Source organism: Carcharhinus amblyrhynchos, chromosome 6 (assembly GCF_965287045.1).
Source record: "Carcharhinus amblyrhynchos chromosome 6, sCarAmb.v2.hapA, whole genome shotgun sequence".
NCBI classification, from domain to species: Eukaryota; Metazoa; Chordata; class Chondrichthyes; order Carcharhiniformes; family Carcharhinidae; genus Carcharhinus; species Carcharhinus amblyrhynchos.
In genome coordinates this window covers 34485724-34774081 of record NC_137329.1, presented here as the reverse complement: position 1 = coordinate 34774081, position 288358 = coordinate 34485724, and the positions used below count along the sequence as shown (strand labels likewise).

General features: G+C 41.8%; 1 protein-coding gene and 1 pseudogene across 5 annotated transcripts; both read left to right on the top strand.

The window, feature by feature from the left end:
• Window positions 1-51949: 51949 nt before the first annotated feature.
• On the top strand, window positions 51950-262901 carry trim66 (tripartite motif containing 66). Of its 5 annotated transcripts, none has more exons than XM_080190175.1 (19): window positions 51950-52437; window positions 174411-174514; window positions 198256-198400; window positions 206557-206689; window positions 208314-208430; window positions 219710-219824; window positions 222519-222665; window positions 222843-222957; window positions 238379-239331; window positions 242380-242550; window positions 248365-248538; window positions 249373-249481; window positions 250352-250427; window positions 251745-251910; window positions 254513-254820; window positions 256503-256635; window positions 258057-258131; window positions 259639-259791; window positions 261065-262901. In XM_080190175.1, the coding sequence occupies exons 1-19, from the start codon at window positions 52191-52193 to the stop codon at window positions 261314-261316; spliced, it is 3693 nt and encodes a 1230-aa protein (XP_080046301.1). In that variant the 5' UTR covers window positions 51950-52190; the 3' UTR covers window positions 261317-262901. The 5 variants fall into 5 exon arrangements, with proteins under 5 accessions (XP_080046301.1, XP_080046302.1, XP_080046305.1 ...); XM_080190179.1 differs by having other exon boundaries at window positions 52358-52437; window positions 174436-174514; XM_080190178.1 differs by lacking the exon at window positions 51950-52437 and adding an exon at window positions 167169-167228.
• Window positions 82695-83165, top strand: LOC145343648 (large ribosomal subunit protein eL24 pseudogene; annotated as a pseudogene).
• Window positions 262902-288358: the final 25457 nt, after the last annotated feature.

The window sequence follows — 288358 nt, the reverse complement described above, 5'->3', positions numbered from 1 at the left end:
TTCCAAATATATCATAACTTGATATGACTCCTGCATTGATTAAGACCGCAAGAAACTACAAAGGGTTGTGAACATAGCCCAGTGCACATGCAAACCAGCCTGCCATCCATTGACTCCATCAACACTTCCTGCTGCTTCGGGAAAATAGCCAACGTAATCAAGGACTCCACACACCCTGGACATACTCTTTCACCTTCTTCCGTCAGAAAAAAGATGCCACCAAAGTCTCAACTGACTTAAGAACAGCTTCTTCCCGGCTCCCACCAGACGTTTGAATAGTCTTATCATAATAAGATCTTTTTCTTCACCCTATCCATAACTATATTCTGCACCCCATCCTTCTCCCCTGTGTACTCTGTGAAGTGTGTTTTGTCTGTCTAGCATGCAAGAAACAATATTTTTCACTGTATCCCAATACATATGACAATAATAAACAAATTAGATCAAATGCTCCATAGTATATTGCACAATGAGACTGAAGCCTGTACACAAATTATTGAAATGGAAATATTTTTCTTGCAAAAATATACTTCATTCATAAAATTTCTGAAAGACCCACAAAACCATTTCAAATTGTCATAACAGTAAAGTGCAATAATATTCACATTTTCTCCAAAAGTCAAGATGTATTTTGAGCTTCTTCAATTCAGTAATGAGAACATTTGTACATTGCAATATTATCATTACCATTCTTTACAAAAATATACATGTTGCACTCTGAGATGTTTCAATACAGTTGCATATGGTTACCAGCCCCTTGGTGAACATTGGAAAATAATTTTTCCAACAGCAGTGCCAATCAGCATAGGCAAAGTATTTCCAAAGCATCAGGGATATGATCCACTTACAGAAAACACATTTAGTTTGTTAGGGTTTATTATATAAAATTCACCAGGTGGAGATTGCATATATGATTCAGAATGTCAACCAATTCAACTCCAAACATTGAAACCTGCAAGATATGGCAGATTGTGCTGAAATCTCCTTATCTCATGAGCATAGATTGAATCATAAAATCAGGCAAATATGACCCGTTAGGACAAAGAGCCCGACAAACCTCCTTTAAGTTCTTAATGGTTGGGATCTTTATCAATCCTGGGGACTCCAATGAGGAACACGCATTCTTTGTCAAAGCTAGTGTGGAGAGATGGGAGTCATATGAAACAAACGTCTGCCTGCGAGAACCAGTTATACGAGGCAGAATTTTATTGCCGCGTCACACTGGGGGGTGACCAAAAAATGGCAGAGCATTGTTTCTGATGAGAAAACTGGTGTCTCCGGATCTTATCGCACTCTGTCAAAAAAAAATCAAGGGGGCATGTTGCATGCTCTTATGCACAGGTAGGGGTCAGGGCATCAACACGTTGGCAATACACAGCTACACTGAGATCGGGGGACTATCTTTAAAGGGCACCCAGATCGTTACAGGAATAAATCTCCTTCCACCCCTCCCCTCTCCCTCCCCCCCCCCCCCCCAATCCCCAGCCCACCCCAGAGCTCTTAGGGGTTTTCTTCCCACCCCGATCAGAGTTGGCATTTCTCTCCCCACTTCTCCCTGATCATCGGCCCCTTTCCCCCAATCATTGGCCCCTTCTCCCCCTTCCCAGATCATGATCCACCCGCAGTCAGAGCTCGCACCCCCCCCATTCCCCCCCTCCCCCGACACCACCACAACAATGGCCATCACCAGCATTCCCTGTTCCTCCATCTATTCCCAGTCCACAATTAAGCCAGAATGAATCCCTCCCCCATGAGACTCCCACTGGGGCCCACCCCTTGGCACAGGCTGGCACTGCTCGATTGGCAGGCCACTGCCTGGTCATGTCCCTCCCCCCCCCACCCCCGGGGCAATACTCACTCTTAAGTCTCTTGGGGGCCCCCCACGTCTAGGCGAACCTGTTGTAATTAATGCTGGTGGGATGCTACTCCGCTGGTGAGGATCTGGAAGATCAAAACTCTGAAACTTGCTGGTGCAAATCGTGCTTTCCGAGTCTCTCCAGATTTTCAGCGTGCATTGCCTTGCAAAGTTTAGTCTACCATCTTTCCATCTACAAAGTAGCAACACAGGAAAGGGGTTTTGTTCAGGTTAGAATCCGTGGCCAATCTACACTGTCCAGACTGGAATCTCTGTACCATTGTCAAAAGACTGATTCTTCTCTGCATTTCCATCTCATCGTGGTAGTCAACTGTACTGGAAAGTGGATTATCCCGTTCAGCCTGCTGACCACTGTGAAGGATTACACCATTGAACTTTGATTCTAGACCCTAGATAAATGTGAAACAATAATTATTTTCTCTGTGGTCTTTGTCCTGTAACTCCTTCTTTCTTCATTCCCCCTTTTTTAATGGAGTGAAAAGGAAGCAACATTCCTATCCTCCCATATTTGATTTTGTGTAAAGTTCATCCTATCAAATTTCATGACTTCATCCTATCAAATTTGCTGTGATATTATTAATAGAAATGTGATCACACCAAAATTAAGGAGTTGAGAAATATGGCATCACTTATGAAGAAGAAAATCAAAATTAAAACACCTTTCTGTTTACAGACAGAGAGACTGTTTAAATTAACGCTTCCTCCTGTCTCAAATGCTTTGATAAAGGGTGGAATTCTGCAGCTGTTCACGCCAGTGGGATTCTCTGGTCCCTCTGCAGTGAACGGAGATTTGCCTGGGTGCCAAATTCCCCCTATGTGCTGCCAGCAGCAGCAAGGCGTGAACTGCCGGAGCATTCCAGCCAAAGTTACACTTTTTGAAGGAGGTGTAACTACATTTTTAATGGTGTACTAACTTCATAATTACAGATGAAAAATTTCACTGACCCTGAAAAACTGATGTTTTTTGAAAAATTTGATTTCTTCATTATGATAAAATTTGCACATTTTAAATGGGTTTTATGAATTTTGCTTATAATTTAGTTTGCTCTGTAAAAAAAAATTAAAAGTGACAGACGATCAGTGCAATTTACTTCCTGCAGTGAAGATACTTCAAAATGATTAGCTACAGATTTCACTGTTGCTGGGCCCTTAGAGAACCACAAAATGTTAGTGTACAGGTACAGTCAATGATTAGGAAGGCAAATAGAATGTTGGCATTTATTTTAAGAGGAATGGAATATAAAAGTAGGGAAGTTTTATTGCAGCTCTACAGAGCCTTGTTGAGATCACATCTGGAATGCAGTGTACAGTTGTTGGTCTTATGTGAAAAAACCATAGCTCCTTAGAAACTGTACTGAGAAGGTTCACTTGACTCACTCCTGGGATGAGGGACTTATGAAGAGAGATTGAATGAACATGTTGGGTCCACTGATAAGATGCACTGTAGGAACTCACCGAAGTTCCTTTGGCAGCACCTTCCAAACCTATAAGTATTGTCATCTTGAAGGACAAATACAGCAGATACCTGGGAACACCACCAGATGGAGTTTCCCTTCCAAGCCACTCACCATTTTGAACTGAAATATATTGCTGTTCCTTCATTGTCACTGGGTCAAAATCCTGGGATTGTCTTCTCAAACAACACCGTGGGTATACCTGCACCTCAAGGATTGCAGCGGTTCAAGAATGCAGGTTACCACCATCTTCCGAAGGACAACTCAGGATGGGCAATGAATTCTAGTCTAGCCAGCGATGCCCATATCCCATAAAAGAATAAACAAAAGGAAAATTTGCACTCCAGATATTACAGGATTTTTGTGAGTGTTGTCTCTTTGTGCTAACCGTGAAATCTGGAGGATTATAAATACGTTACTGATTGTTTTTGTTTACATCCAATTCAATCCAATCAAAGTCCAATTCAAGATTTCAGCAAGTGAGACAATGCAAATCTCATTTACACCTTAGCCAAAAGGCCTAGATTTTTTTAAAAATCCAGTTCAGCCTAGATTTGTTTTTATTTTAAAAATATATTTTATTCATAAAAAAACTCTCAAATAAGCCATTGCAAAATGACATAAGCAATATTTACAAACAGTGCAAACAAAAACCAGTCATTTTTACAGTACTTTACGATGCTTAGTTACAAGACATTACGTTCATTACATTTCAGTCATTAAACTAAATACATTCATCAGATTTCACTGTGTGCTGTTGTTTTTTCAGATTCGCACACAGTTACGCAGGCCGAGGGTGTTCTACAGTTACTGGGCCCTCGGTCTACCTCAGTTGATAGGCTTTACAATGGCATTTCCCCGCTGTGCCTTTGCAGCGACTGCCCCAAGCTTGAGCGCATCCCTCAGCACATAGTCCTGGACCTTGGAATGTGCCAGTATGCAACACTTGGTTGAAGAAAAATCTTTCAGCTGGAAGATCAGCAAGTTTTGGGTGGACCAAAGTGCGTCCTTCATCGAGTTAATGACCCTCCTGCAGCAGTTGGTATTTGTCTTGGTGTGCATCCCTGGAAACAGCCCGCAGAGCACAGAGTCCTGTGTCACTGAGCTGCTCGGGATGAACTTCGACAAATACCACCGCATCTCACTCTTGACCTTCTTTGCAAAGGCAAATTCCACAAGGAGCTGTGCGACCGTCTCATCATCACTGCAACCGCGTCGAGGACAGCATGCAGTGGTGTTGAGACCTCAAGCATGCATAAAGGATCTGACAGGAAGTGCCTTTCTCACCACTAGCCAAGCCAGGTCTAGGTACTTGTTTGTGAGTTCTGGTGATGAGGCATTCTGCCAGATGACACTGACAGTCTGCTCAGGGAACCATCCAACATGATCCACCATTTCCTTTTCTTTCAGGGCCTCAAGGACATTATGTGCAGACCACTGCATGATTGCTATGTGGTCAAAGGTGTGTTTCCAGAAAAATTTCTCCACAAAGGACAGGTGCTGCTGTACGGTCCAACTATTTAGAGCGTTCTGCGGCAGTGTGGCCAGACCCATCCTCCGCAATACTTGGGACAGGTAGAACCTCAAAAGACAGTAGCAGTTGCTGTTAATGTACCAAAGATCTACACACAGCTTGATGCAGCCACACACAAAGGTGGCTATCAGGATGAGGGAGGAATTGGGAACACTTTTCCCTCCGTTCCCTAGAGATTTGTGCATTGCTTCCCTCCGGACACGATCCATCTTTGATCTCCAGATAATTTGAAGATGGCCTGGGTCACACTTAACAGGATTTGAGGATAGGCCAGACCCGCACATACAATACAACACACATATACAACAACACAGACAGTACCTTGCACCGAATGACCAGGTTTTTTCCAATGATTGAGAGGGAGCGTTGCTCCCTCAAGCCCAATTTTTGCCTTGCTTTGGCGGTGCGCTCTTCCCAGTTTTTGGCGCATGTCCCTGCCCCTCCAAACCATATCCCCAGCACCTTAAGGTAGTCTGCCGTGACAGTGAAGGGGACAAAGGATCTGTCAGCTCAGTTCCCAAAGAACATAGCCTCGCTCTTGCCTCTGTTGACTTTGGTTCCTGACACCAGCTAGAATTGCTCACAGGAGCCTGCGAACAAACGATGGGTCCGAGCAGATGACAGCCATGTCATCCATGTACAAGGAGGCTTTGACCTGTATGCCTCCACTGCCTGGGATTGTAGCCCCTTTGATGCCTGGGTCCCTTCTGAGGGCCTCGGCAAAGGATTCAATGCAACACACAAAAAGCATAGAGGAGAGAGGGCAGCCCTGCCTGGCTCCAGACCTAATCTGAAACCTGTCTGATTCCTATCCATTGATTGAAACCATGCTACTGATGTCTGTGTAGGGCAGTTGGATCCAATTGCGGATTCCATCCCCAAAACTCATTTTGGAGAGCGCATCCATCATGTAGCTGTGCAATATTCTGCCAAACACCTTCTCCTGGTCGAGGCTGATGAGACAGGTATCCATCTGCCTCTTCTGCATGTAGATGATCATATCCCTGAGTAGCATGAGGCTATCAGAGATCTTCCTGCAGGATAAATCACAGATTTGATTATGATGGATCACTGACCCCAGAGCAGACTTGACCTGGTTGGCAGTGATCTTGGCTAGAATTTTATAGGACATATTTAATAGTGAAATGGGTCGCCAATTTCTAATTTCTTCTCTTTCCCCCTTCTGCTTGTAGATGAGGGTAATGATGCCTTTCCTCATGGATTCTGACATGCTGCCTTCCAGAAGCATACTCTTGTACACTTCCAGCAGGTCTGGGCCCGTCAAGTCCCACAACGCTGAGTAAAACTCAGCCAGCAAGTCATCGCTTCTGGGAGTTTTACCTTTCTGAAATGACTTGACGACCTTTGTCAGCTCATGCAGAGATAATGGTCTGTCCAGGCTCTCCCGCTCGCCATCGTCTAAGACCTGCATGATAAACGACAGGAAAGACTGTGAGGCTGTGCTGTCTGTTGGCTTCAGGTCATACAGTCCGGCATAGAAGGATTTGCAAGTCCTCAGAATGTCAGACTGCGATGACCTTACAGAGCCATCTTCTTCCTTCAGGTTGCTGATCATAAAGGTTTCTCTATGCACCTTGGAAGAAGAAACACGAGCATGTTTCATCCTGTTCCACATCCTGGATCGGAAAATGACCTTGGAGACCTCCGAGGCAAAGAGCGAGGCTTGCTGGCTCTTCATCTCTTGGAGATCCCCCTTGACATCAACCCCCATCGACTGCAGCTGGAGCAGATTCTGCATGCTTTTCAGTAATCGGGACATTTCCCCCCATCTCTCCCTGGCCTTCTGAACACCTTTGCAGATAAAGAACCTCTTGATGTTATCCTTGATGGTTTCCCATCAGAGCAATGGAGACTCAAAGAAGGGTTTCACAGTTCTCCAACCGTGGTAAACCCTGTTGTGTTCCTCAAAGTTCTCTGGGTTAGTTTCCAGGACCCCCTGCCCACTTTCTGATTTCCTCTAGCTGACAGTCAGCCAGCAGGAGGCAGTGGTCAGAAAAGAACACCGGCTTGACGTTGGTGGACCTGACAGTGAGTGCACGGGATACAAACATGAAGTCAATTCTGGAGCAGACAGACCTGTCTGACCGCGACCACGTGTATCTATGCTGCACTTCTTCTGCTGGGTTGCTGAAGATGTCATGCAGCTTGGCATCTTTGACTGTTTCCAGCAGGAGTCTGAACATAGCGTCCAGTTTGTTTTTGGCCCTGCTGAATTGGCCAGCCATGTCTATAATGCAGTTGAAGTCCTCACCCAGAATGATTGGCCTGGAGGTGGTTAGCAGCAATGGCAGCTGTTCAAAAACTACCAGCGGCTTGCTCTTGACAGCAGGAGCATACACATTAATCAGCCTGAGAGGGCAATTCTTGTAGGTGATGTCTGCTATGAGGAGGGGTCCTCCCACCACCTCCTTAACCGGAGATGGTGAAGTTGCTTCCTCGCAGCAGAATGCCTAAGCTGGAGGAACGGCAGTCGTTCCCACCTGACCAGATGGACGGTCTGTGGAACCACACATCCGACCAACGCCTGCAGCAGTTGAGGTGAGGTATCCCACACCTCACCTCAGTAGTCTGTGCTTGCTGTGGTTCCCATGCCACTTTTATATTGAGCCCCTTGATGTTCCGTTGGCTGCCAGCGTTTTTTTCCTTATCTAAGGAGACGTTGCCACTGGAGGCTTTACTTGTGAGGGATTTTCTTTCAGTCTGAATTTTTTTTAAATCCAATTCAATCAAATCAAGTCCAATTCAGCGTCTCAACATTCTATTTTTTTTATATTTCAAAGATATACTTTATTCATTAAAAAAACTCTCAAATGAACAATTGCAAAACAACAGATCCAAAATGACAAACAGTGCAAAAAAAGGTCATTTTTACAGTACAATACTATGTTTATTTACACGTTACATTCATTACATTTCATTACTTAAAGCTATATACATACATCAGATTTTACTCTGTGCTGTTATTTTTCAGTTTCGCACACAGTTGCGTATTTTCTTTTTGTTTTTATTACAATTCAATCCAATCAAGTCCAATTCAGAGTCCCAACAAGTTTGGACATTCCTGATCCAAGCTGACAAGACAGGGCTCTCGCCTCCTGTCTTGGGCTTGATCAACATAAGAACAGAAGAACATAAGAAATAGAAGCAGGAGTAGGCCATCTAGCCGCTTGAGCCTGCCCCGCCATTCAATAAGATCATGGCTGATCTGTCGTGGCTCAGTTCCACATTCCTGCCTTCTCCCCATAACCCTTAATCCCCTTGCCTATCAAAAACCTATCAACCCGCATCTTAAAAATATTGAGCGAGGCAGCCTCCACCACTTCAACAGGCAGAGAATTCCAGAGATTCACCACCCTTTGAGTGAAGAAGTTCCTCCTCAACTCCGTTCTAAACCGCACCCCCCTTTATCCTGAGGCTGTGCCCTCTAGTCCTACTGTCCTTTCTGAGTGGGAAGAGCCTCTCCACCTCTATCCTATCCATCCCATTCATCATCTTATACGTCTCAATGAGATCTCCCCTCATTCTTCTAAACTCTAACGAGTACAAGCCTAGTTTATTCAGCCTCTCCTCATAGTTCAACCCCCTCAACTCCGGAATCAGCCTAGTAAACCTCCTCTGCACTCCCTCCAAGGCCAAAATATCCTTGCGTAAGTGCGGCGACCAAAACTACACACAGTACTCCAGCTGTGGCCTCACCAGTGCCCTATACAGCTGCAGCAAGACCTCCCTACTTTTATATTCAATCCCCCTCGCTATGAAGGCCAGCATCCCATTCACCTTCATGACCACCTGCTGCACCTGCAGGCTGGGTTTTTGCGACTCATGCACAAGGACCCCAAGGTCCCTCTGCACCGTCGCCTGCTGCAGTTTTTCGCCACGTAAGTAATACTTCCTACCATTATTCCTACCAAAGTGGACAACCTCACATTTGCCAACATTAAATTCCATTTGCCAGTTCCTGGCCCATTCGCCCAGCCTATCTAGATCCTTCTGCAGACTCTCCACACCCTTCGCACAATTTGCCGTTCCACCAATCTTGGTGTCATCAGCAAATTTCAACACCATACACTCGGTTCCCTCCTCCAGATCATCTATATAAATGGTGAATAGCTGAGGCCCCAGCACCGACCCCTGGGGCACTCCACTAGTCACCAACCGCCAATCCGAATAGCACCCATTGACCCCCACTCTCTGCCTCCTATTTGACAGCCAATCCTCTATCCACGCTGATTGGAGTAGGCATAGCTCCTCCTCCAAGGCTTGATCTCATTTGCATCTTAGCCAAAAGGCTGAGATGCCGCTTTTAAAAATTGCTTCAAATGAAGCTGAAATGTAACCTAATGACTTCAACCAAGTACAGCATGTCCATACTACACTTGATCTTAGCCAAAAGGCCGAGATTAAACTGATGAGAACAGATACTACACTTGATTTTAGCCAAAAGACACTTGTATTTTTTTTAAACCTTATTCCAATCCAATCCAATCAAATCAAATCCAATTCAGAGTCCCAACAAGTTGGGACATTCCCAATCCAAGCTGATAAGACGGGGCTCTCACCTCCTGTCTTGGGCATGATCTACATGATCCAAGCTGATTGGAGCAGGTATAGCTCCTCCTCCAAGGCTTGATCTTATTTGCATCTTAGCTAAAAGGCCAAAATGCCGCTTCAAAAAATTGCTTCAAATGAAGCTAAAATGTAACCTAATGACTTCAACCAAGTGCAGCATGTCAATACTACACTTGATCTTAGCCAAAAGACAGTTGTTCTTTTTTATTTCACAAATATACTTTATTCATAAAAATCTCAATTAAACTATTGCAAATCTACATATCTAAAAATTGCAAACAGTGCAGAATAAAAACCTTTTTACAGTTGTATACAAATTACAGTCTTTACATTTCATAACTTAAAACTATATACATGTATCCAATTTTTCTGTGTGCCGTTATTTCTCAGATTGGCACACAGTTACGCAGGCTGAGGGTATTCTACAGTTCCTGGGCTCTCGGTCTGCCTCCGTTAAAAGACCTTATAGAGTGGCCTTTCCCCATTGTGCCTTTGCGGCAGCTGCCCCAAGCTTCAGCACATCCCTCAGCACGTAGTCCTGGACCTTGGAATGTGCCAGTCTGCAACACTCGGTCGAGGACAGTTCTTTCAACTGGAAGATCAGCAAGTTTCGGGTGGACCAGAGTGCGTCCTTCACCGAGTTGATGACTCTCCAGTGGCAGTTGACATTTGTCTCAGTGTGCGCCCCCGGAAACAGCCCGTAGAGCACAGAGTCCTGCGTCACTGAGCTGCTTGGGGCGAACCTCGACAAATACCACTGCATCTCACTCCAGACCTTCTTTGCAAAGGCACATTCCACAAGGAGGTGTGCGGCTGTCTCATCAGCCCTGCAGCCGCTTCGAGGGCAGCGTGCGGTGATGTTGAGACCCCAAGTGTGCATAAAGGATCTGACAGGGAGTGCCCTTCTCACCACCCAGCCAAGCCAGATCTTGGTGCTTGTTTGTCAGTTCTGGTGATGAGGCGTTCTGCCAGATGACACTGACAGTCTGCTCAGGGAACCATCCGACAGGATCCGCCATCTCCTTTTCTCTCAGGACCCCAAGGACATTACGTGCTGACCACTGCTTAATCACCATGTGGTCAAAGAAGTGTTTGCAGAAAAATTTCTCCACAAAGGACAAGTGCTGCGGTACAGTCCAACTACTTGGAGCGTTCTGCGGCAGTGTGGCCAGACCCATCCTCCGCAACACTTGGGACAGGTAGAACCTCAAAAAGTAGTGGCACTTTCTGTTAGTGTACCGAAGCTCTATGCACAGCTTGATGCAGCCGCACACAAAGGTGGCCATCAGGATGAGGGTGGCATTGGGAACGTTTTTCCCTCCATTCTCTGGAGATTTGTGCATCGCCTCCCTCTGGATGCGATCCATCTTTGATGTCCAAAAGACAGTTTTTTTTTAAACTTTATTCCAATCCAATCCATTCAGCCATGATCTTTTTGAATGGCGGGGCAGGCTCGAAGGGCTAGATGGCCTACTCCTGCACCTATTTCTTATGTTCTTATGTTCAATCAAATTAAAGCCAAATCAGAGTCCCAACAAGTTGTCAAGCTGTCAAGACAGGGCTCTCACCTCCTGTCTTGGGCTTGATCTACATGATCCAAGCTGATTGGAGTAGGCATAGCTCCTCCCCCAAGGCTTGATCTCATTTGCATCTTAGTCAAAAGGCTGAGATGCCGCTTTAAAAAATTGCTTCAAATGAAGCTGAAATGTAACCTAATGACTTCAACCAAACGCAGCATTTTGATACTACACTTGATCTTAGCCAAAAGACCAAGAAGCCCTCAGCCACCTTGATCTCCAAAAGACAGTTGTATTTTTTTTTACTTTATTCCAATCCAATCAAGTCAAATTAAAGCCAATTCAGAGTCCCAACAAGTTGGGACATTCCTGATCCAAGCTGACAAGACAGGGCTCTCACCTCCTGTCTTGGGCTTGATCTACATGTTCCAAGCTGATTGGAGTAGGTGTAGCTCCTCCTCCAAGGCTTGATCTTATTTGCATCTTAGCCAAAAGGCCGAGATGCCGCTTTAAAAAATTGCTTCAAATGAAGCTGAAATATAACCTAATGACTTCAACCAAGTGCAGCATGTCAATACTACACTTGATCTTAGCCAAAAGGACAAGAAGCTGCCTGAGTTTGACCCCAATTGTATTTATTTTGAAACTTTTTTCCAATCCAATCAAGTCAAATTAAAGTCAATTCAGAGTCCCAACAAGTTGGGACACTTGTATTTTTTTTCCAAAAATATACTTTATTCATAAAAATCTCAAATAGACCATTGCAAATCTACATGGCTTTAAACTGCAAACAGTGCAGAATTAAAATGTTTTTACTGTTTTATACAAATTACAGTTATTACATTTCAATACTTAAAGCTATATACATGCCTCAATAAATTGCTCAATAATTACATCCATGCCTCAGTAAATTACTGTGTGCCGTTATTGCTCAGATTGGCATACAGTTACGCCGGTCGAGGGTATTCTGCAGTTCCCGGGCCCTCAGTCTGCCTACGTTAAAAAGCCTTATAGTGTGGCCTTTCCCCATTGTGCCTTTGCGGCAGCTGCCCCAAGCTTCAGCGCGTCCCTCAGCACGTAGTCCTGGACCTTGGAATGTACCAGTTTGCAACACTTGGTCGAGGACAGTTCTTTCAGCTGGAAGATCAGCAAGTTTTGGACGGACAAAAGTGCGTCCTTCACCGAGTTGATGACTTTCCAGCAGGCGTTGATATTTGTCTTGGTGTACGTCCCCGGAAACAGCCCGTAGAGCACAGAGTCCTGCGTCACCGAGCTGCTCAGGACGAACCTCGACAACTACCACTGCATCTCACTCCAGACCTTCTTTGCAAAGGCACATTCCACAAGGAGATGTGCGACCATATCATCAGCCCCGCAGCCACTTCGAGAGCAGTGTGTGATGATGTTGAGACCTCGAGCACGCATAAAGGATCTGATGGGCAGTGCCCTTCTCACCACCAGCCAAGCCAGATCTTGGTGCTTGTTTGTCAGTTCTGGTGATGAGCATTCTGCCAGATGACACTGACAGTCTGCTCAGGGAACCATCTGACAGGATCCGCTGTCTCCTTTTCTCTCAGGGCCCCAAGGACGTTACGCGCTGACCACTGCTTAATCGCCACGTGGTCAAAGGTGTGTTTGCGGAAAAATTTCTCCACGAAGGCCAGGTGCTGCGGTACGGTCCAACTACTCGAAGCATTCCACAGCAGTGTGGCCAGACCCATCCTTCGCAACACTTGGGACAGGTAGAACCTCAAAAAGTACTGGCACTTGCTATTAGTGTACCACGGCTCTACGCACAGCTTGATGCAGCCGCACACAAAGGTAGCCATCAGGATGAGGGCGGTGTTGGGAACATTTTTCCCTCCGTTCTCTGGAGATTTGTGCATCGCCTCCCTCCGGACGCGATCCATCTTTGAAGATGGCCTGCGTAACTGATGCAGTGCAGGATTTGGGGATAGGCCACACCTGCGCCACGTACAACAACACAGACAACGCCTCACACCGGATCACCAGGTTTTTTTCCTGTCATGGAGAGGGAGCGTTGCTCCCACCAGCCCAGTTTCTGCCTGGCTTTCGCAATGCGCTCATCCCAGTTTTTGGCGCATGCCCCTGCTGCTCCAAACCATATCCCCAGCACCTTCAGGTAATCTGCCCTGACAGTGAAGGGGACAAAGGATTTGTCAGCCCAGTTCCCAAAGAACATGGCCTCGCTCTTACCCTGGTTGACTTTGGCTCCCGAGGCCAGCTCGAACTGCTCGCAGACCTACAGGAGCCTGCGAACAGACAAGGGGTCCGAGCAGAAGACAGCCACGTCATCCATGTACAGGGAGGCTTTGACCTGTGTGCCTCCGCTGCCTGGGATTGTCACCCCTTTGATGCCTGGGTCGCTTCTGAGGGCCTCGGCAAAGGGTTCAATGCAACACACAAAAAGAACGGAGGAGAGAGGGCAGCCCTGTCTGATTCCAGACCTGATTTGGAAGCTATCTGTTTCCCACCCATTGACTGAAACTGCGCTACTGATGTCTGTGTAGAGCAGCCAGATCCAATTGCAGATTCCCTCCCCAAAGCCCATTTTGGAGAGCACATCCATCATGTAGCTGTGCGATATTCTGTCAAACGCTTTCTCCTGGTCTAGGCTGATGAGGCATGTATCCACCTGCCTCCCTGGTCTTCTGAACCCTTTTGCAAATGAAGAACCTTTTGATGTTGTCTTTGATGGTTTCCCACTAGAGTGATGGAGACTCAAAGAAGGGTTTGATGGTCCTCCAACCGTGGTAAACCCTCCTGAGTTCCTCGAGGTTCTCTGGGGTCAACAGTTCTACATTCAGCTTCCAGGACCCCCTGCCCACTTTCTGGTTTGCCTCCAGCTGACAGTCAGCCAACAGGAGACAGTGGTCAGAAAAGATCACCGGCTTGACGTCAGTGGGCTTGACCGTGAGCGTGCGGGATGCAAACATAAAGTCAATCCTGGAGCGGACTGATCCGTCTGACTGCGACCACGTGTACCTGCGCTGCCCTCCGTCTGCTTCGTTGCTGAAGACGTCGAGCAGCTTTGCATCTTTCACCGTCTCCAGCGAGCTGTGATAGGCTTTTGCAGCTATTTTGGGATTTGTTACCCAGAAGACTGTTGACAACATGTTGACTCTTTTTGGCCAGACTTGCTACATCAGCAGCATTCCACGGTTGGCATCGCACTCTGCTGAGTTTCGGCTGAACTGAATTTTTCATTAAAAATGTGCAAATCTTATCATAATGAAGAAATCAAATTTTCCAAACATCAGTTTTTCAGGCTGATTTTTATAATATGCAATTAACATTAAGTGATTGTACAAAATAGTCTCTCGGGTCATGCAAATCACTCAGAATGCTTTTTTATCCATTAGCTTTCTCAATAACAAAATTTTTAATATCTAAAATAAGGGCTCAAACAAAAAGAAATCATACTTTATAATAATATAATTACATTTATCATTTAGTTAATTTTTAGGTTTTTTATTGTCTTCATTAAAGCTTTTAACTAAAAACCTGAGTCTCTCATAAAAGCCTATACTTGATCTCAGTATTTCTGCCCAGAATTGTGAACTGAATTTGTAATTTACAATCTCGGCATCTCGGTTGGAATTTTCTGGCCATTCAAGCTGGTGATTTCTTCTGGTCCTGCCAATGGCATACCCTTACTGCAGGTTTCCTGGCGGCAAGGGGATCATTCAATGGGAAATCCTGTTGTTGACAGCAGAACCAGAAGATCCTGCTGATGGCAAGCCACCTCTGCCGCTGAGGGTTGCGCAGGAAATCCAGCCCCGAGTGTCTAATTTACCATTGTTTTCAGTGTGTCTGATTTACCAGAATGTATCAGTACTGTTGGTTCAGAAATACTGAAGGAGTGTTTTTCAGTTTGAAACACTATGTTGCAGCAGTTTGTTTTCCCATTAAGTTTGAAAAATAAGAGGACAAATTTCAAAAACTATATTAAGGTAAAACTTTTATTGTGTGTTTTTAAAATAGGGAGGTATTTGAATGTGCAAATGTTTGAGTGAGGGAGGAAAAATATATTTTACAGATTATATAGTTATTGTAGCTTTAGTTTTGTGGATCATAAATTTTAGATAGTGTGTTAACCTCTTGGAGAGAGTTGGTGGGGTTAGAAGATGGGGTTAGAGCATGTAACGGAAGCTATTAATGAAGAAAGTCCTGGATTTCAAAACGGTGTTCGAAATAGCTACTGCAATAGATTTGGCCACCGATGAAGCACTGCAGTTGGGTGTTGGTGCCTGACTACATAAGATAGGCAAAGCTCAGCAGAGTGCGGTGCCAACCACAGAATGCTGTTGATATAGCAAATCTGGCCACAAAGAGCCAACATGTTGGACTTGTGAAGCCCAATGCTGCAGATGTAGCTAGGTGGATCACGTTGCCTGAAATTGCTGTGCACAAGCCAAAGAAAAGAAGGGGATTCGAAAATAGACTAACCAGAGGATAAGGCATAAAGTGTATGCTGCCAGCCAGGAAAGAGAAACGGAGTCAGCCAAATATGCAAAGGAAGCAGAAGAGTCAAAATCAACTGAATTTTGGTTAAACATCCTATCAGTAAGGTCGAAAAGTCCTACCCCTCACCCCAGCCAGCCCTGATCTCCCCATCCACCCCACCCGGAAAGCCAGCCCTGAGCAACGTCCTCTCTCCCTCTGCCTATGAACCCAATGCAGAATAGCAGTGGGCACCACCCCCCCTCCCACCCGCCATCCCCCACCGATCGCCCCCCTCAACTGAAGGAAGGAAAATTTCAGTGAGGAATCTGTGCTAAGTGGAGTGGTATCAAACATTTTTCAGTAAAATCATCAATGAACAATTGTGGAGACATTGGTGGTGATCTTTCAGGAATCACTGGAGGTAGGGAAGGTCCCAAAGGACTGGAAAGTAGCTAATGTAACACTGCTGTTCAAGAAGGGAGGGAGGAGCAGATAGGAAATTACAGGCCCCTTAGCCTGACTTCGGTCATTGACAAGATTTTAGAGTCCATTATTAAAGATGAGACCGTGGAGTACTTGGAAGTATATGATAAAATAGGGCTGAGTCACCACACCTTCGTCAAGGGGTGGTCATGTCTGACAAATCTGTCAGAGTTCTTTGAGGAGGTAACAAGGAAGTTAAATAAAGGAGAACCATTGGACGTGATATATTTAGATTTCCAGGAGGTCTTTGACAAGGTGCCGCATAGGAGACTATTAAATAAGTTAAGAGCCCATGTTGTTAAGGGTAAGATCCTGGCATGGATAGAAGATTTGCTTACTGGCAGAAGGCAGAGAGGGGGATAAAGGGGTCTTTTTCAGGATGGCAGCCAGTGATTAGTGGTCTGCCTCAGGGATTGGTGCTGGGACCACAACTTTTCATAATATACATTAACGATTTGGAAGAAGAGACTGAAGGCATGGTTGCTAAGTTTGTAGATGATACAAAGATATGTAGAGGAACAGGTAGTATTGAGGAAGCAGGGGGCCTGCAGAAGGACTTGGACAGGTTAGGAGAGAGGGCAAAAAAGTGGCAGATGGAATACAATGTGAAAAAGTGTCAGGTTATGCACTTTGGAAGGAGAAATGGAGGCATAGGCTATTTTCTAAACGGGAAAATGCTTAGGAAATCAGAATCACAAACGGACTTGGGACTCATAGAAATCATAGATCATAGAAACCCTACAGTACAGAGAGAGGCCATTCGGCCCATTGAGTCTGCATCAACCACAATCCCACACAGGCTCCACCCCCATATCCCTACATATTTACTCACTAATCCCTCTAACCTATGCATCTCAGGATGCTAAGGGCAATTTTAGCATGGCCAATCAACGTAACCCACATCTTTGGACTGAGGGAGGAAACCGGAGCACCCACAGGAAACCCATGCAGACATGAGGAGAATATGCAAACTCCACACAGACAGTGACCCAAGCTGGGAATTGAACCCAGGTCCTTGGAGCTGTGAAGCAGCATGCTAATCACTGTTCTACTGTGCCGCCCACGCTGTCATTGTTCAAGACTTTCTTAAGGTTAATGTGCAGGTTCAGTCGGCAGTTAGGAAGGCAAATGCAATGTGAGCATTCATGCCGAGAAGACTCAAATACAAGAGCAGAGATGTACTTCTGAGGCAGTATAAGGCTCTGGTCAGACACTTTTTGGAGTATTGTGAGCAGTTTTGTGTCCCGTATCTAAGGAAGGATGTGCTGACCTTGGAAAGGGTCCAGAGGAGGTTCACAAGGATGATCCCTGGAATGAAGAACTTGTCATGTGAAGAACAGTTGAGGACTCTGGGTCTGTATTTGTTGGAGTCTAGAAGGATGAGGGGGGATCTTATTGAAACTTACAAGATACTGTGAGGCCTGGATAGAGTGGATGTGGAGAGGATGTTTCTCTTAGTAGGAAAAACTAGAACCAGAGGGCACAACCTCAGGCAAAAGGGATGGTCCTTTAAAACAGAGATGAGGAGGAATTTCTTCAGCCAGAAAGTGGTGAACCTGTGGAACTCTTTGCTGCAGAAGACTGTGGAGGCCAGTTCATTGAGTGTCTTTCAGAAATAGATAGGTCTTGATTAATAAGGGGATCAGGGGTTTTGGAGAAAAGGCAGGAGAATGGGGATAATGCCATACAAGTGTACACTCAGGAAGAACATAGATAATTGAAAGAAGGAAACTACAATCATTGGCATTGTCAAGCAGCAAATGGTCAACGGTGCCAGATTGTCCACTTTTCACTGTATTATGTATGCATCAATGATCAACATGTTACGTTGCATGGTGCAGCGGGCTAGGATTCATCCACTTCGCTGTTAACTCATCGGCTCATATTTCAATGTACTACATTTAAATGGTACCCACGCACATATTCACTCTCACCAGCCAGGGTGGCCCCAGAAGCAACAAGTGCTGTACTCAGAAGTCCTGTGACGGCTGGTGGTACACCTCCAGGTAGTTGATGACAGGTGGGAGATACTTTATCACTGTGATGGGAGCTGAATGTCCACCAGCCTCAACACCAAGGCTTGGGAGGAAATCACCAGAGCGGCCAGGCAATGACCATCTCCAACAGGAGAGAATACCCCTTGATTTTCAATTGCATTCCCATTGCTGAATCCCCACTAACAATATCCTGCATGTTACCACTGACCAGAAACTAAACTGGACTAGCCATACAAATACTGTGACTACAAGAGCAGGTTAGAGGCTAGGAATCCTGACTCGCAATAGCCTGTCCACCATCTCAAGGCACAGGTCAGGATTGTGATAGAAAATGCTCCCCTTGCCTGCATGATTGCAGCTCCAACAACAGTCAAGGAGCTCAACATCATCCAGGACAAAGCTTGATTGACACCCCATCTACCATCGTCCACATCTGTTCTCTCCAACACTGATGCAGGGTGGCAGCAGTATGTACCATCAACAAGATGCACTCCAGCAACTCATCAAGGCACTTTCAGTAGTTGTCTCCCGCTCAAAAAAGACAGTAGGACTAGGGGGCACAGCCTCAAGATAAAGGGGAGGTGGTTTAGAACGGAGTTGAGGAGGAACTTCTTCACTCAAAGGGTGGTGAATCTCTGGAATTCTCTGCCCGTTGAAGTGGTGGAGGCTGCCTCGCTAAATATTTTTAAGAAGCGGGTTGATGGGTTCTTGATAAGAGAGGGGATTAAGGGTTATGGGGAGAGGGCGGGAAAGTGGAACTGAGCCACGACAGATCAGCCATGATCTTATTGAATGGCGGGGCAGGCTCGAAGGGCTAGATGGCCTACTCCTGCTCCTATTTCTTATGTTCTTATGTTCTTAAACCTGCAACCTATGTTATCTAGAAGGACAAGGGTAGTAGATGGATGGGAACCACCTGCAAGTTTCCCTCCAAGACATGCACCATCATAACTTGGAAATATATTACTGTTCCCTCACTGAGACTGAGTCAAAATCCTGGAACTCCCTCCTTAACAGCACTGTGGGTGTACCCACACCACATGACTGTAGTAGTTCAAGAAAGTGACGCTCCACCACCTCCTCAAGGGCAATTAGGGTTGGGCAATAAATGCTGGCCTAGCCAGCAACATCCATTTCCTGTAAAAGAACAAAAGAAATTCAACAAGTTCAATCTATATATCAGGATGATTTTGTAGCATAAGACTACCAAGATGGTGGAAGATGAATCAAATGGACCTTGGAGTTTTTTTGGTCTTTTTCTGTCCAAGCTGCTTTTAGTACTCATCTATCTTTAAAGTGGCTTTCCTGAATTGCAGCAGTGCTTGAGATAATGTCCTGTGGGATAATGACAGAGTGACATTGAAGGAACAGAGGTCTAAAGAAAGACAGAAGCATCCAATATACTTTAAAAAATAAGAAATTGAATGGTAGAAGAGTAAAGAGATAGAACATAGAACACTACAGCACAAACAGGCCCTTTGGCCCACTAGTTGCGCCGATCACTCCTATACCTACTAAGCCATAGACCTATCTATAACCCCCAATCCCATTAGATCCCATATACTCATCCAGAAGTCTTTTAAAAAACGCCAGCGAGTTCGCCTCCACCACCATCGACGGCAGCTGATTCCATTCACTCACCACCCTCTGAGTGAAAAACTTACCCCTAACATCTCCTCTGTACTTGCTTCCCTGCACCTTAAATCTATGTCCTCTCGTAGCGACCATTTCAGCCTGGGGAAATAGCCTCTGAGAATCCACCCTATCTATTCCTCTCAACATCTTATAAACCTCTATCAGGTCGCCTCTCAACCTTCGTCTCTCCAGGGAGAAGAGTCCCAACTCCCTCAACCTATCTTCATAAGGCATGCCTCCCAATCCAGGCAACATCCTTGTAAATCTCCTCTGCACCCTTTCAATAGCTTCCACATCCTTCCTGTAGTGAGGTGACCAGAACTGCGCACAGTACTCCAAGTGGGGTCTGACAAGGGTCTCATAAAGTTGCAGCATTACCTCCCGACTCCTAAACTCAATCCCTCGATTAATGAAAGCCAGTACACCATACGCCTTCTTGGCCACATCCTCCACCTGCGAGGCCAATTTAAGAGTCCTATGGACCCGGACCCCAAGATCCCTCTGCTCTTCAACACAGCTAAGACTCCTACCCTTGACACTGTACTCCTTCATCCCATTGGTCCTGCCAAAATGGATCACTACACATTTATCTGCGTTGAAGTCCATCTGCCACTTCTCCACCCAGTCTTGCATCCTATCTATGTCCCGCTGCAACTTCTGACATCCCTCCAGACCATCCACAACACCACCAACCATCGTATCATCTGCGAACTTACTAACCCATCCCTCCACTTCCTCATCCAGGTCATTTATGAAAATGACAAACAGCAAGGGTCCTAGAACAGATCCCTGGGGCATTCCACTGGTGACCGACCTCCATGCAGAAAAAAATCTAGGAATATAGGTCAACAATATAGATCTAGGAATATAGGTCAACAAGTCATTAAAAGCATCAACTCAGGTCATCAAAAGCCATTAAAAATGCTAACCAACTACTTTGGATTTGTTCCAAAGAGTGTCTTTTTGGACTCGAAACACTAACTCTGTTTCTCTCTTCACACATGCTGTTGAGCTTTTCAAGGGCTTTTTGTTTTTATTTCAGATCTCCAGCAACTGCAGTATTTTGCTTTCTTCTGATTTACTTCTAGGGATATAGAATTAAAAAGTAGTGAAGTGGTGTTGAACATGTGTAGAGTCTTGGTCAGACTGCATTTGGCACACCGTGCATAGTTCTGGTCTCCATACTGTAAAAATGGCATAAAAGCACTGAAGAAGTTGCAAAGTTTTGCAAGGATGGTACCAGAATAGAGAGATTATAGCAAATGGCAGCAATTGAACTGCTAGGAGTTTATTTTTCCTTTGGAAGAGGCTAGACATGGAGGTGATTGATATAATATTAACAGAATAGATATGTTAGTCTATGGAGCACGTGACCATGTGACACTGATGTCAAGCAGTCACTTGCTAGGTATGGTAGGGAGCAGCTGAGCAGATCTGAGGAGTGATGTCCTTTCCTGATAATTCGCTATGTACATATTCTAAATAACATAAATAAACTTCTTTTTAGCAAATATCCTGATACGTCTGTGGCTCCTCCTTGCTACATCCTGGCCTAGCACCTTCTCCAATATGGTAGTAGCATTGGTGGCACCAATTTAGTAGCAACAATTTCATTGTTGGTGTCAAACGATGAACGTGCATGGTCCAAGATGATTGCGGTCCCACTTTGCCAATATGCCTTGTTGAGCATCCTGACGACACACCATAGATGAGTAGCAATGATGGCACTGCATGAACAGCCACTGCCCTATTCTGCTTGTTTCCAAAGCCTTGGAGACTTGCATGGAGATGGCTGGTGCCAGACGTGCTATGGGAAAATAACCAAAACAAGTCCAGGTTGATCCTTTCCCTTCTTTTGTGGGGCCACACTTGTAATTTCTCCTGAAGTCAAAGTTCACCAAAATAGAATCAAAAGGTGACAAATAGCTGCGGAGCCATTTTGAGAGATGACAGCACAAACAACAGGGGATGCTGAGTGTTTCAGATATGGCAGGTTGGGACATTTCAAGCATTTCTGCTCCATTAGAGTCTCTTAACAAATGGGACAAAATATGATGCTACCATTTAGGATACTTTGACACTCACTAGGCAAAGTTTACCTGCATTCCCAGGACTTCTGAGAGGTGAGAGGGTTCCCAAGATCTTCAAATTTGACACAGTCACAGGGATGTTTGTATAGGCTGATCACCTTGCATGGCTCCACATAATTCCCCTTCAGTCTTCCACTATGAAACTCTAGGGGTGGGGGTCAGATATAACTACATGTCAAGGAACAGGTTACCACCACACTATGCCATAAGCTCAAATGCTGGTTATCTGCAACTAGGTTCGGAGTGGTGTGGAGGATCCCTGGGCTTTCCCTGCCCGAGACAACATTTTGAAAATAAATTGTAAAATTCTGCCCAATGGCAGTGGTACAATGCCAGGCACAGAGTGAAAGCCTTGCTACCTTTCACATTGGGCCAGCAAGTTTGGATTTGAAATTAAAAAGACCAAGGCCTCATTCTCACTAGCATGGAAGACCTGCACTCGTATTTTATCCATACTCCATCTGGTGCTATCTGAACAAGCAGATGAGCCTTCATTGCACTCACTCCACCAGACCACACCCTTTCAATAACCATATGACCTGGCCTGAGGAACTTGAATCACTCCAGATGCTCCAAGGGATGTTGATCCACCCTTGGGACCCATTCCCAGAGGAACAGCAACAGATAGTTTAAAAACATGGTCATGTAAATGAGGGTCTTCGTGGTAAACGGAAGGGGCTTAGTTTGCTAGACCATGATTGGGTCAGCAAAATTCCATTGAAGTGGGGTAAGATCAAGCACATGAAGTGGCCAAGGATGTTGTTAAGAAGTATCCTGAAGTCCTCAAGGATGAACTGGGTACATTACGTGGTACTACAGTGAAGTTATTCATAGATTCTCAGACTACTCCTCACTTTCTCAAACCCAGTACAGTGTCCTATTCCATCAAGAGTAAAGTGGAGGAAGAGTTGGAATGGCTGCAAAGACTTGGAATCATTTAGCCAGTTCAGTTTTTTTGTTGGTCAGCACCAATTGTTCCCCTCCTTAAAAATGATGGTATAGTGCGCGTATGTAAGGATTATAAGCTCAACATTAATTGGGTTTCCAAATTGCATGCTTATCCATTATCTAAGCTAGAATATCTGTTTTCAACTCTTGCTGCTGGCAAGACATTCTGAAAACTGGATATGAGCCATATCTATCAACAACAATTACAGGCGGACTCTAAACTGTATGTTAACATGCATGTGGGTATGTTCAACAACAGTCATTTGGTTTTTGGGGTCTCTAGCGATTTTCAAAGAACGATGGACAACCTGTTGCAAGGCATTCCTCATGTAGCAGTCTACATGGATGACATTTTGATTATGGGAAAGATTGAAAAAGAGCAGCTCAGCAATCTGGATCAAGTTTCAAAAATGTTTGCAGAGGTGGGATGGCAGCTGAAGCAGTGTAAGGGCATTTTCCAGGAACAAAGTGTGGAGTACCTAGGTCATAAAATCACGGCACAAGGCTTATCTCCTATGGAAGGGGAAGTTCAAGCTGGGAATCTCTGGAACCAAGGAATGTGCCAGTGCTCAGGTCATTTTTGGACAAGGTGAACTATTATGCAAAGATTTTGCTAGACCTTTCAACTTCGTTGACACCACTATATATACTACTTCACAAGAAACCAAATGTAAGTGGGAGTCAGAACAAAAGAAAACTTTCAAGGATGTGAAAGCATTGCTGCAATCAATTAATCTGCTGGTTCATCTTAATCAAGATGGAATTCATTCTGTTTTCTGGTGCGTTGCCTACAGTATTGGGGCTGTATTCTAGCATTTAATGGAGGATGAGTCAGAAAAACCCATTGGTTTTGCACCTCCTACACTGACAAATGCTGAAGAAAGGTATTTATAGTTGGACAAGGAAGATTTTTGCTGGGAGAAGATTGCATCACTACCTCTATGGTTGTTCATTCACCTTATGTACAAACCACAAGCTGTTAATGAGTCTGTTCAGTGCATCAAAATGTATTTCTCCCATGGCCTCAGTAAAAATACAGCATTGGGCCCTTACACTAGCACCTTACCAGTATAGTATTGTGTACAGGGCAGGGAAGAACAATGCAAATGCAGATGGACTGAGTCATCCCCCTTTTCTGAATGTAGCAACCAGTGTATTGTTTTCTCCTAAGACGATTTTCTTACTTGAAAGACTTGCAAATCCTCCAGTGAATGCTATGCAATTAGGCAATGGACATGCATTCTGTTCTGTCTCACGTCAAGAGATTTCTGGTGCAAAGATGGTTTACTATTGTAGGAAATGATGGGTTGAACCCTCATATGAAACTCAACATGAGTTAATATGAAGGATGGTTCTATACTGTGGGGGTCGAGAGTGGCTGTTCCACGCCTGGGTCCTTCGTAAGTCATGGATGAAATTCATGACACTCATTCAGGTACCTCTCGCATGAAAAGTCTAGCTAGATCTTAAGTTTAGTAGCCTAATATGGACCAGCGCTTAGAGAATAGGGTGAAATCCTGTTCTGCATGTCAGAAAATGGCACAATCAGCACCACTTCGTTCTTGGGAGTGGCTTGATCCAGACTTCATGTGGACTTTGCAGGACCTTTCATGAATTACCTGTTTTGGTCATCTTAGATGCACATTCTAAGTGGTTAGAAACATACATCATGAGTAACATTACAGCTCCTATTACAAGAGAAGCTACATCAAATTTTTGCAACCCATGGTTTACAAATGAATTGTTTCACGAATTTATGCAAAAGAATGGTATACACCATATCCGTTTCATTCAGCTTCAAATGGTTTAGCTGAGTGAGTGGTTCAAGCTCTGAAAGAGGGATTGAAGTGAATGATAGGTGATAGTTTGAGAACCAGGCTCTCAACACTATTGTTCCAAAATTGTATCATGCCACAATCAACAACACAGCTCTCTCCAGCTGAATTATTGTAGCTGAAGTCTTACCTGGATCTGCTTCATCCAGATCTCAGAGCAAGAGTGGCAGGAGACAAGAAAAGCAGAAGGAGGGACACAAATACCGTGCGAAGGAGAGACGTTTCAAGAAGGATGATTGTGTTTACATCAGGAATTTTGGTAGTACCCAGAAATACTACCAGAAATGGGAATAATTCTAAATGAAATTGGTTCAGGATCTTGGGTAGTGCAGCTGTACATTGGAAAAGCTGTTTGCTGACACTAAGATCATATTCATTTATGTTATGATTCTGAGTCAGCAAAGATTTCAGAGTCAGTAACGGTTGCAGAACATGAAGGTATTGCTTTTGTGGATGTTCATCAGGAAGTAGTTCCTGTTGCACAAGACTCTCCTGTGGGAGTGGATGAAGAATGTTCAAGCATAGATTCTCAGTCTTCCTCTATGCCTACAGATCCAGATCAATTGAACAATTGCTCTGGCTGGTAAAAGTAGGGAAAATCCCAAGATATTCTATAAGGTTATCAATGGGAAAAGAATAACAAGGGAAAGAGTAGGGCCCATTATGGAGAGAATCTATCTCCATTTGGAGAGGCAAGGTTTGATCAGGGATCAGCATGGTTTGATCAGCATGGTTTTGTTAGTGGGAGCCATGCCTAACAAATCTGATTGTATTTTTGAGCATGTAATCAAGTGTGTGGATGAGGGTGTACAGTTGATGTAGTTTACATGAATTTCAGCAAAGTCTTTGACAAAGTCCCACATGGGGAAGTTATTAAGAAGGTCAATGCACATGTGATACAGGATGATCTGACAAAGTGGATTCATAATTGGCTTAGTGATAGGAGACAGAGGGTGGTGACAGATGGCTGCTTTAGTGGCTGGAGGCCATTGACCGCTAGCGTACTACAGGGATTCATGCTGGGCCCCCTATTGTTCGTCATTTATATAAATGACATAGGTGACCATGTGGGAGGTAGGATTAGTAAGTTTGCCAATGACACAAAGATTGGCCGGGTGGCTAACGGTGTGGTTGAGTGTCTTGGGTTACAGGAACATATAAACAAAATGGTCAAATGGACGGATAAGCGGCAGATGAAATTTAACCCTGAAAAGTGTGAGATGATGCACTTTGGAAGGAGTATTTTGACAAAGTATAGTATGAAAGGTCTGACACTGAGAATTCCGAAAAACAAAGGGACCTTGGTGAGTTTATCCATAGATCTCTGAAGGTAGAAAGGCAGGTTAATAGGTGGTGAAAAAGGCATATGGCACACTTGCCTTTATCAATCAGGGTATAGATTACAAAAGCACAGGTCATGATGGAGTTGTATAGAATTTTGGTGAGGCCACTGTTGGAGTATTGTGTGCAGTTCTGCTCGCCACATGTAAATGTTGAACCTCAGTTATTTCTGGCATGCCCTATGTCCCTAATGCAGGTACCTGATTTGGAGCCTAATTACTCCCAGTGGGAATAATCACAGAGGGCAATACAGCTGCCGCCTTGGTAGCTGAATCAGCACTGGCATTCCCTAATTGCACAGGAATGTCCACCTTCGTATACGCAACACATTTAATAACAGCAATTGACGAAGAAAATGAACAGCATCGAGGAGATTTTTAACCCAAAGAGTGTTTTGAATGGGAGTTCCTGCAGAGGTGAGAAAGGAGTGGTGGATAAAGGGAGGGTCCAGGGGTCAACTCCTCCTCTTCCCCTGTATCACCTGGGTAGGGAAACTGTGGCATGCCAGGGCAACTGGGAGGATCCTCCTGTTGTTTACTCTGATGGGCTAGCCCAACCTGCCTATCATCCAATGCATTCTTATCCTTACCCTGTCGTTTCATCTCATGATGCTTCCTATCCCAAAGTTCACATTCCAATTTTAAAGTTTCCCCATCCTTTGATTTCCCATCCACACATTCATCAATCCCCCTTTTACGGGTGTTATCCCTCCAACCCATTAATAGTGATTGTTCGTGGTGCCTTGTCGACTCTTTTTTCCATTTTGAAATTAAAGTTTTCCACTTGGAACTTGCATTTTTCGTCCAAATAACCTTTTCTGCTGCAGTGCAATTTTCCAAGTTCCATCTGCCGCCTAGTGGCCAAATATCTTTACCCAATTTACTATTCAGTGCAGCAGATAATCAACGTAAATTACATTCCTGATCAGGAAACTCAGAACACATAAAAAGCAAAGGAGAATTGCCCCCTGTTTTGTCTAAAATCTGTCCCACAATGTCAATATACTGTGCCCCTGGCAAGAATGTTAATAAAAAGAATTCTTGGTACCAAAATCAAATCACAGGGTCCCTGACCCAAACTAACACCAAAATCAAATCATAGGGTCCCTGACCCAAACTAAGCCTGTGTAACCATGATCCGGATCTAAGACGAGATCACGGGGTCCCTGACCTTAGGCTAGCCACAATCGGGTCCCTGACCCGAAACACTCTGCTCAGAGTCCAAATTAGATTTGAATACTGTCACCTTTAGCGCCCTCTGTCAGGGATGAGGGGTCGTAGCAGAGATCCGAGAGAGAGAGATCAAGGTGAATCTTACCGTGTGCTGGTGTCCGTCTCTTCCCTCCGGGTCGCGGCTCGATTACTTCTTCATTCCCCTTCAGAATTCACCGAGGGTTTCTGCTTCGCAGCGCCAAATATTGAAGTGGAAATTTTCCTGCTTCTTGACTGTGATAGTAAGACTCAACAAATATAATTCCGACAAAATAACTAGTCTTTATTTACGAAAGACTGCATGCGGTATTGGTAGTAACTTGAGTTTGGAGAGCAGTAGTTACGACTTGCTAATTTCTTCTCAAGTCCATGCTTACATAAAGAATCAGTTCAGTATTTATACATGATCATTAACAGATTGCGTGACCAGAGCTTATTCAGGAATTCAATCAGTAGTAGCATCAAAAGCAATGTCATAAATCACGATACAGCGTGCTGACCTCCTAGAACTCTTTGTCTTATCATTCATACCTTTATCTTGTCCTTTGATAGAACAGAAGAAGGTCGGTGACTCCCTCATCCCTGACCTTATCTTAATCAGTAAGAAGTCTGACAACACCAGGGTTAAGTCCAACCGATGTATTTGATAGTAAACTCACAAGCTTTTGAGGTTTGCCTCTTCATCATCGAACTCAGAGGGTGGTGACAGTCTGGAATGCACTGCCTGGGAGTGTGGTGGAGGCAGGATGCCTCACATCCTTTAAAAAGTACCCAGATGAGTACTTGGCACATGCCATAACATTCAAGGCTATGGGCCAAGTGCTGGCAAGTGGGATTAGGTGTACAGGTCAGGGCATTTCATGCATTGGTGCAAACTTAATGGGCCGAAGGGCCTCTTCTGCACTGTAGTATTCTGTGATTATCTGTGAAGATTCACCAGTGGTTGATGGATTACCAGTGGTATAGCGTAGGTCACAACACAATTGAAGAGCTCCTGAAAGACGTCATTTAGTTGAGACACTACTTCAGTCCTGATGAATGTTTGAAATTTAAGGGGGGAAGAGGTGTTACCAAGTGTTGTGTAGCATTTGTTTATATTATGCATTAGTGATGCCTTTGAATGGATTTGCACACACATGTGACATCATCAGCAGTGTGGACATTGGCAAGCTTTTGGGGAGCCTGCAAGAGAGTGTTCTGCAAGCAAGACCTGTGTTCCAGTTATTCCTGTTTTCTTGGCTCTTGCTATTGATTAGTTATTGCTGTTCATAAACTTTGTTATCTTATATAAAGAAGATTGTTCTTTTGACATTATTGTGGGTTCAAGCTATCACAAGAATAAATACAGTAATCAATGGGGCACATGATGATGTATGCTAAGTACTTGAATGGCGATGTGCCTTCCTGATAACTAATTATATGCATACAAGTTATAGTGTGAATAAACTAGTTTTTAAAAACCTTGATATGCCTACGACTCCTCCTGCTATAATCCTGCCTCGCATCTTCTAAACTAATTGATAGAGGCATTTAAAATTATAAATGCATTGCATAAGATAGAATTATAGAGAATTCAAAACTAGGAATTGTAATCTAAGATTGCTACTAAATGTTACGAAGAAAGATGTGGTAGAAGATTGAGATAAGGGTTTTAGTATTATTGGAAGGAGGATAGGCAATCTTCCTGCCTGAAGTAAGGTTGCATGGAGCCAACTCACTTCACGCCAACTCACTTCTCACCCTATGCCAACCTGCTCTACAGCCATGTGAGCAACAGGAAATAATCCTTTTATAGTGATAGTAGTGTTAGATTCCTGCCACTGGATGCCATATAGAAATGTGACAACTAAATCTAATAATTTTTATTCATTCATCAGACATGGGCATCGCTGGCTTGCCAGCATTTGCTGTCCATGCCTTGTTGCCTTTGAATGGCTTGCTAAGAGATTTCAAGGGCAATTGAGATTCAACCACATTGCTATGGCTCTGGAGTCACGTGTAAGCCAGACCAGGTCAGGATGACAGATTTTCTTCCCTAACCACTAATGTGATTAATGAACCAGATGGGTTTTTCCGACCATCAATAATGGTTTCATGGTCATCAGTAGGTTCTCCATTCCAGATATTTTTTGTTGAATTTAGATTCTACCGTCTGCTATGGCGGGCTTCAAACTTGGGTCCCAGAACATTAGCTGAGTTTCTGGACTAATAATCTAGCAATAATACCATTAGCATAGCTCAGTCAGGAGAACATAAGATTTTTAACTTGAAGGTCCAGGGTTCAAGTCCTTGCCTGAGCGCTGCTGTTGGCTGAAGGTGCTTGAATGACAGGGAATCAGATCAGATTCCCTGTAGAGTAGATCAGATAAATAGTTTACTGTTTTGTAGCAAATTTCATAAAATGTTCTGCTGATCTGGTTTTCAGGCCTGCTGCACTGCAGCTAAAACTATCTTCCCAATGTACTTTTCACAATAGAGCAGGAAGAGGTAGCAAAAAATGTGGCCATTGCTGTGTTGAAAGGCAGTGTGCCCTTGTTTCTATCTGAAGTGGTTTTCAGCATCAGCCACTTCTAAGAATTCCCCCACCCATTCTAAAAGTTACTGGTACAAAAGTAATGTAAACAACCCTTCTTTAAAGGAAACATTTAAATAGCTGTGCTGTCACTGTCATGGGCATATAAAAAAAATCTTTGATTTCTGGTTAAAAAGTAATTCTGCTTTCACTGCTGAACATAAGTGCTTCAATCCAATATGGGGTATTGTTTATTTGCCACCTCTAACTTCCAGACAAATGGTTTCTGGTCAGAGTTATAGGTGCAAGATGTTACCTTTAGTTATGTCATCTTTTCAGAAGGCAAATTGAATGGCTTATTTTACAGGTGTTTTATATTACAGCTCTTCATTTTTATATGACCATTCTCTCTCATTTATGCTCTGAGGCCTGGGTGGAGTCAAAGACCAGGGGGCCTATAACTAGGGGTAATGCAGAAGGGTCATGCAGGAGTGGATCGCAAAGGGGGTCATGAAAGAGAGGGATGTGTCGAAGGTCACGACAAGACAATAAGGCGGAAGGGCATGTTGAAGGTCAGTCAGGATGGAAATTTGAGACCTTTACAAGTGCAACTTAACATCAATATCATTAAACATTACTTAACAGGCAACTAATACTTTGAATTAAAAAAAAGTACTTTTGCATTATTCAACAAATACATTAGGATACGTCTTACTCCTCCTTTCGCTGTGCAGCACACTTCTGGCAGAAGGATAGCATTACAAAAACGAGTCCAAAGTTACTCCCATGTTTCCAGCAGGCTTACATCTCCTGGCCACATCTGGTCAGATTTTCTGGTGTCATTTAGGAATGATTCTGTTCAACTTGAGTAATCAGGAAACAACTTCCACCAGCAAGGTTCACCCTGGTCACTCCTAGAGGTGGATTTTATGGGAGAAAGAGATTATCTGCACCCCCCCAGCTGAATAGTCTGGTCTGTCTGGCCACTGCTGGGACTACAATCAGTCCCCAGAGAAAATGAATAACGGATCCTGGACTTTAGCTAAATCCAGGGATTTTGGACAGGCTTGCCTGGCAGACCCCTGCAAAGGAGGGGATTAAGGGGTATTAGAGCTTAGGGTGGGTGGGATAAAGGGGAGTGTAGTCTTGGGAAATGTCTCAGATGTGCACAGTGAATTCCCCCAAAAATACACCTCTCCACACTTGACAGCAGGCTGCGGAGTGAAAACTGTCTACCTTTTCCTGATGCGCAAGTTACAGTGGAGGATTTGGAATGAGGCCCTTAAGTGGCCTCAATAGGTCCAGACACATTATCCACTCACCATAATATTAGAGACAGATTGGGAAAGGGAGGGAAGACTGTAAAATTCACTCTCTTGTTTGTTAAATCTCCAAAAATGTTGTCAATTCGATCTTCTGCTTTTCAAACAGAGAACCAACTCTAAACAGCATCTACCTTGATTGCTAACACAAAAAGATTTAGCTTTGGATTTATTGCCATAACATACATAAATATATCAGGGTATTGGAGCAGATTTCAGAATATAGCATTACAGCTGCAGAGAAGGTGCATAGAAGATCAGTTCATATCTGAAAGATCCGTTCAAGAGTCTGAAAGCAACAGGAGAGAAGCTGTTTTTGAGTCTGTTGTTTTCAAATGTTTTCAAACATTTGTATCTTCTACCCAATGGAAGAGGGTGGAGGAGAGTAAGAGGGTACAGTCGAGGTGGGAGGGATTTGATTACGTTGGCTACTTTCCCGAGGGAGCACAAAGTATAGAAAGGGTAAATGGATGGAAGGCTGGTTTACATGTTGGACTGGGCTGCATTCGCAACCCAATGTAATTTCTTTTGGCCTTGGGCAGAGTAGTTGCTATGCCAAGCTGTGATGCATCCAGATAGAATATTTTCTATGATGCATCAATAGAAGTTGGCCAGAGTCATTGTAAACATGCCGAATTTCTTGAAACAGTTTTTACCTGCTTTACAGAGCTGTAGCTGCATTCTTTCTTTCTCCCTCTCCCTCTTTCTCTCGCTGTATCTGTGTCTGCCTACAAAAGCAGCTGTTCCTTTTCTGTGTCAAGGTGCAAAAACTATGACTTGATTTTCAAGAGATTTCAGTTTGAGTTTCTTTCCCTATGACAACCAGATGACATGAGCCTAGGCAGAGGTTCATTATGACCACCATCCCTTTTATTCAGAACAGCTGGTTTTATATTAAGTTAAAAGAGAAATTTTAAAACATAACTGTCATGTAAAGTACAGCATTCAAAGCAGCTCTCCCCAAATTTAAAAAAACAGTAATGCAGAGATGATTTTTTTTTCCTATAAATAAAATACAACATGTCAACATTTCTTATGTTCCTTCATGACATATATGCTTCCCTGGCTAGGCCAACCGTGAAGGAACAGTGATGTATTTCCAAGTCAGGATGGTGAGAGTCTTGGACGGGAACTTCCAAGTGGTGCTGTTACCATATATCTGTTGCCCTTGTCCTTCTACATGGCAGTGTTGTGAGATTGGAAGGTGCTGTCTAAAGAACCCTGGTGAGTTGCTGCACTGAGTCTGGTAGATGGTACATACTGCTGCTACTGTGCATTGGTGGTGGAGGGAGTGAATGTTTATGGAAGGGATGCCAATCATGTGTCAAGTTTATGAGTGTTGTTGGAGCTGCACTCATCCAGGCAACGGGGGAGCATCCCATCATACATTTGACTTGTGCCTTGTAGATTGTGGATAGGCTTTGGGGAGTCAGGAGGTTTGTTACTCGCCACAGGATTCCTAGCTTCTGACCTGCTCTTGTAGCCAAGTATACGGCTGGTTCGGTTGACTTTCTGGTCAATGGTAAGCCCGCAGGATGTTGAGTGACGGATTCGGTGATGGTGATGCCTTTGAATGCCAAGAATCAGTGGTTAGATTCTCTCTTGTTGGAGTTGGTCATTGCCTAGCACTTGTGTGGTGAGAAGGTTACTTACTTTGCACAGAAACAGGTGTAGGCTATTTGACCTGCCACGCCTGCTCATTCCAACAGGTCATGACTGATCATCTTCCTCTCATCTATTTTTCACTCCTATCCTCATATCCCTTGACGTCATTAGGATCCAGAAATCTGTTGATTTATGTCTTGAACATGCTCAGAGATTGAGCTTGCACAGTGGGATAGAGAATTCCAAAGATTCACTATCCCCTAAGTGAAGAAGTTCATCCTCACTTCAGTCTTAAATGGTTTGCCCCTTATTTTGTGTTCTTTTGTGCTAGACTCACCAGGGGAAATATCCTTCCTGCATCTAACCTGTCATGCCCTGTAAAAATTTCATAAGCTTCAATTAGATCAATGAGATTACCTCTCATTCTTTGAAACTCTGGAGAATACAGGCTTAGTTTCCTCAATATCTCATCATAAGATAATCCTGTCATCCAATAATTTGTTTTGTGAACCTCCCTTGCACTCTCTTCATGGCAAATACATCCTTCTTATAGATAAGGAGACCAAAATTATACAAAATACTTCAAATGCGGTCTCATCAAAGTTGTATACAATTGCAGCAAGATGTCTTTATTCCTGTCCTCAAAACCTCCTTGTAGGTCAACATATCACTTACTTTAATTGTTTGCTGCACCAGCATGCTAGCATTTAATGACTCATGAACAGTCCCTTTGGACATCAACTGTTCCTAACCTCTCACTATTTAGGAGATGTTCTGCCTTTCCGTTTTATCTACGAAAATGGATAGCTTCACATTTATTCACATTATAATCCATCGGCCGTATCCATCCCGCAGGATGCCGATAGTGACGGATTCAGTGATGGTGATGTGTTGGAGGGAACCGTGGTGTACTAAGGGAGTTGAATCTCTAGTGAAGACGAAGAAGGAGACCTATGTAAAGATGAGACATGAAGGCTCAGTAGGGCACTGGAGAGTTACAAATTAGCCAGGAAGGAGCTAAAGAGAGAGTTAAGAAGAGCTAGAAGAGGACATGAGAAGACTTTGGCAGGTAGGATCAAGGAGAACCCTAAAGATTTCGATAGGTATGTCAGGAATAAAAGATTGATTAGGGCCAGTCAGGGACAGTAGTGGGAAGCTGTGCATGGAGCCTGAAGAGATAGGAGAGGCACTAAATGAATATTTTTCGTCAGTATTCACGCAGGAAAAAGTCAATGTAGTCAAAGAGAATACCGAGAGACAGGCTTTTAGACTAGACGGGATTGAGGTACATAAGGAGGAGGTGTTAGCAATTCTTGAGAGTATGAAAATAGATAAGTCCCCTGGGCCGGATGGGATTTATCCTAGGATTCTCTGGGAGGCTAGGGAGGAGATTGCAGAGCCTTTGGCTTTGATCTTTATGTCATCATTGGCTACAGGTATAGTGCTGGAAGGCTGGAGGATAGCAAATGTTGTCCCCTTATTCAAGAAGGGGAGTTGAGACCGTCCTGGGAATTATAGACCGGTGAGCCTTACTAGTGTTATGGGCAAAGTTTTGGAAAGGATTATAAGAGATAGGATTTATAATCATCTAGAGAGAAATAATTTGATTAGGGATGGTCAACATGGTTTTGTGAAGGGTAGGTTGTGCCTCACAAACCGTATTGAGTTCTTTGAGAAGGTGACCAAAGAGGTGGATAAGGGCAAAGCAGTTGACGTGGTGTATATAGATTTTAGCAAAGCATTTGATAAGGTTCCCCATGGTAAGCTACTGCAGAAAATACGGATGCATGGGATTGAGGGTGATTTAGCTGTTTGGATCAGGAATTGGTTAGTTGATAGAAGACAGAGGGTGGTGGTTGATGGGAAATATTCAACCTGGAGTTCAGTTACTAGTGGTGTACCACAGGGATCTGTTTTGGGGCCACTGCTGTTTGTCATTTTTATAAATGACCTAGATGAGGGTGTAGAAGGATGGGTTAGTAAATTTGTGGATGACACTAAAGTCGGTGGAGTTGTAGACAGTGAAGATGGATGTTACAGTTTGCAGAGGGACATAGATAAGCTGCAGAGCTGGGCTGAGAGGTGGCAAATGGAGTTTAATGCAGGAAAGTGTAAGGTGATTCACTTTGGAAAGCGTAACAGGATTACAGAATATAGGGCTAATGGAAGGACTCTTGGTAGTGTGGATGAGCAGAGAGATCTCGGTGTACATGTGCAAAGATCCCTGAAAGTTGACACCCAGGTTGATAAGGTTCTTAAGAAGGCGTACAGTGTGTTAGCTTTCATTGGCAGAGGGATTGAATTTCAGAGCCATGAGATCATGTTGCAACTGTCAAAACTCTGGTGCGGCTGCACTTGGAGTATTGCGTACAGTTCTGGTCGCCACATGATAAGAAAGATGTGGAAGCATTGGAAAGGGTGCAGAGGAGGTTTACCAGGATGTTGCCTGGTATGGTGGGAAGGTTTTATGAGGAAAGGCTGAGGGACTTGGGGTTGTTTTTGTTAGAGAGAAGGTTAAGAGGTGACCTAATTGAGGCATACAAGATTACCAGGAGATTAGACAGGGTGGACAGTGAGAGCCTTTTTCCTCGGATGGTGATGGCTAACACAAGGGGACATAGCTTTAACTTGAGGGGTGATAATTATAGGATGGATGTCAGAGGTAGGTTCTTTACCCAGAGGGTAGTAAGGGCGTGGAATGCCCTACCTGCAGCAGTTGTGGACTCGCCAACTTTAAGGGCATTCAAATGGTCATTGGATAGGCATGTGGATAATATTGGAATAGTTTAGGTTAGAGGGTCATTAGATTGGTTTCATTGGTTGGCACAACATCGAGGGCCGAAGGGCCTGTACTGCACTGTAATGTTCTATGTTCTATTCTTGCCCATTCACTTGGCCTTTCCAAGTCCCCTTGAAGCCTCCTTGCATCCTCCTCAATACTTACAGTCATTAATTTTACACCATTAGCAAATGTAAAAATGTTACATTTTGTTCCCCACATCTAAATCATTTATATAGAGTATGGGTAGCTGTGGTCCTGGCTTGTGGTATGCCACTAGTAACAGCCTGCCATCCTTGTTTACTAACCTCCTCTGTGGGATCCTATCAAGAGCCTTCTGAAATTTCAAATACACCCATATCCGCTCATGCCATGCTACATGTAACATCCTTAAAAAGCTCCAACAAGTTTGTCAAATAGGATTTTCTTTTCATAAATCCATGTTGGCTCTGCCTAATATTATCATTATTTTCTAACTGTCCAGTTTTCCATCCTTTATAATAGATTCTAATATTTTCCCTGCTATCTGTCAAACTAACAGATCTGTAGTTTTCAGTTTTCTATCTCCCACCTTTATTGAATAGTGGGGTAACACTTTCCAGTCTGCAGAAACCTTACCAGCATTTATAGGATTTTTTAAGATAATTACCATTACTATCTCTATGGCCACTCTGGGATGTAGTTTATTTGACCCAGGGGATTTATCAGCCTTCAATCCAATTAATTTTTTTGAGTATTACCTCTTTATTACGACTAATTTCTTTCACAATCCCTTAATTTCCAGATTCTTTGCGAGATTTTGTGAAGACAGACACAAAGTAATTGTTTAATTTCTCCATTTCCCTACTTTCCATTATGAATTCTCTTGTCTCTGCCTATAATGGATGCACATTTGTCCTTGCTAATCTTTTCTTTTTTATATAACTAAAGAAGCTTTTACAATCGGCCTTAATGTTTTGTGCTAGCTTGCATTAATATTCTCTTTTCCTTTTCTTTTTCAGTTTCCTCCTTTGCTGAATCCTGAATTGCTCCAAATCATTGGACTTTGTTGGCAATCTTATAAACTATTGCAATTTTTAACATCTTTTGTCAGCAACAGTTTATTTAACTTTTCTGTTGGGCTTTTGTGTTTTAGAGGCACATATATTGGTTTTGACCATGTAATACTTCCTTAAAGGATGGCACAGTGGTGCAATGGTTAGCACTGCTGCCTTACAGTGCCAGGGACCTGGGTTCGATTCCTGGCTTGGGTCACTGTCTGTTCTGACTCTGCACGTTCTACTCTTGACTGCAAGGGTTTCCTCCAAGTGCTCCAGTTTCCCCCCACAGTCCAAAAGATGTGCTAATTAGGTGCACTGGCCATACTAAATTTTCCCTCAGTGTACCCGAACAGGTGCCGAAGTGTGGCAACTAGGGGATTTTCAGAGTAACTTCATTGCAGTGTTAATGTAAGACTATTTGTGACACTAATAAATAAACTTTAAATACCAGCCATCCAATTTATTAATGTGTTTTCCCAATCCACCTTAGCTAATTTGTCTCTTATACCTTTATAATTTCCTTTGTTCAAATTTAAGTCCCTATCACTTTCAAGCATACTGTAAAATTCTTCATATCATGATCACTATTTCCAAAAATGTTACTTTACAGCAAGATTATTAATTACATAAGAACATAAGAACATAAGAAATAGGAGCAGGAGTAGGCCATCTAGCCCTTCGAGCCTGCCCCGCCATTCAATAAGATCATGGCTGATCTGTCGTGGCTCAGTTCCACATTCCCGCCCTCTCCCCATAACCCTTAATCCCCTCTCTTATCAAAAACCCATCAACCCGCGTCTTAAAAATATTTAGCGAGGTAGCCTCCACCACTTCAACGGGCAGAGAATTCCAGAGATTCACCACCCTTTGAGTGAAGAAGTTCTTCCTCAACTCCGTTCTAAACCGCCCCCCATTTATCTTGAGGCTGTGCCCCCTAGTCCTACTGTCCTTTCTGAGCGGGAAGAGTCTCTCCACCTCTATCCTATCCATCCCATTCATCATCTTATATGTCTCAATGAGACCTCCCCTCATTCTTCTAAACTCTAATGAGTACAAGCCTAGTTTATTCAGCCTCTCCTCATAGCTCAACCCCCTCAACTCCGGCATCAGCCTAGTAAACCTCCTCTGCACTCCCTCCAAGGCCAAAATATCTTTGCGCAGGTGCGGCGCCCAAAACTGCACACAGTACTCCAGCTGCGGCCTCACCAATGCCCTATATAGCCGCAGCAAGACCTCCCTACTTTTATATTCAATCCCCCTCGCTATAATTAGCCCTTTCTCATTGTACAATATTGAATCTGAAATAGCCTAGCCCCTCCTTGGTTCTTCAATGCATCAGCCGTAATTCTCTGGCTTTCACACTGTGCCACTGCTGCCAATGAGAAAAGAAAATTTGGTGTTTAGCCTCAACCCTGAGCTCCCTCCAATTGCCCCTCCATCCTATGGAATAACCCAGAGACAAGCAAGCACCCAGAGGGAGAAGGAAGTGCTGAAGTGCTGTACCATCCACCAGGGAGATCCCAGCATTCTCTGTCCTTTCTGAATCCCCCTGTCTTGATTCTCGTGCATCTCGTGGCCAGTGAGCAGAACAGAGTGAGACAGTGACATCCATGACACCTGAAAGTCACTCCTCCAGGTCCAGCTCCTCCCGTCTGGCCATCACAGGTCAGAGGACACCGAGTGCAACAGGCTGCCTCCACTTTTGGGGAGATACCTTGGAGGAGTGGTTGGACACAAAAGATTAAGATAGAGGACAACTAAGTAGGCATGGGTGAAGGCAGATAGATATAGTTAGAGAGAAAAGGGTGATGAGGTTATGAATTCTTGTCGAGAGTACCCCTCGACCACATCAGTGGGGATTCCATTTATGTAAATAATCACAAATAAAGAAACCTGCAGCTCAGAACTAAGAAGCCTCTCTCTCACTGCTTTCTCACAAGGAGAAGGGTTATCCCCCCATCACACCTCTGCACTTCCCACAAGCCCTCCATCCTCACCCAGAAGTGAGAAACTGCAAGACCACCAGTCTCAGACATCCTGATATGACAGCATCACCAATCTATGAGCCCAAATCGTGCCCCTCCCAACCCTTTAACTGTGGCCCAAAAGAAATTGCCCCTGTTGCACACTGAAGCATGCGTCAGGAGGTCAGAGGTCTGTCTTCAGAAAGGCAGGAGTCAGACTTCAGCAGAATCTGAGGAGCACCACAGCTTTCAACACAGTGAGTCAACATCACCCCCCCCCCCCCACCGCCTTGAGAAGAGACCCACTGAGACTGCTGTTGTGGAGATTTATACATCAATTATGCTTTTTGGGGTCTCTTTGCTGAAGGCTTCCTGTTGAATTGGTGTAGCTTGGAGAAAACAAGAGAAAGCCACGAAACTCCAGCTGGAGGCAAGGACACAGTTGATTTTGTTATTATTGCAATGAGAGATGTAGATTACGATGTGGAGATGCCGCCGTTGGACTGAGGTAAACACAGTAAGAAGTCTGACAACACCAGGTTTAAGTCCAACCAATTTATTTGATACTAAACTCACAAGCTTTTGGGGTTTGCCCTTCGTCAGGTGAATGGAGAGTTCTGGCCTCTGTACTGTCTGGAGACAATACACATCTCTTTAACCTATGCATAATGTTCTTTCCACTCACATTGTCAGCATCTTTAAGACTTGAATAGCAGGTTAGTTGTAAAGACTCGCATTCTAATCAGTAATCTGTAAACTGTGTGTGCTGTTATATGCTCCATCTGAGGCCAGAACTCTCCATTCACCTGACGAAGGGCAAACCCCAAAAGCAGATGTAGATTACACCAGAGTCACAGCTGGTGACTACAAGCATGTATCCAGTCTTTATAGTAAGACAGTTTCATTCATTGCTATGGCTAACAACGCAGCAGAAACTTCTCACCTCATTTTAATGATTGTACAGTCAAGTTCATGTTACAATGCAACTGGATGTAAACTCTGATAAGTGTTGATAGCCTGTTAATGATTGGAACTAATCTCCGATGAATATTGATACTATTGTCTACTCACAGATATTCATCTCTCTTTAACTGCTCTCCTGTAACAAGGTTATGGGCGTTCACAATGCCCAACTGTTTTTGACTATTTTAAACACACAAAATACATATACAACCCATCTCAACGTTTATTAACTAGCTCAGCCTATTACATTTGTTCTCACTAATGTGGGTTGGCACACAAGCAGCAGGGATCTGAGCACTGACACCAAGGAGTTTTCCCTACATACCTTTTCGTCCAGCTAATGTCAGGGGGTGGGGGGGTGGGGAACCACCACATAACCAGGGAACCATGTTCCCTGACTGAAAATTCCTCACAACACTGTCAATCCAGGCCCCTTACCCTAATGTGATGCAAAATTGATCCTTGGAGTGGGAAGGGAGAGCACTGGTCATGGGAAGGAGTGACAGGGTTTGGAGGAAGGGGGAGACCAGTATTCTGGCAAGGGGGGGAACAAGGGTAATGAGAAAGGATGAACAAAGGATTGGTCAAGGCAGGGTTTGAGGGTAAGGGCATGGGGTGGATAGAGCTGCTGATCAAAGAGCCTCCTAGTTGGTCAATTTGGATGTCATGAGGGCCTCTCTTGTCCTAAACTAGGACAAGAGGCTTTAAACTAATTGGGGGGGGAGGGTGCAGGGGTGGGAGAAATTACAATATCTAAACTAAAAGAGAGGGTACGGGCACGGGAAAATGTTGAGGATGTCCCAATAATAAAGGGAGTAGGGGGCATGAGAAAGGTTAGTAGCGTTCCTTCAAATAAGGTCCAGATAAAGGCTGGTATAAAGACACTTTACCCGAATGCATGAAGCATTCGAACAAAGTGAATGAGCTGATGGCGCAGATCAGCACAAATGGAGATGATCTGGTGGCCATTACGGAAATGTGGTTGCAGGGTCACAGCGATGGGAGCTGAATGTCCAGGGGTATCAAGTGTTTCGGAAGGATAGACAGGAGGAAAAAGGGGGTGGGGTAGCTCTGTTAATTAAGGATAATATCAGGGCGGTAGTAAGGGAAGATATAGGCTCCAAAGAGCAAAACATGGAATCGTTGTGGGTGGAGATAAGGAATACTAAGGGGAGGAAGACGCTGGTGGGTGTGGTTTATAGGCCCCCAAATAATAACTTAGAGGTGAGGCAGGCTATAAACAAGCAAATAAATGATGCGTGCAGAAATGGAACAGCGATAATTATGGGGGATTTTAATCTGCATATTGATTGGTTGGCCCAAGTCGGACGCGGTGGGCTTGAGGAAGAGTTCTTGGAATGCTGTCGAGATAGTTTCCTTGAACAGTGTGTGACGGCACCTACGAGGGAGCAAGCTATCTTAGATCTGGTATTGTGTAACGAGGCAGGTAGAATTAGGGATCTTATTGTGAGGTATCCTCTTGCGACGAGCGATCATCGTATGGTTAAGTTTTTGATGCAGGTGGAGGATGAGAAAGTAGGGTCCCGAACCTGTGTCCTCTGTTTGAACAGAGGGGAGTACGATAGGATGAGAGAGGAATTGGCAAATGTAGATTGGGGGCGCAGATTAGTTGGTAGGATGGCTGAGGAACAGTGGAGGGTTTTTAAGGAGACCTTTTTTGGTACTCAGCAGAAATATATTCCGATGGTAAAGAAGGAATGTAGGAGAAGGGATAACCAGCCATGGTTATTGAAGGAAATAAAGGAGAGTATTAAATTAAAAGTTTTCAGAGTTCAGAGTGGCTAAAAGTAGTGGGCGATTAGAAGATTGGGAAAGGTTTAAAAATCAACAAAGAATGACTAAGAAGTTGATAAAGAAAGGAAGGATAGACTATGAAGCTAAACTAGCACTAAATATAAAAAAGGACACTAAGAGTTTTTACAGATATATAAAGAAGAGGAGGCTGGCTAGAGTGAATGTTGGACCCTTGGAGGATGAGAGGGGGGATTTAGCAGTGGGAGATGAGGAAATGGCTGAGGCCTTAAATAAGTTTTTTGTCTCGGTCTTCACCGAGGAGGACACAAATAGTTTGCCGGATATTAAAGATAGAAGGATGGTAGGAGTTGAGGGCCTGAATGCGATTACTGTCACGAGAGAGGTCGTGCTTGATAGACTAATGGGGCTGAAGGTGGACAAGTCCCCAGGACCGGATGGAATGCATCCCAGGGTTCTGAAGGAAATGGCAGAGGTGATAGTGGATGCCTTAGTAATTATTTACCAAAATTCGCTGGATTCCGGGGAAGTGCCGGAAGATTGGAAAATGGCTAATGTTATGCCGCTGTTTAAAAAAGGTAGCAGACAAAAGGCAGGGAATTATAGGCCGGTTAGTTTAACGTCTGTAGTTGGAAAAATGCTTGAATCCGTCATCAAAGAAGAAATAACAAGGCACCTAGAAAGAAATGGTTTGATAGAGCAGACGCAGCACGGATTCGTTAAGGGGAAGTCGTGTTTGACGAATTTATTGGATTTCTATGAGGATGTGACTAGTGCGGTAGACAGAGGGGGACCGGTGGATGTGGTGTTTCTAGATTTTCAAAAGGCGTTTGATAAGGTGCCTCATAAAAGGTTGCTACAGAAGGTTAGGGGGCACGGAGTTGGGGGTAAGGTGTCAGCGTGGATAGAGGATTGGTTGTCTAATAGGAAGCAGAGAGTTGACATCAATGGATGCTATTCTGATTGGCGGTTGGTAACTAGTGGAGTGCCGCAGGGATTGGTGCTGGGGCCTCAAATATTTACCATTTATATAGATGATCTGGAGGAGGGGGCTAAGTGTAGGGTGACAAAATTTGCTGATGACATGAAGGTGAGTGGTAAAGCAAATTGCGTGGAGGGTGTGGAAAGTCTGCAGAGGGATCTGGATAGGCTGAGCGAGTGGGCGAGGACCTGGCAGATGGAATATAATGTTAGCAAGTGTGAGGTTATCCATTTTGGCAGAAATTACTATTTAAAGGGCAAAAAGCTGCAGCATGCTATGGTGCAGAGGGACCTGGGGTTCCTTGTGCATGAGTTGCAAAAACCCAGTCTGCAGGTGCAGCAGGTGATCAAGAAGGCAAATGGAATGCTAGCCTTTATAGCAAGGGGGATAGAATATAAAAGCAGGGAGGTCTTGCTGCAACTGTACAGGGTACTGGTGAGGCCACAGCTGGAGTACTGTGTGCAGTTTTGGTCGTCGCACTTGCGCAAGGATATTTTGGCCTTGGAGGGAGTGCAGAGGAGGTTCACTAGGCTGATACTGGAGATGAGGGGGTTGGACTATGAAGAGAGACTAAATAGACTGGGTCTGTACTCGTTGGAGTTTAGAAGGATGAGGGGGGATCTTATAGAGACGTATAAGATAATGAAAGGGATGGATAGGGTAGTGGTAGAGAGATTCTTCCCACTTAGAAAGGATGGCAGAACTAGAGGGCACAGCCTCAAGATAGGGGCGGGGGGCAGTTTAGATCGGAGCTGAGGAGGAACTTCTTCACTCAAAGGGTGGTGAATCTCTGGAATTCTGTGCCCGTTGAAGTGGTGGAGGCTACCTTGCTAAATATATTTAAGTCATGGGTAGATAGATTTTTGACAGACAAGGGAATTAAGGGTTATGGGGAGAAAGCGGGAAAGTGGAACTGATCCACTTCAGATCAGCCATGATCTTATTGAATGGCGGAGCAGGCTCGAAGGGCTAGATGGCCTACTCCTGCTCCTATTTCTTATGTTCTTATGTCCTCCTGACCTGTCAGACCCTGGCTGCTGCCTGTCCACTTTTCTGCGGGTCCTCCTCTTCGCCCCCATTCTGGTCCTCATCCTCTTCCAAAAAGCTGTATCTTCCTCCTACATCATGTTGGCTTGCTGCTGTTCCTGATTGTGGAGGACATGGCATGTGACCATGATCTTCGTGACCCTCTGGAGGCTGTACTGGAGTGCCAGTACAGTGATCCATGTAGTGGAACTGCATCTTGAGAAGCCCTATGCACCGCTTGATGATGTTCCTGCTGGCATAGTGGGCCTCATTGTCCCGGGTTGCTGCCTTGGTGTTAGGCCTCTGCACTGGTGTCATCAGCCGTGACCTTAGCAGGTACCCCTCGTTCCCCCACTAGCCAACCCCTCCCTGGACCCTCAATTTCTTCCAACATCCATAGTCTTCCTGCGTATGAAGACTTACCAACATCACCGTTCCTGCTGTCTGGTACAGCCTTGAACAACTGGTGCCTGCCTTTGCTTCGTATGCTTACCAATTTCACGACTTTTCTACTTCCTGTGCCAGTTTCACTGCCGTCCAAACTGAGCTCCCTCTCAGATTCCCATTTCCCTACCAACCTAGTTAAATTATGTATGAACGTTGTCTAATTTCTTTCTGAGAAGACACTGGTGTGCTGTGAGAACTGTCCAAGTGTGCCATGAAATTTTATACAAAAGCAATAAAAATTAATATAGAACAAACATATTGGCTGGAATTCTCCAGCTGTTCACGGTCAGCAGTCGCTGCCAGAGAGGACAGATAATTTGATGCTCAACCAAATCTCTGTTCACTGGAGTGGGATAGGAGAATCCCACGTTAACTCTTTCCTTCAAGCACACTGGTCTAATATCCTTTTACGATTAAAAGCCTAAGGGCCTGATTTTACCATTTGGAGTCTAAGGGCCGGATCAGGGTGTAATACAGATTTGAACTTAGAATTCTCTTGGCAGTGCACGCATATGCTTTTTGCCGGCTCCGGTCCGATTCTTTTTGTGGACGGGGCTTAACGCTGCCAGAATGATCGGGGCTCTGAACTGTGCACGCGCAGTTCAAAAAAAATTTGAAAAAGTGTGCCCAGGTCGGGAAAGAAAAAAAATGGAGAGAGTGGCTCTTTGGTACAGATCATCCTTTGGGGCAGGGAGGGGGGAGCAGCTCTCTGACACAGATCATCCTCTGGGGGATGTGGGGAGGAGACAGCAGCTCTCTGACACATCATCCTAAGGGGGTGGGGGAGGAGAGAGCGATCTCTGACACATCATCCTAAGGGGGTGGGGGAGGAGAGAGCGGTCTCTGACACAGATCACCGGGGGTGGGGGGGGGCGGGGGGGAGCGGTTAAGAGAATCTTCTGAGGCGGGGAGAAGGCTGATCATTGTCTGGTGGTGAGGGGGAGGCCTGATTGCTCACTGATGTGGAGGGTGGGGCGGATGGATCTCTGGTGGAGGGGGCAGGGGTGTCCGCTGCCACTCTGCTATTGTGACAGTGTGTCAATTCTCACCAACTAAATGAATGCATGCTTCAATGAGCCTAAGCTCTGACACTTATGAATAAATTCAGTGATTCAATTTTTAAATGACATCTAGTGTGTATTTCTCATGTCTTATATATATTAGAGCATTAGGAAACCAGGAGGAGGGATTCATTCGTCCAGTGAGGAAGAGGAGTCACCCACAGAGTGGCAGCAGACACCCCCCAGGCTTTGGAGGTTCCCCTGCAAAATAAAAATCAGCTTCGGATTTTTATTCTGCAGGTCACTTACAGCACGAATCTGGAACGGACCAGAGAAGGTAAAGTAGGATTTGGTGGGAAAGTTGGGCGTGCGTTTCATTAAATGCATTTAAATTGTCAGGCCGCCTGATTCAGGCGCGGACCGAATTGGGTGTTGGTAAAGCTGTGAACTGCTCAGATTCGGGTGAAGATCGTGTTAAAGGCATGGCACCCGAATTTACCGCGATTTTGCACCTGTTTTCAGGCATGAATGTTTGGTAAAATCGGACCCTAAGTTTCTGATTCTTTGGACACATCATTAGTCAAAATAGTAATTTTCACAGCAGGGTTACAGCAAGTCATGAATTCTTTTATTCAACCTATGTTTTCTTGTACAGCTTCAGCTTCCACAATTTCAATGGATTTTTCCAAAATCACTGGAAATGGCTACCTTATCCACAGTCTAGTCATTTCCTAATAAATGAAAACTACACCATCAATAGATAAATACCCAACCTGAGTGGAACAATTTTCAAAGACCACTGGAAGATTTGACCTGACATGGCAGAGAAATAAATTTGATGGAAAGTTATGAGTAACCTGGGAGGATTGGTTTTTCTAATGCTAGTTATCTGCCAGAAGTGCAGAGCACAGTGAAAGAAGTTCTAAAATGTATCTTGTTAGTTGCTTAGTTAGTTAATGCAAAAGTACCTTTTTGTAGTTTGACGTATTAATTGGCTGTTAAATTATGTTTGAATTATGTGATATTAGTTTGCTTGTTAGAATATTCAAGGTAAGGGGGGGCAAGGTTCAATACAGATATGCGGAAGATGCATTTTACACAGAGGATGATGGAGGCCTGGAATGTACTACCAAGTAAGGTGGTTGAGGCAGACATGCTAGGATCATTTAAGACTTATCTAGATAGCCACATGAACAGACTGGGAATACAGGGATATAAACAGATGGTCGGTGCAGGCTTGGAGGGCTGAGGGGCCAGTTCCTGTGCTGTATTGTTCTTTGTTCGAATAAAAGTCTTAAAATATGAAATCTTGTCATTTGTAATTCCATTGCTCATCTGGGATCTTCATCCCTCTTTGAAAGTTATCATTAGTCTCTATCGGGATCATATCAAATTTTGGGGCCTTGTGTGATTGAAACCCAGAGGTTGTCAAATGGGTACTCTGGAATTTTCCAGAATTTAAGATTTCACATTGACTTTGTTGTATTTAGTGCAAAATTAACATGGCTACTTTTAATGCTCAGGCATTTCCAGCAAGAGAAGACCTGTCTCCTAGTGCCTTAGAACAGTTAATTGAAGACAGTAGCAGAAAAATTAGACTTTGACAATCATAATGAAGTGATGGAGAAGGGAACCATATTTTGCTTGTTAATTCATATTTATCTCATATTAATGTTAATTCTGAATGTTAGAGTATAAAATAGACATTACAGACTATTTTACCTTTCTGACTTTGTGTAGTAAAGTTTTATCTTATTTGTTTGAAACTGTGGAATGTTATGGCTTTATTCTCCTAATTGGTAATTGGGATTTGACCCTTTGTCTGCTTTAAACAAAACATTACTTGTTCCTAACTGGATCATAACAAAACTGTAACATCAACAACAGGCATTCACTGTCACTGTAGTGTTAAATACAAAGTTTAAAACTATCTAACAATTGATACAAAATTTAACACATAGGAAAATAAAATATATGGGACAGGATTTTATGGCCTTGCTCATCTTGAAACCGTAAAATCCTGCCCGAGGTCAGTGGACCTTGTCATGGTCCACCCCTCATTTACTCGATTCCCGTGGTGGGTGGGACAGTAAAATTCCAGCCATGATTTGAAGTTAATTTGTTATAGCTGTCTGGATCTCTGCTTTTAATGTCGGAAGTTGTAATTTTCAGGGCATGGCTCCAGATCAGTAACTCAATAACCGAGCACTTTTTAGATGAAAAAATATTAGTTGCCTATTTTGCTGATTGTTTTCATCTTCAGTTTCTACTCATTGCAAACTGCTCATCAGTTTTATCACATTAATTTGATGCATAATAGCTACAACAAGGGCAATTATTCAGTATTTCAGCAGCAACATTCATAAACTGATGATTGATTGATTTGATTATGTGAGATCATACAAAGTTGTAATTTAACAGAGAATTGGAAAGGACGTTTCTAGTAGAAGGTTACCCTCTCTGTGTAACAAGGGCAAAATTATTATTTTCCATATTTCCATTAATAATTAAAAAGACACTAAGTCCTATCTTTAAAACTTGGAGTGGATTTTTTTATTCTAAGAGATAACCATAATTGTATCACATTTTTCCAAATTTGTATACAGCAATTACACAAATGAACTATTTCATGGTGACTCAGTAAAATAGTACATCAGTGTTTTTCTATAGAGTAGCATGAATCAGTAAAGTATATTGGCTTTGAGGTTCCTGTAACTGCACAATATAAGATGAATGGCATAAATCATTCAGAAGCATTACTGATCTTTTAACACTACACTTTTGCACCAAAGAATCCTTGAAAATCAATTTGTCTATGACACAGTAGGTACAATGATGATTCAGGAACCTTGTTTGCCATACAATCAATGGCTTACTCTGCAGACCTACAGCATGACCTACAAAAAAGGAGGTAAGTGAATTGTCTGTTTTGAAACTATTTTATATCAATTTTAAGAGTTTACTTTTGTTAAAAATGTTTTAAAATCCTGCTAAAAGTAATTAACAATGTGGAATCTTCATTCCACCTTTATGTTGCAAAATCAGGAAAGGTAAATAAAAAGCACCTAAATTTCAGGGATAAGGATGATAAGGCCCTCCTCAAATAGATAGAGCTGAAACGAGACTGGCCATATTTAATGAAATTCCTCAAAGTTACCCGTGAACATTGTATTTGTATGTGTGTGTGCATTTTTTTTACCGTGGAATGAGAAATAGGGTGCAATTCTCCCATCTTTGGACTAATTCCCTTGGTGGGGCGGCAATGCGGAGTGTTTCCCGTTGAGGAAGCTGGCTGGAAAACACACCAAATCTTCCAACCTGACGTCATTAATTAAGCACCCGGGGATTGTGCACTATTTTCTGTGGCATGTAGTCCACCATCCTATCTGGGTGCCATGTTGAAAAGATATCTAACATCACTGACCCACTATTGAAGAAATTGGAGAACCTCCTGAAAATGAAGATGGATCTCCAGGAACATTCTAAGATTCAAAGATGGACCTACTCCAGGACTGAATCTGGAAGATCCACTGGCTGGTGCTCCCCCACCCATTGCTGTGGTGTTCCAAAGTCCAGGGTTGATGGTGGCCTCCATACTGAACTCCGGAGACCGTCCCAGGCATTGTTCAGAGAAGTCCCAATGTCTGTATACTACTGTTTCCAAACATGTTTCGCATGGGTGTGTTTTCCCACTTTCAGAGCATTATCGTGATCTGCGGGAGAAACCTTTCTATTCTGCACTAATCCATGGGCGGTCAGGCTTTCATCTGCACCCAATTTGTGGGATGCAGTTTCACGATGGCCTCCAAAGGGTTAATAATTGAATGCAAATCTGTGGCAAATGCATACAGTGCAAGGCTGACTAATTTGACACAATTGACTCATCAAGGAAGGGTCAGGAAGCTGATGAGGCAACTGGCATATTTTGTGGCAGGCAAGGCACACCTGATGCATGTGAAGACTGAAATTTGCAGTCAGCCTGATCCTTAGAATTTAACCTCATTCCCTCAGCTCTCATGGACTGCAGATTAGACAAAAACAGAAAATGATGGAAAATCTCAGCAAGTCTGACAACATTTGTGGGGAGAGAATAGAGCCAATGTTTTGAGCCTGGATGCCCCTTAGAAGAAAGATTGCTACAGTAAATATCTGCAGCCCACAAGCTACATTGCTGGAGATGCTGGCTGGATTTTTCACCACCCCTTCCCCGCCCCACTCCATATGGTAGGTTTTCTGATGGTGGACGTGGCTCGCCATTGACTACAGCTGGAATCTTCCAGTCATGCTAAAGTGAACCATCATTTGTGTTGTTTGCTGGGGAACCCATTGCAGAAAGATTTTCTTCGGAGGGACCAGAAGATCCTGCCAGCAGGAGGGGCTGGGAAATCTAGCCCACAAAGGAAGAAAGGCTGGCCATAGGAGGAATTGTTAGCTCTGTAATTGGGCATTGGCTTAGGCTCTAATGATCTATAGATAGCAGGTTCTCCCCTCTTCATTGCAAGACCATTCAGCTCTACAGTCGGTGTTATACTACCTGGATTATTATTCATAACAGTATAGGAGGAATCAGCAGGAAGTTGATCCTAATCAGTTAGTGGTCAGCTCAGGTAAAGTTAAAGTTTATTTATTAGTCACAAGTAGGCTTACAGTAACACTGCAATGAAGTTACTGTGAGAATCCTCTAGTTGCCACATTCTGGCACCTGTTCGGGTACACTGAGGGAGAATTTAGCATGGCCAATGCACCTAACCAGCACGTCTTTTGGACTGTGGGAGGAAACTTGAGCACCCAGAGGAAACCCACGCAAACACCAGGAGAACGTGCAGACTCCACACAGACAGTGACCCAAGCCGGGAATCGAACCCAGGATTCAGTCGGCTAGACTGAAGAGGATGCCTGAAAGAGATCAGCTTATTAAAAAAAATTCACTGAGGAGGGAATTCCCAGTGGGGAGGCTTGCTAATAAGGTGCTAATATATTTAAATAAGGTTCCTGACATTCTGTGGCGGGATTCCATAATGTGACCGGTGAGGGACTGGAAAAATGGAAAACGTCGATGAGAATTGCATTTCCTGATTCTTGCCTTATTTTGTGCCTGCATCACTATCCTGCCTGATGGCTAAGGAAGGCTGAAAATTGGCACCCACATATTTTGAAGTTGAAGTGGTGCATTTTCTGAAATGAAGGTCCTGAGATTGAAGAGTTGTTTCTGCAGCTGCAAAGGCTTCCCCTGTTGATTTGCCAGAGGTTGCTTTAAATGGTGAGCATAGTGGGTGGAATCAATTTACATGGAGGAAAGAAATTTCCTTACTTCTATTCTGCAGGTGCGGCACTTTTAGCTGCCTATTTTCTTTACAGCAGACCAGTAGCTGTTTTTAGATGCCTATATCTATGTGCCACTGAGATTAAGTCTGTTTCTAGTTGGTTCTCTGTGGATCTCTTTTTTTCTTATCATTTTCGATGCTGAGAGGATGTTTCCCCTCATAGGTGAGTCCACAACCAGAAGGGATAGTCTCAGAATTGAAAACTGAGATGAAGAAGAATTTCTTCTCTCAGAGTTGTGAGTCTTTGGAACTTCTTGTCACAGACTGTTGTGGCTACAGTCCTCATAATTTTATACACCTCAATCAGGACCCCCTCAGCCTTCTCTGCTCCAAGGAAAACCACCCCAACCTAAACAGTCTTTCTTGATAGCTGAAATGCTCCAGCCCAGGCAACATCCTAGTGAATGTCCTCTGCACCTTCTCTGGTGCACTCACTTCCTTCCTATAGTGTGGTGACTAGAACTGACCATTCATTGTATTTTCCCTCGCTTAGTTAATTCTCCTAAAATGCATTACCTCCCGCTTTTCAGGATTAAATTTCATTTGCTACTGTTTTGCCCATCTAACCAGTCTATCTATATAATTCTATAATCTAAGGCTTTGCTCCTCACTGTTTACCACACCACCTATTTTTCTAATCTGTGAACTTACTCCTACATTCCTTTCTGGATCATTAATGTACACAAGGGACTCAGCGCTGATCCCAGCAGGCTTGTTTTTATGACAGGCTTCCTGTCATAAAAACAAGTGATGGTTAACATTTAACCATCACCCTCTGCCACTAAGCCAATTCTGGATCCGGTTTGCCAAATTATCTTGGATTCCCAAGAGTTCTTAACTTCTTCATCAGCCTCCCATGTGGGACCTTGAGAAAAGCCTTAATGATGTCCATGTAGCACCCTCACCTGCACTACCCTCATCTACGCACTCAGTCCAGTCCTTGAAAAATTCAATCAAATTTGTATGACATGATCTCCCTTGCTTCTCCAAGTGGAGATTAATTCTGTCCCTCTTTTTTTCCCAGTAGTTTCCCTACCACTGAGGTTAGACTCACTGGCCTATAATTTCCTGGTTTTTCCCTACTTTCCTTCTTGAATAATGGTACCACATTAGCTGTGCTCTGGCACCTCTCCTGTGGCCAGGGAAGATTTGAAAATTAATGTCAGAGCAGCTGCAATCTCTTGCCTCCCACATCAGCCTGGGGATTTATCCACTTTTAGCCAAGTAAATACCTCCTCCCTTTCAATGTTAAGATGTTCAAGTAAATCACAGTGCCTCTTCCCAATCTTTATATCTACATCATTCTTCTCCAGGGTGAACACAGATGCAAAGTACTTATTCAAAACCTCATCTATATCTTCTGGCTCCACACACAAATTACCACATTGGTCCCTGATGGGCTCTACTCTTTCCCAAGTCATTTTCTTACCTTTAATATATTGCCAGTTTCGAGCTCTTATATTTTTATAAAACACCTTTGGATCTTCCTTTATTTTACCTGCCAGTGTTTTTTCATACTCTTCACTCTTCTTGAGTATTATTGGAGTTGTGCTCATCAGGTGAGTGGAGAGGATTTGATCACATTCCAAACTTGTGCTTACTAGATGGTTGACAAGCTTTGTGGGGTCAGGATATGCGTTACTTGCCACATAATTCCCAGCTTCTGATTTGTTCTTACAGCCACAGTATTTGTATGGTTGGTCCTGTTCGGTTTATGTTCAATGTTTAAAATCCCAGCATGTTGATAGTGGCAAATTCATCAATGTTGATGCCATTGAATGTCAGGAGGTGATGGTTAGATCCTCTGTTGTTGGAGTTGGTCATTGCTTCTGCACCATAGGGATTCAATGATTGCCTGGCATTGTTGAGGCGACCACACCTTGATCCCTTCACCTCCAAAAAAATCCTGTTGATCACAAAAAAAACACTTGACATACAAAACTGTAGAAAATTAATTTTCCATTTCCCAAACACAAAACAAACAAATAAATATTTGTCCAACAAACTTTTATTTACAACAGTCCAGGGATCTAATTTTTAAAAAAGAATTGCGCATCTTTATTTTTGGCACTATTTATTGATCACTTCACTTCGACTGTCACAGCTTTTATCTGAGGATCTTAAAAGCCTGATAACACTTCTGTGCTTTAATTGCTATTTACCGAGCTGCAGTTCATTTGCCTATTACCAACCGAGTACGTCATTCACATTCAACCAGTCCCAGGAGCTGACATGACGTTAGAAGTCGATTTTATTAAGACCTTGAAAACGCAGTGACAGAATGAGGTTCAGTGTGAAGCTTAACAACTCGCATACTTCGCCTTTTTCACGGTTTGACTCGCTTTCCTTTTCTCTCGGGGAATGATGTAATTTAAAAGAGCAACACTTCACATCACTGCCATCTAGGGATCCTCCAACTGTGCGTAGGGGGTGGTGAAAAGGGTCAAACGTTTGCTTGGCAAGGAGAGGGGAATATGGACCAAAGTGGTGCAGACAGTGTGATCAGCAATGAAGCCGAGAACGAATGGATGAGTAACTCTACAAAGGACGAGTGCAATCTGCTGAAGGTCTGCCTGGTTTGCAAGTCGGAGTTTACAAATCGCGAGCCCAGATTGCTGCCATGTCTCCACACGTTCTGTAAAGACTGTGTGCCGACACGAATCCGCAGCCTCTGCCCCAGCCCCATCACTGCAGCCTGCCAGGAGAGGAGTAATGAAGAAGGTAACGAGTTAAAGAAAATTGCTGTTAACTCTAGCGAGTCCTGCGAGACATCCTCACACCTGCCCGCCCCTGTTCAGGGATGTGGAAAGCTTCAGTTTGACATGATTATCTTTGTTTCTATTTTTCGCGCAAATGAGTAGGATTGTGCACACCTGCACTCAGAAACGGTTTTGACTTTACTTACAGTTTGGATTTAAAAAAAAGCATTGTGTCAGTTAACGGTTGACGTTACTTATAAGCGAAATACAGTGTTTTTTTGGCAATTATAATTTCTTATTTATATTACTAACTTTTATCTAGTCTACAATTAAACGGTAACATCCTCACCGTGAGTTCGTACCTGCTGAGCGAGATCGCTTGGTCTACATCCTTAATTTTTTTTGAGTTAAATGGTTTCCGTACTCAGAGAAACCAGGAAAAAAAGAGTAGGATCTCATTGCAACCCTCTCTGGGTGCCTACACGTTTGAAATATTGCTCTGAAATTTCTGTCTCCTGCGTGGAAATTTGATTAAAGATCGAAATTGATTTGATGTTTTCTTTCAATGCTTGCCCCTCTGAAATTCTTTACTCTTTATATACCTTGAAGAAAGCTTATTGCTTGCAACCGGCTTTGTTAAAACTTCCAATCTGTTTTCTACTGGATCTCTGTTCCATCAAGATAAATTTCTGTATTTTGGTCAGGAATGAGTTTGTAACAAAATCGTTTTGACTGTGGTAATCATGTATCTAGTTGTATACTCTTCATCCCAATGCTAAATGTTTTTACTTGGAATTGAGTAGGTGTAGCAGCAAAGGTTGACATAGAGGGTACACGTCACCCAGCAAAGTGACTCATGAGATTTCCTATGTTCATAAACATAATTGTGCAATGATCTATCTGGCATGAATTTTATTTCATTATAATGAAGATGGGGCTGTGGGGGATAATAACACAAACTTCTGTTGCAATAGAGTAAATATCTTCCAATGAACAACATGGTGGATGTTCAACAGAATTTTTAAAGTAAGCTGTTCAAGAACTGGTGGGCCAGATATCCCAAGGGACATGTAAAAATAAGTAGTTGATTTATAGAAAAACCAAACAGTATTTGCAATTAAGTATTTCTGTTTTTGTCATAACACCATAAGTAGGAGTACACCATTCAATCATCAAGTCTGTGCTGCCATTCACTAAGATTATGGCTAAACTGTTTACGGTCCTATCTCCGCTCCTGAGCCTTCCAATCCTTTACTGCCTTAAAGTATAATCCCAGTCGCAAATATATTCAGTGTAGAAGAGCAATCCAAAGATGAATGATCCTCAAAATAAATTCCTCACCTCCCATCTTGAATGGGTCACTATCTTCTGCTTCCGAGTTCACAAGAAGGTGATTCCATATGTTCTGATCGAAGGACTAGTGTTTCATTTATACAGAAATTTCTGAGCTGTTGACTTTTATTCATACAGCACTTTTAACAGAGAGGTTCCCAAGTCACTTCGCAGGTGGATTATAAACAAAACCTGATGTCAAACTACATAATGGTATATTAAGGAAGATGACCAAAACTTTGGTTAAATAAGTAAGGAGGAATGAAATGCTTATGGAGGGAATTACAGATGTTCAGGCCTAGGCAGCATCTAGACTGCCACTAATAGTGAAATAAATTAAGTTGGAGAAGTTCAGGCAGTTAGAATTAGATGAGGGCACATAACACCAAGTTGCAACAAGAAAATATTACCTGGATAGCAAGAGGCCAGGACATAGAGAGTTTGAAAACAAGAATGAAATTCTTAAAACTAAGGCGTTGCTTAACAGGAAACTTGCGTAGGTCAGCAAATATACCTAAGAGGTGATGGATGTGGTGAGTCCAGCACAGAAGGAGGCCAATCAGTCCATTGTAGTCTAGCCAGCTCCATTGCCTTGCATGTTAATTTCCCTTAAGTGTCCATCCAATTTCCTTTTTGAAGTCATTGATCATCTCAAATGAAAATGAGTTAGGTGGAAATTTAATGCAGTTAGGACATTGACATTAGAGTTTTGGATGACTTCCAGTTTAGGGAGGGCACAATTTGGGAGACTAGCATGAATGAGACGATGAGTATCAGATTCACTGAGGCAGGGCCAGAAAATGGCCACAATGAAGAGCTGGAAATTGACTGTCTAAATTATGTTGCAGATACGTGGTTAGAAACTGATCCCTTAGTCAAATATGACATCAATGTTGCAAACAGTCTGGTTTGACTTCATCCATGTGCTCAGGACAGGAGTTGAGTTGGTGGCAAACTAAGGCATGGTGTGGATAAAAACCACTGTTGAATGATGGGCAATTTTTGAAACTAGTATTATTTCAAGTGACTGAGATATTCTACATAGTATATACAGAAATTTTAATAACAAAAGTACAGATCTACTGGACAGTTGTAGGCCAACATAAAGCACCTTTTTTTTGGATGTACCTTAACAGGGACATGAATTATGTCCAAGATATCTGGAGCCTCTTATTTTAATTACATATTGATTTTTTTTTTACACACAATCATTCAAGTGGAACTTTTAACACCAAACTGCAACTTTTAAATGGATTTAATCATTGTGCGGATTAAAGTTGTACAAAATGTTAGCTGCTGGATATTCCCTGTCAGAAGTCCATTTCTGTTGTGCCATTTTGATAGAGACCATTGAGTTGAATAGGATTGATTTATTTTTATCAATTGTTTGTGATTTCAATCATCCTCAGAATGGGAAAAGCTGTTTCACTAGATTTAGTAAATCTGGAGCATTTAAGTCTGCCCTTGCACTGAACCAGTGTTGGATTTTTTTTTTCTTCTTGCTTGTTTCTTAATGGTTTTGAATTCAGTCTTGTTGCAACTGGTCTGGTTAGTATTTGTATTGATCATCATACTCTGGCATAAAAGAAAACCTCAGAAGATTCGCTTGTCCCAGTCATTGGTGTTATCTGTTGGTAACTGCCAATTCATGCTCAGCTTGAATTGCATTTAAAACAAAGAACTGTATAGCACAGGAACAGACCCTTCAGCCCACCAGGTCTGTGCCAATACAGATGCCTCTCTAATCTAATATCATCTTTCCTCTATGTGGTCCATATCCCTCTATTCCCTGCCTATTTATGTATCTATCCAGATGCCTCTTGAATGTTGTTATAGAATCTCCTTCCACCGTCTTCTCCCTGGGCAGCATGTTCTAGGCATTCAGCACCCTCTGTGTGGGGGAACAACTTGCCCCTTGCATCTCTTCTAAACTTTCTCCCTCATTTTCAACCTATGTCCCCGAGTAATCGACCCTGGGGGATAAAGACTATCCGCTCAATCCAAGCCTGTCATAATCTTCTAAACCTCCAACAAGGTTCCCCCCTCGTCCTCCTCCGCTCCAATGAAAACAATCCAAGTTTGTTCAGTGTTTCTTCTGAGGCAATATCCTCCAAACCAGGCAACATCCTGGTAAATCTCTCCTGCACCCTTTCCAATGCATCATCATCCTTCCGATAGTGTAGCAACCAGAGTTGTACGCAGGCTGCCATGCGGAACCTTTTATTGAAGGCATCCACTGACCTGCCCTGGTCAGTTTTGTTTTTGTCATTCCCTCAAAACTCAATCAAGTTTGAGACATACCCTCCCTGTTACAAAACCATGCTGCCTATTGCTAATAAGCCTATTCTCTTCCAGGTGTGAGTATCCCATCCATAGGAATCTTCTCCAATAATTTCCCTACCAGTGATGTAAGGCACAGGTCTGTCATTTCCCAGATTGTCTCTTCTGCCCCTCTTAAACAGAGGAACAATATTAGCTGCTACTCAATCCTCTGGTACCTCACCCATGCCTAAAAGGGATGCAAAGATTTTGGCCAAGGCCTCAGCAATTTCTTCCCTCGCCTTTCTCAGTATTCTGGGATAGACCCTATCTGGTCCTGGGGACTTGTCCACCTTAATATTTTTCGAAACCTCCCTTTTTGTCATGTCCTAGAATGTCAATATCCTCCTTTCCACACTCACCATCCACCACATCCTTCTGCTTTGTGAATACTGATCCACAAAATATATTGGTGATGTGTTGTTGTCGAAATCATGAGACTGATAGTATAAATGCAGAAATTGAAAAATTGTCACTGCCTTTGCCTTCACAAAAATGGCATCTTTCTGTCTGCCATTGACATGCATTGAGTGCTAAGAAGTTGTTACATTTGTGTAATTGATAATAACTAAATATACTTTAGAAGTTTTGTCCAGTGCCCTTTTTAATGATGTGATAAATGTACATCCAAACAAGTTTATGAAGTCTCACCTGGTGATAGTTGGAGATTCTAAATTTTTTTTTAACATTCCCTTTATTCCTCTTTCTTGAATCCCGTTTTCTTTTACTCATTTTGTTTTTTTTAAACTTGATTTTGGCATTGAATTCAGTCGCTCTAATTTATAATGGTCTACCATCCCATGAAATTAGCTGACCTTTGGTACATTCCCCAAATTGGGTAATCTCCAAATGAGTGTCAGAATATTTTGGCCCTGGAGGGAGTGCAGAGGAGGTTTACTAGGCTGTTACCGGAGTTGAGGGGATTGAGCTATGAGGAGAGGCTGAATAAACTAGGCTTGTACTCGTTAGAGTTTAGAAGAATGAGGGGAGATCTCATTGAGACGTATAAGATGATGAATGGGATGGATAGGATAGAGGTGGAGAGACTCTTCCCGCTCAAAAAAGACAGTAGGACTAGGGGGCACGGCCTCAAGATAAAGGGGAGGCGGTTTAGAACGGAGTTGAGGAGGAACTTCTTCACTCAAAGGGTGGTGAATCTCTGGAATTCTCTGCCCGTTGAAGTGGTGGAGGCTGCCTCGCTAAATATTTTTAAGAAGCGGGTTGATGGGTTCTTGATAAGAGAGGGGATTAAGGGTTATGGGGAGAGGGCGGGAAAGTGGAACTGAGCCACAACAGATCAGCCATGATCTTATTGAATGGCGGGGCAGGCTCGAAGGGCTAGATGGCCTACTCCTGCTCCTATTTCCTATTTCTTATGTTCTTATGACCAAACTGAATCTTGTTCTTGGCCAAAGTTCGCACCATCTGCTTTTCTACCAGGAACCCTAATTGAAAATCATGTCCATGGTTGAAGCTAAGTTAGTATTGAGTTTTGAGCGTTCCTAGGCTATATTGTTGCCACCAGGTGTGAAGGGGTGAACTGGCTCCGCTTTATTCAATCTGCTCAGTTGTTTACAAATGCCTTTTCAAATAGGAATATATTTAATAATTAATAATAAGAATCCGTTCAAATAAGGTTTTCTTGAGTTAAAGAGTGAACAAGATTTATTAACCCTTAAAACCTGCAAAATAAAAATGAGATTAAACATTTGGCCCTCAGGCTGATGTACAGGTACGCATCCATATCAGAAATAAAGGGAGTTGGAGTCCAATTTCCAGAAGTAAAATAATTTATGGTTAAACACCCTTTTTGCCTTGAGGCGGAGATATTAAATGCTATAACCAATTTAAGTTCGCTGGTTTCTTGGGTGTGGTTGGAGATGTTGCACTTATTATGAGATCTCTGTTTCTGGCAAAGTTAGCCCTCGATTTGGAAGACATAGCTATTCTAGAAGAGAAAGCAGCCTTCTGCCTGACTCCTCTGAAGACTTTTTCTTGATACTGCCTGTGTCACTTTTAAACTCTTAAGTGGCTGGACAACAATGGATGAAGACATCCAAGAGGTTCTGGGTGTGTCAGGCGGCGCAGCCATTGTTTTAGTGTACGTAGTACTTTTGTTTAAAATGTTTCTTCCTTGCACAGTGACAGGTTTGATATAGTCATTGGCTGAGATTTTCTGCTCTGGGTTTTTTGGGGGGGAAATGTGGGTGGTGGTGGTGGTGGTGGTGGTTGGAGCTTTAAAAATGACACTCCAATCTTCAAAGTTGCTCACATGCCGGGCTAAATCAGAATCTGTCCCACATTCATGACATTGTGGGACCTACAGTTTGCCATTTAATTTTTTATGATCATGCCAGAGAAAGCCATACTCCCCATCCACCATCAGCCTTTGTCAATAATCGGGAAAATTTGACCCGCCTGTCTTCACAGTCCCCTGAGGGTGATTTTGTTTTTCTCGTTGTTCAAATGTGGCCTTGTATCTTGAAGTAGTTTGCTTTGTCTCAGTTCAAATTGCAGAAGTTTCAGTCAGTTTAAAAATTTAATATTTTTAAAAACAAAGGGGCACAGTCTTGTGACAATGAGCACCAAATATGTACTGGCTTGTGGAGCTTCTAGTTTTAAAAAAATTGGCATCATTCCATTTTGGTATGTAGTTTAATATCTGTTCTGGTGAAGGGATTGTTCACTTAAATTTGGGGATCCTTTGTGCATTGTATTCTCCTTCTTCCCTCCTTATTCATACCAGTTATCATTTGCGTCAATGTTCTTGGATCATCTTGCTCTACAGACAAGAAAGCAGTGCCTAATCCATTTACTGTTTGTGTTGAGCTGGCTGCCAGGAATGCAACATAGACCAATAATTACTTCTTCTTCTTCTCCTTCTTCTTTCCTTCCTTGTGGAGAGGTGTTGGGGCTGCATTTTTGCACTGTGTAGAAACTCAATGTGTACAAGAGCAACCTTTAGCTTTTTTTTGCAGAAATAGGGTGAGATGGGACTTAATTTTTTTTTAATGACTGAAATGGTTAAATTTCTTTCTTGACAGTGTGACAATAGTGACATTTGTGCTGTGTGAATATTTTTTGGAACAGTAAATTAATCTTACAGTTAAACTTTTAGATCAGTAGTGGAAAGTATTATACTGAAGTGCCTTGAGCTGAAAGTAATTGTCCTGCATTATGATCTTGCAAAGCAGGAAGTGACAACTGTCTATTTGACCATGTTATACACATGGAAGAACAGGCAGTTCACAGCAGTAATGCACGGGGTGGCGGGGGGGAGTGGAGAGGAAGGGAGGGAGGGAGGAGGCTAAATGGGAAACCTTTTTCAAATAAGTGAAATACTGCAGATGCTGGAAGAACTCAAAACATGCCAGGAGCACCATTTTCAAAGGTTGCATCATCAGAACAGCAACTGAGCTGAGAAACTAGAAGAATGGTTTCCTAGTTTCCCATTTCTGGTCGATAAGGGTTATGGGGAGCAGGTGGGTAAGTGGAACTGATCCACTTCAGATCAGCCATGACCTTATTGAATGGCGGAGCAGGCTTGAGGGGCTGGATGGCTTGCTCCTGCTCCTTTTTCTTACGTTCTTATGCACCTTGCAGGGGGCAGGGTGTGGGGACCTGTAGTCGAGGTAGCTGTGGGAGTTGGTGGGCTTGTAATGAATATTGTTGGCCGGTCTATCACCAGAAATAGTGACGGAGGTCAAGGAAGGGAAGATGAGAGGGGTGGAAATTAGAAGTAAAATTGATTTTGATTTTTTCCAAATCCAGATGAGAATATTGCACCAATACAGGCATTGATACAATGGGAAAATTGAGTTACAGGAGTGGGACTGAAACAAGGAGTGTTCCACATAACCAATAAGAAGACGGGCATAATTGGGCCTGTGTGGGTATCCATGACTGCACTTTTTATTCACAATTAGTGAGACAAGTTTAAAAGGATAAATTAAAATTTGAGTGACAGAACTGGTTTAGCCAGGCAGAGGAGAAGAGTGGTGGACAGGGATTATCCGGGCCTCCGTTAAGAGGAGAGCCTTCAAACTATTCTGGGGGGGGTGGCTGGAGGTGTAGAGGTATTGGGCTTCCGTAATGAGGAGGGGGAGGCACTTAAGCCAAAGAAATGGAAATTGTTGGTGTGACTTGTGACATCAGAGGAATCACGAATATACTTTTGAGAATGTTTCTTTAAAATTATTGAGATCCGTAGTGAAAGGTATTGTGACATTTTGAACTGTCAGCATGAAAATCTTGCAAAGCAAAAAGTGACATCACACATGCCAGTGTGATGGCCATGTAATACATGTGGTAGAAAGCAGGTAGCTCACAGCAGCAACTCGGTGGGAGGTAGAAAAGCTAAATGGGGAAGCTTTTAAGAATATTTCTTTAAAACTATTTAAAGTGTGTTTATTTCTGGTAATATTGGTTCAGACTTGTTGCATCATACAAAATAATTTGAGAGATATTGTGGAAATTCCCTGATGGTTTCAATACGGTAAATACATCCAGATAATTACTACTTTGTAATTTTGTTTGTTGAAATAATTCTTCTTAATCCCATCAGAAGTGAATTATTTTTATTAACATTTTGAAATTTTTCTTATCTAGCAGGTATGAAAAGGATGCAAGTTGATTGGTCACATAAGCAAATTTTTAAAAAAATTGCATGGTTCTGAAATGGGTTTTCTAAATTATGTTGAATTTCATTATTCCAAGTTTTTGTGAAGCATTCTACACACATTATACTAAAGCAACCCTTTCTGAGCATTCCCATAATGTGAACATAACTGGCAAGGTTGACGTTCATTGCACATTGTTAGTTGCACTTGAAGGTGGTGGGCCTTCTTGACCTACTGCAGTCAGTGAGGTGGACCCACCACAATGCTAAACAGGTCTACTTTAGCTCAGCAGCATCAGTCTATGTCCAAAACAGGACTGTTGGTGACTTGAAAGTGATGTTCCCATGTTCCTACCCATATCCTTCTTGATGGTTGAAGTTGTGGACATTGGAGGTGGCAAAAATGTTGTGGCAAGTTTCTGCTGCACATCCCCCAGATAATATGTGGTATAGTGAAGGCACTAACTATATATGCCAGTAGATGAAGTGTCCATCAAGTAGACTGTTTTTGGATAGTGTTGAGCTTGAGTTTTATTACAGCTTCACTTGTCCAGGCAAATGAAAATTATTCTATCACAGTATAGGTGGCACAATGGGTAGCACTGCTGTCTTAGTGCTGGGACCTAAGTTTGATTCCTGGTTGGGTCACTGTCCATGTGGAGTCTGCATATTCTCCCCATGTCTGTGTGGGTTTCCTTTTTGGAGGCTCTAGTTTCCTTCCAATGTCCAGAAGAGCTGCTCGTTAGGTGCATTGGCCATGCTAAAGTTTCCCCCTGTGTACCCAAATAGGTGCTGGAATGTGGTGTTTAGGGGATTTCACAGTAACTTCATTGCAGTGTTAATATAAACCTAGTTGTGACATTGATAAATAAACTCCTTGCATGCCTTCTCAGTGGTAGAGAGATTCTGAGGAATCTGGTGAGCCATTGACTACAGAATGCCGAATCAAATCTCTGACCTCCTGAGTTAGCCAGGTCATTTATCAGCTGGCATACTCGGTTCTGGTCAGTAGTGACCCAAGGAAGTTGTTGAGATTTGTTAATGAGAATGCCATTGAATACAATTGGGAAATGGATAAGTGCTCTAAGATTGCCATTGCCCAACACATTTTGTGGTGCAAATGTTCCTTGACGTTTTGTTATTTGAAGAATTACAAATTAAGCAGGCACACTGGTGCAATTGGCAACAAATGGCCCCCCTCTTGACTTTGGAGGGACACTTGTTGAAGTAGCAGATGATAGTTGAACCTAGGATACTGCCATAAGGAACTCCTGCAGTGATGTCTTGGACTGAGATGATTAGCAGTTAGGAATTAATCCAGTCAGACATCCTGATTCTTGTTAACTTGAATTCAGGGCTCTTCTGTACCACATTTGGTCACATGTTGTCTTGATGTCTACTGTAGCCATTCTCTCCTCTGCATCTGGAATTTGGGTGGTATGTCTGTATTTGGACTAAGATGGTCAGCAGCTGGGTGATCATGGAGAAACACATTCAGTATTTTTGCGCAGATGCCTCTTGATGGTGCTATTCATGGCTCCTTCTGTCACTTTGAGAGTAGACTAATGGGGCAGTTTAGAATAGATTAGTTATACCTGGGCAAGCATCCTCATTTTTTTTGCACATTTTGGCCGTCTATAAAGTAAAAATACGCAAACTTCTTGCTGAATAATTGTCTTCAGTATAAGAACTCAGCCTACATGACCAATGAAGATTGGTAGGGAAATATAATTGTAGCCATTCTTGCGCCTGAAAGAAAAAGTTAATGTTTTGGGCAGGATTCTTCATTCAAGGCCTTCATGAAGATCCCACTTAGAATGTTATTTGCAGCTCCTATTTCACTTTGTTTTTATTCATTCCTAGTGCATGGGCATTACAAGCTAGATCAGCATTTATTGCCCATCCCTAATTGCACTTGAATGAGTGGCTTGCTAGGCCATTTTCAGAGAATTTTTTTTTTGTATCAACTGCATTGCTGTAGGCCTAGAATTAAATGTAGGCCAGACCAGGTAATAACTGCAGCAATCTCTCCCTAAAGGGCATCAGTGAATCAGATGGGTTTTTATGACCATTGAAAATGATTTTATGGTCATTAATTCCATATTTTTATTGATTTCAAATCCCACCATCTGCCATGGTGGGATTTGACCCAGATCCTCACCCTGGGCCTCTGGATAAGTAATTGAGAGATGATACTACACTACTGCCTCCCCATTGTGTGATGTTCCTTCTCTCTCTTTTCTCTTGCTTAACAAAAGATCATTTAGATATTTGAAACAAAAAAGAATTGATTTTCAAAAAGGTTTTATCCTTTCAATACTCATAATTAGGAACTGCTCGGTTGAAAAGTAATGAATGGGAAATAAATCTAAATAAAACTGGGCTAAGGAGATAGATGATCTCTACCTTATGAACTTATATATTCAGTACGAATCTTGCTTTTTGCTCATGAATAGATTCCATTGGTTTTTGAAGCCATTTAGTAAATGCCATACCTGCATTTAACTTTCGCAGCTTTATGCACATTTATGCAATTAAAAACTATATACAAAATGTGATGAAGCATTTAACAAAAAGTTGAGATTGGTATGTTTTGACCTTTAAGTTGGAGATAGATTTATTGTCATTCTTTTGCAACATTTATGGATTATTTATATTTGTGAAATAACTTCCACACGCAATGTAATATCAATAAACACTATTGATCTATTTGTTGGCTACTTGATTTGTAGCAACCAGGCAGAATATAAAATGAACTGTCAGTATTGGAAATTGACTTCTGAGAGAGAGTGGACGTTGCTTAACAGTGTTTATTGCCCATCTCTACTTGCCCTTGAATGAGTAGCTTGCTAGGCCATGTCCTCTTTTTCTTTCACTCTGCCTCTTTGGCTCACGTCCAATGCATCTCACATTAGCGTAAGCGTAAGGTGTTTCGAGTGCCCCATTAGGAAGCTTTTATCAAAACAAACTTTACTCAAGAATACAGATGGAATATAACAAAGAATTGGCTAACCTTATCAATTAAAATACTTGAGAATTATACTTTGTCATGTTTAGCAACTAGCTATCGCCATTGTTCCAATTTAAAAGCACTACCCCACAGACATAAATGCCTTTTGTTGAATGCGATAGCACAGGAGCCAAAGATGCTTGTGATGCTAGATTTCCAGCCATTTGACTTCTGGACAGAAATCCAATCTCTGTATTCAAAGGATATATCCTCAACAACAAAATTTCAGAGGTGTAAACCTGGTCTCTGGCAGCTCCCTAGTTATGATGTGGAGATGCTGGTGTTGGACTGGGGTAAACACAGTAAGAAGCCTCACAACACCAGGTTAAAATCCAACAGGTTTATCTTTGGACTTTAACCTGGTGTGTGAACTCCCTAGTCACCATACTTCAGAGAGGAGAAAAGAAAGATGTTTTCTCTTGATTCAAAGCAACACCTAAGCTTGAATATTCCGTGTAAGTCTAGCTTTACCCTATCACATGACCATATTTGTCAATCAAGCCCCACTTTGCAAGATCCCAGGGAAACAACAACAGCATTCATCCAGATTGTTTTACATTTTAGCAATTATACTGCTGCAGTAACAATAGAGGATACCAGTTGTCGACAAAACAACACCAATAAAGTGGAAAGGACTGCCAGAAACATCCTGTCCAAAAACATGACTAAAACACTATTCTTAAAGGCACAGTATCATTACACAGAATTCTTCATCAAGATGGAGAGTAGCATAGTTGATTCTGAGACCAGTGCCCTGAATCTAAATAAAGGGAACTATGACAGTATGAGACATGAGTTTGCTGTGATAGATTGGAGAACATTACTTAATGGGTTGATGGTGAATAGGTAATGGCAAACGTTCAAAGAGCGCAACAATTGTTCATTTCTGTCTAGCACACAAACTGGGAAAGGCGGCCATACCATGGCTTATAAGGGAAATTAGATCAATCCCATCATTAGATCCAAGGAAGAGGCATATGCATTGCCATAAAAACAACAGACCTGAGGATTGGGAATAGTTTAGAATTCAGCAAAGGGACCTATACTCTGTATCTCCCTTCTTAATGAGAGAGAGAGCAGGCAGGGAACATAAAACTGACTTTTTGGTGTAAACAAATGTAGGTCCTTTACAGTTAGGGACAGGGAACTTATAATGGGGAACAAACAAATGGCTGACCAACTAACTGTATGCTTCACAAAGGAGACACAACCCAAAAATATTGGGGAGCCCCGCAGGGTATAGTGAGAGGAAGGCACTGAAGGAAACTAGTATTATTAGAGAAATGATGTTGTGGAGATTGAAGCGATTGATCTAAATTCTGGAGTACTTATGGAGGTGGCCCTAAAAATAGTGGATGCATTGGTGATCATCTTCCAAGATTCCATGGACACTGGAACAGTTCCTACAGATGAGAGGATGGCTAATGTAACACTTCCTATTTAAAAAGGAGATAGAGAAAAAATAAAATTGTAGACCAATCAGTAATGGAGAAAATGCTGTAGTCCACTCTTGAAGCAGAGCACTTGGAAAATAGTGGCAGGAGCGGACAGTCAGCATGGATTTACAAAAGGGATATCATGCTTGACAAATCTACTGGAATTCTTCAAGGATGTAATTAAGAGTTGATGAGGGAGAGCAGTGGATGTAGTTTATTTGGATTTTCAGAAGCTTTCATCAAGGATCCACAAGAGAATAGTGTGTGAAATTATACAGCACGCATGTATTGAGATGCATAGGAAACAAAGAATGGGCATAAACATTTTCCAAATGGCAAGCAGTGACTGGTGGGGTAAGACAGGCATCAGTACTAGGACCTCAGCTATTCATCTAAATGAAGGAACTAAATGTAGTATCTCCAAGTTTGCAGATGAGTGGGAAGTGAACTGTGAGGAGGATACAAGGATGCTTCAATAAGACTTGAATAGTGAGTGGGCAAATGCAGTACAATGTGGATAACTGAGGTTATCCACTTTGGAACAAAAACAAGAAGGCAGATTATTAGTTAAATGGCTGTAGATTGCACGTTCCCCTCTTTCAATGAAATCTGGAGTCATTGAAAGTAAGTTTGCAGGCACAGCCAGCAGTAAAACTGGCAAATGGTATGTTGGTTTTCATAAGTGAGATTCCAGTGCAGGAGCAGTTATGCAGAGCCTTTTGTGAGACTGTACGTGGAATGTTGACTTCCTTTCCTAAGGAAGGATGTTGTTGCTACGGAGGGAGTGCAGTGAATGTTTATCAGTTTGATTCCTGGGATGGTGGGACTAACATTGAGTTGGTTATGATTTTATTTACTGAAGTTTAGAAGAGTGAGGGGATATCTACTCAAAACCTATAAAATTATGACAGGACTAAACCAGGTAGATGCAAGAAAGATATTCCTGGTAGTGGGGGTGTCCAGAATCTGGGATCAGAATTGGAGGACACAGGGTAGACCGTTTTGCACTGAGATGAGGAAAGGTTTTTTTCACCCAGAGTGATGAGCCAGTGGAATTCACTACTAGGAAAAGCAGTTGAGGCCAAAACGTTATTTTCAAGGAGTTAATGTGGCTGTTAGGGCCAAAGGGATCAAAGGATCTGGGGAGAAAGCAGGAGCAGGTTAGAGAGTTGCAAGACCATGATAATGAATGTGGAGCAATCTCAAAGGGCAGAATGACCTACTCCTGTTTCTATTTTCTATGTTTCTAAACATGAAATGAGTTAGTCAAACTGCTTGCTTTAAATTTGAAACAATGCTTGTCAGTTACCATCAACTGATTCACTCTCCATGGAAATGTTCTGCAATGACTTGCCAACTGACCCATATTCTCTTCTTGTATAGTATAAGGTTGTTGATTTCCTTTCCATTGTATTCTTCTAGATGTCCTGATGAGTGCAAGATGAAAACCTTTGACAAGTTTTTTTTAGAAATACTCAATATTTACTCAGTTCTTATTTCTCTCACCTGGTTTAATTACTTTACGTCCTGTAGTTTTCCCTTCATCTGTAGTGCCTAAAACACAATCTATAACTACTATCCTCCTTTCTATCTGTTTTATAATTATTTATCTTTTCTGCCTGAGCCTTTTTATTTGAAGAGATTTTAGTTATGTTTATCACTTTAGTTCCTTGGCTTATCAATGACACAAAGCAAATGCACAAGGGCAATATCAAAGATATGATATACCTATGGAATAAAGTTGAATTACTATTCTTGGCCCACTTGTGGCTTTGCTACTCCTTGGCAATCAGACCAATCAACTTGTGGGAGTATTATTAATTTGGTCTAGGACATTAACATTGTAACACCAACCTTATGTGAAATTTATACTGTTCTATTGAATATTTGTTTTTTAATAATTTTGAAGAATCTGCTTGTCAGTAATTCAAATCATAGGCATTGTAAGCAAGTGCAGATTTATGAAACCATGCACTTTAACCATGTTTTATAGCATGTGTTGTCTTTTGGTATTAAGAAGTCTTTTCCCCAGCTGTCAGTCAGAGCTATGTTCCATATTTCAATAGCATCCTAAACTGATATTCAAAATCATGGTGTGATGACAAAAACCAACCTATTGACAAATTATTAGAATTGAATGTTCCTGTACAAGTTCTACTTGACACACCCGGATTCACAGTTGAGGTGAAGGGTATGTATTTTATAAGATTTAGTCATTCCATGTAATATACAGTGTCTTAGCAAGGCTTCTAATTAATGATATTAAATAATTGAAATTATTTTTAATGTAGAATGTCAAGATTATTGGATTCATTGTAACTAAATGAGTGGCCATTAGCTATGTTTATAGTGAATTAATACATAGATGAAATGACCTCAAACTTTGAATTACTAACAAGATGTCCTTTAGTAGTTAGTGAAAATATTTCCACATTATTGCGTTTAAGAGCTGTTAATAGTTTCAACTGTCATTCATTTTTTTTGTCCTTCCCACTAAATGAGGAAGGTGAAAAATATCCTGCTGAGAAATCTAAATGAAGACATAAAGGTCCAGTGCAAAAGCGTGTGACAAAATGTTGAAACAGGCAGACATGAGATGAATCAAGTTATAGTGGTTAGATGATGAAAGGCCTTATTTTAAGCCCCTTTACATTGTAAAAAGGGCTGTGAAGAGGAAAAATGAACTTGGATATAAGATGCTGACTTGTAAATTTATGCTAGAAGGGTTCTAATTTCTCAGTACGTTCAAAGGGGAAAAACAAATTTTTATATGTTTTATTTTTGGAAACTGCTGATGGCAAAATTTGCATGCTAAGAGGAAGTAAGATACCAGGTGCTGACTTTCTGAAGGAGCCCAATCTCGAATACTGGGTTAACAAGTGTATTACATGCTGGACGACTCATTGTCAGTCATATATTTTTCACCATGTATACAAGGCAAAATTCAGGGTGGGAGTATTGAGCTAAATCTTGAAAGAGATGGAATTTGTTGGGAGAGAGTAATCAGGAGATTAGGTCAGTTAGGGGAAAAGAAAACATACGTGGAAGTAGTCTGCAAAGGAGAAGACACAACCAGATTCAACAAGGGGAAAAACGCTAAACTGGCTGGTAGGGAAAGGTTGCAACAGCAAATTGCCAGGCCACTCAAAGTTCAGTTTTTCCCTTTATCCAATTTGTCCAAGATAACCATGTGGTGTAATTGACCTGCCATAATATAGTGATCTTAAAATATTAGGTACATTGGCAGTAATTATTTGTCTATATTTTTTATATATAGATTTACAAAAATAGTTCGATTTTATAGTAATATATGAGAACATCAACATTTAAGAACTTTTGTCATTAATATTGGTGAAGTGATGGCCTAGTGGTATTATCTTTAGACTATTAATCCAGCAACTCAGCTAATGTTTAGGGGACCCGGGTTCAAATCCTGCCACGGCAGATGGTGGAATTTGAATTCAGTAAAAAAAAATCAGGAATTAAGAATCTACTGATGACCATGAAACTATTGATTGTCAGAAACACCAATCTGATTCACTAATGTCCTTTTAGGGGAAAAGAAATCCCGTCCTTATCTGGCCTGATCTATTTGTGATTCCAGAGCCACGACAATGTGGTTGACTCTTAACTGCCCCCAGCAATTAGGGATGGGCAATAAATGCTGATGATGTGGGTATGCCGGCGTTGGACTGGGGTAAACACAGTAAAAAGTCTGACAACACCAGGTTTAAGTCCAACCGATTTATTTGATCGTAAACTCACTAGCTTTCGGGTTAGTCTTAAAGTCTTTAAGACTTGAACAGCAGGTTAGGTGTAAAGATTCGCATTCTAATCAGTAATCTGTAAACTGTCTGTGCTTTATATGCTCTGTCTGAGGCCAGAACTCTCCATTCACCTGACGAAGGGGCTAACCCGAAAGCTAGTGAGTGTACTATCAAATAAATCGGTTGGCCTTAAACCTGGTGTTGTCAGACTTTTTACAATAAATGCTGGCCAGCCAGCAATGCCTATGTCCCATAAATGATTGAAAAAAATGTTCGTTATTAGATTTAGTTTCTGTATCTGTTTCAGGGAGTTAAAGTAAGTCGAAGGGTGAAAGTACAGATCTTGATTTTGCTACCCAGAACAATATCTGTGATTTAACTATAAAGGTCCAATCCGAAAAGTGATCCAAGTCTTGGGAAGCAGGGCATCTCATCGTGAACCCTACTGGACTATTTTGCTGCACCCTTCAATTCAAATTTTTCTTGTGCCATAACTTGCTGGAAGTGCAAGTTTATAGTAATGTGGTGAGGGCAATGGGGCATTTTTTTAAGAATTGAGTAAGAAACACAGGGATAACCAGAAAGGAGGGGGTGGGGGGGGGGGGGTAGGGTTGAACCTGAGGATAAAGTAAGGAAGATGTTGACATTTTAAAAATCTCAACAACTTATTACTTTCAGAAATGAAATTGAAAGTAGGGTCATTGGCGTTGCATTCATATGCTTGAGCTGTTAAATTCCGGCCCCAACATTCTGCAACAAGTTTTAATGATCAATTCATGAATAAATCCAATAAGGTGGCCAAAGCAAATTGCAGAACAGCTTGAATTAACCACCAAGGTTTTGACTGTATGCATGTTGGATGTTTATCCAACTTGGATGTTTATAAACTTGGATGTTTATCTCAATCGCTGAGTTCTCTGATTTGCATATTTATACTGACAGCATTGTTAACGTGCCACTATTTATCCAGCAAAGTTTGGCTGACTAACTTATCTGTTGCATTCACAGATGCTATCACACTTGCTGGATGTTCCATTATTTTCTGGTTTTGTTTCCAGTGGGTTTTTTATTTGTTCCCGCTGTTAAGCTTAGCAGGCTGGCCAAATTAAATTTGTTCATTCAAGTTATGTTGTTATGCAGCATTTAGTAGGTATTTCATTATTAGTTTAAAAGTTTTCAGTAGTGACAATAATAGATGGTCACGTACAGGTGGTGGGAGTTCCTTTACTGTGGTATAGGAGAAGTATGTAACAACATTCTTAGTGGTTCTGCCCAGCAGTGTCTGTGCGCAGCTGAGTGAGGAGGTTGTGGCATTGTTTTGGAGACACTTGCACCCTCATTATATGTGTAGGTGGACTATTCTCCCTGAGATTTGATTGGAAGGCAATCATAAAAATTATAGTTGGATGAATTTAATATGTTAGCATTAGGTTGACAATTGCAGTTAGGTTTTCTGCCTAGTAAATCCTGTCTTGACTCTCCTGTGGATAATTTATGTTCTAAAATGTTAGTGTTGGGTAGGTTAATTATCATGGGTAGAGGAAGAGAAACTGACATACAAATGAGATCTTACTAGCATTACTCAGATTGTCTTGCCCTCTTAAGGCAACCAAGCACTCCAGCCACTGTCTGCCCTACCTGTGACACAGGTGGTAGGTCGCGCATTGGACTTTGAGAATTTTTGGTGTGGAGGCAAGTCATCCTTGACTCTGAGGGAATGGTTAAAAAAAAGATTGGTAGCAATAGTTGTGATTTTTAGGTGGGCTGCTATTACATTATTAGATTTGGAATGGGGAAGGACTGCTGCTGTTTGCTGAAAGACAGCTAATTACTATCTAGGCTTTTCATTTGGAGGGCAAACGGTTACCGACGATATCTGACTTTTTAAAAAAAGTCAACGTGGGTGACCCTAGCAAGACAATATTTATTGGCCATTTCTAATTGTCCAAAAAAGGTTGTGGTTTTCTGCTTGAGTCCTTGTGATGCTCCCATAAGTGTCTCAAGTAGAGAATTCTAGAACGCTAACTTAATTGGGATTCTTTTATGAAAATGTCATTTCAAGTCATATTTTGCTGTTCTTGCCTTTCTTGTTGGTAGGGATTGTGATTTTTTTTTGGAAAAGCATTTCTTTCTTGAGTGACTCTGAACACAAAGAAAGCTCTTCAGAGAGAGGAAGAGAATCTCATTGGCAAAGGGAAAAAAAATCAATAAATGCAACATCTAGTCCCTTGAAGGGAACTGCAACATGGCATAGATGTAATTGAGACAAATCGTAAGTGGTCCTGAATCATATTCTGTATACTCAAAGCTTTCGAATGCATCTGTTTTTATGATAGAGCCATTAATAACGTACCAAGATTCTACTGCAAAAGAAATCCAATTTTTAGAGGAAAAAGGACTTGTGCCCATTCCTGCAAGACATTTTGGACAGGATTTTCCAATGGTGCCCACCCCAAAACTGGAAATTTCCACCTGAGTAAAACGGACCTTTTAAATGGTTGGTCAAGTCTTCTGGCCCACCTACGACAATTCCTGTGGCAGATGTGATCAGAAATTTCATCCTGTTAGATGTTTGATGTTGTGGCCATTTCGGAGACATGGATAGAGCAGGGACAGGAATGTTGTTGCAGGTTCCGGGGTTTAGATGTTTCAGTCAGAGCAGAGAAGGTGGTAGAAGAGGGGAAGGCATGGCATTGTTAGTCAAGGACAGTATTACGGTGGCAGAAAGGATGTTTGATGAAGCCTCTTCTATTGAGGTAGTATGGGCTGTGATTAGAAACAGGAAAGGAGAGGTCACCCTGCTGCAAGGTTTTTTATAGGCCTCCAAAAAGTTCCAGAGATGTAGAGGAAAGGATTGCAAAAATGACCCTGGATAGGAGTGAAAATAACAGGGTCGTTGTTATGGGGGACTTTAGCTTTACAAATATTGATTGGAAAAGCTATAGTTCAAGTACGTTAGAAGGGTCAGTTTTTGTCCGATATGTGCAGGAAGGTTTCCTAACACCGTATGTAGATAGGGCAACAAGTGGTGAGGCCACATTGAATTTGGTACTGGGTAATGAACCAGACTAGGTGTTAGACTTGGAGGTAGGTGAGCACTTTGGTGATAGTGACCACAATTCAGTTACGTTTATCTTAGTGATGGAAAGGGATAGGTATATACTGAGGGGCAGAAGTTATAGCTGGGGGAAAGGAAATTACTAGGCAAGATTTAGGATACATAGGTTGGAGTAGGAAACTGCAGGGGATAGGCACAATTGAAATGTGGAGCTTGTTCAAGGAGCAGCTCCTGCGAGTCCTTGATAAATATGTACCTGTCAGGCAGGGAGGAAGTGGTCGAGCGAGGGGACTAAAGAAGTTGAATCTCTTGTGAAGAGGAAGAAGGAGACTTGTGAAAAGAAGAGACGTGAAGGCTCAGTTAGGACACTGGAGAGTTACAAGTTAGCCAGGAAGGAGCTAAAGAGAGAGTTAAGAAGAGCCAGAAAAGGACATGAGAAGACTTTGGCGGATAGGATCAAGGAGAACCCTAAAGCTTTCTGTAGGTATGTCAGGAATAAAAGAATGATTAGGGACAGTAGTGTGAAGTTGTGTGTGGAGCTACTGCAGAAAATACGGATGCATGGGACTGAGGGTGATTTGACGGTTTGGATCAGGAATTGGCTAGCTGATAGAAGATGGAGGGTGGTGGTTGATGGGAAATGTTCAACCTGGAGTTCAGTTACTAGTGGTGTACCACAGGGATGTGTTTTGGGGCCACTGCTGTTTGTCATTTTTATAAATGACCTAGATGAGGGTGTAGAAGGATGGGTTAGTAAATTTGCGGATGACACTAAAGTCGGAGGAGTTGTGGACAGTGAAGATGGATGTTACAGTTTGCAGAGGGACATAGATAAGCTGCAGAGCTGGGCTGAGAGGTGGCAAATGGATTTTAATGCAGAAAAGTGTGAGGTGATTCACTTTGGAAGGAGTAACAGGATTACAGAGTATTGGGCTAATGGAAGGACTCTTGGTAGTGTGGATGAGCAGAGAGATCTCGGTGTACATATGCATAGATCCCTGAAAGTTGGCACCCAGGTTGATAGGGTTGTTAAGAAGGCGTACGGTGTGTTAGCTTTTATTGGTGGAGGGATTGAATTTCAGAGCCATGAGATCATGTTGCAGCTGTACAAAACTCTGGTGTGGCCACACTTGTAGTATTGCGTACAGTTCTGGTTGCCACATTATAAGAAGGATGTGGAAGCATTGGAAAGGGTGCAGAGGAAGTTTACCAGGATGTTGCCTGGTATGGTGGGAAGGTTTTATGAGGAAAGGCTGAGGGACTTGAGTTTGTTTTTGTTTTAGAGAGAAGGTTAAGAGGTGACCTAATTGAGACATACAAAATGATCAGAGGATTAGATAGGGTGGACAGTGAGAGCCTTTTTCATCGGATGGTGATGGCTAACACAAGGGAACTTAGCTTTAAAATGAGGGATGATAAATATAGGACGGATGTCAGACGCAAGTCCTTTACTCAGAGGGTAGTAAGGGCTTGGAATGCCCTGCCTGCAGCAGTAGTGGACTCGCCAACTTTAAGGGCGTTCAAATGTTCATTGGCTAGGCATATGGATAATAGTGGAATAGTTTAGGTTAGAGGGCCATTAGATTGGTTCCATTGGTCGGTGCAACATTGAGGGCCAAAGGGCCTGTACTGCGCTATTCTATGTTCTATTATTTGATGTATGCAAGCCTTTTTATGAATCCCTGATTTCCTATAATTTTAATTACTTGTATATTCCATTATGTCAGTTGCATTAAGTGATACAAATTTAACATCTAGCCAACCCTACCAAAAGAATAATCTTGCCCTTTATTTGCTGTTTGTAGTGCCTTTTATGGAATTTTTGTTCACTAGGCTGATAACCAGAGATGAGGGGGTTGGACTATGAAGAGAGACTAAATAGACTGGGTCTGTACTTGTTGGAGTTTAGTAGGATGAGGGGGATCATATAGAGATGTATAAGATAATGAAAGGGATGGATAGGGTAGAGGTAGAGAGATTTTTCCTGCTTAGAAGGGATAGCAGGACTAGAGGGCACAGCCTCAAGGTAAGTGGGGGGGCACTTTAGATCGGAGTTGAGGAGGAACTTCTTCACTCAAAGGGTGGTGAATCTCTGGAATTCTCTGCCTGTTGAAGTGGTGGAGGCTACCTCGCTAAACATATTTAAGTCACGGTTAGATAGGTTTTTGACAGACAAGGGAATTAAGGGTTATGGGGAGAAAGCGGGAAAGTGGAACTGATCCACTTCAGATCAGCCATGATCTTATTGAATGGCAGAGCAGGCTCGAAGGGCTAGATGGCCTACTCCTGCTCCTATTTCTTATGTTCTTATGTTTATTAATGCTCAAGAACTTCAAGTATTGCCTTGCAGCCAACAAAATGTAAAATGCACCTTTTCTTCACATATTTGAATCTTAAAATGCTCACTTTTTTTATGTACATTGATTCCATGTGCAGTGTCAAACTCTGTACTATGCATTTAGCATTAGAATATGTGAAGAAAGAACATTGTGCCTTTCACACTGTCTTGCAACCAATGAATTACTTGAAGTTCTTGTTCAACAACTTGCATTTATGTAACAGCTTTGGGCTAATTACGAAGAGAAATCTGGCACTATGATGCAAAAGACGATATTAGGACTGATGACCAAAACAGTGGTTGAATATATTTAAGTCAAGTGTAGATAGATTTCTGATAGACAAGGGAATTAAGGGTTATGGGGGGAAAGCAGGAAAGTGGAACCGATCCACTGCAGATCAGCCATGATCTTATTGAGTGGCGGGGCAGGCTTGAAGGGCTAGATGTCCTACTCCTGCTCCTATTTCTTATGTTCTTAAGTAGATTTTGGAGAGTTTTTTAAGGGGAAAAGATGGGTTGAAACATGGGTAGAGAGTTGAATTCCAGTTTAGGGCCTTGGCAGCTGGAAGTATCATTGCTGATGGTGACACGATTAACATCTGAATGCAAGAAGTCAGAATTGGAACAGTCCAGATACCCCTTAAGGCTGGAGTGGGTTACAGTGATGAGGGCGGATGAGAAAATGGAGGAAATTGAAAACCTAATGAGGTGTGCTTGGATGGGAGTCGATGTAAGTCAGCGAGCACAGGGGTGCATGGGACTCTGAAAAGGGCAACAGTGTTTTGGAATAAGCTTTGGTTTATTGGGTATATAAATTTAATAAATTAGCTGCAAGTAAGAAAAGCAACAAAGCAATATGGTGCACTGGTATATAGTCATAGAACTGTCTATTGTTAAATGAAACATACTTTAGTACCTCTTATGTAAGATCTTGGTTTTGTGTCATTTTAGAATGCTGGCTGATCTTGAAGTTTGGAAGTGGGTTCAGGGGAGAGCTTCAAGTACTCCAGTTTATAAAACCCTAGCTACCCAAATTGGAAACCAAAGTATGTAGTTTAGGGAATCATAAACCTGGGTAACTTCAGTTGTGAACTGTAGAATAATAAGAGATTCCATTAGTTACTCGGTGACAAATTGTTTTAGTTTGCTAGGTTGGTGAGGAGCAAGGATCATAAGTTAGATGAGGGAAGAAGTTAGTTGGATGTTGGGCAATTTTTTCTAGGGAATAACTGTGCAATCTCTGCTGATTCAGTGTAAACCATTTGGAGGAGAAGTTGGAGTGGATGGAGTTGCATCATAGAAAGTAGATACTAGCTAACATGAATCATGGCCATTGTGGGCTCCTTGACTAGTTTTGCTTGCCTCGAGAGATTGGTGAATGAAATACCAGATTGTCTGTCTTTTGGTCTTTTTTTTAAAAAAATCTGGATGTTTGCCCTTCCCAGGAAAGGGGGGTGGGGGAGCCAAGGAATGGCCTAACCCAGTGCATATCAACTGTGGGACAGGCTAGGTGGATTGTCTGGTCTGATGTTCTCGTGTAGGATATTTTTGTAGTCACTTTTATCTTTTTCACATCAGTTTACTGCTCTTAAAGTTAAAGCTCCTTTCAAGTAAAAAAGACTAATTATACCTCACATTTAAATTGGCCTGTAATATTTCATACTTCCTGGGCTGACTTTCATTTTTAACTTATTACATTGACATTATCCATTATTTTAGAATTAGAACCTACAACCTGAATATGTTTTGTACCCAGTTGTGATTAATTTAACTCTGTTGTTGTTACCTTTTTTTATGTAGCAACTTGACTAGCCTTCAGTTAGACTCAGTGATGTTAGTTACTTTAAGCATCTTCATTTTGCCAGAGTTGCTTCACCATTGTACAGTTCTAGTATAATCCAGAGATGTACCTATCGCATCCTTGTGTGAATGGACCAGATGGTCATAACTATTTATACGTTTTTCTTAAATCTTCAAAACCTGGACCATTATGAATAGATCAGGCAAATCTTGTTTCAAATGGTTAAGCTGTTTTATTTTACAGCAAATCAGTTTCACTCATTTTCATCGATATAACTTGATGCAACTGGGTACACCCAGCAATGACCCTCACTTAAATTCAATTAGATAGAATTGTTGGAACAAGGAGTGTTGTATGAGGAATCACTAATATTGAACTGAAACTATCTTTCATTGTGTCTCCAATTGCTAATACAGATATCAGGTCTGAAAGCTAATCAACCCCTGTCCCACCATGAAAGCTAAATTTTAGTTCACCATTGTGGTGCAGTTGGTATACATATAATATCTCTCAAGTTCGGCTGTGACAGAAATAGTTCTGTGATATGTAACTGGTACATAGCATGTGCTGAAATTTTGATTATTTAACAGAAACCAGAATTCCCTGGCCCTTGATCCACCGTCAACAAGAACGGAGAATTTGGTGCTCAGCCAAATCTCCATTTCCTGCAACGAGACCAAAGAATCCTGAAATATTTTCCCTTGAGTTTTCAACCACCAAAACTGTAGCAGGTTTGTCCTTGGCATTTCAGGGTGTACACAACATCCATGGCAGTAACAGTCTTGCATTTGGTGTGTTCGGTGTAGGTGATAGAGACCTGAATGATATTCTCTAAGATGACTTTCAGGACTCCATGGGTTTCTTCATAGATGAGGCCTGAAATGCACTTAACGCCCCCACGCTAACCAAGCCGACGGATAGCAGGCTTAGTTATTCCCTGGATGTTATCACGGAGAACTTTCTGGTGCCATTTAGCACTGCCCTTCCCAAGACCTTTCCCACCTTTTACCTCTGCCAGACATCCCACCCTCACAGCGAGTTACTGTAAGTAAGATCAGAGAATTCTGTCCAGAATTTGCTGGAGCAGGATATCTTGCGGTGTGCGCTGAGAGTTGAATCTTTTTGTTTTCTTCAGTCTTTGCTGTGCAATAATAATTGGAGTCACAATGCTGGAAGTGCCTTCTGATAATATTGTCAAATGAGGTAGCTGGAAATTTAGCGAATGACAGGACCAACCAACTACATTTATGGATAGAAGGAAAAATAGTGAATGACAGGAAAGTAAATAGGATGAATTGAAGTCATACAAGAAATATTGAGGGGATGGGAGGGGAGGAAAAGGAAGATGCAAATTCATACTTAAAACACCTCCAGGAACGATTTACTACTTGTAGGAGCAAACTCTTATTTGTTCCCTTTATGGATCTTCAAGTGTGAGTAGCACGCTAGGCAAGACTATTAATTACACTTCTAATAGGAACCTTACAATGTTGAAAACACAGCACTAACTTTCTATGGTAATTGATATTTCTATATTTGTGATGCCAATCCAGCAATTTTGTGACACCTGAGGATAATGGCAGAACAACACATTGTTCAGCAATTTTGATTTCACAACTCAGCCACAAATTGCTTTTTGTTAATGTATACTATTATGGGCAAGTGCCAGGAATTCTTTTTCTCCCCAAAAACTCTAACTCAAAAACTCTTTTTTTCATTTACAGGACTGCATTTATAGTGAATTATCCCATGAAATGTGTTTTAGAGAGTTTAACTAGGTACACATTTGAAACCCTTTCTTTCTTTCTCTTACCTCAGTTTCTTTCTTTTTTTTTCTTCCCCCTCCTCTTTCAGAAAGTGTTATCTCATTCTAATAATTCTCTGGTTTCTCTTGGGCAAAGGAGGGTGTCTGTAAACAGATACTGTTGGCATATATTATTTTGTGACATTGTTCTATGGTACCAATTCCTGACAAACTAATGTTGCATCTGCTTATTCCGGGACAGTACACTGTGTATTTTGCATCAGATCCCTAAGAAAGAGGTGGAAGAAGAGTTTCAAGCTTTTCATCTGCCAAATAGCAATATTTTCCTTTGATGGTTTACCATCACATATGTGTAACTAAAGCTTATAATTGAATTTAACTATTTGGCTTCATGAGCGCTGCCAGCATTTTAATTAGGGCTGCTGATAATGGACAACTTGATGTTAAGTACATAAATGCTATTTAAAATAGATCTAAAGGATATTGCACTACCAGAATACATTCTCATTTGACATTCTTTTTTCACATTCCTTTTTAACTCTCCAGTTTCAAGAGGCCAGAGGAACTTTAAAATTCATCAATACAATCCAAATAATGTCTATTGTTAGAGCAAGCAAAGTACCAGATTACACTCTGGTCTTTTTTTCCCTTCACTCTTTAACTTGAAAGGGAAAACGCTTCATAATGCTCCATGGGGCAATTGTTATGAACCTCATAGCCCCATGTTCTCCTAACCAAAATTAAAACTGGGCTTTTTAACCAGATGCAGTCTACCCATATAAAAATAGTAACCCCAACATAAGACATGTTCTGAGAATTATGTATGACAGCTTATTTTTACATGGGTGATTGCACAAGAAATAGGAGCAGGAGTACGTCATTCAGCTGGTCATGCCTACTCTGCTGTCATGATGTGGAAATGCTGGTGTTGGACTGGGGTGGGCACAGTAAGAAGTCACATGCCACCAGGTTTATTTGGAATCATGCGCTTTTGGAGCCCTGCTCCTTCATCAGGTGGTTGCTGTACTCTGCTGTCAACAAGGACTATTGTAAATGTTGCTCCTCTACTAGTTCAGGTGGAATACATGACCAGAAAATCTGAATTTTCATTTATTTCTATTTTAATTTTGAAGAACATACAGATATATTGATATCCTTGTAACATTGGGCTGAGTTTTACCAGCCCTTTGGGGAGTAGCGAGGAGATGGGAAGGCAAAGTGGTGCAAGCATGTGACATGCCTGATTCCTAACTGCTGCCATGCCATTTTTGCCAGCTGTGGAAAAGGTAGCAAATGGACCGCCAGAGTCCGATTGGGATACACCCAACACCTCTCCCATCATCCATGACGCTTTCTCATGCAATTGCAGAAGGTGTAACACCTGCCCCTTTTATCTCTTCCATGCTTGCCATCTAAGACCCAAAACACTCATTCCAGATTAAGTAGCATTTCATTTGCACCTCTTCCAATTTGGTCTGTTGCATTCCCTGTTCCAAATGTGGTCTCCTCTATATCAGAGAGACCTAACGTTGGCTGGGTGATCGCTTTGCGCACAGACCGAAGGTACTCAGCAATCAGGACCCTGACCTTCCTGTTGCTTGCCATTTTAACACATGATCCTGCTCCCATGCCCACATATGTGTCCTCGCCCTGCTGCAATTTTCTAGGTGAAGCTCAATGCAAATTGGAGGAACATCATCTCATCTTCCTGCTAGGTATGCTACAGCCTTCTAGTCTCAACATCAAATTCAACAACTTCAGATGATTAGCTCTACCCCACCTCGGCCCCTTTTTTTTGTTGTTTGTTTTCAGTTCATTTCATTTCATTTTTATTTTTAACTGTTCTCTCTACCTTTTTTTTTACTCCTTCACTGCCTGTCTGTCTTTTCCTCCCCCCTCTTCCTCCCCCATTTTATCCCCCTTTTTCTCCCCATTTGTTTCCCCCCACCCCCTCCCTCCCTCCCACATCTTCATATGTCACAACTTACCCTCTGATTTCAGTTTCTCTGCCATTTGGCTGTTCACACCTTTTATTCTCTGTATGGACTGTTCTTGTCCCTTGTTTCTGTGGTTATGACTCGCCCAAGAGTATAAATATCTCCCAATTTCTATGCCTTTTAGCTTTGACAAACCATCACCTAGACTCAATCTCAGCTCTTTACTGTGCTTACAGATGCTTCCAGACCTGCTGAGGTTTTCCAGCATTTTCTCTTTTGGTTTCAAATTCCAGCATCAGTAGTAATTTCTTTTTATCCAATTGGGATACTTGAGTAACCAATTAAGGGCATTTTCCCACCTTTTTATTTGCATTTTCCTGCATGGGAAGGACTCGCTTTGGGGGGACTGCCAAGCAGCTTCTCGGAAAGCTCCTGGGGGCAGCGGTGAGAGCCTTGCTTGCCTCCTGTGAGGTGGGAATGGGCATCTCAAGGCAGCAGCATCTCCTGTCCTCTTCCCCCATTTCCTTTTACATGATTTGTCCCTCTATCCCAGATGCAGCCCAGCAATGGCCTTTGCTAGTGGTGGTTCTGCTGAGCTGCCAGGCCTCTAGTTAATTGGTTGCCACTAACAAAATGGTCCCTTGGGTCCTGCTACCCACTGAAGCAGGTTTGCATCCCCACAATCTGGTGGCGGGACCACGGTCGCCATAGTATTCCAACTATTATTTCTCCAAGGTCCTGGCTGATGCCCATTTGGTTCCTGTTCAAATTAAAAAAAAAATACATGTACGTGTTTGAATCTCTCTTATTTGCCAGAATGAACTCTGACGTGTACAGCTGGTGTCTCTTTTCTTAAAAAGCTTCTGCATCTTGCACTGTCAAGTAAATTAGCACATTCTGGAGCATGGCCAGTGGAACTGCAATTGTACACAAACTGCAAACAAATTGATCCATGGAACATACACACAAACAATTGGTTGATAAGCATAAGATTCCACCCTAATATGTTGCTGATGTTCCTTTTCCATTTGATTGCCTACCTATACTAATGTATCTGCTAATAAGGCTTGTGTTTATGTTGAATTATGGATGCTTTGGTGATTCTGCAGTTAATTTAGACTTGTACGATCTTGCCTGTTGTATAAATGCATGTGTGTACTTTGTCGTCGTCGATACAGATGTATCGTCCCCACTATGTCCTTCTGTCCATCAGTTCCAAGAGATTTTCATGTATCGAGGGTGGGTCTTTGGCTTTTAAGCAAATAACAGGAATCTCTTGTTTCTTGTAATTCTTGCCAACTCGACTCGTAGGCTTTCCTATTCCTAAGATATAGTAAATGCCCCCATATCCACACTGCACATCTATTATCTGTCTGACGAGTATTTTGCTTTAATGATTTGAATAGACATTGCTGGTTTGTCCCACAAAGACTTGCTTTTATTTTATAATACTTTTTTTTTACATTTTTCCAATTCCCCTGCTTGTATTGAAACCATGTCCTAATAACTGTGCCATGACTGGACAGTGCAGTCATTTTTAGCAGCTACATTTATTCCATTTTTAGATCCTAACCCAAAGGAGTTGGTTCCCATGATCCTCAAGTACAAGAGCAATAAACAGCTTTTTCCATCAATTATTTCCAACTGAAAGGTAACCTGAAAACAGAACTGGGTGCAATTATAAGCAGTGGTGTGCACAGAGTTTGAGAATTTGAAGGATCATGATACAGAAGGTGAGATTTCAGAATACCTGTCGCCACATTCATGAGCAGGTGAGTGCCTAGTGTAGTGGGGAAAATGGGAAGTCTCATCTGGAATTTTTTTCTGAATTTGGAAAACCTTTCCAAATAGTACTAATGGAATACAAATATTAGTTTTGAGTTGCGTAAATGTCTGATTCCTCACTGCATTGTTTTCATTTTATACCTTGGTGGGTATATTTGACTAAATATAGAGTTTTAATCTTACTTAATTGAAACTGGCAGATTTGAGTGGTAGTCTTCAAGGACATAGTGTTCTTTCGACTACGCCCTGGATACATGCCTTAACTGGAAAAACGAGAAGGGAGGTAGCAAAATTAAATTGATAGGCATGCAATAGCGTTGTTACTGTTGCTTGCAACTATTTGAAAATCTTTCATTCTTACTGCACACATTTAATCTTTTATTAAAATATTGTGGAGTTTAGTATTTTTAAATGCACACTTTTGGTTTGGTATGTTAGAAAGTCAACTCTGTACTAGGGTGACAGCTTTGTTGCAGGCTAAACACATGAACTGAACTGTGCACTGTCTAGATTCCTGCTACATTTAACCATTTGAGGTTGAATTAGCTCTATCCAGACCAGTAAATGGCTTTGTTTTAAAAAAAAGCTGATCTAAGATTTTGTTTATCCTACCTTGTCTTCCCATGTCACCAAGGAACAAGATGACTAGATTGACCCATGTGATAGAAAGCATGAGGGGATGTTGCGTAGAATTATAGCACAGAGGGCCATTTAATCAACTGGTTTAACCTGGTGTTTATACTTCACACCACCATCCTTTCACTCTAAATTTTCCCCTCACCCCATTATTCCTTTATCACGTATGCCTCAAATCTCCCTTTTAAATACAACAATGCTATACGACAGCGGGTGAATTTTTTTAAAAAAAAGTAGAGTTCCTTCTATTCAATTTGCCATTTTAGTGGCTATTATAAGTTAATAGAAATATAGAAATAAGTGTAGTATGCTGCTTCACATCCACAAAACTGAATACCCTTACAATTTAAAGATCTCTCCTCATCTTTGTTCAAGAGCCACAGCCTGCTCAATTTTTAAAAAATCTGCATTGTATCAATTCTAATAACATCCATCTAAATCTTTTCAATGTCTGCCTGCGCCATCTTTGCTGTTGAGATGAAGGTCAAACAGTGCAGTTTCAGTGGGTATAAAATCTACTTGGGTCATGAAAAGCACTATGCCAGAATTGATGGGAAGGTTTTCCAGTTTCTGAATTCAAAATGCGAGTCGGTCTTCCTCTCTAAGAGAAACGCTCGACGGATCAACTGGACTGTCTTGTACATGCTCAAGCACAAAAAAGGCAGTCTGAAGAGATTCAGAAGAAGTGCTTCCATTGTGCAGTGCAGTTCTAACAGGCTTTACTGGTGCCTCTCTTGCTGAGGTTATGGCTAAGAGGAATCAGAAGCCTGAGGGCGCAAGGCTAAACGTGAACAAGCAATCAGGGCTGCCAAGGAGGCTAAGAATGCCAAAGCTGCAACAAATAAAGCCAGTGCAGCTAAAGCTAAAGCTACTCAGAAAACAGCATCCAGACCGAAGTTTGCCTAGCCAATGAAGTTTTGGGCTCCAAGTGTTGGTGGAAAATGCTAAACATTGTTAACTGTAAAATAAAGATCAACAGTGTTTGCTCTCCGTTTAGTAAAATGGACATCTGAACTGCACACCGTACTTGTGTAGTATTGCCAAACCGAAAGTGACTGAGGCATAATTTATGACATTTATTTCCGTGTGATTTCTTACTTGGAAATTTGTTCACTCTTCATTTTTGGTTGCATCTCCATGTGTGGAGAAATATTTTGAGAGCTGTTTTGGCTTGTAGTTTGATTTTCTAAACTGGGGTGATGTTGGACAGTTGTAAAATGGAGGGTTCTAAAATGTTCTGTTTCAGGGGAAGATTCATTCAAAAATAGTGGAAGCCACAATTAGTCCAAAAATGATTTGAAATATTGCAGGGTTTTGAGGAGGAAGTTTTTTTTTATTCCTTCATGGATGTGGGTATTGTTTTTTAACTGTGAATCCAGTGAGTTTTCTCCCAAGCCTCATTCTGCACTATTGGTTGAGTGTCCAGATGTCCATTATAGAGTGCTGAATCAATTACATCCCAGGGAATACATTGCACAATTGACAGAAGATCAGAGAACCAGAGCTGTCAATCAAGCAATGCTTATTTACAGAAGACAAAGATGTTTCAAGTGCTTGCTGTTTCTGCTATTGATAGCTTAAATATTTGGATGATTGCACTTATTGAACTGACTTTTTAAAATATTTTGTAACACCCTGTTGTCACTACAGAGTTTGGCTCTATACAGAGTGCAAGTATCATCTTATGGAGGATATGAGGGCCATGGGAGAGGGCGAGGGGATAATTGGAGGGTCATAGCTTGCCATGGAAGGTGGACCGAAGACTTGAGTTGAAATGGATAGAGCGTGGGGAGCAGGCAGAGTGAAGGGTGAGATGGAGTAAGAGCTTGAGGGCCAGACTGTCTCAGTTGTAGTAAAACCAAAGTCCCAAAGCATTTGGCAGCCTAAGCAACCTGCTTTTTAAAAATCCATTCACAGGACATGGGCAGCCTTGTTGGCTGGCCAACATTTATTATCCATTCCTAGTCACCGAGTGGCTTGCTAGGATACTTCAGAGGGCAGCTCAGAGTCAACCACACTGCTGTGGCTCTGGAATCACACATGGGCCAGACCCGGTAAGGACGGCAGATTTCCTTCCCTAAAGGACATTTAGTGAACCAGATGGATTTTTCCAACAATTCACAATGGTTTCATGGTCATCAGTAGATTCTGAATTCCAGATATTTGAGTGAATTCACGTTCCACGTAGGATTTGAACCTGGGTCCCTAGAACATTAGCTGAGCTTCTGGATTAATAATCCAGCAATACTACCACCAGGCCACTGCATGCAGCAGCCCCTGTGGCTGACTTCCAACTTCTCTGGGAGAGGCTAGGCTTCACAGTACTTCTCCTGAGGCAAGTGTGCTAAACCAAGCTACCCACCTCGATGGAAAATATAGCCCCTGATGTCAGCCAAAATCTGAGTATTTCCTCTGGAAATTTTTCAGTTTCTTGCTCCCTAAATCACAGGGTTCAGCAATCAAGTGTATTTACGTGGATAAACAATTACTATAATCAAACACTGATCAATCTAGTCATTGAACGCAACCCATGTGGTTTCCTTCAGGCTTGGCTGATGCCAGGAGGCTAAGCAGACTTGAGCTGTCATTGGCTCTGAACTCCCCCGGCATTAAAATAGTGGCAGAAAAGACTTGTTTGAATTGTTCCAGGGACATGAGACTTCAATTGCAAGGATCGATTGGAGAAGTTGGGGCTCTTCTCCTTAGACTGGAAGGCTGAAAGGAGATTGTTAGAGCTGCTCAAGATCAAGCAGGTAGAAGGAAACCTCCTTGGGTGAATAGTCAAGAAGCTGAGGACAACAATTTTAAGGTGAATCGCAAAAAAAAACTAAAGGTGACATGAGAAATTTTTTAATGCAGTGAGTATGTAGGATCTAGAATGAACTGCCTGAGTGTTGTGGAGGCAGATAGAATTATAGCTTTCAGAAGAGCATGGTTATCTGAAATGAATGTTTACAGGGCCAAGGAGAAAAGGCAGGATGTTTGGATCAACTGAGTTGCACTTGCAGGAAGCTGGCACAATGGCCTCCTACACTATAACCATTTTATTATTCTTTTCATCAGGACCTTCATTGTCGACCCATAACTTTGGATGGGATTTTTCCTGCTGACCTCTGAAATCCTCTGTCAGCATCAAATGAGGGTCAGGTGCCTACACTAGCTGAATTTGAGCTGCAGCAGTGGCTCCATTTGTGGGAATTTGGAGGCCAGCTGGAAAATCATGTGCCCCCTCCCCGCATTCCTCTACTTGGAAAATGGCTGGATGGTGTGGCTGAACCAGGGAACTGAATGCAGGCAAATATGGCTATTTTTAGCTCTCGGGCCTAAAAATCTGGTCACTTAACTCTTCTTTCTCTCTTGACGAATGTTGTCAGAGCTGCTTGGTATTTCCAGCATTTCCTGTTTTCATTTGATTTCCAACAGCTATGATTTTTTTTAACATCAAAACTTTAATATAAAATGCAGTATATATGAATGTTATTTAGTTAAAAATTTTTAAAAACTCTGAAAGTACAAGTTTCCTATGATGGAATTGCTTATGTTTGCAATATCATACAAATGATTGGGTAAGAACAGATGAGGGAGAGCATTGGATGTCTCCTAGATAATTCATCAATAAAAAAATCTTTTTGTCACCAGCCTTTATTTGTCACCACATGATCTACTTGTGTCTCAAGTAAATTTTGAAGGTATTTGCCTGCACAACCCAAGCCACAATGGTATTCCAGTATTAGAAATTATTTGCATTATTATCTCCTGACATATATCCTAGAAGCACTTGCATTTACAGTGAATTTTGAGAATAAACTATCAGTCTTGAAACTAATTGTTGGTATGGAAATTCTTGCATTGTGGTATAATATCTCTTCTATTGTAAAGCAGTTCAGTGCCCCATACTTCACTGTCAAACCACAGGTATACAATATGTAAGCCACATGTTCACTCACTTAGGTTACTCTATTGTCCTATGTGTGATTTATAATGCAGTTTATACCATTCCATGAGCAACGTCACTTGCGATTCACTTTAAAAGTGTCAAACTTCTGTATACCTTAATGAATAAAACAAGATATTGATTTTGTGTTAGGAAAGAAAATTGCAGCTCTTGTTGAATATTTGGGGATACTAACGAAGAATGGTGGACCTTCAACCAGCTGATTGAAAGATTTCCCATTGTTGACGCAATTCAGCAAAGACAGCTTCAGTTGTATGACGTACAGCTTGTCTGTGGTTTGTGTAGGGTAGGGAACTCTAACAGTGCAAGAGTTGTGATGTGACTGGTATCAAAATATAAGTGGTACATTTTTAATTTCTGTTATGGATGTTTTTGTCTGCCTAAATCAAAATTAATTTAAAGTTTGTTTATTAGTGTCACAAATAGGCTTACATTAACATCACAATGAAATTACTGTGAAAATCCAATAGTCATCACACTCCGGTGCTTGTTCAGGTACATTGAGGGAGAACTTAATATGGCCAATGCACCTCACCAGCACATCTTTCGGATTGTGGGAGGAAACTGGACACCTGGAGGAAACCCATGCAGACTCTGGGAGAACATGCAAACTCCACACAGTGACCCAAGTTGGGAATCAAACTCAGGTCTCTGGTGCTGACAGACTGCAGTGCTGGCCACCATGCCACCCATTAGTTGGATGTTTAAAGTGCTATTTCTGAAATTTAATAAAATTGACCTTTTTAAAGCTGATTCCATGGGTAAAGCCTGCCAAAATACAGAAAATTGTAGTACATTGAAATATTTGCTTTGTTCTACAGATCTTTTCTTCATGCACTTCATTATATGTTTGTTGTAATGAATTGAACAGGGATTGATCCTCTCTAATGATATTCCTTTTAAAGGAAATGGGTTTGGTGTGGATATGCTTTTGGGAAGGGGATTTTTGGTTAGTGAATTAAAATGTATGAGAAGTGCTACTGAACATTTGGGGTGAACAGTTTTATAGGATTTATGTAGTGGGAAATGTGGGAACTGAACAGTTGGGGTGAGAAGTGTGATTTGGAATTGATAGCTGAGGTAGGGTGAGATGTACAGTAGTCTGGGCTCTGTTTGAATTTCTCAGTGATGTAAATGTCAGTTTAAAAATTGATCACCAAAACAAAAATTTAGATAGAAGATGCTGGGAGGGTGCATGTGCAGTGTTAATAGAATGGATGTAGTTGTGTAATTGCTTTTTGAATGCGTTCTGTCCTTTTTGGTTGAGAGAACATTAGAAAGTCAGATGAGAAAAGAAGTAACTGTTGAAATGAACGGTGGAGTACGTGAAGTGAATTGTAGGAGATGCATGCAGCTGGTATGATATCTACTGATCTGCAGAGTGGACGATGGTGCATTTACTGTTGATTTTGAATGAGTGAAGCCTACTGTAATTTCCAGCAGGGATTTGGACTATGTTTGTGTCAGTCACTTCTTCTTAAGATGTTTTGCTGAAATATCGGTTTTCGCTCGGGATTTGGATGTTTTTCCCTGTGGACTTTAGAATTTCTTTGCAGGTGATGGTGTGTGGGTTGTTGTGGCCATATCTGTTTGAAGATTTTCAGATCCTATAGTAATTCCTGTTCAATAATAAGTAACAACTGCAATATTTATTTGCATTATAACTGTAATACAGAGGCTTTCAGGCTCATGGCTACCAGTAGGTTTCTGAGAAGGTTCTGGAACTAAATCCTGATTCCCTGCTCCCTGATTTGGTTCTCTGTGTAATGTGGCACTTGCTTGCCAATGGATCCATAAAAGAGACAATCACCACCATAGATTCTAACTGGAATTTGTACCGGGTGCTCCGAGACTGAAATCTAGTGAACAACTGGATACAGATATGAATATAGGCTTTTAAAAGGAGACAGTGGGTCTCCCATGGATCTCAGCAGCCATTCACACCACGCTCCTGCTGCAGTGAGATCGGAGAATTTGGTGCCCAAGCAAATGTTGGTTCACAGCAGTGGGATGGGAAAATCCCGCTGATGTGCATGGCTGTAACATTCCAGCCAGTATGTCTTAAACCTACATTCTGGTGAGAGACCTCCTTGTCCCATCTATAACTAATGAAGAAAGCTGACAACATTAGAAAAAGTGTATTTTCTTTGAAGATTAGTTGTAGGTCTAAAGATTGTACAGAATTTAAAAACACATGGTAAGAATTTTTACAAGTATTTAAACTGTAATTCTTTAATTACTGGCAGCATTGGTGAGCAAAAATGGGGAGTTAATAATGGAAAATGGTAGAACCATTGAACAGATTAGACAAGTAGCTCCTCTCTATTCAAGAAGGGAGGAAAACAGAAGAAATCAAACCAAAGGCCACTTGGCCTAACGTCTGTCATGGAGAGAATGCTAGACCCTATTATTAGAGTTAATAGCAGGGCACTAAAAGATCTTAATGCAAGCAGGCAAAATCAGCATTGTTTTGTGAAGGGGAAGTTGTGTTTGACTAATTTATCAGAGCACTTTGAGGAAGTAACAGAGCAACGTGGATAAAGGGGAATCTCCTAGATGTGGTGTATTTGGTTTCAAAACACATTCAGTAAGGTACCTTAACAAAAATTACGACACAACATAAGAGCTCGTGGTGTAGGGGGCAACATATTAATGTGTAGAGGATGGGTTACCTAACAGGGAGTGGAAAGTAAGGATAAATGTGCCATTTTTAGATTGGCATGCTATAACTTGTGGAGTACACAGGTATCAGTTCTGGAGCCTCCACTATTTACAACCTATATCAAATGACCTGCATGAAGGAATGGCATTTGCTGATGACACAAAGATAGTTAGGAGAGTAGGTTGTGAAGAGGATGTGAAATTGTAAGGGCACAGAAGGGTCTCAAGTGACTGGGCAAAAAAATTGGCAAGTTGAAGTGTAGTGTGAACGTGTCCACTTTTGCAGGAAGAAGAGAAAAGTAGCATACTTTCTAAAAGGGGAGAGAGAGATTGCAGAATTTTACAGCGGGATCTAGGTGTCCTAGTATATGAATCCTTGCCAATCCCTGACACTAAAGCCTAAATCAACCTAACCCACACATCTTTGGACTGTGGGAGGAAACCAGAGCACCCAGAGGAAACCTATGCAGACACTGAGAATGTGCAAACACTGCACAGGCAGTGACCTTGCCCTTTTCTGCCCAGGCTCTACCCATGAGATCATAACTAGGAACAGGAGTAGGCAATTCAGCCTCTTGAGCTTACTCTGCCATTTAGCATGACCATGGCTGATCTTATCACAGCCTCAACTCCACTTTCCTGTCCGTTCTCCATAACTCTTCAACCCATTGAGTAAATGAGATAGACAGATTTTTACTTAAGTGTCCTGACATCCACCACGCTCTAGGATAGTGAATTCCATAGAATCATGACCCTTTTGAGAAAAATTATTTCTCCTCATTTCTGCTTTGAATCTGCTACCCCTTACCCTAAAACAATATCATCTCATTCTAGATTATCCCACAAGAAAAAACATCCTCTTTACGTTTACTCCGTCAATCTCCATCTTTTATACTTCAATGAGATCTCACCTCCTTTTTCTAAACTCCCAGGGAGTATAAGTCTAAACTGCTCAACTTATCTTCCATTACTCTGGAATCAGTCTAATGGACCTTGTCCGAACTGCCTCCAATACAATTATATCTCCCCTTAAGGGGACAAAACTGTGCACAGTACTTCAGGTGTGGTCTCATTAATGCCTTGTACAGTTGCAATAATGCTTTGACTTTGATAACTCTACCCTTCCTTTCTTTAGCTCTGATCATCACGTCATCTCAAAATTATGGAATGGTTGCAGCACAGAAGGAGGCCACTTAATGTTCCACTTCCTGCTAAAAGAGCAATTTAACTCTTAGTACTTCCCTATCCTTTTCCTACAACCAGACATTTTTTTTCCTCTTCAGATGCTAATCTAATTCCCTTTCCAAAGTCACTAATGAATTTCCCACCACCTCCCTCTTGAGGCAGCAGTGCATTCCAGTTCGTGTACACTTGCTGCATGAAAAATGCCTTTCTCGTTTTGGCTGAAGAGTCAGCAGCAATCACCTTGGTGTCCTTGGCCCATGATCCTTCAGCCAATGGGAACAGTTTTTTTATCTACTGTCTAGAATCCACAAAATTTTAGATACCTCAATCAAATCTTCTCTTGATCTTTTCACCCAAGGAAAACTGTCCCACATTCTCTGATCTACCTTCATCACCTGAAGTCAATTGTAATGGCTTTAATAAGTTGGACCTGTTTAAGGTATGAGCTCCATGATTGAGGAAGTTAAAGCTGTCCAATCCTGGAGCCTTACTGAGGTATATAACATGGGGTGGCTGAGTTACTGGCACTCAGGTGTATACTATGTACTAGATGGTACCTTCTGATTATTACTAACAATTGTAAATGAATCTGGATTTTGTGAAGGGACACTGGTCTCTTGGGAGTTGCTTCAGTGGCAGTGAGATAAATCGCAATTCTGAAGTAACTTGCTCACAACAGTTGGCCTAAGTTGGGGTAAGCTATTTTTGTGCATCATACCTTTATTTGAAAGACTAGACTCATCCAACCCTGCCACTGAGGACTGGACCCAATATATGGAACACATGCATTACTTTTTTTCCCCTGACTGCCTTTTTGGGCTTCAGCATTTTGTGTCTGAGTTTAACTTTCCCTGAGGTTCCAGATACTTAAAGCTTTGAAGAATGACTGAACTTTATGACCCTGAAGCCACCTCTGATTCTGAGACACTAAGTTTTGCTCTGCAACCCAAGAGCCAAAGGAATCAGTTACAGTTAGTTTTCCTAACTAGGCTAAGATGACTGGCAGAAGCATGTGACTGTAATTTAACCTTAACAAGATGCTTTTGGTCATGTGGTATTCAGGCTTAATATTGTAGCTATTTAACAATGCCTATTAATTGAAGCTAAACGTGACTTCAAATTGGTGCCACAGCTGGCCTTAGCTTTGGAAAATGCTGCAAGTGGAACATAGGAATTGCAAAGTATTGCAATGGAATTGGACACGCTGGCCAGTTTGACTGAGTTTGGGGATCACCACCCAATCACAGGCTTGGGTAGCCTCACTCAGGAACCATCCAGTTACATGTAACATCAGGTCTGCCCACAGGATAACCACAAAGCAAAGTGAAACAGTGACCAAACAATCAAGTCTCTTCAGAATCCCACCCAGTGGTACATTGTATTTACTGTCACTATGCAGAGTCAAGATGCCAAAGGAGCTGTAGAATATATATACTGGCCTATGGGTCATTTCCAGGAAAGGCCCATCTTCATCTGATTTAGAACAATTAAATTGCATAATATCCAAATTAGTACCAGATATCCATTGGATCCAATGCAGGATGATATGGGTGCAGCTGTATCAGTGGGTGGAGAATCAGTGTTCTATAAAAATTCGCTGTGGATTCTGACCTTTAACTTTAATCAAGACTTTGGCAAGATTGAGAACCTATACAGGGGAACCTTTGAATTCTGGGTACAACCTCTGTCACTGCCTCTTATGACTAGATTTAGTTACCATTTTTGTAGTGGAGGGTTTGAGTCAAAGCCTAATGGGGTGAAATTGGTTGCAAGAAATCCACCTAGATTGGCTTAGCATCTTTCAACTAGAGAATGGTTGCCTCAGTGAAGTCCTGCTTAAATATCCTGAAGTTTTCCTGGAAGGCCTAGGGACTAGAAATTAAGGCAACCTTGCATATTGACCAGGAAGTGACTGAGCAATTTTGCAATGCCTGTCCAGTACCATTTGCCTTGCTGGAAAAAGTCACAACTGAAATTCAGACTAGAGCCTGAAGGAATCATCAAACCAGTCCAAATTGTGGAATGAGCAGCACCGGTTTTACCAATTTTTGAAGGTAGATGAATCAGCCTGCCTTTGGGGATTTTAAACAAATGGTAAACCAATTTTTCACAGCTGGATAAATACCCAATGCCTTGAGCCCTTGTATGCAAAGTTGGCAGAGTTAACACTTGTGTTTGAAATGTGAGGGTCACATGTACGTACGTATTTGTATAGCTAGACAAGAATTCCCAAAAATATTCAACAATTCATACTCAAAAGACCTTAGTCATCTTGTACAATTTTCCAGTGAACAATGGAGAATATCTTACAAGGTCTACCTCAGAAGGCTATTTATTTGGATGACATCCTCGTAAACAGAAAAATGAATATGGAACACCTAGAGAACCTTCAGAAGTTGTAGTTGATTTTCCAAGGCAGGTGTGTGTCTAAGAAAGGAAAAATGTGTATTCCAGATCCCCCAAGTGACCTTTCTAGGCTACAGAGTAGACAGACTTCTACGTCCTTTAGAAGACAAGGTGCAGGTCCCGGCTTCCGTGCCTATCCAGGAGCTAAGGTAATTTATGGGGTCAGTAACTGGTTACTGAAAATTTATACCCCAACCTTGCCTCTATCCTGGCTGTATTACATCAACTACTGAAATAGGATCAGCCTTGAGAGTGGGCTTTCTCTCAATCCGTGGCTTTCCTTGTTGAACACTCTAGCACGTTACAGTCCCAGGAAAATCTGCTGCTGACCTGCGATGTGGAGTTGGTCGTGATGTTCAGAGTTAAGAAATTCCACCAGTACCTAATAATATATTTAAAGTTTCGTCATGACCTCCTTGCTTTTGCTCATCAGATGAGGAGGATTGCAACAGACACTTCCAGATGCTGAAAAATGCCCTCCATAAGAACAGGATATGGCACTTGATGACTTGAATGACAATTCCGATGCACCACAGCGAAAATTCGCACCAGCCTCCAGAAGACAAACACGGGACACGGTGGACAGAGTACGCTTCATCGTCCAGTATTTCCCCGCAGCGGAGAAGCTATGACGACATCACTAGAGCCTTCAACATGTCATTGATGACAAACATTTCGCCAAGGCCATCCCCACACTCCCACTTCTTGCCTTCAAACAACCGCACAACCTCAAACAAACCATTGTCCGCAGCAAACTACCCAGCCTTCAGGAGAACAGTAACCCCAACACGACACAACTCTGCCAAAGCAACCTCTGCAAGCTGTGCCGGATCATCGACACCACAAATGCCATCATCTTGTGAGGAACACCATCCACTAGGTACATACTCTTGCAACTCGGCCAATGTTGTCTGCCTGATATGCTTCAGGAAAGGATGTCCCAAGGCATGGTACATTGGGGAGACCATGTAGATGCTACAACAGCGGATTAATGAATACTACTCGACAGTCACCAGGCAAGAGTGTTCTCTTCCTGTTGGAACATTTCAGTGGTCACAGGCATTCGGCCTCTGATCTTTGGGTAAACATTTTCCAAGGCGGCCTTCACAACACTCAGTGCAGAGTCATTGAGCAGAGGCTGATAGCCAATTCCGCACACATGAGGACAACCTCAAGTGGCCTCCTAAGTTCATGTCACACTATCTGTAATCCCCATGACTTGCCTGGGCTTGCAAAATCTCACTATCTGCCCTGTCTAGAGATAATACATATATCTCTTTTTTTTTAACCTGTGCTTAACACTCTCTCTACTCACGTCTGCACCTTTTTTAAGACTTGGTTCCCTGTAAAGATTTGCATTCCAACCACTATTTTGTAAATAGAATTTGTCTTTATATGCACTGTTTGAATAGAACTCCCGTTCACCTGACGAAAGAGCAGCCAGCCTTCTGAAAGCTGGTGGCTTTTGCTACCAAATAAACCTGTTGGACTTTAACCTGGTGTTGTGAAACTTCTTGCTATGTTCACCCCAGTCCAACGCCGGCATCTCCACACAGTGTTAGTCAGCCAACCTTGTATCATGTTACCACTGTTATGTTTATTCCATATACTTCAACTTTGCTAGCAAATATATTATGCAGCACTTATCTTCCAAAAAATCATTTCATGTATACCTGATCAATCACATTACCCTCATTGTGTTTTTTTTTTGAACCAGTTACAATCAAGTTAGTTAAAAGTGATTTGCTTTTAACAGATCCATACTGTCATCTGTGTGCCTTTATCCTTCCTCAGTTCAGCTGCTTCCCCAGTGGTTGCAGCTGGGGTGCTGGAAACCTGCTAACCTTTACTTAAGATTTCGGATGGCATTGAAGAGTAACCCTGAACAGCTCTAGACCTAGATGGCCTGCTTCATACTATTGTAATCATCTGAGCTGGGTTGGCTATCTGATGGGCACTAGCAGAGTGGTAAGTGTTGCATTCTGAGAGGGGATAGCTAGCTGATACCATCCAATAAGGATTCAAATGTCCTTTATTAAATGGATGGGCACATCACAATTCTTTTGTAGGTGTACATACACATTAGAGTGCAGGTTCTTTAGGTGCAAATCACTGCCTTGGTGCTCAACCTAACCTACAGGGATAGCTTCTCCACTATGGACCCTGTGCAAAATATGGCAGCAATGATTCTATCAGCATAGCAACAAATGGGAGGGAGATCATGCTGCTCACGTCATCCAAAATCTCGTGGGATTTTCATATATGGATGTGGGTGATGACATGTGGAACAAATTGTGGTTGACTGAATTGTGTAGCTTGTAGCCTGTCTGATGTTGGCCATGGAGGCAGAACTTGGAACTCCAGCTTTACTTTCTAATTACTTTTATAACATGTCTGGAAATCAGAAGTGTCATAAATATTAAGGCAGGGAATTTGCCAGACTGATATATTTAACTAACAGTTATAAGAGACAAATGAACAAGTGCTAAGAAGCAGATTCTAAATCACTTCACTCTTGCTAGCATTTGTGCAGATCTACTCCTTTCAAAAGGAAAAGCTATTGCTTTGAGTTCTGCCTATTTGATCCTTTAATTTTACAAACAATGTTGATTTTAATGTATTTGAGAACTTTAAGAAATGCTAGAATTTTTTAAATATACAAGTCCAAAAATGGAATTTATCACTGAAGAATAACTAATGATACTAAAAATCATTTTAGGCATTCAGTTACATTGGAAACATTGGAGCCAGAGTATATTGGCCCCTAAAGCATGCTCCGCTATTTGACTAGATAAGTGGCCGATCTTCTACCTCAAAATGCCAGTTTCCCACACCAGTCCCAGATCCCTAAATATCTTTTTAATATTTAGAAATCTATTGATCCCTATCTTGAATATACCCCACAGCCTTCTGGGTAGACCATTCCAAAAATTCACTATCCTCCTGAGTGAAGAAATTCCTCCTTATCTCAGTCTTACTGGCATATCTCTTATTCTGAAAATGTGTCTCTTAGTTCTAGAACTTTGAACCAGGTAGATGCAAAACCTCCCTTTTTCACCCATCTTGCTGAGGGCTGTAAGAATTTTGTTTCAATTAAATCATATCCCATTCTTAACTCTAGAGAATGCAGGCCCGTTCCCAATATACCATCATCCCAGGAATCAGTCTGGTGACCCTTCGTTTATTCCATCTATAGCAATTATATCCATCCTTTTGTTAAGGAGACCAAAATTGTACACCATACTCTGGATATGTATTGCCAAGGATCCATAATATTGGAAATCTTATTTAATCTTGTTCTCAAATCTTTTTGCAATAAAGGCTTTGCTAATTGCTTTCTGCACTTTCATGTTAACTTTCATTGACTTATGAACAAGGATATTCGGGGTCCTTTTGGGCACAAACACTTCACTTTCTCACTGGTAGGAAAGAGTAATTCTCGAGCAAAGTTGTTAACTTCACATTCTTCTATATTATGTTCCACCTGCCATGTTCTTGTCCACTCTCCTTAACCTGTTTAAATCCCCTTGAACTTCTTTGCATTCTTCTCATAGCTCTTGTTCCCACCTTGTTTTATACCATCAGCAACCTTGAAAACATTATGTTGGTCCTCAAGTCTAACTCATTGATAAAGTTTCACCCAAGCACACTCATAGACCCTTGCAGTACTCTATTAGTCACAACTACACAACGGAGAATATCCAATTTATTCCTACATTGTCAATTATTCAATTCTCAATCCAAGCGGACATGGTACTCCAATCCATGTGTTCTAATTTTGCTTCTTAATCTCCTATGTAGGACCTTACTGAAAAGCCTTCTAAAAATCTGTTGTTTTTTCTCTTATCTAACCTGCGTGTTACATTCTCAAAAATAGCTCATCAAACGAGATTTCCCTTTCACAAATCTATGTTAACTCTCCCCAATTAGTTCATTATTTTCTAACTATTCAGTCATTGCATCCTTTTATAGCAGATTCTAGCATTTTGTGTACTGTTGATGTCAAGCTATCAAAAGGTGGTAGTTCCCTGTTTTGTCTATCCCTTTAGTATTTGAACATAAGAACATAAATAGGAGCAGGAGTAGGCCATCTAGCCCTTCGAGCCTGCCCCGCCATTCAATAAGATCATGGCTGATCTGTCGTGGCTCAGTTCCACATTCCCGCCCTCTCCCCATAACCCTTAATCCCCTCTCTTATCAAAAACCCATCAACCCGCGTCTTAAAAATATTTAGCGAGGCAGCCTCCACCACCTCAACGGGCAGAGAATTCCAGAGATTCACCACCCTTTGAGTGAAGAAGTTCCTCCTCAACTCTGTTCTAAACCGCCCCCCTTTATCTTGAGGCTGTGCCCCATAGTCCTACTGTCCTTTCTGAGCGGGAAGAGTCTCCCCACCTCTATCCTATCCATCCCATTCATCATCTTATATGTCTCAGTGAGATCTCCCCTCATTCTTCTAAACTCTAACGAGTACAAGCCTAGTTTATTCAGCCTCTCCTCATAGCTCAACCCCCTCAACTCCGGTATCAGCCTAGTAAACCTCCTCTGCACTCCCTCCAAGGCCAAAATATCCTTGCGTAAGTACGGCGACCAAAACTGCACACAGTACTCCAGCTGCGGCCTCATCAATGCCCTATACAGCTGCAGCAAGACCTCCCTACTTTTATATTCAATCGGGTTACATTTGCTACATTCCAATCTGCAGGATCAGTTCCAGAATCTTTAGAATTTTGGATGATTTATTGCCTGCAAAAATCTTGAATTTGGACCATTGCCAAGGCTGTGAATCCTCCGCTTTTACCTTCTAAGTCCCCAGACATGCCTTATAGAATCATAGAATCCTACAGTGCAGAAGGAGGTCATCAGTTATCTTGACGATTTTACTGATTACATTTTAATTCTTGTGTATAATCTTTCCTGTGCGCATATTTTTACTTCAACAAATGTTCTACACAGCTGATTGAAATTCCAAAGTTAAGATTACTAAGAAATACTCGTCAATCGATGTAATAGATTTGCCATTGTTAGTCAAACTTTACTACTAATTAAACCTTACAAAAATTACCTGAGTTTGAAAGATAAATAAGAAATACTCACTGGCTGACCAATCAAATCCCTATTTTTGAATAATGACAAATTTTGATTTTTTTTTTTGTTTTCTTCAGTGGTTGGTCAGCTCTGGTGCTACTAGACTGATGTGGGTATGCCGGCGTTGGACTGGCGTAAACACAATAAAGTCTGACAACACCAGGTTTTAGTCCAACCGATTTTATTTGCTACTAGACTGGGCAGGCTAACTCCTCCTCCTGGTCGTCATCCTCCTCCCACTCTTTTTAGGTGTTGTTGTCTATCTCTGTGCTTCTCCTGCTCTAGTTAGTAAAGTAGCTTTACTAAAGCAATTAGTAAAGTCCATTTTTGGGATATAGGAGGCAATTTTGAGGCTGTATTCAGTGGGAATTGCAGCAGAATGTGATTTGTGCTGGTGAGTTTGAGTTCCAATCTTACTGGCTCCTCACCAGTGGAGTGGTATGAAATGCATCATGAGCCATGGTGCAGGCATCTCCTGCCATGGAGTGCTCATCTTGCCCCAAGGCCTCCACTGTGGATATCACCCTCAGTTTTGGCCTTGGTGCGCTGCAGTGATGGCACCATCTCCTCAGATAGGAGGCGATGGGACTTCTCCAATTGACCTTGCAGTCCAAGGAGGGCTGCTATCATCTCTGCCTTTGCAGCTGCAGGAGCTGTGGGTTGACCACTCCTAGGAGCTCATTATTGCCTGGAGCTCAGCAGAGTCCTGGTCTCCAGTGTTTCACCTAGTGCTGCATTCCACCCCCCACCTGCAGTAGATCGTCAGCTGTGAGGTGCTCACTGGTAAGTGACCCAGAGGCCTGCCTACTAATCATTGAGCAGTCTGATCAGAGCCCCCTCCTTGAAGTGTGATGCTGGCTTCTTGTCTGCCATCCCCATTGTTGAATAAATGCTTGGAGGGAGCAGTTTTCATGATGCTCCCCGGTGTCTGCAGCTGTTGAGTCATTACGCTACTGGCAAATCAGAGGGAACGTTCCGCCGGTGTGGCGTGAAACTCGGGGTAATAGAGGTTGATACTAATGAGATGTAAGATTTGATCTGAAAGTGTGTTGTTGGTACGAAACACTGTTTTTCACACTGCACCCAACACTGCCATTTTTCGTATGATTCCACCCATTATGTGCATTGACATGTCAAGTTTGGCATTCAGGTGAAATAATAATCCAAGCTTCTACCTCCAGCCTGATTTTCAGTGTGAGACTCCAGTGTGCACGAATTCTGACTAAGTGGCCACTTTGTTTTCCCCTTAAAGCACCAATTTTCTTTAGTAACCTTGATTTCCTTTCAGCATAGCTACAGGATTTGTCATGTGTACAATGGATAAATAAAAGGTTCATACCTTTCTTTTCCCTATTTTGCAAATGCTAGTTTAACAATAATTGGGAATAGTCAGAGCAGACTGTATTGTATGTATTGCTGTCCTTCTGTCACTCAAACTCTGCATATGCACACTTAACACATGCACTAATGAACTGGATATTCAAGGGCCAGTGACCTTTTTTGTGGATTTTAATGAAAACTTCAGATGATGGCTTTTGTGTTGTCAGTGTATTACTGTACAAACTCTTGGCTAGTTTGTTTTTTGGTTTACTGTCTGTGTGGAGTTTGCACATTCTCCTCGTGTCTGCGTGGGTTTCCTACCACAGTCCAAAGATGTGCGAGTTAAGTTGATTGACCGTGCTAAAAATTGCCGTTAGTGTCCTGAGATGTGTAGGTTAGAGGGATTAGCAGGTAAATATGTTGTGATATGGGGTTAGGGCCTGGGTGGGATTGTGGTTGGTGCAGACCTGATGGGCCTAATGGCCTCTTTCTGTACTGTAGGGTTTATATGATTTTATAATATATAATCCTGGTCCTATAATTGTAACCAATCAACCATTTTGGACCTGCGTTCTGTTATATCATGGCTGATCTGTACCTTGACTCCATTTGCATACATTTACTCCTTGCTGAACAAAAACATATCCATCTCAGCCTATGAAGGTTCCAATTGTCCCAGCATCCACAGCCATCAGAAGATAATTCCAGCTTTCAACTAGCTCTTTGGTGTGGAAGAAGTGCTATTTGATTTCAGACCCGAGTGGACTAACTCTTAATTTTAAAAATACGACCCTTGTTCTCGGTTTCCCCACTAAACAGTTTCCCTATATTTAGCCTATTTAATCCTTAAACATTTTTTAAACATTTTCCATCAGATCACCCGTGCCCCCCCCCCCCCCCCCCCCCAACACCTCCTTATCTCCTACACTCAAAGAAATGCAAGGCAATGTTGTGCGTTGCCTAAAACTGAATGCAGTACTCTACTCTAGGTGGAATCTAAACAAAGTTCTATAAAACTATCACATAATTTATTTCCTTGTGTTCCAGCCCTTTTGTAATAACCATTGTTGCAGTTATGGGTAATTAGGAAGCCAGAATGCAATTTGAAACCTAGAAACATGTTGGCAACTTGCTGCTTAATCTCCTCCCAAGGCAAATTTGAAGGTGGGTGGCCATGTGATCAGGCAGGAAGGTCCTGGGTTGAGATCCTGAAGCCTTCCTGTCTCACACTCTCGTCTGGGGTGAGAAGACGTGGGTAGTCTTCCCATATGGAGGCCAATTGAGGCCCTTAAGTGACCATGAAAGGCAGGAAATTTGAATTGGGCAGAAAATAACTTTTTAATTTACCTAAATATGGATTAGTAGTAGACACATTTTGACAATAGATCAGATTTAACTCCTAGATTTGATTTGGCCTAGTGCCTAAATCCATGATGAAATTAACAAGTATTTTGGGTGAGATTTCCACATGTTTCATGGCAGTGGAGGTGGCCGACCATTGGCTGGCAGTGGACCTTCTGGTCAACTCCCCCCCCCCCCCCCCCCCCGCCCCCCAATTGCTGGGAAACCCATGGCGGGGTGCACCTTCAGCAGGACCAGTAAACCCTGCTCGCGTAAATGGCTGGAAAGTTGTGTCCTCTGTGTTACAGTTGAGAAAATTGCTGTGAAGTTATAATAACCTGAAGAAATTTGGACAGTTCTATTACAGAGCATTTTGGTGGGGAAAGTGTTGGACGTTTATTCAGATGAAGTCAGCAGACTGTTATTGTTGAGACCACTGTGTTTAATACATATGAGAATGCTCCAGAAATTTATGGGCAAAAATTTAGAACTCTTGAAGTGGCAAAATCATTTGCTTGGGGTGGGGGGGCAGTGGTTTGTTCAGTTGTTTAGGGCAATGAGGCTAGATCAAGATTTTTGAAAACCTTGCTGTTGTTAATGGTAGAATTTAAAAATAGTGTTCCTTTAGGAATTTATAAAAGGCAAGAAGTGGCTAGAAGTTTGCAACTATCCCACAAATGCATAGGTGGCAGTAAACTTTTTGCAAACTGGAGAGAGAAGTGTTAATAAACAGAACACTGATTAAAATGAAGGAAATGGCAGAAATGGAAAGACAGATGCTTCTGAGTAGTGAAAGAGATGTTGTGGGCAATAAATGGTTCAAGGAGACCAATTTTTTTACTTTGCCATAAGAAGGGCATGTGAAGGCAGACAATTGAGATTGAAAGCTAAGCCAAGTACCCTTTATGGAAGTGTCTAGTGTTTCTCCAGAGAATACTGGTGAGTGAAGCTCTTGAACTGGTATCATCTGATGTCATTATAGTTGGTGTAAATCAGAATATAAAAGATTATGGGCAGCAATTTCCAGCCATTATTGCTGCCAGGATCTTCTGGTTGCACCAGTGGTGATCCCACTGTGGGTTCCCAGGAGGCTGAGGGTGCGAACAAGAGAAAACCCTGTTGACAGTGGCAGGTCTAGAACATCCCACAGCTGACCAATGGCAGACTGCCTCTGTCACCACAAAACACACGATGGGGCTTGTTGAAAATCCTGCCGCATGGGAGTATTGTATTTGAGGATGAAGTAACTCAGTTTTTAGTCTGATAAAGGAATTATTCTTGCAGATACAGGGTTGGTTTGCACCCTGACATTGGCAAAAGACATGAATTTCTCTGCAGAGCATTCACTAAATAAGTGTATTGATATAAATTATTTACCTGTTCTATTGTGTAGAGTGAATTTAAACTGTGCCTAAAACAGTGGGTCTATTATTATGAGAGTGGTATTGATGCTGCCTGGTTAGTGTTTTTGTACCAAGAATGGCATAGGAAAGCTGCCATCTTCAGGGATGATAGTAGGCAAGTCCAATAAAACTTGTGCGGCTGTTTGTAATTCTGCTGTTTGAAAGTACTGTTTCAACTCCAGATGTGTTCAAACTTCTGAAATTGAAAAGTTAATAAGTCAAAACCACAATAGAGTTGAAATTTGAACATGCTTGCAGACACTAACTCACAATTGCCAAAACATAAATCAGCAGCAGGGTTACAAGTTAATGGATAAACAAAAGGAAAGAGTGCTTCAAATCAGTAGGGTTGGCTCTAACTGATGCTGTTACTCTGAAACTGAGGATGATTAGAGCCTGAGAGTGGAAAATAAAATTTTAAAAGCAGAGACTGTGGCACTTGCTTGGAAGGAATTGGATTAAGTGTACGCTAAGGAAGAAAGTTTGCAAAAGCTGTTTTTTTTTTAAAAGAAGTCAGGATTTTTTTATAGGGCATCAGTGTAACCTCAATGAGATTCTTAAAGCAGCAACGGAGAACTGTTTAAAATGTGAAGACTGCTCAAATGGTTGGCTTTTTTCAAAAAGTGGAGATATTAGAGAACCTATAGCTCTGAAGGGAATGTAGGTCAGAAATTAAGAACTGGGTGATCCGCGACTGGAGTTTTAAAAAATCGACACTCAATTCAAGATCAGAAGGCTATTTCCCAGATGTGGCCACCTTTTAATCTGGTTGTGTAATTATTTGCTAGATTTAGCTCAGTTACTTAATATTAGGTATTTGAGAATTCAGGGAAACGTTAAGTAGTTTTGGGGACCAAGGGATAGTTTCATGTAAAATTGTATATAGCCTCGGTGTCATGGAGTATTATAGTCCTTATGTGGTTTTTGTCTTGCTTTCAAATTAATAAATATACTTTATTAATAGTTCATACTGACTAGGTTGTGGCGGGTTGAGTTGTTGCAGATTCAATGGGCTGAATAGCTTTTAATGTGCTTCCCAGTTCTAGCTCTCTCTCAAGGAGAAAGATCCTTTCAGCATCCACCCTGTCAATTCCCTTCAGGTCCTATAAATGTTTCAAGATTACCTCTCATTCTTTTAAACTCCAATGGATAATGGCCCAGCCTATTCAACCTTCCTCAGAAGATAACCACCCAGGTATCATTTGTGTGAGCCTACTCTAAAGTGCTTCTAATGCATTTGTACCATTGCTAAAATAAGGAGACTAAAACTGTATTCCATACTCTAGGTACAGTCCCTCAAGCACCCTGTAAACTGTGGCAAAATGTCCCATTCCCCTTGAATCGTCATGGCAGTATTCCACTTGACACTCAGATTTTCGACCAGTGGTGACAGGAGGCAACACCCTCTGCATGAAGGACAGGACCTCATGTAACAGAAGAAAATTGGAGAGAAAAGGAAGACAATGGAGGCCAAATGCTCAATACAGGTGCCAGATGGTCATAGAGATTTGTATCTATATCACAGAAGCCTCACCTCAAAGCTATGATTGCATGCTCTGCCAGTGGCTGTCAAAATTACCATTGCCTTGAACTTCTTTACTTATGACTCATCTGAGGGATGAGCTGCAGATCTTAATGGCATCTCTTAACTGGCAGCACACATTGCATCTCATAGGTCACTGCCTTCTCTTTTCCAGAGCTGGACAGTATACTAATCTTACAAAAGGAGTGAGTCTCTCTGCCAGAATCAGATTCCCCAAGTACAGGGCACTATTGATTACATCCATAGAGCCATGATGGCTCCAATGATCATCCAATCAGATTAATCACTAGGAAAAGCTTCTTTCTATTCAATGTTTAACTGGTCTGGACTGTAAGAGCTTCCTGCATGTAGGCATTGTCTTTCCTGGCAGCTGCATCACTGAGCAATCCATGTTATATAATGCAATACACAATTACTGCATGCTCTGTGTGCTGTCACATATGGTTCTCCAAGGGAATTTGTATTGTGGCAGAGCATGTTTAATTGCGAAGGGAAGCACAGGGTACTTGGAAATAGGTTTACATTACCCTTTGTGTATACTAAATATCTAGTATCTTATTTGCTCAACAGGGTGATGGAATGCCAAATGGTTCATTGTCTGACTAGGAACTGAACCGAAAAGCACCCATTTACTGTCCTCTGTTAAGTTGCAGGTATGTGTAGGTGGGGCCACACGGTCTATTCACAGTATACCAGGCAGTCCCTATGCTGGCTGATTTAAATGGATCCATGCACACAATGATATTGCTCTCTCAATGTTTATATTCATCTACATGATATTCTGATTTGCCTTGCATAGGTGGTGAGGGATTCCAAAATCATGCGAGACAAAAGTGTACAAAATCTCAGCTATTTCCTCAATCTAAATGAAAGATGGACTGACTCTTGAAAGATCCTACCTTTTCTAACTATCCCTTTTCCTTTTTGTGAATGCTTTTCTTCTCCCCACTTCATGTTGACACGAGACATTTTTCATCCCCCTTCCTTTCATAACTAAATATATAATTATTCTTTCAATTTTTAATCTTTTGACACTCTCTCAAAGGAGTCAATGTTACCAAAAAGGCAGTATTAATAGGCTCCCATGTTAGAAATCACCAAGACTTGACGAAAGCCAAGGTATTTGAAATTGCTGCTTTTGGTGCATCGCTTTTTCTGGGAAAAGAACAAATGAAAACTATTGACTTTTAAACAAAATTATGGAATGTTGGTTTGCTGACTGGAGATTTCAATGAACACTTCTTAAATTCTTGGCCATTTGAACGCACTTCCTGGAAAACAAATCATGGCCACAACTTTCCAGGCCCCTCCATTAACCAACTGATGGTTAAACTCATCTAATCAATGCAATATAACAATTTATTTCCTTATGCATTTTTTATATTTTGCAGTGTAATGCAGGTTTGTAACCACTAAAATCCAGTCCTTGCTGGGGTCATCTTGATCTGAAGTTCAGAACTCTGAAATCTTGACTGACATCTGGAAATATGAAAAATAAAAGTATATTTGATGATAAGAGCTCTATCAAATGTCATGCTCTACTAAAATGTATAAAATGGTAAGAAAGAGATATGTCTGGAGCCATATGCAAGCAAATGAATTGTCAAAGCATTTTACTTAATCATTCGAGTCCAAGTTATGTTTGTCTTCATGTGTGACATGTAAGACATCCTGTTCTGTCTTAGTTTTCATACTGAGCAACCTTTTAGTGAGGTCAATGCAGATGTGTAACATTTCTAAGCTGGTTCTGGGATTGCAAATACAGCAGGGCAACCCAAAATCAATATTAGAAACCATACATTCTTTAATCTGGTCGAACCTATGTGTATTTTTAAAATCGAATCTACATGTGTACCTAAAACCCACCTACATCTGCGAGATTTAGATATGGATTGGAAAAGGTGTAATGGCACCTGTGTTTGAACAGAGATATTGGACATCGGCAAAGAACATTTAGGGGTTCTGCCTTTTACATAGAAGGCTGTTTTATTCTTTTCATATGTGATCTTATTATGTTAGCCACCACAAAGGTTATAAAGAGACCCTGATATTTGTTATCCAGTGCAGTTATTGTTAAGAATGGCAACAAATTTGCCATAAATTGTTCCCAAGCGCAAACTATGCAGTCAATTTGGACCACTTGTCAGTTGCATCATTTTAAATTTAATCTGCTTTTATTTAAAAATATATATTCTGTCCATTTTAAAGACGTTAAGTCTTCTGGAACAGTGAAAAATGAGAGTTCAAATCTGTGTTTATACTTGAACATGGTCTTGTGGTAGATGCGAGCCAAAAACCAGGGTTATAGATTTGGATTTTTTTCCCTCCATTCCAAGCTGTAAAGGGTGCGTGAATAGTGATATAAAGATTTGGCCCTTATCTGAATTTGACTTTGGTTTTGATTTGATAGGTTGTCATCCTTGATGTGTGCACTGTGGAATTGCTCCTACAGTTGTCAAGTTCAGTAGTTTTGAGATCAGTCACTTATGACTTGCTTGCAAATCACAAATTACCACGTAACTGTTTTGTCATTGTTTTATTTTCAAACAGCAGAGTTTCAAACTAAGGTGCTGGAAATGTGCGGTAATTTAAGCTATGCTGCTGCTGTAGGGAAGTTTAATTTGATGATTATTCCAACTCTCAAAATACATAAATTGTTAATGTTTCAAAAATGAAAGTAATTTTGAGTCTGCTCCTTTCATTAGCTATAATATTGCAAAACCAGCCTCCCATCAATTGACTTTATCTACACTTCCCGCTGTCTTGGCAAAGCAGTCAGCATAAATAAGGACCCCACACGCCGGACATATGCTCTTTCACCACCTTCCTTCGGGAAAAGATACAAAAGTCTGAGGTCACGTACTAACCGACTCAAGAACAGTTTCTTCGATGCTGCTGTCAGACTTTTGAATGGGCTTACCAGTGCATTAAGTAGATCTTTCTCTCCACCCTAACTATCACTGTAACACTACATTCTGCACTCTTTCATTTCCTCTCTATGAACGGTATGTTTTGTCTGTATAGCGCGCAAGAAACAATATTTTTCACTATGTTAATACATATGACAATAAATCCAATCTGAACCTCCACACTTGTATAATTAGCTTTGCCATGTCACCATGGTAGATGTAACTGACCTTGTTTGCTGTTTATTTTCTTTCATGAACAACATTACATTACTGACACCCGGAAAGTATATATTTCGTTTCCATGTTGTCATAGGAGATTGGAGACTGGAGATGATTTGAAGTTCGGGACCAAGTGTAGTGTGTCAAAATTCAGAGATGACATTAAGATGAGTGGCAGAGCAAAGTGTGCAAACGACGCTGAAAGTCTGCAAAAGGATACAGATAGTCTAAGTGAGTAGGTGAGGTTTGCAGCTCGAGTACAATGTTGGTCAATGTGAGGTCATTCATTTTGGTAGGATAACAGCAAAATGGACTATTATTTAAATGGTTAAAAAATTGCAGCATGCTGCTGTGCAGAGGCACCTGGGTGTCCTTGTGCAAGAATCACAGTTGATTTGCAAGTGCAGCAGGTAACTAAGAAGGAAAATGGAATTTGATCTTTCCTTGCTAGAAAGATGGAGTTTAAAAACAGCGAGGTTATGTTGCTGCTTTATAAGGTGCTGGTGAGGCCACACCTGAAGTACTGTGTACAGTTTTGGTCTCCTTGAGAAAGGATGTACTGGCACCTGGTTGGGGGTGGGGGGGGTAGGGGAAATGCAGAGGAGATTCACTAAGTTGATTCCGGAGTTGAGAGGCTTATGAGGAGAGACTGAGTAGACTGGGGCTCTACTCATTGGAATTCAGAAGAAGGGAGATCTTGTAGAAATATGATTATGAAGGGAATAGATAAGATGGAAGCAGGGAAGTTGTTTCCACTGGCTGATGAAACTAGAACTAGGGGGCATAGCCTCAAAATAAGGGGAAGCAAATTTAAGACTGAGTTGAGGAGGAACTTTTTCACACAAGGGTTGCGAATCTGTGGAATCCCCTGCTTGGTGAAGCAGTTGAGGCTATCTCATTGAATGTTTTTAAGCAAGGATAGATATATTTTGACCAGTAAAGGAATTGAGGGTTACGGTGAGTAGGCGGGTAAGTGGAGCTGGGTCCACGAGAAGATCAGCCATGATCTTAGAGTGGTGGTGCAGGTTCGAGGGGCCAGATGGCCTATTCCTGCTCCTAGTCCTTATGAATATCAATTAGAATCTTGAGGATATGTGATAGTGACTAGGCCCAATCATAAACTTTACAGTTAATGTTCTGAATAGTTTGAGCCATGCTGCACCCCATGGAAAATGTATTTATCTCTTTTTTTTTTGAGACATGGAATGTCTCCATCGCAAAATAATTAATGTAAGATTGCAATTTATTTTGAGATCTTCATTATTACAAACTTGTATGGTTCAGTTAATGACTTATTAGCCATCTCCTCTAATTGATTGTGTTAGTTGTCAGGAAATAGAGTTTTTATGTTTTTGTAGGTACTAGAAATAAGGTACATCTTTAAGTAACCTTGATTTGCAGTTTTTGTATTTGTGTGTTATAGGGTTAATTTTGTTTCAGATGCTTACATTGCAATGAGGGTTGAACAACGTTAAAGCAAGTAGGGTTTAAAGGAAAACTAGGCTGTTGCTTAGCAGCCAGGGGTCAAACTGAGAAAGCAAGAGCTTTTGAGGTAGTTATAAGCTAGTGCTAGAAGGAGCTGAACAAGAGACCGCGAACTGCAGAGAGCAGATTTCCGAAAAGGGTCCCAGAAACCAAGGCATAGGACAGAATATGTCTCAAAGACCATTAAGACAAGGGAACAAAAAACGGGGATTTAAACCAGGTCCTTGGGTTCAGCAAAATTTAAAATATAGAGAGAGGCTCAGAGTTGCACAAAGCAGATTTTGAATCCAGACATCTGAGTTAATGAAAAGATTGGTATCTCTTTATTGCAGGCCTGTGAAGTAAGGTCTTTTGTTGGCATAGCTGGGTGCCTGGGCAAGTATGGAAGGCAAAGCTTGAATGCACATAGCAATCTAGGACAGAGGACTTCAATAGGTTGAAAACACTGGAGATAGTTCTGTGGTGTAGGTGCCCGAGAGAGTGTTGTGTTGGAGAGGATTCCAAGGTGTGTTCTTCAAAAGCGGAGTTGGGAAGACCATATTCCAGTGAGACCAGTTGGTTCACAGTGTGACAAAAATTTTGGGGGAAATTGATAGAAAAACCTACAGAAGTTGTATTAGGTAGCATCTATCACTTGGTTTCAGAGTGTGGGGTGTATGACCATATTTTGCCTATTGATTTACATAGGCTTTGTACTTTGAAAAGTATATTGTGTGTTTTCAATTTGTTATCCTTAAATCTGTATATAATTGCAAAGGTATAGTTGGGATAGTAGAGTAGAATATAGTTTTTTTTTAAATAAATGTTTTATTATTTTGTCACAGGTGTATTGGCAGTCCTGTGACTCTGTCCATTCATGTATACAAACAAAAAATAGTTAGGATTTGTCAAGCCAGGTTCCATTTGGTGATCTGACTTGTCAAGTCGTAACATCAGTTGGGGTTGTAACTAAGTTCATGAAAAGTGAATGTTCGAGTAAGACTTTGCATTAGCAGAAATTACTGAGATTCAGTGGCGCTCCATTAACTACTAAAATTTATCCAGCATAATTAGATTTCTACTGGTAGAAATGCATTTTGAGAGCCACAGAGGCCATAAATTCATTTGTCCCCTCAGCTTGGAAAGGTCAACTCTGACAATGGGTTAGTCATTAATGCTTGTGAAAGTTTTTGTTTTACAATGACAGAATTTGAATAAGCCACAAGTAAATGTAAAACTAAGTGGTGAATCTGAAGATCCCTTCACTACTGGTCTCTGTTAATAGCTAAAAAATATATATGCAACTTCCCCTTATGATAATCAGTTAAATCAATTAATATTTGCTCCTACCACTAGGATACAGGTCGATTGCTTCCCCCCTCAGTTAACTTACTCAAATCGTGAAAGAAAATGAGTGCGTTTTGCATTTAATGAGCTTGGGGTATCCCATGAAGTACTCTTGATAATGACGAGAGGGTGAAAGATCATCAGCCTGAAATAGTTTACTTTCACTCTTCAATTCCAGCATTTTCTGTTTTTGGATAAAATAGCCTGTTTGCTAATTTATAGTCAAGGGAAGCTTGACTGATGACTTGACACCAACTGTGAAAAACCATCTCCTGTTGGTGCACTGCTGGTTTTCCTATCCAATACCACCATCTTTATGGCACCACTGAGGCACTGTTAGAGAATGTTGTGAAATTATAAAATAATGGAAAATTTTGTATAATAATTCTTTGCATCCTGGAACTGGACTGAGACTGAACAAACTCATTCACCTAACTCTTGATGGAACGAAAGTCTCCTCTCTCTTATTTTTGACTTAGATGGGGGAAAGAAGAGGTGGGCTAAATTTATGCACCATCCTGTTTCACAAACAGCTTAATTCCATAATTCCTTGTCCAAGGAAATGGAGCAGATTGCAAACAATGAGCTGTTTTTTTTTTGGAGGGGGTAGGAGTATTTTTTTCAGATTGTTCCCTCCTTAGGTGCATCGGAAGGAGCAAGTTGGCAAGTAACTGGTAAACTAATTAGGAATGAAGAAGCATGTAATAAGCATTGTAAATTGTGTCATTGGAGTTATCTGGATGGCTGGCTTGTGATGCATACTGACACCAACAGTGCAGGTTCAATTCCCATATCAGCTCAGGTTATTAATGAAGGCCTTGCCTCTCGACCTTGTTCCTTGTCTGAGGTGTGGTAAACCTTAGGTTAAATCCCCAAAAGTCAGCTCTCCCCATCAGAGGGGAGAGCAGCCAATGGTTATCTGGGGCCATGCCAATATTACTTTTTTAAACGTAGTGTATGTAGGAATTATTCTAAGTTTTAAAAAAAAAACTAATTAAATAATGTAAGTAATAATGGTCGGACAGATGGTGTGTTGGAACAGGAGCATCAGGAACAGAAGGGATGGAGGAATTCGGGAAAATTGCAATCCTCCAGCGAAGTGATACTGAGCAAATTGTTGGAGCTGCGGTCTGACAAGTCTGAGTTCTAATGGATTTCAGCCATCATGGCATTAAAAGAAGTGGCTAGTGAGGTTGATGCATTGGTTTTAATTTTCTAAACTTCCCTAGATTCGGTGAAGATTTCATTGGATCGAAAATAGCAAATATAATTCCTTTATTCAAAAACTGCCAGCCAGTTAGATTAACATTTGTTATCAGGGAAAATGTTAGTAGCTATTATTAAAGATATGATAGCAGGGCACTTAGATAAATTGGAATACTTTGAGGAAGTAACATGCTATGGATAAAGGGAAACCAGTGGATTTCCAGAAGGCCTTTGATAATCTGCCATGTTAAAGTTTATGGTGGGGGGGAAAAAAGCTCATGGTACGGGGGTAACATATTGGCATGAATTAAAAAAAAGCTAACAGAAAACAGATTAGGAATAAGTGGGTCTTTTTTTTTGGTATAATGAATGGTACGTCACAGGGATCAATGCAGGTGCCCAAACTTATGAATGACTTGGATGAAGGGAGCAAAGATATAATTGCTAAATTTGCTGATGGCACAAACATAGGTAAGAAAGTTCAAGTTGGTTACAAAAAGATATAGATAAATGAATTGAATGGGCAAAGATTTAATAAATGGAGTATAATGTTGGAAAATGTGCAGTTGTTTTCTGGCAAGAAGAACACACAAACACAAATAGTAAAATATTGCAGAGCTGTGAGATGCAGGTTGATCTGTGTGTTCTAGTGCATGAATTGCTAAAGGTTAATATGCAGGTATCAGAAAAACAGGTCATTTTAAGAGATTTGTATTAAATGTGGATTTATGTGGGGATTTTCACAGTAACTTCATTGTGGTGTTGATATAAGCCTACATGTGACATTAAATACTTTAACTTAATTTAGTGGTTCTGTGTAAGATGAGTAAAACTAGTTAATTTCATGTTAGACAAATATGTTTGCATATGTGGGGGATTTTGGATCAGTTCAAATTGTGCTAGATCCTGTTATGCTTAGAGAGGTTACATTGTAAAAAAAAATGAAGGCTTGACGAAGGGAAAAGTTGTTACTTAGCAGCCAGGGGCATCTATAGGATAGAAAGGCTTTTTTAAAATTGTTGGTTATAAGAAGCCAGAGGGGGAATAAGCAGCTTCCTCAGCTTTTCTAGAAGAAAAGCTATACTGTGGTGTAATGGTTAAGAACACCAGTGCAGAAATTTAAAGGACAGCTAATTAAGGAAACTAGAGAAATGGAAAGAATTTTCCAAGAAGTCTGAAGTTAAAGGAACAGTGGAAATGGACTAGAACAGGATACTGTTCAGTAATGTCACATAGCTGAAAAGGACTTAAATCATAAGAGGTCAGAAAGATATGAGGTCATTCTAAGTTTTGTGATATTTTGTTATAGTTTGAGATATTATTTTAAAGAATTGTGGATCTTGGAGTTTGTGTAAAAGCATTTAAGACAAAGGAAGGTGGAAAACCTGAAGTTTGATTCTTGTTGAAAAGAGCTGATGAAAAGCATTGTTTGAAAGAAGATTTTAAAATGTGTCTTTTTGGAAACAGTCATGGAAATCATTTGGGGGATTTTGAGAAGAAATCCATGGAAGATTGGTTGCGTGGCATTAGTCATTTGGTTTCCAGAATGGGATGTTGTAATTGAAAACTATACATTTGTGAAGTTAAGGGCAGACGTAAAGGAGTATTGCAATATAATCAAACTTGTGTTTAATTTTTCTTGTTGCTAAAACCTAATTAATACCATGTTTTTTAAAAAAATAAAATGTCTTTTGAGCCAGGGCTCCATTCTGGGACCTTCCTGTCCAGGAGTAACACCAAGTGGGAGTGTAACACACGTACAGCAAATAATTAGGAAAGCTAATAGAATATTATCTATCATGAGGGGAATTGAGCACAGAAGTAGGGATGTTATGCTTCAGTTATACAGGACAATGTGAATAATGCATCTGGAGTACTGTGTACAGCACTGGCCTCCTTAAGAAAGGTCGCAAATGTGTTGAAATCCATTCAGAGGTTTGCTAAAATATTATTGGAATGGATCAGTTGTCCTCTGAGGAAAGGCTGGACAAGCTTGTATTCACCAGCGTTTTGAAGAATATAGGTTGACTTGATTGAAACCTTTTAAGAGCCTGAGGGGTCTTTTACAGGGTGGATGTGGATGCGATGTTTCCTTCTGTGGAGAATTTAGAACCCAGTCACTGCCTTAAAATATGGGGTCACTGTTTAAGACATACGAGGAGAATTTGTTTTTCTGGGAGTTGAGTCCTTGGAATTCTCTTCCTCAAAGCTGGTGAAAGCAAAATCTTTTCAAAGCAGAGATAGATACATTCTTGATGAACAAGGAAGGTGGGGTAGTGGTGAGGTTATTGGGATAGGCAGGAATGGAGCGTTGAGGTTACAATCAGATTAGCCATGATCTTATTAAATGGTGGAGCAGGCTCAAATGGACAAGTGGCCTGCTTCTAATTTGTATGTTCACATTTGCAAGTAGTCTCATTTGTACAGAGTGCTAAATTTATTTGACAATATTGGGATTTTTAACTGAGTAGAATCTTTTGATGTATAAACATTTTCTACATTGTATACAATATTTCTTCCTCATTACAGAAACACAGCTATGCTACAGTGAACAACGAATGCAAACGTTACATTTATTGCTTCAGTGACCCTGTTTATTTTGCGTTCCAATGCTGTTAAAAGTGTCGCAGGACATATTAAGGTTGGACCCTGTTGTATGTTACCTGCAAGTCAACTTCTATATTTGAAGAGGCAATCTCATGGGCTTTTAACTCATTCAACTTCCTAGAATTGCATTTATGCTTTGTATATCATCCCAAGGGAATTTCAAATTGGTGTCATCAATAAAATGCATGTGAAACAATTCAGACATGGTTTAAGACTCCTTTTTGAAGTACTGATCTGGCATTACATAGCATATGAAGATGGCACAGTGGTTACCAAGGCTATCTCATAGCGCCAGGACTCTGGTTGGATCCTGGCTTAGGATGACTGTGGAGTTTGTACTTCTCCCAGTGTCTCTGTGGGTTTCCTCCAGGTACTCCAGTTTCCTCCCACAGGCTAAAGATGCATGGATGAGACAGATTCTCTGCTCTGTGGGTGTCATGGAAAATGGGTATATTGTGTAAATAAACAATGAATAATGGTAATAGCATGATGCATGTATTCTAGAATCTGGTGCATCAGTTCGATGCAAGTTCTTTTTATGCTTCTGTACTTGGCACGTTTGAAAAGCTATCTATGCACTTGAGTACTGGGGTGAAACAGCAAGAAACAGATGCTAATTTAGGATTTCTTTTTATCTGGTTAGTGTTAATCCTGGATGTTAGATGAAATTGGGGAGGAGAAAAGAGTTTAGTTGTGGAAGTAGTAAGCAGGAAACCAGGATGAGATGTGAATGTCACTGGCTAAACCATCATTTGCTGCCCGTCCCCAGTTGTGCTTCAGAATGTGGTGGTGAGCTGCTGCCTTTGAACCGCTGTAATCCCTGAAGTGTTCGCCACACACCCAATTTTGGCACAGGCTCCAGATGTCAGTAAGGAGGACTTTGCAGAGTCAACAGTTCTGGGTTTGCAGTTGTATTTTCCAGTGCTTCGGTTGATGCTGGGTGATCCATCAGGTTTTATTTCTTTTGTGTTTTCTTCTTTGAATGGCTTGCTAGGCCATTTAAAAGTCAACCAAATTGTTGTGGGTCTGGAGTCACATGTAGACCAGACTAGATAAGGATGGCAGATTTCCGTCTCTAAATGACATTTGGGGGCAAGATAGCTTTTTGTGGTGATTGACAATGGTTTTGTCGTCATCATTACATGTTTATCATTATTCTTCTAATTCCAGATGTAACATTCCACAATCTGCCATGGTGCAATTCAAACTTGGGTCCCCAGAGTATTGCCTCAGGTCTCCCCTTCTCTATTACTAATCCAGCAACAATTCGCCACTGCCTGTCATTTATCCCATCACTGGTGGGATTAGAGAATTCTGTCTTCGAGCAGTTTCTATAAGCAGATTTATGAACCAAAAGCTGGTCTTTATTCTCCGTCTGTGATGGAAGATGGTGGTGTAGTGATGTCATCACTGGACTAGTAATTCAAAGGCCCAGGTTAATGCCTGATGGCATGGATTCAAATCCTATTTAAATGCAATTAATTCTGGAATAACATAAGAACATAAGAACATAAGAAATAGGAGCAGGAGTAGGCCATCCAGCCCTTCGAGCCTGCCCCGCCATTCAATAAGATCACGGCTGATCTGTCGTGTCTCAGTTCCACATTCCCGCCCTCTCCCCATAACCCTTAATCCCCTCACTTATCAAAAACCCATCAACCCGCGTCTTAAAAATATTTAGTGAGGCAGCCGCCACCACCTCAACGGGCAGAGAATTCCAGAGATTCACCACCCTTTGAGTGAAGAAGTTCCTCCTCAACTCCGTTCTAAACCGCCCCCCCCTTTATCTTGAGGCTGTGCCCCCTAGTCCTACTGTCCTTTCTGAGCGGGAAGAGCCTCTCCACCTCTATCCTATCCATCCCATTCATCATCTTATATGTCTCAATGAGATCTCCCCTCGTTCTTCTAAACTCTAATGAGTACAAGCCTAGTTTATTCAGCAGTCTCAGTAATGGCGAACATGGGAACTAATGTCCTTCATGGGGAGGAAATCTGTCACTTACCATGTGACCCTAGACCCACAACAATGTGTTTGACTCTTAATTCTCCTCTGAAATGGCTGAACAAACCACACAATTCAAGGGCAGTTAGGGACAGGCAACACATGTTGGCCTTGCCAGTTATGCCCTTACCCCATGAAAGAATAAAGAGAAAATATTTTTCAGAATGTTGCTACTTATTTCATGTCTTCACAGCCAGTGAAATACTTCTGAAGTGTAGTCACCGTTATAATGCAGGGAAACACATGCTAACTGTTTTAATGCATCAATAGATGAAGTGATAATAGCTTCAGCTGCTGGTTTCCTGTTGGTGTCTGTTTCCTTGTTTTGATGCCTGATAGTAATTGGAAGTTGAGTTTTTGCCTGTTGCGTTGCATTTGCTGTGGTCAACAGGACTACGAGAGTAAATGTGTGGGGTTGCGGGGATAGAGCTTGGGTGAATTGTTGAGGGTGAAGGCTTGATGGGCCAAATGGCCTCTAACTGAAGATTCTATGATTCTAACCCAAACCGAATATCAGTGAGTAGAATATTGCTAAGCAAGTGCCACTTGCCTCCCATTCATCACTTTACTGATGATTCAGTAAGTAGATTCACAACACCAGGTTAAAGTACAACAGGTTTATTTGGTAGCACGAGCTTTTGCTGTGCTGCTTCTTCATCAGGTGAGTAATGATAAATGAGTAGTGCTCAGAAATAACTATCTCTCACCTGATGGAAGAACAGCGCTCTGAAAGCTCACACTACCAAATAAACCTGTTGGACTTTAACTTGGTGTTATGAGACTACTTGCTGTGCCTACCCAGTCCAATGCTGGCAACATCACATCTTTACTGACGATTGAGAGTACACTGATGGGGCAGTAATTGGCTGGGTTGGATTTTTTAAAAGTTTATTTATTAGTCACAAGTAAGGCTTACATTAACACTGCAATGAAGTTGTTGTATAATTCCCCTAGGCACCACAGTCTGGTGCTTGTTCAGGTCAGTGCCCCTAGCCAGCACATCTTTCAGAATGTGGGAGAAAACCAGAGCACCTGGAGGAAACCCACACAGACACAGGGAGAATGTGCCATGACAGTAACCCAAGCCAGGAATCGAACCTGGGTCTCTGCTGCTGTGAAGTATCAGTGCTAACCACTGCTACCACGCTGCCTGGATTTGACCTGCTCCTCTGTACAAAACATACCTGGGTAACTTTTCACATTGCTGGATAGATGCCAGTGTTATAGCTGTACAGTAACAGCTTGGCTAGCAGTGTGGTAGCTCTGGCATACAATTTTTCAGTACTATGCAGGATTATTACCAGGTTCCATACACTTTGCAGTATTCAGTGCCTTCAGCCATTTCTTGGAATGAATTGACTTTGTTGAACACTGGCATTTGAGATACTGGGGATCTCCAGAGAAGACTGAGATGGATCATCCACTCAGCACTTCTGTCTGAAGATTGTTGCTAATGCCTTATCTTTTGTGCTGATTGTGCTCGTTCCCCCATCATTGAGGATATTCGTGGAACCTCTTGCTCCAGTGAGTTGTTTATTTGATCGAGGTTTCAATCTTCTACTGAAAATCTAGGTCACCCACTGTCACTTGAGGACAATCCAGAGAATATGTGATTACTTGCTATTTAACAACAAAATAACAGGAACTGAGGATTGGGAGCACCTGTGGCTGCAACTGCTTTTCCCGTTCCTGTAATTGCTGCAGCAGAGGTAACCGAACTCTTTTTTTTCTGTTCTTGAGGAGCAGGAGCTGAGACTTCTTCCAAATTCCAGGAGTTCCCTCTGCATACAAAGTATAACTATTACCCTTGCCACAAGAGTAACAAAGTGATGTCGGTCAAGGAAAGCTTGTATTCCCCTGTGCATCTGTCAACATTGCCTGCTGAGAGTTGTGCGTTAGTCACGCTTGGAGCTGGAGCAGGTTTTCATATGATGCCACCTGGCAACTGTACCATCAAAAGCAGTTTAAACAGATGGCTAGACATCTTTAGAGGCATTGTTATCAATGAGTGGCCTCATTATTAATGGAGGTTATGATTTGAAATGCCTACCCTTGCAGTGGAAATAGACTGGGCACGTTCCATGTGGTTGGTTACCTGCATCTTGCCCTGTGCCGGGAAAAGTCGCAAGAAACTGGAATGGGGTGGGAGTCACTGAATTGAGTCTGGTCCACCATTCCACTACAATACAATCAAATATACATTTTCTATACGTCATGGTCAGAGGAATAAACATGTAACTTATATCTTGAGAATGACATTTTAATATGATGGTGTAACTTTATTTCGGTAAATTCCACAATCATAATTTTTGGAATAAATGATTTAATCATGGATTAATTTACATTTAGGCATTTTATAATCCTATTGGAATTATGTATAATCATTTAAGAATATTGATAGCCTCCCATGCTAATTCATCCAATAATATTCCTGTTTTCTAAATGTCACTTGAATATATTGAAAGGGGAAAATAACGGCAATTAACTTGCATCATTTTATTAAGCCATTGTATAAAGTATATAGAAAACCTGAAAATAGGTCATGTGGAGCGCTATAAGTTTAAAATAGAACTGGTCTAGAAATTGATCCAATGTAGGGCAGATGCTGCTGAAATTGTTTTATGTAACCTATTTTAAAAATGTTTTTGCATGAAACAATTTAGATAAAATTTTAGTCAAGCCGACTTTGCATTTATTCTGGAGACAATTTGGAGAAGCCATTGAATGATTTTCACCATTTCCTGGGTGATTTGGCAGTAATGTTTATATTCCCCATCTCAAAGTGAATAAATTGTAAGGAGCCCTACACTTGAGCAGACCAAAAAGCTTCAAGCTTTCTAATTCATTCAATTTATTATCATGTTAAATAGATGGGTCAGTATATCTTCTGCTATATAACTGGAAGGTGACTTAGATTAATTCCATAAATCCTATGATATATTTTCATGGAAGTAACACAAACTGACAACTTCTCTCAATTCAGCTTCTAAAACTGCTTCTGAATTGTTTACATTGCCTTAACTAAACCTATTTGGATAATTTCATTAAGCCAAAAAAAAGCAAATCAAATTAAAGGTAGTAATTTTTATTGACTGCAAGGTTCTATCAATTCCACTGATTCTTATTTTGAGGCCCAATTTTCACAAATGTGGCTGATGTCAGTTGGGTAACTCTGGCGTGATTTAAAGTGCATGGTTAGACTCCATTTTTGGTCTGGTGTGGGAGGGGCAGAACAAGTATTGGGCCTTCTGACACTGGGGGCAGAACAAAGGGTTGCCAGAGGGTGGGCAAGTGCTGAGGCCTGCTGGTTAGAAGGCTAGCCTCAAATCTTGGGAAAGTATGTCCTTGTTTTAAACTGCTTGCTGAAGTCAGGCAACACTGACCTATACAAAGCCAGATAGATCTAAGATCATCCATCAAAGATGCCAAAAGACAGTACCACACCAAGCTAGAGTCCCAGGTGAGACACCAGCCCCCACTGACTGTTACAAGGTCTGCAAGACGTAACTGCCTACAAGATGAAGGCATGTAAATCGCTGGCTCCAACGCACCTCTCCCTGATGAGCTCAATGCATTCTATGCCCGCTTTGAGCAAGAGGTCAGCGAGAGCCCTCCATCCTAGATGAACCTGTATTTGGGGTCACCATTGCAGATGTCAGAGCAGCCTTATCAAAGGCCAACCCATGGACAGCTACTGGCCTGGATGGGGTACCCGGATGAGCACTTAGACCCTGCATGGATCAGCTGGCAGGGATGTTCGCAGACATCTTCAACCTCTTTTTACAACAAACTGAGGTCCCTATCTTCTTCAAGAAGATGGGCATCATCCCAATACCGAAGAAAAACCAAGCAGCCAGTGGTTCTGAGGTCTGTCATAATGAAGTGCTTCGAAAGGCTAGTCATGGTACGAATCAATTCCAGCATCCTGGGTCCACTACGGTTTGCCTACCACCGCAACAGGTCCACAGCAGACGATATCTCCCTGGCCCTACACACAACCTTGGAACACCTATGTCAGACTCCTATTTATTGACTACACTCAGCCTTCAACTCCATTATTCCCACAAAACTCATCTCCAAACTCCGTGGCCTGGGCCTTGGCACCTCTCTCTGCGACTGGATCCTGAATTTCCCAACTCTCAGACCACAATCAGTAAGGATAGGCAACAACATTTCCTCCATGATTATCCTCAACACTGGTGCCCCACAAGGCTGTGTTCTCAGCCCCCTACAATACTCATACACCGATGACTGTGTGGCCAAATTCCCCTCCAATTTGATTTCCAAATTTGCTGACAATACCACTGTAGTGGATCAGATCTCAAACAATGATGAGACACAGTATAGGAAAGAGAGAGAATCTGGTGAACTGAAATGGCAACAATAATCTCTCCCTCAATGTCAACAAAATGAAGGAGATTGTCCTTGACTTCAGGAAGCGTAAAGGAGAACATGCCTCTGTCTACATCAATGGGGACGAAATAATAGAAAGTGTCAAGAGCTTCACTTTTTTAAGCATCGAGATCACCAACAACCTGTCGTGGTCCTCCCATGCTGACAGTATAGGTAAGAAAGCCGACCAATGCCCCTTTCTCAGAAGACTAAGGAAATTTGCCACGTCAGCTACAACTCTCTCCATCTTTTACAGATACAACCAGCAAGATTGCTTCCTGTGATGTATCACAGCTTGATATGGCTCCTGCTCTGCCCAACACCCCAAGGATCTACAAAAGGTCGTGAATGTAGCCCAATACTTCCTGCTGCCTCAACAAAGTAGCCAACATAACTGAGGACACCACGTGTCCTGGACATTCTCCCTTCTACACCCTTCCATCAGGAAAAAATACAAAATCTTGAGGTCATGCACCAATCGACTCAACAGCTTCTTTCCCTGCTGCTGTCAGACTTTTTTGAATGAACTTGCCTTGCGTTAAGTTTCTCTAACACCCTAGCTATAATTGTGAGACTACATTCTGTAGTCTCTCGTTTCCTTCTCTATGAATGGTATGTTTTGTCTGTATAGTGCACAAGAAACAATACTTTTCATATGTGACAAATCAAATTTTTAAAAAAAAAAGCTGTTCAGGCCTTCCACCACCCACCATACCATGCCACATCCATAGCACGCTCTCAATTTGCACCATGGGTAGACTTCAGGAACAAAGTGGAGATTATATTAAAAAAAAAATAAACTTCTGGCAATCTAACAGCACTCGATGGTGGAGAGAAAACCACTCCCATTCATGAAACTCATTCACACTTTTAACATCTCCTCCAAGTGGTTAATCTGTCATGAAAAAAATCATTTCAACTCAATAGCTGCATCAAATGGAGTCAGAGGTTCACAGCATGGAAACAGGCCCTTCGGCCCAACTTCGCCACGCCACCTTTTTTTAAACCCATGTGCTAGTCCCAATTGCCTGTGTTTGGCTCACATCCTCTATACCCATCTTACCCATGTAACTGTTTAAATGCTTTTTAAAAGACAAAATTGTACCTACCTCTGTTACTTTGTTCCAGACACTCTCCACCCTCTGTGTGAAAAAATTGTCCCTATGGATCCTTTTATATCTCTCCCTCTCACCTTAAACCTTTGCCCTCTTTTAGATTCCCCTACCTTTTGGGAAAAAATATTGAACATCTAGATGATCTATGCTCCTCAGTATTTTATAGACCTCTCTCCGATCACCCTAAGCCTCCTATGCTCCAGAGAAAAAAGTCCCAGTCTATCCAGCCTCTTCTTATAACTCAAACCATCTTAGCATCTTAGTAAATCCTTTCTGCATCCTTTCTAGTTTAATAATATCCTTTTCTATAATAGGGTGACCAGAACTGTACACAGTATTCAAAGTATGGCCTAATTAATGTCTCGTACAACTTCAAGATGTCCCAGCTCCTACATTCAACGTTCTGACCTATGAAACCAAGCGTGTCGAATGCTGCCTTCACCACTCACCACTCTATCCACCTGTGACTCAACTTTCAAAGAGCTTCTGAACCTGTATTCCTAGATCTTTGTTCCATAACTCTCCCCAGTGCCCTACCATTAACTGAATGTTCTACCCTGGTTCGATCGACCAAAATGCATCACCTCGCATTTATCTAAATTAGACTCCATCTGCCATTTGTTAGCCATTGGCACAATTGATCACGATCTCATTGCAATCCTAGATAACCACCTTCACTGTCCACTGCCACCAATCTTGGTGTCATCTACAAACTTACTAACCGTGCCTGCTAAATTCTCATCCACATCATTAATATAAATGACAAGTAACAATGGATGTTAATAGTCAATATAGGAATGCCTAACTTAATTTAAACTTTCAAACCGTGATCTTGTCTCCCTCGCTGTGATAATGGCTTTTGAACCTCAGACAAGCGTTCATAATGATTTAAAGAAATCCTTAGAAAATCAAAGAATCCCTGTAGTGCTGAAGGAGGCCATTCTGGCTATTGATCATGCACTGATGATAATCCCACCCAGGCTCTATCCCTGCAACACCATGCATTGACCCTTCTAATCTCCCTGACGTTAAGGGGCAAACTTAGCATGGCCAATCCACCTAATGCGCCCATTTTTGGACTGCAGAAGGAAACCTATGATGTGGAGTTGCCGGCTTTGGACTTTGGTAAAGACAGTAAGAAATCTCTCAACACCAGCTTAAAGTCCAACAGGTTTATTTGATAGTAAACGCCATAAGCTTTCAGAACAGCAGACACCAGGAGAGCATGGAAACTCCACACAGACAAATGTCAACAAAGAACCCTTGAAACTGTTGAACAGATGGGTTTGAAGTGTGGGGGAATTGGAAAAAAAAATTTTAAACTGACCATCTTTTAGGCTTTTGGTATTCAAATAGGTGATGTAGTTGAAATAGCTTGCTTTTGTCAAAACATGGGTTCCTTTGTTTGCCAAGTGCCATGGTGTTCTGTAGGTGGGCTTTTTTGATTTTGTTTTAATGTAGGGAAACTAATCTCTTCCAAAAATAAGATTTTTATCAAATTGAGCTGAATTAAAAGATTTCAAAAGGAAAACAGCAATCCTTAAAATGAACTTCATATAACCTACATTCGCTCTCCCAAAGAGTGTTCCTGATTGCTGAGCGCCCTAACTTTTGGCCTTTGCTGGTGAATTGGTTGGAATCAATTCCTTTCTGGGGGCAGAGAAACTGGAGAACAGACCAAGAGCATAAAGTTGGTGGTGGTCTGAGGAGCATCTCATTTTGAGATTGCCAGTATATGAAGCTGTGGACTGAATTGCTAAGCATATCCTGGTCAGTGTTAGCAACCTACAGCTTTCGAGCTGCAGGCAGTTCCTTAGCATCTCAATTGCAGCCCCCCACAACCTATTGTAATTGGAAAGAGCTATCATTTAAAAAATACAAAAGGAAAATGAATAAAAGATGTGAAACAGTCAAACCTTGGAGATAAAAGAATAATTGTTACACTACACTTTTGAAATTTCAAATGATTACTGTAAAGAAACACCGCAACATGCTCTCAATGTTTGGGTGGTAAAGCTACTCCATCTATAGATGCTTTCATAGATCTATACTAATGACTTAGACTTGGATGTACAAAGTGTAATTTCAAAATTTGCAGATGAGACAAAACTTGGAAGGATCATGCACAGTAAGGAGGATATGCATAGGCAGATGGGTAGAATAGTGTAGATTCAATTTAATGCAGAGAAGGTTGCTGATGCATTTTGATAGTAAGGTTAAAGATATGCATATGTGCTTAAGTATGGAAGATGGCAGGGTGAGAAAGTGGTGAAAGGGGACATAAAACCCAAAAATCCTTTATGTAGAGAAACCAAGAAGTTCAAAACAAGGAAGTTGGGATGAACCTTTGACTTCAACTGGATTAGTGTATCCAATTCTTTTGATATAATGTGAAGGCATTCGACAGGTGTCATGAATGTGATAGCAAGTTTAAAGCCACCAGCGTTTCAAAAAGTATTTGACGGGATGTGAATCCCAATAACGAGATTAGTAATTGTAGACAGACCACAATAAATCATTGTCCTGCTAATAGGAAACCATTTGGGTAGATTGCACCTTTCAGGCAAAACATAAGCATGTTTTTTTTTTGAACTAACAAAAGACAGCCAAATGTAAAAAAAGAGAATCTTCAGAGGGAAACAATGTTATAATTGTCAGTGCTTTCATGGAAACGGGGACAGATTCTATTTAGCTATCTGCAGGCTGGTTCTAGCTGGCAGACCAGAAGCAAAAGTGCAGAAAAACTTTTGGAGGCAGTTAAAACCCATATCTTTGCTGAACCAAGAAGAGACATTTCCCAGAATAACTACTCCAATTGTATATAATGTGATAACTATAAGCTGGCCATTTACTTCTAGGTATATTAGATTTGATTTTTTTATTGTCACATGTATTAATATAGTGAAAAGTATTGTTTCTTGCGAGCTATACAAGCAAAATATACCGTTCATAGAGAAGGAAAGGAGAGAGTGCAGAAGGTAGTGTTTCAATAATGGATAGGGTGTAGAGAGAGATCAACTTAATGCAAGGCGAGTCCATTCAAAAGTCAGATAGCAGCAGGGAAGAAGCTGTTCTTGAGTTGGTTGGTACGTGACGTCAGACTTTTGCTTTTTCGTGATGGAAGAAGGTGGAAGAGAGATCGTCCGGGGTGCGTGGGGTCCTTAATTATGCTGGCTGCTTTGAACCAGTGGGAAGTGTAGACACAGTCGATGGACGGGAGGCTAGTTTGCATGATGGATTGGACTACATGCACGATCTTTTGTAGTTCCTTGGGGTCTTGGGCAGAGCAGAGCCATACCAAGCTGTGACACAACCAGAAAGAATGCTTTCTATGGTGCATCTGTAAAAGTTGGTGAGATTCGTAGTTTACATGCCAAATTTCCTTAGTCTTTTGAGAAAGTAGAGGTATTGGGCTTTCTTAACTATATTGTCAGCATGGGGGAACCAAGACAGGTTGTTGGTGATCTGAACACTTAAAAACTTGGAGCTCTTGACCCTTTCTACTTCGTCTCCATTGATGTAGACAGAGGTATGTTCTCCTCCACGCTTCCTGAAATTAATGACAATCTCCTTTGTTTTGTTGACATTGAGGGAGAGATTATTGTTGTCGCACCAGTTCACCAGATTCGCTATCTCATTCCTGTACTCTGTCTTGTCATTTGTTTGAGATCTGACCCACTACGATGTCGTCAGCACACTTGAAAATCAAATTGGATGGGAATTTGGCTGTACAAGGAGTTTGGAAGGGGACTGAGAACACAGCCTTGTGGGCACCGGTGTTGAGGATAATCATGAAGAAAGTGTTATTGCCTATCCATACTGATTGTGGTCTGTGAGTTAGGAAGTTCAGGATCCAGTCACAGAGGGAGGTGCTGAGGCCCAGGCCAGAGTTTGGAGATGCGTTTCTTGGGAATAATAGTGTCGAAGGCTGACCTGCAGTCAATAAATAGGAGTCTGACATTGGAGTTTGAATTGGATGTTTGGGAAGAGGGAAGCCCTGAAAGAGTTCAGATCTTGTAAATGTACTTTAGATCAAAAGATAATTCCAACTTAAACTGTGTGGATGTGTTTGTAATTTTCTTGTACATAACTGTCTTAGGTTATTATAGTCCTGTCGTGTATATGTCTTTTTCTTTCTTGTAATAAATAGTCTTCAAGTGTTATATTATAACTGGGCTGGTTATTGTTCTCACTGGGTGTCATGTGTGGCTCTTCCACCATTTCCTGCAGTCAAAATTATGCACCACCCAAACTGGTTTTTCCACACTGGGACACCCTCCCAACTAACATCAGCCAGGTTTGTGGTAGTGAAATAATTGAAGAAAATGGCTCTAAAGAAGTTAAGGTTGTTCTCTGAGCAAAGCAAGCTGAGGGAAGATTTGATAGAGATGCTCAAAATCATGAGTCATCTGGACAGAGTTGTTTGAAAGAAACTATTCCATTGTTTGGAGCAGTTTCTCTCAACCAGAGGCCTGCTGATTTTTAAAGTGATCGGCAAAAAGAGTGAAAGATGATATGAGAAAAGACACTTTAAACGCAGTGAACGGTTACAGTCTGGAATACAGTGCCTGAAAAGTTACTTGGGGCAGATCCAATCATGGCTTTCAGAGGGAATTGAATAGGTACCTGAAAAGGAAAAAAAATGGAGGGTTTTACGTCTGTGATATTGAGCTCAGTTTTTTGATATTTTAGTTGCTTGCATCTCGATTCGCGGAATGGACCACACCTTGGTTTGCAGAGTTTTGGAAAGATCTTGCATGCAATTATAATTTCACAGTTGTTGTTTTCAAACAATTTGGTGCCTGTACAAGGGAAAACACCCTCATAAAATCATTTTTTCTGGAGCACTTGATCTAAAAACCACCATTCTATTAACAAAATAAATGCTTGCATTAATAATAGCGCTTTTAAGAACATAAGAAATAGGAGCAGGAGTAGGCCATCTAGCCCTTCGAGCCTGCCCCGCCATTCAATAAGATCATGGCTGATCTGTCGTGTCTCAGTTTCACCTTCCCGCCCTCTCCCCATAACCCTTAATCCCCTTGCCGATCAAAAACCTATCAACCTGCGTCTTAAATATATTTAGTGAGGCAGCCTCCACCACTTCAACGGGCAGAGAATTCCAGAGATTCACCACCCGTTTAGTGAAGAAGTTCCTCCTCAACTCTGTTCTAAACCGCCCCCCCCCCCCCCTTTATCTTGAAGCTGTGCCCTCTAGTCCTACTGTCCTTTCTGAGCAGGAAGAGCCTCTCCACCTCTATCCTATCCATCCCATTCATCATCTTATACGTCTCAATGAGATCTCCCCTCATTCTTCTAAACTCTAACGAGTACTAGTTTATTCAGCTTCTCCTCATAGTTCAACCCCCTCAACTCTGGTATCAGCCTAGTAAACCTCCTCTGCACTCCCTCCAAGGCCAAAATATCCTTGCGTAAGTGCGGCGACCAAAACTGCACACAGTATTCCAGCTGCGGCCTCACCAGTGCCCTGTATGGTTGCAGCAAGACCTCCCTGCTTTTATATTCAATCCCCCTCGCTATGAAGGCCAGCATCCCATTCGCCTTCCTGACCACCTGCTGCACCTGCAGGCTGGGTTTTTGCGACTCATGCACAAGGACCCCGAGGTCCCTCTGCACTGTCGCATGCTGCAGTTTTTTGCCATGTAAGTAATAGTCCTTCCTACCATTATTCCTACCAAAGTGGACAACTTCACACTTGCCAACATTAAATTCCATTTGCCAGTTCCTGGCCCATTCGCCCAGCCTATCTAGATCGCTCTGCAGACTTTCCACACCCTCCGCACAATTTGCTGTTCCACCAATCTTGGTGTCATCAGCAAATTTCGACACCATACACTCGGTTCCCTCCTCCAGATCATCTATATAAATGGTAAATAGCTGAGGCCCCAGCACCGACCCCTGGGGTACTCCACTAGTCACCAACCGCCAATCCGAATAGCACCCATTGACCCCCACTCTCTGCCTCCTATTTGACAGCCAATCCCCTATCCACGCTAACACCCTACCCCCAACTCCATACCCCCTGACCTTCTGTAATAACCTCTTGTGCAGCACCTTATCAAACGCCTTCTGAAAATCAAGAAACACCACATCCACCTGCTCTCCTCTATCCACCGCCCTAGACATATCCTCACAGAACTCCAATAAGTTCGTCAGACACGACTTCCCCTTAACGAAACCGTGCTGCGTCTGCTCTATCAAACAATTCTCCTCAAGATGCCTCGCTATTTTCTCCTTGATCACGGATTCTAGCATTTTACCTACAACAGACGTTAAACTAACCAGCCTATAATTCCCCGCCTTTTGCCTGCCACCCTTCTTAAACAACGGCGTAACATTAGCCGTTTTCCAATCTTCCGGCACTTCCCCGGAATCCAGCGACGTTTGGAAAATAATCACCAAGGCATCCACTATCACCTCCGTCATTTCTTTCAGAACCCTTGGATGCATTCCATCCAGTCCTGGGGACTTGTCCACAATCAGTCCCTCCAGTCTTTCAAGCACTGCCTCTCTAGTAACAATAATGTCATTCAGGCCCTCCACTCTTACCATCTTTCCATCGCTAACACCCGGCAAATTATTCACGTCCTCCTCCGTGAAGACCGATACAAAAAAGTTATTCAAGGCCTCAGCCATTTCCCCATCACCTACCATTTAAGTCTCCCCTCTCATCCTCTAAGGGTCCAATGTTCACCCTAGTCAGCCTCTTCCTTTTTATATATTTATAAAAACTCTTACTATCCTTTTTTTATATTAAGCGCTAGCCCAGCTTCATAGTTTATCCTACCCTTCTTTATCAACTTCTTTGTCATTCTTTGTTGATATTTAAACCTCTCCCAATCCTCTTCTCGCCCACTATTAGCTACTTTAAACGCATCCGCTTTTAATTTAACACTTTCCTTTACCACCTCCGTTATCCATGGCTGATTATCTCTCCTCCTACGATCCTTTTTAACCATCGGAATAAATTTCTGCTGAGCACTAAGAAAGATCTCCTTAAAGATCCTCCACTGTTCCTCAGCAGACCTACCTTCTAATGCGCTCCCCCAATCCACATTCGCCAATTCCTCTCTCATCCTATCGTACTCCCCTCTGTTCAAACAAAGGACACAGGTCTGGGAACCCACTTTCTCCTCCTCCATCTGCATCAGAAACTCCACCATACAATGATCTCTCTCCCCAAGAGGATTCTTCACCACAAGGTCCCTAATTCTACCTGCTTCATTACATAACACCAGATCCAAGATGGCTTGCTCCCTCGTCGGCTCCAACACACACTGTTCGAGGAAACTATCCCGGCAGCATTCCAAGAACTCTTCCTCAAGCCCACCGCATCCAACATGGGTCGACCAATCAATATGTAGATTGAAATCCCCCATAATTATCGCCGTTCCGTTCCTGCACGCCGCATTTATTTGCGCGTTAATAGCCCGCCCCATGTCCAGATCATTATTTGGGGGCCTATAGACGACACCCACCAGCGTCTTCCTCCCTTTGCTGTTCCTAATCTCCACCCACAACGATTCCACTTTCTGCTCTTTGGCTCCTATATCATCCCTTACTACCACCCTGATGCTATCCTTAAATCAGCAGAGCCACGCCCCCCCCCCCCCCCTTTTCCTCCCACCTATCCTTCCTAAACACTTGATACCCCTGTACATTCAGCTCCCAGTCCCTGTCACCTTGCAGCCACGTCTCAGTAATGGCCACCAGATCATATCCATTTGTGCTGATCTGCGCCACCAGCTCATTCACTTTATTCCGATTGCTTTGTGCATTCAGATAAAGTGCCTTCATCCCAGCCTTCACCTGTACCCTATTAGCCGGAACGCCTCCAACCTTACTCATGCCCGCTACTCCCTTTTATTATTGGGGTATCCTTGGCCTCTTCTAGTTTAAAGCCCTATCTACAGTCCTATCTACACGATTCACCAGGACTCTGGTCCCAGCACGGTTCAGACCAACCCCATCCCACCTGAACAGGTCCCACCTACCCCAATACTGGTGCCAATGCCCCATAAATTCAAACCCATTCCTCCCACACCAATCCCTGAGCCACCCATTTACTTCCTTAATCTTATCAACCCTATGCCCGTCTGCACACGGTTCAGGCAGTAGTCCAGACAACCACCTTGTCGGTTCTACTTTTTAATTCCATTCCCAGCTTTTCATACTCCCTCCCCAGATCCTCAGTTCGCATTTTGCCTACGTCGTTGGCACCCACATGTACTACAACGACCGGATTCTCACCCTCCCACTCCAGGTTCCTCTGCAGCCCGGATGCAACATCCTGGACCCGAGCACCAGGCAGACAACACACCCTTCTGTGCACTTTGTCATTGTGACAAAGGACAGTGTCAATACCCTTAACCACACTATCCCCAATTACAACTACGTTCCTTTTCACCTTCTCTTTGCCTATGTCCTGTGTCTGCATCACTGTACCGTGTGCAGTTTGCTCACCAACCTCACAGCCCTCGTTCTCGTCCACACTGGAAGCAAGAACCTCAAACCTGTTATGCAGATTGAGAGGCTGAGGCATTTGGCCCCCACCCTCCTTCCTCCGGTCCCCACCCTCCTTCCTCCGGTCCCCACCCTCCTTCCTCCGGTCCCCACCCTCCTTCCTCCGGTCCCCACCCTCCTTCCTCCGGTCCCCACCCTCCTTCCTCCGGTCCCCACCCTCCTTCCTCCGGTCCCCACCCTCCTTCCTCCGGTCCCCACCCTCCTTCCTCCGGTCCCCACCCTCCTTCCTCCGGTCCCCACCCTCCTTCCTCCGGTCCCCACCCTCCTTCCTCCGGTCCCCACCCTCCTTCCTCCGGTCCCCACCCTCCTTCCTCCGGTCCCCACCCTCCTCCCTCCGGTCCCCACCCTCCTCCCTCCGGTCCCCACCCTCCTCCCTCCGGTCCCCACCCTCCTCCCTCCTTTCATAATCAGCAGATGTCTCAATGCTTTACAGACAATTAAGTGCTTTCTCAGACTTGTAATGTTGATTTGAGGAATTGATGTGAGCCGGAACACTGGGCACAACTCTTGGAATATTGATAGAAGCAAACTACTGCTGGAAATCTGAAATAAAAATAGGAAATGTTGGATAAATTCAGATCTGGTAGCATTTGTGCAGAGGGAAAGAGCACTGACATTTCAACTTCATATGACCCTTCTACTAATGTTCTTTAAAACGGTCATATGGACTCAGCATTAACTCTGTTTCTCTTGCCACATGTGCTTCCAGACCTTTTGAAATAGAACATAGAACATAGAAAAACTACAGCACAAACAGGCCCTTCGGCCCACAAGTTGTGCCGAACATATCTCTACCTACTAGGCTTACCCTCAATCCTGCTAAATCCCATGTACTCATCCAGAAATCTCTTTAAAAAACCCATTGAATCCACCACCACCACCACCGCCAGCCGATTCCACGCACCTACCACCCTTTCTGAGTGGAAAAACTTACCCGTGGCATCTCCTTTGTTCCTACTTCCCAGCACCCTAAACGTGTGTCCTCTTGTGGCAGCCTTTTCAGCCCTGGGAAAAAGCCTCAGAATCCACCCGATCAATACCTCTCAACATCTTATACACCTCTATCCTCCTGCCACTTAGCTTAATCTATGACCTCTGGTTTTTGAACTCTGCCTACTCTCTTCCTATCTGTAACAGTTTTGTATACTTCAATCATGTCACCTCTCAGCCTTTTCTGTTCCAAGGAAATCAATGGCAATCCCTCAAATCTCTCCTCATGGCTGCAATTCTCCAGCCCTGGCAACATTCTGGTAAATTTTCTCTGCATTCTCTCCAGAGCAATGATATCCTTCTTATAATGTGATGACCAGAACTGAATGTTGCCCTTGCACCTTGTGGTGGTGAGCTGCTTTCTTGAATCGCTGCAGTCCATGTTATATCAGTTGACCCACAATGCCATAGGGACGAAATTCCAGGCTTTTGACTCAGTGACTGCAAAGGAATGGTGATATATTTCCAAGTTAGGATGGTGAGTGGCTTGGAGGGGAACTTGCAGGTGGTTGTGTTCCCATTTATCTGCTGCCCTTGTCCTTTCTAGATGGAAGTGGTCATGGGTTTGGAAGGTGCTGTTTAAGAATCTTTGGTGAATTGCTGTAGTGCATAGTCACTTGTAGATAGTACACACTGCTACTGAGCGTCGGTGGTGGAAGGATTGAATGTTTGTAGATGTGGTGCCAATCAAGCAGGCTGCTTTGTCCTGGATAACGCCAAGCTTCTTGAGTGTTGGAGCTGTACCCCTCCAGGCAAGTGGAGAGTATTCCATCACAGTCCTGACTTATGCCTTTGTAGATGGTGGATAGGCTCTGGGGAGTCAGGAGGTGAGTTACTTGCTGCAGTATTCCTAGCCTCTGGCCTGCTCTTGTAGCCACTGTTTATGTGGCGAGTCTAGTTGAGTTTCTGGTCAATGGTAATCCCAAGGATGTTGACGGTGGGGGATTCAGTGATGGTTAAACTATTGAATGTCAAAGGGCAATGGTTAGAGTGTCTCTTATTGGTGATGGTCGTTGCCAGTCATTTGGCATGAATGTTACTTGCCACTTGTCAGCCCAAGTCTGGATATTGTTCAGATATTGTTGCATTTGAACGTGGACTGCTTCAGTATCTGAGGAGTTGTGAATGGTGCTGAACATTGTGCAATCATTGGTGAACATCCCCACTTCTGACCATATGACAGAAGGAAGACCATCGAAGCAGCTGAAGAATGTTGGGCCTAGAACACTACTACGACTCCTGCAGAGATGTCCTGGAGCTGAGATGACTGACCCTCCACAACCACAACCATCTTCCTATGTACCGGGTATGACTCCAACCAGCGGAGAGTTTGCCCCCGATACCCATTGATTCCACTTTTGCTAGGGCTCCTTGATGCCACATTCGATCAAAAGTGGCCTTGATGTCAAGGACTGTCACTTTCGCCTCACCTCTAGAATTCAGTTCTTTTGTCCATGTTTGAACCAAGGCTGTGATGAGGTCAGGAGCTGAGTGACCCTGGCAAAACCCAAACTGGGTGTCACTGACCAAGTTATTGCTGAGCAGATGCTGCTTGATAGCACTGTTGATGACCCCTTCCATCACTTTACTGATGATCGAGAGTAGACTGGGTGGTAATTGGCCGGGTTGGATTTGTCCTGCTTTTTGTGTGCAGGACATACCTGGGCAATTTTCCACATTGTTGGGTACATGCCAGTGTTGTAACTGTACTGGAAGAGCCTAGTTAGGGTAGTGACAAGTTCGAGAGAACAAGTCTTCAGTACTATTGCTGGAAGGTAATCAGGGCCCATTGCCTTTGCAGTATTCACTGCCTCCAACCATTTCTTGATATCACGTGGAGTGAATCGAATTGGCAGGAGACCGACATCTGAGATGCTGGGGACCACAGGAAGAGGCCGAGATGGATCATTCACTTGGCGCTTCTGGCTGATTGTTGCAAGTACTTCAGCCTTATCGTTTGTGCTGATGTGCTGGGCTCCTCCATCATTTAGGATGGCGATTATTTGTGGAGTCACCACCTCCAGTGAGTTGTTTAATTGTCCACCACCATTCATGACTAGACATGGAAGGACTGCAGAGCTTAGATCTGATCTGTTGGTTGTGGAATTGCTTAGCTCTGTCTATCGCTGCTGTTTGGCGTGCAAGTAGTCCTGTTTTGTAGCTTCACCAGGTTGATACCTCATTTTTTGGTATGCCTAGTGCTGTTCCTGGCATGCTCTCCTGCACACTCCATCGAATGGGGGTTGATCCCCTGGCTCGATGGTAATGGTTGAGTGGGGGATATGCTGGGCCGTGAGGTTGCAGATTATACTGGAGTACAATTCTGTTGCTGCTGTTGGCCCACAGCACCTGAAGGATGCCCAGTCTTGTTGCCTGATCGGTTTGAAGTCTGTCTCATTTAGCACAGTGATAGTGTCACGCAACACAATGGAGGTTATTCTCAATGGGAAAGCGGGACTTTGTCTCCACAAAGATTGTGTGGTGGTCACTTATGATACTATCATGGACAGATGCATCTAAAACTGGCAGATTGGTAAGGATGAGGTCAAGTATGTTATTTCCTCTTGGTTCCTTCACACTGCACGTGATACTCCAGTTGTGGACTCATCAGTTTCGTCATTATATCCCTACTTTTGTATTCTATACCTAATGCCAATAAAGGGGAGCATTCCATATGCCTTCTTTACAACCTTATCTATCTATACTGCTACCTTTTTTAGGGACCTGTACATTTGTGCGCCAAAATCTCTCTTCACCTGCCCCTCTTAGTATATTCCCTTTTATGTTTGACCTCCCGAAATGCATTACCTCACACTTATCAGAGTTGAACTCCCATCTGCTACTTACCTGCCCATTCTGCCAACTTATCTATATCACTTGAGCTTATAGTTATCCTCTACAATATCCACTATGCAACCAATTTTTGTGTTGTCTGCAAATTTCCCAATCATGCCCTCCACGTTCAAGTCCAAATCATTAATATATAAAACAAATAGCAAGGGTCCCAACACCGAGCCCTGCAGAACACCACTTGAAACAACTTACTATGCACAAGGGCAGCCATCAACGATTATGCTTAGTTTCCTGTTACTAAGCCGACTTCATCCAACTCGCTATATTACCTGTATCCCATGGGCTTTTACTTTTTTGACCAGCCTGTCATGTGGGAACTTGTCAAATGTCTTATTAAAATCCATATAGACAACATCCACTGTACTTTCTCATCAGTCCTCCTTGTCAATTAAATTTGTAGCAGAACTATGCTGACTATCCCTGACTAGTCATGTCTTTAAGTGACAGTTTATACAATCTCAGGATTGATTCTAACAATTTGCCCACCACCAAAGTAAGACTAGCTGGCTAAATTGTTTGTTAATTCCTTTGTACATTTTTTAAACAATAGAACCACATTTGCATTTCTCCAGTCCTTCAGCACCTCACCTGTTTAGTGAAGATTGGAAAATAATCCTTAAAGCATCTACAATTTCCTCCCTGGCATCACAACATACTACGGAACAATCCATCCAGCCCAGGTGATTTTTTTTTTGCTTTCAAGGATTCCAACTCTACTAACACTTGTCCTCAGTATGATTATTTTATCCAATATTTCATACTGCTCCTCTTGGATTACTATATGCACGTCACCCCTTTTATGAATACAGAGACAAAAATTACTTGCTAAGTGGCCAAGCTTAAGCTCAGGCAGTCCTAGGAAGCCTAGATTGATGTAAAGTTCCATCTCCATCTTGTTACTAACCTTCATAGAATATGTTTCATGAACTGTTAGCTTTTAGTGCTGTTACTGGACAGACATTTAAATTTGGGCCTCATTGGAATGCAGCATTTTGGATGAACATCCAATTACATAAGTTTGGGGATGTGGTGAAATTAGGATTCCATAAAGTTGAGTTTATTATTATATAAAAACATCAGCTCCTGTGTTGGAGTATCAATGAGATTGTTACATTTTATCCATTAAGCACTACACTGTTTGGATACAGATGAGTTTTTTTCTAGCAAACTGACACGATGTTGGAGTCAAAGAGTTTTGTTATTCAAGTTTATTGCCCCTTTTTTTTGGCTGGCGATGCCTTTATTAACGATAAGAATACAGTTCAATTCCACTGAGTACCTTGAATGAACAGTGGAGAGTGCAGCTTGACCCTGGTGATTTGTGAAGCATCAGACAGAACAAGGTCAACTCCACCCTAATTATTTCAGAATGTGTCCAATTTGTGTACAGGGACCCGTGCCAGAAACACTCTACCAACCTCAATATAACTTCGGAATATTTCTGTTTGCTTCACAGGTTTAGTTGTCCCAGCTGAAAACAAAAACTCTATATCAAATGAAACATTTAAATGCCATTAGACAACTGAGATGGAAATCAAGTGCTTTGTTGTCATTTATCAAAGGCGTACAGCAGAAAACAATCTGGTCTTGGCAAAGTTCTGTACTTTCCTTTTGAAAGAATCCTAAATGAGGGTTTGCAATGATTTACACGTGTAGTTAAGTGACATAGAAAAGGCCAAAGGAATGTGACACAGCTGTTTCAGTGTGGAATATAATTCTGAGCATTATTGTCCAACGTGCAGGGGAGATTTACCAGATAGGCTTCTTTGAAGGAGGAACAAGCTTTGGTGCTCTAAGGATAGAGGGAGGTATTGTGAAGTCTTTTTTTCCTTTTGTAAGAAATGTTACTTTTTTTGCGTTAGAGGTTGATTAATTGAAATGCATTTATTTTGAAGCATAAAAAGCATGGGGGACTTGAAACTAGAAAGGCTGGGGGGAGGGAATCGAGATGAGGTGACTGAGAGTGAGGAGGTTAACTCCCAAGTAGAGAAGGACTGTAGACAGTATGAGAGGGAGGTTAAGACGGGTGATGGAGAAGGGAAGCGCCCAGACTGAGGGTCTGAGGTGCGTCTATTTTAATGCCAGGAGTGTAGTGAATAAAGTGGATGAGCTTAGGGCGTGGATTGCTGCTTGGGAATGTGATGTGGTGGCCATTACGAAGACTTGGATGTCTTGGGGACAAGACTGGGTACTTCAGCTGCCGGGATTCAAATGTTTCAGGAAGGACGGGGAGAGAGGCAAAAGAGGGGGTGGAGTGGCGCTGTTGATCTGGGACCGTGTCACGGCTGTAGAGAAGATGGATGCCATGGAGGGACTGTCTACGGAGTCTGTGGGTGGAAGTTAGGAACAGCAAGGGGTCAATAACTTTGCTGGGTGTTTTCTATAGGCTGCCCAGTAGTGACAGGGAAGTTGAGGTGCAGATGGGGAAGCAGATCCTAGAGAGATGAAGTAATAACAGAGTTGTTGTGATGTGAGACTTTAATTTTCTAAACATCGACTGGAATATCCCAAGGGTAAGGGGTTTGGATGGGGAGGAGTTTGTTAGGGGTGTTCAGGAGGGTTTCCTGACACAGTACGTGGATAAGCCTATGAGAGGAGAGGCTGTACTTGACCTGGTGCTGGCTAATGAACCTGGTTAGGTGTTGGATCTCTTGGTGGGAGAGCATCTCGGGGATGGCGATCATAATTCTATCTCCTTCACGATAGCATTGGAAAGAGATAGGATCAGGCAGGCTCAGAAGGTGTTTATCTGGAGTAAGGGGAAATATGACGACATCAGGCAGAAAATTGGATGAGTAAACTGGAAGGAGGTGTTCTTGGGGAAAAGTACTGAAGGAAAGTGGCGGATTTTCAAGGAATGTTTGTCGTGCAGAGCTCCAGACAGCGTTCCGATGAGACAGGGAGGTTTTGGTAGGTTGCAGGAACCGTGGTGCACGAAGGTTGTGATGAACCTAGTCAGGAAGAAAAGAAAGGCATACAAAAGGTTCAGAGAGCTAGGAGATGTTAAGGATCTAGAGGAGTATACGCGTTGTAGAAAGGAGCATAAAAAGGAAATCAGGAGAGCCAGAAGGGGTCATGATAAGGCCTTGGCGGGTAAGATTAAGGAGAGCCTCAAGGCGTTCCACAAATAGTGAAGAGTAAAAGGATGAGAAGTGAAGGGATTGGACCTATAAAAGGTGAAGGGGGAAAAGTCTGTGTGGAACCAGAAGAAATGGCAGAGGTGCTTAATGAGTACTTTGCCTCGATATTCGCGGTAGAAAATGATCTGAGGGGTTGTCCTGCAGGTTTGCGGCAGACTGAAAAGATTGAGTATGTGGATGTTAAGAAAGAGGATGTGTTGGAACTTTTAAATTCTATCAAGATAGATAAGTCGCCGGGACCAGATGGGATGTACCCCAGGTTACTGTGGAAGGTGAGGGAAGAGATTTGCAGAGCTCCTGGTGATGATCTTTGCGTTGTCGATGGAGATGGGAGAGGTTCTGGAGGATTGCGGATGTGGTTCCTATTTTCAAGAAAGGGAACAGGGATAGCCCGGAAATTACCGACTGGTGAGCCTGACCTCAGTGGTTGGTAAGTTGATGGGGAGGATACTGAGGGACAGGATTTATGAACATTTAGAGAAGTTTAGTATGATCAGAAATAGTCAGCACGGCTTTGTCAAGGGCAGGTCGTGCCTTACGAGTCCTGAGTTCTTTGAAAATGTGACTGAACACATTGACAAAGGAAGAGCAGTTCTTGAAAAGGTGAGAGGGCATGGGATCCAAGGGGCTGTTGCCTTGTGGATCCAGAACTGGCTTGCCTGCAGAAGGCAGAGAGTGGTTGTGGATGGGTCTTTTTCTGCATGGAGGTCAGTCACTAGTGGAGTGCCCCAGGGATCTGTTCTATGACCCTTGCTGTTTGTCATTTTCATAAATGACCTGGATGAGGAGGGGATGGGTTAGTAAGTTTGCTGACGACATGAAGGTTGGTGGTGTTGTGGATAGTCTGGAGGGATGTCAGAAGTTGCAGCGAGACATAAATAGGATGCAATACTGGGCGGTGAAGTGGCAAATGGACTTCAACGCGGATAAATGTGTAGTGGTCCATTTTGGCAGGTCCAGTGGGATGAAGGAGTACAATATCAAGGGTAGGAGTCTTAGCAGTGTCGAGGAGCAGAAGGACCTTGGGGTCTGGGTCGATAGGACTCTTAAATTGGCCTCGCAGGTGGAGGATGTGGTCAAGAAGGCATACGGTGCTCTAGCCTTCATTAGTCGAGGGATTGAGTTTAGGAGTTGGGAGGTAATGCTGCAACTCCAAATACTCCTGACATTTCAGTAAGTAGCAGTCACTTTTCTGCAAAGCCATTTGTGCTTAAAGATCAAAGAAGTTCATGTTCCGTGATGCAAGAAGCCAATTCTTTTCTTCCTCCATGGATAACTGGTTTCACAATCTTTCTTCAGAGGGGGAGGTGAGGAAATCTAAGAAAAAGGTAACGTTACTCAAAACAATCCTCACTTCCTATGTAGAATTTGACATATGTATTTTATTCCTTTGAATCTGAAATGAGGAAAATCATGTGCATTAACTTGTACCATGCTAGAGATCTGTGGGGAGGGACTTTTCCTGTCCTGCCCCCATGGGAATTATAGCGGGTGGGGCTGGACCATGCAAAGGTCCGTTGCCACCAAGTAGGATTTTCCAGTTTTGGGATGAGTGCAGCCAGAAAATCCCACCCCTTAAATACTGAAGCACTGCATGAATCGTGACAACTCCTTTCATGCACTCCTTAGCATAGTATGTGGCACAGGGCAAGTTGCCTGCACCAATTTAAAACAAACTCCACCCCCCCTAAAGACTTGGATCAGTTTTTTTTTTCTCCCTTCAGTTCTGCATTAGTCTATTGTACTTTGGTACTCAAAGCTGTGACACTAAGAATGAACTTCCATTTGGGACATGAGGATAGAATGAGAGTGGGCCATTTGGCCTGCTGTATAACTCCAACTAAACACTTTAATTTCCTGAGGCAAAGTTCTGCAAGTTTTTTTCTCTGTCCTAAAAGGCAATTTGAGCAGAATTGCAAAACCACCACAAAGCCTTAAATCTCACATGCATTCTTTAATACTTTTTGATAAGCGAGAGGATTAAGGGTTAGGGGGAGAGGGCGGGAATGTGGAACTGAGCCACGACAGATCAGCCATGATCTTATTGAATGGCGGGGCAGGCTCGAAGGGCTAGATGGCCTACTCCTGCTCCTATTTCTTATGTTCTTATGTTCTTATGTTTATAAGACCCTTGTCAGACCCCACTTGCAGTACTGTGCGCAGTTCTGGTCACCTCACTAAAAGAAGGATGTGGAAGCTGTTGAGAGGGCGCAGAGGAGATTTACAAGGATGATGCCTAGGTTGGGAGGCATGCCTTAGGCCTCTTCTCCCTGGAAAGACGAAGATGGAGAGGCGACCTGATCGAGGTTTATAAAATGTTGAGAGATATAGATTGGGTGGATTCTCAGAGGCTATTTCCCAGGGCTGAAGTGGTCGCTACGAGAGGACACAGATTTAAGGTGCTGGGGAGCAGGTACAGAAGAGATGTCAAGGATAAGTTTTTCACTCAGGATGGTGAGTGAGTGGAATCGGCTGCCGTCGGTGGTGGTAGAGGCAAATTCGCTGGGGTCTCTTAAAAGACTTCTGGATGAGTACATGGGATTTAATGGGATTGAGAGTTGTCGACAGGTCTGGTAGGATGGATATGATCGGTGCAACTTGTGGGCCGAAGGGCCTGTTTGTGCTGTAGTGTTCTATGCTCTATAATATATATTGTCTGTTCTTTTTCGTGACTCCAACCTTAAATTGTCCGCTAGACGTTTAAGGTCTACATGTAGTATCTCTACTTATGTTGTAAATAGGGTTTTGAAAAAAGTGTGCTAAATACAATTGAAAACTTGATATAAAAAGAGCGTGGGTCATGGAATTCACTCATCTATCTAACATCTCCAATAAATACTTACAGCAATATTATCAGCAGTATTTGTGTGCAGATGACACACACATGATATGCTCCTGATGTAAATGTAATGCATGTTAGACAACTATTTCACCATTTCAGCAAATTTCTAAAACATTTGTCTAATAAGAACTTTATTTAAAGCTTTAGTAAACCTCAAGTCTGAAATTTATTTTCAAAATAACTTGAGCAAAAATACACACATCTTAAAATATGTGTATAAGTGACTGTTAATACTCTGGTACTGGTTTATAATGCAGTATATCTTCAGCTTTTGCCCTTTCATTACCCATTCCTCTGTACTATCACCATGGCTTGCTTGGGTTAACTTCCTTTCAGTGTATTGATTAAGAGAATGTTTAAAAAGAAGTCCTGGCTTTTCTGCTTCAGTGAAGTCTCAGTGAGCAGTCAATGCTGCTTTTGGTACTAATCATGACACCAATCAACTTTTCAGCGTTGGCTTATTTAATGTCTTATTGGTAGGTCCCAACTGGGATACCTGGCTTTGTCAGAGAGCTTGTCCAGGGTAGGATAAGCTTGGAAAATGGCAGTAACATGTTTTGACCACCATTCCAGCATAGAATCATTGATGTCATTTGGAATCTTGCATTTTAAAAATGATGTAAAAATTCAAGTAATAGTTGTCCTGTGGTTGATTTTTGTAGTGTACCACTATTGCAATCCTGGAGTCCAGAAACACATCTACATTCCCTGCGTTCCAGTGTTTTTAGCATGCAGATGACGAGGTGTGAGTATTCCTGTTATTTATATTAGTTTGGCATCGTTATCCCTCCTTGTTGTGGAAAGCCCCAGAAATAGAAGACTATTTTGGAGCCAGTTTGTGGCTGTCCGATTGAATTCCCATGCTTGGCTGCTGATGTAGTGCTAGCATCTATTAAACATAGAAACTAGTAGCAGGAGTAGGCCATTCGGCTCTTCGAGCCTACTCTGCCATTTATCTTGATCATGGCTGATTAATCGAATTCAATATCCAGATCCCTTTTAGCCCCTAGAGCTATATCTAATTTCTTCTTGAAATCAGACAACGTTTTGGCCTCAACTACATTCCGTGGTAGTAAATTCCACACATTCACCATTCTGATGAAGAAATTTCTCTTCATCTCGGTTCTAAAAGATCTTACCCTTTATCATCAAATTATGACCCCTAGTTCTGGACTCCTCCACCATTGGGAACATTCTTTCTGAATCTACCCTGTCTAACAGGGAGGCAACAAGTATACCGCATTGGATACTGTTGAGGGAGGCGACCTACCAGTGGTAAGCCACGTGACCGGATCTCCAGCACAGCCCATCCCTGTGGCTCAGAAGGAAAGGGGGGAAAACAGCAGAGCAATAGTTATTGGTGACTCGATAATTAGAGGGACAGATAGGAGGTTCTGTGGCAGCGAATGAGACTCATGGAGGATATGTTGCCTCCTGGGTGCCAGGATCAGTGATGTCTCGGACTGTGTTTTCAGGATTTTTAAGGGGGAGGGGGGACAATCACAAGTCGTGGTACACATCAGTACCAATGACAGGTAAGAGAAGGGACTGGGATTTAAAACAGGAATTTAGGGAGCTAGGGTGGAAGCTGAGAGCCAGGATAAACCATGTTGTCATCTCTGATTTGTTGCCAGTGCCACATGCTAGCAAGTTGAGGTACAGGGAGAGAGTGCAGATAAACACATGGCTGCAGGGATGGTGTGGGAGGGAGGGTTTCAGTTACATAGATAATTGGAACACGTTCTGGGGAAGGTGGGACCTGTACTAACAGGATGGTTTGCACCTGAACCAGAGGGGCACCAATATCCTGGGAGGGAAATTTGCTATGACTCTTCCAGGGGTTTAAACTAATTTGTCAGGGGAATGGGAAAATGAGCTGTAGTCCAAAAGCCAGTGTTGAGTGCAGTGAGGTACTGAAGAGGGTATCAAGGTCGAAGGAGTGTACCGGCAGACAGGAAGGTGGGTTGAAGTGTGTCTACTTCAATGCAAGGAGCATCTGGAATAATGTAGATGAACTTGGAGCATGGATTGGTACTTGGGACCATGATGTTGTGGCCATTACGAGACATGGTTAGAACAGGGACAGGAATGATTGTTGGAGGTTCTAGGGTATAGATGTTTCAGTAAGAATAGATAAGGTGGTAAAAGAGGTGGAGGAGTAGCATTGTTAATCAAAGATAGTTTGACGGCTGCTGAAAGGCAGTTTGTGGGGGATCTGCCTACTGAGGTAATATGGGCCAAAGTTTGAAATAGGAAAGGAGTGATCCCGTTGTTAGGAGTTTTCTATAGGCCCCCAAACAGTAATAGAGATGTGGAAGAGGAAATTGCAAAGCAGATTATGGAGGTCACAGAAGTTATCATGGGTGACTTTAACTTCAAAAATATCGATTGAAACTTTTATAGGTTGAATAGTTCGGATGGGGCAGTTTTTGTACAGTGTGTGCAGGAGGGTTTCCTGACACAATATGTGGATAGGCTGATGAGGTGGAGCCACATTGGACTTGATACTGGGTAATGAACTGTGCCAAGTGTTAGATTTGTTTGTGGGAGAGCACTTTGGAGATCGTGACCACAATTCAGTGCCTTTCATTATTGCAATGGAGAGGGATAGGGCCATACGGCAGGGCAAGGTTTATAATTGAGGGGGAGTGGTAATTATGATGCGATTAGGCAAGAATTAGGGAGCATAAGATGGGAACAGAAACTATCAGGGAAAGGCACAAATGAAAAGTGGAGCTTGTTCAAGGAACAAATATTGCGTGTCCTTGATAGGTATGTCCATATCAGGCAGGGAGGAAATGGCCAAGTGACCAAGTTGTCGAGAGGAAAAAGGAAGCGTATGTAAGGATGAGAAAACAAGGTTTAGTCGGTTTGCTTGAGGGTTACAAGGCAGCAACGAATGAGCTAGAAAAGGGCTTAGGAGAGCTAGGAGTGGGCATGAGAAGTCCTTGGTGGGTCGGATCAAGGAAAACCCCAAGGCTTTTTACTCTTATGTGAGAAATAAAAGAATGACCAGGGTGAGGTTAGGTCAAGGATAGTAGTGGAAACTTGTGCATGGAGTCAGAAGAGATAGGAGAAGTGTTGAATGAATATTTTTCTCCAGTGCTCACTAAGGAGAGGGGTCATGTTTTTGATGATGAGTGTGTGATACAGGCTGATAGGCTGGAGGAGGTGGATGTTCTGAAGGAAGATGTATTAGCAATTTTGAAAAACCGGAGGGTCGATAAGTCCCGTGGGTTAGATGGGTTATATCCTAGGATTCTTTGGGAATCAAGGGATGAGATTGCAGAGCCTTTGGCTTTGATCTTGGGTCTTCACTGTCTATGGGGATAGTGCCAGAGGACTGGAGAATGGTGAATGTTGTTCCTCTGTTCAAGAAAGGAAATAGGAATGACCCTAGTAATTATAGTCCAGTTAGCCTTTCTTCATGGTCAGTAAGTTAATGGAAAAGATCCTGAGGGGTAGGATTTATGACCATTTGGAAAGATGCAGCTTAATCCAGGATAGTCAGCACAGATTTGTGTAGGGCAAGTCTTGCCTTACAAATTTGATTGAATTCTTTGAGGAGGTAACTAAGTCTGTAGATGAAGGTAGAGCAGTTGATGTTACGTACATGGATTTTAGTAAGGCATTTGATAAAATTCCCTATGGTAGGCACATGAAGAAAGTAAGGAGGTGTGAGATAGAGGGAAATTTTGGCTGATTGGATAAGTAACTGGCTGCCTCATAGAAGACAGAGGGTGATGGTGGATGAAAAATTTTCAGACTGGAGACCAGTTACCAGCGGTGTGCCACAGGGATCAGTGCTGGGTCCTCTGCTATTTGTGATTTTTTTTTGTCAATGACTTGGAAGAGTGTGCTGAAGGGTGGGTCAGTAAATTTGCTGACAACACCAAGATTGGTGGAGTAGTGGTTGAAGCGGAGGGCTCTTGTAGGTTGCAGAGAGACATTGATAGGATGCAGAGCGGGGCAGTAAAGTGGCAGATGGAGTTTAACCCTGATAAGTGTGAGGTGATTCATTTTGGTAGGACAAATTTGAATGCAGATTAGAGTCAACATCTGACTTCTGAGGAATGTGGAGGAACAGAGAAATCTTGGGGTTCATATCCACAGATCTTTGAAGGTTGCCACTGGCATGGATAGAGCTGTGAAGAAGGCCGATAGTGTGTTAGTGTTTATTAACAAGGGGTTTGAGTTTAAGAGCCGTGGGGTTATGCTGCAACTGTACAGGACTGTGGTGAGACCACGTTTGGAATATTGTGTGCAGTTCTGGTCACCTCATTATAAGAAGGATGTGGAAGCATTGGAGAGCATGCAGAGGAGATTTACTAGGATGCTGCCTGGTTTGGAGGGTAGGTCTTATGAGGAAAGGTTGAGGGAGCTAGGGCTTTTATCTTTAGAGCGGAGGAGGACGAAAGGCGACTTAGAGGTTTATAAGATGATGAGAGGGATTGATAGAGTGGACGTTCGGTGACTATTTCCTTGGGTGGATGTATCTGTTACTAGGGGGCATAACTATGAGGTTTGTGGTGGGAGACATAGGACCAATGTCGGAGGTAGATTCTTCACTCAGAGTGGTTGGGGTGTGGAATAGACTGCTTGCTGTGATAGTGGAACTTTAGGAACTTTCAGCTTTAGGTTATTGGATAGGGACATGGAGTACACCAAAATGATAGGGAATGGGGTATCTTGATCTTGGTTTCGGACAAGCTCGGCACCATATAGAGGGCTGAAGTGCTGTACTGTTCTATGTTCTAAAACTAGCTTCACGATCCCTGAAGCATACAGACCAGTAAGATTCAGGACTTTGATCTCTACTTGGTCTCTACTGAACTAGTTGACCACTGGTATATTGTGAAAAGGGGCATTTGCTGTCTGATTCATATGTGGAAAAATAAGTTGGTAGTCATGCTCAATGTGGTGTGAGAAATTTATAATTGGCATGAGTTTGTCTTCAGGTGTGAAAGGAAGAGAATTGCAGAAACTAAATTTCAACCAGTTGTTTAATGATTCTTTGGATACGTTCTGCATGGCTTGTACATGGTTAAACTGTAGTCTGTCTTAATCAACCAGTTTTATCCAACGACCCCTTCTTTCAATGTCTCTATTGCATCTGTGCAGTCTGATCCATTAATTACTCTTTCATGCTCCTGCCTTCATGCAATCAGTAATACAAATGCTTATTGGCTCCTGTTTTATGATCAGTCTAGCTTTCAAGAGCATCACCTGCCTTAAACTGAGATTCCTCTCTTCTGTCCCTGTTTCTCAGCTTGCATTAGTTGTGGCATTTTTGAATATGTGGCAGTCCCTCTCTCTGACACTTGTGCATTATTGGACTTTGTTTTGGACTGAGGTTTTTAGCTGGCCATGTGACACCTTTTGGGGGTGGGGGGAAAACAGCCAATGTCTGCCAGCTGCTGTTTTCTAAAAGAAACTGATGCATTGTTTCCAGATGGTTAACTTAAATGTACATTCTGTACCTATCTGCTAGTCATGCATGTAATTTTGTTAGCTCAGGTGAAGAGACAATTTTTTTGTAATCATGATACAATTGATGCAACAACAAATTTTGTAATCATGATTCCACTACTACCCTGTAAAATGAATTGGATTCAAACCAGTTTATTTGCACTTGGAATCCCTGAGAAACTGTGGGGTAACAGCATAGCTGTTTCAACCAAAATGACTAATCTCATGGTATGGCATATCCCTCACTGTAGCCTTACCATCAAACCAAGGATTAACCCTTGTACAATGAGCAGGACTAGAGAACAGCAGTAGGCATACCTAAAATATTTCCTGACATGAAATTGGAACAGGAACTTGACACCCACTGCACCCTCTGTGCATGCATGATTCCGGGCATCACTGACATTATTAGCCATGTACTTGCTGCTGCCCCACTAGTCACTTCACTGTCTCCCATTTTGTAGTCTTGCTAACTTTCTGCCTACTGCTTGCTGCCCTGCTCCCAAACGTCTCTGCCTCTCGTTGCTGCTCTGCTTATCTCCTCCTTCAGCGCTCCATTCTGACCCTTGTCATCTCTCTCGCCATCTTGTATGAAAGACTTGGCCTGAGGGCTTAAGAAAGGAGAAGCAAGCGAAGTGGCCAAGGATTGGGCAGCAGGTGGATAAATAAGAAGGGAGGCAAAGGATTTGGAGCATAGTGGCAAGTGAGGCAATGAGCAGGGCAGCAAAAGGTTGAATGGGGCAGTGATGGGGGGAGGGGCAGCTGAAACTGATATACCACTACTGCATATGTGGTGAGTTGATCTTCTGTAGTTTTCGGCAAATGCAGCCTACCTAAAAATGAGTGGCCAACCTGGCGAAGCACAAACTGGCAGATAAGAGAGAAAAATGATCCCACAACCAATGGATCAGAATACTGGTGGACAATTAAACAAGCAGCAATGGAAGGAGGATCCACAAACATATCATCCTCAGTGATGGGAGGGTCCAGCAAAAGACAAAGCTGAAATATTTGCAGCTACCTCCAGCCAGAATGCAAAGTGGATGATCCATCCCTGCTTACCCTTGAAGTCCACAGGTGCTTTAACCAATTCAAATCACACCACATGATGAAGCAATAGCTGAAGGCACTGGAACAGCAAAGGCTATAGCCCCTGACAATATACAGGTTGTGGTACTGAAGATTTGTGCTCCAGAGTTAGCTGCGTCCCTAGCTAGTTACAGTAACATTACAACATTTGTCAGCTAGGTGACAATGTGGGGAATTGTCCAAGAGCAGGTCAGAACCTGTGAGCTCCGTGGTGTGTAACTCAGAAGTCGAGGCACAAGTCAGGAGTTTGGAATACTCTCCACTTTCCTGGATGAGTGCAGCTCTAAAACACTCGAAGCTCAACACCACCTTAAACAGTCATTCCCTCCCCCACCAGCACACAGTGGCAGAAGTGTGCACCAGCTACAAGATGTGCATTGCAGCAACTGCAAATTTCCTTTGACAGCACCTTCCAAAGCTACAATCTCTATCACCAAAGTGTACAGAAGCAGCACGTGCTTGCGAACACCACCAATTATAAATTTCCCTCCGAGCCCCCCACCATTCTGACCTTTGACTATATCTTTGTTCCTTCGCTGTCTTTGTCAAAACCTAGAACTCCCTTTCTAACAGCATTTGTGTACCTACACTACGTGGACTACAGCAATTTGTAAAAGACAGCTCACCACTCGAAGTTAGGGATGGGTAATAATTTCGCCTTTCAAGTGATGTTCCTATCCCATGAATGAATTTTTAAAAACTGAGAACCAGATGAGGAAACCATTGCAGTTGACGCTAGGTATGAGAATTGAATTTATCCCCCTCCACTTTGTCAGTATTCACCTAAGAGAAGGACTTGGTAGATGATGAGTCTGGGAAAGGATGTGTAGATAGTTTGAGCCATGTTGAGATAAAAAAGAAGGTGGTATTGGAGTTCTTGAGAAACATTAAGGTAGGCCTGATGGGATAAACTCAAATCCTGAGAGAGGCAAGGGAGGAAATTCCTGGGGCCTTGAGAGAAATCTTTTGTATCCTCACTGGCTACAGGGGAGGTCATGATGTGGAGATGCTTGCGTTGGACTGGGGTAAAACAAAGAAACCCCACAACACCAGTTTGAAGTCCAAACAGGTTTATTTGTAGCAAAAGCCTCAAGCTTTTGGGACAGCCTGTCCCTTCGTCAGGTGGCTGGGAGTTCTGATCATAAAAGGGACACATTTTTACAGGGGAGGTCTCAGAGGATTGAAGAATAGCCAATGTTCCTTTTTAAGAAGGGTAGCAAGAATAATCCAGGTAATTAAAGGCCAGTGAACCTTACATCAGTGGTAGTGAAATTATTGGAGAGGATTCTTCGAGACAGGATTTATTCCCACTTGGAAATAAGTGGATGTATTGGTGAGAGGCAACATGGTTTTGTGAAGGGGAGATAGTGTCTCACGAACTTGATCAAGTTTTTCAACAAATTGACAAAGATGATTGAGTGGGTGTTGGATGTTGTCAACATGGACTTCAGTAAGGCCTTTGACAAGGTCCCTCATAGCAGATTGGTGCAGAAGGTGAAGTCACATGGGATCAGAGGTGAGCTGGTAAGGTGGGTATAAAATTGGCTTAGTCAAAGAAGACAGAGGGTAGTGGAAGGGTGCGTTTCTGAATGGAGAGCTGTGACAAGTGGCATTCCTCAGGGATCAATGCTGGGAACTTTGTTTTTTGTAATATATATAAATGATTTGGAGGAAAATGTAACAGGTTTGATTAGTAAGTTTGTGGACAGCACAAAGTTGATTGGATTTGCCGATAGTGATGAGGACCATCAAAGGATACAGCAGGATATAGATCAGTTGGAGACTTGGGCAGAGAGATGGCAGATGGAGTTTAATCTGGATAAATGTGAGGTAATGGATTTTGGAAGGCCTAAAGACAGATAGGAAATATACAGTAAATGGCAGAACCCTTAGGAGTATTGATAGGCAAAGGTACACAGGTTACTGAAAGTGGCAATGCAGATGGAGTAGTAGTCAAGAAGGCATAGGGCATGCTTGCCTTCGTTGGCCAGAGCATTGAGTTTAAAAATTGGCAAATCATGTTGCAGCTTTATAGAACCTTAGGCCACACTTGGAATATAGTGTTCTATTCTGGTCACCACACTGCCAAAAGGATGTGAAGGTTTTGGAGAGGGTACAGCCAAGACTTACCAGGATGTTGCCTAGTATGGAGGGCATTAGTTATGAGGAAATGTTGGAGAAACTTGGTTTGTTCTCACTGGAATGATGGAGGCTGAGAGGTGACCTGATTAGAAGTCTACAAGATTTTGAGGGGCATGGATGGAGTAGATAGTCAGAAACTTTTTCTCAGGGTGCAAGAGTCAATTACTCAGGGATACAGGTTTAAGGTGTGAGGGGCAAGGTTTAAAGGTGATGTATAAGGCAGATTTTTTTTTTTAAGAGTAGTGGGTGCTGGAACTCATTGCCGGGGAGGTAGTGGAAGCGGGGGGATACGGTAGTGACTTTTAAGGGGCGTCTTGACAAATACGTGAATAGGATGGGAAGAGAGAGAGATGGTCCCTGGAAGTGTAGGGAGGTTTAGTTCAGTCGGACAGCATGGTCGGTGCAGACTTGGAGGGCTGAAGGGCCGATTCCTGTGGTGTAATTTTCTTTGTTCTTTGTTCTTTGTCTGCAAAGAAAAGCAGGCAAAAGCTGAACTGTCCCACATTGGCCTGCTCGCAGCCATAATGTGCTCTGGGGTGAGCTAAATGGGTAGGGAAGTCCTGCCCTCAATAACTGCTGGCTATTTGGATTGATTGGCAGTTTCATCAATTGTGGTAATGCCAAGAGTGCATTAGTGGGCACTGATGCAGAAGATGGCCCAGTGGATTCCTGGAAACAGCTATGTCCAAATTCTTAGGTTTGCACAGGCTGGAGGGAAAGGGGTGGTATGTTTAAGGCAGCAGGTTGGAAGATAGGAGCATGTTCTATCTCAGAGAAGCAGCCCTGAACATAGAACTTGCAGTTACTGCCCATGCCAGCTGTTTTTATGGCATAGGCAGTGTGTTTATTGGGGTTAGTTGGCTTGGTCCTAAATTGTGACTTTCTTCAATGATTGACTGAGATTAAAACATTATGGGGGAAAATCTGCATCTCATCCCTCCTTTTGCATGAATGTGCCAGCATTATGGTATGTTGAGGAAGCACTAAACTTTAATTTCTCTTCAATTTAATTATCCCTAGCAAACAGTGCAAAATTTTATCCACATTTGTTCAACCATAATGCATTGTCAGTCAATATCTGCTTCTTTGCACCATTCCCGAGTGCCAATGCTTTGTATGACTTTTATGAATACTGGCAGAAATAGGAACCGACTTGCTTTTTTCCTTCATAATGAGAAATTCTCTTCCATGTCTTTTGAACTGGTTGAGATCAGTGAGTTCCAACTAAATTAAAATACCAAATCATTATTAGTTACATTTTTTTCTGTTGCAATCTTTAGACAATTAGTAGTGCGAAACTCAATTTTCAACACTCAATGCCCAAAGTAGAGGACAGTGAGATTTTAAAATGATCAAAGATAGCTGTTTTCATTCAGTGACATCAGTTAAACATATTGGTTTGCCATCATCAGTGCCACGTGTTTTGAGAGCTGACTCATTAACCTGTGTCTGCTTGTGCAATAGTGTAACCCAAAGATGTAACAATAGCATCTCATTGTGATGTAGACCGAATACTTGAGACTTTGCATGATATTTCAAAAATTGAACTTGCCACTCTATGCTAGTTCCTAGGGTCAACTTAACTCAAGGTGAAGATCTTCCTTTCTCTCTCTCTCTCTCTAATTTTGAAGTGTTTTGTTTTCTGACTGTTTTCCATTTCATACCTCCTGAGTTGGAAAAGCAGAAATACCTGTTTAGCCTTGATACTCTATTAACCTACTCCAACATAAAATTTAGCTCAATAGTAACATTTTGATCCATAATACAGCATAGAGGCATGACAGTTTATAATTTGGAAGGGCAGCAACAAATTTGAACCTCCATGTTGGAGAGAAAAGGGAGGTAAGCAGTTCAATGACCCTTTTTGTTCTAGTAAAGAATGTATGTCAAAATAGATAAGAGCTAAGGAATGAAATGTTAGGGAGAATAAAAATAAGACGGTGTTCAAGGATGTAACCACAAATATGAGAGGAAGTCAATTGTAAGAGTAGAAAAGAATCTGGCAATCATTTTAAAATGAAGAGAATTTTTAAGGTACTTAAGTTTTTTTTAAATGTGACGTAGTGTTGCATGTATTGGGTTTTTCAGACCAGACTTCTTTTGAAAATGTTTGCATAGTATTTGGAGCACAAACGGGCCATTTGGCTCAACGGTTCCACGCTGGTAAAATGCTCCACTAGAGCTTTCAGCTATTCTTCTTGATTCCACTAATATAGCCTTCTATTCCTTTCTCCCTTATCTGCTTGTCTAGATTTTCCTTAACATACACTTATGTTTTCCCTGTAACTACTTGTAGCAAATTCCATATTCTAAATCACCCTAGTTAAATAAGTTTCTCCTGAATATCCGACTGGATTTATTAATGACTGTTATATTTATTGGCCCCAGTTCTGATCTCAGTTAGTGGAAAAGTACTTTGTTTAGCCAGGCAAACGCTTTCATACTCTTAAGTACGTCTATCAGGGTACACCTCGGGCTTCTGTCTTTCAGGGAAAAACCCTAGTCTGTTCAGTTTTTTTCTTATGTATAACCTCTCAGTTCAGCTATCATTCTAATGAATCATTTTTGCACCTTCCACCTCACAACAGTGTCATAAAATCCCAAATTAGCTACACTAGAGTTTCTGCTAAATTTGGTCCCTACAGTGCAGAAAGAGGAAAACATAAATGCATTTAAAGAAAAATCTAAAGAGGCCATCTGGCCCATCAACTCTGCACCAGCTTTCTGAAAGAGCATCATACCCAAGTTCTCCCCTTTTGCCATAATGCTATGCATTTACCATGGCTAGTCCACCTAACCTTTTGGGCACCAAGGAGCAATTTAGCATGGCCAGTGCACCTAACCTGACATCTTTGGACTGTGAGGAAACTAGAACACCCAGCAGAAACCCATGCAGATACAGAGTGCAAACTCCACGCAGTCACCCGGCTCCCTGGCGTTGTGAGGCAGTAGTGTTATTGAAATTCAACCTATTTTGCCTTTATTCTGTGAAATTGCAAAACATAATTTTATTTAAATTTTATTCAAACTGTTCACAGGCAAATCTGGAGCTATTTTATCAATTAACTCGCACGAGAAGACATCTAGCATGAGTGATATTATGGTACCCGGCCGTACACAGGAGTCTGAAGCATGCCCACCAACAGTATATATGGGCCAATTAAAGCCATTATTTTCCATTTGTAAGGAATTTTATGTTGCTTGCATGATTTTTTTTGGGCCAGCAGGGAGTGCGAGGCAGAATGGTCCACAGGCAGCACCACTATCCTGCAGCCAGAATATTACAGGCAGCACTTTAACTTCCTCAGTACATCTGAAGTCCAGTGCCACTCACCACCATGTGATTGGGCCAGTGACCATCTCCATCTGCGTGGGTGACTATGCTCTGCCAGTGGCTCTGAAGTCACAGTGGCCCTCAAGTTCTATGCAACCAGTTCTTTGCAGGGGTCAGTGGGCATCTGTTGTGTGTCCCAATCTGTTGCCCACGGTTGTCAAGCTCCTTCCTGACACAATTCTTTTGACAAGTGATGACGTTTGTCTTTTACCGAACACAGTAAAAAGTCTCACAACACCAGGTTAAAGTCCAACCAGTTTATTTGATAGTAAACCCACAAGCTTTCGGAAACACTGTTCCTTCGTCGGGTGCGTGGAAGGTTCTGATCAGAGAAGGGTGTGTAGAGGCACATACAGTTTACAGAGTACTGATTAGAATGCGCGTCTTTACAGCTAACCTGCTATTCAAGTCTTAAAGATGCAGACAATGTGAGTGGAGATAGCACATTTGAGAGACTTTTACTGAACAGCCAGGTGAGGGAGCCAGAAGTTTTGTGATAATTGGAGACTTGCCCACGTCCAAGCTGCCATCAAAGCATCTGTAGACAAAAGGTTTGCCTTTGTGAACAGGAAGGGTTTCCATTAATGAATGGTCAGATCATCTGCAACCACAGGACCTGCAAGTCTCACCCATTATCCTAGCAGTTTATGTGATACTTGCATCCTGTGACACTCACAGGTGTCAAGGCTGTTTGTCACTCTGGCATGTTTGGATGGATGGCTCCTGGGTGACAAGAGCTATCACCTGACTGCACACCAGCACCAAGAACTGAGGAGAGAGGTACAATGAGTCATGCCTCTGCAAGGGCAGTGATCAAGAGGAACACTGGGCTGCTGAAAATGTGGTTTTGATGCTGAGACCATGAGCACTGCAACATCCTCCAGAATGTGCCACTGCATAATCTGATTCTGGCAAATGGGGGGATCTGAAGACTGAAGATTGAGGCAGCTGCACATGCTGCAGTTGTTGAATTTACTAATGGATCTGATGAAGGTGTGGGAGCAGACATCAAGAACTTTTAGGGAGGCCTTGATAATGTACACCTTCAGCTAAGCTGCCAAAGCAGCATTTCCAGCTCATGGAAGTGCGCTGCTTCCATACAGAGCTTTTGTGATGTGCAGACCCAAACCCCAAATTGCAACTGCAGCCCATACAATAAAATACACAGCTTCCCAGGCTGCACTGAAAAAAATGATCACATGTACTCAGAACATTCCTCAATAACTGTTCATGTTATCTTCAAAGAAACGAAACCAACAGTATTTTCTGGTGTTAATTATCTCACAATCATAAGAGTTTTGAAATATAAACCAAAATAAAGTCACCCATGAGAAGCTGCGATTGTGAGTGCTGTATCTTGGTGCACCCCACCATCCCGAGTCCATTTCTGCTGCCCCCCCTCTGTTGGCATTGGAGGCAGCCTGCTGACTCTGCTGCCATGTTGGCCCTGATGGCTGGCAGAGCCTGGTTAGGCTGTACCTGAGTGAGTGTGTCCAGTGCACTCAGCCCCTCTGCCAATGACTCTTGCATCTGATAACGCAATGACGATTTGAGGAGCAGCTACTGCACTCCTCCAAAACGCCCTGAGAGGAATCTTCACACATGGTACTGAACTAATCCAGCAGCCTGTAGTATGAGCCTCCCTGCTCACCACTGATGGACTAGCAAGAAGATGTGGTGCTTCATCATCATCTCACTGTTTTCAAAGTTTGTTTATTGGGTAGATTGAATTAGGGCAGGACTTATTCAGTTTAATGGTAGAGTGTTGGATATGTTACAGAACGAAGAGATCCAGGTGTACGTGTTCATAGCTTCTTGAAAGTGGAGTCACAGGTGGACAGAGTGACGAAGAAGGCATTCGGCATGCTTGGTTTCATCAGTCAGGACATTGAATACAGGAGTTGAGACGTCTTGTTGAAGTTGTACAAGACATTGGTAAGACCACACTGGGAGTACTGTGTACAGTTCTGGTCACCCGATTATAGAAAGGATGTTATTAACCTAGAAAGAGTGCAGAAAAGATTTACTAGGATGCTACAGGGACTTGATGGATTGAGTTATAAGGAGAGGCTGGATAGATTAGGACTTTTTTTTCTTTGGAGCATAGAAGGCTGAGGAGGTGATCTGATGAAGGTCTGTAAAATACTGAGGGGCACAGATCAGCTTGATAGTCAATATCTTTTCCCAAAGGTAGGGGAGTCTAAAACTAGCGGGCATAGGTTTAAGGGGAGAGATACAAAAATGTCCAGAGGGACAATTTTTTCTCTCAGGGTGGTGAGTATCTGGAACAAGCTGCCAGAGGTGGTAGTAGAGGCGGGTACAATTTTGTCTTTTAAAAGCATTTAAACAGTTACATGGGTAAGATGGGTATGGAGGGATGTGGGCAATTGGGATTAGCTTAGGGGTTTAAAAAGGGGCAGCACGGACAAGTTGGGCCGAAGGGTTTACAGCATGGAAACAGGCCCAATGAGTCTATGACCCATGTGTCACAAATAGGCTTATTTAATCCTGCAATGAAGCTATTGTGAAAATCCCTGAGTACCCACAATCTGGCACCTGTTCAGGTACACTGAAGGAGAATTTAGCATGGCCAGTGCACCTAACCAGTACGCCTTGCCGACTCTGGGAGGAAGCTGGAGCACCAGAAGAAACCTATGCAGACTCCACTTGAGCTGGAAATTGAACCAGTGTCCCTGGTGCTGTGAGGCAGCAGAGTTGACCACTGTGTCACCATTTTGCTCCAAAGCAGTGACCTCTTGGCCCTTGCCTGTGTGAGAGCTTGCAGATCCAAGTGCAGCCCTGGAAATTGCCAGTTCTGTTTCTGGAGCTGCCTCTTGTGCATTGCTGCACATTCAATGGAGGTGGCTGTGTTTGGGGTCAACACAATACTCATTCTCCACATGGATTCCTTCATGGAAGAGAAAGTGGCTTGCAAACTATTGGGGATCTCTGCTAGATCCCCCTGCACATCCTGCTGGACATCCAGCATCTGCTCCCTAATTTGACTACTTCAGAGGCGTAATCACAGCACGTCCCTAATCTCCAGCAATGCTGTGACCTCCTGTATCTGGGGTACTCCGTCTTCACCCCCAGCTCCTCATACGACAGTGCAACAGATAGGGCGTGGCACTATCACAAGAGCCGCTGAACCTAAGCCCACTGACTTGGTACTCTCCACTGGTGCCTGGTTCAAGGAGAGGAATTTCATCATTGTTGCCCTGTAGCAGCATTCCAAATTGGGAACCAGTTTGTGGAGTGTGGCAGAGTGGCGCGCACGCACCCCCCCCCCCCGATGCACTTTGCTAAGGGATCAGACCTCCCAGCCTTGACCAGCACAGGCTTCCATGCAAGATTGCACACACACAACACTCCTATGAGTGATGAGGAATGGCCACCCAAATGCTTATCTCCACACAGTTCCAGGCCATCTCTATACTCTCTCTTGCCAAATGCAGATTATTGAACTTTTGTTGCACTGTGTCCAATTTCAATGCCTGGCTACTCGACTGTAAAACAGTGTGTTGAGTGCCCACCAGACTTTCCTGCTTTCCTTACCTGTCTGGTATAGAGGTCATTCACGGTGTAAATATTTCTTCGTTGATCCTGTGAAGAATGCAGCCTTGGCCACAACACCTGATGGCCTTGATGCTGCCTGCAGAGTTTACATAGCCTGCACACATTTCCTTCCAGCCTACCCAAGGATATCTTACACACATGATGAACCTAATGACCAACCAACATGAAATCGCACTGACAATGCAGTCTTGTCCAGAAGCTGATTCTGAAATTCAGGCCCAAATGTTAATTTCCACTACCCAGTGTTGCATCTAAAGGAGTGGATAGCAAACCACAAAATCATTTAAGGGGGGAAAAAATACTTTTAAACTCTCCAATTTTTTAAAAAAAGTTCATAACCTTGAAGGAATAAGGTTCCACATTTCTAATTGTTCATCTTCTGGGCAAGAGATATTGGCAGTCATTAAAATTTATGTCACTAATGAGTTTAACGTACAATTAATATTAAAAATGTAGTAAGTAAAATCATGATTTTCAGATTTAAGACCAAGGTGCCAAGCTGGAGGAGCTAACGGGAAGTGACACAAATTGGATAAGTTGTGACAACTCACACTTCACACATTTCCCCAATTTGCACATTAATAACGATTTGTGCATATTTTGCACACCATTTTTTTCAGCAAATTCTGGGCTAACTACTGAACACTTTGCACCTTTCAAATGGAATAGTGAAATATTTGTACTATTTTCAACTTGTACTGCATTCACTGCTTGTGGTGTGGTCCTACACTTACTCGAAAGACCAATGCAAATTGACTGGATGTATACTTAAATGGAGGTGTTCAATCGTGTCTCTGAACTTCAAGTCATCCATCATTGCTCTGTGTCCTGACCTCCTATATTGTTTCAGTTAAGCTAGAAAATCAAAGAACAGCACCATATAATTTGATTAGGAACTTCATAGTCTCCCAGACAACGCATTTGACTTCAACCAGTTCATATCTCACCACATTTTTGTAAACAAGTGTGCTGTTAGTAAGGATTCTGCTACTTCTATTGCCAATTGCATCTCCTTGACCCATGTTTTGTTTCTTGTCCCATCATCTCCTTTTTATTGTGTACTATTACCCCTTTAATTTCTTGGGTTCTACACTGACTTCCCCTTTTTGTTCCTCCTCACCCTTTATCTGTTTCTGTAATTACATGGTTCCTATTGTATCTCTTGCGTATTCCAGTTCTGATTAAGGAATATTTGATTTGAAAAATTCAGTTTATTTCTCTCTCCATTGGTGCTGTGTATTTCTGGTCTTTGTTTTTATCCCAGTTATGACTGTCGGATGCAAAAATATGCATTTTAATGTATAATTTTGGCATGTTAAACTGATAGAAGTTTCATTAGACCAAATTGCCCCATTATGTCCTCCCAATTATGTGTACAATGTACTTGAAATTTTCAAAACTGCCTACACTTTAGAAATCTGATTTTCACTTTGTACTTTTTAATGTAAGCATTGCTTACCCTTGTACCACTGAGAGCCTTGGGTGTTTTTCCTAACAGTTTTTTAAAATTTATTATCATGAGGAAAGCAACAAGGAACAACAGACTCCTCAAGCTCCAGAGCAATTCCAAAAAGGTGCAAGGTTTGAAAATATATCTTGCAGAGACAGGCCCTTGCGTATAAATTATGTTGACATGGCAGTGTTGTTGCCAATCAGCACTCTCCTGTGCTATAAATTGTGTTAATTTGAAATTTGTCATTCTTGCATTTGTCCCTTATGAATGCAAGACAAAAAAAAAACTTCTTTACAACAGTATTCCAAGTTATGTGCTACCAAGCAACATTATGCTTATGGTGTTCCATATTTCTCTAACTTCAGTAATTGTTCATGTTTCCTTCAAAGCAGTGTTACTCAAAATTAACATTTTGAACTTCATATAAGCTTTATTCTCTAGCAATTTATGGCATTTACAACATGCTATGTACCATTAGTCCTTTTGTTCTTTAATTTGTCTTGTCTTCTACCCTATCCCAGATTTTTTTTGTTCATTTATCCCTTCCCTTTTACTCCACTGTACCTTTTTTTTTTATTCATTCATGGGACATGGGCATCGCTGGGTGGCCAGCATTTATTGCCCATCCCCAGTTGCCCAGGGGCAGATGAAAGTCAGCTACATTGATGTGGCTCTGGATTCACATGTGGGCCAGACCAGGTAAGGATAGCAGATTTCCTTTGTTAAAGAACATTAGTGAACCAGATGGGTTTTTCTGACAATTGACAATGGTTTTACGGTCATCAGTAGATTCTTAATTCCAGACATTTTTTATTGAATGCAAATTCCACCACCTACTGTGATGGGATTCGAACCTGGGTGCCCAGAACATTAGCTGAGTTTCTGGATTAATAGTACTAGGCCATCACCTCCCCTTGCTCAAAGCTATTGCATCTTTTTTTTTCCTGCTCTGACAAAAGATCATTGGCCTGATCCCATTTAAAACTTTATTTCTTTCTGTAGATGCTATCTGATTTGGTAAATATTTCCATTATTTTTGGTTAAATTTGCTCAACATTCATATTATGTACATTTAATTCTCTGCTATTTAATGGTCCTCAGCCAGCCAAACCTTTTTAATTATCTTTCTTATACATCTTGAAGAAATGCATTGTTTCTGAGTCTTATGAACAATACAAGATGTAAGGAAGGGAAATTTAAAGTTAACCTTTCATAATTGTGAAAAATTAAGTGTTTATAGTTGCAGTATTCACTCCAGCCAAGTGTGCATGTGTCCATTAGACAGTTGGCTTTCCAAATTAACCCTGGCCAATAAAATATTTATGTAATGTAATTCTTCAAAAAAGCAATGTAACTATTTTGCTAATGTACTTCTTGTGTTTTGGCCCCGATGGCTCGTTGAAGGGGAAATGGGAGCCAGTCTTGGAATAGGTTTATATATAAAGAGAAACATAACAGTTTATATACGTCCTCACACAACCCACATCCTTTGTCAGTATCTCTTTATATGTGCTGCCCTTTACTTGCATCTATTTTACTTCTGGCGTAATGTACTTTTTTTTGGCTGTTTTCAACCAGTCTTTGGTAAATTACTGCAAATCTATCACATGTGGGCATGAGCTTGGTGTGAGTGAACAGGAAAAGAATGTTGTCATCCCTAAACAGGTACCTGTCTGGAAAGGACATCAGAATCCTGTGCAAATTTCGCAAGATTTGGCAATCGTTCACTATGTTAAGAACATAAGAAATAGGAGTAGGAGCAGGCCATCTATCCCTTTGAGCCTGCCCCACCATTCAACAAGATCATGGCTGATCTGAAGTGGATCAGTTCCACCTTCCCGCTTTCTCCCCATAACCCTTAATTCCCTTGCCTATCAGGAATCTATCTACCCGTGACTTAAATATATTCAGCTAGGTAGCCTCCACCACTTCAATGGGCAGAGAATTCCAGAAACTCACCACCCTTTGAGTGAAGAAGTTCCTCCTCAACTCTGATCTAAACTGCAGCCCCTGCACCTGCCCTCTCCCCCCACTTAGTTTGAGGCTGTGCCCTCTAGTTCTGCTATCCTTTCTAAGTGGGAAGAATCTCTCTACCTGTACCCTATCTAGCCCCTTCATTATCTTGTAAGTCTCTATAAGATCCCCCCTCAGCCTTCTAAACTCTAACTAGTACAGACCCAGTCTATTCAATCTCCCTTCATAGGCTAACCCCCTCATCTACGGTATCAGCCTGGTGAACCTTCTCTGTACTCCCTCCAAGGCCAATATATGCTTTTGCAAATGCGGTGACCAAAACTGCACACAGTACTCCAGTTGCGGCCTCACCAGTTCCCTGTACAGTTGCAGCAAGACCTCCCTGCTTTTATATTCTATCCCTCTCGCTATAAAGGCCAACATTCCATTCGTTTTACATAGAATCATGCAAAATTTAAAATTAAATCATTGTAATGCAGCCTCATTTACAACTGCTTCGAATATTGATGTGCGTTTTCGTGAATAGCTGAGTCACACACAACAGGCAAGTCACACATTTGGTATCTATTTTTTGCCAACTCTAGTGTTGGTAGGAAATATTTGACATCTTTTGTTTTAATTAGATCTGTATTGATGATTAGTATTGCACAAATTCAACAGTTGATTTATTTTAAGTTGCTGTTTTTATGCAATCAATACGTGTGGCTATAAGGACCTTGATTAAACAAAAGACATATAACATGCTCAATGATGGTCAGCTTGGCTTCCATCAGGATTATTCTGTTCCAGATCACCTTACAGCTCGTGCTGCGAGCATGGACAAAAAAATTAGGTGAAAGTGAAAACCCTTGACATCAAGGCAGCATTTGACTTAATGTAGCATCAAGGAGCCCTAGCAAAACTGAAGTCAATGGGAATTGGAAATACTCCATCTAGTCGAAATTTGCTGATGACACCAAGATTGGTGGAACGGCAAATTGCGCGGAGGGTGTGGAGAGTCTGCAGAAGGATCTAGATAGGCTGGGCGAATGGGCCAGGGACTGGCAAATGGAATTTAATGTTGGCAAGTGCGAGGTGGTCCACTTTGGTAGGAATAATGGTAGGAAGGATTATTACTTACGTGGCGAAAAACTGCAGCAGGCGACGGTGCAGAGGGACCTCGGGGTCCTTGTGCATGAGTCGCAAAAACCCAGCCTGCAGGCGCAGCAGGTGGTCAGGAAGGCTAATGGGATGCTGGCCTTCATAGTGAGGGGGATTGAATATAAAAGTAGGGAGGTCTTGCTGCGGCTGTATAGGGCATTGGTGAGGCCGCAGCTGGAGTACTGTGTGCAGTTTTGGGCGCCGTATTTACGCAAGGATATTTTGGCCTTGGAGGGAGTGCAGAGGAGGTTTAATAGGCTGATGCCGGAGTTGAAGAGGTTGAGCTATGAGGAGAGGCTGAATAAACTAGGCTTGTACTCGTTAGAGTTTAGAAGAATGAGGGGAGATCTCATTGAGATATATAAGATGATGAATGGGATGGATAGGATAGAGGTGGAGAGACTCTTCCCGCTCAGAAAGGACAGTAGGACTAGGAGGCACAGCCTCAAGATAAAGGGGGGGCGGTTTAGAACGGAGTTGAGGAAGAACTTCTTCACTCAAAGGGTAATGAATCTCTGGAATTCTCTGCCCGTTGAAGTGGTGGAGGCTACCTCGCTAAATATTTTTAAGACGCGGGTTGATAGGCTTTTGATAAGAGAGGGGATTAAGGGTTATGGGGAGAGGGCGGGAATGTGGAACTGAGCCACGACAGATCAGCCATGATCTTATTGAATGGCGGGGCAGGCTCGAAGGCTAGATGGCCTACTCCTGCTCCTATTTCTTATGTTCTTATGTTCTTAGTGCAAAGGTTGTTGATGTTAGAGGCCAGTCGTTTCATCCCAGGACATTGCTGCTTGTGTTCCTCCATCTCCAGTACCCTTCCATCATCATGTGAGAAATGGGCTATTTGTGATGAATACATTGTGAATATTTGTGCCTGCATGCAGAAAGACCTGGACATCATCCAGCCGTCGGCCACTTTTGAGCAATTCACGTAAGAGTCAGGCAATGAATGACCTTCTCCAACAAGAGAGAGAGTCTAACTAGCTAGCTTTGATCCCCTCACTAACAATCTTAAGTCTAAGCGGGTCAAAAATTAAATATTTTACAGTGAGTAAACATCTGATTGCCCCAAGTCTTCCACTGTCTAAGACAGAAGTCAGGAATGTGATGGGATATTCTCCTTGCATGGATGAGTGCAAACTCAATAAAGCTGACACCATCCAGGACAAAGTAACCAGCTTAATTGGTGTTCCATCCATCACCTTAAGCATTCACTCCCACCACCACCACCAGTGCAGCATCTTGAGTTGGAAATAAAGTACCGTTCCTTCACTGTTACTGGATCAAAATCCTGGAAACCTCTGGCAGCTGCACTATCGGAGTATCTCGTGCACAGCGGTAGTTCAAGAAGATGGCTCACCACCACCACCTTTTCAGGACAATTAGGGGTGGGAAATAAATATTGGCTTCCCTAGCGATGGTCACATTCCTTGAATGAATTGACCAAAATGCTTTATTCAGTGAAATTTGATTTCATTCTCCTAATAACTGACAACATTATATAAAAGAACTTAGGATGATAGAATTTTTTAAAAAATTGAGTAAGAGGGGTGGAATTCACTAACCCTATTGGCTGCTGGTGGGAATCCTAACATCCTGCTGAATGAGGCATTCAGGATTCCCACTGGGCAGCAAACCCGTTGACATTCACCTGCCCAGTCCCAATCACATTCCCGCCCATTTATGCAATCTGCTGATTTGCATTTTATTAGCTGACAGGAAATACCCGCTGACATGGAGGTCTTGTGGCTGGTATATCCCTTCCAGCCCTGCAAAACCTAACGATCACGCTTGGCATTGTGATTTCAGGTAATTTTGATCAAAGTCTTTGTTCTGCCCTTTGAACTGTGGAAACTTAAGTGGTCTGCTCAGTTTAATCTCCATACCCCATCTCCATATCTCCTGAACACGTGGTTTCCAAATCAGAGCAGCATTCTGTTCTACAGAAGGGATCCCCCTTTCTCTAAAGAAACTGCAGGTGTCAGAAGACTCCTTTTGATGTCCTCTGACTCGCAGGAGAAATCACTTTTAATTAGGGCCAAAGGAATTCCCTTCCCTTCCTACAGGTCAATAAATCCCCACAGCATGATAATCTATGTTCCAGAGAACTTAAGGAAATGACCCTAGAAATAATAGATGCATTGTTGGTCATCTTCCAAGTTTCTACAGACTCTAGAACAGTGGTTATTGATTGGAGGGTAATTGATACCCTACCATGATTGGTTCTCTGGGCCATGGGCCCCTTACTCCAGAGATTAATCAAGGAGCAGGGTGGAGGATCACTCTCTGGTAAGTGTGGCCCTCTGTAGTCGTCACTGTAGGAGCTGACTGCAGCCATGAGGCCCATTTAGGACTGAGATAAGAAGAAATTTCTTTACTGAGAACGGTGAGTCTGTGGAATTCTCTATTACAGGAAGCAGTTGAGGCCAAAACATTGTATGTTTTCAAGAAGGAGTTAGATATTGCTTTTGGGTTAAAGGATCAGAGGATATGCAGGGGGTGTGGGGGAGGGGTGGTAGAAAACAAGAGCATGAGTTGAATGGAGATCAGCCATAATCCTAACGAATAGTGCAGCAGGCTTGAAGGGCCAAATGGCCTACTCCTATTTTCTATATCTATGTAATTTATCATTGTCATTCCATGTGCCTGTAAATAAATACCTTCTGGATCAGTTTTGTCATGGTCACATGAGAAGCAAATCTCCCTCTACTCTCTGTTCTGACCATTTGCTTTCAACATAATCTCAGAACCCCTTGTGGCAAAAAACTGAATGTTCTGGTTTTTTTTCACTTTTGTGACTAAAGTGCCATTTGTTACAGAACACAAACATTTTTGCTTAAGAAATAAGATGGCTATAGGAACAAAGATGGAAGAAACAGTGTCTTTAAAATATCTGGCAGTATTTTATGTGAGCATGATGAAATGGATAGCTGAAGTAGGACCAACATAGCTCATAGACCATGAATAAAAAGAGAACATGCTGGGAGTACTCAGCAAATTAGACACAATCTATGGAGAGAAAAATACATTAACATTTTAGTTACCTTTAATCAGAATTAGAAAAAAATAAAAGATGTAAGAGGTTTTAAGCAAGCACAAAAGTAGGGAAAATGAGGACAAAGAACAAAATGGAAGATCTATGATTAGAATTTGTCTGTGATTGTTGCCTGTTGTTTTATTTCTCTGCCATAACCCTTCTCTGATCTCTTTGGGCTCAATTTGTACTATTCTGGTGAAACTGAATATTAGCTTGAGGAGCAGCAGCTCATCTCTTGGTTAGACAATTAATAGCCCTTTCTGCTGTGTTCATCCATTTTGAATCTTTTTTTGATGATTCTGCAGTTCTCATTGACAACTTCTCTGGATCCATCTTTTGTTTCCTGCATCATTTATTTCACATTTTTGCCTTGCAAAATCTCCCTTTTTCATATTTAATCGCTACTGTTGTCCTCTAAATCATAGATATTCACTTTTGTTCTTTCTCACCCTCCTCTATTCTCTCTGCTTTTGTACTTGCTTAAGATTTCTGATGAAAGGCCATCAACCTCGAACATCATCTGTTGCTACCTGGCCTATTTAGCATTTCCAGCATTATATTATTTTGGGTTTCCAACATTTGCAGTATTTGGCTTTTGTAATGCCTCAGATAAAATTAGCTGCCATTCAGTTAAACAAGAAGAAACACAACAATGAATTAAAAGGTACATGAGAAGCTTGAGTGGCAGCATAAGGAAAGGATAAATGTGTGCCTAAGCATACAGATGATCAGGGCAGGCTTAAGGAAAAAAACATTTAGTTTAAGGATTAACATTTGTGCTGCCATACAGAGACTTGCTCAACAAAAGAGGTACCAGCGCATAGTATTAGCAGAACAACTTAAAGTGAAAACATTTCAGGATGAAAGGTTAACACCCGTGATCTGGTACAATTATTTCAGTAAATTCAATTTTATTTCAAAAACATGTCAAAGGATTTCCAGAGGCATTTGACTTTCCAACTTGATAATTTATAAATAGGACAACAAAACATTGGCAGAAAATCTTCTGGCATTTTGACTACAATTTTGTTTGGTGATCTTGTACTGACTTTAATACAATGAAATGTGGAATGTTGAACTAAATCTCGTTTTTGACATGAGTTTTCAATATGATAGAAAATTCTTTCTTGGAGTTGGAAAGAATTGGGTCTGGACATGTAGAGAAGTGGGAAGTCTGGTTTTGGGGGAAGGTACAATATCAAATGAGAAGATTAGTGAATATATGGGGGGAAAAAAACAAGTTTTAAATGGATATTGCAGATGATTCATGTGTGCATAATCAGTTGAAGGGAGTAGATCTCACCGCCAGCATTCCCTTCAATTTTTGGCATGCATGGTGTTTTATTTGGGTGATCAGCCTTTTGTTTTTGCAAGGCTGAATATGTAGAATAACTTAAAGGGGCCAGTTTGTGTGCGGCCTGTGTAGTGACTTATGGGCAGTCATTCACCTTATGGGAAACATTGATTCCCATCTAACTATTCCCTCATTCTCCACAGCAACCCCACCCCACCTCAAAATTCTCTAACTTTAGTTTGACACTAGCTTTATCGATGGCACTGCACCTAAATTAATGTGGATGGGAGGAAATGGAACCATCAGGCCCAAGAAATGAAGACCAAGAAACAGACTTGCTGATTTAACCAAGTATTGTGCAGGTTCTCTTCCACTAATGAACACGATTAATAGATTTCGTCGACGGGACAATACTGAACAGGGTGTACGACAATCTTTGATGCTATAAGTATTTATAACGCTATACACAGCCCTGGTTAGCAGCCCACATGAAATATCCATCAGTGGCATTGGTGCCATACTAAGATGAATTACCAAAGGGAGGACTACCCAGTTATCTATAGAATCAGTAAGATACTGTCATGAGAAGTGATATACTTAGCATTTGGGATTAAAAAGAAAGCCTAAACAAACATGTGGCTGGCATCGTGTTAGTACTGCTCCCTTACAGAGCCAGGGACCCTGGCTCGGTTCCTGGCTTGAATGACTGTCTGTGAGGAGTTTGCACATTCTCTGCGAGGGTTTCCTCCAGATGACTCGTAGAGGTTTACAGCATGGAAACAGGCACTTCGGCCCAACTTGTCCATGCCACCCTTTTTTTTAAACCCCTAAGCTAATCCCAATTGCCTGCATTTGGTCCATATTCCTCTATACACATCTTACCCATGTAACTGTCTAAATGCTTTTTAAAAGACAAAATTGTACCCACCCTACTACTATCTCTGGCAGCTTGTTCCAGATACTCGCCACCCTCTGTATAGGTGCTCCGGTTTCCTCCTACAGTGCTGGTTAGATGCATGGCCATGGTAAATTTTCCGTCAGTGTATCTGATCAGGTGCCAGAGTGTGGTGACTAGGGGATTTTCACGGTATCTTCAACGCAGTCTTAATATAAGCTTCCTTGTGACATAATAAATAAACTAAAAAACATGGCTTGATCAGTGCAAAAATGGCAGCTTTACTAATTTGGTAGAGCAAGTCTCATATATTTTGACTGCAATTCACTGATTTGATTATACCTGGTTGACATGAATGCCAATCTGTTGCAATGATACTTTACGCTACTGGATTATAATCATGTTATTCAGTGGTGGTGTTGTTTTCACCATGTTCCAGTAGCAGAAAAGAATACTGATGTTCTTTCCGGTTGGTATTAAAATTACAACCATGATTCTAACAAATGTGTGTGAATTGGTGAATTAGTATTAACAGCTCTTTGCTATTTCATCTTTTTGGAACATTTGTTGAGTCAATACTGAGCCTCATGAGTACAAGGCTAGCATTATGGTAAAAGCTGACTCTAGTCTGTGTCCAAAACGATTTGGAACTTGGCCCAGTTGGAGATCACTTGTCTGGAAATGATCTTACATGAGGGGTGACCTATTTCTATCCTAACTACGATTTACATTGAAAATGTTGTTTTAGCTCAATTATTTTGTTAAAGCTTCCAGGTGATATCTGTTTGAAGACAGGCTATACTGGAGTTGCAGGGCATGAAGTAAAATAATTTAGAATCCGTTAACAATTGGAAGAAGGGTGGGAGGGATGTTGTGTGTTATGCTGGAAGAAGGGATGATTGAAAAATGACCGCACATTGATGATATTTGAAAGAAAACCTGTGACAAGGGCTTTCTGTTTGAGACACTGCTTGAGGAATTAGACTTGGGAGTTTTCGACCATGATTCCTGAGGTTTCTTTTAGTTAAGTTTGAAAATCTAATTTGCTGAATTGTTTTTAACTCTTCAAATGACCATTGGAAACAGAATTAAAATTAGAAAATGAAGAATAGCTGACCCTAATAATTTCGATATGCCCTTCCATAATTTTTCATTGTTTTGCTCTTGTAAAATTGTTTTAATGCCAATAGCAATTTCAGGTGTGCATCAACATGAAAGCTGAAATGTAATTTGTGTAGCTGGTTACAATCTGGTCATCTGCCACACTGGAAGAGGTGTTGGGCTGTGTCTGGAAAATAACATTGCAAGGAAAGAAAGCACTGATGTAGTGCTTTTTGTGATCATAGGATGTAACAACATCTTTTACAGCCAATGAAATACTTCAAAGTGTAGCCAACATTTATGTAGGAAATGAGCACAGCAAGATCTTATTATATTGTAGTATAATAATGCCCAGATTATCTCTTTTTTTCTCTCTCTCCCCACCCCCTCCCCCGTCCCCCTTCTCTCCTCTCTCTCTCCCGCCCTTATGACTGTGCATAGAAAGTGGCCAGGCCTTCGGAGAACATTTCTCTGCTTTCTTCAAAATAATGCCATGGAATTCTGTAACTCCATTTTGATGAAAGGTTGCAGACTTGAAATGTTAACTCTTTTCTCTTGCCAGAATTGCTGAGTATTTCCATTGTTTGTTTTTTTTTGTTTTTGTTTGTTTGAGCATTTAAAAACTATTACTGTCCTGAATGATATTGGCCCCCTAAAGGAACTTTGATAATAATCCAACATGACTTGTTGAGTTAGAATGATTTTAACATGCCACTTGTGCCAGTTAAAAATGTTGCTTTCTAGCACAGATTTAAAAGTCAATTGTCCTTTTTTAGGATTACTACATTTGACATTACTATAACATGGGCTACACATTGCTGTTCTTTCACTGTTGCTGGATCAAAATCATGGCATTGCCTCCCTAACAGCACTGTGGGTATACCTACACCACATGGACTGCAGCGTTTCCAAAAGGCAGCTCACCACCACCTTCTCCAGGGCAATTCAGATGGCAATGAATGAGCATATAGCCAGCGATGCTCACATTTCTTGAATGGATTAAAAAAAATTAATTATTTCACATGAAGTAGTGGTTGTGGAATCGAAGAGATGCCTACCTTTATGGAATTCCCAAAGTTGTGGATCTAAAGTTACTCCTCACCCAATTCCTCATCTGAAAAGGAAAAAAAAAATCATCTGTTGAAAAATTAGATGTTTGACAATTCTTTGATCTGAAAAATTTATGGAATTTAGCTCTTGTAAGCTCTTTGGAGGTGGTTTGTTTTGTGCTGATCAGCAGACTGGATCAAAATTACTTCCTCCCATGTTCAGTAATGAACAGATTACTTTCAGCAAAAGCTCCATCTGGTTCTCTATAATAATCTGTCATAATTTAAAGGAATTTTCTTACTGCACAAAGTGTGAATTTACAATTCGCACACACGCCATCCATTTGGCCTGCCTGGCACTCATTATTAATTTATAGACTATTTTATGCTATGAAGTTATGCCCACGGTGATTCGTTGAGGGTGTCCAAGCCCATTTCACATAGGATAATTAAAGCTGGTAGAGGCAGATTTTCATTCCATAGATTCAAATCCAAGTATATGATCAAACATGACAAAATATGATTTAATTTGTTTTACATGGCTACAAATAAGCTCTCCAGAGCAATTTTTGCTCTGGCAACATGTGTTCGTAGTTGACTAATTCAAATGCCCGTCTGAAATATATACTGAATTGCATTGCTGTCTGGCTATTTAAATAATAGCCAATTGTTTTTGTGGCATTTTCTCTTGATTTTTTTAGACTTTGACAGCAGTGAGATTATAGACATAACTGTAAGGCACAAGTGGTCATTTATAATTTGTGCATTGATAATAAGCACTTATCTCTGTTCTCTCACTGACTTTAGACAAACTTTGAAATGGATGGAGGTAAACAACTGCTACTGTAGCTTTGCAGCTCTGTCTGGTGGAGGCATCATTGTGGAATATGAAGTATGGTTATGCTTCGGTCAGGAAGATTGTGGTAATATACTCTTGTATTCTATAGTTAATTTTTGCTGCTCTGCTCTTCGTACCTGCTGACTGCTCAGAGAATGCTTTGCTTGGCAGTTTAAATTAATTAAGGATCTTCTCTGGGGATGGAAGGAAAGAAACAAAAGCTTGTTTTCTTTTAAGGGTGAAGTGACTCTAAGGTGACTTGCCTCACATTTTGAACCAAATCTACCTTCTATTGCATTCTTGATTTAGGCTGGTCTTCAGTACTCAAATATACGCATTGAAGTTTAAGAAAATTAATCAAATGCGGATGAATTTTTGACCGTGTTCTTGATTTATTAAGATGACAATGAGAATCATTTTATTTTGTTGCATATATTAATATACAGTGAAAAGTATTGTTTTGCATGCTATACAGACAAAGGAAAGGAGAGAGTGCAGAATGTAGTGCTGGTTATAACTAGGGTGTAGAGGAAAATCAACTTAATGTAGGGTAGGTCCATGCAAAAACAGGGAAGAGACTTTTCTTGAGTCGGTTAGTATGTGATCTCGGACTTTTGTATCTTTTTCTTGACAGAGAAGGTGGAAGAGAATATGTCCGGGGTGTGTGGAGTCCTTGGTTATGCTAGCTGCTTTTCTGAAGCAGTGGGAAATGTAGACAGTGTCAGTGGATGGGAGACTGGTTTGAGTGATGGACTGGACTTCATTCACGATCCTTTGTAGCAGGAATCATACCGAGCTGTGATACAACCAGCAAGAATGCTTTTTAATGTGCATCTGTAGAAGATAGTGAGAATTGTGGCAGACATGTCAAATTTCCTTAGTCTTCTGAGAAAGTAGAAGCATCGGTGGGCTTTCTTAACTATAGTATAGGCATGGGAGGGGGGAACCAGGTTGTTGGTGATCAGGATACCTAAAAAATTGAAGCTCCTGACCATTTCTATTTGGCCCCTATTCTCCATTACGCTCCCTGAAGTCAATGACTATCTCCTTTGTTTTGTTGACATTGGCAGAGAGATTTTTGTTGTCCCACCAGTTCATCAGATTCCCTGTCTCTATCTCCTTCCTGTACTGTGTCTCATCATTGTTTGAGATCTGAACCACAATGGTTGTATCATCAGCAAACTTAACTTGAATTGAAGGGGAATTTGGCCATAGTCAAAGGTGTATAAGGAGTATAGTAAGGGGCTGAGGACACATTCTTGTGGAGCACCAGTGTTGAGGGTGATCGTGGAGGAGGTGTTGTTGATTGCATTGAGCTCATCAGGGTGGGATGCATTGGAGCCGGCGATTTTACCTGCCTTCATCTTGTAGGCTTTTATGTCTCGCCATAGTTGGCAAGAGTCTGTGTGGCTAGCCTGGTCCAGTACTATTTTTTGGCATCTTTGATAGATCATATCTGGCTTTATTGTATAGGTTAGGGTTGCCTGACCTGAATGCCTCAGATCTGATTTGCAATTACACGTGCAGATTAGCTACCTATGTTGTTTGCCTAAAAACACCATTCACTGCCATTTAAAATTCATACGGCAATTCTGTCACAGACATGTCTTTTGAAATTTGGTGGACATAGGTACACTCCTATCTCTCTCTGGGTCAAAGAGTATGGCTATTTTTTTTGAAACAAGTGTTTGCATGCTTCATGGGTGGAATACGAGTGCAAGAGATTTTGAAATGTTTCTTAACCTATTGCTCTTTGCATCTAAATTATGACACTTTACATTAAGCAACAAAAGTGCTGGAATAAAAACAAAAAAAAGTTTGAAAAATGCAGGTCAGCTGGCATCTGAAGTGAGAGAAAAAACAGTTCATGCTTCAGATTGATAATAACCTGATGCCAGAACTTGTGTTTAAGTAGAATGCTGATTTGTTTGTGCTCAGGTTCACAGAGATCATACCGAGGCCCTGGATATAGCACACGCGATATTTTAATGCAGTTCAGGTAACCATGACTTCATAAGCCTATGCAGATCCAAAAGATTGTGCAGACGGGGACAACAAGGCTGGACTCTGCTGTCACAGCAAAGCTATGAGGGATGGTTCAATGAGATGGGACTCTTGTTACAAAAAGAGAAGTCTTTAAGGGAATTTTGTAGGATTATGGGAGGCATTTAATGGGACAGAGCAATATTTTAAAATCTACTAGAGTAGCAAGATGTCAGAAGAAATTTAGGATAGACACTGAGTATATCTTTTATCTGGAATGTGACGACCACTGGAGTGGATTTGCCGGTGTCTTGCGACCTGTCCTTGACTTTTTTGATCCCATAGTTTTGCTGCTGAATGCAAGAAGGAATATTCTTCTTGTCACTTGGTAGTACACTGTTTAGATATTGCTGAAGAAAGAGACCTGTTGTTGAAGCTTTTCATCTTGTATTTATTTGGAATGCCAAAATTAAAATGATTGCTCCCAAATTCTATCCTGATGAGAACACAAAGAAAAGCTTCAACAACATGTCTCTCTTTTCAGCATTTTAAAAGTTCTTCTATTCCACAGCTCCTTGTGGCTTATTACTTGCAAACTGTTCTCTTTCTAAAATTTGAGGTCATGGTTCTCTGAAATTCAACTTGCGCTTTAGCTTGATGTGCTCTTTTTAATATATTTAGCAGCAACATAAACCATGATTTAACAATGGATCCTGTTGCTAAAAGCTGTTTAATTTGTCCAATTCCTTTCTACTTTACATCAAATGGTTTAATTCACTGTTGACAGTAAATGAATGTACAGGATTGTGGAAAACAGCATTCGTATAGATGGTGTATAGCCACTGGCCTTCATGCCCCCACACAGGATGATTGTGGCTGCAGACCTACAAATTAAGTCAATTAGAAACAAAAAAATGATTTTTATGTATTCAGCATTTTCAGCAAAGATCATTGGTGTGTAATTAAATCTGAGAGTCTTTAGAAGTAAATGATTTAAATGAGTTATGACTCCTGATCTTTTACACTTAAAAACAAAATATCCAAAAATTTAACTGGGTCAAAGCTGTTTGGAATTGCACAAGCTGAAACCACTAAACTGTTTGTTTGGTACCAAATGTACTGTACAGTGAAAATCATTACACACCAGTTTATATCGATTAGTTTTATTAATTTCTAATTTAGGTTAATATGACCTATGGCAACACTCCCCAAACTATTTTCCAATATGATCCCATTTTAACACTTAAAAAAATGAACATAGCTCCAGATACCAACAAAAACATAATAGCAATAAAGCAGTGTTGTAACATTCAATGCAATATTATTAAATGTGTATTATATAACAGACCAGATAAATATGAAAACTTGTGCTTTTTAACATACTTAATAAAAATGTGTTTTATATATTCACCAGTCCATTATTACTCATGGATCTTGGCTGGTAAGAACTGAAAGAGCAAATTTAGGTTCTTTAAGTATCTGATGTTGTAACCCAGGTTGTCCTGCATTGTGATGATGTGTTGGACACGGGCAGACTGCGAGCTCAGCAGAGGAGGCATCATGCTGGGTTCGTAGTTGGAGCTAGGCCTTTTCCTATACATCTTGCACCTAATTTTAATCTCAGTGATTATGACTTTTATGAAAATAAATAAGTATTTAGACAAAGTGTTAGGATGACTCTAGTCTCAGATTTTAATTAGCAGATGGCAGTGAGAAGTTGCCTGGCTATTTGTGAGAGATATACACTTCACTTGCCTGTAAGAGGACAGCTTCAACTGCCCTTAAGAAGCTCAACACCACCCAAGATGAAGCACTCTGCTTCATGAGCATCCTACCCATTGACTACCTGTTTCCTCTACTATGTGTGCCATGGTAGCAATTGGCATTATCTACTAGATGCACAGTAGCAACTTGCTAATACTTCTTCAGCAGCACCTCCCAGACCCACAATTTCTATCGTCTAGAAGGCCAGGGGTAGCAGGTGAATGCTGGGAACATTATTACTTCCAAGTCGCACATTCTGACTTGAACATGATTCACTGTACTTTCAATATTATTCGATCAAAATCCAGAAGTTCCTATTTAATGGCAATGTGGGAGTATCATCACTGCTGTAGCCATTCACTAAATAGTCTTCTCAGGGAAAACCTAAGGAGGGTATATAAATGCTGGTCAGAATCTCATATGTTTCACTAAGACTACCTAGCATTCTTATAAACTTCAATGAGTGAAGACTCAAGCTTTCCTCAAAAGGCAATCCTTCATGCCAGGAATCAATCTAGCGAATTTTCTCTGAACAATTTTCAATGCAATTATATACTCCTTTAGTAAGGACATCAGAACAGTACCCCAGGTGTGATTTTTCTCCAGGTATAGTTGTAACAAAATTTTTCTCCTGTTATACTCTATCTATCTTGCAATAAAGGCTAACATTCGTTTTGCCTTGTGATTCCTGAACAGGACTTTCAGATTCCTGTGTACCCCAGTATTCTGCAGTCTTTCTCCACTTAAATGGTATTTTCCTTTCAGCTAAGTGTACAAACTCTAATTTTCCCACATTTACTGCTCCATCTGCCAAATCTTGCCCATTCACATAACCTATCTATAACTTTTTGCAGACTCTGTGCCCTCCTTACAACTTATTCCCCTTCCTATATTTATATTATTAGCAAACTTGGAAGAAAAAACTAAGTGTATTATAACCAAGCCATTAATATAGATTGTAAATAGTTGAGGCCCCAGCAATGATGCCTCTGATGCTTTCCTATTTTCAGTTTGTCTCTCCAGAAATGACCCATTTATCCCAAAAACCTTCATCCATTCTCTCTTTTTAGATACTGCTAGACCTGATGAGTATATCAGGCATTTTCCGTTTTGGTTTTCCAGCACCTTTTTTAAAATTAGGATTTAATTCACTGCCACTTGAACACCCACCTTGAAAATGTCTACCCCTGCTCTTTGGGATTTCCATTTGTCTTTTTTACCTTGTTCATCTTTGTTGCTTTCTATCTCCTTTTCTCATGTTTGATCAAATCTAGAATAGAATCCCTAAAGTGTGGAAGGAGGCTATTTGGCCCATCGAGTTTGACTCTGACAGAACATCTTACCCAAGCTCTAAACTCTAACCCCATGTGTTTACCCCACTAATCCTCCTATCCCACACATCTTGGGACACAAGGGACAATTTAGCTTGGCTAATGCATTTAACATGCACGTCTCTGGATTGTGGGAAGAAACCAGAGCACCAGGAGAAAAACCACCAGACATTGGGGAAAACGTGCAAACTTCACGGGGGCAGTCACCCAATGCTGGAATCTAACCTGGGTCCCTGGTGCAGTGCTAACCACTGTCATCCTACTAAAAGTTGCTTTCACATCAACATCTTTCTCAGCACCTGGCTCTGGCTTTCTTTTCCATGTAGGTTTTGAATGAAATTTCGTTCATGTTTCAGATCCACTCATGATTACAGATGTCTCCTAGACATTACTTACTCCTCAAACTGCTGCTCTTGCTACATCCTGAAAGCCACACTGTGCCATATGCCACCAAATTCATACTCAACCTGTGTTTTCAATAGCACTGGCACTGACTCACCCTGTCTCAAGGCTGTTTTGGTTCAAAGTTTCATTTCATCCTTTGTCTCATCTTGTGACTAACCAAAGGTTGTCTTTTTTTTTTAAGATGCAAAGGATCACAAACTTCAACCACTCATGGATACCAAGGCCCCTCCGAACTTTTCTTTCACTTTACTTCCCTCTGACTCCATCTCATCTTGTGCGATTATCCTCTTGTTTCCTTTCTTCTACTGTGAATTTCTGCTTTAAATGAAGGTTTTCAACTTCATCCCCTTGCATCCTCACGTCAGTGAATTTTGGCATGAAACTGATCACTTCTTCTGTGTCTACTATTTTGGTTACTTCTCCCTGCTCCCCCCACACAGCATTTTGCTCATCTCCAGTATCTTCCTATTACCTGGATTGCTCTCGCTTGTCTCCACAGACCAAGCTATGCCTGCCTTTTTGTGAGATTGGTGAAACATTCCTCACCTTCCTCCTTGCCAGCATCCGTATTCAATGGATCATCCTCCACTATTTCTGCTACCTCTAGCATGATGCCATCAAATGTACCACTACACTGGGGAGAGAAAATACAGATTGGGTGACTACTCTGTGGAACACCTCTGTCCAATCTGTAAATGTGACCCCCAAGGTTGTAGTTTTGTTATTTTTAATTCTTCACCTTGCTTCCCTGCTGATCTCTCTGTCCCCAGCCTCCTTTCAGTAAAGTTCAGCAGCTCAAGAACACTTCGTCTTTTTATGAGATACTTTACACCTTCCTGGAAACTGAGTTCAATTTTAGACTGTAACCTTTTTGATTTTAATACCTTATATTGCTTTTGGGCACTCTCTCCTGCTTCTTAATTTCTTGTCACATTACCATTTCCTTTGGCCTTGCACCTCCAAATCTTTTGACCTTTGGTTGCCCCAGCTGAGCAGGATGCAGGTTGACAGTTGGGGAAGGGGAGCGTGATAGATTGGGTGGGAGATTGTGAGGTGGGTGACTGGAGGGCAATTGTGAGGCTCTAATGTTGCCACATTAGTGTCTCACCGCACCACCATTGGCATTTAGTGGATGGGGGATTTGCTCTGCAGAAAGACCACTGAACAAGCCCTTTTGGAGAGTGCTGATGGCAGTTGGTGGGGATATCCAGCCCACTGGTGGTTTGATTCTGTGTGAGACCTAGTGCTGTCCAGGTATGTTGCCTGGTAAAATCAGTTGTATTTCATAAATTTTCCAATTTGGATGGGAAGTTTTTGACATAAGAGGACAGAAATAGAGTTAATTGTTTTAAATGTTATTTGACCTGTTGAATATATCCAACATTTTCTGTTTTCATTTCAAGTTTCCAGCATCCACACTATTTTTGCTTTGTCTCTCTTTATACTCTGCCTACTGGGAACAGTCAAGATTGTTTATTATCACTATCTTCAATTAATACATCTGTGGCAAACTGCTTGGGAAGGTTAAGGCATTACTTAGGTCATAATTTGGATTTTGTTTTGATCAGCTTTATTTGAATGTGAGTACGTACAATCAAAATTAATATCACAAAGTTTATTTTCCTAGATACAAATTTGTGACACGGCATTGCAAATTCATTTCCTCTTTGGAGGTGGTCATTTTTTTCATTAAGAAATCAAACAGAATTTGTTACTGCTATATGTGTGGTTAATCTCATTTCCTGTTGTTGATTTGATGTCTTTTGCTGCTCTGGCTACCTCAGGCATTATCTGTTGCCCTGCTTGCAGGCAGACGTGTTTCACAAGCGATGTAGTGGAGAATGTCTTCATCAGAGACTATCCCCAAGTAATTCAAAAGATGGAAAAGGTAAGCACGATACAAATATTAAGTAGTAATCTGTACTTTTTTTTTGCTAAAATTTAGCACTCATTCAGTGCACTGCTGATAGTGTGTAATCAGCAAGATTAATCAGTTCACTAGATCAAATATATTTATATAGACTGTGCTAACTGCGTCTGTGGTATAACCATAATTCAGGTTTTTGTACATGTTTCATAATGTATTTCATATTTTCTCTATACAATGGCCAAAGTGGAAGAGAAATTGCTTGTTGATCCTTTTTTGAAATGGCAATTCGGTTCATAGACTATATATTATTAGATAGAAATTGGCCCTTGTTGTATTTGTTTTACAAACACAATGACCCCCAATTTTGGGGATCAGTGTCTTGCACCCCAACGATACCTGGAAAAAGTCTGACCCAAAATTGAAAGGATGGTCATGTGAAACAGAAATTAAGGTGGGGCACCTATCAGAGCAGGCCTCATCTGTTTTCTAGATGTCAATGCATTCTAGCCAGAAAATGCTATGAGAAAGCAGAAATGAATTATTTTCACTGATCTGGCACCAAGAGAAACAGAGTGCCCCTCCTGACTCCAAAGCTAGCAGCCTAATATTCAATACTTCAATCAGGTACGCTGCCTGTTTGGATGTGACGGGTGCCAGCTACTCATCATTTTGTTCAGATGGGATGCAAGGACTAATTCTGCGTAATGCTCAGCTTTTATCTATCTTTGAGCTAGGATTGTTTCATATGACCATCTGACACTCCAACATGCGGAAAGATTGACACCATCCAGGACAAAGCAGCCTGTTTACTTAAATCCAACCAACCAGTGATATCAAATCAACCACTGCACAGTGACATGCATCAGTATGTTCTATGTACAAGATGCACTGTAGCAGCTCACCCAAGGCTCCTCTAACCGCACTGTCCAAATCCATCACCAACCCCCTCCCTCGCGATCACCTAGAAGAACAAAGGCAGTAGGTGCATGATAACACCACCTCAATTTCTCCACTGAGAGACACACCATCCTCACTTTAAACTGTATAAATTCTATAATGGTCAAATCATGGAACTCCCTACCTAACAGCAGCTTGATGTATGCACCTGCATGGACTACAGTGATTCAAGAAGATAGCTCACCCCCACATTCTCAAAGGCATTTAGGAATGGATACTAAATGATAACTTTGCAAGAGATGCCCACATCCCATGAACAAATGAAAGACGAGATGAACTTCTCAAACTGCATGTATGTTCTGGTGTTTAGATTTGTGTATATATTTTTGAGTTCTCTTATCTTCACTTTTTATAGTAAGCAAGATTGAGATTATTCTGACTACCAATTTTTCTATCTAAACTAAATGTATATATCGACGGAAGTGGAAAGGAACAGCTGACTTTTGAGATGACAAGTGCACTATCATGTTGCAAAAATGGTCTAGCCCCCTTACCTCAGCAAGTGAATAAGAGTAAACATTCTATGTTAGTAACATTGTTCAGAACTGATAGCATCATATTGGTTCCTGTGTATGTTCAGCATAATGATTTGTACTGGAAGTGGTGTCAATTACAAGATGATCCAGATAGTGTTCTGCTGAGTGGGTAATGAGCAGATGCCAGGCCTCAGTTTGGTTAATTAAAAATTTAGTTTAACTCTGGGTGTGCTCATTGTAACCAGGAAGGTAGATTTCTGAGGAAGAGAATCTGTTATTGAAACACTGATGATATTGATGATTATGTTTAGAATTGTCTGTACTGCAAATAGGTGTTTAAATTTATTTTATTTACTGAGAATAAATCAACTAGTGGTAATGCAACTGTCTATATCGCCTAGTAGCATTCCTGTATTCTGCACTTGAGTCATGTTGCATCAGCGATAATGCAGGCTTTTCTACGTTGCAGCCAACACCAAAAATAGTTTTTCACTGTAAGAACATCAGAAAAAGAAGATGCAGTAAACAAAAAGGCGATAAGGTCCCTTGAACCCACCTCACCATTCAATAAGTTCATGGTTGGTTGAACATCTACATCAACTCCATTTTTCCAGATTTATCCTAATATGCCTTGATGTTGTCAATGCCCAAAAAACTGAATTTCAATTTTGAATATACTTCTCAATTGAGAATGCATCACCCTGTTGGATACAGAATTCCAAAGATTCATAATCCTCAGTGAACAAACTTCTCATTTGATCCAAAATGATCAAGTCCAAGGTGATTATGTATATCGAGCCCTCTAACAATTTTACATTTCAATATCATCTCTCCATCTAGACTTCAGAGAATTTAGACCCATCCTACTTAATCTATCCTCGTAGAACAGTTATTTAATTCTGAAATCAATCTCATCGCAGCCCCAGCAAAGTCTGTCCATCTGCCTTAAGTATGCAGACCAAAAACTCTTCACAGCATTTCCAGGTGTGGTCACATCAAAGCCCTACATAACTGCAGCAAAATTTCTTTATTAAAGTCCAACCACTTTGCAATGAAGGCTAACATACCATTTGTTGGCTTCATGACTTATTGTATCTGCAGAGAATACTTGCACCATACAAGTTTAACTCTGATTTGTGTGGTGTAAGGACCTAAATTTTCCCTCCTCCCGTACCCATATGTATTTGCATCACCTTTAAATCATTCTGCTTTTTAAAGTGGACGATATTACATTATCCTTCATCTGACACCATCTTTCCCAATCACTTAATTGATCTGACAATTCTTGCCCTTGGCTTGTAAAGTTAAAACCAATGATTGCATTAGATTAATGTTATGTGAGTTAACAGAATTTTCTTGAAATTTGTAAGTAACCTTTTGGCCCCTCTCTAGGTAGTGTTACAATATATTTAATTTCTGTAACTGCTATAGATAATACCATTCATTTTGAATTACTTTCTTGAAAGTCTGCAGAATTTCATTTGTTAACTTTCTACATCCTACTAAAATTTGTGACACAGATCTAATGTTGTGTAATAAGCAAAGTTAATTCTGGTTTTCATTCACCATAAAGGGCTCACTTTATTTCAGTTCTTCTAATAACAAAAGGAAAACTGAATATTACTCTGCAACATATTTCTTCTCATCTTAGTTTCATCAAGAAACTTTGCACCTAAATGATTGCATCTAATATGACCTTGGGTAGGTTTGGTGGTAAGAAGCTAAAGCAGCAACAAAGTTAGCAACTGTACTTGAGAGAATATTTGATCCAAGCTTGCGGTCAACACACTATTTTCTTTGTAAACCTGTTGGTGTGTGGTTCAGCTGGGTCAGTTTTAAAAAAATTGAAACATTTGCATGCTGTAAGATTAGTGAGTGTTGCAACATACAGGGGAAATGTGCAAAAAGTAACATTTCTGGAGGTTGTAAATTGCCTAGACCATGTCATCAGCGCAAACTTAAAAGTTATGGTTTTAAGGGTCAACGAACTCTTAAGTGTTTTTCTCCAAGATGCTGACAGACTTGCTGAGTTCATCTAACATGTTATGTTTTCCTTTTTTGTTTTGAGTGTGGATATAGACAGAATGAGAGGGAATAACCTCATCAGCAACCAGAGCAGTGGCTTTGCAGCTGGCCCTGTTGTTAAGCAGGGAGGGACAAAGAGCACTAGAGCAATATTTCTAGGGGCCTCTATAGTTAGGAGTGCAGATAGATGCTCTGTGGACATGAAAGGGACTCCGGGATGGTATGTTGCCTCCTTGGTGCCAGGGCCCAGGATGTCTCTGGATGGACAGAAAGATTCTAAAGGGAGAGGATGAACAGCCAGAGATTGTGGAACGTATTGATGTTAACGACATAGGTAGGAAGAGTGAGGAGGTCCTGCAGCAGCAGTTTAGGGAGTTGGGTAGAAAATTAGAAAGTAGGGCCTCTAGGGTTGTAATCTCAGGATTATTCCCTGTGCTATGTGCCAGTGAGGCCAGGAATAGGAAGATAGTACAGCTCAACACATGGCTGAACAGCTGACATAGGAGAGAGGGTCTTAGATATCCAGGGCAGGTGGGACCTGTACAAGAAGGATGGGTTGCATCTAAACTGGATGGGCATAAATATTCTGATCGGGAAGTTTGCTAGTGTCACATGGGAGGAATTAAACTAATTTTAGCAGGGGGTTGGGAACCAAAGCAAAGGAGAATTAACTGAAGAGGAACCAGAGAATAGGGCCAGTAAGACTCCGAGGAAAGAGCAGACAGGGTGTGATTGCTAATCAGAGAGGATCTGGTGGACAGAAGTGCATTTGTTTCAATGCGAGAAGTGTAACAGGTAAGGCAGATGAACTTAAAGCTTGGATTAGTACTTGGAACTATGAAGTTGTTATTATAGAGACTTGGTTAAGGGAAGGGCAGGATTGGCACCTTGACTTTCCAGGATACAAATGTTTCAGGCAGGATAGCAAGGGATGTAAAAGGGGTTGGGGAGGGGGGGTTGCACTACTTGTTAAGGAGAATACCACAGCTGTACTGCGGGAGGACACCTCGGAAGGCTTGTACAGCTAGGCATATGGAATAGGAAGGATGTCGTCACAATGTTGGGGGTTTACTATATTCCCAACTGCCAGTGGGAGATAAAGGAACAGAAATGTAGGCAGATTTTGGCAAGGTATAAAAGTAACAGGTTTGTTGTGATGGGGGATTTTACTTTCTTGTATATTGACTGAGATTCATTTAATGCTAGAGGTGTGGATGGGGCAGAGTTTGTAAGGCATCCAGGATGGCTTCTTGAAACATAATGTACATGGCCCAACTAGGGAAGGGGGCCATACTGGATCAAGTATTGGGGAATGAGCCCGGCCAGGAGGTCGACGTTTCAGTAGGGGAGCAGTTCGGGAACAGTGACCACAGTTCAGTAAGTTAAGGTACTAATGGTTAAAGATAAATGTCGTCCTCAAGTTCAGGTGCTAAATTGGGGGAAGGCTAATTACAACAATATTAGGCAGGAACTGAAGAATGTAGATTGGGGCAGATGTTTGAGGACAAATCAATATCTGGCATGTGGGAGGCTTTCAAGTGTAAACTGATAGGGATTCAGGACTGGTACATTTCTGTAAGGATAAAGCCTAAGTATGGCAAGTTTGGGAGCCTTGGATAAGGAAAGATATTGTGAGCCGAATCAAAGAGAAAAAGGAAGCATTTGTCATGGTTAGGAGGCTGGGAGTGCATAAAGCAAGTGTGGGATACAAGGGAAGTAGAAAAAAACTTAAGCAAGGAGTAAGGAAGGCTAAAAGGGCTTACGAACAGACATTGGCCAGCAAGATTAAGGAAATCCCAAGACTTTTTAAACATAAAGGGCGAGAGGGTTGGCCTACTCAAGGACAGGGGAGGGAATCTGTGCATGGAGCCAGAGGAAATGGGTGAAGTAATATATGAGAACTTTGATGAATACTGACACAAAGAGGAGGACTTGATGCATAATGAGTCTGGGGAAGGGTGTGTAGATTGTTTTGAGTCATATTGAGATCAAAAAGGCGGAGGTTTTGAGTTCTTGTGAAACGTCAAGGTAGGCAAATCCCCAGGGCCTATATGGGATGATGGGTTATACCCCAGAATACTGAGAGGCAAGGGAGGAAATTGCTGGGTCCTTGAGAGAAATCTCTGTATCCTCACTGGCTACAGGAGGATTAAAGAATAGCCAGTGTTGTTCCTTTATTTAAAAAGGGTAGCAAGAATAATCAGAGGTAATTACAGGCCAGTGAGCCTTACGTCAGTGATAGGGAAATTATTGGAGAGGATTCTTTGAGACAGGATTTACTCCCACTTGGAAATAAATGGATGTATTAATGAGAGGCAACATGATTTTGTGAAGGGAAGATCGTGTCTCACAAACTTGATCGAGTTTTTCAAGGAAGTGATGATTGAGGATAGGGCGTGGATGTTGCCTACATGGACTTGAGTAAAGCCTTTGACAAGGTCCCTCATGGTGGACTGGTGCAGTTGCATGCAATCAGAGGTGAGCTGGCAAGGTGGATAAAGAACTGGCTCAGCCATAGAAGACAGAGGATAGCAGTGGAAGGATGTGTTTCTGAATGGAGGGCTGTGACGAGTGGCATTCCTCAGGAATCAATGCTGGGACCTTTGCTGTTTGTAATATATATGAATGATTTGGAGGAAAATGTAACTGGTTTGATTAGTAAGTTTGTGGACGACAGACAGGTTGGTGGATTTGCAGATAGCGATGAGAACCGTCATAGGATACAGCAGGCTATTGGTTGGAAACTTGGGTGGAGAGAGATGGCAGATGGAGTTTAATTTGGACACGTGAAGTAATGCATTTTGGAAGGTCTAATACAGATAGGAAATATATAGTAAATGACAGAACTCTTAAGCATATTGATATGCAGAGGGATCTGGGTGTACGAGTATACAGGTCACTGAAAGTGGCAATGCAGGTAATCAAGAAGGCACATGGCATGCTTGCCTTCATTGGCTGGGGCATTGTTTAAAAATTGGTTAGTCATGTTGCAGCTTTATAGAACCTTAGTTAGGCTGCGCTTGCAATATGGTGTTCTATTCTGGTCACCACACGACCAGAAGGATGTGGAGGCTTTGGAGAGGATGCAGATGAGATTTACCAGAATGTTGCCTGGTATGGAGGGAATCAGCTGTGAGGAAAGGTTGGAGAAACTTGGTTTGTTCTCACTGGAATGTGGAGGTTGAGGGACAACTGGTAGAAGTCTATAATGGGATGGGAACCTGAACTGTAGCTCCAATGTACAGGAGAATGAGAATAGGGAGGTCATGGATAAGGTTTCTAGGTCACAGTAGTGTATTGGCAGGTGGGAGGGTGGTTTGAAGTGCGTATACTTTAATGCGAGGAGCATACACAATGAGGTGGACGAACTTGCAGCCTGGATTGGTGCCTGGGACTTCGATGTTGTGGCCATTACAGAGACATGGATAGAACAGGGACAGGAATGGTTGTTGCAGGTTCCAGGGTTCAGATGTTTCAGTCAGAGCAGAGAAAGTGGTAGAAGAGGGGGAGGCGTGGCATTGTTAGTCAAGGACAGTATTACAGTGGCAGAAAGGACGTTTGATGTGGACCTGTCTATTGAGGTAGTATGGGCTGAGATTAGAAACAGGAAAGGAGAGATCACACTGGGAGTTTTTTATAGGCCTCCAAAAAGTTCCAGAGATGTAGAGGAAAGGATTGCAAAGATGATCCTGGATAGGTGCAAAAGTAACAGGGTAGTTGTTATGGGGGACTTTAACTTTACAAATATCGGTTAGAAAAGCTATAGTTCAAGCACGTTAGGGGGGTCAGTTTTTGTCCAATGTGTGCAGGAAGGTTTCCTGACACAGTATGTAGATAGGGCAACAAGAGGTGAGGCTACATTGGATTTGGTACTGGGTAATGAACCAGACCAGGTGTTAGACTTGAAGGTAGGTGAGCACTTTGATAGTGACCATAATTCGGTTACGTTTATCTTAGTGATGGAAAGGGATAGGCATATAGCGAAGGGCAGAAGTTATAGCTGGGGGAAAGGTAATTATAAGGCTATTAGGCGAGATTTAGGAAACATAAGGTGGAGTAGGAAATTGCAGGGTCTGGGAACATCTGAAATGTGGAGCTTGTTCAAGGAGCAGCTACTGTGAGTCCTTGATAAATATGTACTTGTCAGGCAGGGAGAAAGTGGTCGAGCGAGGGAACTGTGGTGTACTAAGGAAGTTGAATCTCTGGTGAAGAGGAAGAAGGAGGCTTATGTAAAGATGAGACGTGAAGGCTCAGGGCACTGGAGAGTTATAAATTAGCCAGGAAGGAGCTAAAGAGAGAGTTAAGAAGAGCTAGAAGAGAACATGAGAAGACTTTGGCGGATAGGATCAAGGAGAATCCTAAAGCTTTCTACAGGTATGTCAAGAATAAAAGATTAGTTAGGGCAAGATTAGGGCCAGTCAGAGACAGCAATGGGAAGTTGTGCGTGGAGCCTGAAGAGATAGGAGAGGCACTGAATGAGTATTTTTCGTCAGTACTCGTGCAGGAAAAAGTCAGTGTAGTCGAGGAGAATATGTCGATACTAGGTAGTAGACTAGACGGGATTAAGGTACATAAGGAGGAGGTGTTGGCAATTCTTGAGAGTGTGAAAATAGATAAGTCCCCTGGGCCGGATGGGATTTACCCTAGGATTCTCTGAGAGGCAAGGGAGGAGATTGCAGAGCCTTTGGCTTTGATCTTCATGTTGTCATTGGCTTCAGGTATAGTGCTGGAAGACTGGAGGATAGCAAATGTTGTCCCCTTGTTCAAGAAGGCGAGTAGAGACCATCCTGGGAATTATAGACCAGTGAGCCTTACTTCTGTTGTTGGCAAAGTTTTGGAAAGAATTATAAGGGATAGGATTTATAATCATCTAGAGGGAAATAAATTGATTAGGGATAGTCAACATGGTTTTGCGAAGGGTAGGTCGTGCCTCACAAACCTTATCGAGTTTTTTGAAAAGGTGACCAAAGAGGTGGATAAGGCTATATATATACGTTGTGTATATGGATTTTTAGCAAAGTTTGATAAGGTTCCCCATGGTAGGCTGTTGCAGAAAATGCAGGTGCATGGGATTGAGGGTGATTTAGCAGTTTGGATCAGGAATTGGCTAGCTGATAGAAGACAGAGGGTGGTGGTTGATGGGAAATATTCAACCTGGAGTTCAGTTACAAGTGGTGTACTGCAGGGACCTGTTTTGGGGCCACTGCTGTTTGTCATTTTTATAAATGACCTAGATGAGGGTGTAGAAGGATGGATTAGTAAATTTGCTGACGCCACCAAAGTTGGAGGAGTTGTAGACAGTGAGGATGGATGTTACAGTTTGCAGAGGGACATAGATAAGCTGCAGAGTTGGGCCGAGGTGGCAGATGGAGTTTAATATGGAAAAGTGTGAGGTGATTCACTTTGGTAAGAATAACAGGAGTACTGAATATAGGGCTAATGGAAGGACTCTTAGTAGTGTTGACAAGCAGAGAGATCTCAGGGTATGTGTGTGTAGCTCCCTGAAAGTAGGCACCGAGGTTGATAAGGTTGTTAAGAAGGCATACGGTGTGTTAGCTTTTATTGGTAGAGGGACTGAATTTCGGAGCCGTGAGGTCATGTTACAACTGTACAAAACTCTGGTGCGGCCGCACTTGGAGTATTGCGTACAGTTCTGGTGGCCGCATTATAAGATGTGGAGGCATTGGAAAGGGTGCAGAGGAGGTTTACCAGGATGTTGCCTGGTATGGTGGGAAAGTCTTATGAGGAAAGGCTGAGGGACTTGAGGTTATTTTCATTGGAGAGAAGAATGTTATGAGGTGACCTAATTGAGGCATACAAGATGATCAAAGGATTGGATAGGGTGGACAGTGAGAGCCTTTTACCTTGGATGGTGATGGTTAACACAAGGGGACATAGCTTTAAATTAAGGGGTGGTGATTATAGGACGGATGTCAGAGGTAGGTTCTTTACTCAGAGGGTAGTAAGGTCGTAGAATGCCCTGCCTGCAGCAGTTTTGGACTCGCCAACTTTAAGGGCGTTCAAATGGTCAGTCGATAGGCATATGGATAACATTGGAATAGTTTAGGTTAGAGGGTCATTAGATTGGTTCCACTGGTTGGCGCAACATCGAGGGCTGAAGGGCCTGTACTGTGCTGTGATGTTCTATGTTATGAGGGGCATGGACAGAGTGAATAGTCAGAAGCTTTTTCCCAAGGTGGAAGAGTTAATTACTAGGGGATTTAAGGAGCGAGAGGCAAGATTTAAAGGAGATATACGAGGCAAGATTTTTACACAGGCTGGGTGGGTGCCTAGAACTTGCTGCTGGGGGAGTTAATGAAAGCAGATACAATAGTGACTTTTGAGGAGCGTCTTGACAAGAGCGTGAATAGGATGAGAAGAGAGGGATATGGTCCCCGGAAGCGTAGAGGATTTTAGTTCAGTCGGGCAGCATGGTCGGTGCAGGCTTGGCAGGCTGAAGGGCTTGTTACTGTGCTGTAATTTTCTTTGTTCTTTGACAGGTGTGATTACAGAAGCGCATGATGTGAAGATTATATTGAAAGGGGAGAAAGAAATAGGTACAGCAGATTTGCTATAAAATTAGCATTACACTAGCTGCAAAGTCCTGCTGAAAAATATTTTGGGTTACTCAGACATGCTGGCAGAAATAGCAGGGGCATTGGTGACAATCTTCCAATTCTCATTGGATAAAAAATTAATGCTGGAGAAGTGAAACGTTGCTAATATTATATCATCATTTGAGAGAAGGAAGAGGGATAAACCAAGGAACTACCGATCAGTCAGTCAATGGTGAGGAAGTTATGGAAATACATTATTGGAGAGAGAATAACTTTACTAATCCCTCCTTAACTCTCACTGATCTATTCTGCTTCACCGCCTCCGCACTCTTAACAATCTCCATTTCTGCTCCTTTTCAGCTGTGAAGAGTCATGGACTAGAAACATTAATTGTGTTTCTCTTTTCACAGATGCTACCAGACCTGCTGAGTTTATTTAGCAACTTGTTTTTTTTACAAAATAACTTTAACTTGTAAAGCATAGGTTAAGCAAGGAAAGTCAACATGAATTTGTTAAAGGCAGATTGTGATTTAAATTTTTGTGGTAACATGATTCATTAGGTTAGAACAGTCAGTGTTTTGTATGTGGACTTTCTGGAGGCCTTCAACAAAATGCCACATAAGAGGAGTGCTTAGTAAAAAAGGAAGCCCACGGAACTAAGTGTCAAGTGGCAGTATGGATACAGGTCCAATGACGGGAAACAGGGTGGTGGTGGATTTGTGCTTTTTTAGACTGGAAGGTGGTTTGCAAGGGTTTACCTCAAAGGTTAGTTTTGGGTCCATCGATCTTCAAATTGTATACGTAACTTCAGTCCAGCTATAGGGAGTAGCATCTTGAAGTTTTCAGATGATACAAAACTTAGTTGATTGAGATGAGGACTAACTGTCGTCTTTAGAATAATACAACCAGGATGGTGAAATGGTCAGAAGCATGGCAGATGGAATTCAGTGCAGGGAAATGTGAAGCAATGCATTTTAGTATGACCGATTATGGAAAGAGCTTGCAACATAAATTGCATGTTCAATGTGAAAAGTGTAGATGAGCAGAGAAGCCTTGTCCATATAGACAAATTCTTAATGGTGTCAAGCAATTCAAAATTGTAATTCAAAATTCAAATAGAAGGTTCACTAGGCTGATACTGGAGATGAGGGGGTTAGCATATGAAGAGACACTAAATAGACTGGGTCTGTACTCGTTGGAGTTTAGAAGGCTGAGGGGGGATCTTAGGCAGACGTATAAGATAATGAAGGGGATAGATAGTGTAGAAGTAGAGAGATTCTTCCCGCTTAGAAAGGATAGCAGGACTAGAGGGCACAGCCTCAAGATAAGGGGGGGGAGCAGTTTAGATCAGAGTTGAGGAGGAACTTCTTCACTCAAAGGGTGGTGAATCTCTGGAATTCTCTGCCCTTGAAGTGGCGGAGGCTACCTCACTGAATATATTTAAGTCACGGGTAGATAAGTTTCTGATAGACAAGGGAATTGAGGGTTATGGGGAGAAAGCGGGAAAGTGGAACTGATCCACTTCAGATCAGCCATGATCTTACTGAATGGCGGGGCAGGCTCGAAGGGCTAGATGGCCTACTCCTGCTCCTATTTCTTATGTTCTTAAAATGTTTATGAAAACATTCATTACTTACAGAAACAAAGGAATCAAAGCCAAGAGATCATGCTAGAAATTAATAAATCATTGATCTGAGTATTGAAGCTTTGAGCACACACCCCAGAAAATAGGTAAAGACCTTTTAGAGCACAAAGGACACCAAGGACAAGGTATTTGGCTATGGAAAGAATTGAGGGAAAACTAGAACTATATTTTTCGGACAATGGAAGGTTTTGATAATCAGGGAAAAACAACTTTTTCATCCCTTTTGGTGACTGGGTCAATAATTAAATTCAGATTATTGGCAGAGGAGCAAGAGGGAAGATGGAGAGAAGATTTTCTTGGATCAGGAATGCTTTACCTGAAAAGATGGTGGAAAATGATTTGCTAATTGAGTTGAGCAGGTACTTGTGGATAAGGAAATTAGAAGGTGTAGGATAAAAAATGGGGTTGTGGGACTAAGTATGCCTGCTCTTTGAAAGAGCCGGGGGAAAGGAGTGAATAAGGTTTTGTAATTCTGGAGTACGGTTGGCACAATAATGCACATTTCATGGTTTCTGAATGCTAACATTTGAAAGTGTCACAATGAATAAGGCATTGAGCAGAATTAGGTTGCCCTGCCATTCAATCATGCCTGATATTTTTCTCATTACTGTTCTTCTGCCTTTTCCCCGTAACCCCTGATCAAAGAACAAGGAAAATTACAATACAGGAACAGGCCCTTCGGCCCTCAGAGCCTGCACCGACCATGCTGCCCAACTGAACTAAAGACCTATCTATCTCTGTCTTAAAGACGCTCAATGAACTGGCCTCCACAGCCTTCTGCAGCAGAGTTCCACAGAATCGCCACTCTCTGGCTGAAAAAATTCCTCTTCACCTCTTTTAAAGAATTGTCCCTTCAGCCTGAGGTTGTTCCCTCAGGTTCTAGTTTTTCCAACTAGAACCACTCTATCCAGGCCTCACATTATCCTGTAAGTTTCAATAAGGTTCCCCCTCATCCTCCTAAACTCCAACGAGTACAGGCCCTAAGTCCTCAACTGTTTCTCATACGACAAGCTTTTCATTCCAGGGATCATTCTTGTGAACCTCCTGTGGACTCTTTCCAAAGCCAACACATCCTTCCTTGGATGTGAGGCCCAAAACTGCTCAAAATACTCCAAATGGGGTCTGACCAGCACCTTATACAGCCTCAGAAGTATATCCCTGCTCTTGTATTCTAGCTCTTTCAGCATGAATGCTAACATTGCATTTGCCTTCCCAGCTGCCAACTGAACCTGCATGTTAACCTTAAGAGAATCTTGAACAAGGACTCCCAAATCCCTTTGTTTCTGATTTCCTAAGCATTTCCCCATTTAGAAAATAGTCTATGCTTCCATTCTACCTTCGGCAGTGCATAACCTCACACTTTTGCATATTCAATTCCAGCTGCCACTTTATTGACCACTTTCCTAACCCATCCAAGTCCTTCTGCAGCCCCCTTGCTTCCTCAGTACTACCTGTGCCTCCACATATCTTTGTATCTTCTGTAAACTTAGCAACAGTGCTTTTCAGTTCCTTCTTCCAAATTGTTAATGTATATTGTGAAAAGTTGTGGTCCTAGCACCGACCCCTAAGGCACACCACTTGTCACCGGCTGCCATCCTGAAAAAGATCCCTTTATCCCCACTCTCTGCCTTCTGCCAGTCAGCCAATCCTCTATCCATGCCAGGATCTGACCCTTAACACCATGGACTCTTATTTAACAGTTTCCTATGTGAGACCTTGTCAAAAGCCTTCTAGAAATCTAAATAAACCACATCCACTGGTTCTCCTTTATCTAACTTCCTTGTTACCTCCTCAAAGAGCTCTACAGATTTGTCAGACATGAGCTTCCTTTGATGAAGTCATACTGACTCAGTCCTACTTCATCATGCACTTCCAAGTACCCTGTGATCTCACCTTTAATAACGGACTCTCAAATCTTGCCAATGACTGAAGTAAGTCTAACTAGCCTATAATTTCCCATCTGCTGTCTCCCTTCCTCCTTTAAACAGCAGTGTTACATTAGCTACTTTCCAGTCCTCTGGCACCCTTCCTGACTCCAGTGATTCCTGAAAGATCACCATCAATTTCCAAGTGCCTCTGCAATTTCCTTAGCTGTCTCTTCCAGAACCCTGAGGTGTAGTTCACCCGGTCCAAGTGATTTATCCACTTTCAGACCTTTCAGTTTCCCCAGAACCACCTTCTTAGTGAGGGCCACTATGCTCACCTGTGCCCCCGACTCTCCTGGAGCTCTAGCATCTATCTGGTATCTTTCACTGTGAAGGGTGATGCAAAGTAATTCTTCAGTTCCTCTGCCTTTTTGTTTCCTGTTGTTACTACTTCAGCCTCATTTTCCAGTGATCCAATATCTATTTTTGCACCTTTCTTGCCTTTTATATATTGAAAAAAACTCTTCCTATCTTCTTTTATATTACTTGCTAGCTTGCAGTCATATTTCATCTTCTCCCTCCCTTATTGTTTTTTCAGTTGTCTTCTACTCACTTTTAAAGTCTTCCTAATCTTCTGGCTTCCCACTAATCCTTGCCACATTATGTGCCTTTCCTTTTACTCTGATGGTGTCTTTGACTTCCCTCGTCAGCCATGGATGCCTCATCCTCTCCGTAGCATGTTTCCTCCTCCTTGGAATGAATTCCTTTTGTGCCTCCTGAATATCCCCCAAAAACCCCTGCCATTGCTTCCCTGCTAGGTCTTCCCTGCTAGGCTCCCTTTCCAATCAACTGTGGCCAGCTCCTCCTCCTTGTCGTTGTAGTTACCTTTATTTAATTGTAATACCATTACATCTGATTCCCGCTTCTTCTCCTCAAACTGCAGTGTAACTTCTATCATTATTGTGGTCACTGCTCCCTAAGGGTTCCTTCACCTTAAGTTCCCTAATCAAGTCTGCCTCATTACACATCACCAAATCCAGAATTACCTGTTTCCTAAGCTGTTCCAAAAAAAAATCTCTTAGACATTCCACAAATTCTTTTCCTTGGGATCCATTACCTACTTGATTTTTCCCAGTCCATCTGCATATTGAAGTCCCCCATGATTACTGTAATATTGCCTCTTTTATATGCCTTTTCCATCTCCTGATTTTCTGCCCCACGTCCTGACTACTGCTAGTGGGCCTGTACATAACTTGCATCAGGTCCTTTTTTACCGTTGCGATTCCACAACTCTACCCAGAGAGATTCTATGTTTTTTTTGATCCTATATTGCTTCTTGCTATCAATTTAACTTCATTCCTCACTAGCAATGCAACCCCGCCCCATCTGCCTGAACTTTTAATAGGACACAAATCCTTGGGTAAGATGCCCTTTTGGAGAGTTAGTGTAGTCTCGATGGGCTGATTGGCACTGTATGGATTCTATGGTTCTAATGGGGAAAGTAGTAGCTTTTGGGATCATCTGAAGAGTGAGCATTGGGGTAACTTTGTAACCACGATTTGTGTTTCACTATTTCTCACATCATTGAAGGCTGGCCATACAAAAACTATTTGGGATAGACCACAAGTGAAGTCTCACCAACTGATTGGCTGGCAGCTCAGGTGCTGCGGGTGTTGTTGCCCAACAAGGGGAATACACACGGTGGGTCATGCGAGGGCTGCTGTTGGATGTTTTGAGAGTAGCCTAGCACTTCACGTCGTTAGTGTATGCTTAAACTGGACCAGCTGATGGGCAACACGACAGCTCTGTGACTATCACTGTTTGCTGTGCAGGTACATGGATTTGGGCCAGTATCTGTGGGAGTTTGTGTGTTCTCCCTGTGCTTGCGTGGGTTTTCTCTGGGTGCTCCAGTTTCCTCCCACACCCCAAAGATGTGCTCTTAGACTGATTGGTGTAACAAATTGTCCCTAAATTAGTCTCCCCTCAATCTGGTTTCCAATGTGGAGTGCCATAAGCGTAGACAAAGGTCATGGGTGGAAGGGGGAAACTCGCAATGTTAAAATGGCGGCGCGGGCTCGTTGGGCCAAAGGGCCTGTTTCCCGTGCTGTGTTGCTCTTTGTTCTTTGACTACAAGCAGTTCCACCAAGAATGCCTCATGATTCGGAGTGGAGACCTTGCTTTTAGGTGGGAAGGAATCAGGCATTCTAGGGTGGAATGGAAGGGAGATAAGGGAAGTGGATTTTACAGGCCTAGGAGGAGACACAAAGCTGGGTGAGTGGGTGGGTGGGTGGTGCCACCAATGTGTACAGGAACCACCCTGCTGCTTTTTTCCTTTATCTCTGATGATGAAATAAGGGGCTCCTTACTTTCATTGGCTTTCCACTGAGCAGCATATAATGATGCCTATAGTTGCCATTTAATTGGCAGTTCAGGCCGCAGTCAGCCCAAGATATTATGGGGAATGCATTGGTATGTGCAGGAAGATGGTGGGTTAGCTGCCCATCATATTTTATGTGGCTTCTCCCCTTGCCACATCCATGCATGGCAAGGGGCTGTAAAACCCAGCACAATGTGTACAGCTTCAAGGTGTAAGCATAGTTGCAATTAATGTATAAAACATATTCAACAAGTCACCAGAGGATCATATAATTGTTAGTCATTAGTCTGTACATGAATAATAGTTTGCATAACATTCAACCACACAGTGAATTAGGAAATATAGATGTACAGAATCAGGCAGGAAAACTATAGGTACCTGGACATCTTGATGTTAAGCTGAAATTCTGTACGCACTCACGCAACCAGGATAGAGTGGCAGGTTGCAGGTGAGCTATAAAATTTGAATATCATGGCAGTTGTGCCACTTACCTGCCCCTGCTGCAATTTTACCAGACAGGAGAGGAGTTGTGTGGCCCACTCTCTTGTGGCCAATTGAGGCTCTTGCAAAACCCTACTGGTGAGTTTTACCTGCAGTACAGGTGTCAATGGTGTGTCCAGCCCATCAGCTGACATGTGGCAGTTAGGTGCCTCTTTTTCACGTCACATGTACCCATCAGTGTCACCCCCTACCTTGCCACTCTGGCCTCCCACACCACCCTGGATTTACCACCTTTTGGGCTCCATTGGTGGCTGTACTTCAGGGGATTGATTACCTGCAGTCTTAACAATGGCCAGCATTCATTAGTGGTGCTGCTGGGTTAAGAGAGAGCTGATGTGGATATGCCGGCGTTGGACTGGGGTAAACATAGTAAAAAGTCTGACAACACCAGGTTTAAGCCCAACCGATTTATTTGATAGTACACTCACTAGCTTTTGGGTTAGTCCCTTCGTCAGGTGAATGGATTGGCCAGCAGCTCTCAAAGGTAGAACTTCCTACCCAATGGGGGCAGGTGTCCCACCTCCAAACCAATTTATGGCTGGGTGGCTTTTAAATGGCTACAGGTGAACCAGCCAAATGGGTGTGAATTCACCAATGGCTTTTACACTGGGGAGCAGTGGTAGGGATGGGGGAGTTCAGTGTAAAATTCAGCCTCTAAATTGCTCGTGGAAGTGAGTAACATAAATAGTTAGCATTAAACAAGTTAGACTCTTGGATGGCTTAGACATATTACATTAGATTGTCTGTAGAATGTTTTAAAATACACACTTAGCATAACAACTGCTGGGGGAACAAAATAACCTGTTGTAGAGATTCAGTCAATATTGCGGTACACCCTGTGGGACGGATACTGGTTGCGTTAACCTATTGCACATATCAGCATTTTGGAGAAATTACTTGGATTGGTTTTATTCTCCAAAAGTCAGTCTCCCTTAATTTCCAACACACTATATATTGCATAGTGTGTTGGAAATTAAGGGAGACTGACTTTGGAAGAATCAAATCAACCCAAGTAATTGTCCATCCAATTCATTCAAATGATACTGTGATACTGTATCAATTAATGTTCACTTTTCTTTCAGGTATCTTTTATTTTCCTGCTTTCTCATCAAATTTTCAGTTCAGATGGAATACAATATTATAAGCAGTAAAGGCTCTCCAGTGTGGTCTCTAAGTTGGCCTTCACCAAGTGTAGGCGTGGATTAAAATGATGTTGGACTACTAAACTAGGTCCAGGACAATCAAACTTAAAGCTATCCTTGTCTAATTCCACTCCATTTGCTGGATAGCAGGATTGAGTACTGCAATTGCCCCACATCATTGACTTTGGATGTGTAGGTGTATCAGGGCCTTGGTTGAGTCAGACCAGGGATAACAACTCCAATCCTGCTAGCTTCTTTTCTTGTTTATTAAAATCGGTGTCTAATCCTGGGACACTTCAGGGCAAAAAAATATTTTAAAGCTAACTATTCTTGGCTGTTGTGCCTCGGTGCAACACCCTAGCTACAGAGATATATTATAACCCCAATAGTCTCTGCTTCCACTGTGCTGACCTTGAACTTTTTGCTAAATTATGTTTAAAGATTCACATTGCTGCATCAGATGTAAATACACAAATGTAAACTAAAGTGAGTTGTCACATTTATGAAGTTAGGACAACCTGCAACCTAATTTCCTGTTTCTGTGATGATTGGGGTTGTCTGCAGTCCGCCCACATTAAAAGGCGCTATCACAAATAGACTTTTCAGTATTCAGGTCTGAGTCAGCAAGAATGTTAAAGTACAAGAACTTTACAGTACTAAGAATACTTTTGTTCATTTACTGTTGTCATTGAAGGAAATGCGTATCCTGCAAATCTTTACTGTAGTGAGCTCAACTGACAAAACTGTATAATGTGAGTTTCGTGAATCTTTTCCTTGGAGGAGAACAAATGTGGAAGATGACACCCTTGTGAAATTACAGAATAGTTGAGTTCCTATTGGCTGAACCATTCAGAAATATCTCATTTGAAAATTTACTTTTATAACCTTTTAAAATCTTTTACTTCTTTACTATAGGAGAACATCTGAAAAGCATATGCTGAATTCATAGAATTCCTACATTATAGAAGAAGGCCATTTAGCCCATTGAGTCCACACCAACTCTCTCGACAGAGTATCCCATCTAGGCTCTCACCCCTGCCTTATCCCCGTAACCCCACACATCTTGGGAAACTAAGGGGCAATTTAGCATGGCCAATCCACCTAACCTGCACATCTTTGGACGGTGGGACGAAATGAGAACACCCCGAAGAGAAACATGCAGATGCATAAGGTGCAAACTCCACACACACAGTCACTCAAGGAATTGAACCTGGGTCCCTGGCACTGGAAATGCTAACCACTATGCCACCCCATAGCCAATGTCACCACCATTTCACAATCATAGAATCATATGGTGCAGAACAGGCCCACCAAGTCCATCCCAACACATTAGAAAAACCTGAACTGCCACCTAATCCCATCTGCCAGCACTTGGCCTAATAGCTTAACAATGACTTAAATTCAAAGTAATTTTAATTTCTAGGAACTGGAGAGGAATTTTGTGCACAGCACAATCACATTTATTGCAGTCACGTTTGCTGCAATATTGCACCAGTGCCTGTTTTTTTTTTGTGTGACACTAGTGCTTTAGAAACAGGATGGGAGAATAGGGACTAGGGGCTGGTATCGGCCTTGACGACCCAAAGGAACATTCTGTATATTGATTTGAAATTTGGCAGATTAGAAGCTCAGTTACTGAAATTATGCATCATGTTTTAAAAATATTTTTCTTTTGAAAACATGGTTATAGAGATCAGGGTCTGCTGCTGTGCAGCTGTAGGGGGAAGCATTCTGTTGCCCCTCCAAGGGGCCTGGGACTCATCTATCTTCTTCAGTCCTTTTATTAGTGCTTTCCTGTATTCACTGACTCACCCCTCAGTGCTTGCCACAATATTTTCTATTGTTATCCCCTCAGCTGGCACTGCATACCAAATATTGAAATTGTGATGGGTGTCAAAGAAGCTCTTTCCTGCAGTTTCTGTGAAAGGTTTGTTGGTTATCTGAACTGCCAACATTTCGAACCAGCCTGGAAATGTCCTTCTGTATGCAAAAAGTTTGATGTGGATTTCTCTTGTCCATTTGAGGTAACAAATAAATACATATAGAGTTCAAAGACTTTCTGTTTCCTAGTTAAATATAAATCCTGTTTACTAAACAAGAAGTTGAATTTAAAAACCAGTTGGAGCAATAATTATGAGCTGAAATTGTATTAATAGGTCGTGACTTTCAAGCTTCTGAGTGTTGAATTTGGGTGATACCCCTAAAATGTGTTGGGGAATCCCTTTTGGAATTTTACAGGCAAGGATTTGCACCATGATTGTTTAGAAATGCTGGATAAAACTGGATGAATTCCTGAAGCAGATGATAAAGGGGTATGGAAAGAAAGCAGGCAATAAGATATGTTGGGATTGCTAGAGCAAAGGGCTGGCAGACAGAATGGGTTGAATTTTCCCTTGGACATTGGAAGCCCTATGTTAGAAGCATTTACTTGTCCAGAACCAAGAAATTTCAATAGTTTGCCTGCTGGCTTAAATTCATAGACTAATTATCCATCTGCATATTCATCATCCATTCAGAGATGACTAGTTGAATGCAGATACAGGGTGGACAATCAAAGGGGCCATAGAAAGGGCCGAACTGGCAATTGAACTGGGAAACGTAAGCACTGCTCAGGCAGGCAGAAAATGAGAGAACCACACGATAGAGGCACTCAAAGTCCAAATAGCATACTATAAACAGCAGCCTGAAATATTTTGTAGTTGTGCTGTACACACTGTTGTGTGTACAGAGGTAATGGCTCAAAATGCCTGTGAATGTGCTGCTAACAACCTTTGTGCTTATTTTTACATTAAAATCTTATGATGTGGCATTAGCTTCCCACAGTGAAACTGCCTGTTGCTAGGCTGCTGATAACAGCAGAGAGCCTGTGTGCCATTTTTTTTGTAAAATTTCATTGCAGTGCCAGATTTGAGGATAATTACCCTTCTAGTTACTTTAATTGGCTATCCAAAATTGTCAGGTGGGTAGCTGTTCTCACTAGGAGACAGTAAATTAAACAGGAACATACTTGAAAGTTGACCTAACATGCCGCATTTTAAACTTCCACGCTCCTCTGTTTGCCTCAGCAGGCCTGGTAAAATTTTGGTCAATGGACCAAATAGTTTCCTTTTATGCTGTAAACCTTATTATTCTAAACCAGTTATAGCACCCTCACAATGGATATGATTTACAGTTGATGTATTGCATACTGCTGGTACAACTAATGTGCTATTCTAGCTATATAATTCTATGGTAAAATAAGAATATTGACCACAGAATATTGCACCATTATGTTCTTGTCTTTTCACTGTGAAAGCAAACTATAACTATAGTCTGCAATTGTATCCAAGTCAACAGTTAATGCCACAACATTAATCAAACAAGCTCTACATTCAGGTTATCTTTTGTTTCCACGTGAAATACAGTTATCAGGATTATTTAATATAGGCCTTTCCTTTTAAAGCATTTGAATCCTAATCTTATGTTAAGTGTCCTTTTTCTTTTAAAAGCTAGTCATTATGTCAGGCACCGACAGAGAAGCTGAGTAAGGCTTTAGGAGTTGGAATACCAGAGGGTTGGCAGCGTGAGATAGGGCCATGGGGTGGCAGAGGCCACTCCAGAATGATGCTCATTGGATCTCTCAGCTGTATGTCAGATCTGGCATGAGACTACTTTAAAACAAAACTCATCACATTAAGTGGGAATATGAGCATGTCCAACATTAACCCAATCCATTCCTAATATAGCAAGTCTCCGTTTTCAGTCATTTCACTTCAGTCATTTCTTTCAACAGAGGGTGAGAAAGAAAAAGGGGTTTATTTAACAAGCTAATTAGACTGGATATCTGGTTGAAATCAGACCAATTGGTGAATATAAACAAAGGCAAAATACTACAGCTGCTGACAAAGTGAATTATGAGCAAATGCTGGAAATATCTAGCAGATTGTGTAACATCTATGGAAAGAGTGGTTAGTGACCTTTTTGCCAGAACTAGAAGAGATTTTAAGCCAGCACAGAGGCAGGAGTGAATAAATGAACAGCAAAATCATCAGCAGCAAAGACTATTATCTGGTGCTCCATCTCACTTTTTTAGTGCTTTCCTGAAGCCAACTTACTAATGGGCACAGTGGCCATGACCACCCCTCATAATGACAATCCATTGAAATTAAATGACAATGTTAAGAGTTCTGAGAGGATGGCTCCATGTTGAGATTGCCCCTCTATCCCTTACCAGCATTGCTAGTCTGTAGCATTCTCAATACTGGAGGACTTCATATTGGCCTTCCAGTATTAGGAAACTGCTAATCATCCTTAACTGGAGAGCAAACAAGCCCTATGTTAGTGGTAGCCATGATGTGGAGATGCCAGTGGACACAGTAAGAAGTCTCATAACACCAGGTTAAAGTCCAACAGATTTATTTGGAATCACGAGCTTTTGGAGTGTGATGAAGATGCAGTGTTCTGGAAGCTCATGATTCCAAATATACCTGTTGGACTTTAACTTGGTGTTGTGAGATGACTTACTTTGTGTAAGAGGAATTCTCTGAGGTGTTTCCCTTAGATGCTCTGTACTTGTTGAGCCTCACTCAACCAATACATAGACTGCAAAACACAGTGCATAGGATGAAAAGGATTTTATTTGCTAGTGCATGGATCAAGAGAGACACAGTCAATGAGGAATGACTGATGTCTCTGATCTAATATTGCAAAGTTAGATTATTGTATTATTCTGAACATTTCAATATCCTGCCTAGTCTCATCAATCAGACTGCAGGGCCCGATCACAATATTACACATTACCTTAGCCAATAACATCCCACCTGTCATTGTAGTTTCCTTCATCTACCTAAGAAACCTAACCCATGTCATTTAACTGTAACCAAGGCCATAGCTAACACCTGCAAATTTTAATTGGTGAAAGGAGTCACTGTTTTGTTGGAACCAGGGCCTCCTTTATCAGCTTGAGAGACTGCTTCAGCCTTGCTACCCTTAAGTAGCAGGTCTATGATTACACTTGTTTTTGTGTATCCAAAAAAGATTACAGAAGTTGCCTTTCTGTGCTCCATTGTGTTAAAAGAATTCGGCCTGTCTACCACTGTTTCCCATCATGCTGCATTCAAAACAAAGTTGGCCAAGGCGCACAATATATTTATATATTGAAAATACAATTTAAGCTTATAATACTTGGTTAATTTGTGGTTGTATAATTTATAATATCTTTGCATATTTTGTTCTAGGCACTTTGAATTCTCACTATATATAAGGCACTTTATTACCTTAACATAGTCTGCTTATTATAGTAAAACTAAAATGAAGGGCCTCATACTAAGAATGGTATACTGCACCACCCCCCCCCCCCCCCCCCCCACCCCCGCAAATCACTGTTAGTGGTCGTCTCCAGAATTTGATCCTGACCCAGAACGTAAAATTCAGCCTGTTATTGGGTAAGATGATGGACTTTTGCTCTGTCTCTGGCTTTTGTTATATCTGACTGATATCGGCAACAAGATGGAAAAATGTTTAGCTCCTAAGTATTGATGATCTCACCCTTACCAGGCAAGAACAATTGTCAAAAATATTTGACTAGAAATCAATTGCACTTGCAAGCAACATTTAATTATACGTATGTTTGTCAGGATTTCTTTTTAGTTTCCAGTAATGTAAACCACTAGGAAGGAAAACTCAGCACACTGCATGAATAAATATGTTCCAATCTACTTGTAGAGTTGATCTTGCAGGCTAGGCTAAATGGCTATCATCTATGTACTTGCAAGCACCACCCATATACATATAGCTCTGCCTTTGTTCTTTTCGCGGTTCAATCATTTGTTCTTCTGAAAGAGATACTGCAGTGCATTATTTCCTGTTGGTCAGCTACATGGAGCATAGTGGCTGTGCTCTTTTTAGCACTGTATAAAACCATCACGTGACATTTTGGAAGAGGAAAGCTGCAGCTTTGTATTGAAAAGGACACGTAGCAAATTCAGAAGCCAATGTTACACATGTGTGAACAAGTAATGATATTTCCATGGAAGCAATAACAACTATGTATGGCCTCAACCATTCTCTTGTCTCTAAGTTACAGGAATTTTGATAATGCTAAAAATGTCAGTATTTGCACAGTAAGATGCTACCTTAAACAGAAATTCTACAAGGCCTAACCGAATTTGAAGTCTTGTGTGCATGATTTTTGAACTAATTACCTGATTTTACAATGTTTGTTTGTTTTCACCAGCACTGTTCAAACTGTGAAGAAGATAAACCAGCCCTCAATTTCTGTTCAGACTGCAGTAAATGGCTGTGCAGTACATGCTCAGAAGAACATGTGCATGGGAAGGATACAAAGCATCATAAGTTGTCTACCCCAGAGCGTAATACGGGTAAGATATTTCACAGCTCTAAAGTAAAAATTGATTGGTCCTGCAAAAAAAAGTTTCAGTATAGGAAATGATATGCATTTGAAGATATTATATATTTTTAAAGCTTTTCACAACTAGATTCAGAGAGAAAATTTAAACTTAAGGCTATAATATTGAAGATATGAAATAGGGGAATGAATTGGAGGTGGGCAAATTCTATCTACATGCACCACTAAAGCTTTATTTTTGTCTAATTTATTTTAAGATCAAGCATACGTCCTACTCATTTTCTCCATCCTTCTATCATTCAATGTTTATTATGATTTAAGATTGCATTTTAGTTGTTAAAGTAAGCATTATCTGGAAAGGCCAAGCACATTATTAAAAAAAAATGCAGGCAAATAGCATGGTTAAATGTGTGGTGAAATGGACACAATACATTTAAAATTGCTGAAATATGCTGATGTCTATGAATAGTATAAAAACTTGCTAGATGAAAAGCAAATGGTCATGCTAATGTTAGTTTGTTTCAGCATTAGGTACTTGGATTACATAATTGATCTGCTTGTCTGTTTCAGATCTATAATGAAGAGACATTGTAAAAAAAATCTAACAGTCAGTTCAAGATTGTAAACTCATTGTGGTTTGATTTCTGCTTAAACCAATCAATTTCTCTTCAGGTTTATAATGTCATCAGATCCATTAACTTGATTGCAGCCTTGCAGTCACTCCCAAGAAACCGTATTCTCGCTAATTTAAGCCTTTGAACCAGACTAAATATGTGAACTTGACGTCACCAATGTTGTTCAATTTTATACATATAGTTGTTTGCCATTTCGGAGGGCATTTAAGAGTCAGCCACTTTGCTATGAGCCTGGAGTCACATGTAGATCAAGTAAGGGTGGCAGATTTCCTTCCCTAAAGGACATCAGTGAACCAGTGGGTTTTTATGATGGTGTGGTAGTTTATGGTCATAGTTAGACTTTGAATTCCAGATTTCTGTTCCATTCAGATTTCACAATCTGCCTTGGTGGGGCTTGAAACCAGGTTCCCAGAGCATTATCCTGGATCTCTGGATTACTAGTCCAGTGACAATGCCACTAAGCCACCATCTCCCCACAGAGTAAGAGCAGGAGTAGGCCACTTGGCCCTTCAAGCCTGGTCTGCCAGTCAGTTAGATCATGACTAATCTAATTGTAACTTCAGCATTCTTGTATGTCTCTGATTGCCTTTCACCCCTTGTTAATCAAGAATCTATCTAGCTCTACCTTAAAAATATTCAAAGACTTTGCTTCCACTGTCTTTTGAAGAAGAGAGTTCCGAAGGCTTCTGACTGTCAGAGAAAATGATTCTTCTAATCTTTGTTAAAAATGAGGGGTGGCTAATTTTAGACAGTGAGTCCCAATTATAGATTCTCCCAGCAAAGGAAACATCCTCTCTCCATTCACCATGTCAAGGCCCTTTGGTATCTTAAAGGTCCCAATGTTGCCCTTCTAAAGTCCATTGCGTACAAGCCTAACCTGGCTGACCTTTCCTTATCCTCCACCCATTTCTGCTGTTAGTCTAGTAAATCTTCTCTGAACTGCTTCTAATACACTTACAGCTTTCCTAAAATAAGGAGACCATATTGTACACCAGATTCCAGATTGATTTTAACAGTGCCCTGTACGATAGAAGCATAATTCAATTCTCCTTACGAATTATTTCATTCCCTTAACTTTCCTAATTATTTGCTGATGGAAGGGGTCATCAGCAGTGCTATCAAGTAGCACCTACTTAGCAATAACCTGCTCACTGATGACCAGGTTGGGTTCTGCCAAAGCTGTTCAGCTCCTCATTAAAACATTGATCCAAACATTGACAAAAGACGAACTCCAGAGGTGAGATGAGGGTAACTGCACTTGACGTCAACACCACGTTTGATCGAATGTGGCATCAAGGAACCCCTGTGAAACTGGAGTCAGTGGGAATTGAGGGGAAAAATCTCCTCTGGTTGGAGTAATTTTAACTCCTCAGATGCAGTCTGTGTCCATATACCGTAAGACTTGAACATTCAGCCTTCTATTGACAAGTAATAAGTAACATCATGTCAAACGATGACCCCCCCCCCCCCAACAAACATCCTGCGGGGGTTACCAATTACCATAAACTAATCTGGACCAGCTATCTAAATAGACTGACTACAAGAGCTGGTCAGAGGCTGGGAATTCTGCAGCAAGTAACTTGCCTCCTGTCTCACCAAAACCTGTCCAGTCCCTACAAGGCAAAAGGAGTTTGATGGAATTTGCACTTGCCTGGATGGGTGCAGCTCCAACTGCACTCAAGAAGCTAGACATCTGTCAGGACAAAGTAGCCTGCTTGATTGGGACCCCAGCCATCAGGAGCATTCATTCCATCAACCATCGACATACCAAAGCAGGGACAGCAGTCTGTAACATCTATAACCTCATTAAGCAATTCACCAAGACTCCTTCAACAACATCTTTCAAACCCGTTGGCTGTACTACCTAGAAGGACAAAGGGCAGCAGATGAATGGGAACACCACCACCTGCAAGTTCTCTTACAAGCCCACATATCCTAACATAGACCTGATGCCTGTAAAAATGGTACAGCAATTATCATGGGGGATTTTAATCTGCGTATCAATTGGCTTAACTAGGTCAATCAAGGCAGCCTTGAGGAATTCATAGAATGTTTCCTGATAGCTTCCTTGAACAGTAATGGAATCTACGAGGAGCAAGCTATCCTAAATCTGGTCCTGTGTAATGAGACAGGAATAATTAATGATCTTACAGATAGGGATCTGCTCGGAAGAATCAATTACAGTATGATTGAATTTAAAATACAGACGGAGCATGAGAAGGTAAAATCCAATACCAGTGTCTTGTGCTTAAACAAAGGAGACTACAAAGGTATGAGGGAAGAGTTGGCTAAGGTAGACTGGGAACAAAAACTTTATGGTGGGACAATTGAGGAACAGTGGAGGACTTTCAAAGCAATCTTTCAGTGCTCAGCAAAAGGATATGCCAGTGATAAGGATGGACTGGAGAAAAAGGGACAATCAGCCATTGCTTATTAGGGAAATAAGAGGGTATCAAATTGAAAGAAAATGCACAAAGTGGCAAAGATTAGTGGGAACCTAGAGGATTGAGAAATCTTTAAAGGACAACAGAAAACCACGAAAAAAGCAATAAAGAAAAGTAAGATGGATTATTAGATAAACTAGCTCAGATAGCAAAGGTTTCTACAAATATATAAAATGAAAAAGAATGGCTGAAGTAAACATTGGTCCTTTAAAGGATGAGAAGGGAGATGTAATAACTGGAAATGAGAAAAGGGCTGAGGCATTGAACAGGTAATTTGTGTGGGTCTTCACATTGGAAGACGCAAATAACATGCCAAAAATTGATGGCAAGAAGACTATGGCAGGTGAGGACCTAGAAACTATCATTATCACGAAAGAGATAGTGTTGGGCAAGTTAATGGGGCAAAAGGTAGACAAATCTTCTGGTCCTGATGGAATGCATCTCAGGGTACTAAGATGGCAGGAGAAATAGCAAATGCACTAGTGGTAATTTACCAAAATTCACTGATTTGGAAAACAGCAAATGTGATGCCACTGTTTAAAAAAGAAGGTAGACAAAAGGCAGATAACTCTAGGCCAGTTAGCTTAACTTCTGTAGTGAGGAAAATGCTTGAATCTATAATTAAGGAAGAAATAGCAAGACATCTGGATATAAATTGTCTCATTAGTAAGATGCAGCATGGGTTCATGAAGGGAAGGTCATGTTTGACTAATTTGGTGGAATTCTTTGGCCACTGCACATGTAATGTTCTCAATGGGGAACTTGTGGATGTGGTGTATCTAGATTTCCAGAAGGCATTTGACAAGGTGCCGCTACTTAATACAAAGGTGCATGGTGCTACAAGTAATGTATTAGCATGGATAGAGGATTGTTAATTAACAGAAAGCAAAGAGTGGGGGTAAATGGGTGTTTTTCTGGTTGGCGATCAGTGACTAGTGGTGTGCCTCAGGGATCAGTGTTAGGACTGCAGTTGTTCACGATTTACATAGATGATTTGGAATTGGGGATCAAGTGTAGTGTGGCAAAATTCGGAGGTGCTACTAAGATGAGTGGCAGAGCAAAGTGTGCAGAGGATGCTGAAAGTCTGCAAAGGGATATAGATGGTCTGACTGGGTGAGGGTCTGGCAGATGGAGTACAATGTGATCATCCATTTTGGTAGGAATAACAGCAAAATGGACTATTATTTAAATGGTAAAAAATTGCAACATGCTACTGTGCAGAGGGACTTGGATGTCCTTGTGCAAGAATCACAAGGAGTTGGTTTGCATGTACAACAGGTAATTAAGAAGGCAAATGAAATTTTGGCTTCATTCCTGGAGGGATGAAGTTTAAAAATAGCAAGGTTATGTTGCAGTTGTATGAGGTGCTGGTGAGGCCACACCTGGAGTACTATGTACAGTTTTGGTCTCCTTACTTGAGAAAGGATAAATTGGCACTGGAGGGGTTGCAGAAGAGATTCACTAGGTTGATTCTGGAGTTGAGAGGGTTGGCTTATGAGGAAAGACTGAATAGACTGGGGCTCTATTCATTGGAATTCGGAAGAATGAGAGGAGATGTTATAGAAACATATTATGAAGGGAATAGATAAGATGGAAGCAGGGTAGTTGTTTCTACTGGCAGGTGAAACTAGAACTAGGGGACATGGCCTCAAAATAAGGGAGAGCAGATTTAGGACTGAGTTGAGGAGGAGCTTCTTCACACAAAAGGTTGTGAATCTGTGGAATTCCCTGCCGAGTGAAGCAGTTGAGGCTACCTCATTGAATGCTTCTAAGGCAAGGATAGATAAATTTTTGAACAGTGAAGGAATTAAGGGTTATGGTGAGTGGGTGGGTGAATGGAGCTGAGTCCACAAAAAGATTAACCATGATCTTATTGAATGTTGGAGCATGCTCGATGGGCCAGATGGCCGCCTATGGCTCCTAGTTCTTGTATCTCTTCCTTCAATATCATTGGGTCAAAATTCTAGAACTCCATAATAGCACTATGGGTGAACCTACACAACATTGATTGCAGTGGTTGAAGAAGGTGGCTCATTACTATCATCTCCTTGAGGGCAATAAAGGATGGGCAATAAATGCTAACCTGGCCACCAACACACTCATTCTGTGAAAGAAGAAAAAGAAATTCAACTCAAGTAAATTAAGATTTAAACTGATGATGAATTGCATATATCCGTTGTTTCTTTGAACCATCCCAGCCTCTTTCTTATCAGAGCCAACCTTCCTTTTTTCTAATGGAAATAGAGGGATCGAAATTGCATTGCACTTGACATGTTTTTCAGTGTTCAAAATTAGCACTTTGGAATCAAATTCAGGAGTGTTGTATTATGCACCTGAAAAAATAACAGAAGTACATTTTATTTGGATACTTGAGAGGCATCCTCTGCAGCAACCTCCAACAAACATGAGTGTCATATAAATATTATAATTTGGGTCCCCTTTCTGAAATTGGTGTGTGGTGTATACCTAAAACACGCTTCCTTAACCTACCCAGCATGAAAATCCAACGCAGCTTTCAGGAGAGCTATTAAAAATAACCCTCGCCTGCTTTTGGTAAGCGGTTAGTAGTTTTATGGCACTGGGGTGCTTCTGGGTCAATTTTTGATTGCTGAATAGTTTGGGCTTGCTCTTAATGCTCTGAAGTGAGTCAGACGTAGCACTACAGAAGGCAGCAAAGCTCTGCATGGGGAACAGGAAGAGGTTGCGAGGTGTCAAGACTGCAGGAGAATTTACAGCATCTGCATATTCAGAAACAGTGTTGTTTTAGCAAGGTTAGACAATTACACACTTGCCATTTGTTGTATAGAAAACTATAGCCCAGGTTGTAAGATGACAGTGAATTCTACTGATTCTAAAAGTTTAGGTCTTTGCCTCCTCTTAAACCACTTCTGGAGCCATCAGACAGTTTGCTGTGCACAGTGATCTGACAAGTCACTGTTGCATTGTTTGTGATGTTGGTGGTTTGTAACATCGTCTGCATGGATCTGACAAACAGGAGGAGCAATTGAATTTCCCCATTTTGCACAGCATATTCCTCATCAGGAAGCAGCTTGTTCTTCCATGTATTCAATGCACAACTTGTGTAAGATAGACAGCGAATCATATCCAATTTTCTGGCTGTAATCATGAGTCTTTCATATTACACTAATCTTCTATATTCTGTCTAATTGGGTAAACATCTGGCTTCAGGAAGAGGAAGGAATGTCACCAACTGGTACTGGAGTACAGATATCATGATCCAATTATTGTGAGCCGTGCATCAACAAGAGTTCCAACTGAGAAAATTGGTGTCCTAAAACAATTCTTCAGCTCTCTAAACAAGGAGGTTCCTTCAGTACAGCCAGAGCAAATCTCAAAATTCATTATTGTTTGCTGTTTGTTCCACAATCTAGCTGCTCAGAGAGGAAGAATAGGTGAGGTATAAAGATGGAGAAGATCAAGAAGCTGGAGGAAGTTGAAGAGTAGAAGTGGTGTAATGAAATACTCAAGCTGTAATGCAGGATATTGTTGAGGTCTTTTTCTGACCAATCCCATTTCTGCACAAAGCAGCAATGCTCTGTCTTTCCATGTGACTGACTCCTGTCATCCACAGAGTTGAAGATGCTCAATCATTGAAAATAATCTTGAAATATTCAAGACCAAAATCAATAGATTCCTGGTTATGACAGGAATTAAAGGATATAGAGAGAGTGCAGAAAGGTGGAGTTGAGGTGGAAGATCAGCTAAGATGCTGAATTGTGAAAAAGGCTCAGGACCAAATAGCCTACCCCTGCTCCAAACTTTTCTCTGTTCTAACTCTTTTCTTATGCATTCCCACTTTCATATAAAGAACCATAACTTGGCCAGCCAATGCAACCTCATCATGCAGGATGAGCACTATAATATTCTAATGACGAAGCTACATCACTTGCTCTGGCAGTAGTAGTTATCAGCTCAAATATAGTTGTCACACAAACTGGAGGGCAGTAAGAGTCAAGATCAGCACATCTTGAGTCATCAAGCACAAGTAAATAAGAAAAAGGATAGTTTTTGTGCAGTTGCAGATGAATTGTTCTGCAGAGAAGTCAGATGAGGACTTTGATAGGGCAGCGTACGGGAGAAGACTGGGCATGCTCAGCAGGATTCATGCTGCATTGGAAAGCTTGCCCCAGAGCCTCTTGTCACTATGAAATAGCATGGAGGAGTTCAGCTCCAGCTTTGCGCAGAAACTGGTGTCCATCAGAACTCTTCGAAATGTTATTAGCCTAAAACATTAATGTTGGTTGTCTCCACAGATGCTGCCAGGCCTGCTGAGTATGTCCAGCATTTTCCTTTTTGTGATGATCATGCTTGTGTTTGGAAATAGATATAGTTTTAAGTAGGTTATATTGGTATGTGTGTGAAAGGCACAACCTATAGGTTTTTGGTTTCATTTTTAAAAGTTCTCTTTAATTCTGTGGGTTTGCTTCGATGTCTGTATTGTAATGAGGCTTCATGACCTTAAAACAAAAGCTATTTCAAAAAACTGGGCTATTGCCTAGCAACCAGGTGCCCACACAGAAAAGCAGGAGGAGTTGATTCCTTCAAGAGCAGGTCGGTGCAGTTGAAAACAGGATTCCACAGATGCTGCCAGTACAGACAGGATGATGCAAGGGGACAGAAAACATGTACCGAACTAAAGAACATAATAGTCTCCAAACTTTAGGAAGACTGTGCAGTCAAGGAACAGAGAGCATGAATCTGGGGGAAAAGTTTCTCTTCAGAAAGTTGAGAGTGAGGAGCAGAGAGTGACTCCCAAATAGAAGATCAGGCTTGCTGTGTGGTAGGTCTGACCACAGTTACCCATTGGTTTACATGGATTATGTAATCGATCTTGTAACTTATTCTTACAAGTCCAACTTCACAGCCCTAGTTTTACATTTTGTTCTGGGTAATTCCTGTGAACAACCCTTTCCTCCAATCCATGAATATGCAAGATTCTTGAATGCCAGATTCTTGAGTGCTATTTAATAAGATATACAATCAAAACTAGAAGTAGCAGCTAACTTTCAAAAGTGTTTGCAGTCTATATTAATTTATAAGTTAAGTGTGTTATCGAATTTAATCTACAGGTGATGAGAGTGAAGTCAATGAGTTTCCGCTCTTTTGTCCGCTTCACAGTAAAGAGCCACTGAAACTGTTCTGTGAGACCTGTGATGTGCTGGCCTGCTGGAATTGTCAGCTAACGCAACACAAAGGCCATAGGTAAGGTGATTGAGATTAAACAGTAGTGTTGAGTGTCATTAAGTATGCAATACACTACTAGAAGAATTGCAAAGTTCAATTATGTATAATTAGGTCCTTGCAAGTTTAAAGCTGTGTTAATTAGTCTTACTTTCTGATATGCAAGGTAAATGCCCCCCGCCGAGTAAAGAAATTACTTAAATTTATGGGGATGCTGCATTCCATTTTAGAACATAGAACAGTATAGCACAGTACAGGTCCTTCAGCCCTCAATGTTATCCTAAACTATGTCCAATCCCAAGATCAAGCTGCTCCACTCCCTATAATTCTGGTGTGCTCCATGTGCCTATGCAATAACCGCTTGAAAGTTCCTAAAGTGTCCAACTCTACTGTCATAGCAGGCAGTCTATTCCACACCCCAACCATTCTCTGAGTGAAGAATCTACCTTGGACATCCCTCCTATAACTCCAACCATTAACCTTATAGTTATGCCCCCTAGTAACAGCTACATCCACCCGAGGAAATAGTCTCTGCAAGTCCACTCTATCAATCCCTCTCATCATCTTAAACCTCTAAGTCACCTCTCATCCTCCTCCGCTCCAAAGAGAAAAGCCTCAGCTCCCTCAACCTTTCCTCAAAAGACCTACCCTCCAAACCAGGCAGCATCCTGGTAAATCTCCTCTGCACTCCCTCCCATGCTTCCACATCCTCCTTATAGTGAGGTGACCAGAACTGAACATAATATTCCAAATGTGGTCTCACCAACGTCCAGTGTAGTTGTAGCATAACCCCACGGCTCTTGAACTCAAACCCCTTTTTAATAAACGCTAACACACTATAAGCCTTCTTCACGGCTCTATTCACTTGAGTGGTAACCTTCAGAGATCTGTGGATATGAACCCCAAGATCTCTCTGTTCCTCCACATTCCTTAGAACCTTGCTGTTGACCCCGTAATCTGCATTCAAGTTTGTCCTACCAAAATGAATTACCTCATACTTATCAGGGTTAAACTCCATCTGCCACTTTTCTGCCCAGCTCTGCATCCTATCAATGTCTCATTGCAGCCTCAAGAGCCCTACATCTCATCCACTACTCCATCAACCTTGGTGTCATCAGCAAATTTACTGACCCACCCTTCAGTCCCCTCTTCCAAGTCATTGATAAAAATCACAAGTAGCAGAGGACCCAGCACTGACACCTGTGGTACACCCCTGGTAACTGGCCTCCAGTCTGAAAATTTTCCTTCCACCACCACCCTCTGTCTTCTATGATACAGCCAGTTACTTGTAGAATCAGCCAAATTTCCTTCTATCCCAAACATCCTTATCTTCATAAGCCTACCAATTTTGTACAGGTAAAATAGATTGCTGTTTTTATTCCAATTGAGTAAGATTAGAGGATAAGAAAGTAATTGGACCAAGCTGTTTGAAAAATGAATGAAAGTGGAATGGGGTAAGGGAAAAGAAGGACAACAAAGTGCAGGAATGGCTATGTAAACAAAAAACTTCATTGCGATGGAAGGAGAAACTACTTCAGTCATGTCCCACTGATTTATAACAATACATCAGTTGGATAACCTGATGTTTTTAGTGGCTACAGGGGTACTGATTCTAGCCATTTTGTCTTTCTATTTCTACCTACAGTTTCAAATATCTGGAAGATGCTTTACAGAATCAGAAAATGGTTTTGGAAGAGTTGACACTGAAAATGGAAGAGAAAAAAGTCAGCATCCAGAGCTCGGCAAAACAAGTGCAGGAAAGGTAATGTGACCTACACTCAAACATGATTACTGATCTAAGGTTAGTTCAAGAAAGCAGTTTGAAATAAGTGAGTCACTTCATTTATTCTTATGAAGTTACTGAAGATAATCCAAGATTGGGGCAAAAAATGAAGTTACAATTAATCAAAAATAATTTAAACATGTTTTTTCCAAATTTACTTGCCAAAAGCAAACAACAACCCTGCTGATAATTTTTTATTTTTAGTAATGGATAACTTTTCTCAAGTCAATTAAATTTATGAAATAAATATACTAACATTTTTAAAAAATCCAGGGGTGTATTTTGCCATGCCGTCTGCCACGGGAATCGTAGCGGGCGGAGGTGCAGACCATGCAAAGGTGGCGTTTTCCGGTTCTGGAGGGGGGGGTGGCCAAAAAATTCTGCCCTAAGTTTAAATGTAATGCTTTTTGTCACTAGATAACAAAAAAAATTGTTGTAATGGTTAATTCTAGAATCTGCCAAGATCCCCTTTAAACACCTACCTGTTGACCACACCTGTAATTGCAGTGGCAGAATCTACCATTTTTCTTGTGTGGTGAGCAGTCTTGGAATGCCCACTAGGTGTCTGTAGCTTGCTAAGTTGATGACCATGAGGCTCAGTATTGGGTGTGCCTCAATCCACTCTGGCACAGAGATTGGTTACTGAAACAATCGGTAACCAAAAATGGGCATCTTAAATTTTTTGGCCATGATTTTAAGTCAGTGTTTTCTATGTTTTGTTTGGTGAAGATTGGTCAGTGTTTGGGCTTTGGTTACTTTTTATTTGTTTTTGTATGGACAATGGTTTTGGCTTTACTGATGCACTGCTACTATTGAAAGCACTTCACCTGATGTTATTTTTCTTTTCATGCTGGATATTTACAGGATAGTTATAATAGAAAATATTCTATTTCAGACTTTGCCTAGAGGGAGATCAGATGCCACTATAAGAAGCTGCACCTTCACATTTTAGCTTCTACTCAGGAAATCCTGCTCCTTCTGGCTTTTGCACTGTGAGCACAGGCTGCAGATTGCTAGCACTATGTAAATGAAGAAACATTATAGGGAGGTTCCCTTTGAGTTTCAAGAGTGTGAAATACAGTATTTCTTGATGTGAGCACTGCTAGCAAGATCAGCTTTTATTTTCTAGTGATTGCACTAGAAAGGCTGCAGAGGAGATTTACCAGGAAGTTAAAAGCAAAATACTGTGGATGCTGGAACCTGAAACAAAAACAGAAAATGTTGGAAAATCTCAGCTGGCCTGACAGCATTTGTGGGGAGAAAATAGAGCCAGCGTTTTGAGTCGAGATGACCCTTCGTCAGAACTGAGAGCAAAGATAATCAGCAGAGACTTAGACTGAGGGTGGGTGGGGTGTGGTATGAGACTAAGGCAATGTAAATGAGGATACAGAATGCTGAAAAGGTGTTTATTATTAAGAAAGTGTCCATTAAATCATCAGAATGGCAGAACAGAGGTGCAGATTGTTAAAAATCTGCCTGAGGAATGTGGAAATTGCCCTGAAGAGGATGGGGGAGTGGGGGGTGGGGATGGAGGGGAAAAGGAGAGCTGAAATGGAAAGTAGAAAAATGGAGGTGAGAAAGAGGATGATAAAATGGATGAATAGGATGAAACAAGATGAAATAAAATTCATTAAAATGGGGTTAAGGTGGAGGAGATTTGTTGAACTCAACGTTCAGTCCAGAAGGCTATAAAATGCCTAATTGGAAGATGAGGTGCTGTTCCTCCATTAGTTAGAACATTGCAAAAGGCCAAGGACAGGGCACTGGTGAGGCCGCAGCTGGAGTACTGTGTGCAGTTTTGGTCGCCGTACTTATGCAAGGATATTTTGGCCTTGGAGGGAGTGCAGAGGAGGTTTACTAGGCTGATACCGGAGTTGAGGGGCTTGAGCTATGAGGAGAGGCTGAATAAACTAGGCTTGTACTCGTTAGAGTTTAGAAGAATGAGGGGAGATCTCATTGAGACATATAACATGATGAATGGGATGGATAGGATAGAGGTGGAGAGACTCTTCCCACTCAGAAAGGACAGTAGGACTATGGGGCACAGCCTCAAGATAAAGGGGGGGCGGTTTAGAACGGAGTTGAGGAGGAACTTCTTCACTCAAAGGGTGGTGAATCTCTGGAATTCTCTGCCCGTTGAGGTGGTGAAGGCTGCCTCGCTAAATATTTTTAAGATGTGGGTTGATGGGTTTTTGATAAGCGAGGGGATTAAGGGTTATGGGGAGAGGGCGGGAATGTGGAACTGAGCCACGACAGATCAGCCATGATCTTATTGAATGGCGGGGCAGGCTCGAGGGGCTAGATGGCCTACTCCTGCTCCTATTTCTTATGTTCTTATGACAGTCATGTGGACAGGAGAGCAGGGTGATGTTGAATTGGCAACCTTCAAGTTGGTGGAGGTTGCTGATTTCAAAGTTGCGATGAGAAACCCTTGATGAGGTTCTGCAGTGCATCTTGTTGGTGTACACTACTGTCATTGTGGATGAGTGGTGGAGGGAGTGAATGCTTAAGGTGGGCATGATATTATCTATCAAATAGGTTGCTTGGACTTGGATGGTGTTGAGCTCCTTGAGTGTTGCTGGAGTTTTACTCAGCATACAAGTGTGGCAAATGCCATTACTCTCCTTACTTGTGTCATGTAGATATAGACTTGGGGATATATATAGATATATATATTTGGGGATTAGGGAGGTGAGTTTCTTGCTGCAGAATTCCCAGCCTGTAACCTGCTGTTATAATCATGATACTTGTACAACTGGTGCAGTTCAGCTTTTATTCAAGGATGAACCCTGTGGGGGATTTAGTGATGATAATGTTTATAAAAGTTGAGGATAGATGGTTGGAGTCTGTCTCATTGCCTAGCCTTTTTTGTTTCATGAACATTTCTTGCCATTTAGCTCAAATTTGAAAGTTTGAAGGTTGGGTGTGATGGAGGATAAACTTATGAAGGTTGTCCTGGTGCACGTGGGCATAATCTGCTGCTTATTGGAATTGCGACTGATGCTGAACACTGTGTAATCATCAGCAAATATCCCGAAGATTCTGATTTTAATAATGGAACAAACGTCTTTGATGAAGCAGCTGAAGATAGTTAGCCCAAGGAACGCCTGCAGTAATATCCTGTGGCTGCATCGATTGGTTTCTACAACCACTTCCTTTTATGCTAGGTATGACACCAACCAGTGAAGAGTTTTACCCCAATTCCCTTTGACCTTGATTTTGCGATGACTCCTTGATGCCACATTTAGTGAAACGCTGCTTTGACATCAAGGGCAATCATTCTCATCTCACCCTGTGGTGTTCAGCTCTTTTTCAAAGCCTGTTATGAAGTCAGGAACTGAGTGTCTTTGGCAGAACACAAACTGAGCGTGAGAAAGCTAAGTAGGACCACTGGATAGCACTGTCATCAGTGGCATTTTCTATCACTATGCTAAAGATTGGGAGTAAACTGATAAGGCGGCAAATGCTGGCTTGGATTTTGTCTCCTTTTTAGTGGACAGGACGTTCTTGGGCCATTTTCCACATTGCAAGTAGATGCCATTGTTTCCTCAGCCACAGAGGGTGAAAGGTAATGATTTTGTCTCTATTTAGAAATAATGGGGCCAATTCTCCCAGCATGACCCGCAAATTTTCTGGTGGGTCCGGTCGGAAGAATCGCGTGTCTACCATTTTTGCAGGATTCGCGCATGCATTCCTGACGCATGCGTATTTTCCAGAGAACAGGCGCAGTTGAGACTGCTGGAAACCAGCGGGAAGAGAAATAAATAATTTAAATCTGTTTGTAATATATTTTAAATGTAGTTTTAAATGTGATTATCAGGCCCGGCATGAAACGTGCCGGGCCCAATAGCACCTCCCATCCTGCCAGGAGTATTTCACTGTGGAGTTTAGAGTAGCTCCCCATGTTCAGGAAATTAATGGGAGGCACTGCCGGAATGAAGGACGGGAAATTTGGCCTCCCAGGGGGGTTGGGGGTTGGTGTCCTCTGGGCATGGGCACTCTGGCTGTGCCAGCCTGTGCCCCTGGCAAAGAGCAAAGTACGCTTGGGACACTTTGGCACTGCCCACCAGGCATTGGGCAGTGCCAAAGGGATGAGGCCTATTGTGGGTGGGACCTAGGGGCAGTTGGAGTGGGAGGTCCTGCTGCCACTCTGCATTGGGATCGGCTTGGGATGGAGGGGAGGCCAGTGATTTTGGGGTGGGGGTGGGCTAGACATCAGGGTGTTTGGTGGAGGGGCAGGGGGAGAGAATGTCAGAGCTAGCCTTAGAATTATTGTGGGGGCCACACTGGGGGTTCCGGGCTGCCAGAGATTGAGCTGGCCAGCAAATGAGGAAACCGACAGATTGGGACCACTGTGCATGTGTATTCACTGCTGCGAATAGGCAAACCCCCTCCCGGGTGATTGTGACCTCTGCAGTGCACAGAGAGGGGAGATTCGAGTGTGACGCTGCTGAGAAAATACAGTCGTGATTGAGACCAATTTTCCCACCAATTCAGCACTTTTGGGAGAATTGCCCCCAAATTATCTCAAAGTAATGGACAAATTTTAACAAATCTTTTACACCAATGGGGTGTGGCCCAACAAAGTACAGATTAGTTTTTTGGCTAAGATACGGATTAGGATCCTGGAATTCTTTCAGAGGCTGCATTATCATTGGGAGAGTGAATTGACTGATCTTTAAAATTGATGTGGCTTGGTGGGGAGCTTGATACAGCTATCAAAATGTGAGCAGAATTTTCAAAACAGGTTGTTGGATATGGATAATCTTCAAGTCTCCTCTGTCGGATGGAAGCTCTTAAAGATTTTCTTGCTCTCTTTATAGTTGTAGAACATCAACTAGGTAGGAAATGCCTCCAGGTGGAGCTGCTTAATTGTAATACGAGTTCAGAGTAGTGGAGGTATGCACTCGGAGTGTCCACTTTAGTTGTAGTTGTTCTGGAACAGCTTAGCAAGGGACATAGTTGGTTATGGAGTATGTCTTTAATACCTGCTGCAGGGATGTTGTCAGGCCCATGACAATGCTTTCAAGCATTCTCCGTATTATGTGGAGTGAATCAAGTTGTTTGAAAACTGGCATCTGTAGTGGGCCATTCGGCACTTCTGGTTGAATCTGGTTGCAGGCGTTTTCCCCCTTTTTTCTTTTGCACTGATGGTCTGGGAATTGCCATCAGTATGAATGGGATATTTGTGGAGCCTCCTCCTCCAGTTGTTTAATTACCCACTTACTTACGTTCACAACAGGATGGGACAGGATTGTAAAGTTGATCTCATCAGTGTGGTTTGTCTGCAACAGACAAACCACAGTGATGAGATCAACTTTACAATCCTGCTTACACAGTTTAGCATGCATGTACTCTTGTGATTGTAGTTTCATCAGATGGGAACATTTTTGGGGATTTTTAGATTTGTTTGATGCTGCCCTAACATGCTGTCTTGCACTGCTTGTTGAGCCGGTGTTGATCCCCTAGCTTTAGTAATGGTAGAGTGATGGATTCCATAGGATGTTGAGATGATGAACTTCCTAACCCATAGACCACAATCTGTAAAGATAGGCAACAACACCTTCTCCATGATCATCCTCAACACTGATGCCCCACAAGGCTGTGTTCTCTGTCCCCTACCTCACTCCTTACACAGCAATGACTCTGGCCAAATTCCCCTCCGACTTGATTTTCAAGTTTGCTGATGACACCGATGACAATGACAAGACACAGTACAGGAATGAGAGAACCTGGTGAACTGGTGTGGTGACAATCTCTCTGTCAATATCAATAAAACGGAGATTGTCATTGTCATTGACTTCAGGAAGCATATTGGAGAATGTGCTCCTGTTTGCATCAGTGGGGACGAAGTAGAAATGGTCGAGAGCTTCAAGTTTTTAGGTGTCCATGTCACCAACAACGATTCCTGATTCCTCATTCCTGATTCCTCATTCCTGATTCCTCAAACCCATGCTGACAACACAGTTAAGAATGCCCACCAGAAGGCACAATTTGGCATGTCAGCTGTGACCCACTCCAACTTCTACAGATGCACCATAAAAAGCATTCTTTCTAGTTGTATCACAGCTTGGTATAGCTCCTGCTGTGCCCAAGACAGCGAGGAGACTGTAAAAGGTCACAAATGTAGCCCAATCCATCATGCAAACCAGCTTCCCATCCATTGACTCTGACTACACTTCTGGCTGCCTCAGCAAAGCAGCCAACATAATTAAGGATCCCACGCACCCCTAACATTCTTTCTTCCACCTTCTTCCGTCGGGGAAAAAGATACAAAAGTCTGAGATCATGTACCAACAACTCAAGAACAGCTTCTTCCCTGCTGTCATCAGACTTTTGAATGGACCTACCTCATATTAAGTTGATGTTTCTCTGCATCCTAGCTATGACTGTAACACTACATTTTGCACTCTCTTGTATCCTTCTTTATGAACAGCATGCTTTGTCTGTATCATGTGCAAGAAATAATACTTTTCACTCTGCACTAATACATATGACAATGATAAATCAAAAGATAACAGATTGTAATTGAAAACAATTTTGTTCCTGCTGATGATCTATAATGACTCATGGATGCCCAATTTTGATCTGCTTGACCCACTTTTGAATCTATTCCATTTAGTACGGTGGCATTGTCGTGCTCAGTAGAAGCATGTCATACTTATAAATTGCTAGAATCTTCTGGAACTGACTTTTTTTAAAAAGGAAGTTAACATGTTGAAAAAAATGTCTGCCAAGAGTCACCTGATTTGGTGGATTCCAACTACAGCACTGTCTCTAAAGGACAGTCCAGACTAAGAAATGTCACCACCATCCAGGTGTTTCCCGTCTTGAACAGGTTGATCTAAAACCAGGATGATGGCCAAAATTTTCAGGTTCAGATGCGACAGCTATTCAAACGTCCATTCACTTCAGCGAGACTGGAAGACCTCACTGGAAGGAGTGGTCAGAAAATTCCAGCTGAAGGCAATAAACAGTCACTCAGGTTGTGGTGAAGCCACGGAAGGACTACATCATATTTGGGAAAGGGGAAGGTGAGAAACCATATGATAATGCAGCTGTGCTATCTCCTGTTTAATCTTTAAGTCTGTCTGCAAGACGCAACAGGTGTAGAAACAGAGGCAGCAACATTTATGCCTTTAAGACTTGGAGACTTCCAGATCATAAGGTCTCCACCAGGCCAATTTCATTTAAAGTCCACCAAAAGAGCAAATTGAGCTCCTGATTGGCCATGCTAAATTGACCCTTAGTGTCAGGGGGACTAGCAAGATAAATATGTAGGGTTATGGGGATAGGGCCTGGGTGGGATTGTTGTTTGTGCAGGCTTAATGGACTGAATGGCCACTTGCTGCACTGTAGAGATGAGTCTAGGCCTTTGGATTACTAGTCCATAGTGTTGTTCCCTGTAACACACACAAGTTTGATTGGTACTTCTAAAGTTAGTATAAAGTATAAAACATTTTATGAAAAATTTATGTGTTTTTAAATGTATTTGATTTTGGTCTGTGAACCATCTTAGAAATATAGGGGGCGATTCTCCTAAAAGTACTGAACTGGGGGGGAGGGGGGGCCTATTCACACCAGAGTCCAACAGTTCCAGGCCTCTGCGCGTGTGCAAGGGTCCTAATCCATCAGGCTCTCATTTGCGGGCCAGTTCAGTCACTGGCTACCCCAGGACCCTTGCTGCCTGTCCAGCCTCAGCCCGCTCCAATCGCTGGCCTCCCTCCAGCCCCACCTAATCCCAATGCGGAATGACAGTGGGGTCTCCCCCCCGCCAACCCACCTCACCGATCACACCCTTGACACTGCCTGATGCCCGATGGGAGGTACCTAAGGGCTTGCTGGATATGGGCATTTTGCCCCTCAGTGCCAGGGTGCCTATGCCCAGGGGCACTACCCCTGCTGCCCAACGCCCTGGGAGGGTCATGATTGCCCCCCCACCTCTCGCCCTTCACTTCAGCAGGTCTCTCACTAGTTCTCCGCAAATGGGGAGTGTTCTAAACTCTGCTGGAGTGAAATACTCCTGGGTTCCAATACCCTTTTGTGTGAAGTGTATCCTGACATCTCTCTTGAACAACAAAGCTCCAACTTTAAAGTTATGTAGACTTGTTCTGAACATCTCTCTCTATCTACCCTATCACATCTTTTAAACATATCATAGGGTGGCATAGTGGTTAGCACTGCAGTCTCACAGTGCCAGGGACCTGGGTTCGATTCCTGGCTTGGGTCACTGTGTGGAGTTTGCACATTCTTCCTACATCTTTGTGGGTTTCCTCCCATAGTCAAAAGACGTGCTGGTTGGGTGCATTGGCCATGCTGAATTCTCCTTCGGTGTGCCCAAACAGGTGCCAGAGTGTGACAACTAGGGCATTCTCACAGTAAATTACCAAGTGCCAAGTTATGTTGCATGTCAATAAGGCTATAACAAAAGCAAACCAAGCACTCACGTTTATTTCTAGAGGGATACATTCAAAAAGCAGAAAATTTCTGCCAATCTTGTAATGAACCTTGGTTATATTACTCTTGGATTACTGTGTACAGTCTGGTCACTGTACCATGAAAAGGATATCGAGGCACTGGTGCAAAAAAGATTTACAAGATTAACACCAGATGCTCAAGGTCATACCTTTCAAGGAATGGTGAACAGATTGAATTTTTTTCTGCTTGAAAAGAGAAGGCTAAAAGTGATTTGGAGTTCTTCAAAATTATGAAAAACTTTGATGGGTTAACTAGAGAGAGTCTTTCCACTTTGGCGGGGTGGAGCGGCAGGAGAGCATCTAGGCAAGATATTCCCTTTAAAAAAAATCAAATGGGGAATTTAGAGCAAATTTATTTATCCAAAGAGTGGTAAGAAATTAGAACTCACTACATCATGGAGTATTTATGATGAATATGCATTCAAGGAGAAACATATGAGGGAGAAGGAAACAGCGGATTATGCTGATAGTTGAACGAGAAATGAAGCCCAAGGCGAGCACAGATACTGGTATGGATTAGTTGGAATGAATGGCATTTTTCTGTGCAGTATATCCTATGTAATCTTATGCTGTTCATGCACTGAAGGTGCTAACACATGTTTAAGGCCAAATTCATGATATTTGAAGCAAGATGCTTGCAGTGACATTAGTCATTTTGATTTACCATATATTCTATTTAATTATCTCCCATCTATTCCTTATTTTGCTTTATGGTCCAGCAGATGTACCTAAATGTTAGTTGTTTACTCCAAGAAGGACAGCGGGGCTAACTATTCCCACGATTTTCAGGGACTGAAATCAGGAAATCCATATTTTGAGTTGGATAATTTTAGGAAAAGTTGGTGTTCAATAGAATTTTTGACAATGTGAACTTCCTCTCCTCTAAATAGGAGAGCAGAGGGGACTACACTTTGATGCTGTTTTGGGGACCCAATGTGCAGTATCACCATGCCAGCTGTCACTTTAGCAAAGAAAGCAATACTAAGTATTTCAAAATAATAAACATTCCTCTTCGCCCTTCATTCGTTTAATTTGAATATTAGTCTGGATTAATTGTTTTAATAGATGTTTTTGAAAGCAATGATGGGCAGACAGGAAAATATGGGAGAGTCACTGTTTCGATACCACTTTGCCCACTATATTGTTAGGCTGATAGTTGACAAAAAGTGAAGGGGCGATCCCATGACATAATGCTGGCAAGACAGGCTCATGGTTTTAAAAGATTGTGGAATCTTTCTAAATGAACCTAAAATACAAATAAATAGAAAACCTCGCCCTCTGACACCTGCACACTCAACCCTGGTACTTCACAGTGCCAAGACATCTCTCGCTTGCTCGCTCTCCTTTGAATAATACACTCGCCTGATCCACTCTACAGAGTTCTGCTTGCCAGAGGCACACTGGAAGACCTGTCCTAATTTATGTTGGCATTCCCTCATACTGTCCTGCATGGCTTATATAAGAGATTATCAGGCATAGAGGTTAGATAATGAGGTGTAAATTTATTGCAATAGGCTTCCCGATATTGAACATCAGGATTCTCCTGTCGCGTCATTGGTGGGGACTACAGCAAGAATTGCTGCTGGTATAGATTTCCATCTTTAGCCTAGTATTTTGCGCTCCAGTTGCCGTTCGCATCTGCTGCGAACAGGAGCACAAAATCCTGGCCAATGTTTCTATGTTCCCAGCCCGCTGTTTGTACTTTATGCTGTTAGCGCGAGTGGGCGGAACGACCACTACGGACTCAGGGTGAAGTTCAATAACGGCGCAGCTTTATTTTCTGTCACATTGACGGAGAAGCACAGTCAGGACATACAATCGGACTGTCCCGAAAGCGCTCTGCCCGTCCCTTGCAGCAGGCTATAGTTATGCCTGAACTTCGGTGCAGTATGCGATTCAAATGCTAATACTTTATTTACAGTATTCGACCTTAGCCATCCTGTCTCGATGTTTCCAAGTGTTGAGGAAATTGTTTTAGGTGTGTGTTAATTGTTTTGTCTGGTTATTTAATAGTCTAGAATCTCTGGGGTTTGAACCATAGGTGTGTCATTGACCTCAAGAGGTTTTGAGGGGTCAAGAATGTTTCCTTAACTATGCTAATTTTAGATGTCTCCATGGGTTGTTTGACTGTCTAATGTGCTGATTTTGATGAGGTGGAGATTTAGTTCCTGTAGGTGCCATCCTGTCCAGCTTCCCTTATGTGCTAGCCCTCATTTGCATTCTAAAAGCATGCTCTTGCCTACTGATTGGTGTCTGTTACTTTGTGATTCTTAGTGGAGGGGCTCTGAGGGTAGCTTTAGTTTGCTTCCGTTTTGTGTGCCCAATTTCATAAAATTTGCTGTCCGATAACAACACCATACCTCTGAGGGAATCAACACCTTCAGATGGATGGGAAATGGAGAAAATTTGAGATTTTTTTTAAATTTCCCATTCACAGGTAGTCTCCCACTTGTGATTCCTCAATTAATGGACTTTTGATTTTTATTGTAACAGCTTGGAGATACAAGTTTGAAAGTGAGATCTGCATAAATTGGAAGGATTAAGAGGCCAAGTTTTCCAACTTGCTGGTGTATGCTACTACCACTAATGTTGCAATGACATTTTTAATAACCAGTTTGTATTTTTTTTTGGTGGAATTAGGATAAAATTCTTCTTGGCTCCTCAAGCTCTCACAGATACTAGTACTATTGGACAGTATTGTAATTTACTCCCTTCAACCAAAGTAATGTAAGTGCATGTTTATTCAAATACATTTTACTGGAAAGAACATCTGTCTTGCAGGTTAAATGAAGTAAAACAAATGCGGACAAAGATTGAAAATCAGATTAAGATGGCAAAAATGATCATGATGAATGAATTAAATAAACGAGTGAATGTTCTCATGGACCAGCTGGAGGTGAGACCTACTGTGACACACCTAAAGTAATTACATGTTTACAATCATTTCAAGAAGCTGAATTGCAAGGCTGCAGTCGTTGGTACTTGCTGGGTTTGAATCCGCTTTGGAAAGGAAAAGCCTTTCAAGAGATGTTCTGACAGCATTGCACATCAGTTACAGCCATGTAAATTATTTCTGTAATAGCCAAGTAATAATAATGGTTATAAAGTGAATTATCATAGTATTCTTGTTGTAATTTCGCTTTGGTTGTTTTGATGAAGCAGTTTTCAGTATATGTGTCGAGTGAGCATTCAGCTGAATCACAAAACCAGCCTTCATTTGGGCTTCCTGTCACACATTAGAACTGAGATATCAGCTAAACAGCTCCATTGTCTGTAAAACTGTAAATAAAATGATGTCTCTGCAAGGAGTTTTTAAAGTTTATAATGCGATTATTTTGTATATAGTTTGTTAATTCTCCCAAGGCCAGAAATCATTTCTTAAACAGGTTGATAGGCAATCTGCTTCAACACATCTGACAATGTTTCTTTTAAATGCAAGGTTGGAGGTATGCAAGGCTGGGGATGACTTGCCTTCTGATGTTTCTTCCCTTGGGAGCAAAAATTTTTTTTGCTCTGTATCCAGTGCTGATGGCACAGTTTCCATTACTGCTTTTTAAAAAAAAATTCATGAGATGTGGACATCGCTGACAAGGTCATTATTTGTTGTCCATTTCCCAATTGCCCTTAAGAGCTTGCTAGGCCATTTTAGAGGGGAGTACAAGTAAAGTCACATGTAGGTCATACCAGATAAGAATGGCTGATTCCCTTTCCTAAAGGGAATCTGTTGATCCAGATGGGTCTTTACAACAATTGATGATAATTTCATGGTCACCTTTACTGAGGATAGTTTTATGTTCCGGATTTATTGATTTAATTCGAATTCCACTGGCTGCCGGAGCATTGTCCTAGGATTCTATCATTAGTCCAGTAACATTACCACTATACTACAGTCTCCCCCTAAAATGGACATTTAGAACATCACATGCTTGAATTCTGCTGTGCACTCTAAGGAGATAAAGTATTCCTTGTTCCACTGTTCTCTTGTCAGTTCTAATTCTAACCGAAAATAAATATTTATGAATTGGGAAGGTAATTTTATATTAAGCTTGAAAAAAGTATCAGCCCCCTCTTTTCTGAACAGAGAATTCTTGAATGGGCTCTGAGTTGATATGGACACCGGATGCCCTTGATGGGCTGAATCCAATTCGATACACTTTATTGTCCTTGTGGAAATTACTTGTGGGGACAGTTTATGTATAACCAACAAGACGGATGGAAAATGCATAGCAATATAACAACCTGTGTCACTACAGTGCAGTGCCAACATCATAGCCGAAGATGATAAAGATAGAAATGAAAGGTCTGGGGTCTTTATATTCCCACTCCAGCCCAGGTACAAAGCTGGTGATATGTTTGTGTCCTGTCCTCCAGGCTGTCTTCTGTAACAAGCATCATTGGTATATTGAGGCAATGGATGAGGAAAATACAGTTTAAGAAAGTTCTTCAATCTTGGGCACTTGCAGTCCATTTCTACTATCAAAAAGCACCAGGCCAAGGAGACCATCTGATTTTGATGGTGCAGCCTGCTCCTGTGCAGAGGTATTCCAGCCCAAAAGCCTCTGTCTGAGTGGCAATGCTCCAACACATTGACTCTCATTTCCTAGGCCATGTGTCCTTGTCTGTTGCTAGCCAAAGAATTGATCCTGGAAAAGAGTATTGGAGAGATGACCAATATATTCAGCATCCTCCGTAGTGGCAGCTGATGCAGGCAAACCAGGATATTCTAACATGACTGACCACTGTACCAGGGCACTATCTCCCTGTCCCCGTAGAGCCTTTTGTTAAAATGCTGTCATTTCATCAGAACAGAATACCAAAACTGGTGATAAATCACTGTAAGCCTTCAGTCTTATTCTTCCCATAGTTGATTGAATAGCTATAACAAAGAAACATACTACAAAATCACAATCACTCAAGCCTATCCAGCCTTGAATGTTTTGTTCAAATGATTAACCCCTTTGGATGTCAAGCTTGTAGCTGGAATTCGAGAGCACAGGCTCTAATGTAAATTCGCTGATACTCTACAGCCTGTGATCAAGAATGGTATCATCCCATTTATCCGATGGACGGCCAGGGACCTGAGTTTGATTCCCAGCTTGAGTCACTGTGTAGAATTTGCATGTTCTCCCTGTGTCTACGTGGGTTTCTCCTGGGTGCTCCAATTTCCTCCCACAGTCCAGAGATGTGTTGATTAGGTACGTTGGCCATGCTAAATTCTCCCTCACTGTACCTGAACAGGAGCTGGAGTATGGTGACTCGGGGATTTTTACAGTAACTTCATTGTGGTGTAAAAGTAAGCCTACTTGTGACACATAAGTAAACACAAGAATTCAGGCTTCAGACAGGAGTCTGCAACACTTTATTGGATTCTCTAATCTGCATTTCCTTGATTGCAGCTCCCCACTGGAAATGTGGGATAAGTGAATTTGGTCAAGTATGTATGCCCATACCTATCTAGTGGCTGAGAACTTCCACAAAATAAAAACCTAGATGGAGTAATTTCACATTGGAAATGAGTAATTGAGTCTATTCTGTGTTTCTGGTGTGACGAAAGTGGCTTTTAGTGATAATTATTCCTTTGATCTCACAGAGAATAACAAACGAACGAAAGCATAAACTGGAGCACCAACTTCAAGCAGTAATGGATTTGTGCAAGCATTTGGAACATGTATTGAACTTCATTAATTGGGCAGTCGCTAAGAAGAATGATATCCCATTCTTATTCAGCAAGGAACTGGTAAGGGTATATTATCATCTCTGGCAAGCAGTAATGCTGGCAAAGTCAAAAATGGTGAATCTGTATCAAAGACAAACTCACATGAATTGTGTTAAATTAAGAGTATTCAATATTTATTAGTTCAGAGAGAATATTTGGCTGGTATGTAATAACCAATGTTAATATTCTGTTATATAGATCCTATTTCAGATGCGACGTTTGCTGGAAACACAGTGCAATGTAGACTTAGGTCCTTCCAAGATCCAGTTTCGCTGGGACTCTACCACATGGAGTAAACAGCTCTCTACTTTAGGTAGGAAAGATCTAACAGCATCAGACCACGTTAGCTAAATAATTGCATTGTTTCATTGCTCCTACAGATCCACTCCAATGTGTACTGAGTTGATGCGCATCGCTAATGCAGTAATAGTTTTCGAGAATAAAAGCAACTCTTTTTCTTGTTGGAAATATATTGTGATAGTCTTATCTTTGTATTAAAATACATTTCAACATGAATGATTTATTTATCATGTCCATCTTTCACTTATGTATAAAAAATAAAATTTGCCAACAATTGGTCTCAGTGTAATAACAAACAAGCCAATTACTAACTAGATTGCCGAAACAAAACTGAAATGTTGAAAAGAAACAGTAAATGTAAATCAGACCATTTTTCCTCAAATGATAGAGAGCAAGTTGGAGTTACACCGGATTGCAATAAGCCTGCTGGTGTCTGATCTCTAAGCAGTTTTAGTTGTTGATGATCTGGGAGAAAACTATAGGCTATCTGAGGTCCTGGAATGAGGGGGTTGTCCAATGATGAGAGGCTGAGTGAATTGGGAATACTTTCTCTGGAGTTTAGAAAAATGAGAGGCAATCTCATAGAAACATAGAAGATAGGAGGAGGCCTTTGAGCCTGCTCCGCCATTCAGTATGATCATGGCTGATCATCCAACTCAATAGTGTAATCCTGCTTTCTCCCCGTAACCTTTTGATCCCATTCACCCCAAGTGCTATATCTAGCTCCGTCTTGAATATATTCAGTGCTTTGGAATCAACTACTTCCTCTGGTAATGAATTCCAGAGGCTTACCACTCTTTTTTGTTTTGGGTGAATAAATGTCTCCTCACCTCCATCCTAAATGGTCTGCCCTGAATCCTCAGACTGTCACCCCTGGTTCTGGAATCTGCCACCATTGGGAACATCATCTACCCTGTCTAGAATTAGAGTTAAGAATACCTCTTAGAATTTTATAAGTCTCTGAGCCCCTTCCTCATTCATTTGAACTCCAGCGAAAACAGTCCTAACCTAGCCAATCTTTCCTCATACATCAACTCTGCCATCCCCAGAATCAGCCTGGTAAACCTTCACTGCACTCCCTTGAGAGCAAGAACATCCTTCATCAGAAAAGGAGACCAAAACTCTGCACACTACTCTTGGTGTGGCATCACCTGTATAATTACAACGACACATCTCTGCTCCTGCACTCAACCTCTCGCAATGAAGGCCAACATGCTATTTGCCGCCTTTACCACCTGCTGCGCTTGCATGCTTGCCTTCAGTGACTGGTGCACAAGGATACCCAGGTGCTGCTGCAGACTCCGCTCTCCCAATTTACAGCCATTCAGGTAGTAACCTGCCTTGTTTTTGCTTCCAAAGTGAATAACCTCACATTAATCCAAATTATACTGCATCTCTCCACCCCCAATCTGTCCAGATCAATCTCATTGGAATGTTTACGATTATGAAGGGGCTTAATAGCGTACACACGAGCGATTGTTTCCACTGGGAAATCTAAAACATGGGCACAGTTTCTGGATAAGGGATTGAGAGGAGGGGAATCTACTCCACTCAAAGGGTGGTGAATCTTTGGAATTCTTCTCCCAAGAGTGTTATGGGTTCTCCATTGTTAAATACATTTAAGGCTGAGATAGACAAATTTTTGCTGTCTCAGGTTATCACAGGAATAGGGAATGGACAGGGAAATTGAGCTGGAGCCAATCAGTCATGATCATATTGAATGGAGTAACAGGCATATGGTCTACTCCTATCTCTTGTGACAAACCATAATGTATCAATGTATTCTGTATACCAACACCACTTTAGGCAAATTTGTTTATTAGTTTCATAAAAATATTGTGTATATAATGTACATTTCACCTTCTAATGCAGGGCATATGTGTGGGTGTTTTAAATCTTTTATGCCAAGAGAGCTTTCCCTTTAAAATACTGTTATAGATTTAAATCGATGTCAGAATGAATAATTCCAGTTACTTTCTGCATTTGCACTGTTCATGATTATTTAAGTAAAACATCAAAATAGCTCAGATCTATATTCTTAATTCATCTCATCAGCTTTTATAGACTAATTCATTCCGTGGTAACTATTTGACTTTAAATTGGAGTGTTGCCTGGACCAATGTGGGGGCCAGTACAATGAAAGAGCTGATAATACAAGAAACACAATACATCCTCCATGCAGGAGGCAAAGAGGGAAAGGCAGGGAGGTGCTAAGAAGGAGTAAACAATATAAGAACGAGAAACATTCTAGGTTCAGAGGGAAGTTGTTCATGTTGGAAATGGGGATCAGATTGAGCATTTTATGTATACGGTTGGAAACAAATTTTGACAGCAGTCACAATGCTCTGTTTCATGCACAGTATACTTGAAATATACATTGTTAAAAGAAAAGTAATTGGTGTGCATGCTAGTATACAATATTTCAGACTTGTGGAGCATTGTCAGACCGTACCACTGTGCTACAATAATGATGCATTTATGTGAGAAAGATACAGAAAAGAGTTACGGATTTGACTCTAACTGAAGGAAAGGGGATACTCATTGAAACCTATATAAAATGTTAAATAGCATAAATGAGTTAAGCACTCATTTTTACTTCAAAGTACAACAACAGAATTATTGGAATGCATAAATGGAAATTAGTGAGTAGTTAATTTAGAACTGGGGAAAACCTCTGAAGTGATAAATATTTGAATGAATCAACCAGGTATGGTTATCGAGGAATAAACCACAAACAAAAAAAAATTCATTTAGATACCACAAACTTAATGGGACTAAGATCTGACATTGCCAAGTCCTGATGGTCTAGAATTTATTAAAGAAGTCTTGGTAGTGTACTTAGAAATCATAGTATGATCAGACAGAGCCAGTATGGTTTTATGAAAGGGAAATTGTGTTTGACAAGTTTTTTTGAGGATGTAACTAGTAGAGTAGACAAAGGAGAGCCAGTAGATGTAATAGTATCAACTTCTCTTAATCAGTACTAGAGCATGCATGCAACTTTATTCATTTTGTGGGGCATGGGCATTGCTGGCTCCCAGCATTTATTGCTCATCTCTAGTTGCCCAAGGGAAATTGAGAGTCAACCACATTGCTGTTATTCTGGAGCTACATGTAGGCCAGAGCAAGTAAGGATGGCAGATTTCCTTCCCTAAAGGACATTAGTGAACCAGATGGGTTTTTCCAACAATCAACAATGATTTCATGGTCATCAGTGGATTTTTAATTCAATTTTTTATTGAATTTAAATTCCACCATCTACTGCTGGGGGATTCGAAGCTGGGTCCCCAGAACATCAGCTAAATTTCTGGATTAATAGTCTAGTGATAATACCATGAGGCCATTACCTCCTCACAGCATTCGCAACATCGAGTGAGCATCAAGGTGACAGATGGAGTATAATCTGCGGAAGAGTGAGGTTATTCACTTTTTGGTTGTAAGAATAGAAAATAATAATTTTTAAAAAGCCATGTAACTTGTAAATGTTGGTGCTCAAAGGCTTTGAGTTTGATTTGATTTCTTTGATTTATGATTGTCATCTATTCACATACAGTGAAAATATTGTTTCTTGCGCGCTATGCAGACAAAACATGCCGTTCACAGAGAAGGAAGCAAGAGAGAGTGCAGAATGTAGTGTTACAGTCATAGCTAGGGTGTAGAGAAAGATCAACTTAATGCAAGGTAAGTCCATTCAAAAGTCTTGGAGTTGTGCTCATACAAGGAACTCAGAAATTTAGCATGGAAGTACAGAAAGTAATTAGGAAAGCAAATTGCATGTTGGCCTTCATTGCAAGGGCTTTGGAGTACAAGAGAGAGGAAGTCTTGCTACAATTGTTACAAGACTTTGAGCTTACATCTGAAGTACTGTGTGAAATTCGGATCTCCATATTTAAGGAAGGATATATTTGCAATAAGCTGTACAGTGAAGGTTCATTAGATTGGTCCCTGGGATGCGAGTAGTGATCTATAATGGGAGGCTGAATCAACTTGGCTTAAATTCATTGGAATTTAAAAGAATCGGAGGTGATCTCCTTGAAACATACAAGATTCTGGAGAGGCTTGACAGGGTAGACAGAGATCGCTTCTGTTGGCTGTGAACCTAAAACATGGTGGGTGGGATATAGTCTTGGGACAAGAAATTCATCATTTAGGACTGAGATGAGAAAAGAATTAGTTGGCTTAGAGTGGATTTTCCGGCTGTGCTTACCAAGGCCGAAAATACCCGCCCAAGGTCAATGGATCTTTACATGATCTGTCCCCACCTGCTATGATTCCTGTGGCAGGTGGGTGGGAAAATTCCGCCTGCAGAATTTTGAATCTTTAGAATTCTCCATCCGAAAGGGTGGTGGAAGCTCCATCATTGATTATACTTAAGGCTGTGCTGGACAGCTGCTTGGTTTCTCGGGGAATCAATGGATATTGGCAGTAGGTGAGAGAGTGCAGGTGAACACTAAGCTGTAATTGCATGAATGGTGGTTTGGGCTCAAAAGGGTTGCATAGTCTGCTCCAATCTCTGTTTTGTTCCTTCAAGAGAATATTTGGAATGTAAAATACTTACCACAGTAAGAAATAGAGGCTATAACACTACTTAAAAATTGAATTGTACAAGCATTTGTGGGAAAATGTGTAGAAAATTGTAAGTGTAAAATGGGATTGAAGTGAATAACTCAATTGTGCTATTGCCAGCACAAATCAGATATGCTGAATTGATGAGTTTGGAATATGACTCCAGTGTTGCAGTACTAACCTTAGTTTGAATTATCCCAATATATCTTTGAGACAGAAATTTCCTTGACACACAAAATTTAACTTTAGCTGTTTTCCATATAAAGGCTGGATGTCCAGTCTTATGGAACACGATGCAGTACCACAAAACAAAAGTACTATTACTTGCATTTTGTTCAGTAATTAAAAAGCTAACATTCTTCCATATTATTTAACATATCAAAAACTGCTTGCTTTGGCCAATCACCTTTTTAAGATCACCTGCTATAAACCACATTTGTGGTTCTTGTCTTCCGCACCTACCCCTCCTGTTTTGAATGAGCTCTCGTAAAGACTTGAATAATAGTCACATCCAGCATCAGATCTGACATACTTCTGTCATTTTCAAAAAGATTGTCTACACTTGAAAATATGGTCACATTTCACTTTTTATGAACAAAGTTTGGGTGGCTCATTGGGGAAGATGGATCCCTTCAAAGACATGTATGTTTATATCCAGCTAATGAATTCTGGACTCAATAAATCTTTAATGTTAACAATGAATGTTTCCATTGCACTTTGACAAATGTTTATCTGGCATTAGGATAGTAGCAACCCTCTCATTAAAAAGGGGGGCAGGCATCATGATTAAGTTGTGCCTGTTGGTTGCAATGCAGGCATCAAGCCAACCTTGTGTTGCCTGACGATTTGAATGGTTTCTCTTGTGCAGTTTATTGGCTGGGTGCAATAGCACCACTTTAAGCAATGCCGATGAGCTTAAAGTAGCTTACACCTCTTAAAAAGGAGGTAGCTGGAACTGGTGCTGGGAATCTTGTTGAAGAGGATTCATTTTGGGATCGTGAGGAATGCTGCAACAGGAGAGAGAGTGGGCTCCAAGACTTTTGGATGCTGAACAGAAATCATGGTGAAAAGAAGAGATCTGCAGTGGAGAAGGATGCCCTCCAGGCACATGGTCAAAAGGCAGTGGGAGCAGATAGCCTTGGGGCTCAGTGCCAGGGTCAAGTCAGACCCCCAAACTCTTGGTATGACATTGTTTAGGGACCAGTAACTTTTAGTTTAAGTTTGAGATTCAAGACTCTTGCTAAGGGAATAAAGCCACAAGATTCTGCAGTTTTTGAATAAACAGAGACAAAAGTAAAACAATTTGCAATATCTAATATTCTAACATTTAGTGTTAACATGAGATACATATGAACTAACAGGTGAACTATGGTCAAACGCACCATTATAAATGGCAACCAAGACAAATTCCACCAACTTCTCAGTAGTTCACCCAGACATCAGTAACGCAGTGAGTCAATTAATCTCTTGAAGTTCTTGTCTCTGTCTCAAGGAATTTCTGTCTTCAACTTTTTGAAGTTCTCATCTGGTAATTTTCTCTAAGATTGCTCCAACCCAGACGGCCTCAAATGATTACCACCTCACTATCTTTCAGTCTCTGTTGATTGAGACTCTGTTCCTCTGGATTCCTGAGCTGAACTCAGCACCAACTCAGAAGTACAACTTCAGCTCTTTGGCCATGCCAAGCAGAATATTATTGCTCCAAAGAGGTAGCTTCACTCCAACAGCCCACAGTACAGACCTTCTGGTGATTTCTTAGATCATCAGGGCTTCTCCCAAGCCACCATTACTTAGTCTGCTTGTGGTAGCCTTTTTTTCTGCTTGGAGCAATTTCCACTGCTTGCTCTCACCCTCGCCTTTGCCCTCTCCCTCTCCCTAACTGGAGCAGCTGCCTTTGGGATCACATTGTTTTCCTCCTCTCTGTCCCCTATCTGGGGGCTCCCCCTTCAATATGGTGTTCAGCTTCCATTCACTTGATCTGGTTTACATGCTGTTTCTTTTTCATCATGCAGGAGCACTTCTCTGTCAGGATTCCCAAGTCCTTTAACTGGCTGGATTGCGCATGTACCGTCTGCTCCCAGTCGACGCATGCGTGAAACTCCTGACCCCAGTTGTGACTTGGAGTTCCTGGATCCCATTCCCAAAAAGGTATGTTTTTGGCTCTTGTAACCCTTCCTAAATCTATTTCTATCTTTCCTGGAGCTCCATGTTTGAATTCTTGTAATCATGGGGTGATTCTCTGTTCCCAACGCACTAATTTTTTGGCACGGTGGGGTGGGACAATCACGTGTGGGCTGATTCTTGGGATTTGAGCATGCGTTCCTGAGGTGCGCACACCTCAGAGCACTGGATATCCAGCGTGGTCAGGACCACAATGGAAACCAGTGGGAACAGCAGGTAAGTTATTTTAATCTATTTTAAATCTTATTTTAATGTCATTAGTGGGCCCGGAGACTTCAGATAAGAAACTATCCTAATGTATATTGCAGCTGAACTCTCATAGGTAAAATGCTTTTCACACCCTCAGAGGTGCCATAAAAAAGCATTTTTCTCTAAATCTGGACCAGACTGTGTGTGCTTACACACTGAAATATCTCCTGCATGCCCCAGAGCTCCAAACTAATTCTAACGGGGTACTTCTTTTTTGATTCCACTGCCTTGATTCCGTGCAGTTGCAAGTTGGTCTCTGTGCCTGCTCGCTCCTCCCACCCTGTCAGTGCAATTTCACTGTGGGATTCAGACAAGAACTAGCGGGAGACCCTGCAAGAATGAAGTGGGGGCAATCAGGGACCCCTGCAGGTTGGAGTTGTGGTGCCCCATGGACACCTGGAAGTGCCAGCCTGTGCCCCTGGCCAAGGGGTAAAGTGCCCATGCCCAGGGAGCACCTTATCCCCAGGAGGCACCAGGCATCGGGCAGTGCAAAGGGAGCAATTGGTAGGGGGAGGGTGTCCTGCTGCTGCCACTCTTCATGAGATTGGTCAGGACTCCCTCGAGGCTAGCATTTGGGGTGGGGTGGGCTGGGGTTGTTGGGGGGGGGGGGTGGTGGGGGGGCGGTTGGTGGTCTGCCTCTGGATGGGGGAAATCATCATCACTGCTGGAGGTGAGCTGGCCAGCAAACTGCAGGCTGATAGTTCGGAGCCGCTGCATATGTCAGAGGCCTGCAACTGTCTGACTCTGCTGTGAATAGGCCCCACCCGCTGAGCTTTTAATGAGATTCGCCATTGTGACCTCTGCATCGCACAGAGTGGGAGATTCGTGTCTGAACACCCACTGAAAAAACAATTGTGAGTTCAGAACTTGGAACTTTTTTTAGGAGAATTGCCCCCCCCCATGTTTCTGCCCCAGCCGGAGTATTGAAATGATATTAATCTGAGACACAAATGACATTCTGTGACAAGGGTAAACTTCCCCCCTCATCCTCCTTGACGTGTGCAGCTTTTTGCACAGTTGACTACGCCATCCTCCTCCAAAGCCTCCAGGTGGGGCTGCTCATCCATAGTTCCATTCCTATCCATGTAATCATAAACAAAAAATTGCTTGTGATGGCTTCTCTTCTAGCTCTTACACATTTCTGCTGCATCTATCATATCCTAGATGGCATGGCGGCACAGTTGTTAGCACTGCTGCCACACAGCACCAGAGACCCAGGTTCAATTCCAGCCTCAAGTGACTGTGGAGTTTGCGCTTTCTCCGTGTCAGCGTGGGTTTCCTCTGGGTGCTCCAGTTTCCTTCCATAGTCCAAAGATCTGCTGGTTTTGTTGATTGACCATGCTAAATTGCCCCTTTAGTGTCAGGGGGACTAGCATGGTAAATACATGGGGTTAAGAGACTTAATACATGGGGGAGATACGAAATGGGTTTTTTGCACCCGTATTTACTGAGGAAACGGGTATGGAGTCTATGGAAATAGGGCAAACAGGTAGAGAGGTCATGAAACCTTTACGCATGAAAGGGAAGGAGATGCTGGCTGTCTTGAGGCAAATCAGAATGGATAAATCCCCAGGACTGTACAGGGTATTCCCACGGACCTTGAGGGAGGCTAGTGTTGAACTTGCAGGGGCCCTGGCAGACATATTTAAAATGTCCGTATTCACAGGGGAGGTGCCGGATGATTGGAGGGTGGCTCATGTTGTTCCGTTGCTTTAAAAAGGTTCCAAAAGAAAAACGGGAAATTCTAGGCCAGTAAGTTTGATGTCGGTGGTGGGCAAGTTATTGGAAGGTGTGATAAGGGATAGGATCTACAAATATTCGGATAGACAGAGATTTATTAGGGAGAGTCAACATGGTTTTGTGCATGGTAGGTCATGTTTGACCAATCTATTAGAGTTTTTCGAGGAGGTTACCAGGAAAGTGGATGAAGGGAAGGTGGTGGATGTTATCTACCTGGATTTCAGCAAGGCCTTTGACAAAGTCCCTCATGGGAGGTTAGTTAGGAAGGTTCAGTCACTAGGTTTACATGAGAAGGTAGTAAATTGGATTAGACACTGGCTCAATGGAAGAAGCCAGAGAGTGGTTGTGGAGGATTGCTTCTCTGAATGGAGGCCTGTGACTAGTGGTGTGCTGTAGGGATTGGTGTTGGGTCCATTGTTGTTTATCATCCAGATCATTTGATATAGATGACAATATGGTAAATTGGATCAGCAAATTTGCTGATGATACAAAGATTGGAGGTGTAGTGAACAGTGAGGAAGGTTTTCAAAGCTTGCAGAGGGATTTGGACCAACCAGAAAAATGAGCTGAAAAATGGCAAATGGAATTTAATGCAGACAAGTGTGAGGTTTTGCACTTCAGAAGGACAAACCAAAGTGGAACGTACAGGGTAAATGTTAGGACTCTGAAGAGTGCAGTTGAATAGAGGGATCTGGGAATACGGGTACAGAATTCCCTAAAAGTGACGTCACAGGTGGATAGGGACGTAAAGAGTGCTTTTAGTACATTGGCTTTTATAAATCGGAGTATCGAGCGTAAAAGTTGGAGTGTTATGGTAAGGTTGTATAAGGCATTGGTGAAGCCAAATTTAGAGTATTGTGTACAGTTTTGGTCACCTAGTTACAGGAAGGATGTAAATAAGGTTGAAAGAATGCAGAGAAGGTGCACAAGGATGTTGCTGGGACTTGAGAAGCTGAGTTACAGAGACAGATTGAATAGGTTAGGACATTATTCCCTGGAGCGTAGAAGAATGAGGGGAGATTTGATAGAGGCGTATAAGATTTTGATGGGTATAGATAGAGTGAATGCAAGCAGGCTTTTTCCACTGAGGCTAGGGGAGAAAGAAACCAGAGGGCATGGGTTAAGGGTGAAAGGAGAAAAGTTTAAAGGGAATATTAAAGGCGGCTTCTTCTCAGAGTGGTGGGAGTGTGGAATGAGCTGCCGGATAAAGTGGTAAATGTGGGGTCACTTTTAATATTTAAGAAAAACTTGGATGGGCTCATGGATGAGAGCGGTGTGGAGGGATATGGCCCAAGTGCAGGTCAGTGGGACTAGGCAAAAAATGGTTTGGCACAGACAAGAAGGGCCAAAAGGCCTGTTTCTGAGCTGTAATTTTTTATGGTTCTATGGACTTGGGTAGGATTTGTCATAGGTGTAGGCTCAATGGGTCGAATGACCACCTACTGCACTGTAGGGATTCTGTGATTTCTCACCTACTCCTCCTCGGCAACACCGTCCGAAGACACAGACACAGCATTAGTTATTACTTGTATGCTGTTACATCCTTTCACCACTACCTCGCTTGACTTCTCTACTATTACCAAATTTGTCAGACGGGTTATCCAACATCCAATACTGAATGACAGTCATTTCACCCACTTAAATATTGTTCGAGGTTCCCACTCCAAACCCCTTTCTCTAGCTACCAACTCCACCCCGTCCCCTTAATATCAGTAAGAAGTCTCTCAACACCACGTTAAAGTCCAACCGGTTGGACTTTCTCATGTTGCGAGACTTCATACTGTGTTTACCCCAGTCCAATGCCGGCATCTCTGCATCAGGACTACCCTTAATTTCAACCAGTCTGTTCACAACCTTGGTGTCACGTTAAATCCTGAAATGACCTTCCAACCTCCTATTTGTGATATAACGAACACCGCATATTTCCACTTCTGTAACATCTTCCGAGTTTGCCCCGTCTCAGTTCATATGTTTCTGAAACCTTCGTTCATATCTTTCTTACCTCTAGACTCAGTTTATTCCAACACACTCCCTTTAGAAACCTGAGATCATCCAAAGCTTTGCTGTCCATGTCTTAATCTACAGCCAATCTCTTTCCCCTATGTGTTCACTGAAGCACATTGGCTGCCAGGCCAAACAAAGTCTTGATTTAAGAATTTTGACCCTTGTTTTCAAATCTCTCCATGGCCTGTTCCTCCCTATTGTCATAATCTCTTCTAGCCCCACAACTCTCTAAGATACCTGTACCCCTCTAATTCTGACAGTTTGTGCATTCCCAATTGTAATTTCTCCACCATTGATGACTATGCCTTCAGTTGCTTCAGCCCCAAGCTCTAGAATTCTCTCCTCTCCACTTTGGTGGCTTACTTTTTCCTTTTAAGACACTCTTAAAACCTTTTAACCAAACTTTTAAGAGTTCTGACCCTCTCTCTTTGTGTAGCTTGGTATCTTGCATTGTTTTTCAATTATACCATGAAGTGTCATGGGATGTTTCATTATGTTAAAGGCACAATATTAGTATATTGTTGTGTTGGCTGAAATACAACTGGCACAGAGGACAAGCACAGACAGGCATTGTTACTGCTGCCAACGTACTGATACTGACCTGTCTGATTCACTATGTGTACACACATGTTGGATGTTGAAGTGGAACTTTTTTTGGGTCACTTGTGGACAGAATTGACACATGATGTTGACAAAGTGGTGTGGATGCAGTAAGTGCCTCCCTGAACCATAGGGAAGCTTACAATCCAACCAAAGTCACTGTTTACTCTGTCAGCTGCTCTGAGGCAAAAAATAATAAAATATAGTTAGCCCACATCCCTTACAAAATGTCACAAATATTTCTGATTATTGCCTGAAAAGGGCAAGAGTTATAAAAGTCAGTAGCTATGGTCACCTTGAGAACCCCAGAAATGGGTTTCCATTGCTCTGACATGCAGTTGTAACTGGAGCAGATAACAGATTGCAATGCAGACGTCCATATTTAAATACAAACCACTTGCACATTTTTCTTTAATTTAGGTTCAGATAGAAGAATTTCTCTTTAAACACTCTGGACTGATAGGATTGTCTGCTGAGAGCTATGCTCTCTTTCTTTGCACCTCTGGCAGGATACCCTGCTCTGCATAGCCTCTCCTTATTCTCCAAGTCATTTCAAATGAAATGCCTGCTCCTGCACTATCTTTGGGAGCAAATGGATTGTACTTGTAGTTTAATTAAAAAGCCCTTCAGCACCTGCACATTGTTTCAAATTGTAAAAGTATATCATCAAAAACTACAAAACACTTGTGGAATTGTAGAAACAGCCAGAAGAAATCAACCAGTATGAAATTGTAACCACATATCTAATGAATCTAATTGAATTTTATGAAGATGTGACCAAAGTAATGGGCTGGGGAATGCCTATGAATATTATTTAAGTAGTATTCCAAAAGGCGTGTGATAAATTCTTTCAGGAGAGATTGATCACCAAAACTGAAGCTCATATAATTGAAGGAAACTTATTAACCTGGTTAGAAAATTGGCTGAGCAGAAGAGGAGAGAGAGAATAAAGATAGTAGGCTGACATTCTAATTGACAGTGCAACTAATGGTGTCCTAAGAGATCTCTATTGGAGCCTTGATTATTAACTTAGGTAATGGAGTTAAAATCCATATAATCAAATTTTGTTGATGACACAAAGTATAATGAGAAATGCCAATGGAAGTGTAAAATTACAAAGAGATAGCGATAGATTAGGTGAATGGCAAACTAGCAAATGGACTTCAGTGCAGGCAAATGTGAAGTCATTTGACACACTTTTTTGACCTAAAAAAAATATAGAACAGGATTCTTTTGAAACATTGAAAAGCTTGAAACAGTAGACTTTGAAAGGGATTTGAGGCGCAGATCATTAAAATATCATGAACAAGACGAATGGAATGCTGGCCTTTGAATCTAGAGGACTCAAGATATAAGTCATTTTTGAGCTATACTAAGCCCTGATTAGATCCACCTGGATTTTTGTGAACAGTCCTGGCCATTACACATTAGAAAGGATATATTGGCCTTGGAAGAAATGTAGAGTTTGAGAATTATACTTGGAACTTCGAGGTTGAACTTGAAAGAAAAATTGAAATCGGGCAGTGTTCCTGGAATTTAGAATGTTAAAGAATAATTGGTGTATTTGGGGTATAAAGGTAGATTGGGAGAAGCTACCTCAAATTGTTGGGTGATCTTGGACTGGGAATTTATGTGAAAATCATAGAAACCCTGCTGTGCAGGAAGAGGCCATTTGGCCCATGTCTGCACTGACCACAATCCCACCCATTCCCTAGCCCCCATATCCCTACATATTTACCCTTTAATCCCCTAATCTACACATCTCAGAACTCTAAGGGGCAATTTTAGCATGGCCAATCAACCTAACCCACACATCTTTGGATTGTGGCAGGAAACTGGAGCACCTGGAGGAAACCCACACTGACATGAGGAGAATGTGCAAACTCCACACAAACAGTAACCCAAGCTGGGAATCAAACCCAGGTCCCTGGAGCTGCGAAGCAGCAGTGCTAAGCACTGCACGACCATGCCGTCCTTAAAATGTATTCTAAGATCTTGGGTGTAAAATTAAGAAAGGGTTACGCAAAGGGTACAAAAACAGAAAATGGTAGAAAAACTCAGCAGGCCTGAGAGCCAATGTTTTCAGTCAGGATGATCCTTCATCAGATTCCAACACCCACAATATTTTACCTTTATTGTAGAAGTTTGGAACTCTCTTCTGCAAAAGGCAATAGACATTAATTTTGAAATGGAGATTGATGGACTTTTAGTAGCCAAAGATATTAAACAGTCTGAGGCAAAGGTATGTACGTGGAGTTGTTGCACATCAGCCAAGATAGAACCATAAAACCATAGAACACTACAGCACAGAAATAGGCCTTTTGGCCCTTCTTGACTGTGCCGAACCATTTTTCTACCTAGTCCCACTGACCTCCACCTGGACCATATCCCTCCACACTCCTCTCATCCATGTACCTGTCCAAGTTTTTCTTAAATGTTAAAAGTGAGCCCGCATTTACCACTTAATCTGGCAGCTCATTCCACACTCCCACCCCTCTCGGTGTGAAGAACCACCTTCCCCCCGCCCTCAATATTCCCTTTAAACTTTTCCCCCTTCACCATTAACCCATGTTATCTAGTTTTTTTGCTCCCCTACCCTCAGTGGAAAAATCCTGCTTTGTTCACTCTACCTATACCCATCATAATTTTATACATCTCTATCAGATCTCCCCTCATCCTTCTACGCTTCAGGGAGTTAAAGTCCTAACCTATTCAACCTTTCTCTGTAACTCAGTTTCTCAACGCCTGGCAACATCCTTGTAAACCTCTGTAGTATTTCAACCTTATTAATATCCTTCCTGTAATTAGCTGACCAAAACTGCATACAATAATCTCATTGAATGGTGGAAGACACCCAAGGTGCTAAGTGACCGACTCCTATTCCTAACAAATATCACTGTATAGGGAAAGGTAGTAGGATTTCTTCCTGTTTCAACAGTACAAGGCTAAGAAAGGGTCCTGCAATGCAGAAGGAGGCCATTTGGCCCATCGAGCCTGCACTGACAACAGTCCAATCCCATCCCTATCCCCATAACCAACCATTTTTACCCTGCTAATCCCCTAAACTACTCATCTTGGGACACTAAGGGGCAATTTAGCATGGCCAATCAACCTAACCCACACACCTTTGGACTGAGAGGAAACCCCGGAGCACCTGGAGGAAACCCATGCAATCACAGAGAATGTGTGAACTCCACATGGTTACCCGAGGCTAGAATTGAACCTGGATCGTGGTGCTGTGAGTCAGCAGTGCTAGCCACTGTGTCATCGTGTCACCCTGGCAACACTGACATCATTACAGCAGTCAGTGCAATTCTCCCCAGAAATGTGTGGTACACCATGGACACTCTTTTGGTGCTCCAAGAGCATTCAATTAACCTAACAAATGGCTGCTAATGAGCCCAAATTCACATCGCTGTTCTTCATAAACTTAACTCCTCAAAACCAATAATGTTTCTCTACTATATTTTGTACTCATTAGGCCACTTGCTTGACAAAAGCAGGTGACTTTTAAGTAGAAAGTGATATGGTTGCAAGGTATTCAATTTTAGACTTTGGTCATGTGAATTTGTTATCCACAAGTCAGAAACTCCATAATTTGTGAGCTTGTTTAAAATTGAGGCTTTGAGCTCCTCTGATCATGGAAGTGGTCAGATCCCTTTTAATGGAATTATATTGAATTTAATAAGTGTGGGCATCTTTTGATGTGGTACCAAGTAATGTAATATTGAGTTGGGTTAATCCCAGTTCTGATTTCTAGTCTGTGCTGAGGTGAACCGCTTTCATTCGTAGCGATGGGAGGGATGCTGCAATTAACCTCAATGATCCGTGGAAATGAAAAATCAGGCATAGTTTGTTCTGATTATAATTCTTTGCTGGCATCAGTATGCGAACCTTGGAAAATAGCTTGTTAGTATTGTTCTGATTTACACACGAGGACTGATCATTTGGCTAAGGCACTGATAGACTGTTTACCTTGGCTGTGTACAGCATCAAGAATTTGCATGTCTGAGTAGAGAGGAAAAAATGTGGACAATTAAAAGACTTGGTCCCATTTTTTTACTTAAAGTATATTTTGTTTATTCCCCCCTCAGGCCATTTGTCATTTGACTGTGAAAACGCAGCTCACCAAGAATGCCAGCCCTCTTTCCATCAACAGACATCACCAGTACCATGTGACATTGCAACTCACGAACCGAGTTTACAGCCATCTCCTCTATGCCAGAATCCTGGTCAACAATATTCAGCCTGTAAAAATCATTGTCTAGACTTTCATCCACTTCACAAAGAACATGAGGCCTTAAACTGTTTGCAGCATCATCGAAGTTTGAGCCAAGTTCCAGGACATTTGCAGCATCAGCTCCAGATGCAGTACACTAGCATGCACCAGAGCCAATCTCAACAGAAATATTTCCCACATCCATTGCCAGTACAGCCAATACCAACTTTGCAGCAGTGGCATGTAGCTCAGACTGGACTTGAGCAGAGTCCAGTTTTGATAGGACATTTACAAGCACAACACCTGCAGCAAAACTTGCATCCAGCATATACGATGCAGCAGCCACGAAGCATAAAACCAATGCATGTGGTGGCCTTGCAGCAATCAAAGCAACTTGTGCACCAACCACAACCACAGAGACGGCGCTGCCAAATACAGAATTTGAAACAGTCGAAACAGTCAACATTGCAACCCTATGCTGTAAAGCAGCAACTACAGCTACAACAAATTCAACAGCAACCATCCATGGAAGAAGCACAGGGCAAACCCCATCCACAGAAAGCAGGTCAGAGTACAAGCACAAAACAAACATGTCAACCAGATCAAACATCTACGAGCTTTAACGATATCTTGGAGAAACCACATCCATTTAACCGGAACACACACCATGTGCAGGACACTAATTTGAAACAGAATTCCATTACGAGGCAACCTGACCCAAAGAAACAAGAAATGCCAATGGAACTACAGCACCTTGGTCTTCAAAGAGTGGTGATAAATGCTCAGGACCAGCAGACTGAACTGGGCCAGCAGAATAACAATAACCAGGTACTATTAAATGTGATGATCAAGTTAATCTGAGGTTAATTTGATAACCGATCACAAGGCTTACGACAACGAACGTGATAAAATATAACCTTTTTTAAAGCATTAGAAATATGATCTAATGCAGGTAATAATTGCAATGCAAAGTGATTCCATAAATTTTGCAGCATATACTTAAAGTGATCTTGAACCATGATGGGGGATGCTGTTCTTGGCTATTGCAAAATTCAGAAATTGGTTGGGCTTATACATACTGAGCTGAATGCAAATGAGGTTTTGTGCCTCCTACTTGAGGTACTTTCAGGAATGAGTGTAAAACTAAATTCAGCTTCATATATTTTTAAAGATTGGATAAAATCAGCATAATGAGAAAGAAAATTATTTGGGGTTATCACAGCATTGTGTAAAAGATCAGTTGTTGTCTGCCTTTATTTTTATGCTAAGTATAAGCAACAAGTCATTTTAACTTGATTCTGGTGTCCTTTTTAATTGGAGTGAGGGAGCATTGATTGTGAGACATTTACTGCTGCATGGTGTCTATTGTCATCTTGTGTCTTTGATTAGAGTGGGGAAGGAAGATACAACAACAGTTGAGGCAAGTGCTCTTTAGATATGAACAAATAAAGCAACTGAAGATACCTGCAGCACACATACACCGCCTTCTCACCTTGCTATGAGCAAACATGTAAATAAAGAGCAGGAATAGGCTTCACCCTTGAGCTTGCTCAGTCATTTAATAAGGTCATGACTGATCTGATAGTAACCTCAAATCTGCTCCATGACCATCCCCAAAACCTTCCAGAGGCAATCTGACCTATAATGCATTTCACAAAGACTCTTGCTTTCACCACCTTTTTCAGGAGGAGTTCCAAAGGCTTATGACCTTAGTTTAAAAAAAAGGTTCACCTCATTGGTTTTAAATGGACAGCCCTTTACTTTTTAAAAAGTGACCCCTGGTTCTAGATTCTCGACAAGAGAAACAGCCTCTCCGCATCCAATCTTTCAGGACTCCTCTGAAGGTTGTATGTTTCAATCAGGTTGCCTCTTGTTCTTCTAAACTCCAGTGAATACAAGCACATGCCCAATCTTTCCCTCGTAGAACAACACACCCATTCCTGGTATTATTCTGATAAACCTCTGAACTGTTTCCAGTGCATTTACATATGTCCTTAAATAAGGTAACCAATACTATACACATTACTCCAGATGTCGCCTCACTGAACTCTGTACAAGTGAAACAATAAATGATACATTCAATTAGCTTTCCTGATTGCTACCTTTTATTCTCCAGAAGTGTATTTGAACAATACTAACACTGTTGCTCTTACAGCAGTGCCTTTTTCTATCTGCTGTCTGTTTCTGTCTCTATCTATCTTCTCTTTTAATCTCTTCAGTCAGCACTTCTTTACACGAGCTAGGTTAAATCCTTACTGTTGAGGCACATAACACAGGATAAATTGAAAGCTTGCGCAGCTTATTGGGAAGAGAAAAGCAAGATGAAGTAATACCAATCCATAGACTGGTCTGTTTTCAGTACAGTAGTTCTACTTTCCGAGTCAAAATGTTGTTTTTGGCATTTTGTAAATAAAATTTCAGCTTTAATCCTGTATTGCTTTAAAATGTGCTTTGTGAGGATAAGGTATTTCACTCCAGGTGACACACTAGAAAGCCTTTATCAAAACAAATTTTATTTAACAATGCAGTTTAACTGTAACAAATTAATTAGTTTAACTTTTACTAATTGAAATGCTTAAACATGACCGGATAGGTTAGCAGTTAACAATTCTATCTCTTAGTTCCAATTCGAGCAATATTCCTTTTACAGACTTGAACTCCAATTCCAAATCAATCAGCACCACACAGGCTTACTTGTACTTGTTAACAATCCTAGAGCCTTTTGAATACCTCTGGAAAGAGATAGACAAACATCTGTCTACTGATGCCCTCAAACATCAGCCTTCAGAGAGAGAGAGACAAAAGGACACCTCTTGCTTCTTTCAGGATCAGGCAGAAAGTGATGGTTTTAAAATAAGAGAACTGTGTGTTTTCCCTGCAAACTCAGCTCTGTCTATTCATATGTCTATGCCTCTCTCAATCAACCTAACCAAAACCTTACTCTGAAACCCCAGGGGAGAAACCAAATAAACAAAAATGCGTTAACTCAAATTGGAACAAACACCCCCTTAGCTAAAGTCAATCATTAGCCTTCTTTCTCAGCATGGAGCTGTATACTATTTCAGACAAATCGGCACTCTGTAAAACAGAGCTGAATTTTAAACATACCCCTTACATGATAAGAAATACACTTCTTAAAAGCACAGAATTATCACACTAGACTGTTACATAAGGCACATAATATTTCAGCTTCTCTGAAAGAACAGCTTCAGTATTGTGACAGAGCCATTAATTGTTTGCTTGCATACACTTGTATTGATTAGTATGGCCATTGACCATAGGATATAATGTAAAATGCCCATAAAACTGAAGGTAGACTTCTTGATGTGCAGCACCATGTTTTTTTGGGAAGGAGTAGAATAATTGGTAGAGGTCCATATGCAAAGGGATATTGTTGTACAGCATTCTCCCGTATGCAGATGTTATCTCAAACCTTATCAGAGAGCTAGTTGTGCTTCTGGCTCATTACGTGAATGGAAATTTATCCTCATTGATTTTCACTACAGTGCACCTGCCAGCAAAGAACAAGGATGGTAACTGTTTGGCATGGATGTTTCCAGGTAGATCACTGTTAGTGACCTATAGCACTGTGTTTTGAAAGGCCAATAATGTTCATGTGAAAAAAGAAGGCAAATTTGTGGAATTGAGTTGAATTGGGATAATTAGCTTTTTAAGTATTTATGTTCTTTGATAGGTAGTGGTATAAATACATTGTTTAAAGTGACTTCCATCATTATTTTATCTAGCGAAATTGCAGATATCGCTATATAATCATGCTATGTAAATGATGAATTTATGTGATGGCATTTCTTTGATTTATGTCCACCAGAGTTCAGCAATATGTATTTTTAATTTTTGTTCAATTTTTGTTCCTAGAATCACCTTGATGTTGCAGAACAGCAGTTTGTAAATTTTCACAGAAAAAGCACTATCCCTCTCCAACCACTGGATTTATTGGGAATACATAATACAATTGGGAAGCCATCAACCACCACTAGGTCATCAACAAAAAAGAAGTCTTCAACTACTTTGAAAAAAAGGAGCAAGGTAGTAATTGAACAGAAAAATTGCCAAACTATTGATGCTTCTATTCATGTGTTCTCAAAACTATAGCACTGATCTTAACTCTGAGTGTGGCTTGCAGAAGCCAAGCTTAGTGCATAGTGCCCACAATGGCACCAACTTGGTACCCAAGAATGTTTAATTTCTAGACCTTGTTACCACATTCCATGACTGATTTCCAGCTAAGTTTGCTAGGAATCTTAAGAGGGGAGTAAGTGCAAGGGAGGAATAAGGTCTCATGCAGACCCTAGGAAATGGCTCCCTGCACCAAGCAGTTAGGCATGATGTGGAGGTGCCAGCATTGGACTGGGGTAAACACAGTAAGAAGTCTCACGACACAGGTTAAAGTCCAACCAGTTTATTTGATAGTAAAACCACAAGCTTTCGGACACACCTGATGAAGGAACAGCGTTCCCAAAAGCTTGTGGGTTTACTATCAAATAAACTGGTTGGACTTTAACCTGGTGCTGTGAGATTTCTTACCAAGCACTTAGGGTCAGGAGAGGGGTAAGGAGACCCTGAATGTGAAGCCTTAATGATTCCTTGCAGACTCCATAGGAGCACACCTTTTTCTGATCAACAAAGGCATCTCCAAAAGCATTTTTAAGAAATTAACTTTCTTGTATCTCTTCAGACCACTTTACTTATTCCAGCTGGTTTTCCTGAACATTGAAAGCCAAAGTCATAATTAGAAAAAAATGCTTTGGCCTCCAAAAACCTGGCATTTAAAATTGGAGTGACTGCAAGTCCATCAGAAGGCAGTAGGAAATGTCTAACCATCATTTTAATCTACTTCACCATCACCCACCCCTCCAAACTCTCCTCTCCACTCTAAGATAATCTTTGGCTCAAAATTTTATCAGTGGGAGGTAAAGTTTCAATTGCGGTGTAAATTGTCATGGCTGTTTTCTGTTTACATTTTGCATGTTTATGATCGGTTTTATTCATATAAGACTTGCATCTTGTTCTCAATGGGTAAATGCACCTGCTGTTCAGCTGCATTACCCTTGGGAATAGACGTTTTTAACAGCAAATTCAGTGAACCACAAGACTACAGTGGAAAAGAACAACTTTTGCATGAAAAAATGTTAGCGAACTACGACAAACAATTGCAGAAATATATCTGTGCGACACAGTTTATCCGGGAGGATCAAGATTGTTCTAACTACTCTGGCTGTGTTTTCAATGTCAAATCCAGTCTCTTACTTTCAACAGCAGCTGCAGTTGTGCTTCCTGTATCAAAAACAACATGCACTGTAAATATCTACAGAGAATCGTCTGTTTATGTTCATTTAGCAACAATACTTAAAGATGAACTGCACAACTTATTTTACTTGATCCACAGCCTAAAAAGAAAGAAAATAAATTATTTCAAAATGCATTTTTATTTCCTTTGGGAAAAGGTTTTTTTCTATCAAGAGACCATTAGATTAAATTTTTTGATAAGGTTCCCCATGGTAAGCTACTGCAGAAAATGTGGATGCATGAGATTGAGGGTGATTTAGCGGTTTGGATCAGGAATTGGCTAGCTGAAAGAAGACGATTGATGGGAAATATTCAACCTGGAGTTCAGTTACTAGTGGTGTATCGCAGGGATCTGTTTTGGGACCACTGCTGTTTGTCATTTTTATAAATGACCTAGATGAGGGTGTAGAAGGATGGATTAGTAAATTTGCAGATGACACTAAAGTCGGAGGAGTTGTGGACAGTGCGGATGGATGTTGCAGTCTGCAGAAGGACATAGATAAGCTGCAGAGCTGGGCTGAGAGGTAGCAAATGGAGTTTAATGCAGAAAAGTGTGAGGTGATTCACTTTGGAAGGAGTAACAGGATTACAGAGTATTGGGCTAATGGAAAGACTCTTGGTAGTGTGGATGAGCAGAGAGATCTCAGTGTCCATATGCATAGATCCCTGAAAGTTGGCACCCAGGTTGATAGGGTTGTTAAGAAGGCGTACGATGTGTTAGCTTTTATTGGTAGAGGGATTGAGTTTTGGAGCTGCGGGATCATGTTGCAGCTGTACAAAATCCTGGTGCGGCCGCACTTGTAGTATTGCGTATGGTTCTGGTCGCCACATTATAAGAAAGATGTGGAAGCATTGGAAAGGGTGCAGAGGAGATTTACCAGGATGTTGCCTGGTAAGGTGGGAATGTCTTATGAGGAAAGGCTGAGGGACTTGAGGTTGTTTTCGTTTGAGAGAAGAAGGTTAAGAGGTGACTTAATTGAGGCATGCAAGATGATCAAAGGATTAGATAGGGTGGACAGTGAGAGCCTTTTTCCTTGATAGTGATGGCTAACACAAGGGGACATAGCTTTAAATTGAGGGGTGATAAATATGGGACAGATATCAAAGGTAGGTTCTTTACTCAGAGGGTAGTAAGGGCGTGGAATGCCCTGCCTGCAGCAGTAGTGGAGTCACCAACTTTAAGGGCATTCAAATGGTCATTGGATAGACATATGGATAATATTGGAATAGTTTAAGTTAGAGGGTCATTAGATTGGTTCCACTGGTCGGCGCAACATCGAGGGCCAAAGGGCCTGTACTGCACTGTAATGTTCTATGTGATTCAATGATTGGGTGACATTTGCTAAACAATCCTGATTGCACTAGGGATTACCAGAAAACTAATTTAAGACTTTCAGTCATGCTTAGCGATGGTCGTTTATACATCCTAGAAGCTATATATTCACACAGCCCTGTCCTTTACAGACAGAAAGAACACGTCTACCCATTGTGCTTTTTTTTCAATGTAACTAAAGTTTGGGAACAGCCATTCCCTAGTTCATTATTCATGGCAATGCCTTGACCAAAGTCAGCTTGTCTGTTTTGAATTTGAACTGTTGATCCCAGTTGATGTAACTGGACAGGAAGATCCCAAAATGGAACCTACCTCAAAAGACCATAACTTCTACTTCAGAGTCACAGGACCACTAATTGGTTTGAACAAAAGGGAAAAAAAGCATTTAAACATGGAGGAAAATGGATTATAATACAATACTACTTTACTTCCTCTTAGCTTAACACGTACACACAGGTTTTAAGATTAACATGAATGGCAAAGAACATTTGAAGCTACAAGCTGCATTAGAGCACAATTCTTTTTATTAACAGCACAGATTGGTTGTGGTCAAACACACACTCCACTCTGAACCAAAGTTAGTGCCTGTGGATATCGCCTCAGAATCCACCCCACCCCTCCCAAAAACTTGCTTTAAAACCTCTCTCATTCATTTCCATTAGCAGATCGCATGCCAAAATCCACTCCAGGATTTTCAAATGAAACTTTTAAATAAAGCTTCTGCTTCACTTTACTGTGAATCCAGTCCACAATTTTACACCTACCCCTTCAGGACTCCTTTTGTCTTGACTGACTTCCACTGTTACACAAACTCTGATATCCTCCAGCCAATTCTGTCTTCCCAATTACTTTAAAATGTGTTTCATAGACCGTAATAAGACATCCCAAACTTTAGGATTACTTTGGAAACAATTATCAAGCTTCTCATCAGCCAATTCCTTCATAGCTCTGTCTGTGGTGCCCATGAACAATATCCTCTTTCCAGGTTACTAGAACCAGCCATTCTTTAGTTCCTCTGGAGCTTTCTTTCTTGCACATCACTCTAATGTACAACTTTTCCTGTTTTGAGCAGAGCTCAGAGATGTTCCCTCTCCAGCTTCCTGTTTGTAACTGCTCTGCCTTCTAATTAAAACTAAGAAAAAAGGAAAGCCCTTCCTCTCTAGCAAGTGGGCCTCTTGTTGCTAAGCAACACCCCTGCAACTTTATTTATGCTTCATGCTGTAGCCTTCTCTAAGCACAACAGAAACACAGTTGGAACTTAATCAACCTCCACCCATACAAACACCTTTGTCAGGGATGAACCTAACTAAAGGCTCCTTCCAGGCACAGAAACATTTAAATTAAACCCACCTATAGTTGTATCTTAATTTTGTAAATCACTTTTTTCTGTAAATGTAAATCACTTAAAACAGCTTCTATTTTCCTAACGCACAAGCTTGACAGTTACCTGTTTCCTGATGCATTTTCCATTGCAACGCCTCTACCAACCAGAATCCACTTGCCAAATAATAAGCTCTCTTTGCGTGAAGTTGTTTTCGTTACTATTGATTTTCTTGTGAATTGTCCTGTGAAAATCTTTGATAGCTTGTCTCTTTTGTTTTCAGCAATACTCAAGTTCTGCACTACCAAACAACTCCTAAAATTATAAATGTTTTGCACATTATGGTGTGGAGAAACCCCAAATGGATCTGCTGTTGATTTGTTCCCTTTCATTTGGGGAACTGTCTGACTTCTGCTAAACACATTTTATTTTACCAACATTGAAAACACACTGCTCAGAATTAGCCATTGCAGTTGTGAAATGCACTATAGGTCAGTTTGCCTCTGGAAGAGAAAAATAGGTTAGCACCTTGGAGTTCAATTCTTCAAGAGAATCATCAAAGTTATCTTTTTTCTATTTAATATATTAATCTGTGCAAGCATTGTTTCCTCTGCTTTTATTTAAACTTGTAAAATTAGCCTTAATTTTTTAAAGACATCTTCACTAATGAAATGTTTTGTTTATTGTTGACAGGGGTTAATAGAATCTATTTATATTATCCAGTTATCTCATACATTCAGTGTTAATGTTTGCCTTTATTTTAGTTTGATTAATGATGCTTTACCCAGTTTACTGCTTGAATGCCCAATGTCACTGAGTCACTGCTAATTAGAAGGTGGGAGTTGGGAAGGTTTTGTCTCCATTTTTGGAAGGGGAGGCTGTACGTTCTCCGAATCAGAAAATATTTGTTGAAATATTATAATGGGGAGGTGAGATTGTGTGTGATTATATTGTGCTGGGACATTTCCAAATTTTTTTAGGTTTAAGTGAAGCAGCCCTGAAGAAACCAGAGACTGACTGACTTCTACTTTACAAAATAAAAAAAATGCAAACATCCTTTTGAGATTTCTTGGTGACCTTTTGAATATTAATGATGTCATCACTTTGTTGGAGTCTTGGATCTCTAGCCATTGTTCGCATCCTTTGGCACAATCACTGCGCTCTCAGCACCATCTCCATCACGCTTGTACCTGACTGAGCCTGATCTGGACTGTTTGTGACTTTGTGTCGTATTGACCCCAAGTTGTGCTTTTAACCACAGATCTGCACCATAATTAAGAACACCTATAGGTACCTCCTGTAACATTGCCTAACTCCACCTTGCATCACTTAATCTCTGCTTCTGAAACGCTCATCCATGCCTTTGTAACCCCTGGACTTAAATATTCTTGTGACCCCAGCTGTCCTTCCACATTCTATGCTCTGTAAAACTGCCCATGCCCTAACTTGTACTAAATCTCATTCATCCATCATCCCTGTATTCAATGATCTACACCAGTTCCAGGTTTAACAACCTGGTTTAATCATCTTAGTTTTCAAAGTCTTCCCAATCTCTAATCTTTTCCAACTCTAATCTGCTTTTCTCTAATTCCAGCCATTAAACATCCCTAAATTTGGTGGCTGTGCCTTCATCTACCTACGGCCTAAATTCTGAAATTCCATTACTAAACCTCTCTTCTTCCCTTCTCTCTTTTTCCTCTCAACTTGCTCCTTAAAACTTATCTATCCTACTTCTTTGACTAAGATTTTCATCAACTGCCCTAATATTTCATGTAACTGAGTGTTATGCTATATAAAGCTTATATGAGCCTTGAGATGTTTTATGTTAAAGGTGCTACATAATTAGAAGTAATTGGTGTCATGGAACTAAAATGTATTTGTTATGCTGTATCTGTTGCAGCGTTCTGCTTCGGGCCATATAAAATCTTCACTGGATGAAGGTTCTTCCCAACTTGCACCTTCTCTAATTGAATTGCAATCCCAATCAACCATGCACAGATCCATTGGTGACAATCAGGATCTTCCAGCAGAGAACATTATAGTAAACAGGGAACCAAAGAGCACAGAGTATAAGGTTAGATTAACTTTTTTCAACTGCAGCATGAGAATTCAACTTGCTATGAATTAATGGGAATATAGGAATTGCTGAATAAGATGACCAAGATCAGCCCTTCTGCTATCCTGGTCATCACACGATACAACAATCAAGGAGCTAATTATAGCAATGAATTAGTCTGCATTAGTCCCAGAACTGACACAAGAAAGATTCACTGGAGAGTTAAGGGAAACAGGTGCCAACACTTCAGGCACACTAATTTTTGTCGTTGTGGAACATTATGTATATTTCTCATGTCTGGACAGTGAGGCCTAAGGCTTCCTTTAAGTGCTGTGGCCTCACTTATCTTAAATTTTAAATGGTGGATCTATTTTCTTGCCGCACCCCCCTCCCACATACATTGGCACCGTTCATTTTTCTCATTTAAGCTCGTTGGCACTTGGAATGGCCTTCTGCCTGTACAGTCTACCCTCTGCCCCTAATTAGGAAGAGCACCTCGAGGTACACTGTTAATTGACCACCTCCAGGAAAAATTACTCAGGTAGGCAAAACTTGGACACCATTGTTGGGACCTGCATGATCCCCACACCCTCTAGTAAATTCAGCCTGTGGTTTTTGTTACTGAAACTTTTTAAAAATCCTTATGTCACATAACAGAGTTAAAGAAGATAACTTGTAGTCCCAAATTCTTTATTTTTGGTTTAATTTTGTCACTGGTACATTTCTGCCTTTTTAGAGACATATTGGAGACAGTGAGAATTCCGAAGAATAAGATTGAATGATATCTATAACAGGTTACCATAATCAAAAGCTAAAGAACTAACGTCTTTGCACTTTTATCATCTCTTTTAGTCTGAAGACAATAACACCATATTATCAAAGGAATCCCTGGAAATTAAACCAGTCCCCATTGAAGAGAATGGCTTCAAAGAACCAATCAACCTCTCTGTTAACGTGGGATGTAAGTTTTCTTCCCTATCTTAACCATCAGTTAGTGTTACCCCTCCACTATTTAACGGAAATTAGACGTATGTAATGTACAGAGGTAATTGTATCACAAACCATCTTGCAACAGAATAAGATGTATATTGCCAGTAGACATTGTTCAATTTCCTGTAGTAAAGGATCAAATCAATATCAGAATTGCCACAATTTCTTAAATAGATAGTCAAGTATGAAGTTTCCTTACTTCTCCCTTTCTGAAGCCACTGATTTACGTTAGGGTACAGTTCAATAAATGGCATTAATGCTGTTGCATTGCTGCTTTATTTATGAACGTGGACAGTGAGTGCTGGCAAACTATGAATTTGCTGGGCAAATGTGGGAATCTGGTAATGTTATTATTTGATGTTCACATGCATGTATCTTCCAGGGGGGGAAAAAAGTTCACTCCACAGTGATTAGAAGTAGGACTTTTAGGTTACATTACTCTCCATTCTGCTTCACTCCTCTCCAACTGGGACCAAAGTTAGTAACCTAACTGAGACCTGGTAATGATGAACTTTGAAAATCTCCCAGTCTGGTAGGCTCCCAAGTGGAATATCCATTGCTTAGATCATTTGGAGAATCTGCCACTTGTACAATAAATTATGAAAGGGACATCACCATCGTCAAGGAGAGGAAGAACAATTTTCCAACATAATTAGAAAACTATAACAGCAGAGATGGGAGTGGCAAAATTTATAAAATCTACTCTGACAAATAATATTATGGTTTAAATTCTGTTTGCTATTATTTAGCAAGGCAAAATGACTTGATATTTTTGTAAATAATACTATGGCAATAATTTGCTGCTTGGTGCATTGGGAATAATACTGTTATTGTTGACCAGATCCTGCAGTTAATGGATCTCATGATTCGACAATGGATTCATTGAATGAAGTACCACCTGACAAGGCGAACACCAGGTAAAATGTAATAAAAATATGTAAGTTAGGTGAATTTCATATACAGCAGAGTTACTCAGGCTAGTGAGTTGAATACATGCACCACAAGAGGAGAGGGAAAATAGTCATACAGGAGCCAGATGACAGAGGAACGTAGAATTACAGGGACAGATCAATGCAGTCAAATGATGAGAGAGGGATCTAGACAGAAATAATTGCAAATGTGAAGTTGATAAGCAGGAAGAGAGATGTGTAATTTTCCAACCACCCCAGGCAATCATGTCTCAGCTTGAACTCAGCTCTTTTGTTTTAGACAAGTCTGTATTTGGGGTCCTGGAGGAACCCAAACTGAGTATTAGTGAATGGTTATTGCTGTTTGCTCAACTACACCTTCCTACTTTACTGGTGATCAAGAGGAGGCTGATGTAGCAATAATTGGATTTGTCCTTTTTTTTAGCCTTTATCTGATAGTTTGCCAGTTCTGTAACTGTCCTGGAACAGCTTGGTTGGGGATCTGGTAACTCTGGGGCACAGCTGTGTCAGCATTCTGGCTATAAGACTATCACCCACCTTTGCACTTTGCAGTTGCTTGGTATCACTTCAAAAAAGCATTGATAAGCTTCCATATATGATACAGAGAGTTAAAATTTAAGTTCCCTATCTAGCAGCACCATGAGTGTATCTACAGCACATGGAGTGTAGCAGTTCAAGACAACAGTTCACCCCCACCCTCTCAATTAGGGATCAGCAATTAAGCTCTTGTCGGTGAACCCACATTTTGTAAATGAATAAAAAAGTTTGAGATAACACTCGTGCCCTTTTTGCACTGACACTTTTGCTGTACCATCAGACACACAACTATGTCTGTGATACATACCTATTTCAGGTGGAATGCAAGTAATCATTTGCAAATCATCATTCTGCTGCATACATAGGGCTCCACTAGCAATTCTCGGGTAAAAATTGGCGGAGCATGTACTGCCATTTGCCATTGGTCAACCAATTGTCCTTTTAAATGTTTTTTGGCATTCATTTTTTATAGGCCAAGAGAAATGCTGGCTGCCAGCCCATATGTTTCCTATTCACTGACCCACACCACTACAGTTCACTTGTCCACTCTCTGTCTGCCCCAAATGACAAACTGCCTTGGGGCTCGCTGACAACATGCAACTGAGGCTAGGATGCAAAATAGCTAGAGCCTCATGAATGGTATGAACAGGTGGCTGGGGGATATGTGTGTGCTTGAACTTAAAATTTTGCCCACATATTTTGGTAACCCACAAAGCTATGTTCTTAAACTGTGGTTATTATTTGTTTGATTTAATCTGCTGATTACAGAACTCAGATAGATGGGGTGAAAGTTCCTTATGTGCGGTTAGAGCGATTACCGATCTGTACACCAACAACCGGCCAGCTCCCTGTCTTCAAACTGCAAACAGATGTTGATGAAGATGAAAACAGGCTCCTTTCGAACAACAGTCAGACCACACATACTGAAACAAGGGTGAGCAAAGTAGAATTGCATTAAGATAGCGCCTTTCATGATCCCTGGCTGCCCCATAGTATTTTACAGCTGAGGAAATAGTTTTTTGAAGTCTGATCACTGTCATAGTGTAGATCATGTGCCAGCTAATTTACACGCAGCAAGCTCCAATGTACAGTTGTGTAATAATGACCAGATAATCTGTTTTTGTGATGCTGTTTAAGATAAATATTGGGTAGCACTCTGACAACATGTATTCGAGATTGCTGAGGAGAATGAGTTGGACAAAGAACCTCAGTTAATTTTGTGTTTGGACTTGGCTATGTCTGATAGGGTTAGTGTTAGAATCTGTTTCCCACCCCCAAAGTGAAAATTCAACCCTTCATTTGATTTTGGTGATTTATCTTCTTCCAAAATGCTGAACTCCACATTTCCTCCCTCTCTCGTTCTGTGTTTGTCCCATATAATAGTTAACATTCCTGCTCAACTGCATTGTCCCCCTTTTTTTTGAAAACCGATTCAAAGTGTTCTTTAAGAACCATGTGCATGTTTTCCACTTCTTCTCACAGGTTACCTTTTTCTGTCCCAAATAGGCTCTGTCTTTGCTAAGGTAGAGATGGCTCCTTTCATAGAGTCATAGAGGTTTATATAGCATGGAAACAGGCCCTTCGGCCCAACTTGTCCATGCTGCCCAGTTTTACCCTTAAGCTAGTCCCAACTGCCTACATTTGGCCCGTACCCCTCTATCTTAATCTTGCCCGTGTGATTGTCTAAATGCTTTTTAAAAGATAAAATTTGTACCTGCCTCTACTACTACTTTTGGCAGCTTGTTCCAGGCACTCTCCACTCTGTGTGAAACATTTGGCCCTCTGGACCCTTTTGTACCTCACCCTCTCACTTCTTCTGATCTTCTTCAAAACAATACCATAGGATAATTTTTATGCCCGCCTGAAAGGGGCAGATAGGGCTCACCTGAAAGATGACACCAATGACAATGCTCCCTCAGTTCTGCACTGAGATATTGACCTAAATTGTTGCGCTCAGTTCCTGGATCGGCACTTGAACTCAACCATTTGATTCAAGAGACGAGAGGACAACCAAGCTGATGAGAAAAATATAAATAAGTTGAAACCACCTACAATATAGTAAACTCTTTGGTTGCAATAAATTTGTCAGACATTAATTACATTTCTATAGATGTTTCCCAACCCACCCCTCCAATTAAAAAGGATATGATCATCAAACCTGTGATGAGAAAATTGAACTTCTATCAACTTCTATTTACCATGTCATTTAAGTCCTACTTTGACCAGTGAAGTCACTTTGGTCTTAATAGAAACATAGAAGATCGGAACAGGAAGAGGCTGTTTGGCCCTTCAAGCCTGCTCCGCCGTTTACTATGATCATGGCTGATTATCCAACACAACGGCCTAATCCTGCTTTCTCCCCATAACCTTTGATCCCATTTGTAACATCCAGCCGCCTCTTGAATACATTCAATGTTTTGACATCAACTATTTCCTGTGGTAATGAATTCCACAGGTTCACTCTCTGGGTGAAGAAATGTTTCTTCACCTCCATCCTAAATGATCTGCCTTGAATCCTAGACTGTAACTGCTGGTTCTGGATTCCCCCACCATTGAGAATATCCTCCCTTCATTTACCCTGCCTGGTTCTGTTAGAATTTTATAAGTCTCTGAGATTCCCTCCTCATTCGTCTGAACTTTAGCGAAAACAATCCTAACTTTGTCAATCTCTCCTTGAACATCAGTCCCGCCATCCCTGGGATCAGCCTGGTAAAACCTTTCCTCAGAAAAGGAGACCAAAACTGCACAGAATATTAGATCTCACCAAGATCTTGTATAATTGCAAAACACATCCCTGCTCCTATACGCAGCCTCTCACAATGAAGACCAATGTGCCATTTGCGACCTTTACTCGTCTTATTACTAGCCTTACTAGTTGTCACTGTGAATCTAATGACTAATGCATCGAACTTCTGCTTTGGGAGATTTTGTGTTTCCCTATATCCACTTAAAAGTTTATTTATTTATTAGTCACAAGTAGGATTACAATCACACTGCAGTGAAGTTACTGTGAAAATCCCCTAGCTGCCACACTCCAGTGCCTGTTTGGGTACACTGAGGGAGAATTTAGCATGGCCAGTGCAGCTAACCTGCACGTCTTTGGAATGTGGGAGGAAACCCACATAGACACGGAGAACATGCAAACTCCACACATAGTGACCCAAGCTGGAAATCGAACCCAGATCCCTGGTGCTCTGAGGCAGCAGCGCTAACCACTGTGCCTCTACTGGCACAAAAGCATAAATCAGGGATGTAACAATGAGTACCCCACTGTGATCTGAACTTGGTATGTGTGACCTCTCATTTCTTCATTTGTTAAATGTATTAAATCTCGCAGAAGACAAGCTGAGTTAATACTTAATCAGGATAGACTTGATTTAACTTGTTTAATAAACTGTTTAATAATAAACATAATGACCATTGTCTGCATCATCTGTTTTATATTGCAACACAATAGAAATTATACTATAGTATTATAGTAACTCCCTTTCCTTAATTCATGATGTATATTAATTACATTATTTTTCCTTTAAAAGAGCATTATGCTGGATAACACACTTACGCCACCAAACTCGAACCCTCCTCCCCCGCAAGAGCTGGATGACACACCAGTTACTTCTGACCTGCATCCCGATGTTGTAACAACCCCATCTCTTCCGGATAAGTCTGAAAAGTCTGTTGGAGAAACATCTGCTCAGACAACCCCAATTTTAACAGGCGCTACCGATGACAACGAGGATTACTGTGCCGTCTGTTTGAATGGCGGGGAGCTGTTGTGTTGTGATCGATGTCCGAAGGTGTTCCATCTTGGCTGCCATGTACCATCTCTGCTCAGCTTCCCAATGTAAATCTAGATTTTAGTTACTGCCATTACTTTATTCGATTATTTTATGATCCATGAAGTTTTTTTCAATTATTTTGGACAATGATGAAAAGGTGCAGTAGGACATTCATCTAAACGTTGATTATTCTATAAATAATTAGCTGTCTCTGACGACATGTATTCTAGATTGCTGAGGAGAGTCTGAGTTGGATGGAAAGAACCGCAGTTAATTGTGTTTAGAGTTGGGATACAAAAATTGGACTACGTCTGCCAGGATTAGTGTTAGAATCCTGATTCTGCTTCTCCCCTCTCCTCCCTCCCACCAAAATGAAAATTCAACCCTTCATCTGGTTTTGGTGATATATTATCTTCCAAAGATGCTGAATCCTGCATTTCCCCTCTCTCTGTTTATTTCATACAATTGTTCGCATTCCTCCTCCTTAACTACAATGTCTGCATTATCCCCCTTTGAAGATGGATTCAAACTATTCTTTAAGAACCATGTCCACCTTTTCCACCTTGTCACACAGGTTATCTTTTCAGCATCTAATAGGATTTATCTTTTCTAAACTAGTCTCTTCGACTTTGTATTTATAAATGTTTTCCTTCATTTTACTTGCCAATGTTTTTCATGCCCTATCTTTGGTTTCCTAATGTGTGTATAATTTTCACATTTGCACTTTCTATAATTCTATAAGCTTTCTGCATTACTGAGTTGAGGACATGAGTTTCTTTTTTGCCCAGGCTTGCTTGTGGAAGGTGATCTCCAGGAACCTCGTGACCCTTGCTGCCTGCAGGAACCTGGAGGCCAAATGGAAAATTCCAGTTGCCCTGCTCCAAAATGCCTCAATTACGCTGTCAATGAGCCTGATTGGCTGCCCACCAGATGCAGGCTGGTAGTCCTGCCATTTCCAAATCCATGCCTCAGCAAAATGGCCTCAACCTCTTTTACTTTAAGAACAATTTCGGTTTCTCCAAAACACACCCGAGTGCAGCTTTATTTTAACTGAAAGGAATTTTAAGATGCTGCTCAGCTTAATTCAAAAAAAAATTGTACTCTGGTGTATTAGTTTATAAATAATTTTTTGCAACGAGTTTTTAAGAATTTTTTTCAGTTCAAGCCATCTTGAGTTTAAGAAGTAACCTGAGGACTTTTTGTTAATGTTAATTATAATGAGTTACAATTGTTCATTTTCCCCTTCTAATCTCTCTTGAATCAGATTTGTGTTAGAATAGTATTCCAGTGGATACCAACTTCCTTACAGAATCTTGTTCAAATAGTTTCTTTCTGAGGCTATACAGTGAATGTTAACATGCTTATTCATTCCAATCCTATCCACCTAACCCCACCTCCATTATTTTATTTGCACACTGTTGAATAGCTAATAATTGGAATACCTAACTTTTGTAGCCAAGAAACAACACCGTCACTACCTTACATAATGTGACAGATTGAACCTCAATATATACAGGATTGTAAAGCAGCACAGTGGTTAGCACTGCAGTGTGAATGTAAGCCTATTTGTGACTAACAAATATACTTTACTTTCTTTAGCCAACTCCATTTGAAGCTGGGACATTCCTTTAGCCTTCAGGCCAGAACGGAGTTCATTGTAACTGATTTTTATATGTTCACTGATGATGAAATTTCCTTAAAATACCAATCCAATTATTCACACATGTTTGAAATTTGTGATTTACAGGGGTGAGTGGTTGTGTACATTGTGTCGGAATACAGTGATGCCAGAAGTGGAATATGATTGTGAAAATACACGGCAAATCAATGAAAACCGGGGGATCAGAACATTACAGGGTCTCTCCATTAGTGACCAAAGGGTGAGCAGCAGCACTTAGTTCAGTACATAATGAACCAGTGTGTGAAAATGATGCATTTTGAGATGTATTATCATTTACCTGTCAGTGTAACTAATTTGATGCAATGATTCTTAAAATAAATTACATTTAGAAATTTTTGTTATGTATACTGTTCCCCAATTTAGTGCATTTTTTATAACTTCCTCCAAAGTGAATGAGATCTGGAGGAGGGAACCGAGTGTATGGTGTCGAAATTTGCTGATGACACCAAGATTGGCGGAATGGCAAATTGCACAGAGGGTGTGGAGAGTCTGCAGAAGGATCTAGATAGGCTGGGCGAATGGGCCAGGAACTGGCAAATGGAATTTAATGTTGGCAAGTGCGAGGTGGTCCACTTTGGTAGGAATAATGGTAGGAAGGAGTATGTGGCGAAAAACTGCAGCTGGCAACAGTGCAGAGGGACCTCGGGGTCCTTGTGCATGAGTCGCAAAGACCCAGCTTGCAGGTACAGCAGGTGGTCAGGAAGGCTAATGGGATGCTGGCCTTCATAGTGAGGGGGATTGAATATAAAAGTAGAGAGGTCTTGCTGCGGCTGTATAGGGCATTGGTGAGGCCGCAGCTGGAGTACTGTGTGCAGTTTTGGGCGCCGTAGTTATGCAAGGATATTTTGGCCTTGGAGGGAGTGCAGAGGAGGTTTACTAGGCTGATGCCGGAGTTGAGGGGGTTGAGCTATGAGGAGAGGCTGAATAAACTAGGCTTGTACTCGTTAGAGTTTAGAAGAATGAGGGGAGATCTCATTGAGACGTATAAGATGATGAATGGGATGGATAGGATAGAGGTGGAGAGGCTCTTCCCACTCAGAAAGGACAGTAGGACTAGGGGGCACAGCCTCAAGATAAAGGGGGGGCGGTTTAGAACGGAGTTGAGGAAGAACTTCTTCACTCAAAGGGTGGTGAATCTCTGGAATTCTCTGCCCGTTGAAGTGGTGGAGGCTACCTCGCTAAACATTTTTAAGAAGCGGGTTGATGGGTTTTTGATAAGAGAGAGGATTAAGGGTTATGGGGAGAGGGCGGGAATGTGGAACTGAGCCATGACAGATCAGCCATGATCTTATTGAATGGCGGGGCAGGCTCGAAGGGCTAGATGGCCTACTCCTGCTCCTATTTCTTATGTTCTTATTTCTTATGTTCTTATGTTCTGGTTCAGGATGTAGAATTAAAGATAAATGTGTTCTGCTGATACGTTCTCAACAGAATGTGAAAGTAGGAGCAGTGCTTTCAATGTGAAGCATACTAACTCTTACTACCTTGCCCTTTTAATATCTAGTATATTTAATATCTTGCCTGAATTTTCCACATAAAATGGAGATTAGTAATGTATAAACATATGTGCATGTTAAATCAAAATGTTTCTTTATTAACTGCAAACTGGGTTGCCTGCAGAAATGTGAGAAGCTGGCATTGCACCTTTACTGCCATCCACTGAGCCTGCCATTCCACGAGCCCGTCAGTCCATTGGTGAGCATAGCTTGTTGTCGGTTGCTATTAAAGAGTGTGTGCAATGTTCATTGTGGGTGTCATGATATTAATTTTGTGATGTATAGGCTATGGTTCTATAATTCTACAAAATCAACTGGCATGTTGCATTGAGGATGGTCACCTTCATGGCTGCAGATAATTGCTTGGACTAAGCTGAGGCATTATTAATTAAACCTTTTTTATTAATTCACAAGATGTGGAGTTGAACAAGATTCCCTGCTTTTGTAATCCATGCCTTTTTTGATAAAGGCAAGTGTCCCATATGTCTTTTTCACCACCCTACCCTTTCCACCTTCAGAGATCTGTGGACAAACACGCCAAGGTCCCTTTTGTTTCACACAACTTCCTAGTGACCTATCATTCATTGAGTACCTTCCTTGTCAAGTTACTCCTTCTAAAGTGTATCACCTCACACTTTTCAGGGTTGAACTCCATCTGCCACTGATCTACCCATTTGACTATTTTGTTTATATCTTCTGGAAGCCCAAGACACTACACTGTTAACCACCTGGGCAATATTTGTGTAATCCACAAATTTACTAATCCTACTCCTGAATAGTCGCCTACATCATATAAGAGACAATAGGGGGCACAACACATAACCCTGCAATACGCCATTGGACACTGGCTTCCAGTCACTAAAGCAGGCTTCTGTCATCACCCTCTGTCTCCTACAACTGAGCCAATTTTGAATCCATTTTATCAAATTGCTCTGTATCCCATGTGAATTTACCTTCTTTACAAGTCTCCCATGTGGGACCTTGTACAGATTTCAGCAAACCCTTTGACAAACTACATCAACTGCACTATCCTTATCTACATACCCGGTCACCTCAAATTCAATCAAATTTGTTAGACATGAGTTCCCTCTGACGAAGCCATGCTGTCTGTCCCTAATTAAAGCTTTGTCCCTCCAAGTGGAGATAGATGTTGTTCTTCAGAAATTTCTCCAATAGTTTCCTTACCTCAAACATGAGACTTACCGGTCTGTAATTCACCAGTTTATCTCTACAACCCTTCTTAAATAGCGGAACTACATTAGCTGTTCTCCAGTTGTCTGGCACCTCTCCTGTGGCTAGAGAGGATTTGAAAATGTGGGCCTTTTTAAAGGCAAGAATGCTGTCATTGAGACGAAGCTGAGATTTATTCAATGTAAAATCGAACCAGGTAACTAAACCTAAAAGTAGCAACATGGGAAGGGACAGTGATTCCTGGAAGATATGGAGGTTTTGAGCAAACTGTTTCAGGTAGTTTGAGGGGTCCAGCTTGCCGTTTAAAGGAAATGAATATAACCAGCTTGAATTTGTATAAAAATACAACCTTGTGGATGCTGGAAAAGGAAGTGAATCTCTGCTCCAAGTTAAGAGTGGTTAAATGGCAAAGTGAAAACAAATTATGCATATTTTAAAGGTTTTAATTGCTCTAGTAATTTTCTTAACTGTCTAATTTTTGCCACTTCTATTGATAAGCATTTCCTTTTCTTTAGGCACGTCACTACTACCAGATTATCAAAAGGCCAATGGATCTTTCCACAGTGAGGGCAAAACTTCAGAAAAAGAGTCCCCTTCATTATTACACACCAGAAGAGTTTATTTCTGACATCCATCTTATGCTTATGAATTGTGCAAAATTTAATTATGTAAGATTTACATATCATCTCGATACTGTTGTTGTCTAACCTTATGTTGGCTTTATCCCAGAACTCCCCACACTCTTCAATATTTACTTCCTTCCACAATCAGTAGTACTTTGGTGCTGTGTTTTGATGTCACTTCACCAATATGGCTTGATTTATCAGATTGTTTTTTTTTCCAGCTCTTTGTGCAGATCTGCAGTAGAGATCTTGATCTTTCATCTGGGTCTCTGAATTTAAACACAGCAACCACATTGTTCTATGAAAGCGACATACTGCAATATGACTTTGTCCATCCATGTGTCAATTTAAAAATTCTTTTCAAAAGAATGTCATTGTGTCATTTTCTGCAAGTTCTGAGTAATGAATAATAGCATTAGGCATCAACAGACTCTCAAAGCCATGCACTCTCATTTCAGATAGCACTCTCTTTTAGTTTATTTTTATACAGTGACTTTTTTTTGTAAACTATGATTTTTAGAGCTCTGTTCCTCAATTAAATTCGGAGACAATGGGGCCTTCCCAGGATACCATGATGATGAAGTTATCATTGTTTAATTTAGCTAGTTTGAGAACATGCTGGCATTCCTAGGAGCCTGAAAGGTCAAAAATCCAATCCACAGGCAGCTGAGGCCCCTGGGCAGGGAGAAACAAGACATTGGCATGGTTTCCCTGCACCACCACCGCCCTCAACCTGGATAGACAGAATTGATGATGTTTTGTCTACCCTCTTAACCTATTTATTGGATTACAGGTTTTTTAAATAGGGGAATTTGAAACTGGTCCATTAATATCCAAGCCTTGGGGAGGCGCTGGCCAAGCAATAGCTAGATGATTAACCCAGAAACTCAGCTAATATTCTGGGGACCCGGATTTGAATCCCGCCACGGCAGATGGTGGAATTTGAATTCAATAAAAAAAAATTGGAATTAAGAATGTACTACTGATCATGAAACCAGTGTTGGAAAAAAGCCCATCTGATTCACTAATGTCCTTTTAGGGAAGGAAATCAGCCATCCTTACCCAATCTGGCCTACATAGAATCCCAGAGCCACAGCAGTGTGGTTGACTCTCAACTGCCCTCCAAGAGCAACTAGGGATGGGCAATAAATGCTGGCCAGCCAGTGATGTCCGTGTCCCATGAGTGAATGAAAAAAAAGCAGATTTTGCATATTATCAGTTGGAAGTCTGTTGTATTTTTGTGTGTGTATAAATCAGTTAAGTCTGGAATTTATTCATTTAATTCTCAATTTCTTTATTTGTGTATATACACATATAGCCAGATTCCGAGGTGGCACAAGCTGGGAGAAGCTTAGAAGCATGCTTTAATGAAAACCTAAAAGAAATTTATCCTGACAAGAGCTTAGCAGGAGCAACCCAAGAAGATTCTGACTGTGAAGAGATTGATAATGAAAGTGGCACAGTTACTATCAATGGATTTACTTGGCCAACAGAAGAAAAGGAGCCTGTGAAGCCAAAGAGAAGACGCAGGCATGGTGGAAGTCACAACCATAAGGACAATAAGCTGTAAAAGGTGTTCCTGGCTGAATGTATAAATATTGTGAAATGTTGTTTGATTCCCTTTTTTCTTTTTTTTTATTTCAGTAAGTAAATTACTCTTTCATATTTTTTAAACTTGAGTTTTCTATGATTTTAGACCTCTCAGGAATGTGGATATCAGCTTCCTTGAAGTAAAACATTCAATGATAATTGCCAGTTCCTTTCATAGTTTGTTATAAAGTGATTACACTGGATGAAATTGGACGTGGTGAATTATTGACCCACCATTTGTGTTAAAGATTTGTATACCTTGCCTAATTTTGCATTACTACTGGACAAGAGACGAGTTATAAAACAACATCATGGGTGATATTCGCTGCAAGTTATGAGGTATTACCCCAGTTAACTGATTCACTTCAGATGTATTTGTGGAATGAAGACCTTAACATGATCTAATTCAAGTTTCTTTTTCTGACATAATGAGAATTACATTCAGGATTGAATTTCCATTGGAGTTCTGCAATTCTCCACTTTTACATGGTGGAAGATTTGAGGCGCCCTTCTAAGAAGTAGCATAAACAGTGAACCTCTGCAGAAATTTCACACTTGGTCAGTAGAATGTGAACTGTGTTTTCTAATTAAATATTCCTATCAGGATATTTTTTGGATTGTATGTTGTCCTGTCGTGAGTTCTTTGAGGAATATCAACTTGTCTTGTTTCAAGTATTGTTGTGAATTAGAACAAGACATTGCCTCCCTACGTGTGGTGGTGATTGAATCACTGCTGGTATATTTTGGGATGGATTTTATTTTTCTATTAACTGTTGAAGAGAAGCTTGTCAACTGTGCACATTTGTTTATTCAATTTGTTGTTGATCTGCAGAGATCTTGATTGTAAAGCTTTTAGGAATTTTATTGGTTCACAAATGCTCAAACTGTCACCCGCAAAATTGCTATTGGCAAAGTTCTGCCAATAGTGCATTATACAATTCTGTTTCTGAATTTTATGTATTTATTTGAAAAGAGAAAAGCTGGTGAGGGTCTGAGAAGGAGCTCTTTTGTGCAACGAACAACATGATTAGGCTATCGTCATGATGATTGACCTAAGTGAGTGTTTTAACTTGATTGAGCTACTTTACCTAATAGGGAAAAAGTGAAGGAGCGATGCTAGCAATTTAACATGTGTGACCTTCCAGAATGAGATGAAGGGTATCAGCACATGATGGTCCAAAGTTAGTCCTTTAAAATGAAGGCTGCATTAGTCTTGCGTTGATTGTTGTCGAGAACAAAATAACCAGACGTGTCCAACACCGTACCATTATTTGAATGTGAGACTTCTTTTAGGTTTCTGTTAAAATAATGGGAGCAAATAATGTTGTAAAATAAATACAAGAGCAGTACTTATTCTACAGAAATAGAATAGAAATGTCTTCACTGGCATTGCTGTTAATGTTGAGTGCCCATCTTTCACTGGAAGTCAAACATTTAACCATTATACATGACAGATGCATATATTGTCAGCAGATTATAATGAAATTGTAAAAGTACTGTGTTCAATCCATTCTTACTACTGTAATAAAGCCTGTTAACATAACTGAATAAAGTTTTAAACATTTTCAATGTGTATATTTCAAAAATTATTCAAAAAAATGTTGAGAAATTCAGGAGTATCTTTCTTTGGACATTTGGACAGCTGGATCCAGTGGCAAGAATGGTGAGATTGAAAGCTCCTAGAATATTGGATTTCTAGCTTCCATTGCTGTGTAACTAATGGGGCAATGGTCTACTAGTGACAAAGGAAGGATGAAGAAAAACTGCCAGTGGCAATCTGGCAGGTCGGGCTATGGGCTGGGATATCAGGGATTGGGACTGATGGGGAAGGATTGGGGAGATGGGAAGCAATGGTAATGGGAGGCTGGATGGGAAGGTTGGGAACAGGATTCTGTTTCTGGGCTTCAGTCATCAGGTGGGATTTTACAGGCTCACTTGGGCAAGACCAGAAATTCCCACGCGAGGTCACCGGACATTTCCGTTGTCAGACCCTCACCTATGCCAATTCCGTGGCAGGTGAGGCGGTAGAGTTCCGGCCATCATACCTAATGGCTCGCCCATTTTAGCCAAAGAGTAGCTGAGGTTTCATCCTCATATCTTGAGTGAGATAAGCACAGCCAAAAAGAGTAATGTTGTAACCTGCCTTGAGGGAAAGGTCATCTTAATCAGGGTTCCTGCTCTTCATTTACCTAGTAATGGAGGTGTATGTATGTGAATTTGAGGTGAATATGGGAGTGACTCGGCTGGGATGTATCATAGTTGAATTACACCTAACACAGCTAAATTGAGCCATGTAGCATCAACTTCTTGGGTACTACACAGTCATGAAAGGATTGAAAATGGAGTTCTACATATTTGTGCACACATCCAAGGAGAAGTGAGTGTTGGACACCATCTTTGTAAAGGATAAAAAATACATTTAGCCAACATCTGGAGTAGGCATTGGTCTCATTGCAAGTAAGGGACCTACTGCCTGATTCTGAACCTTGCTGCAACTTTGGTTGACTCTGATGTCATCTGCATCAGTATGGATTGTCTCTGGGGAACTTGAATAAAAGTTGAAAAGGCCAAGCATTTTATCATAATCACAACCTCTCCCAGTTATAATCACCAACATTCTTCCCAGCCACCATCTACAGACTATCTCCAAATGCAAGCACTCGCAAAGTCCCAACAGTTCTCTGGAGGCCTATGATCCTCATATCTGATCCCCAACAGCATTCCCAATCCCACCCCAGATTGATCATCCTACTTTTATGCTACCAAACCTTGATCACAGGCTCCAAAGTCCCTCTGTTCATTTTGACACCTGTGATGTGATCCAATCCAATCATATCCCTGGAAGGTGACTGAAGGGAAAACAAATACTATCATCCTGAAAGAAAGGGTAGCAGATCCCTGCTGCACAGCACCACCACTAACCTGATAGAGAGTCTACAATCTGTTGAAATCTGTAGACCGATCAATCTACAAGCGGATTGGATTTACAAGTGTTCTCACAGAGTCAGCTACTACATCCATGTTGAAAAATGTAGTCTCCAAACTCCAATGCAAAACCCAATGTCAAATTGGAGCCAGACTCCATGCTCCATGATGATAACATCAGACTCTGGCAGGCGTACAGTGTACCAAGCATTTTTGTGTCCATACCCTTCAGCTTTTTTCAACAAGCCCACCAAACTCTTCATCTGAGTTCTCTACAGTAGAATTGATGGCAACTTTTAGGAAGCTTGCATCTGCGTGATCCTTTTTCCCCTAACCTAATTCACCATCTGGCAATCCCATTTCTATGCTACCCTCTAAAGAATACACAGTCTTGGTACCTGAGCATTGGTTGCTATTGCATGACCAAGTGAGACTCTTTCACCGTTATCAATATAGTTTCTCTGAGACTTCACACTCATACATCATTGCTTATTCAAGCATCTGAAGGTTTGATAGCATACTCTCCACTTGCTGGAATGAGTGCAACTCCAACAACACTCAAGAAACTCAACACCATCCAGGATAAAGCAACCCACTTGATTGACACCCCATTCACTGCTTCCTCCACTGTCAATGCAGCAGTGTGTACCACTTACACAGATGCACTGCAGCAAATCACCAAGGCTTCATCAACAGCACCTTCCAAACCTGTGACCTTTACCTCATAGAAAGACAAGGGCAACAGATGTTTGGAGATACCACCATCAACAACGCCCCTTCAAATCACACACCATCCTAACCTGGAACAATGGGAGCAATTCTCCCATCACGACCCACAAATTTTCTGGCGGATGCTGCAGTTGCACGCAGCAATGGCTTAAGGGTGTGCATTGCCCACAGCTGCACATAGACCAGCTAGGTTGTCACTGGGTGCTTGAAATGAGCCGGAGGCATAAAAATTCAGGTCAGCCATAACTTTCATGTTCACAGGGAGCGGGTGGCCGCTCCTCCCCCAAGGTGCCCGGCATGCGAGCACCTCACAAAGGTGTCGCATCATGATCACTGGGAATTTTGAAGGCTGCTTTCAGTTGAGTGTCATTTATCCCTTGGGATGCTGATTAGTTGCCATTCAATAGGCTGCTGTGTCCAGGGGCAGTGCAACAACTCAAGGCTTGGATTCAAGAGAGGGAACGATCACAAGCTGGGGTTGTGCATGTCGGCAGTGAAGACAGTATGTTCAGGGATGGAGGCATTGGGTACCCGCATAATCTGGAACCATGGGGGCATGGGATGAGTGGGCAGCCAAGTCTGTGTGTGGAGGGAAGGGAGGGCCAGTGATACCTGTATGAGGGAAGGGGCTAGTGATGTCTGTGGGAGGGGTGATTGAAACCAGTGATGTCTGTGGGGTTTGTGGGAGCCAGCAATGTATGTGGGGCAGTTAGGGAGGCCAGCGATGTCTTTAGTGAGGGGGTTGTTGAAGCCAGTGATGCCTGTGGGGGCCAGCGATTGTCGCTGGGGGGAGGGGTGAGGGTTGTTGATGCCAGTGATGTCTGTGGGGAGGTTGTGGGGCCCAGCGATGAGGCCAGCAATGTCTGTGGGGGTTGGATGGCAGTGATCTGGTTGCTGGGAGGTCTTTTCAATGATCTCCCAGTGATGTACACATGCATGGTTCCCACTCATCCCACCAATTTCAGGCTCTTTGGTGTGAATAGGCCCCAACCCCCCGAGCTAAAGGGTGGTGAATCTCTGGAATTCTCTGCCCATTGAAGTGGTGGAGGCTACCTCACTAAACATATTTAAGATACGTGTAGATAGGTTTTTGGTAGGCAAGGGGATTAAGGGTTATGGGGAGAAAGCGGGAAAGTGGAACTGAGCCACTTCAGATCAGCCATGATCTTATTGAATGGCGGGGCAGGCTCGAAGGGCTAGATGGCCTACTCCTGCTCCTATTTCTTATGTTCTTATGAGATTCACAGTTGTGACCTCAGCATTGCACAAAGTGGGGAGATTCAGGTCTGAAGCTGCGCTGGAAAAACAGTCATGATCTGGACCAGTTTTCCCACCAATTCAGCACTTTTGGGAGAATCACCCCCCAATATTCCCATTTATTTGCTATCACTGTACCCACAGTATATGGATTACAGTTGTTCAAGATGGTGACACATCACCATCTACCTTTTCAAGAATTAAGAATGGATAATAAATGTTGGCCTTGTCGCCAGCACTCGTATCATGAATTCATGTATAAAAATAGCAAAAATGTACAAGGGTAGGTGATGGAAGCAAGAACTACATGTCTGCACTATTTGTAGTTTAAATTTTGGAATGAGGAACAAGTGGAATCTGTGAAAGAGAGATGAGGCAGGAATACTGCCGTTTTTCATGGTTTCAACTCGATTGTTAACAGTGGCCCTTAGTTGTGATTGCACCAATGATTGCCAGCATCATCTACACTATCAGGGTAAGGACATGCAGCTGTGGCTGTCCCTCACTGGTTAGATGTTGCTTTCTGTGGCTTGTGCTGCTGTACCCCGCAGTAGCAAGAGTGACATGTTTGGGGGAAGTGGCTGTCATTTGAACAGATGTCAGTGTGTGCAAACTGATGTATGTGGGTGTGAGGTTTTCAGCAGTGCTAAGTGAATGAGAGTGAAGTGATACTCTGAGTGTGAGATATAAGCTTGATGGAAGTTAACGAATGGAGCAGTGTGTGAGGCTCATGGCTGATTTGTAAGATGTCATTTTAAGATGCATTCACCGACCTTGACTGCCTGTGAGGGGTCGTTGCACTTCTTCCTGTGCTGCACCCAGGTACTTGCTTACATTGATAGCATTGGTTATGTGCTCCTTCTCTAAGTTTGTCTGAAGGGCCTTCTGGTCCCAGTAGGTGGAGAACCTCTCTCCTATTCACCACCTTTTAAAGCATTTAGAGCTGTGTCAGAGAAACTTGGCACAATCTCTCCTCTCCTCTGCATCATTTTCACACTTCCTGCTCAAAACATCGACCAAAATTTGTTCTGGAACTGCTGCATTCAGATACACACTTCCTTTCTAATGTCTATGGGCTGGTTTGAATTAATGCAGACCAGCTATAAGTGGTGCCAGCTCCTCACAAAGCTGCACCACCTGCTGAGGCTCGCAGCAACTCAGCAGCTCATTTAGCTCTGGTCTACCTCTGGGCCTAATCCAATTTGACCCCCACCTCCCCTCTCCATGTTTAAGACATGTGAGAATAGTATTAGAGTTGATTTATAGTACATCAGCAGGGTTAAACATTATGCCTTCATTCACTTGCTTGCAGTTAGGTGAAGAATAGTGTGTGAACCCAGTTTCTCAGGATGCTCCTGCATTCTTCTGTTTACGTAGTGTTGTAGTAGTTAGCTGGAATTGTGCCGGAATCCTTCTTCCTTTAGTGTGGAACGTATTTCCCATCTTTTGGTACACAAACATTCCTACAAAAATGGAAAATGCTGCCTGAAATAGGTGAGCAGAAAAAAATCCTATATAATGCTGAAAAAAGTTAACATGATGAAATAAAATAGGGCAGCAATTAAATATTGTAAGCCTTTTGCAGAAATGAAAAACCATGAGCTGGTGTTGGTATTGTATGGTACCATTCTTCAACACGGCATTTACAGGAGATCACTGATGGCATATTTAATATTTAAAATGTTTAGGATACGTTTGGATGGTGACATGATGGGCATTTTAGTGTGCGGCATAATTCTGAACTTCCTGATGGTGCTTTTGGGTTGGGCATTCTTGCCATGTAGGTGGCTTGGGTCACTGCAGCTGTAGATCAAATGCAATGTGTGCCCAATGACTACATGGCATTCAACCTGTCTTTCCTTTCATAAGGATGTGTCAAGGGATAACATTGTCTGCTGTCTGCTGCTGAAGTCCTCCGCTGTGCTTCTGTTAGACTTGATTCTCCTATCACAAAATGGCTGAAGGCACCAGATAATGTGCGCCCTGGCCAAACTGTTCCAGTATAGTTACAACTCTGGCATCTGACTACTTTCACTTGACAATGTGGACAACTACCCAGGTGTATCTTGTCCATAAAAAGCAGGACGGATCCAATTGCTGACCATCAACCTACTCTCGATCATCAGCAAAGTGTCATCAACAATGCTATCAAGTAAAACTTCACCTGAAGCTCAGTTTACCTCCCTCCAGGGCCACTCTGTTCCTAACCTAATTACAGCCTTGGTTCAAACATGGACAAAAGAGTTGAACTCAAGAAGTAAGAGTGCTAGCCTTTGACATCAAGGCAGCATTTAAACTTGTGGCTTCAAGGGACCTGAACAAAAATTGAAGTTAGTGTGACTTGGGGAAAATCAAACAAGCTGGAGTCATACCTAGCACAAAGGAAGATGGTTGTGGTGGTCGGAGGCCAATCATCTTAGTTCTAGGACATCACTGTAGGAGTTCCTCAGGACAATATCCTAGGCCCAACCATTTCCAGCTGCTTCATCAATGACCTTCCTTCCATCATGAAGTCAGAAATGGGGATGTTCACAATGATTGCACAATGTTCAGCACCAATTGCGACTCCTCAAATACTGAAACAGTCCATGGCCATGTGCAGCAAGACTGGAATAACAGTCTGGCTTGGACTGACAAGTGGTAAGTAACATTCACACCACAGAAGTGCCAGGCAATGGCTATCTCCAACAAGAGAGCATCAAACCATTCAATGGCATTACCATCATTAAATCACCTACCATCAGCCTCTTGGGAGCTACCATTGACCAGAAAATGTCTTGGCTCAGCCATATAATTACTGTGGCTACAAGAGCTGGTCAAAGGGGAGTAATTCTGCACAAGTAACTTACCTCCTGACTCCCCAAAACCCATCCACCATCTTCAGGCACAAGCCACTTGGCTCCCACTATACTCAAGAAGTGTGATATCAATCAGCATAAACTTGATTGACACCCTATCCACCACCTTAAACATTCACTCCATGCACCACCAACACATAGCAGCAGCCAGGTGTACCAGATACAAGATATACTGCTGCAACGCACCAAAACTCCTTTGACAGCACCTTCCAAGTCCTTGATCTTTACCACCTAAAAGGAGAAAGGGGGAAGAATAATGAGAACATCACTGCCTGTAAGCTTTCCTCCAAGCTGCATACCATTGTGACTTTTGATCATTATCACTGTTCCTTCATGGTCACTAGATCAAAACCCTGAATTTCTTCTTTGTGGAACTGTTGGCCTATCTGCTCCACATGAACTGCAGTGATTCAAGAAGATGGCTCACCACCACTTTCTGAGTGGTAATTAGGAATGGGCAACAAATACTGATCGAGCTAGTGACATCCACATCCATGAAAGAGTAAAACAAACCTTCAGTGCTCTCCTGTCAGTCTCCCACCTTGCACTTGTCATAAATTTGAGGTCATCGAAAGTTCTGCTTCCTGTATTCTAACTTGTATGAAGTCCAGTTTGCCCATCACCCCTGGGCTTGCTGACATGCATTGGCAGCTGCTTTGGCAATGCTTCACTTTTCACCCTTGTTTCGAATTCCTCCTATGATTGCACCTTTCTTTATCTTCGAGAGCTCACTACAGCTTCACCTATAGTCTGCAAGGTCAATGTGTTCCTCTCGTTCTGGTCCTGTTGTTCTTCACTCCGCCCATTCTGCTGTGATCCTTTTTGCCACCATTAACATTTAAAGAGAAGTTTGAACACCAGTGATTAACTCAAAAAATATGCGCCTCAAGATTCCACAGTTTAAAACAAATTAATTTTACTGTACACAAAACAAGTAAAGCAAACTTTATTAAATTTTGGTGAATCCTTTTAACTTGCATCAAAATGCATTCCCGTTTAGACTACAATTCTCAACTAAATCTCCACTTTATCCTTCTCCCCAGAAAGCTATTGCTACTTAATTGGCTCTTGAAGGTTCCTGCAGTTCCTGGGTCAAATCAAATGTCACAGCATCAAAGAATTGACTTTAATTTCTTCCAGGTGTTCCAAATCTTCTTCGACAAATGACATTTCATGAGGATCCTTCCATTAGATTCTGGCTCAGTAACCCTTCAATCATCACTTCTGTGGATTTCTCAGTTCAAATGTGGGTTTCACTGCCTTCTTGCCTCGTGCCTCCATCTCTTTAATACCGCAGGCAGTTGAAAGCCTTTTTGCTTCTGGTCTATGGCTACTCTTGAGCTCTTAGCAGACTCTTTCCTTTTGCTGAACTCGGGGCTCACATCAACCAAACTGAGTGCTTTCACCTCGAACTTAAAGACTTCTGGCAATATCCCACATCTTCCCAGAATTCCACTCTGAATCACTCAAGCCTGTGGCAGCTGAGGTTAGTTGTAATATCCAATAGATATTTAAAATGAACTTTTAGCTTCAACATTAAACTTTCTGATTCTGGGATTCACATTTAAATATCTCGTGAAGTCCGGGCAATTCTTCTCAAACTTATTTCCTGGAATTTTACTGGCCCACCCAGCTTGGGAATCAGAACAAGTGAGGGGTGGAGCATGGGAAGGTCTGTTGCCATCGGCAGGGATTTTACGGTTTTGGGCCAAGTGACCATAAAAACTCAATTGACTGCAGTTCCCCAGCTAACTGAAGTCTACCTGCTGTTTTTAATGCTTTTACCTTCCTAACACTGGCCGAATTGAATAAACATTCTGAACCATTGAATAACCACTCTGAACTGTATTATATTGAGTCATTGAGAAAACAGCATAGAAAAAGTCTGTTCAGCCCATCATGTCTGCACCAGTCAAAGACAAACCCCAGCTCTATATACCAGTTCATCAACCAAGTGTTTCCATTTATCTCACATTTAGCACTTTAACCTGCATCCAAAAAGTTTTCTTTTGAGTTTGTTTATTCGGTTTGACCTTAGAAGAGGCCAAAAAGTTTTCTTGCTACAACAAAAAGTTCTACCTGTAAAATACATGAACTGGGCAATTATGATAATTAGTGGTTGTGACATCAGCTGCTTGGGATGTAACTTCTGGAAGTCCCTTAAAATCTTTTCTGCCACTCCATTTCTGCCTCCCCCTTGAAGTTACTCCTTAAAGTGTACACCTTTGACCCAGCTCCTTGTCATCTGTTCTAATATCTGATTTGCAAAGGAAGCAAATGTAATATGAGAAAAAGTCTTTTTCACACAGTGAGTGCTTGAGGTCTGGAATGTATTACCTGGAAGTGTGGTAGGGGCAGCTTCAATTGAGACATTCAAGAGGGCATTTGGACAGAAACAATGTGTAGGGGACAGGCACTAAGTCATGACTGCCAGTGTTGACGCACACAGGCTGAATGACTTCCTTTGAACAATAAAAATTCTATGATTCTTTGTGTTGCAGTGTCTATTTTTGTTTGATGTTCACTCCTAAGAAATAGTACAGGGTGTTTTACTCCAATAAAGAGACTGCATTGATGGGAGGTGTTGTTGGGGAGGGAGATATGGTTATGCACCTCCAGGAAGAGGAATCCTGACCATTTTATGGTGTGCAGAGATCGTGCATCCTATCCTAAAGTTGCTGATTGTATTCACAACAGGAGGGAATAGAGTTCCACTCCTGTGGATGCACCTTACTAATTTAGTTCTAGTATAGGAGGCGGCATTTTCAAAAAAGAAAATTACAGCATGTAATTCAACCTCACCACCGAAGTAAATAAATAATTAAGCATTAAGCCAAATTAACCCTTCAGCAAATGATTAGATTGGCTCTCGACACAAGCTGATGTGTTTCTGAAGGTGACAGTATTGGAGGATGTGGTGAGAAGCTGATGTTGATATCTATCAAAATGCTAACAGACTTGTTGAGTCCATCCTGTCTAGGTATGTTCTGAAATGGTTTTAAATTCTGTCTTGGTGACCAATGCTTAGGTAGAAAAATATTTCTTATGGTCCATTAAAAAATGGATATAGATTCTTTTACAGGATTTGAAATTGCCCTCATGGTATTTTGTTTCACATAGCAAAATCTAGATTTAAGAATTAAAGGTGACATTGCCAGAGTCCCTTAGGCAGCAGCTGATTTTAATCTGAGGATCACCTCGGGCAAGGGGTTAGGTTGAGGCAAGCCTTCCTGAATGGTCTCTGCTAATATGGGAATTGCACCCACACTGTTAGCATTCCTCTGTATCACAAACCAGCTGTCCAGCCAACTGAGCTAAGCTGGGGCTTTAGCTATAATAATCCTGAACAATTAACACTTATCAGGTTGCATTTAAAAGTCTATTGTGTTAAGCAAAACAGCTGCAAGTTTCTAAACACGTTGTTAAATTTTCTGAGAATTTGTTTAGTTCTTGTGAAAAAGAGAAGCTGTCACTTTCATTCACAACGTGTAACTATCTTTCGTTGTGTACCAGGCTTAGGATTCAGTTCTGTAATCAGTTTTTGTAATTAAGTGGTTCTTTTGACTTTTATTTCTTATGAACGGAATGAATCATGCTGTATTTTTAATTACATCACACCAATTATTTCTATGGTTCATATAATAACCATAGAAATTTTCTGCCTACTCCTTTAGGAGAAGTCTATTCTAAAGGAATTTGTATTTTATGTAGACGATGTAATGTCAGTAAATTGGCTATTTCTGTAACACTCTTTTATTAGTTTTAGTTAGCTTGTACCAAGTACAAACAGACACACGAAAATCATTTAAAAATGAAACTGATCCCACAACCAAACATATTGATAAATGCTTGTCCTAATGAGAATTCCACATAATACCTACATATCAATTCAACATTTGTAATAAGCCCAAATGTTAATCTTTAGAGCTAGACATTACATACTCTCTTATTCCAAATAAGCAAACACCAAAACTAACTTAAGACCCCACTATCAGAGTAGAAAGTTATTAAAATAAGTAATTAGAAGTCACAAAAATAACAGAAGAGACTATAATGAAAGGGGCCCCTCTCCCGCAGCTATATTTGTGGCCCAGTGTCCCTTGAGAAGGAGCATGCAGTGTCTAGGGGTACTGTTAACGCCTTCTGTGCCTGCTGGTCACCAGAAGGACAGGGTTGCATATTGATCTTAAATCGCATTCAGATTTGATGTTTTAGGTTTCCTTTCCACTTTGTCCTTTGTTTCAAGTGGTTCTCCTCCTTTTGGGAGCTGCCCCTTTTAATTTGTCCCCTTGTTAATTTGATTTAATTTATTTGGTTGGCCAAAAAGATTGGTCATAATGAGAGGGATGGTCCCACCTGTAATAGATCCATAGAGCCAATCAGAAGTCAATAGGAAATGACATCAATGGATGACCATCTTCCTCAAGACCCAGTCAGAAACTGACCAATCACCACATAAACCAATCAGGGACTGATCATGTGCTCCTCAGGCCAATCAAAATTCAAGAACATGAATGATCATGCACACGGGTTGAGCTGTCAGGCATGTGCTAAATTTGAAACTGAAGATTGCTTCCAAGCTAGGAGCAGAGGCCTTACAGAACTGATTGAGAGAGCTGACCATATGTCACCTGGTGCTGAATTAGGAAGGAAGAACTAGGTTGAGCCAGTAAAGTCACTACCTAGCTTGTTAAGTATTACTTTTATTGTTTAATGGATGTTTCTTGAGTTAAATCACTAGAGTTCTCACATGTGTGGCTCTGGTCATGGCTGCTGGAGACCTTGGTCACAAACTGTTAAAGTTGTAGCCCTTGCTATCATTCTTACACAACCCCATTATATTACATAGTGACAGGAGTGGGATGGGATGGTGCAAGGACTTTGGTACATTGATTAGCTCATTTTTGATGAGAACGTTGCCAACAGTTGGAAGAAGGAATGACATGTATACTGTCATGCCAGTCTGCCTGAGTTGGAGAAAGTCCAAGCAGCACGTTGCTAAACCTGGCAGCCCAGAGGCTGTGAGAAATCGGAATCCCTTATATTCCAGGAGGGGGAAGACCAAGAGGACCCTAAGCTCAAAATATTAGAACAAGTATGCACATCCATGAAAAAATGTCATGGACAGACGCATCAACAACGTAATTAATCAGAAACCTGATGAATCAACACAATCTTATGTCTCAACACTGTACTTTTTTTGCCAGAACTTTCATAGTTGGTTGTCTCACTGATGAACTGATAAGCAACTGCATGGAGTGTGGAACAAACAGCGATGCCTTGTGCAAGCAATTGTTCCAAAAAATCTAACATTGGAATCCACCATTAATATTTGTATGTTGACTCAACAGTCTAAGTGGGGCACCAAGGAATTAAGGGATGACACGATGGCACAGTGGTTAGCACTACTGCCTCACAGTGCCAGGGACCCGGGTTCAGCTTTGGCCTCGGGTCACTGTCTGTGTGGAGTTTGCACGTTCTCCCCATGTCTGTGTGGATTTCCTCTGGGTGCTCCAGTTTCCTCCCGCAGTCCAAAGCTGTGTGGGTTAGGTTGATTGGCCATGCTAAAAGTGACCCTCATGTCAGGGGGTTAGCAGGGTAAATATGTGGGGTTATGGGAATAGGACCAGGGTGGGATTATGGTGGGTGCAGGCTCAATGGGCTGAATGGCCTCCTTCTGCACTATAGGGATTCTATAAGATGAGAAACTGAAATCTTCTCTGTACAGAACACACCCTGCCTGAATTGCAGCAGCCAGAACCCACAAAAAGGAAGCATGTGTTTTGCATTTAGCAAATATTGTAATAATTGTGGCAAATGGAATCACTTTGCTAAGTGTTGCAGTTCAAAGCCACATTAAGTTGCCACTATCACAAGATATGTTGCATCCAGTTATCCTTCCAAGATTCAGCATGTAAACTAAGTGAATGCCCTGGAGATAAATCAAAACTGTCAAAACTTTAAGCTCCTGAAAATATTTTACTGTAAAAGCGTTGACTTTTTCACTGAAAATGGAAATATTTACAATGCTGACCATTGCTAACAGCAATGCCAAACTGAAGGTTAAAATGGATACCAGGTGTAATGGCGTGCCATCCCTCAGGCAACGTCCAGACACTTCAGAGTTTGTTAGAAACAAACAGTATTTATTGATAAAGAGAAATCAGGTATAGGACATTGCAGCCCGCGGCTGCCTTGGGGTGGAGCCCCAAATCTTATATGCTTATGACATGGCTGCTCACTGATTCTGCACTTGATCACTCGCTCTCAGTTCCTGTTGCTCCCTGAAGCCAATGTTGCGCTGTCTTAAACAGACAGACATCATGTTCACTGCACCAAGGCAAAATGCAGTGTTTTATCAAAGCTGCTTCTGTGGGAAATCGAGCTTTGTGTTGCACAGGATTCCATCTCTAAGGTAAATCTTGCTGTAAATGGCAAACATATCATTCGTACATTGGCATAGTCACCCTGTACTGCGCACAAGGCAAGTTCCAGATCCACATAGTCGACCAGGACGTTAAACAATTGGTAGGTCTCCAGGACAGCATTACACTGGGGCTAATCCATCTTGGGCTGGATGTGCACACCCCACAGCACCAAGCCCCAGTGACGCTGGAATACAGATACCTGTTTGACTGTGATATTATTGGGAAGCTGCCCCTCATTTATCACACGAGGCTGGATGACTCAGCACCACCCACTGTTTGTACTGCAAGAAGAGTGCTCCTTGCTATGAAACAGAAGATAGTCGATGAATTGGACAGAATTACAAGACTGGGTGTCATAGCCCCATAAAGGAGGCCCTGGAATGGATGAGATAGCTGTGGTAACAAAAGACAGCATAATCAGGATCTGGATTGACGCAATATACCAAAATAAAGCATGTCTGAGAACCCACCACCCTGTGAAGACGAGTAAACAGTTCATAGCCAGTGCTAAGGTTTTTAGCATCATAGAAGCAAAATACAGATTTTGGCAAATCCCATTTGATGAAGAATCTTCAAAGCTCACTCCCTTCACAACTCTGGTGGGCAGATACAGGTTTCTCCGTAGGCCCTATGGTATCTCCATCGGTAGTGAGGTCTATCAGTGGCCTATGGAACATTTGTAACAGGGCAACCTTGACAAAAATTTGTTGATAACGTCTTGATCTGAGCTCATACAGTGCAAGGACCTGATGCACATTTGCATTTGATCTGCACACAATCAGGACCAAATAATGTTTATTTGTGGGACATGGGCATTGCTGGCAGACCAGCATTTATTGCCCATCCCTAGTTGCGCGAGAGCAGTTGAGAGTCAGCCACATTGCTATGGCTTTGAAGGCACCTATAGGCCAGGTAAGGGGTGACTGAGAGAGAGAAAACACATGTTGCCTCATGCCCTGGCTGAATCGAGAAGCAAGAACGGTGAGTCAGTAAAGTCACTGCCTAACTTGTTAAACATTGCTCTTGTTGCTTAATAAATGTCTTCTGATTGTTGTCACTAGAGGAAGCATGGTGGTTATCTAAAAATCTGTTACCCATTTACTACCTCTATTTAAGGCCTACTTGCTCATCACCTACGTTTTTAATTTTTGTAGGTTCTTGGTCCTTAAATATGAAATGTTCACCTTGATGTTACATTCCTTACAGTGAACTTTCTGCCCCCTAATTCTGCAGTCTTCTCCAATGCGAACCATCTCTCTCTTACATACTCTCCACATACAGAAATCTCTGTCCCTCTAAGTACAGATTCTTATGTATTCTCCAGTCTGTCAACAGCACTGTTGTCCATCAATCACAATGAATTAACACTTTGAAACTTTCTCCTAAATTTTTCTGCCTCTCCTCTCAACCTTCTAATACTCTCTAGAGAAGCCACCTTTTAGACTAATCCCTAGTTTAACACCTTCTGAAGTTCCTTAAAATATTTTCCAATATTATTAAAACTAAATTAGTGCTAGTTTCTGTTGCTGTTTTGGTAAGTGAATGGTTTGGAGGGTGTAGCTATGTGCTTACTACCTTTCACCTTCTAGGTAATAGAGGTTGGGTATTTGGAAGATGTTGTCAAAGGAGTCTTGGTGAGTTGCTGCAATGCTTCTTGTATCAGTACACATTGCAGATATTGCGCATCAGTGGTGCAGGGAACGGATGTTTAATGTGGTGGAGAGGTGTCAATTAAGTGAGCTGTTTTTTCCTGGATGGTGTCTAGCTTTTTGAGTGTTGTTAGGGCTGTAGTCATTCAGGCAAGTAGAGAGTATTCATCACACTCCTGACTTGGGGGACAGGCTTTGGGAGTAAGAAGATGTGTTACTTGCCACACAATCCCCAGTCACAATTTGCTTTTGTATAGCAAAAGCGTTAACCATAGACTGTGGCTCTTAAGTCACTTTTGAAGCCTCCAAAAATCCTTCCAAATACAAGGGTTGACTTATACATTGAATATACAAAGTAAGTAGCTGGTGTAGGAGGTTGCCATTTTCAAACTTTACAAACATCAACAGTTCACATACATATGCTTCATTTAATAAGTTAATTGTGCAAAGGCGTCTTTATCCACAATCAAAGCATTTTAAAACTATTATATTCGTTACCTTTGGATCCTGACTCAGAATTTATCAAATTCACTCTGTCACTTAGGCTTTGGCATTTTTGTAAGAATCTCACTCTGGATCAGGCTTGGAGCTTTTGCTTTTTGAATTATCCTCCATAACAAATCACATCTTCCTCTCTATACATTGAATTCTTTCTGCACTTACAACGTCTCCAAATTGAACACAAAATCTCAAGCAGGGCAACACATGTTTTTCCTCCTTTGTGAAGATCTGTTCTCCATCATCCATCCACCTATTGTGTTTGGTATGAACACAATGCTTGAATGGCTTGTTGAGGTGCATATCTAAAAGTTCAATTACGGACATTAGAACTTCAGTGTGAGTGAGATTTCTCTTCTCTCGATCTGAACATGTCCCACAGAGTTTGCACAGAATGATCTCAGGAGTTTAGGGGATGGCGTGATCGTTTATTCTTCCACTGCATGGTGGGAGAGAGCTACATCAGAGGGACTTCCAAAGCAGCACTCTGTCAGTGTACAGAATTGCAAGCACCTTTTTACACTGGCGTCACATACACAGAACACGACAAGCAGGGTGTCTCCTTTCTTAGGCATTATCTTCCTATCCAATTCTTTCTAGAGGCCGCATCTAATTTCTGTCTTGATGTCTTTTCCTTTTGCAATAAACAGCCACAGCCTTGCATTTTGATGTTTTGCTAACTCAGGTCAGTGAAGAGTATAAGGACCATTTGAAAAACTTATCCTGCTGATATGTTCTTGCTGTATGGTGAAGGTTCAACAGTGTAAGGTTGACTTCCTACGCAAGCATATGGCTAATTGTGTATTTTACTCCCAAGTGCTTGAATATTGGTTATAACCTCTTTGAATAAATACATATTAGTTCTATTTGACCCTTTAATTTACATTTAGTAAATTCATATTAGTTTTTAATTCCTAATGCACACTAATAAGCTGTAATCTGTATGTAGGTTGCCAGGACTGCTTATTTAACACATTATGGATACAAAACTGGCTTGGGCATAGAAAGCAGACAGTAGCAGTGGAAAGCTACTTTTCTAACTGAGGGTCTGTGACAAGTGGTGTTTCTTGTCTTGCAACATTGCAACATGACTTGCCAATTTTTAAACATAGTGCCCTGGCCGATGAAGGCAAGCATGCTGTATGCCTTCTTAACTACCTTCTCCATCTACATTGCCACTTTCAGTGACCTGTGTACCTGAACACCCGGATTCCTTTGTCTATCAATGCTCTTAATGGCAGTAAGGATTCTGCTATTTACTATATATTTCCTACCTGTATTAGACTTTCCAAAATGCATTACCTCACATTTGTCCGGATTAAACTCCATCTGCCATCTATCCACCCAAGTCTCCAACTGATCTATATCCTGCTGTATCTTCTGATAGTCCTCATCGCTAAACACAAAACCACCAGCCTTTGGCACGTATTCCTTAATAAAAATTTAACAAAAATTTATCTATCTCAGATTTAAAGATAGCAATTGATCTAGCATCAACTGCCACTAATGGAAGAGTTCCAAACCTTTACCACCCTTTGTGTGTGGAAATCCTTCATAACATCTTTTCTGAATGGTCTGGCCCGAAGTTTTAGACTATGCCCTCTTGTTCTAGAATCTCTAACCAGTGGAAATAGTTTATCTACTCTGACTTTTCCTGTTATTATCTTGAAGACTTTGATCAGATCATCCCTTAACTTTCTAAATTCTAGAGAAAATGGGTCTAATTTGTATATTCTCTCCTCTTAATTAAACACCTGAAGTCAAGGTATCATTCTTGTATACTTACATTGTACTCCCTCCAAGGCCAATATATCCTTCCTAAGGTCTGGAGCCTAGATCTGCTCACAGTACTCCAAATGAGGTCTAACCGGTGTTTTGTATAACTGCAGCATAACTTCTGTGTCCTTATACTGCTGTCCCCAAGATATAAAGGCCAGCATTCCATTAGCCTTCTTGAGCATTTTCTGTACCTATTCGTGGTATATTAAAGATCTATGAACCCCCAAATCTCTTTGGACAGCTACTCTATTTAATTGCACACCATCTAGCAAGTACTCTGATCTACCTTTTTTAGTCAAAATTGAATAACCTGGGACGTCTTGTTGAAGTTGTACAAGACATTGGTAAGGCCACACTTGGAATACTGTGTGCAATTCTGCTCACCCTATTATAGAGGGGATATTATTAAACTAGAAAGAGTGCAGAAAAGAATTCCTAGGATGCTACCGGGATTTGATGGATTGAGTTATAAGGAGAGGCTGGATAGACTGGAACTTTTTTCTTTGGAGCGTAGGAGGCTGAGGGGTGATCTTATAGAGATCTATAAAATAATGAGAAGCACAAATCAGCTAGATAGTAAATATCTTTTCCCAAAGGTGGGGGAGTCTAAAACTAAAAGGGTATTGGTTTAAGGTGAGAGCAGAGAGATGCAGAAGTGTCCAGAGTGGCAATTTTTTCACACAGGGTGTGGTGAGTGTCTGGAACAAGCTGCCAGAGGTAGTAATAGAGGAGGTACAATTTTGTCTTTTAAAAAGCATTTAGATAGTTATATGGGTACAATGGGTATAGAGGGATATGGGCCAAATGCAGGCAATTGGGATTAGCTGAGGGGTTTTCAAAAAGAAAGGGTGGCATGGACAAATTGGGCTGAAGGGCTGTTTCCATGCTGTAAATCACCAAAACCTCACACAGTGGCAGCCTTGCACTTTGTGGACCCCGCGCATAGCTCCATTTCTGGGGTCGCTCAATTATGTCCCCCCCCCCCACCTCTTCCAGTGATATCATCTCCCTTCCTCAATGACCAACAGAGAGACCTTGGACTCTGTTCAACCTCGGACAGGATGTGGAGCAGTACTGTTACAACACGCATTATTATCAGCCAGCTGTATATTTCAGACTTAATTTATTAACTGTGCATCCTACATATATACAGCTAAGAAACTTAATCTGAATGAGCTGATGCTTTAAAGTTCATAATACAAGGATAGGGCCTGGCTGGGTTGCTCTGTCAGAGAGATGGTGCAGACTCAATGGGCCCAATTGGCTTCCTTCTGTACTGTAGGGACTCTATGATAACGCATTGAACTGGGTGGAGATACCAGGTTTGTGGGATTGCTGAATTGTTTACCCAAAGGAAATTAGTGTTGTGGAATAATTTACCATGGGAAGTTATTAAGTTGGGAGTGTAATTGGATTCAAAAGACATTTTTAGGCCTCAGAAGGGTTTGACAGTTCTGGTGTTCCCCTCAATGACTGATGGCTCGCACCTTGCTGCTGCTACCTGCCTTGCCCTCCCCTGCCCATTGAGCACCACCACCCCCACCACGCATCCACACCCCCCCGCCCTCTCTGGCTCTCCTCAACTATTTTGCCTTGCTGCTGGCTGTCTGGCTATGGCCTGCCCAGCCCTGGCTTTTTTTTATATACACAATCACAGGAGGAGATCTTTGCATTGACTGCTGCCTCTCCACCCCCCACTAGTCACCTCAACAACTTCAGATCAGTGTTTCCCTGTTCTAAAGGGGACCAATCAGAGTCTGATGCAACATTTGCAAATGCAGATCTATCAGGCTGTGGTGCTCAAGGACTGCCAATGGCCATCACACCTCCTCCCCCGCCTTGGTCAGAGCCTGTGCTGAGACATGGTGTGTTTCAGTGTTTCATTATAAGTCCGCCTCTGACCTCACACTTTTTTAGATTGAAATCCAAATGGGCTGCTTTGCTCTGGATGGTGTTGAGGTTTGAGGTTGAGGAGCTCACACCCCTGACTTGTGCCTTGTAGAGAGTGGGGATGATTTTGGAAGTGGGAGGGACAGGGGGTGAGGAATGGGGGTGTGTGTCAAGAGGTGAGTTACTTGCCACACGATTCTAAGCCTCTGACCTGCTCTTGTAATCACAGTATTTACATCCAGTTCAGTTTCTGGTCAATGGTAACCCCCAGCATGCTTATAGTGGGAGAGTTCAGTGATGGTAATGCCACTGAATGTCAATTCTCTCTTGTTGAAGATACGCATTGCCTGGCACTCGTGTGATGTGAATGTTACTTGCCACTTGACAGCCCAAGCCTGGGTATTGTCCAGATCTTGCTGCATTTGGACGTAGATTGCTTCAGCATCTGAAGAGTTGTGAATGGCACTGGCAAAGCCCACTCAGCCACTTGTGATCCTGTCATTTCAGCCAGGATTAATTGCAGAAAGTTTCATGCTAAATTTCAGTTTGGAAGTGAATTGTTACTGACCTTGGGGGACCTCTGTCGGCTGATGTGTTCCATTTTATCATTGTTCATGTAAATCAGATATATTTGCAATTTCAATCAGACTGAAAGAAGCGTCTTAACTTTATCTTAAATTAATAAGCCCATCTGTGGATCTGTATTTTTATTTTACAAAGGGTTAAAAATGGTTGTGGTTTTTGCTTCTCGAACGAAGTATTAGTCATGTTAACTAGCATCCAATGGGTTTAGTACACGTGGAATAATCTGTATCAGTTCCACACAGAAGGTTCAACTGAATATCTCCGTCTGGTGGCTGCTTTACCTCACTGCAGCATCATGCTGGAATTCCTTTTATTCTTCACATACGCACTACATTGCTTTATCTTTTGGATTCGGATGTTGATTCACACAGGTTGCAGCTTGCATGTGTATGACAACAAAGAACACTACTTGTCTCCTTTCCAAGAACCATGGCCAACAGCTCCTTATAATAACTTAATCAATCAATTGCACAGAACTAATTATGTACGTTTAAAGAACAGATAGACATTTGTCCTTAATAATTTAAATGCACAACTCTGTCCATGGAATATGGGTATTGCTGGCAAGGCCTGCATTGTTTTGTTGACCTAACTTACTTTGAGCAGGTGGTGGTGAGCTTCCTTCTTGAACCACTGCAGTCCATGTGGTGTAGTTAGTGCTGTTTGAGAGGGAATTCCAGAATTTTGACCCTGCATTATTGAAGGAATGGTGATATATTTTCAAGTCAGGGTGGTAAGTGGCTTGGAGGGAAACTTTCAGGTAGTGGTGTTCCCATGTGACAGCTGCTCTTGTCTCTCTAGGTGGTACAGTTCATGGGTTTGGAAGATTCTGTCAAAGAAACTTTGGCAAGTTGCTGCCGTGCCTCTTGTAGATGGTACATACTTGCCGGAATTTTACCAGCTCAGCCGGCAAGGCTCATAAGATCTCGCCCGAGGCCGACGGAGAATGCCATTCTGCGAGCCTCGTCTGCCACGACTCTGGGGCAGATGAGATAGTAAAGTTCCAGCCACTATACCCAATGTGTGTCAGTAGTAGGAGTGAATGTTTATTGTGGTGGATGTGGTGCCAATCAAGTGGGCTGCTTTATCCTGGAAGGTGTCAATCTTCTTGAGTGTTGTTTGAGCTGCACCCACCCAGGCAAGTGGAGAATATCCCATTACACTCTTGACCTGTGCCTTGTTGATGGTGCACAGGCTTTGGGGATTCAGGACGTGAGTTACCCACAGCAGAATTCCCAGCCTCTGACCTATGCTGGCAGCCACAGTGATTAAATGACTGGTCCAGTTCAGTGTCTGGTCAATAATAACCCCAAGGAAGTTTATAGTGGGGTATTCAGTGATGGTAATGTCATGAATATCAAAAGGAGATGGGTAAATTTTTCTTGTTCGAGATGGTCATTGCCTGGCGCTTGTGTTGCATGAATATTATTTGCCACTTGTCAGCCCAAGCCTGGATATTATCCAGGTCTTGCTTGCTGCATTTGGACATTGGACTGCTTCATTATCTGAGGAGTTGTGAATGGTGCTGAACATTGTGCAATCATCAGCAAACATCTCCACTTCTGATCTTACGATGGAAGGAAGGTCATTGAGGAAGCAGCTGAACATGTTCAACCCTGAGGAACTCTTGCAGAGATGCACTAGAGCTGAGGTGCTTCACCTCCAACAACCACATATCATTCTTTGGGTAGGGAATGGGCATGACTCCAACCAGTGAAGAGATTTCCCCCTGATTCCTAATGACTCCAGTTTTGCTAGGGCTCCTTGATTCCACACTCAGTCAAATGCTGCTTTGAAATCAAGTAAAGTCACTCTCAACTCACCGCTGGAGTTCAGGTCTTTTGTCCTTGTTTGGATCAACACTGTGTGAGGTCAGGGGCTAAGTGATCCTGACAGAACTGGACCAGAGCATCAGTAAGCAGGTTACTAATAAATAGATGCTACTTAATAACACTGTCAGCTGCACTTCTCTTCACTTGTTTGGGTTGGATTTATTCTGATTTTGCGGGCAGGACATGGGCAATTTTCCACATTGTTGGGTCAATGCCAGAGTTGCTGCTGTACTGGAACAGCTTAGCTGGGGGTACAGTTAAGTTTAAGTTTATTTAATAGTGTCCACAAGTAGGCTTACATTAACACTGCAATGAAGGTAATGTGAAAATCCCCTAGTCCCCACACTCCGGCACCTGTTGAGGGAGAATTTAGCATGGCCAACACATCTAACAGCACATCTTTCGGACTATGGGAGGAAACAGGAGTACCTCGAGGAAACCCACCCAGACATGGGGAGAATGTGCAGACTCCACACACCTGGGAATCAAACCGAGGTCCCTGATGCAGTGTGGCAGCAGTGCTAACTACTGTGCCGCCCAACAGTCTGGAGCACACATCTTCAGTACTGTTGCCAAAATATTGTGAGGGTCAATAGCCTTCGCAGAATCCAATAACTTCAGCTGTTTCTTGATACCACGTGGAGCAAATCGTATTGGCCGAATTCTGCCATCTGTGATGCTGGGGATTTCTGAAGGAGGACGAGATGGATCATCCACTCGGCACTTCTGGCTAACAAAGTCTGAAAATACTTCAGCCTTATCTTTTGCACTGGGGCAGCACCGTAGCACTGCTGCCTCACAGCATGAGGGACCCGGGTTTGATTCCAGCCTTGGGTGACTGTGACTGTGTTCTCCCCGTGTCTGCGTGGGTTTCCTTTGCAGGCTGCGGTTTCCTCCCACACTCCAAAGATATGCGAGTTAGGTGGATTGGCCATGATAAATGTACGGGGATATAGGGATCAGGAGGTGATGGGGGGGCCTGGGTAAGATGCTCTTTCTTTCCTAAGACAATGCATTGCTCTGTTGCTGATATATTTAACTTGGCCTATCCCTTTAGTAGACTTGTCATCTGGACAGAGCAATGTAGGTTGTGTTGGTGAGAGAAGATTGTGAACTGTGAAAATTGTGTGTGTAGGTTTCAGCTTCAGGTGAGAGAAAGGAAGTTGCTAAGAACAAACAAAATGACAAAATACTGTGAAAACCAGGCACTGGTTGTTTGAAAATCTCCAACTAATGAAATTCAATGGGACACAAAATTGCTTAAAGACTAGAAGGTGCTGCCGAACAAGTGAGGATTAACACAGTAAGAGCTAGCTTTGTCTGGAACATGCTCAGAAAAGGTTTGTTTTTGTGTGGATCTGACTGCTCTGTGATAGGGATGGTTGTTAAATAAAACTTTTTGTTTTAAAGCATGAAATTAGATAATCTTGTGCTGCTTTTAAAAGAGTATCTCTTGGTCATGAAACATTGCTGGCAGCAATGGATTGGCTCTCACATATCTCTTCACCTCATTTCAGAAGTACGAACCTAAAATAGGAAAGGTTTGAAAGATGAAAACAAACAAGATATCGCAAACGAAGCTTCCAGTACATGCCGTATTCAACAGGATATCTAAATAGGTTACGTGCTGCAACAGGCTATGTTCTGTGGTAAGCTGTTTCCTGCACTTGTGGTAGAAGTTGGGTTACCATATTGTAGGTTCCGTATATATCAAATTCGGCAAACTCCTGAGATGTGATGGCCCAGGTAAAAACCTAAGGCTCGTTTGCTACAACTGACCTCAACACTCTTTGTTTATGTCAGGCTCTGATCAAATGGGTGTTTCAGGGAGTTGAACTGAACAGTTTCCCTCATCATGAAAGCCACTTAGTTAAAGTCAGTTGATAAGGGGATAAGTTTTCCACCAACAAAAGTGCCCATCCTTTTCTCTCTCTTTCTCTCTCCAATATTTTGTTTCATTTTTTGATCTTCTGTTTGCAACCTTGTCCATTTCCTTGTTTGACAATGATAACTCCTGGTTGGTTATGATTCCTTCCAGTACCTCAACACAACCCATTATTCAGTCTGCTTCTTCACAATGGATTCCAACTCTAGAAAGTTAACTCTCCTCATTACTCACTAATAATTGTATGATTACTTCCAGCAGGGGAGTCCCCAATATAATCGGGGCCAAGGACATTTGTTTACTCCTTAGTTCTTTGAGAACGTTAAACCAATTGAAGCACTGTGACCAAGATTGATAAACTTCAACAATAACTAGGGATCAAACCTCACACCTAAAGGACTATAAGTCTCGATTACTCACAATGGATAAACTCACTAAGCCTGTGAGGGAAGCTCCACACACATAGTCTTTAAGTTTCCATTTTGTATGGATTTGAACAGAACAAGGCTATGGTTGAACCAATTCATTCAGATTAGTTTACATTCTGGCCAAGATTAATAATTTTACCTGTTTTCATCTCAGTATTATCTGCAATTGTATTTCTCATTCAGGCCATTGATATAAAAGAGAAGCTGTATGTGTCTCTGTATTGATTCTTTGGGTGTTTCAGTTAAAACACCTCTCCAGATTGCTATTCAGTCCCCTGTTGTTATTTCCTTGATTGTAGTCATAGCTTACCCAACTTCACATTTTACTTAGGATAGACAGGCATAGATACTTTTCATTGCCATTCAATGTGGATCTTCACCAAGCATTTCTGTAAGACTTGGGACACTACATTGACTTTGCAATTTTTGTCTTGGATGCCAATCCTTCAAAAACACCATGCCTGTTAGTCAGGTAATCTTCGCCCAGGTCAAACCACATTGACTGCTATCTACTAGGTATTTATAAATGGCGACTCTTCAGTTTATTGCTAATGACTCCATCATCCGGTGCACTTTATTCCTTCCTAACTATAATGCTTTGGTATTGTGTTTGTTTTTTTTAACTGAAAACCCTGTGTGACAACTGTACATATCTCATACCAACTGTAGATTCCAATGAGGGCAGTAAGCAGTTTCACAACACCAGGTTAAAGTCCAACAGGTTTATTTGGCAGCACAAACTTTAGGAATCTTGCTCCTTCATCATCGACTCACCTGATGAAGGAGCGAGACTCTGAAAGCTTGTGCTGCCAAATAAACCTGTTAGACTTTAACCTGGTGTTGTGAGACTTTTTACTGTGCCCACCCCAGTCCAATGCCGGCATCTCCACATCATGGATTCCAATGAGTGCAGACATAGCCTGTTAGAAACTTTGCTAACATTAGGATTATAGTTACATAATTAATCTTAATCACCTTTCGAAAAATGTGTCACATTGGCTTGATCCTAATTACTGTGGAACCTCCCCTGTATTTATCAACTTCACATTTTAACTTGCTTAAATCAGTGCTATAATCTTCATCCAACAAGAATATTCCTTTTTATTTTATTCTAGCTTATTCTCCACTTGTTCAGGACTAATTGTTTTGTTTTCTTCTTTGGCAATCACTCACCAGTGAATATGATTATCTACGGGTTTGGTGGGTCCTTGCATGGCTGATGAGCCCTATCCTAAAGCTACTTCTTCGACCGCACACTTGGCAGCTGTTTCTGGGAGGTAGAGTCAATCCTTGGACTCAAGTTGGGGGATTCTTTTCTCAGACTCCTTGTCCGGACCTTGTCTTGCTGTCAGGTGTCCTCAAGGAATTGTGTCCCTCCAGTCAGGTCTCTTCTGAGCAAGGCTCTCCCAGGCATTGATGTCTATGTTGCATTTCTTGAAGTAAGGCTTCATGGCATCTTTGCAGTGTTTTCATTGTCCTCCTCTCACTTGGGAGTCTTCCTTGAGCTGCACAAAGAAGATTTGCTTTGGCAGTCAGGGCTCTGACACCTGAAGCACGTAATTGGCCCAGTGGGGTTGATTCTGAATGATCATGGCCTGGATGCTGGTGCTCTTGGCTCCAACAAGGACGCCAATGTTAGTACTCTTCTCATCTCAGTTGGTGCAGAGAAGCCATCTCAAACAGTGTTGCTCGTACCTCTTTAGGTCCTTGAGGTGGCTTTTGTACATGGTCCAAGTTTCTGAGTCATATAAAAAGGCTGGGAGGTTGACTGCCTCGTACACGAGGATCTTGATGTCAGCATGAATGTCACAGCTGCCAAAGACTCTTGTCCTTAGGTGTCTCGTTGGATCTCTGCATTGATGTTAGGCTTAGATGACAGGTAGCACGCCAATTAGGGGAAATGCTCCACATTTAGGAGGGATTCTCCTTTGATCCTGATGGAGGTAGTGACCAGATCTTGCACTGGAGCAGGTTGAGACTGAGATTGATTCTTCAGTACGCTTCTGCGAAGGTGCCAAGCATAGCTTGGAAATTTACTTCTGGGAGAGAACTAATTATGTACACTCATAGTTAATCCCAACCTGATCTGTAGATTGTTTTTGAAGTACAACAATCAGGAAAATGCAGTCTCCTGTCAACAGGGGCAGTACTGCCTGGCAACTTTGCTGCTATCATCCAAATATCTCTCCAATTTTCAAAAGCACACTTACTACAGATGACAAGATCACTCACCCAAATAAACACAATGTCACAGTACGAGCTGAATAAAGTGTGTGAAG

What these genes read in the sequence shown, in the direction of transcription:
- trim66 (XM_080190175.1), top strand. Translation starts at nt 52,191, where the DNA reads ATGGACCAAAGTGGTGCAGACAGTGTGATCAGCAATGAAGCCGAGAAC. An exon ending in GGAGAGGAGTAATGAAGAAG is followed by an intron (nt 52,438 to 174,410) that starts GTAACGAGTTAA and finishes TGGCTACCTCAG; the next exon opens with GCATTATCTGTTGCCCTGCT. An exon ending in TCTCTGCTCAGCTTCCCAAT is followed by an intron (nt 254,821 to 256,502) that starts GTAAATCTAGAT and finishes TGTGATTTACAG; the next exon opens with GGGTGAGTGGTTGTGTACAT.